The 249,945-nt window shown below is 39.9% G+C and overlaps 8 protein-coding genes and 1 long non-coding RNA gene across 16 annotated transcripts; 3 read left to right on the top strand and 6 right to left on the bottom strand.

Annotated features, from left to right (window-relative positions):
- Nucleotides 1–6,232: 6,232 nt before the first annotated feature.
- On the bottom strand, nt 6,233–23,217 carry GPRIN2 (G protein regulated inducer of neurite outgrowth 2). 2 transcript variants are annotated; one of them, XM_088059792.1, is made up of 2 exons: nt 22,853–23,217; nt 6,233–8,806 (listed from the first exon to the last, which is right to left on the bottom strand). In XM_088059792.1, exon 2 carries the CDS (start codon nt 8,787–8,789, stop codon nt 6,993–6,995), a length of 1,797 nt encoding a protein of 598 aa, XP_087915918.1. In that variant the 5' UTR covers nt 8,790–8,806; nt 22,853–23,217; the 3' UTR covers nt 6,233–6,992. The 2 variants fall into 2 exon arrangements, with proteins under 2 accessions (XP_087915918.1, XP_005520512.2); XM_005520455.3 differs by having other exon boundaries at nt 22,996–23,217.
- An 11,894-nt stretch (nt 23,218–35,111) lies between these two features.
- LOC102109287 (synaptotagmin-15) lies at nt 35,112–44,173 on the top strand. The gene is made up of 8 exons (XM_014250166.2): nt 35,112–35,147; nt 38,267–38,465; nt 39,124–39,266; nt 39,789–40,084; nt 40,880–41,050; nt 41,567–41,687; nt 42,732–42,911; nt 44,011–44,173. The coding sequence occupies exons 1-8, from the start codon at nt 35,141–35,143 to the stop codon at nt 44,145–44,147; spliced, it is 1,254 nt and encodes a 417-aa protein (XP_014105641.1). The 5' UTR covers nt 35,112–35,140; the 3' UTR covers nt 44,148–44,173.
- SHLD2 (shieldin complex subunit 2) lies at nt 41,128–75,575 on the bottom strand. 6 transcript variants are annotated; one of them, XR_015773260.1, is made up of 11 exons: nt 75,323–75,575; nt 57,441–57,596; nt 53,941–56,410; nt 53,314–53,421; nt 52,357–52,551; nt 51,360–51,494; nt 50,180–50,386; nt 49,107–49,341; nt 47,478–47,593; nt 46,581–46,896; nt 41,128–41,356 (listed from the first exon to the last, which is right to left on the bottom strand). XR_015773260.1 is itself a non-coding variant. In XM_005520452.3 (10 exons), exons 3-10 carry the CDS (start codon nt 55,445–55,447, stop codon nt 46,724–46,726), a joined length of 2,676 nt encoding a protein of 891 aa, XP_005520509.2. In that variant the 5' UTR covers nt 55,448–56,410; nt 57,441–57,596; nt 75,323–75,575; the 3' UTR covers nt 46,551–46,723. The 6 variants fall into 6 exon arrangements, 4 of the variants coding, with proteins under 4 accessions (XP_005520509.2, XP_087916007.1, XP_087916008.1 ...); XM_005520452.3 differs by lacking the exon at nt 41,128–41,356 and having other exon boundaries at nt 46,551–46,896; XM_088059881.1 differs by lacking the exon at nt 41,128–41,356 and having other exon boundaries at nt 46,551–46,896; nt 75,498–75,571.
- A 382-nt stretch (nt 75,576–75,957) lies between these two features.
- GLUD1 (glutamate dehydrogenase 1) lies at nt 75,958–105,682 on the top strand. The gene is made up of 13 exons (XM_005520451.3): nt 75,958–76,402; nt 88,028–88,108; nt 88,954–89,009; nt 89,903–89,966; nt 91,580–91,674; nt 95,833–96,012; nt 97,492–97,629; nt 98,666–98,803; nt 98,942–99,022; nt 99,823–99,946; nt 100,846–100,937; nt 103,649–103,711; nt 104,312–105,682. The coding sequence occupies exons 1-13, from the start codon at nt 75,973–75,975 to the stop codon at nt 104,429–104,431; spliced, it is 1,662 nt and encodes a 553-aa protein (XP_005520508.1). The 5' UTR covers nt 75,958–75,972; the 3' UTR covers nt 104,432–105,682.
- Nucleotides 105,683–108,567: 2,885 nt separating this feature from the next.
- Nucleotides 108,568–111,836, bottom strand: LOC148183761 (uncharacterized). Its single transcript, XR_015773308.1, has 3 exons — nt 111,554–111,836; nt 108,892–108,954; nt 108,568–108,748 (listed from the first exon to the last, which is right to left on the bottom strand). It is a non-coding gene; the product is annotated as an uncharacterized LOC148183761 (long non-coding RNA).
- A 5,662-nt stretch (nt 111,837–117,498) lies between these two features.
- On the bottom strand, nt 117,499–120,740 carry LOC102108566 (uncharacterized). Its single transcript, XM_005520450.3, has 3 exons — nt 120,626–120,740; nt 118,949–119,011; nt 117,499–118,063 (listed from the first exon to the last, which is right to left on the bottom strand). Exons 1-3 carry the CDS (start codon nt 120,684–120,686, stop codon nt 117,957–117,959), a joined length of 231 nt encoding a protein of 76 aa, XP_005520507.1. The 5' UTR covers nt 120,687–120,740; the 3' UTR covers nt 117,499–117,956.
- A 7,123-nt stretch (nt 120,741–127,863) lies between these two features.
- SNCG (synuclein gamma) lies at nt 127,864–144,012 on the bottom strand. The gene is made up of 5 exons (XM_005520449.2): nt 143,657–144,012; nt 138,763–138,804; nt 137,752–137,879; nt 129,334–129,411; nt 127,864–128,247 (listed from the first exon to the last, which is right to left on the bottom strand). The coding sequence occupies exons 1-5, from the start codon at nt 143,775–143,777 to the stop codon at nt 128,218–128,220; spliced, it is 399 nt and encodes a 132-aa protein (XP_005520506.1). The 5' UTR covers nt 143,778–144,012; the 3' UTR covers nt 127,864–128,217.
- Nucleotides 144,013–151,244: 7,232 nt separating this feature from the next.
- Nucleotides 151,245–173,761, top strand: MMRN2 (multimerin 2). 2 transcript variants are annotated; one of them, XM_005520448.3, is made up of 7 exons: nt 151,245–151,783; nt 161,329–161,451; nt 161,728–161,834; nt 163,807–163,872; nt 164,944–165,117; nt 166,171–168,075; nt 169,097–173,761. In XM_005520448.3, exons 1-7 carry the CDS (start codon nt 151,506–151,508, stop codon nt 169,483–169,485), a joined length of 3,042 nt encoding a protein of 1,013 aa, XP_005520505.1. In that variant the 5' UTR covers nt 151,245–151,505; the 3' UTR covers nt 169,486–173,761. The 2 variants fall into 2 exon arrangements, with proteins under 2 accessions (XP_005520505.1, XP_014105819.1); XM_014250344.2 differs by lacking the exons at nt 163,807–163,872; nt 164,944–165,117.
- A 576-nt stretch (nt 173,762–174,337) lies between these two features.
- BMPR1A (bone morphogenetic protein receptor type 1A) lies at nt 174,338–248,938 on the bottom strand. Its single transcript, XM_014250478.2, has 13 exons — nt 248,798–248,938; nt 210,478–210,599; nt 195,335–195,540; nt 187,260–187,422; nt 185,857–185,959; nt 185,267–185,366; nt 184,365–184,464; nt 183,426–183,570; nt 182,261–182,453; nt 181,567–181,864; nt 180,908–181,083; nt 180,258–180,388; nt 174,338–179,234 (listed from the first exon to the last, which is right to left on the bottom strand). Exons 3-13 carry the CDS (start codon nt 195,399–195,401, stop codon nt 179,109–179,111), a joined length of 1,602 nt encoding a protein of 533 aa, XP_014105953.1. The 5' UTR covers nt 195,402–195,540; nt 210,478–210,599; nt 248,798–248,938; the 3' UTR covers nt 174,338–179,108.
- Nucleotides 248,939–249,945: the final 1,007 nt, after the last annotated feature.

The raw sequence follows: 249,945 nt of genomic DNA, 5'->3' as shown, positions 1-249,945 counted from the left end.
CCGACTACACCTAATTCCACACTCATCTTTCATTTGAAGAGGTTCTCAGGAAGGTCTTCTGTAGCTTCTCCAGACAGCCTAACCAAAGGCAGAACTTATGGAAGTAATGGGTTGCTTTTGAGCATTAGGGTCCCACCACAGACATGAACAAATCTCTTACTTGTTGTGGCTCAAACCTATCAAAGCAAAAAATAACAGGCACAGCACCAAAGGACTCATACTAGAGGGAGGGAGGCATGTAAACAGCACATAAACAATTTTAACTAAACTAAAACTGTTTTCACAAAGCTTCAACCAGCTCCAGAAAAGTTGTTCTATCACAAACAGAGATTGAGCTTGTAGCAAACCAGCAGTGTGATTTTGGTCACTAAATATTTTGCAGCTCCCTCCAGTATATACACACACACACACATTCCAGTCAAAATTGGACCAGGAAAGGACTCATAGTGCAGACTTGGAACACAAGGGCTGTGTTCCAACTCCAGGGTTTGCTCTCATTTGAATGGGGGAGCAGGTTGTTGAACAACATGCAGCGCACAATCGAAACAGGTCTCTTTGGCTTTCTCAGAAGCACTTGTCTCATGTGTTCCCAAAATCCTTTTTAAGAAAGCAGTTACAGCAGCATGACAGTAAATCAACCCCTCATTCTATTGTTAGAGTGATGTTGATGCTGAAAAAAACATGAAATTTAGAAAACACAGACCACTATGAACAAGGAAGAAATTACAACATAACAAATTATAACATCATATTGTGAATTTAAATCAATGTAAAAGCTTTTCTAAAATTGGATTCTCTGAGGCAGTGGCATTTATAGGATTTTCCAGACAATGTGAACACAAGACAGCATTCAAACAACCCACACACAGGAATTTCTGCCCTGTCCCATCTGAAGTGCATCAGTTTGCACTACAACCAGCACCAGAGGCAGTGTAAGCAAACTACCTACAAGCCTGCAAAAAGCCATCAGAGGAGGGGAAAGGCCTAACTTTTTATGTATGTGTCATCACTGAGGGTGTTGTGTCTGTGTCTGGGAAGGACCAGACACCCCAGCTCCAGTTGGAGTTGCTTTAAGGGCAGTACAGCACAGGTCAGGTACTGGCACTCAGGCCCAGACAGTTCTGTGTGCTTCCTGCACCACAAAATCTGCCCGTCAGCGTGCCTGCTGGAAGGCACAAATAAAAGGGTGTTCGGGCAGGATTCACTGCACCCCAAGCTGTGACCCCATCTCTGCTTTACAGTAAAAATTGTCGGAGGTGAGCAGGGACCAGAAGATGCCGGAGAGGAAGAGTGGGTGCGTCCTGCAGAGCTGTGCGGCGGCGCTGAGCACCAGGTGGAGCTCGGAGATCTAATCCTGGCCAGCAGGAGTGCACCAGAGCGCCTGACCCACATTCCTTAAGCCCTATTACCTTTAACACCTCGGGGGGAAAATCCCCTTCATCACACCTGTAACACCATTGTTACTGGAGTTGTCTTTAGTGCCTGTAGGCGAGCAGGAGGTGGCTGGAAGGGGGTGGAAGTCTGCAGCATCATTTCCTCACCTGTGTCCCTCCCCTTTGTTTTCTAAGCTTCCTTCACATGCCATCTGAGTGGCATAGCCTGTAGTATACTGAAAGCCTGATAATAAGACAGATGACATCTGTTTAGGTCACATATTTGAAAGGATTAATGCTCCCAAAGACTTACAAGCTACAGCTTAGTACTCTGCTATCTGAACACATTGGCCCTGGGACATGTGATGGCTGCCAGCTCAAGGCTCAGCACTTCTACGGCTCGAGAAAGATGGAAGCCAGACATCCATGCAGCCATGGCAAAGGATATGCACCATTCCCTTCACGGATGCAGTAAAAGCCACAAGCAACTGTGTGCCAAGTCTGGTGAAAGTGTTCCAGGAGAAAGGAACAACTTCATAGCACTGTTTTTTCCTGTGGCAGGGTGTTGCCCCACAGAAAATGGACATGCTCATTCCAGCTGGCAGAGGTGAAAATGGAGCACAACCATTTTTATATGGAGCACAACTGCTGTGGAAAGTTGCTTTCTGAGCAAGAAAAGGAACAGAATTCTCACTAATCCACATCACCCACAAGGCTTACCCATCTCTTTCCCTTTAAAACCACATGGCTCTGTAGAATTTCCCCTGTAAAGTGGCAGGGGAGTGCAATGACCTGGACTACAGCATCCACAGAAAGTACCACATCTCTCTTCCTCAGCAGGCATGAGTGGCTTGCAGGACACACATTATTTGTGGACAGGCAGTACTTGAAGATACGAGCAGCCCTCTGCACACAGGCTCACAGGCATTAGATTCCCATTTTGAAGAGGCTCAGCTGGATCTTGCTGCCTGTGTAAATAACAATGCTTTGGAAGGAAGTTGAAATATATTCTCCATTTCAGATCCATACTTCGGAATGGAGGGAAAAGAAACAAAATTTAGAAATCAATCCTAAAGTCCCCCGAAGGGGAAAGACACAAGAGATTGACACAGCAAGTTCTACTAAGTTATTTAGCTGGTACCGTGAGAGGTGATTAGAATTATTTATTTCCAGCTCATAAACCCACATGCTGCCTCTTTCTCTCTTGCCAATTAACAGTATTACTTAGCACTAATAAACTGCTTTCAATTTCAAGTGGCTTAAGAAGACAAATTAATCACCTCAACATGTCTGAAAGGAACAGATGGCAATGAAGTATTAACATTGCAATTTCACAGTTGGAAAAGCTCCTGAGAGAGGGGGCAGTAGCAGTGTCTGGAAGACACCTAGCCCTGTTCCCTCTGTGGAGCTGGTGGTACCACGATCTCACCTCCACTCTCAGCTTCTGCTTTAACCCAGCCTCACCACACATTACTTTTCCTAGAGCAAAGCTACACTGTTTTCCTTACTCATTCTTTAATAGTGATTTACATCCTTCTAGAAGGCCTCTTACCTCAGCACATCTCCAGACAGGTCGTTACTGCATTGGATTTAAAAGACTAAATGTCTATCCAATAATGCAATTAGTCCAGCCTGTCATTATTCTTACTGGCTATAAGGAGAGAAGTGATCAGAAAGAAACACATCGCTGTCCATACAGTGGAGATGCTGTTTTTCCCTGGAACGTCTTGCTTACATTTCAGTACAGAACAGCTGACTGCCTTTTCCTCTTCTCACTCGCCCATCTCAGATGACTGTGCAAAAGTGTAGCTCTGTGGGGCCTTTTGGCTCAGTTGTACAACACAACCTTTGTTAAGCTACATCTGGAAGGAAGATAGGCTTTCTGTGGAACAGGGGTTCCTAAAGCAAAACATCCAGGTGAGGACCCAACAAATAAATACAATTATTTTAATATTAACTGATATGACAATGACTAAGCAACTGTTTAGTGTGTTGTTTTGGCACTTTTGAAGAACTTGTTTAACTATGGAAGGTTGTTATTTAAAGCATTGAGATAATACCCTCTATTTCAATATTTAACTGCAGTCAAAAATTATCTCAAATTCAAACTGCAATGATAACAGTCAGTGTCAAATATCTGACAGGCTTTGGCCTCTCCTCCTGTTAGGAATGGTAACAGTAAATACTGCTTCAGAAGGAAATGAATTATTCTTAACACCTTTTAAGAACTATTTCAACAGCATACTGATATTAGTATCAATTGCCTTCAATCTCTGCTGAGCCACTGAGCTAAGCATCTCAGCCCATTATCAATCTCAGCCATCAAGTATCAATGTACAATGTGCAATGAAATCCTTCTAGAGCCATTAGTTAGTGTCCAGGGACAACGTAACATATGCAAAATACTGCATTAACTGCAGCTGTTCCCATATATTAAGGTGAAGATGGCACACTGAGACATAAGGGTTAAGCACCCAGTATGCCAGTGCATCCCTCCCTGAGAATTCCTGGGAAAGGCAGCCCCAATCTGCTCAGCTGGAACTGGTACCTGAGCATTCAGGCTGGGGAGCAGAGGCAGCATGATGCAATGCACTGGTTTTCAAACGGGCTTGAGAAAATAATACATCTTGATTTCACTCTAGCTTGACAAGCATCTGTGTTCCGCATTGACCCATTCAGTTATAAATCTAGTGTGAGTTTTCCTGCTACTTTATTTATATTTAAGAGTAGAACGTAATGGATTTGGATTTTCCTAAGTTAGAAAACATTAAAAAACAGAGTTCTCACATTTATAAGAGTAATACTTCAACAGAGAATACTTAATATACAAAATGGCTGCATTTGATTTTTTTAAAAAATTGAACCCAAATGAAAAATTAATCCAAATAGCCTTTTTTTCAAGACTCCAATTGTACAAGTAAAACAACTTGTTTTATCCTTCTAGCTAATATTCAGATGAATGCTTGTTGTTGGGCTTTTTCCTCAGATTTCCATTATATTCTTGCACTTTAAACCTTTCCAAAAGCGTAGGAAGTCCTCAAACATAAACACTACTTTTTGTAAATAACAGCAATCCTGATTAATAAAGTGAAGATTCAGAATGCTCATAATGAGTGAGCATCAGTTTTTCTGAACTTGCAAATCACTGGTATCCTTTGCCTTTACTTGGAATTTATTTTTCTCTTCCAGGAATGATAATCAGTGTTTAGGACTGTAGTAGCAAGTCATACCAATGTATAAAGTAATGTAATTACAATGTAAGTAAGTGACACCAGAACTGTATGAAATACAAGAATTCTTCCAGGTTTTACAGCACAACAGCCAAAGAATTCAAGGGACTTTGCTGTATTATTCCAGTTCCTTCTGCAAACTCTCTCTTTCTGACCAGTTTGATACTGGTCTTATTATATAATTTTCCTACAACTGGGGGCTTTATTCTGAAGAGTTGCTTGGAATGGCAGTGGTGGGAAGGAGAACACAGATATTCCACATGTCAAAGTATGGATTACAATGACCATGGGAGAAAGGTACTCTTGCTATTTTAAAGCTTTAGTTTGACTCTTCCAATCTTTAATTCTCCTGCACACTCAAGGACAAGCTAACAGACAGCACAAGGTTTTAGATCACTATAGTGCTTAAAATTCTCAAAGTGTAATGTTTGATGAAAGAAAAAAAAATCAACGTTCAATATTCTGGACCATAAAATAAGCTGTATAGAAACTGCTTAGCTAAACTCTAAATAACAGCAGAGTAATTTTATTTAGTTATTCATTACTTCCTTCCTCCTATTAAAGCTTCAATAAAAGGAATTTTAACATCTGGAATGATTATCAGAACTGAGATGCTCACAACTACAGAGGCACCCTGATTAAGGCATTATATTCCAGTGGTTTCACGCCTGGTTTGTATAAAACTCATTTTTAGCACAGATGTCTTTGAGGCCAAAGTTGCAGGGTCTGAATGAAGCCTCCTTTGTGCAAGATGAATTTCACAGGATCCAGCTGTTAAATCCCACTTTGCCCAGGAGTGAAAACTTGATCTTGAACTACTCTACATCATTAAATTAATGCATCACAGAACATTCCAGCTAGGAGGTCCTACATTTAAGGATTTTGTAGATGAAAGTTTAAAGCTGTCTTAATCACCAGAGGTTCCTCTTGATATCAAATGTCAGGTGAACATTATGAGGACAGTCTGCTAACTTACTGGAACAGAAGTGAAACCAAACCAACAAAGCATAACCACACACATTTGAAGTAACAGTGGGTAACTCCACAGCAGTAAGCTCTCAGGCACTGCAAATTTTCCTTTGAGACAGAAATGAATGTTTCTCTTCTCTCTCATTAAAAAAAAAAAAAAAAAAAAGGCATATCTCATTCCCCCAAGAATCTTAGGCATTCACCAAAGGCACGTATGACACTGGAAATAATATTCTCACCTTCCTTGACAAACCTTTCACTTAAAATAGGCCCTGCACCATGACTGCATTACACTATCATAACAGGTTTCTCACAGATAAGTTGTTTGTTAAGTTGTTTTTAGAAGAAAATAAATCTTTAAGCTGCCCAAATGACCGAGGCACTCAGAATAACCTTAGGACTATCCTTTGGAGAAGACACAAGGTCTCACTTTCAGTAGATGCCTGACGTCAGACCAGAGAGGGAACATAAGACAGGCAAAGGTTACATGCAAACTGTCCCCTGTGGCTTATGCAAGAGCCAAATAACCACTGCTCAGGAGAGATGCACATAAAAAGAACTCACTGGAAATTATTTTTAATATAAGCAAACCAAAACTGCTTGTGAGTTGTAGGGTATGGTGATGCCACAGACTAATCTGAACAGCTCCCATTTCAGGTCTCTAAAACAAGCATTCAGTAAGTAATTCACGTTACATCAGTCATCTTTGGTAATATTGTACATTTGTGTCAATCACTTGGTAAACATAAGTTCTGGGTATTTAGAGTGTAACTCACTGTAAATACAAACTAACTGGAAAGTTGATGGAATGTCCTCTAGCTGTACATGAGCTTGCTAAGGGAAGAGTTCAGACTAGCAACACTGAAATTGCTTCACAGTTATGTAGAAAAAAGTTACAATTCTTTTTCATAGAACATTACACTAGTTTGTTATTTTGTCTACAGTTAAAGTGGGCTTATAGTCAGGATTATTAAATGAACAGCAAAACAGCTGCCAAAACAATTTAAGGGAATGTGATTGAAAGCAAAGAACTTTGATTAAAGCATAATTTTTAAACTTTGTTTTCTAACCCTAAGTTATTAAAATACAGAAAAAAAGTCATCATTATTTCAAAAAGACACATCATTGAAAAAGAAGTTCCATTCCTTACAATACGGTTTAAAACTAACATAGAAGAAAACAGTGCTACATTAAATGCAGTCAAGAGCATTTGGATGGCATTATTTAAGCATAATCTTATGTTCTCTGTTATATGGTCCAGCCATGGACTTTTCCTTGCTTTAATGTACATTTGATGATCACTAAACGTTACCCACTCATCCTGATGTGGGCTGTCCACATACACTGTGTTAACACTTAAGAGTCAGCATTTATGTACAATTTAAGAGCAGCACAGCTATCCTACACTCTACAGCTTTGCTCACTCCACTGCAGTACTGGAGCGAGCACAGCAGCTTGGATATCTCAGGGAATGCATCATTGTTCTGAAAGGCCTTTTTTTCCCAGTTTTTTCAGGGGCTGGTTCCTCATTACTTTTCTCAGCTGCCTCAGCAGGCTCTGTCTGGAACTGTTCTATTTGAAACTCGAGATGTTTTTGAATGGCTACCCCGAGGACTTCCGGATCTACAGATGCCCCATATACTTCCCATGTCATTCCTTCATCATCCCATCTCACTTCACGAACTGGAGATTTGGGGGCCTCCAAATCTTGCTCCAGGTTCACCTCTGGGAACACATGTGAGTGACCTTCTGCTGCAGCTGCTGGGCTTGTTGCCACTGATTTGCATTCCATGGTTGGAAGAGTTTGTACCTCGGCATCTCTGCGCTCCAGAGCTGGTTTCAGGCCTTTGGTTATGTCATTCATAGAGGTCATAGTCCACATATCCTTAGTTGTCACTACCACATCTGCACCTTGCTGGCTGCTCAGGGCAACATGGGCAGCCTTGGCTTCTGGAGGAACTATCTCCTGCTGAGCAGGTTGCAGTTGCTCTCCAGGAACGTTACAGCACTTCAGGATTTTCTTGGCATCCAGGCCTGATTCACTTACTGAAGACACCAGCTTAGGATATGTCAGAATGTCTGAAGCAGAAAAGGAATTAAAGTAGCCAGGTGCTGCCTGCTCTTTTCCTGTCTCACTGACAGAGCACACCAACCGTGGAACGAGCTGTATGGATGGGATGGGCAAGGAGTGGCAATAGGCCGGGATGGTGGCATCTGCCTTCAAGGCATCCTGCCTGAGACTGCAGGGCCCCAAAGAGTTGTTGTGAACCGTCATCACCATGGGGGAGTACGCAGAATTTGGAATATTACCATAAGTCAGACCACCATGAACAATCCCAGGAGCTTGACTGAACATTGTCCTGTTTGGGAAACCATTTCCAGGCATGTGGGGTCCTAGAACAGCAGCATGAAATGTGCTAGGATCTGTGTAAACAGTAGCGTTATGTGGAATACTGCCACTGCCAAAGGTATTTGTGGGTACTTGTTGGTCTCTAGGTAGGACCGGAAGATGAGTCACAAGGTTTTGATAGTGAGATGTATTCTCATTTGTTTCTGATCCATACCTCTGCGTTTGGAAAGACATCCTAGCCACTGGCAGACAATGCCTGCAGCCAGAAGAGTTTAGGCTGGAGTGAGTAGAACTGGTTTCTATGTGAGTGACATAAGTCTGCTGTTTGCAGCTGCAGGTTAGGTCTGAGTGGCTTCTCTGAAGGGCAGTTCCTGATTCTTCCATTTCACACATGCCTTGCTGGTGAACAAAGCAGGCTGAAGAAACATTCTCAGCAGTGCTGCTCTTTACACACATCTTAGCGTCCCCAGCTTCCCAGGGTGCTGAGACCTGTTCAGTGACAAGAACATGGTTTGTATTCTTAGTTCTGCCCTCTGAATGGTCATTGGCTGACGGGTTTTTATTTATGCTCTGGACCTCTGATCCAAGTCCCATCACCCCAGGCTGAGAGGAGGACCATCTGGGACTCCCTGCATCACTCCCTGCATCACTCCTGTTTTCCAGGATACGGCAGATGGTGCTGCTATGGCTTTTCTTCAACTCCTGTTTGTTTTGCCTTTCCTCTAAACTCCTTGAGTGCCCAAGAGAGGCCAGATTTGAGGAGCTCTTGGATAGGGGGTGGCTGTTGACATTCAAGAGACTGTGACAAGTAGAGCTTAGTGAGTCCTGGTAGGAATGGGTGTGGAGCTGGTGTCTTTCAGATGACATGGCAAAAAAAGAGAGATCTGCAAGAAACGGTGGAAAAGAAAAAGGAACAATTTAAGTAGGAAATAAGTGTAATGGAAACTTTAATCTCTACTGACCTTCTGCATGGGCTTCTTGCCTTTCACAGTTCAAAAATACTTTTTAAAAAGCACAGTACTCAAGTCTAAGTGTACTCAGACCAGTTGGTTTCCATTTTCACTTTCCCCAAAGAGTTTTTCCCTAAATTAGATCCAGGGTTTTTTTAAATTCTGGTGGTTTTTTCCCAATTCATAAAACACAAAAGGAAAAAATCCTTCTTGGTTTCTACCTTTTAACAATAACTATCTCAACATTATCAAGTATCATCTTCCCAAATTCATTGGAGCCATTTTTGAAACATCCAGACATGTCAGGTAACTTAAGCAAAGACAGAGATATTTTCATACTAGATAGCTTTTCACCACAGTGGTCATTAAGCCAATGATATTAACTGTATTGTCAAAACAAAACAAAACAAAAAATTAATTTTTAGTCTCTTGACATCATAATTTCAGAAGTTATCCAGTCATTGATGGAGCTTTTAAACCTTAAAGCCACAACAACTGAACAAGTTCTCCCCTTTCCCCATACCTTTTCTAACAAACTTCTTGATATTTCATGTTACAAGAAGATCACAGTTTTAGTCCACTGCTTTCCCTGAGCACACACAAGTGTACAGTAGGTATGGACAAAGCTGTTTTAATGTCCTTGACAGAGATTACCTGAAACACAAGGAAATTACCTCTGCCAGACCAGTGCAGGGTCACTGCCAGTGTTCCCAGAACAAATAATGTTGGGCAGTATTCCAGCTTGTGCTCACCTCTGGCACCACAGGAGGTGGCTACAAAGATAGATCTAGAGAAAGGCTGGAGATGAAATTCCCCTCTCTCTGTAAGGAGAATCTGTACCTCAGCACTGCCACTGTAAAGGGTGCATGCTCTGGGCTCTTGAGCTGCTCACCTTTGCAAATCCTCAAGCTCATGCTGGCTGTGGAAGGTGCACATTCATGCCACCAGATACAGGGTAAAAATGAAACAAGAAAATCTTTAGCCAAAGTCTTGAAGTTCTTCTGTCCTTTTTTATAGTGTACTCAGTCATTTCTAATTTTAGAAAACCCTTTTTTCTACCAGTTGGTTCCGTACCCTATAGGTTATTAACATTTAACAGTTTCATGTTAGCAGTTTCACATCTAATGGAAGTTGTGATTGAAGATTTTGAATCTCACCAGATTTAGCTGATTGAATCAGATATTCCACTGATTCACTATACATATTGCCTTGCTGTCACAGAGGTGTTGCAACATTTGTACAACTAAAGTTATTTTAACACGCTGATACACCTATATCTATCCACCCAAATACATATATGTCTTTTCTACAAGAACTCACTGTATTGAACAGAAATATCCAGAGTACCTGTGCTTTGCTTCCAGGCCAAGTACTGCCAAGTACATCTGTTGTGCAGATGTAGAGTGAAAGCCAGAATTTCTCATTTTGGACAAGTTTCCCTCAGATATCCTCTATGTACTCTGTCTCCTTAGCAGGTCTTGTGACAGAAACCAGTACAATTTCTTGTGCACTATATCACTTAAATAAAAATGCATGTGTGGAACAGGAAAGGTACATACACGTGGTGAACAAAAGCACTCTGCAAACGTAACAGGGAAGTTCACTCTTACCATCAAGGACACAGTGGCTGGCTGCAAGGGATCACATTCAACCCTCTCAGTGAGAAGCTTCTCGTCTGTGATTCTTTTATGTGATATTTACAGGCTTCAAGAGTCATGTACCAACATAACTGAAAAGAACATGCCTTTTGCTACCTCTGCCAACCAAGAGCACTATAGCTGATTCAGGCTGCTATCAGTGTTTGTAATTCCATTTTCATTGTTAACTTCGGCAGGCTAACAAGTTGCAATTTTCCCAACACCTGAAATCTACTCATGTTGGCTGTTTTCCATAATGAAATTAAATTGAGCATGACAACATTAAAAAATAATAATATTTGCAATCACATTCTTACAAAAATTCTCATTGTGGGCTGTGTAGCAGGGACTTGTGACCAGCAGCAACATCCTCTAGCACAGGGTTTGCTCCAATTTAGACTGTATGCAGAAAAAAGGTGATTTCCCGTCCTCCATACGTTACCTCTCCTGTGGCCAGTTCCACACACGACTATAGTCTGCCACACAGGGTTCAAAGGAGTCAAGAGGATTAAACACCAGAGCAATAGCTGTCTACAAGGTGAAAACCTTACATTTAATCTCTTTAGAAGATAACACCTGCAAAGGCTCTCACACACACCTGGATGAAACAACACTTACTAATGGAAATCCTCAGACACAAATATTGAGACTCGGGTGAAAGGAAGCTTTAAACATATCCTGTTACAAATGATACATGGCTGTGGGAAGTTTGAAGGGCTCTCTTACAAAGTTTACAGCATTCAAATATGTACATGTACACAGAAACCAAGGTCTTTATTTGCTTTCTTTATGTAGCAGTAGACTGCAGAAGCCTCTGTAACTGAAAGAAGTGATGCGTTTGAAACTAATTTGTCACCTCACATAGAACACGTTCAGGTGGATCAAACAGACCAAACACAGTGACATCACTGAAAGCAACATCCAGGGTGATGTTGGCAAGGAAATCTCCAGAGGAAATTCTGAAGATATTTATTTTTGCCCACTGCAGGTGAAATCACTACCAAACATGGGCTGATGTGACATATATTACACATGTACATGTAGAATATTCTAACCAGCTACTCCAAACGGTATCTGAACATTGCTGCACAGGCAGACCAGTGTTCCACACTACCATAATTTTCACAGTTCTCCTATGGCCTTGGGCTTCCCAAACTCTGCACTTCACAGGTGCACCACTGGCACCGATTGCTCAGGGTGCACAAAATCCCCCGAGAAGAGGCCCAGCACCGCACACACACCTCCCGAGGTGCCAGGCCTCCCTCTGAGCCCAGTGTCCTGCCCATGGCTTCTGGGAAAGGCTGGGAAGCAGGAGGGTCTGGATGATCCTTACGACACCTCTGCCAGCGAGGGGCTGGGTCTCCTACGGAGAATGAGGTGCCAAATGTTTTAAAAATCCAACCCCAAAACATGGAGCCTCTTCAATGTCACAGCCATGCAACACCTTTTTATTTTGTGAATCAGCTAATCAGGAATGGATTACCCTCATGAAACATGGATAGAAACACACTGATTTTGGGTACATAGGCACCCAAAACAACTTTCTTTGTGCATGCTGGGCAGAGCAGACTGCTTGGCTTAACTTTCATTTTTAAAATGTAAAAATATAGTTTATAGGAAAGGAATTTTACTCCAAAATATCTACTTTAAGTCCTGAGTCTGAAAGATTTTGATTTGAAATTTCAAAGGAAATTCACACCTGAATACACAAACAGGAAAGTATGAATTTTTGAGGCAGATATTCTGCTATGAATATATAGAAAATTGTTAGACAAGCAGAGAAAGGATTAGGATAGAAATGGAATTAACATCCACTATTTTTGGCTTAGCTTCAGATAGCTTATGAGGGGATCTAGGCTGCTTTCACTAATTCCACTGAACTACTTTAAAGCAACAAACGTGTATTTTGCTATGACTTATGATTAAAGTTTTGACCTATTTAATGCACCAGTAAATTCAGTCTCAAAATATTAAATATAATGTATGTTATCAATTGAAAGACATTCACTGTAAATTAACTATGATTCTAAAATCCTTTGGTATTTTTGTATTCTGCACATGTACTTCAATTGAAATTTTCACAACACTCATGTTTTAGTTTGAAACTGTTCCCCCTTGTCCTATCTGCCCACGTTAAAAGTCCTGTTCCCTCTTTTTTTAAGAACCCCCATTTAGTACTACGTTACTATAGTAAGTTAACAGACAGTGAACCAGTGAGAATCATCTGACATGCTGAACAACACGAGTTAGTTGCAGAATTTGGGAAGAGTCAGAGAAATTTAATACTACTTACTAGAAACATGCATGCAATGCCAGAGACTTCTCTAAATCTTCCAGTTATTTTTTCTTTATATAACTCTGATGGTCAACCCACAAGTCAACAAGATTTGTAATAATGACTGCAGCTGTTTCACCCATCTTCACTTGGCTAATCATACAATAAAAAAAATGGTTTTCTTAATTTTATGCTTTCAAAACCAGCATCTGACTGCAAAATAATCAAAGCCATTTCAGGGGTGAGAGCACTAATATGCAAATGTGGAATTTGGAAAAGCTAAGCTACCTGATCCATAGCAACATTTTTGGATAATGACTGTTATTTTTGGATGCTGACCAGGACCCTCCATGGCAGGACTAGCCCATTCAGAGAAGACACTTTCTGAGAAGTGTTAGGGGGTTGCAAGGTCTTTGTCCTGAATTTGCTCCTCCATTTGCATTATTCTGGCCCTGCAATAACCAGCTCCACAAGGCAAACACAGAATTTCTGCAACACCTAACTCCAAGACAAACACAATTGTATTTTATACATGAAGAATAGTGCCATTTTAATAAAGAAATTTACTTGAATAGAAGGCTGGTAGATAGAGGTTCTTAACTTTATTTAATCTTATTACAAACACCATGGTTATAAATTTGAAAGTTAAGAGCAATTTATGGCTAAAATGATGGAACTTTAATTACTAAATTAATTAATCCTAAGGGGCAGTGGTCACTTAGCCATAAACACTGCTGACCCCTGCCTGGAGCACAAGGCAGCATATACAGGAAAACCTGCATTTCTGCCCAAACAGCCAAGCTCTCTCAGGTACCAGAAGCAATTCAGTATATTCATACTGGGTTCTCTTCAGACCTGGCATTTTATAAGCAATGTGGCTTCCTTACTGCAATCCATAACTAAACTTCTAAGATACATGCTTAAGGTGGTAAAATGACATAAAAAGGAACATCATCTAATATGACATTCATTTATTTTACAGTTGTACTAATTTTAAAGAAACTTATACCATCAAAATAATAATAAAAAAAAATGTGATTGTGTCTAAAAATTGTACTTGCATGCACACATGGAGAACTATTTGCACAAGATAAGAAAGATCTGTTTTGCTTTAGACAAAGATTGGCATGATAGCATTATGAGATCTGATGGCCTCTCACTAACTACTACTACTACTGAAGGAAATAGTTCATTAACAGTAATCACTAACATTTACACTGGGGGGGTGAGGGGGGCACTTGAAAAGCATTGGCAAAACAGGATTAGCCATGGTAAAAAGCTTAGAGATTCAAGTATCTGGGATTAGGAGTTTTGTTGTTGTTGTTTTTAATTGTTATTTTATTTTGTTGAGGTGTAAGTGAAAAGAAGAAACAGAGGAGTTACAGTAGAGGAAAAGGTATCACTTGTCAGGGAACATAAAAAAATTCCTCTAAATTCTTTCAGTACAAAAAAATAATTTCTCTAAATTCTATCAACTAGATTAATAAAGACTCAGGCTGAGACCCCAATCACTTAACTTTTAATCCATCATCTTTCTGTAGGCTTTCCATTTTGGAATAGCATTATAAACAAACTATGCCTTGTTCAGTTTAATCTGCTAATGCCCTTTTGTAAATATTTTCTATCATCGTAAGTATTTCCAAGTATCAGCCAGATCTACAGAACAAACTGGGTTGGGCATCTGGAGATACCAACAGACAAACACCACAGATGAGAGCACACTTTGTATGCAAAGGAATGGGGTTGTTTTCCAGTTCTGCACTGCAAGAAGCACTGGGGACAGTGGGGCCATGTCACTGGGACCATAATTCACGAGGGGGACGGGGAGTACACTTGACAGGCTAGAAAACATGAGAGCAGGAGAGCTGTGACCCTCAGTGCTCAGCACTGCCAAGGCAGAGGCCTTGTGTCTGATGGCCTTACAAGGCCACTGGTCACAGCCTCATTACTTTCTGCTAATTACCACTGTGGCTGCTGGGCTTTCCTAAGAGACTTCTGTCTTTTCCCCATCCTGTGCTGAGCATGTTGGGCAGGTATCTCTCTGCAGTGACAAGACTGAGAGTGAAGAGTCCCCTTTACCCTGAGTGTTAATGAAGCTTGGCTCTCTCCTTCTTGAGGGCCACAGCAGAGACCTCTTCCCCCAAACACCGAGGGTGCCACGGGTGCCCCAGCTACCAGTGGCCTCAGCAGGAGACAACAAATGAGTTACCACATCAGAAAATGAACAGATTCCAACATTTGCCAATGCATTCACCTCAGCATGGAACAACAAGGCCGCTAGCCACAGTGCCCCCAATTATCCCAACAGCTTAGAATAACCACGCAGGAAGGTTAAGCATTCTCTTTTAAGGACCAGGCACAGCCCACAACCCTGGCACAGTCTGAGCCAGCAAAGCAGAGCTGACAACTCTGAATTCTAAAACTAAAAAAAGGCTAAAATGAAAGTGCCATGAGCAAGGATCCTGGTAGGGATGAACCAAAGGACCATTTCAGTAACACCTTCAGCTGAATTCCCAGGAAGGACAATTCACATGGCTGTGTATAAAGTATTGGGAAACCAGAGAGAGGTGCACTCTGTCACAAGGGAGGCATGTACTGGGACATTGTCCTGACACCACCACATGATTTACTACTGCAACATGTGGCATCTTCTTTGCCACCTCTTTTATTTAATCATCTCCCCCAGAAACAACTTCAAAAATCTCTGGGACTTCATCTTTTTTTAGAAGAATTTTACGAGCAAACTATATCTCCATGTGGAGATCTGCCTCAGCATACAAACTACCCTACAATATACTCAACAGAGCTAAAATATGAGATATTGTACAGTCATATTTGATGCTCACTTTTACTGTTTGATGGCTCACTTCTTTAAAGTTCATCTCTTCAGTTAGAAGACTTCAAACTTTAACTACAAATTAAATATGATGACATGGTCATGTAATCAGCTGTTTTCACCAGCTGGGGCTTAAAAAAAAAAATCAAATATAATGACAGCAGGCAACACTGACCTAGAATCATGCTTACAGTGAATAACGTGTGCTAAAGAAGTGGTATATTAATATAATTGTCTTTCTGGCTTAAACAGAACAGAATTAACCAAAATGAAACTGTTAATGCAGCTGCCAGGATTATGCTGCTAAGAATTGGTGCCTACTGATATCCACTGGTATTGCAGAAATCCTGCGACAAAAATATTTGATAGTTTCTTTAGGAATTCATCTTTAATGCAGAAAATATGCAGTGGCCTATCCACGTTTGGATATCTTTCAGAGAGACAGACACTAGTGAGCTTTTTCCTCTTCACAGCAGGGGATCAAATCCTGGTCCTTCACATGTTCCAGCTTTGAAGAGACAGAATTGGTCTGATGTTGAACAACTCATGCTCCTCAGAGCTCTGCTTTTGTACCCACTCTTCAGTCCTAAACAGACCAGCTCCAAAGCAACCCCACTGATCTGGAACTTTGCAAAAACACATAGCTTTGTTCAGCAAGCCTCTGCCTGTCAGAGGCCCAAGCCTGCCAGCTTTGTGAATCACAGGTGCCTGGGCAGCAGCATGAACTTAAAAATCATGCAGAAAACCAGAAGCTTGCTTACAGCCTCTTTCCAATCTCAGAGTACAGATGGATATCAGTGCAACTGCACAAGAGCCCTGAAGTTCGCACATCCAACAAACTCCACCCAAACTGGCTAAATGATTAGAATATCTACTTGCAAATTCACGTGTTTAAGTAGAAAATATTAAAATAAAAATTTCTGCTGTTTGCTTGAAAGCTTAACAGCGACAGTTACAGGGAAAGCACGAACTCAGCTTACTCTCCCTGCTCTATGGACAACCTAGCTTTAATGGCTCTGCACTTTTGAGTTTGAGGACAGCGGGATACCCCTCTCTGCCAGGTGAATGCACCTGTGACAGCTAAAGCTGTGTCACAACCCATGGGAGTGGATGTGCAGTCTGTGTGTGTGTGCTCTGTGCTGGCTGCAAGGAGGCAGAACAGCACAGAGCCTGTCTAACATGCCCAACCTCCCCATAAAACTCACTCCCTTGCTTCAGTGTTGTGCCAACAAAGATAAAAGCTTTACAACCAGCTGCAGTGGCAGACAAAGGAAGCTCAAATCTGCCTTAAAAATACTGAATAGATATAGCTGCAAGTATAGCAGCTTTTCATGTTCACATACCATCCTTAATTGAAGGATGGCAATTCCTACAGCAGCATCAAACAGGAATAATGGTGATATAGTCTCCAAACATCTCCATTAGGATAAAGACACTATTTTAGATTGAAGGATGCCTCACCAAAACAATTAAAGATAGTTCATTATTCTTCAACATGTATTTGTTGATTCTCTTTCCTACCTAGAAAAATGTGGCAACTTACCTAGCAAAACCTAGAAACTTACCTTCATTGCTTGTTCCCTTATTTTCCCCTGTGACTGAACACTATACAAGGGCCACAAAATCCCCTTCAATTCTTTATATAAATAACAGCATTTCTGAACTGTATGCAAAACCTTAGGGAAAAGAAGAATTCAAAAACACAATCCATCTACCTCTAGAAGCTGCTCTCAATGGTGGCAGAGAAAAGATTGACTTTGACATTGTGGACTGACAGAAAACTGACTTCCAGTACTTAAAAAAAAAAATTACTCAGCAATTAGAAAGAGGAAACAATTGCTTTCTAATTCTGTCTGTGCTCACTGACATAGTGTATGACCTTGAGCAAGTCATTTGCTTTGTGACTCAGTTTACTCATCTGTGACTCACAGATTAGATGCAGAAGCCCCTCATGTAGGTATTTAAAGGCTTAACTCATGATTGTAGAGCATTCTCAAATCCTAGAATAAAAGATATTAAATATAAGATGCTGAAGATAATGTATTCTGGCCCTTCTTTTGTAATATTTGGATTGGAAGAAATAAATAGAGCATCTCTACAGGAAGTTCTTGTTGCACTTGCAGAAAACTCACCTTACCAGTAAAGTTCAGGCACTATGTGTGCTTCAGAAGCATATGTTTAAAGCATCCCCTGCAACTTTCTAGCATCATGAGCGTAAGTAATCTCAAGGATTTAAAATACTCAAACTCAGCAGAGTTTCTCAAATGAGGTGTTGTATGTATATACAATATGAATGTTGACAACATGCATATTGTATGTGCATGGTATATTAAGTAGCAATGAGTAATTATTTTAAGCAGCTTCATTAAACTTTCTAAGCAGAGTTGTCACAACTGCAGACCGCGCTGTCTTGCAGTGCCACATGCACTTGTAGGCTTTTATTTACTATGATGAACTTCTCGTGAAAAACAGATTCTGTGACTAATTTAAGCCTTCAGGTCACACTGCAAGCTGTCTCCTATATATCCTTAGGCTGGAAAAGAGCTGGCAACCTCTATCCAAGGGGCTAAGTGAGTATTGAAAAGAACTAAAAAGGGGACTAGATAATCATGCTTCATAGCATTAGGAGTTGTCATTGTAGTATGAGCTTTGAAACTATTTAAGCAAGGAATATGGGAAGAGAAAGTTTTCATTTCAAACTTGGTGTTTTGTCATAAAAAAGCATTATGTCAAAATTCAATGTCTGTCTCTCAGAAAAGCAACTGTCCCAGTTCATCTGTGGTCGAATTAGACCTATGTAGGGAATTATTATCTATAGTTTTCAGAGAACATCTGAAAGGGAGTATTTCTCTACTCTCTCAGGACTGAGAGAAGAAAAACATTAGAGCCTGGCTAGAGGGGAGCCCCTGCCTCCCAAGGCTTGACACCAGAGACCAAAAGGAGAAAAAACCCAAGAGAGAGTAAAATAACAGTCCAATGCAGCAGACTAAAGTTTTCAAATACTTTGTCAAATTCAAGTATGTGAAGGATATAGAACTAACGTTTACACCCTACTCTATGCAAACAAACAAATTTCCCCTCCTCTTGGTTAATTCTAATCATAAGCCAAACTGCAGAAGTCTCCACTTCCTTATTAACATTTAATAATGTCAGAATCACAAAGATTTGAGGTATAAATTTGGAACAACTCAAGAGCCACAAGACAATTCAGTTCCTGTCATCATTCAGATAGAGGAAGATCCCACTTGTGTGACATGGACAACTAGAGAATAACTCTTCAGGCATCTGCTGTTAAAACTGCTAGCAACAAGATACTGATTATAAAGAATAAAGGCTCTACTACAGGAATTCTTTGCTTTTCAAATATTAGTTTGACCATATTCAAGACTCACACAGAACCCTAAGAAATCTAATCTGGCCTCATAGTTGTCTCTGCTTCAAGGAGGACATTGGAATAGATGAATTCACAAAGTCTCTTCAAAAATGACCATTTTTTATTCTTTTCATAAATACCTGCTTTTATCCATCAGTGCCAATGAATGTCATGTACCTTTTCAACCTGAGAAGCTGAAATGTGTGGCCATTTTGCAATACTGAACCACTTTTAATTGATAAGTAGAATCTGTACATTTTACTGAAACCTTAATACCTTTTCCTGAGACAGGAATGACTTTGGAAAGGAAGCACAAAGATGATCCTCATATTCTACATGAAAGGTGATCTATAGGAAGGATGCAGTGACTCCAAAACTTTCTTTCCAAAACATTAGCACCTCTCCTGTTAGTAAATCAACAAAATCGCTCCACCCCTTTCACAGTTTAGAGGCCATTGAGAACCAAATAAAACTGCTATAACAAGATGTATGTTTTCCCTTGATGTTTCACAAAGTACTGATCTACCCTGCTCAGTCATAAGCACTGAACTTTTCCAGAAGATTCCCTGCAGGAAGCAATAATCTTAAAAGTCTTTTAAAAAAAAGTCCCATTTATCAGAGCGAGGGTGGCTTTGTGCATTCTTCATCTCTCCAATTTCCATGTTGGGTTTGCTTAGCTTGAGTTGAAAAGGATCTGGATCTTTCACTTCAGATCAGATGAACTGGGTTCTGTCAGTCTTCAGACAGGAGTAAAGCTCTGCAAGTCAAATGAAGGTCTTACAACTGCTCAATCTCATTAACCTTCATTTGCACACTCAAGTGGACCCTTGCTAAAGCTTAATTAGCAAATATTCTGCAAATGGAAAAAGACTCCTGCTCCTTCCTCTGCTTTGTATTAAATCCACACAGTGCACAAGCAAAGCCATCATTTTGCAAGAACTTCCTCACACAGGGACAGGCCAGTTTAAAGGTGATCTTTCTTATGAAGCTTTTTTTGGTGCAGAATGATGTATGGCTATATCTCACATGCTTAATGCTCACACACCAAACCAGGAAAGACCTGGCTGATGTCAGCTTCATTTAGTTGGCCTGACCCAATTCCAATGCTCTGAGTGCATCTACCTAAGCAGCCCCAAAGTGATATTTTTTTTGTGGTTCCTGTTGCTAAAGATAATTTCTGAGTGAACTTTATTCTGAAGAACTTTAACAGCTTTTCTAAACGGAAGAGGCCAACTTCTTCCCAACAATCCCCTAAGCAATCAGAGAATACTCGTAAAGGAGAGTTCTTAACATACACATGAACTACTACCTGCACAACTATAGATTGATTCAATTGTTATAAGGCATCCATAGGAAATACTGCATCAAATTATCTTAACCAGAGAAAAGCTCAGCAGTATCTTTTAGTTCACTGCCTTCTCATTGTATCCCTCATGCAGATATTCCTGACCACGGTACTCCAATATTTATTTTGATTCTCCCCCTCATTTTGCTTTTACAGAAAAGATTTCTCTCACCACTGAAACGCTGTCCCAACAGCCCCAGGGAAAAAAAGCTATTCAAAGTTTGGATAATTCACATCCTCCAGAATCTTAATATCCCAGGGAGATAATGTGTATGCATACAACTTTACTGTTTACACCAGTTAAAAACCTCTTATTTCTGTACAATGAAGCTGTAAGAATTAACTAAAAGGCCAGTGCCTGCAGTCCCTATGGTGTGGCTCATGGCCATGGGAATTGATTTTTTTAAAAAAAATAGTTCAGGCCTGACAAGGAAAGTAAAGTGCAAGATCATTTGCAGCCTACGATTCCTGCTGTACTGTTGCTCTTGGGCCAAAATGGTTTGAGACTAGAAGCAATGAATAATCACACACACCTGCCAAAGCTACTTGCTGCAACAAAAATATTGGTATGATAACAAAAATGAGATTTTTACCCTGATTAATTGGAAAAAATACTTGCAGAACAAATACCATTAACAGGTCTCTTTCAAGTCCCTAGCCTTGGAAAGCATCATTCCTAGGCTACATTCTCCTGCAAACTGTGTATCAGCTTGCAATATTCAAATACAAGGGACCAGTGAAGTACGTGCCATCCTTATTTACAAACATTAACTCCAGAGCAAAGGAATGAACAATTCAGTCTCTCTAACCTCCAGAAGAGTCCACTGGACAAGAAGCAGGATTTGTTGCTGTTCTGCTCAGAAATAACCTGCCTGCAGTCAGGTGTAGCAGTATCTCACTGGCACAAGCAAATATCTCTGCTCATCTGCAGTGGTTAAAAGCTACTTCCAATTTACCCTTTGTCATTGCTGTAACAGGCAAGAAAGAAAATCAAACTTCAGAAGTCTAATGATCATTAACAACAATTTTCCTCTGTTTTACCCTCCTTCATATATTTTTATTTTTCAAGTGCAGTTTGAATATGCATAGTTTACTGTGGAAGATAAAATGTAGTTTTGGCATGGTTATCTGATGGAAATTTATCACATTTCATATTATAAATCAACTCTGACACCACAAGGCCATATACAGTTTACTGTTCTTGTTTATGCACCCCTAAATAACTGTCAGATAAACTAAATTGCAATTCCAGCTTTCCCTGGAATACAGTTAAGATAAAATATCTGGACAACAAAAATCAACAAAACCCTGTAAATGGAGAAGTGTTTATGGAGTAACCAAGACATGGCATTAAGACATAAAGCCCTCATCTAATCCACCCTCCTAAATGAAAACTTCTTAAAACCTCATTGTTTTACACAAAGACTCCATGCAGAGGTCTCCAAACTCAGATCTGACTACAATCGATGTCCTGCAATTATTCAAACATACACTAAAACATGCAAACCATCTGCAAGCTTTCATCAATGTCTTGGTGCAAGAAAAGCACTGATAGTTTTTACATTTTTGTATGAGATTATTACTTTGAAGCATGAGTCAATGGAAGAGAGGTAGATTTTGATCTATATAAGGTCCATCTCATTTATGTACAAGATCAACATCTTGCAAAATACATTTATCGCATGGCTACCTTCCCCATCACCTTTCATGCTTAGAGTTCTGTAAATGGAAATAACTGCTTGCTCCCTCTGCCTTTTCTCTCTTCCCCTAAAATCCAGGCGTGCATCAGCACAGATTATTGCTTTTAGTCACAACATATACACAAAATAGTCTTCTACTAAGGATTCTGATATAAAATGTTTAATCCAGTGGCAATAAAAAGCCAAACCAAATCAAATTTGTGACTTTGGAAAAATCATGTTTTGATTTAAGAGAAAAAAATTATTTGCCATTTTAAATAGCAATTGACCATTTATCTCAGAAGGAAAAGTGTAAAACAAAGCTGATATGCAGAAAGCACTGAAATTTTCCTCAGATTTTTCTAGTATTGGATATTTCTAGGAATTTAAAAAACACGTGGTACACATGGTGGAAAACAGTAAGGTAAACAGTTCTCTGGCACATTAGTACTAAAACATAGAAATTTAAAGCAATAAAATTTAGTCTTTTTTCTTATTTTTAATATCCAAACCCTAACATACACACAAGAGGTAATCAAAAAGCATCTTCATAAACTCACAGGTGTGCAGAGGAATAAGATGAACAAGCTTATGGAGGGTTTTTTTTCCCCAAAGAAAGAGTGACACGTATATTCTGGAAATATTTACTAAAAGACGAACACAGACACACGTAAGTGAAAGACATCAGCACAAAAAAAAACACTTTCTACAGACACATTAAATTCAATTAAAGCTCAGAGTCCTAGTTCCCATCATTTCATTAAAAGAGAAAGCTACCATTTCCTGAGATTTTTCAGTCCAGCTAGCAACCCCCTGCTGCCAACACAGCACTTACAGAAGCCTGGGTTTGTCTCTGTGCAGCTCCTCTCCCTTTCCTTCCCCTCATCTGCTTTGTTACTCTCCTGGCAAAACGGAGAGGGCTCGGTGTCCTTACAGGAGACGAGAGAACGGGCAATGCATGACTTCCGTGGTCCTTACCTTCCCCCCACTCAGAGACTGCACATCCAGCTTCCCTGCACAAGTTACTTGGAGGGTATTTAAAAACAGATGCTCAGAAATCTGAGGAGAACAAAAGCCCAAAGAGTTCAGATTTCCTCTCCTTGATCCGCCTGATGCTGTTGACACTAAGGTGAACACATGATAAGGGGAAGGAGGTGGGATTGTTAGAGAGCATCAGAGGCAGGAGATTGGGAGATGGGGTTCCCTCTGCCTTGACGTGGAGCCCCTTCCTTGCTCCCCCCTTGGCTGGAGAGGAAATAAAATGGAGCCTAGGAGGGAGGGAGAGAGATAATCCTGCAGCTTCATCTGATTAGAGAAACTGGGCCTGTGCAGAGCTGCCAATGCCGCCAGAGAAGCACAGGGAGGGGAGGCAAACAGGGGCAGGAAGAGGAGGAGCAGGGAGGGGGGGAATAAAATTGTAAAGGTTAAAGGAAAATTATAAAGGGTATACAAATGAACTGATTCCTGAGCCAAGGCATCCTGGTATGTGTCCAATATCAACCCTCATATAAAGGTGAAATCACCAGTAGGAAACACCCATTGCTTCTCTTAACATGGAACAATCAGAAAGAAAACAAATCAAACCCCAAGCCCAGAATGTATCCATCCTGGAGGCACAGACTGGGAACAAGGATGTATCCATGGACTGCAAAGAGTGAGATTGTGCTGAGCAGGGAGAAATGGAAAAAAAGCAGTATCTACAGATAATTACCTAGTTTGTACCAAACAGGACACAATTTAGAACACATTTTCTATTGCAAGTCATTTTCCAGAACCTGTTTCCTCTAACTTAAAACACATCTTAGTTGAACCAAAGTGACTTCCAAGGAGTTGGTGCCAACACACACTGGGGGGCTCGCAGCTGAGGCTGCCGTCCTGCGTGGCTCCCACTTGTGCCACCCTCTGTCCCACACCTGGCACAGGTATTTCTGGGCTCACACAGACCATGGCCATCCCCACCCCTGCAGTACTGCAGCCCTCAGGGGATCCCAGCCTGCCCTGCCTGCATGCAAACATGCATCCCTCACCCTCACCCTCAGCCTGACACAGGGATCACCCAGGCACGGTGCTGAGGGTGCTGCCCTTGAGTATCCCCCACCCTATCCTCACCCAACAGGAATATCCTGCCTTGAGGAGACAGGCACACAGGTCCTCCAAGCTGCCAGGTGTGACCTGTGGTGCACCAGGGAACAGATGTGACTAGAGGAGTCTCGTCCCCATCCACAGTGGCCCATTTGTGTATAGAATCTCTTCTTTTGCTCACCTTTATGAGGAGCTACACTCAATCCTTTCCCAAAGGTCATTCCAAGTTTTCACATTGTAAGCCACTTCTATTCCTTTCTAGCAATCTATTCCCTCCATATAGAACTTCACACAAGGGAGGGTGGCTGGATCTCTAGTGGGGCAAAGAGAAAGATGCCAAAACATCAGAAAAGAACCGTTTCAAGTCCCATTTCTTTCTGTTCAGGAAGCAGTTAATAATTCTTGTTACACTTGAACACTTACAGCAGCTCTCAGTTTGTTCCTAAGCCTTCACAACACCCTCCCATCAGACCTAGCTCAGCTGAGAGAGGGGGATCAACACCCCTCCCAAACGCTTTTAGGAATGTACAATTGCTCCCTGAGTCTTCAGAATGGGCTGCAAAACCAGTAAATTTCCTGTGTGCTTCCAGGCTTTGTTCCTAAGATGCACAGCCCCACAGACTCACTGAGCAATCGTGCCCTCGGGCTGCAGGTCAGGAAGCATTTCGGGGGTTAAGAGCCATACATGGGTCAGCAGCAGCTTTCTGGCTGTGTTATTTTACCTGCCATGTATTACAGCAGTGCAGCAGAGCAGGCACATGCAGTCAGCTCTTTGTGCTGACCCTGACATCCTTCCTGCCAGGCTGGAAACAGCAGTTCATTGAACCTGTCCCTTCCAGCACTTATCAGCATTCCTGCTGGCCCTAAACCAGGCCTGTTTTCCCCTAAACCCATTACAGAGCAAAGTTGCAGGGCTTTCTTGTCCCAGATTTTCTATGTCCAGCAAGGTTGACTATTTTCATTCGAAGCATCAAAAATGTGCTTACTGGAAGATACTTGTGACCAACTTTAACATCAACAGGTCTCAAATCTGGGCAGCCATAATGATGCAATTGGCATACAGCTTTCTCACTCTAAATTTGATGAGAAAAGGTATAAAACTGCTTGAAATTCAGATCTGGAGAATTTATTCTTGTATCTTTCTTTAAGAAAGTTGATAGTTAAAGGAAGCTGAGTAACCAGTAGCCTACAGATCCATTAGGCCGAATCCAGACAATGCTGATGAGTTTCTTTTGAGAAGAAGGACAGCATTCTTTTTCAAGAGAATGATTTCAGAACATTTCTGCCACTGTGGCTCAGACTGACTAGCATTCATGTTTTCCTGAGAACTCCACCCAGAGCTTAGACATGTGAGAATGTTTTTAATTTGATGAAATTAAAGTCCTATGCCCAGCCATGGAAGAAAGCTTTCAAAATTACCGTTTACTGATATGGGTGCTTGGGGGTCATATGAAAGCAAGCCACCAGCTCCCTGACTTTGAGTCACCTTGTGTGAGGACAGGCAGTCAGCTCTGCTTGCCTGCTGAGGAAGGGCACCACCCAGGCAGAGCTGTCAGACCTGCAGGCCAGCTTTCGTCAGTCTCCATCCAGGCAACCAGGGCTTCCACATGCAAGAGAGGAGAAATCCAGTCCTAACCCCAAAGTCCTTTATTTAACCTAAAATTCACTGCCACACTTTGACCATCTACTCCTCTTCAGAAGAGGAAATGGGGTAGGAAAACCATCCTGATTGATTGGTGCATCCTAAAACCATGTACAGAAGTCCTTCTCTCACCCCTTCCCATTTATAACCCCACAGTATTTTCTTGCACTGCCTGTCTGCTGTCATTTAGAGCAACTTTTTCCTGCCAGGTGGGTGACCTGGACCTGCCCAGACTGTGCCTCCTGAACTCCTCATCAGCCCTGAACCTGCTGCTCTTTGGGGGGCAGGTTTGATGGCCCACAAACACTGCTTGAAATTTGTTCACATCTGTCTGGAGGCTCTGCATGCAAACCCTGGAAGGCTGATATTTGCTGTCTGTTGATTCAAAGCCACTCAAGCCAGTGAAACTGCACCTTCCACGAGGCAGATTTTATCTTAATGCATTTCTGGGATATGTTCTAGTCTTCTACAATAAGGCAGCCCTCCAGGAACAATATGCTGTCTTGTGGGTAACACTGCTCATTTGCCTGAATGTCATCTGCCACAGCCAATTTGGATCAGGTTTTGGATATCCCCATTGTAAAGTATTTTCAAGTGTTTCTGAAGAATAAGAGCCCCTTAGCACAGTCTGAGAGAGTCTTCAAGATAATAACTAATGCACCATGGACAAATTTAACTTTTTCAATGCCTATAACCAGTCAGAAGCTCTCCACTCCAGATGTTACTTGTTCCTTATTGAAATTGGCATTCTGTATGCAGTTCCAGTTTTCAGTTTTTACATGTACTGAGACACCCAAAATAATTCCAGTCAATCAGGTGTAGGAGCTGGCACAGTAAGTGTTCACACACAAACTCAAAGCAACTGAAATGCACCTGAGACTGTTTAAAAACATGAAACTGACCATCACCTTCCATTTGACATAAACAGCAGGGTTATTCCTTACAGAGATCTATAAAGAAAGCAATTCTGTCAGGTAAGTGATATCACATTAACTTCAAACTTTCCAATACATCCCAATTAATCACCACAAATATCATTCCATTAGGCTATGTGCCACATGCCTAACACATCTGTCAACCTAATTTGTCTATAAACACTCTGTATAGAGTTGTGGATATAAACATAAACACTATATAGTGTGTTTCTATCCAACATGCATCATGACAAGTTCTGCTTCTTGTGCCTGGGAGAAAACAACTCTTGGTTAGACATCCCAATTATAGTAGGCATGATCTCTGAATAAGCCTCTATTCTGCAATTTTATTTTTCTCAGGAAAGGAAGATGATTTGTGTGGGTTTATCTCATACAGTCTCCATGAGATCTGCCAGGTCACCTACATTTATCTTCATTGGGAATAATGCTGTTTTCATTGGGAACACTACTGACATGACTTTTTTCAAGGAGCAACATAGATGCAGCTCTCCTCTTTGCAGAACTAATCTTTTTGAAAGCTGTCAGAATTTTTAGACCTGTGAAAACTGGTGGTTTTGAGATCTGTCATCTCCTTTCTTTTTCATCTTGGATATAAGACCAGCTTTCTCAACAAAGCAGACCAGTTCTTTTGCCTTTATTTTACTTTGGCAGTTAGCGAGGCAGCCCACTGATATAAACAATCTCATGTACTTCAAAGACTTAGCAAATCTCTACAAAGCACTATTTTTAGTTTGGTTATCAAACAAATAGAACAGTAGCTTATGGAGAATGAAAACAAGGTCCCTTTTTTAAGCATGTTTTGCAATAAGCCAAAGATGATATTGCACAAAACCTTACATCTCTTAAATCAAGGGACTATCACATGAACTCTCTGCTCTGCTTCTCCCAGATGTCATTTCCTCCCATGCACAGCCACCAGAATGTCTTCCCTACACTTCCTTAATATCCATTAGCAAAAAGCAATAAATAATTGCACCAAAAAAACCTCAACCCTTCAAGCCAGTTTTGGGGTAGCTTTAAGCTGCCTTTCATGCAATAAGGGCTTTGGCCTTTTGATAATTTAATCACATGTTTAGCTTCACCCTGCATTTGATTGCTATTCTTCCATCTGTTCTGCACTCTCAGTTGAAAAGGAGGCAAGCTAGGACCACATAAGCAGGCAGGGCTCCCAGGGCCTGCTTCCAGATTAAAAAAAACCACTACAGAACACCACACTTAGAGAAGTCACCACTAATTCTGTCCTTATGTGACTTGCCCACCAGGATATTCTTGCAAGTTTGGGCCTTTTTTTTTTTTTTTTTCAAAACTACATTCATGTACATACTAAACCTCCTTGGTTTACTTTTACAAATGGTGTCATTCAAAAAAAAAATTACTTGGTCTCTGAACAACAAAGTATTAGAGTCTGTTCTAGATGTTAACTGGTGCCCAGGGCTGAGGGCTATGAACAAAGCCTGCTGTAGAGAGAGTTTGCTTTACTTAATGGGAGTTAAGCATCTAAATAAAGACGAACTTTGATGCCTCAATTCCCATATGTAAAATAGTGAAATGGGATCAGCAAGAAGCTGGGGAAAGTGCAAAGGAAAATACTACACAAGAGGAAAGTACTGCGGCCTGGGAGCATAATTTGCCCTCATGCACTTAGAAAAAACGCAGCTCTGCAGCTCCAAGAAAAGTGTGCTCCAGTAAAGGGTGTGACCTGCAATATTCCCATACAACTCAGCCATCATAATGTCTCATGGCCTGTGGATCAGCTCCAGTCTACTCAAAATTCCTAATCCAGACTCCCTTTTCCCAGACAACACTCCTGGGTAACATATCCATCTTGATTTCTGCCCCATTCAGCAGGAGCTGCTTATACTGGTCTCCCTGACTTCATCCAGGATATTCTGGGGAGAGAGTATGATGGAAGAGGGACAGAAGCTTCAGGAAAGTTGGGGGGAAATTTGAAGAGGATCTAGGATGCCTGGATCTAGGCCCTGTGGCTGCCTATAGTGGACCATAAGTCAGTCACATAAGAGGTATGATGATCCTTGGTTAAATGAAACAGAATTATTGTGCAACCAATATACTAGAGTGACATCCCAAATCAGACAGGAGCCGAGAACAAGACCACTGTATATTAAATAAGGCTTGCAGCACTAAGACCTAGATTTCAGAGGAGCCCCACAGCAAGAGAACAATGCTACTTCAAATGTATCCAGTGTCAGAGGCAGTCCAGCAGGATGGACTGTAAGCCCCAGGCTAGCTTTGCCTGCAATAATCTGTTGGCTTGACTCTGTGACAGATTGAAATGCAGTAACAGTGTTTATGCAACTAAATCTTGTTCTAATCTATTAGTTTATGTAACCTTTGCTCATGGACATACTGACTCATAGGTCTCAGGAATCTAAAGAAAATCTCCTTTAACTCTCTCCCATCCTTCAACCCCTGGTTGCCCAATAAAAAGGTTGTCAGAGATCTTGTTCATTCTCTTTGAGGAAAAATTATGTTGGCAATAGGGAAAAAGGTATCAATTAAATTTCTCAAAACCAGTGTACTTCTCCATGCATGCAAATGAAGTTATATAATAAGCTCACCCACGGTGTGCAGGTGTCCTTCAGGTTAGTATTTCCAACCACAGCATGTACCATTTCAGCCCTAGGCTGGGAAAGGCACAGGAATTGTTTGCTTAGCTCCTACAGAAAAAAAACAAACCACTGTTTTCTAGCATTTAGACTTTTTTTTTTTTTTTCCTAAGGAAAACAAGACAACAATACCTTGTCAGTGACACTTATTCTTCCTGGCTTGAAAGAATTACTTATGTCCTTCTCATCTTTCTTGTATTCCCTAGAACATTCTCACCTCTATTTTAAGTGAAGAGCTAACCACAGGAAGAGTGTGCAGCATTCTTTCTGCAGCAGTCACAACTCTAGTAATTACCACACAAAACGTGCCTGCATCAGCTTATTTTACCCCTTCCTGGCTAGGCTCTAACCTAGATTTTTGTTAGATTCGAGTCAGATCAACCCTTTTTGAGTTTTTTGGGATGTGGGTTTTTTTGTTGGGGGGGGGGGGGGGTGTTTGGGGGGGGTTTGGTTGTTTTTGTGTGTTTGTTTTGTTTTTGTGTGTTGGTTTGGTTTTTTCTGTTTTTTGTTGTTTTGGTTAGGGCTTTTTTTCCTTTGCTGTCAGTGGAATAGTTCACACAGCTGCTGTAGTGTTTCCCTCGTGACATTTGCTAAGTACCCTATACCTGATTAAATTTCTAACCCTTTGTATGTAGGATTCCGACACAAACCAAACCTAGTTTGATCAATATCAACTGGAATGAAATTTGGAGCCAAATTCCATGGTATTGGGTGTATTTAGGAGAGATCATTATGTATTGTTGATTCATGCTGGACACTATCAGTACTAGATAAACATTCTGTAAATGGATCAGGCATTCCTTATTACTTGTTGCAAAAGCAGCGTAAGAACGGGCAGAGTGCCTCTTTCTATTAAGTTCCTTTGCAGGTGGGATGGTGCCCCGGTGGATTCTCGGTCACACTGCACCGTTTACTCCGGCAAAGCCAGAGGCTGTGTCCGAGCGAGGCCGGTCACCTTCCAGCACCGCCCTGTGGGGCTCCTCGCCAAGGAAATCCAGCAGGGACAGCCCCAGGATGGCGCCTGCTGGCCACCTCCTGGCCACTTGGCAAAGACAATAACATCACTTACCCACATGAAACAACGACTTAATTATATGAAAGGTTTACCCCTTTTTCCCTACACTCAGCATTTTAATTTTTTTTTTTCTTACATCATTGATCCTCAAGAGCTCCCTACAGTCTTTCCCAGGCTTTTGAGCAACCTTTATTTCTTTTTAAACACAAAATTGTATGGGATGACACCTTTAAATCTGTTGCTGCTATACAGAGAGCGGTTTTCGGTGCATGTGCCTGCAGAAATATCTTTAAGTTAGAGCAAACAGCTCTGTAGCTTCCAGTATCTGATTCCAGATGTAAATGCTTCCAAAAAGAAACATCACCTTTTGCTCTCAGTTAAAAGTTTGCATCCCATAAAGCTGTACCAGTTAGGGCTGTATTACACATGGTGTAATTGTTATGCTGCATATATGATTTTGTGCTTCCCTGAAAATCTTACGATGGATTAGTGTCTACGGATTCACCTGCCTGCTCAGCAATCCCTGCCCATTTGTCTAATTAACATTATGTCCGGCCTAAAATCATTATCCCTCACTCAGAGAGGGTGAGGCTTAGGAAAAAATGTCTAAAATATACACCAGTCTTGCCTTAGAGCAACTTCTGTTGTTCACTACAGCTGTGTGAACAGTTCATTTTTCATGTGTACACACATAATCTTGCAAGGCCCTGCCAAAGTTATGGAGTTTAGATTACTCATCAAGGCCAGGAGGTATACAAAACTGGAACAAAAAGCCAAATATTGCCCCCAAAAAGCTTGAAAATGAAGCAAACCAGACCTTCACAAATAATTTTCTCTGCAAAAGTCTCTGTTTGTGCATATTATTTCTGAACTTGGAGTTTATTAATAAAGCCACTTTAAAAGGAACATTTTGTAATCGTATTTTCTTAAAACATCAACAGCCAGCTACTAACTTTCTTAATGCAATTTACACCAGAAAAAAACCCTTGCAACCATAAGAACACATTCTGGTAAAAGCAAACAAATTCCCATCACAAAACACAGGAAAGAAAAGTCACTTGAAAGGAATAAAAGTTCACATTTTTCCATTTTACTTCATACATTAAAAAAATGGTCACCTTTAAGAGAACTTTTTGCTTTGCTCTATTATTTGCACCAAACCTCAGCTTTGGACAGGAGGTGGTGCTATAGCCTGTGTAAATTTTGCTATTAGACAACACCAACAGCTGAAGCTTACTAAAAGGAAAAGGTAAAAAAAGAGAAACATTCTGAATCCTGTAGAGATGCTGGCATGCAGACTTTACCTACAGATGCTTTCATATTGGTAGGTATTCTGTAACAGTGCTAAAAAGATTTGTAAGGCATTCAAATGTTCGTGTCTGTCAGGGATTTCAAATACCTAACAAAAGATGGCTATCAAAGCACAGGAAAAATCTGTCTGACACAGCTCTGTCCAAGCTGTAACTGTTTTTATGTGGCAGAGGCTCTGTTGAGCAGTTCTGTGCCATGAGGAAACCGATGGAACAGTGGAAGACTTTTGCAGGTCCAGAGAGAGCATTCTGTCTTGCCTCTCCCTGAAGAATGTCAAGGTTAGCTGCAGGGTCAGTTTCACTGGGCTAAGATGAAATGCCAAAGTAGGAATCCAAGCCCCATGGCTAGGTTAATGCTATTTCCCCTCATCTCCTTTCTTCTTTTGCTGCCTTTTTCCTCATGCCTATCTAGAAGCACCAAACATGGCACCTTCTGAAGATTCTTTTTCTTGTTGTCCATGTTGCCCTGTCTCTACCCCCATTTCACACCTGTAATTTTACTGGGAGAGCTATTCTGGGTCGCAGTCTGCTCGGCCAAGCTGAGAGAAAACAATTGTGGAAGACTCATTCCCTTCTGGATGCACTTCTCCCATTCCCATCTTTGCTTTGGAAAGGAAAATAACAAATAACTCCCAGAATGGATCCAAAGGGTATTTTGTAAAAGAGTAGATCTTTCTTTCACATATTTTTTCTGAAACAGTCAATTATCCATATCCTCTAAAGCCAAGAACTAGGTGTCAGACCAAGGCCAACAGTAAGACTGTGGGAGAAATTCTTATCTCAGTTACACAAGTGTGGATCTGGAGGAACTCCAGTTATTAAACAATCTATAAAATAAGGATAACAATAACTATTATTTCAAAAAGGTTTGTGATGGTTAACTACCAGTAATTAATGCTGGTATAGAAATCAGGAAATGATTGCCTAGAAATGAAAGGCACTATAGAAATTCTAAGTACTCATTATTTCTGCCATTTGCAATTATACTTTTCAATGTAATCTATTTGTTTCAGGGTCAGGGTCAGGGTGCCCATCAGTGCTCCCTACAGACCCTAATCTATTGTTCCTGAATAATTCACCGGTCTCAATAACATTAAAAAAATTTTTTAAAAAAAGTTTACTTCTTTCTAGATACCATTACAGATGATGGTACCACCAACATGGAAGTCAAAATTCACCAACATGAGGGAGTGGGTGTGAAGGCAGAATAACTTGAACATATTTCACTTGAAATGGATGGACTTGAAAATCATTCTACAGCTCCAAAATGGGATAAAAAAAAAAAGAACGAAAACACTTTTATTAAATGAGATCTGTTGAAACTTTATTAATAAATTATAATAGGAGTTAGACCTCAGTGTAAAGTGATGCTACAATTACTTACCTTTCTAAAGACCTATTGATGCTTGTGATCCTACACCTATATCTTCTTTAAATACTTTTCTATCCTTTTATCAAGGGATGTTCTTATAAACAGCTTTAAGTAATTACATACAATCAAATTAATGGTAAATCAGAAGGGGATAAAAGGGCATATATGTCAAGCAAATATTCACAGATTTTTTCAAGGATATCCAACTTAAAAAATACACATGTTGAATTTCACCCAGTCTAGTGGGAATTACAGGAATATATGGTTAATTATTTACTGTTACTTAGATAGCTGTCAAATGAGCAATGTGACATCGCTGTTTTTGAGGTACCACAGTTTGGAAAATTGTTTTGTGACAGATTTTTTAAGTGGTCTTTTAAAGCTCAAGGTTTGACTGTTAGATGTCCCTGCACAGGACCAGAAAAACATGTATGTTACAAAATATGCACCAGAAACATAGAATATTTATAGTAAAATATCTAGGTCCACAAAACCTTAAACTCTCACCTGTTCCAGGGATTTAGGCTAGGAAGGAGACTAGCAATCAGAGATAAAAGAGGGTTCAGTTGTGTTTCATGTCCTGTATTTATTCTGATTTTCAGCTGTTGCAAGAACTCAGCACAGAAGGACTGGAAACAGGAACTTCACAGTGGAGCACAGAATCAAAATTAAAGCTCCCTGCTTGACAGCTTTGCCATTAACTCCTTCCACAGGAGCTTGGGGAGGGTGAGATCTGCCCCTCCAGGTCTGTCCCATCCAGGGCTGACTGAAACAGGAGCCAAATCTGCAGATGGTTACTGGGCATTGCTTCCTAGATGCCCAACTTCCCACGCCTCCACAAAGGCAGCACGGCTTGTACGGAGACTGGATATCTGGCACGGATCACTTTACTGCTCGACAGTGTTCTGGGAAGCAATCGGCTGTTTAAAGCTACTGTAGCTCTCCTCACACAGCCAAAAAATGAGCTCAAGCAAGAACACTGCAAGAGAAAGCAGACAGTTGTCTTGCCACACAACCCAAAATTTTTGATGCTTATAGATGTTATCCTGACAAGTGCAAAACTGCTGAGCAAAAAACCTTCAGTGTTTGCACTAATTCAGTGGAGAAATAAGAGTAGCAAAAGCACTGACCTTGCAATATTTATTTAATAATTAACTATCTTATAAGCGCAAAACTAAAATATATGAAGCTTTTTCTTTTTTGGGTAAAAATTCTCTAAATACTTTCTTCCAGAGGACTCAAAAATTTATAGAAAAAGCTTAACTATGCTACATTTATGGCAGAACATTTTAAATGCAATAAAAAGAATTCTAAGATTCCACAGAAACAGAGGATATTTCATTCGGATCCTACTGGTTTTAATTCCTTTGCTATTCTTTGGCTTTTAGATTAAACAACACCATGCACTATACATGCAACAATTGTGAAGAGAACATATAATACAAACAGCTGTTAAATTTAAGGTGTAGGTTCTCGTCATACTGGCTGTGAAAGAAGCATTAGGAGACAAGAAGTGATGGCAAATTGTTTCTGAACTATGCATGAGTAATTTTGCTGGTTAAGATCTGATTGGTTGCATTTATTAGAAACTCAGAGCTTAAAGATCATTACGTTCATAAATACAAACAGGAAAGGCTGTGATCACAACTGTCTAAGGAGATCCGTGTTCCTTTGTGCTTACATGTTTTGTTAAAGATATAAAAGACACACGTTACTTTCTTGCCCACAGGAATATTCAGAATTAAGCCACTAATACTGAAGAACTTTTCTGAGCATAACTGCAGTTTTTGGAGCTCTCTCACACAGTCAGTGTCGCACAGGTGCCTTTTTAGGGCTGACAGAAGATTTATAATAATTCCTACCCCATTCCAGCCCTCCCTCCCCAGAAGATCGGCAATGTCTGTCCCTCTCTGGCCGGGCTCGGGGAGCCTGGGGCGGCGCGGAATCTTTCCCATCCCTTTGCTTTTCCTCCATGGGGCGCCAGGGATGCCCCTCTCTGCAGTCCGGTTCCCAGCCGGTGCCGGTGCCGGTGGCGGTGCCGGGGGCGAGGCGGGGCGGCGGGGGCGGGCCGGGGCCGAGCGGCGCTGGGGGCGGTGGCGGCGGCGGGCACTCGCCCCGGCCCGCAGGAGCAGCAGCAGCCATGCCCGGTGAGTGCCGGGCCGCGCACGGGGGAGGCAGGGAGGGAGGCAGGCAGGGATGGGGTGCCCGGCTCCTCCCGCGGCCCCGGCTGCCGCAGCCCCGCTGGCGCCGGGAAAGGCTCGCCAAAGCATCGGCTCAAACCTGTCCCTCCGGAGCCGGCCAGGGAAGAGACAGCCTAGAACTGCAGGTCTGGGAGGCACCGCCCCGAGCGCCTCACCGAGAGCTCGGCTCTGGAGACAGACACAGCGAATGCGGAGTCTTGCCTCCACTCCCCCTCAAATACTTCGTTTATACTGTACATGTGCGTAGAACGTGTCTTTATATGGGGATTAAAACTCTTGGTAGAGAACGGGCTGCTCGTAACTCCAAAAGTTACTTACAGCAGAGTTTAAGTAAAGCTTATTAAAAGCATATAACCAGACAGTATGCAAAAAGGGATGCGATCCCAGAGGAGACAGAGGATGCCTGCCAACACCTCCTCTATGCTAGGATAAACCTATAAGCAGGAGACAGTCCCCGGCTCAGGTGGGGGGAGATAAAGCGATCCAACAGGTCTCTTCTATCTCCTGTTGCCATGATCCTGTACCACAGCAGGATACCATACACCAATTTCTCAGGATGACAGGTAGTTTTTTTAAAATATACATATTTTCTCCCTGCACACAATGGATGCTACTTATCTCAGTGGTCGATTTTGTGACTAGTGCAACACTGTGCCCTAAGTCACTGGTTCTGTTGCTGATCTAATCAGGTAAGATGGTCTAAAACTGAGACAAATTCTCCTTACTCTCATTAAATTACAGGTAACTACTGAAATGAACAAAAATTTACCTTTACAAAAAAATTTACAGCTGTGCAAAGTTAAAAAACCCCCAGAATTTGAGTCGATGGCTATGGGTGTGTCATAAATACTTAATGTCATTCTGTTCCATAACTCAACATCCTAACCTTAAAATCTTAACATCACTGTTCTGCAGTGAACAAATTCAGTACATACAGACTAAGAGGCTGGAAACTCATTCTCTTATTCCAAAACCAATGCACACCTCATCTTACTGTCTTTAATGGTAAATGGTGACTAACTGGCTATAGAGGAACACAGGACTGCTGCTGAGAGCATGAAAGACTTGTGAATGAAGAGGACAAGTTAAACAAAGACCTGTACAGCTTGCTTGAAATGTAAACCTTTCAGATACTTATGTCAGACAGTAAAACTACCAGCCAAATAGATATTTTTGTTGTTTATAATGCACCTACGTGAAGGAAATCATTCATTTCTATTATGTTCATGGGATTAAACGGAAGCATTTTTTCTGCATCTGGCCTTCTGGGATGCAATAAAATATAAGTCTGACTGAAGACATATTTGAGCATGCCCTGCAAAACTGAAAGTAACAAACACAAAATTCCTATGCTCATATGCATTTCCTCATACTGTGTATTCTTATCAAGGAAAACCAATTTACCCACATGACACAACCAGACTTGTCTCTGTATTAATATTAACCCACAGCAAGTAGGTGCTTGTTTCCTGTTCCTCAGAAAAAGGATTGTACTAACAGTCTGGCTGAACGCTGGAACCTACTCACTTCACCTACAGCTGCAAGGACAGCACAGTGCTGTTGCTGTGGTGCAGGCGTGAGCAGGGTGGCTGCTCTGTGGTGGTGCTGGGAGACAGGAGTGATTATGTGCCTCAGGGAAGCAGACAGGCAATTCCCGCAGAGGGATAAGGCAACACACCTGGAGGGGAGCTGCAAAACCAACTTGGCTCTGGTGACTCTACCAAATGCAGGAAAATGAGTCAGGATCAGATTAAGGCCTTTGAGGCTCTATAGCCAGGTTAATTTTATAGCACAAGGTAATTACTTAAGTGTTCTGTAGCTGAAGGACATTTCATGTCATTTATTGCAACAGGGCAACACTGAAAAAGATCAGCAATATATGTATTTGCAACTCACCTCCCATAGTCTTTACAGCTCTAATGAATAAACTAAATGAAATAAAATTAGTTTTTAACTATTCAAAACTATCACTAGTGTTGACTGATTATTTTGTGCTTGTATTGTCTTTATTTTACTTGTACTGTTGTGTGGAGATGGCTTACTGCAAGGTACCTACCAAGCACAGACAGATAAAAAGGAATAAAGCATTATCACAGTTATCTCTACCTAAAAGCACAGAAGAGGAAAAAAATTCAATACCAATTGTGAGAAAATGCCAGGTCACCTCACTACTTCATTTTCAGGGGAGACCTTGAGAACTACCAGCACCCAGTACTTAGCTGCTCCTGAGCTGCCTCCCATGCCTGCAGAGTGGAAGATAATTCTGAAGTTTAGGTACAGAGCAAAATTATCTTTGCAGCCTATCCCTCCAGCATTCTCAACAAACATGTCAAAGCAATGAACTGGGCCCATTATCAATTGTCTACCCTTGGTCTAATGAGAAATTCTCATATTTATATTAATTAACTAAATAGAATTTCTCATATTTATATTAAACACATTAATTAGGTTTATTGGGGTTTTGGTTTGTTCACAGAAATTATACAAGATTTTGTTGTAGGTTAAGTTCTCACAATTCAGGAAACTATGTTTAACAGATATTTAACTCTGACTTCACAGATCAGGAAACACATGCATCCTTAGAAAGAAAACAACCCATAGGTTTACTTCGTTCTGTGTGCCATGGTCTAGATTCAATTCAACATAGATGAATAGTTGGAAGAACAAACCAAACCAAAATAATGGTACCTTTTATATTAGGTGTTCCTGGGTTCTCTTTTTCTTCCATTATGCAAGCTCCAGCACTTCTGCCATGCTAAGGTAAATGCTAATGCAAAACAAGAGCCTGAACAATTCTTTGGCATTTGGGTTTTTTTTTTCCATGTCTGTAGTTTCTTACATTCCAGTAAGTGCCAGTGCTTCTGAACACTGTAATCTGTCACTGTCATTGTCATATGTCTTCAGGTGCTGCACTATGCTATAACCAGGAAAAGTATGCACATGAGCCAAATACTTAATTTAAAAATAATTTTGGAATGGTTTTTGTTAGCTTTAATATTCCTGTCTACACACAAAATACACTTTGCTCTTCCTGTGATGTTATATGTGCTTTTATGTTTGAACAGAACAAGCAGTTGCTGTGGCAGGAGGTATAATAGGAGGAATCCTTTTCTTTGTTCTCCTTGGAATAACGGCGTATCTGCTCTGGAAAAAATTTTTCTGCCTCTTTTCTTATGAAAAGCTCATCAATCCTGTCAAAACAACAAATGCAAATGCCATTTTCCACGACCAGGCAAATTCTGAAATTCAACTAAAAAGCACAAGGTACATATTTTAATTTTGTTTCTAAAGCATACGCTATGTAACTTATTTCAGCTTGTCAAATCTCAAATGAGCAGGTGATCCAAATAATATGCATATACAGAAATAAAGGAGATCCCTAAATTATATGAAAACATCAGTCATCTTCTGTTTTATTCCTTTAGGAAAAGGATAAACTATGAAAGTGATGATTATTTCTGATTTATTTAAAAGAGAGAATATATTCAAGTGTAATTGGTGCATGGATAGCATTACCTGTTAGACAAACCCAGCCTATGTTTCAGAGTCATTTCTAGTCTAATAACAAAAGCAATAGGACTTCAGTTCAGGAAGGAGACTCTCTTAGAGAATTAATCATTGCAGGGGTTTTAGGCTCTAAAACAAACAGCTGCAGTTAATTCTTCCTTTCTTTTGAAAGATAAATAAAGGGAAGAAAAGTGGGAAAGAGAAGAATCAGTTAGAAGAATTAAGACCTAATGTGCCTCACTGGGTTTTTATGCATTAAGCAATTGATTTTATTTGCTTTTGATTTCATTTTTACCTTTGCATGTCCGTAGAATTTTTACATTGTGACATAAGAACAGTAAATTTACTACTCTTACAAAGTTTGGTTTCCACATTTAAAACCAGAAGAGTCAATAAGCGCTGTTGTCTTGAGCAGATCCAGAAGTGTTCCATTTATCATTCCACCAACACTGCATGGGCGAGACTGGATTCACCTGACAAATGAAGAACAGGTTCAGGAAGACAGGGACCCCTACATGACCCCTCAGTCTGGGCCACGGTCATCATTTCATTCTTTGGGTATGGCATTGCAAAAATGGGACTATTTTTAAGGGTTGGGTGGCTTTATTATTATGAAGCATGTATCTTGGGGGCACAGCAGAGATAGCATTACACAGCACAAGCCCTGAAAACTCTAAGCACTTTTAAGTGTAAGAATTGGGAAAGAATGTAGTCATTTTGGTCCCAGTGCTGTGATACCTTATGCATCTGGCAGACGAAGCAGTCTCTCTTCCCATATTTTGTAAAGGCCAGGAAGTGTCTGTTGTCCCCAGAAACAGCAGATTCACCAGTTGCAGACTGCAACAACAAATAGCTAGAACTAACAAGGTACAATCACAGGAATAAGAGAAAGGAAAGTAGTGCAGCCTACAATTACTCCCCCAAATCTGAGGGAAAAGGAAATAAAATGAAATTCTTACCAAAAATTGATTGTTAATAAGGAGGGTAATCTGATTTACCCAAATACAGCAGTGGTTATAAAAATGCCTGCAATGGTTCTTGAGGCTAATCTGAAGGTGCTTGTTTTGTCTTTTCTTGAAGCTGGATCTTACGTTGTGGGGACCATTAACCCAGATCTGTACAAGTTTCCTGAAGACAAAAGCGAAACAGATTTTCCTGATGGCAACATTGGCCGCCTCTGGTTCTCCATAGAATACGAGCAAGAGTCAGAAAGGCTCCTTGTCTCCTTGATCAAAGTCAGAAAGCTGCAGCCTCCTGCTGATTCCTGTAGTCCATTTGTGAAAATCTACCTGCTGCCTGATGAAAGAAGCTACCTGCAGTCCAAAACAAAACGTAAAACTCTTAACCCGCAGTTTGATGAAAACTTTGTTTTCCAGGTACTTTTGGTGAGGCAGATTTTTGTTTGCAAATATTAACTTGTCAGTACACATACTACAGTACATGCTTGTATGTTCACAATGCTTCTATCATGGTAGAAGTTGTTTCCACCAGAGACAGGATTTTTTCACTGGGGCTTCTGGAGATCCTGGGCTACTCAAGTGTGTGGCTCCAGAACTGATCTTACTGCACGTCTGTACCAAAGTTAAGGATTCCAGAATTTGCCCTGGGAATAACAAAAACTACAGCTGAGCAGTTCAGCCCAGCAGTTCTAGAAGTCCAAAAGGAGCCAATACAGATATAATGCTTTCACAGCTTTTAGTTTCTTTGCTGTGGAAGTAGGCTAGACAGCAGAACCTGGGAGGAATGTCTGGGCTGCTGTTTGTACAGTACTCTGCAGCTTGGATCCCCATGCTAAGAGGCTTTCAGCACACATGACAAGACAAAAGCTTTAAAATAAAAAAAAAGTTTGTGTTTCAGACAACTGAAAAAAATGTTTATGTATTGTAAACATTTGTGTCTGAAAGTGAATGTATCACACAGCAATAGATCCATATGAGCTAAAAACCCACCAACTAACTTCACACCTTTCAAATGAACTTGGGTTTTAGCTTGGATCTTGACTTCTACACAGCTAAAACTTCAGGCAAATTTTAAAAGTAGACTTCAAATAATTAAAGGAAATCTCCACCTACACTTAACACACTTTGAAAAATATTTCCTTTGAAGTCATGCTAGAGTAGAAAACTGTCAGATGTTTTGTAATTATTAATATTCTTCCTTTTCCTGTACAGGTTTCCAGTAAAATGTTGCTCCAAAGGACTCTAAAGTTTTTGGTTTATCATGTTGATAAACAGAAGAAGCATCATCTCCTAGGCCAAGTTATCTTCCCACTAAAAAATGAAGCATTAACCGAGGACAACAAACTAGTCATATGGAGAGATCTGGAGAAAGAAAACTTGGAGGTATGTGATACCAGGCTTCTTGGCACTGTGGAACTTCTGTCATCTTACAAGTATTGGAAGGATGTAGCTGAAGTAGAACTATGTTCTACGAAGTACCTCAAATGCAAAAGTACTTGATAAACATTTGGAACTGAAATTCCCATCTTACCAACCAGCAGATCCATAGCTGTCGTAAAGAGATTACCCAAACGCTTGGAAAAAGTCGCATGAATCAGGAGGCAATTACATAAGAACTTTTGTTATTTGCTTCTCTTTTCAATTAGTAAGAGCAAAAAAGAGCAGAAGAGGCAAGGAAATAGATGACCCCTAGAAAAGAATAATTCTGAGGGTTAGGAAGGCTGATTAATTGGTGCCATCAAATGTTACAACAGCATAAATAAAGCCATTACATTTCACTCACATGCCTTAGTGTAACAGATACCATCAGTATGAAAAAGGATTTTTCTCCCCATTTGATGGGGAGAAATGGTGAGAGTTTTCCAGACGTATTTGACAGGTGTTGTTCTGCTTCCAAAGCCTCCCTCAGAGCATGGTGATATCCAGTTCTCCCTGAGTTACAATGACTACCTGGGCCGTCTCACTGTGGTGGTTCTGAGGGCGAGGGGATTAAAGCTCCAGGAGGAGAGCTCTGCTGTTGGTAAGTGGGATATCCTCCCTGCTGTCAGCACCACAATTCCTGTTTTAAGTTGCTCCTTCCTCATCTGTCTACCCAGGCTTGTGCTGTGGGACTCTGATAGGAACAAATAAACATCCTGGTGATTTGAGTGGAAACAAGCCATATTTTGCCCTGAGGCAATTAGATTTTGATTGCTTAGTTCTGCTATGTTTGGGGTTTGTTTCATAACAAATGATTTGTCCTGTGACAATTGGTGGTAACTTTTTTCTCCTGTTTTAGTACAGTGAGCAAAATCCTTTTGCTGCTCTCCAGTCCAGAGAAGGCAGCATTTCATGGGATATTGACATAAACAGTTGCCTCAAGTCAAATTCCCAGAGGTAACAGCTGCAGGACAACTGCTTATGGTGAACAGCTGTCTTGGGAGGAATGGAGTTGGGAGAAAAAATCCCACTTTATGACAACCTGGCTATTATTTAAAGGACCATGGTGCAGACTCATAATTTTCTCCCTTACTGCAGAGGGCTTTTTCTGGTACATCATACCCATGTGTCCCTGGTCTCAGAGATTACCTCAAAATGCTGTTTAAAATCCAACACTCAAAGCAAAAACAGATGAGGATCCAAACTTGTATTTCAGTCTGTAGTGATTTCTTGCAGAGCTTTGAAGCTAAACAATGCAAATGCAAAATACAGCTACCATTTAAAAAGAAAAGAGGTTTAGTCCTCTATATACACACATCAACTATGAAGTTTTTTTGACTGAACAAATTAAGCCTACAAAAAAGTCTCCATCAGATGAAGGGAAGGCACAGAAACATAAGATCAAGGATGCAGGCTGGCAGATCCAAAACTAGCTGCTTATTTCAACTGCACTTAAATTGTAAAGCCCACTGCAAAACTGCACCCTCAGTACTTTCTGTACTCCCTGCTGTCACGAGTGTTTAATGAATCTTTCACAATCTGATGTTATACTTGATATTGACTCCCAAAAGGAAGAAATTCCTTAATCCATCTCCCACCTGCTTCTTGAAGGTGTCTTTTAGTCTTGAATTTCTTTTTCTCTAAGGTGTGTATGTCAAAGTCTCACTAATGAACCATAATAAATTCATCAAAAGTAAAAAGACAGCCACTCTTCTTGGAACTCCCAATCCTGTGTACAATGAAACCTTCAGTTTCAAGGCAGATCAGACAGAGCTGGATACAGCAAGCCTGAGTCTATCTGTGCTCCAGAGTAACAAAGGAGAAAGTAAGTTCCATAAATTATTACAGTCATATAAAGTTTTTAAGTCATATAAATTATTACAGTCAAGGTGTCAAATCTCTTATGTATTTGAGACATGTTTAAACCTGAGAGGAAGTAAGTCCTGTTCAGCAATAATCATAAAACAGAAGTGTTCTGGTGTATTTCAAAGGCTATTTCTTTAAAAGAAGAACAACTTATTTGTAGTTAAGCACTTGTCTCTTTCAGAGCCTAAATTTCATGGAAGACATGAATAAAATCACTGTAGACTAGTCAATGCCAGTACAAGCATTTGTACTGTTTCATTCCAGTATCCTGTTAAAACAAGCTTATGTGAACATTTGTGTGTATAACACACAACCTCCAAAATTTTGTGGCCATTCCCTCTTTCTAAGAAAATCTGAAAGAGGAATAGGAGTTTTAATTCTCTCAGCAGTGAGGAATAAGGGAGATTAGCAAACATCTCCATTCCCTGGAAGAAAACCTGGTGCTTGAGGCCACCTCTTACTAATTCTTAGAGAATCCATTAAGGAGTTCTGCTTACAGAAGCAAATCAGAATTCAGGATTTCCACTGCTCAGAAGAAAAACATCTTCCTTGCAGTGCAAATATGATCTCAACTTTCCCCATTCATAGCTGAAAAGTCCAGGCATGAATAAACAATCTGCTCCTCAGCAGACATCTCAGCTGTCTCAGCAACTGCATTTGTTTTTTGCGAAAATCAATTGCAAAGCATCATATGAATCCTAGTGAGGTTGCTGATGCCCAAAATTAAGGCACACTTCCACAATAAACCTGAGGTAAAGGGGCAGAGCAGATACAGATATCTGTACCTTGAAGTTGTTTTAGTTTAACTGCAGGCAAAAGGACAGGCCTGCATTGACTGAACACCCACTTACTCCCAATACCTTTTAATGCTGAACCTCAGCAGGCAGAAGTTACAGAACCTGAAGTCCAGACTTACTATCTCCAGGAATATTTTTGTTTTAAAAGACCTTTGAGAACTGGCAGTACTTGAAGAAATACAGGCTGATATTCTAATTCAGGCAAGCATTTCAGAGAAGCATCACAGATATTCATCACTAACTGCTTTCTTTTTTCCCCAGAAACGCTTCTGCTGGGACGAGTAGTAGTTGGGCCTTTCATGTACACACGTGGCAAAGAACTGGAACACTGGAATGAGATGATCAGCAAGCCCAAGGAACTGGTTAAACGATGGCATGCTCTCTGTCATAGCATGTGAACAGCACTGAGAAAAAACCAACTTTAACGTGGAAAAGCTCTTACTATCTTTCTCATCTAAAGGGTACAAAAATCTTTGCTAAGATTTTGTATCTAAAGTAGAAAACAATAAAATAAATAATTTCCTTAACCAAACACAAATAAAAGATTTGGTCCCTGGTAGACTGGGAGTCTCTCTCTCCTCTCTTCAAAATATACGTTAAATTTAATTAATGTGCAGCTAAGCAAAAAAAACCAGCCAAACATGATCTCTCAGTATTAATTATTTTGACTAATAAATTCCACTTCTTGGTCATGAGTTCTGGGCACAAATGATCACATATCATGTAGACAGAGCCCAAAACAACCCAAGAATTGCCAGTGATGACATCAGACCTATCTGCCCATTGCTCCACACTACCACAGTGGCTTCACCAAAGGGGAGAGAAGCCTAGTGAGCATGCCAAAACAGACAAAGCCCAAAAGATACTGACTAATACATGTAGAACTTATCTAACATAGAGGCATTATATTTAAAGCCTCTTTTGAACAGGAAGGGTGAAGGCACTGCTTATTGGTCACACACCTAGAAGCAGGTGTTCACATCCCTCAGCACAATGTATTTCCTGCAGTAACTCAGTTCAGTGTTTTCAGCTGACCCCAGAACTTTGTGTTGACAATAAGGGACAAGCAGAGAAGTCACAGAGTCACCAGTGACTGGAGGCTATTCCAGTACTGGAGTATTGGAATACTCTGAGACAGTAAGATGAAGACCTGTCCTGTCCTTTTATATTTCTCTCTAAACACATCTCTGGTGGAGACAGAGCACTGATTACAAGAGCATTGGGTTTGACCTAGTATGACCATTCTTACTCTGAAAATCCAATTAGCTTAAGGCCCCTGGGCATGTGTCTGTTTTAGTAGTAGAGTCTTCATTAAGTAAATTGCTGGTCTGTAAAGTAATTCAGAGCAATTATTCCTAATCAAAATAAAATAGGACATTTTTCTCTTCTTGATTTTTCACTGGGGACCTGAGCTCTGTACCCTTCTCACTGTACAGTCATAAACCAGACACACAGACTACTGCAGCAAAACATTTTGCACTATCGTGTTCCATAACCTCTACAGCTGAGATCAAACCAACGTTCTTTCAAACAGGATATTAATTCAAAATCTTAAAAAAGTTAGGCTTCTCTGGGGAGATGAAACCACTTTCCATTGTGATATTTTCATTACCTAAAGGAAATGTTATGAATGAGAAGGTATCACAGAGGAATTGTAATACAACAGACTTCCCTGATCCACCATCTGATATGTTACATGGTAATCTCACAGTCTGTCTTGCTAATTACACCACTGGATACAAAATGAGCCTAAGCTCATTACATTAAACTGAATTTGACAAAGTGCTCAATCCTCCTTATATCTTTGCTGAAGGAGTAATACCAGCAACTTAAACCCAAAGAGCTGTATTCCAATTTCAGCCCCACAAAACTACTGCAAACCAATCTGATAAACAAAGTTACTGCCTTTGTTCTGTAGAAAAACTACACAGTTATTGTATATTACTAGAATATAATGATTTTACCAAATAAATTTTGTCTTTTATTATTTCAATCACACCAGTAAAGATCTTAAAAGTTGTTAGTAGTGTTTCAGTTGGTTTATGAGCTTGTGCAAGAAGATTCATGCAATGTAGTGTCTTAACAAATACCTCTAAGGTGGAAAGTCACCTGTATGACCTGATGTACAGTATGGTCCTCTCTTATACATTAAAGTAACAATACTTTCAGCTTGTATGTTCAGCAATTTCAGCTAAATTGTGAAGGAAAAAATTCTAATGCACTCAAGGTACTTGTACTCATGGTCATCCAAGTGAAACAAATAAGAAAGGCCCTTTTTGACTCTTCTTGAAGAAGAGCTATTTCAAAGTGAGAAACATCACCAAATAAGGAGATGTAATACAGTGTTTTTAACTGTCACATAATGAGTAATTTTTTGTACCTACTCCCTTTTATGTAATATCCATCTAATCCTGTGCTTGAGACTTATCTTGAGCTGAAGGAGAATGATTATAAGACAATTCTGTTTTACAAGAGAAAAGAGGAGCAGCAAAATTGCTGAGGGTAAATGGCAAAAAATTCTGCTGTTAAACCACAACAGCAAAACAAAACCACCAAGCTACAGATAGCATGTGGGATAAAACAAGCAAAAAATTGTGTAACTAAAATACTACTGAATTCTGTCTGTCTTCCTCTAATGTGCCAGGTCTAATGAAAATTCAGTCTCTCAATAGTAGTGAGTTTTTCTGAGGAGAAAATACTTCAGATACTAAAGAAATTGCTGGAGTTTATTAACATAATTATTAACATAAAAATACAAGTATAAAAATATACTTTATGAAAATTCATCAGTATTACTCCCACAGTATATACTATTAGCAGATATTCCATACCAGTCCTTTTGATGATTTTGCTTTTTCCATAAGTTAAAACCAAAATCCTATATTATAGAGATTGCTTCCTTCAGCTAAGTCATTTTTCTTCTGCTTCATATCTGTGTGTCCTTATGGTCTTTGTTACTCAGTAAGTGCAGAGGTCAAAGATCAGGATGAAAATTAAGCAGATGGAAATCTTTTTGTAAAGGATAGCTGTTGTCATCTAGCACAAAGTGGCTTCTGATTTCCAGCAAATAGGATGCTTCTGTATCTGCCAGCAGTGAATGACACAGATCTGCTACTACTGTGCTGTAAGTTATACCTGAAGAGGGCACTGCAAAACACAAAACAATTCAATTTACACGCGATTTTCACAATAGCACCTAACATTGAAGTTCTATCTCCATGAAGCTCCATGGAATTACTGGAAGTGAAGTGCAACATCTGAATAGAAAAATAACTTTTATTTTTAATTCCTTTTTAAAAACAATGAGCTGAGCCTGTTTCTCATTAAACTGTTAACACCTGTGAACCACATAAACCACCTCTCAAGTGAAACAGTATTTATCAAGTGAAGCTTGTCTGAAACACAGCTCAGTGTTTCAAACCATGAAAACATGCCTATTACTTCTAAAAGCTCCTAAGAGTCTCTATTTTGCACATAAGGAATCCATTTAGTTATTGAATATTTAGGTTTATAACTACAACTATTTAGTTAAATAATAGATATTCACATCATCTCACCTCCTGTTGTTGCAACCTCTCCTCTGAAATTCTGAGTCTGCCAGACAGCCACTGAAATATTCTTTGATGTTGGTTGTTTAGGGATTTTTTAAACTGTCAATGATCAAAAATTTTGCTTCCATTGTGAACTTTGCTGCCTGTTTCTATCACAAGTAATTCATGAATCAGTACCTACTAATCTCTTCAGCCAGTCTGCAGGAATATTGAGGAAGATTTTTTCCAGTAACTCAGACACCACATGAACATAAATTTCATATCCTTCATCTTCTACTGTCATCAAAGCAGGTCTAGATCAGAAAACAAAAGTTTCATGAAAGTTACCTGCTATGGTTTGTTTTTTATTGAAGTAAAATTTAAGAAAGCACTACAATTTAATCTTACTCTGCAACAAAATACCAAGAAATAGAAAAGTGAGAAAATCTCTACGTACTCATCTGTCAAATCTGTAGCACTGGAATTAGTTTGATTCCAGTTTGAAATGACCTTAAACTGAGACAGGAGATTCAGATTATACATTAGAAGGAAATTTTTCACTGTTAGGATGGTCAGGATTGCCCATGGAGGTGGTGGAAATGCAAAGTGAGGAGACAAGCTTAGGTGTATCACTTGGAATTGTACCATCTGTATCAACATCACTCAATATTATGTCTTAATACATCACTTTATAGCCACATAATAACAAGGCGTATCTTTGTACTGTAACAAATACCATGTTTTCACAAACAACAGAACAAATAAAAATGGACATCCGAATTCTACATCTAGAATCTACATTCTCAGGCTGAGAATACAAACATTGGAAATCCTTATTATTTTTTTACCACCTTTTTTGCAGGAGCAAATTGAGGTCCTTCATACCCACTGAGATTTTATAGTCTTATGAAAGACTGGCAGAACCTTTTCAGTTAAGAAAAAAAAAACTCTTTGCACTTAATCCTCCCTCACAGGAAAACAAATAGCACATAAAGATGCAAGACTATTTTGCTTACAGGAAAAATACGAAGTCACTACCTGGTTAGATAAATAGGATATTTAATTCATAGTTCATTAATTAATAGTATTTAAGCCAATGATTCATTAAGCTCATTATGAGTTTAAAAAGTATTTAAGAAAGAATTTAGATAGAAAATTTACATATTCAAGAATTCTATTACATCCATAGTTGCCTCCATAAACATTCTCTACCTACATGTCTTTCTAGTCACTATGATAATTACATTTCAAAAGCCCATTTCAAAAGATAAATGTGAGAATTGAACAATTAGCTAATAAAGATGTACCTACATCAACTGGATCCACTTAATTTATCTTCCCTAAGTGTGAATATCTGTGTCTCGCAGTGCCATCTGGTGATAACTCACTATGTCTGCTCTCCAAGAAAGTTTATTGAAAACATTTGTCAGTATTATTTCTGCACAGCTGAAACTACTAAATCAGTTTAAAAACATGCTTCTGCATTCAAATGATTTCAGATTTAGGCTGGAATGAGATTCTCAAGGAGTTTTCCTTTGGTCCTCAAGCTTCTACTCCATCTTAGCTTTATCTGACACTGTACTGGGTAAACATCATTCCTGCATGATATAGTATTCAAAGACATTAAACACTTAGATTTAAACTAAGAATATAATGTATAAATAATGACAATAAAATACAGCAATTCAAGAACAACAACTTAAAAACTCAGAGAGACAGGGATTGCTAACCACATCTTAAATAAAGAATTTTAGATACTGGGGAAATTAAAATAAAGAAAGTTTACTTCCCTAATAATAAACACTACTTTAGCTCTGTTTTGTTTACCTGTAGAATGTTTTTACTTTGCTGTATGGCAAACATCTAATACACTGCTTGTAGATCATGTTCTCATCTGCCTGTAGCTCCAAACCACATTTGGCACAACCTGAATACGTAATCATAGGCAGAGAAGCCAAAATACATTCCAGTGAAGTGTCAGCAGAGAAGATGAGTTGCTTGTACTGACCAGTGGAAATGGTAAATTTCAGTTTCAAGATATGGGCTTTCACTTGAATCACTCCTACAAAAACAATTCAAATCTGAATTAAGTTTTATTTAGAACTGAAAGCAAAATAAATGACTACAGCTGATTCAAAACCAAAATTGCTATAAAAAACTTCCTTAGTTTTTCCCCCTTTGTTAACACATGATCAAATTTTTAGATCATGAAAAATCCTGGTGGTTAAATATTATTTTAAAATACATAAAAGTACTACATTTTCAGGTACTATATCAGTAAATGCCACAACAGAAGGTGCTTGAATAAGAGATCAAAACTGTGCAAAGTGATTTTTCTCCCACTGTTTCAAAGACACTGAACAGCATAGCTTAAACAACTTAGCTTTCCATTATTTATACATAAATTAAATGCTGCAAGAACAACTTTAATCACTTCCTAGAATTTAACACCAACCATAGCAATATTCTAGGTTTATCTGGAAGAGTATGAATGTGTAAAATGTCATCTTTGTCCTTTTGAAAGAAATTTTCAATAGCAGCAGCTATTTTACTCTTTACTCTAGAGAGATCCAGTGTTTGAGAAACACTGATAAACTTTCAGTAATTAGTCACATCATTACTGGGCTGGTTGGTGTGGACAAGTCAGCATTTCCCTCTGTGTTCCAAAGCTGTCATCACACACAACCATCTCTCCCCTGGGCTCATGGGATGAAGGCTGCATTCAGTTTGGCCAAGTACAGAGCAGCAGCCTCCAGAATAAATTCAGAAATTCAGAATAAATTCAGAACCAGACCTGGGCTACCTTAAAAAAACTGCCATCTTACTTCATCAACAGAGCATCTATTTTGCCTACTTATGCATGGCACAACAGACATTATAGAGTTATGGATAACATTTACCTGAGCATTTTTCTTCTAGGTGTGCTGAGAGCTTTGTCAACTCCACGAGCGATGTTTGACTTTTCTGAAACTTTTCCTTAAATTCAACTGCCCTTTTGTCATCATCAAACAAGCACTCATAGGATGACCAGGGAGTTGTGTGCAGTTCCAAGTCACCTGAGACAGAACTATGTTGGACCAGAAGGTATTTGAAGTCCCATATGTGGTCTACAGAACCAAGAACAAAAGAGCAAACAGAAGAGTTTACTTTCTATACAGTGGCTAATTTACAGGAAGCCAAAGGTCACTTGCAAGACTGAGAAACAAATCAGAAGACATTCTCATACGGTCAGCAGTGCCAACTTCATTTTAAGTGTGATGACATGTAAGGCTTTTCCTTTCCCTATAAACTTTGCATGAATTGTCCCATAACAGAAATTTCATTTCACCTCTACCAAATTCAGCTGTCAAGACAACTCAGCCTTTTCAAAAAGGAACTAGCTCTGAAATTTGTTGTCAGCTCTAATGCTGTCAATGTCTCAGAGAAAAAAACTTCATGTAACTAATCAGCTTCCATTTCTTTAATATGTCCGTTTTTTAATCGTCTATCTTCACAATTATCAATTTAACATGAACCTAGTTTAACCTAAGAGAACAAGACTAGGAATAAATCAAAATTTGGTAGTAGTCACTGCTGAAACACATTCTATGTAATTCTTGCAAGAGATGCTTTCACTTAGTTACAGCTGGACTTGATCTCAAGACCATCAATATATAAAGCCTGACACAAGTAAGGTGGAAAGCAGAAAATGAAAAAAGGAGTAGAAAAAACCCAGCAATTCATGCTAAACCAGAGCCTAGATAATGGTAAGGAAGACCTAGCAAAACTGGTAACACACTTAAAACTCATGGATTTTTATAGTTACATACCAGGCCCTATGCAAATAAGTGCATCTTGTATATAGATTCAAGTTTTTGAATATTTATGCCTTCTCAGTCTTCTAAAGTGCATTCAAATTCTGCTGCTGATGGCACTGCTTCTCAACAGAGGAGACATGTTAGAATTAGCATAAAATATGTTGCCCCTCCAAGGGGAGTATTTAAAGGTTGAATGGATAAATGTTACCAGCTGAACACTTAAAAGGAACTAACAGCATCACAAAAATCCCTCTACACCTACCAATAGGTATAAGGACCTTACCTTTTTTCCTCTGAAGCTGGGGGCACCAGGCAGCCCCTGCTCCCCACAGAACCATCCTATAGGGCTGACCTCTGTTCTGTTCTACTGTTAGAATAACTTTTCTTTGGCTGCCACCTCTGTAGCTGTACACAGACTCTGAAAAGAATTGAAATTACCTTACTTCTACAGTGAAAAGTATATAAGCACACAAACCCCATGTGCCTCAGTATTACGGTGAAATCATGGTGTTATCACATTTTATGCTACTATTAAAAGCAAAGAAGAATACACCTACAATTTCTTCTGGACAGAAAATAATCTGATTTCTTCTTCAACAGGAATCTAGTTTGAGGGAGTGCATAAAGTATATTAATTTACTTTTATCTAAGTACTGACTAATTGGACAACTCCCTTTGAAGCAGGAGGTATCTGAGCATCTTTCAGCTCCTACTCATCCTGACTGGTACTGAGTAGAAAGAAATTGTACTCAATCTCTCAGCAACTGCTGTAATTGGAAGTTCCCATAACTTCTGTAGAATACAAAAAAAGAAATATTTCTCTAGAGCTTTTCACATAAAAGAAAACTATAGTCATGCATAGTCAAGGCATACTAAAACTATTAGTAATAGTACATACAAATTGCAACAATTGACATCTCTTCACTACCCTTATCCAGGATACTACTGCATGTTTGTTTCAGTTCCACACTAAAACTACAGCATTTTTCATAAATAATTTTTAAACAAGATGAAATATCTAACTAATATCTAGCTCCAAGATTTACATACTAGAGAAAATTATGAAGATTTCTGTCTTCCAAATTCTGCACTTACGACTAATAAACATGACATTGATGATGTGGGTAGAAATTTGTATTTTATTAATTCAAGATGAGAGTGCAATGTGATCAAATTTTTGTGCAAAGCTTGAAGTCAAGCAGTGAGAAACATTTTGCCTTGCAAAACAACTATTTAAGTTCCACCTATTTCAGAAGTCAAAGTTCAGTGCATGAACTTACCTGTTAACACAGAAATATTGGTAATTTTCAGGATTGAGTGCACCAAAGTATTTGGCTGGAGCTGATCTAGCTGCACATACCGAACATCATCCAGTCTCTGAACTTGTCGTTGTGGAATGTCTCTGAAGTGTGGAAATTCTGATGAGATGTATGCCAATAAGCCAAGGAGAACACCACCATCCACTAGAGGATAAACTTATGTGGAAAAAAGGCCAAGTCACATACTGCTTTTTACACTTAGAAATACATCACTTATGACTCAGAACATGTTTACACTGACAAAATCAAAACAGTTTAAGAACAATTTGAAGGTAAGAAATTCCTGAGATATGTAACACTTGATCTGAAATTAAACTGCACTTCAGGGTAATATCAAGAGGAGGCAAATGAAGCTAACCTAAGTGCAATACTTTAAAATACACAGAAAAAAATCTCATATCATAGCCTGGTAAGAAAAAAGCCGTTCTTGATCAATGACCTCAGAATCTCCTGTAAAGAGCTGGCATCTCAATAGCAGACACCACAAAGACAGTAAGAACAACAGTGATACTTCCACAGTATTTTCCCCTCAGTCTCCAATCCTCTTTGGCCTGCAATTAATCACTTTCCCTGAATGCATCTTCTTACTCCATTTTGCAAAAAATTTAATCCTCATGAAATCTCAGACATCACACAGCCAGGTCCTGGGATAACTGCTCTTTCCTAAGCTAAACATTTTTTTTTTAGAGTTCAGAGTAGTAGCCATCAAACTTTACCATGATCTCCACATGCCTATCTGATGTTATGTCCACATCTTGTGCTCAGGTGTTCCTGTCACACTTTTCTATTGTGTTTTGTACCTCTCAGTTGCACACAGTTCTGTTTTATCCCATGTATGAGACATTGCCAACAAAATGGAGTGCTTGAAATAGCTCTTTGACTGTGATTTTCATGGCAACTTATGCACTAAAATCTTACATTCTTCTGGATTGAGAGCTGAGCAGTTCCCCAGATTCAGTAACTGACTGGTAAATGTAGACTGAAGCATGACCTCTCCGCACCAATGATTCTCATACATTATTACATCTGCAAGAAAAAAGCAGCCTTATCAACTCATGTGTCGACAATATTGAAGTGTATCATATTTTTCTTAACTATATAACCATCTTACATACAGATATGTAAGGAACAGGGTCTGAAAGAGATCACTTGGAAACACAGTGATTATTTTTTTAATCTACCAACACCATTTACAATGAGCTAAAAAAAAAATTCCCGATAGTTTGATGTAATTCTGAAATTCATTAGCCTCCTAGCAGACACTGCTTAGGTCTGGTAGCACTTGTACTTTTCAGGAACAACTGTTTTAAAACACTGGCACCTTACAGAACAGCCCTGGCTCCCCATAGCTGTCTGAGGGCAAACTTCCATGGAATAGTTAATGTTCCACTGGCAGGATGACCGAGAACTCAAATGATCTAATTGATGTAAGAAAGCAACTTACAAATGCTTAGCCGTAGTTCCAAATTACTTCTAACATTCTTCTACTTTAAACAGGCATTTTAAAGATCCATACTTTAAGAAGGCAAACAAAAGAACTCTCACCTGTAAGCAGTATGATATCCCCAGGAAACACAGTGAGGGACCAAAATGCAGCACCACGCCACAGCACCACCTTTTTCTCAGTTTCTGACTGGTCAGTAACAACAACTGTTGCTACAGGAACCTTACACGAAGATTTTGGTTTAGTCTTCATCTGTATTTCTTTGATATGACAAGGATGTACAACTGTGACCAAAATATTGTACTTTTGATTTTTGATGCAGCAATTCTTAAGTAGTGATAGTTTCTTCTGGAGTTTCTTGAACTCCGTCATCCTGTCTGGATCCACTCTCACCCCAGAACCAGGTGGAGAAGAATTCAATTTAGCTCTCTTGGATTTCACCTGTCTTTTAAATGTGGAGTGAAAAAGATGAAAGGAATCTTCATACTTGCGGGGTCTTTTAGAGGAGTTCTTTTGAGAACAGTTCCCTTGAGAGCACAGTATTCCAGAACTCAATGGCTCAATATGGATTTCATTTACAAATTGCTCAGCAGGAACATTAAGTTCTTGAAACTTTTCTGCATTTTCCTGAGCACTTTCTTCCTGTCTTGTAGCTTTAATCCAAACATTTTCCCCATCATCCTCAGAACTGAAAAGTTCAAGAGAACTTGCATCCTCCTCCTTATATTCATTTTCAGTCACACTAGTAGTACATGTTCCAAAACCAGAATCACATTGGAAGTGATTATACTGTCGTTCTTTGGCTTTTTTACCTGCTTCTATTTCTGATAGTTTTACAATTCTTTCCTGCATTTCATTCTGTGCAAAAACAGCCACCTGACTCAAAGTCACTACACTACGAAATTCAGTGTCTGCTGACACTGCAGAGTCTGCACAGTCATTCTGTTCTTTTGGTTTGGACTCCAGACTTCCTTGGAAACACATATCTATATATTGACTTGGATGTTCATGATGCTCACTTCTGTGACCTGCCTGAAGTCCCAAGGACCGTAGATGGATGCTGACCTGCTCAGTACTGGCAACCAAAGCAGGAACGTCCGAGCTGTTAACTTCCAAAGGACTGGCTTTTCTCTCAGTGAGGTCTGGGCAGCAGGCACGTGATGGCTTCCCTTGTCCAGCTGATTCTGCACAGCTCTGGGGCAGGTGCTCCCCTGCAGCCTGACTTACACCTGCAGGTCTGCATCTATCTTTGGATACTTGACAATCAGAGCAAGTTAAACTTGTGCTCTTTTTAAATGTGCTGGTACAAGTTACTGCCATAGGGGCAGGAGATGTCAAATCTTTTCCTTCTTTTGCCATGAACCTGCCCTGCTGAGCGCTGTCCCCACTTGCAGGGACTCCTGTGAGTGTGGAGCTTTCTGCCTGGGGCACCGAGGGGGCAGCAGCAGCCTGGACCTTTGCAGAAACAAACCCATGTGTATCACACAAACAGTGCAGTTCTCGCCATTTCTCACCAGCAGGGGCTGAACTACTTTGCTCTAACCCCTCCAGCAGGCTCGGAATACTGGGTGCTCCTACAAAAATATGAATCTGAGATCTTTTGGACATTTTTGACTGCTGTGTGAGTTTGACTTTAAATAACGTGGTTTGTGCAATAAGCACAATAATAAATACTAGTAATTGCAAAAAAAAAAAAAAAAATTTTTACTTTTTCCTTTACAATTTTAAAAACGCCTAAAATTCATAGTTTAGGGAGTATTTAATAGTTTAACTGGGAAAAACACTACTTGACTATTTAAACCCTATAAAATTAGACATACAAAATCTAAAAAGGGGAATTTATTTTAGATATATTTAACATTTATTTGTGTCAAACCTTCATAGAAAAATAAAATTACAGCAACACCTAGTTTCTTATTCTGACACATGGAAGCACATTATAGTGAAGTTAAAATTATTGACCTATTTGTCTTTATTTATTATTGCTAATTAAACAGTCAAATGTTACTTCACTATTCAGTACTTGATTTTGACTCATCTGAAACAGATGTAAGAAATCTTCACAACATGGTTAGGAGATCATTTCATCTCCCAGAAAATTAGAGTTTCAACTAAATGATTAAAACACTAGAGCTATTTAAAATTAAAGTTTGCTAGAAATACAGTATTTTACATGCTGTTTTAGCATGAAACTACTGTTTCAGGCTATTAATGATCAATTATAATTATTTAATAATCACTAAGAGGTCAGTAAAGCTTGAGCAGGTGATTTAGCATTTGCTTTAATTCATTTATGTAACAGCAAACTACTCAAGAAATTACTAGCTTTTCTAGCTAATTAAAAATAAGCCCACTTACACAGCACACCAAAAGACCTTTCATTTTTAAGAATTTCTGCTGTATAATTATATTTTTAAAATATGCAGAAACAGCTATAACTGTTCTTTAAAATGGTGATTACAGCTAGTTGTTTTAGGAGTAGTTTTTACTTTTGTTGTTAATAGAAGTTGGTTCAATAGGCAATTCTGCAGACGTAGAGAATACCAGAAAAAAAATCAAGAGCAAATCCAGCTGTAAACAGAAGGAAAAGACCATTGAAACAAATGCAGCATTGAAAAATATGGAAATTCATTATTTAGCACTAATTAAATTAGCAACCATTTTCCTAACAACCCCACTAGGGGTCGATAAATCTACACATTCATAAGGCTCATTGTAACATGGAAAAACCATAAACATCCTGGAATACTGATCTCTGGTATATCATTGCTATCACTGGAAAAGCAATATACAGTCACTAAAATTAGACAGGGCAAAATATAAAGAAGCTACAAAACCCATATTTTATGTTCATGACAAAATAAATACCACTTAAAACACTGGAGTGTCCAAACTTCTGCAGTTGTACATTTAAATTTAGTCACAGAAAATGGTAACCTTTAAAGGACAATACCCAAAGCTGTGAAAACTTTGAGTTACATAAAGAATGGTAATATACAAATAGCCAAAAGAACAGAACTGACAATCAACACTGAAGTAGTGGATTAGGTAAGGGAAAGACAAAGCAAAGTAATAGTGAGGTTGAATCCCTAAAGAAGTGATGCTAATAAGTTTTGTAGATAAAAGGCTACCTAATATACATGATGTAAAAAGCCTAGTAACAGATCTGTGAGAAACAGAAAATGTTACTATCAGTTCAAATGAACTTGGTAAACAAACAGTTATATAGTAATTTATCAGCCCCTCATTTTAAGTATCACTTCTCTTTTACTTTTTGACATGTTTAAAGGTTTGTAAGTTACACAAAATTTCAGAAAGTTTTCCTTAACTTTCCAATTCTGTAGCTTCTCTAAACTTAGGATTTGCTTTCCTGACTCACATTTTGCAGTGCCAGTATATTCAAGGCTGGACAGGGCCCTGAGCAACCTGGTCTAACGAAATGTGCCCATGACAGGGGGTATGGAACTTGACGATTTTTAAGAACCTTTCCAACCTGAGCTGTTCTATGATTCTATGATCACACCAAAGGAACTTAATCTTGATGTTTTTTAATCAATGTTTGCAATTAAAATACAGTTTATATTTTCAAAACATAAATTACCTTAGGAATGGTAAGTGACCTCTGCCAACTTTCTGATTCGTGCAATAGGTCCACTACTAAATGACCTACTTTGCCAATTTCCAAGTGACTTTTTGAGTCAGAGATGTCAAACTTCTTCCTGTCTGAGGAATGACCCGTACCTAAAATCATTTAAGTCTGTAATTCAGAAAAAAAAATAAAAAATTAGAGTTTACATAAATTCTCTGTACACAAAACTATTTAAAGAACCTTTGCTTTGCTGCTTTAGAACAGAATTATTACTCACTTAATGAGTTTTGTTAGTGAAGTTCTGCACCTTGTTATAAATGAAAATCCGAAAGAACAATTCACTACAGATTTTAAAAGGTGAGCAAAAAAACTATCAATCATTTTAGTAAATTCTACTTCCACAAAAATAATCCATTTTATACTATAGTTAAATTATCTATGGGCAGACAGTGGGTTAACTAACTACACCAAGGATAACAGGAGCTAAAACTCAAAGATACAACTGAAACCTGAATGCACATATCCATTATACCTGTTAATTATTACACCATTTCCTAATTTGTGGAAAGCTGTTCTTTTCCTAAAAGCCAATGAAAGCCAAGCTCTTTATCTCTGAAATGGTCAGAGTCTGATTGATGGGTCAATGATCTATTAAAAAATGGTAACTACATCAGCAAGTTTTACATTTGCAAGACATTGCAACTGATAGTTGTATATAGTGTATTTCCTCCAATTTAAACAGTATTTTAGTGTATTTCCTCCAATCCAAACAGAAAGACAGGAATTCTAAATTTAAAGGTTTTTAAAACAAACTGTCATTTAACAGATTGGTAATCTCTAGTGCTCTGTGGCACACAGAACAAAACTAAAAATAGCTTTAAAAATCCTCTTCCCATGGTTACTTTTAAAATGTTCTGATGCTACATACATGACCTTAAAGTACCCCCAAAATACCCTAGAAATATTCATCAACTTTATTCCATATTTTTCTATTCATTAATAGTATTCACTCACCATGATAATCATTAAGTGTTATGCCAAGGTAATTTAAGAGGGTGACACAACTTCAGCTTCCTATCATTGCTGAATATTCATGGTAGCCACATGTCTAAATCTCTGTTTTGAGAAGATACATCCAAATAGTCTCATCAAGTCTTTACTTAAGCAGTCTATACTAAAAGTAAATCACACTAATTTGACCTCCAGTTAAAAGTTTCTTATGTCTGTTACACACTACAAAGTTTCAAGCTACAAATAGAATTACAGAAATAAAAGACAGCAATGCATCAGAAGACAAAGGACTATAGCAATAGAATGCAAAAGTGCACCTTCCTCTCTAGAAACACTAAAGTTTCAGGAAATAAACAGTGTATTCTTTTAACTTCCTACTTTGATTTGCTGCAGCTTGATGATGAACATCCTAAGTGGTAAGTGGTTAACGAATTGATCCCTAAAATATGCAAGAAAACATTATATTGTCATTTACCTGCTGAAAAGCTGGCCCAGTAAGTAATAAATACAGAAAGTAGGATATTCCTTAAATTCTAAATTTTAACTTCTATTGTGAACTTTGCCCTCCCTTATTTGCATATTTGACTTTATACTCCTCCTACATGTAGTATAAAAAATTAAAGGATTAATTCATCTACCTTACAACAGAGGAAACTGAATTATTCATAGCTATCTTTGGAGTATTTAGTTTCAGTTCAATTCAAGCTGCAGGGTTGTTTGGCTGGGCTTTTCTTTATTCAACAACTCAACATGTGAGGCTGTGGAGTAGAAAATCTACAAAGACAGTTGCCAACAAAGGGAAAAACAGAAACTCTTCTGGCACTTCCACCAAGCAGCTCAAATCTCCCCCCAAAATTCAACATGATCTTTTTAAAAAGCCAGGTACTGCAGCTGCACAGTAACTGAAAGAGAAAAAACAGCAAACAGTGTAGTAACAGTTTCATACACTTAGAAACTGAAACAACTCTGGGATGAAGTGATGAATGCACTACACTTTTGCTTGCAACTTGTGCAAGAAAAAGAAAGGTGATCCTTCTGCCAACAACTCCTGCTGGCACTGCAAGTGAATCAATATACCAGTGACAGCACCTATCTACTAAATCAGTAAGCTGGGTCCAAACATATTAAGAGGAACACAACAGAAAATAAAAATTGACAGAAGAAATCAAGCTAAGCAACTTGTAGCTGAAGCAAACTTATTCTACATAAGAGTGAGGGATGTATCATGTGGGCTTAAAAGAAGATTAAACAAGTACATGAATGGCAGCTCAGGGAGATTTATGTATATTCCATTGGCCAAGGCTGGTGGGACCTAACAAGAAGCCAAGGGAACACAGATGTGGGGAGAACATACATGTACATAAGGGCAACTGGGGAAATGGATAGGATAAGTCTTATTTCTGTCAGCCCTTGTTTGGTGATTGTTACAATCACCAAATACCTGTTATCTGAATTTCAATACAAGGTTTCAGGCAAAGACTGTAGTCCTGTCCATAACTGACCTGTATAACCCCATGCAATTTTACACCATGATGGTTGTTCGGTTCCCGTACGTAACACCATGTTAGCACATGGAATACTGTGTACAGAGGCTGCTGTCAGCCAGACCTGTGGTATAGCAAGAATCCTCCTAGTTCATATCAAAATTGATAAAAATCACAAGTCTTCATTTGCCTACAGCAGTATCTGTAATAAGTATAAAGTTACTTCTAAATGAGGTACTTAGGCTATTATTGACCATAAAATGATTTCTATTAATACTTACTATTGAAGTTAAATAGCAACAATACTAATCCACTCAGTATTTAGTTTTTCTCACTGGCTGTTACCAGAGGGCTACAATACCATTTGGACTCAAGACAGGTACAGGTGGTTTACAAGTACATAAAACCTGTATTCAGCAACACACAGCCATAAAACATGAGGTACCCAATTTTTTTCCTTATTTGGAGCAATTTCAGTAACAAGATGATTTTTAGCATATGGTTTAGGCATCACAATAGAAACCTTCCTAAATACTGCTGCAGCAGCAGGGAAATAATTTAAACAAGAAATCAGTGTTCTAAGCAGTTCTACAGCCTGACACCATAAAAAATGCTAAATCAAACTACTGAGTAAGAAGAGGCAAGTTGCTCTTCATAACTATTACTGAAATATTAATATACAAAAAGAAGGCAAGCAGTCAGATGGCATTGCTATTGCTAATATTTAATGTGTACCTACTTGCCTGCAGGATCAGAGCCTGCGGTTACTAAAGTTGTGCTCTAGAAGGACAATATTTCCCTGGATGTGAAACAAATATATATTTCTTCTCTAAATACAAGCTTGGATCATATAAAGACATCTACTGAGCAGTTGCATCAGCCATTTTATTTTACCATTATTATTTTTTGGAACCAAGTGATGCAAAAATCTGAACACTGATAATACACTTTTGATTCAGCCACTCAGAGCGTCTTCACAGTGTTTGAAAATTGGAGTAAAGGTAGTAGGCTTTTGTGACTAACTTGATAATTCTTTCCTCACTGCCTTTGTGCCTTTCGAGATGGCCCCTTAAGTAAATGCTATTTATTGATTTTAGTTTTGCAACACACAAAAACATATAATTAAGGAGATATGAGCATCCAGAGGCTGCTACAAACAAAAGAAGTTAAAAGTTCTAGAGAACACTGACCTTTTGAGTAGAAAAGAAAGATAAAGGTAAAAGGTCAAAGATACACAAACGTGCCATGCACGTTTCGTTGAAGAACATTCATTTCCCAAACCCTTATTTTTGGGAACTATTTAAACAACTAAACTGATATACCATCTGTCAAGAAAGATATTGTTCCATATATTTCAGCATATAAAACACCTCACAATATTAGAATAGCATCATTGTGGCTTTTTTTAGAAAAACTATTTAGCTGGCAGAAAATTTTCCACAGGTATCATAACCAATGAAAATCTGTGTTGGGACTGAAACCTGATAAACAGAGGTGGACAAAACAATACAGGACCTAAGATGAAAGCAAAGTAACTGGTCAAAGAAACATCATAATAGCCTGACTTCCATCAGATTAACTGCTGGTAGATTTGACTTATTAGGACAAGAAGATAAATATATGAGAAATATTTAAAATACAAAGCCACCAATATTATTTTCTCTTTACAAAAGCCTTATTCAAAAAAGATGAAGTTTTATAATGAAAACTTGGATGCTGACTGCACATTCATAACCAAAAATGAGATATTGTCAGTGTTTTGGACAAGAGCCATAGGAAAGACTGTCCTTTTGCTTTTGTACTGTGGGAGACAGGGTGTTGAAAAGGTGCATTTCTTAAGTCTACCATGTAAAGTAATCTACTTTATTTTGTTACTATCTAAGTAGTCTACTAGTGCCAGAAAAATGTCTTTCACTCTCCACCATGAGTGGTTATGTTAGCAATAGACCTTAACAGAAGCTGCAGTTCTTCTTGCCTTTAGGACAAATGGAATACTTTTCACTTGTCAGCATCACTAAACAATTCAAGTTCACTGTCTGGCAACTGAAAAAATCAGACACTCACTCCAAGAAGTCATATCGGAGCACACAAGTCATCACTAGATCAAGTCATGTACTTTTATACTTCAAAACTACAAGCTACACAAGGAGCTACAGAGAAGCCAGGTGGCACACGAGCCTCCAAGACACTTTAGACCAACAGCTCAATCATGACTTCACTTACTTCATCACTTTTTATACAGGACCCCTCCAGGAGAGTGAACATTTAACCTTCCTGCAAACATAAATGGCAGCAAGTACTTCTTGTCAGGACTGAACCTATAGCACCAGACCTATCTATCCCCTCCCCGCCCCAAACCACATTGTGCACATTTTATCTGTTCCTCTAGTGTGCAGCTACATTCTTTATGTGGTATCATTAGTGTATTTCTGTGAGGATCAAAGGAGCTGGCAATCCAATCCAATCAATAGCTGATCTCCTCAATACTTTCATACCTCAGGAAGATGAAAGCTGACTTTACACACTTCTATAGATCCAGTGTCTCAAAAGAAGAGTTCAAACACATGCTATGGATGTGAGCATTGTAATTTAAACAAAACACTTGACAGATATTAACTACATGACAGTACTGACTTTTATATCCAAATCTAGAATTTCAGTTCTTGAAAAGGCAAAGGATTTTCAAGAATATTTTAATGTTTCCCTTTTGCACATACCCCAAGAACACACTTCAGCTGTAAGTGAAAAGGATTTGCTCTTCAATCTGTAAATCAAGAGGTTTAAGATTTTTTAAGATCTAAAGCTCCCTTAAGGAAACATAACCTTCAGACTTGGGCCAAAATGTCTCTGTACACTGATGAACAGCATTACAAAGATCACTGATGGTTCACTGCCCACACCTGCTCCTTGTTGTGGCCACAGAAGGAACACACCTACCAACTTCTTTGCAGAACTGTATGAACGCCAAACACTCCTTCATGGCTATTCCAGCTAAGTAGTTAAGTTGTTAATTTACAAGGGCATTGCAGTAAACTTAGACAAAAAAAAAAAAATCAGATTATTTTAAGTGAGTGAGTACTACTGTGAATCTTCTGGAAACAGAAACAAAGTTTTCAAATCTTTTGGCATTTACCTAGGAAAAAAATTAAGATATGGTAAATAAGGAGAATTAGCATTCATTTTTTAATATATAAGCCTTTACTTTTCAATGGTTTAGATGAATGTTAGCTTAGCAAACTGGTTAAGCTTTAACAGGCGAACAGGTAACACTGAGTAACTATCAACAGACCTCATTGAGCCAAAGGTGTCTTTTAGATGCAAATTTCCTTATTTCAAAGGGGTAGCTTCTCTCTCAGACTTTAGGGCAGCAATGCACTTTGACTATTTATTAAAAATAATTTGACTAATTATACTTCAAAAAATTGTAGATCACAATTTCTATCCTACTGTGCCCCAAAAAGTTAAAGGAAATCATCACAATTGAACAAAATGTGCATGAAGTATACTAATTAAATGCCAGAAACACTGATTTGGCCTGTACCCTCTTCCATGGTAATTCAGCTGTCTGAAAACACCTCAAGCAAAATCAAAAAACTCAAGGTATGATGTATCAAGTCATCCTGGATCTCCCTTTACCTTTCCAAGTCATAGTGTGGAACCGCAGGGCATACCAGCATAACCACTGATAAAAACCTTCCTGCACCGTTGTTCTCAGTCAAAGCACATAATTTTTATCACTGTTTTTGTTCAAGACAATACCTCAATTACTATCTGTACAGTGCTATTATTGCTGTGCACCTTCACTCAGCTGCCTTTGGTTCAGTAACTTTTATAAATGTTTTTATTTGCAGTACTACATAGTTCTGCCCCTGAAATTTTAAGTAAACTTCCAAAACTCCTGAAGTATTCAGAGTTAAGGATGGAACCTAAAGAGACTTATCTATTTATTAATTTGTCTTCATGCAGAAGCTGCTCCAATCTGAAGTAAAATTGCTATAAATTGTTTCTTTCTGCAATATAATGCAGAGAGAGTACAGATTAAAGAAATGGTCACCTCATAGTTTAACACCTTGTGTTTTGGAGCTGTAATCCTGTTTGCAAATGCAATTTTTTTTCAGTCTGCCAGGTGTTGCAAGTTCTATACTTGATTTTCACTAGAATAGAAACAATAGAACTGATGTACACAAGGCCAATATTGGCTACTGGAATATTAGCATTTTCTTTATCCAGAAATCTTGTGAGCTGCTATACAAAGCTAAAATCACAAGAGACTTCAAAAAACATTTTATAAAACATTAGCAGGAAGTTTTCACATAGAACAGAAGCAACAGTGCCAGTGTTATAAATCTATCTTTTTAACAAGAGTTCTGTTTAATGCCCCAACATACAAATGAGTCTGGTACTAAAGTAACTCTGAAGACTGTTTTGTAACCCACCCTTATTCCATGTCAAGTAACATCATTTACAGAAAGACAGTTACTGCCCTGTGTGACTTGTGGTGCTTTAGTGCCACACACACACACGGAATTTTACATTCTGTAATAACATGACAGAGGAAAATTAGAGGTGAAGAAACACAAGAAATTTGCACTCTATTCCATATCAAAGTATCTTATGTATCCAGCTAATGATTCAAGTAACTCCAGGTTTAACTTGCTTGTCTTAGGGAAGCACACAGAATAAAAATAAACAGCTATTGTAGTACTGAGCATATGACAGGAAATGAGTAAATATATATTGGTTTCCCTTCCAGTAAATTTCACATTATAATCTGTTTATATGAGCTTACTCTTAAAGATTTTAAAATTAGCAGATAAAGCAGAAAACCCAAAAAGCTATTACGCTAAACATGTGACCCATTATCTTTCTCTGGAGATTAGTAACCTTTACAACAGACCAGAGAGACAGGAATTCAAAAAGCAGTACAGTTTGTTCTGTCTCGGCTAATGTTCTGGGTTACCTGACATTGCATTGCAAGAACAATGTTAACATTACATTTTATATAAAAACTGTATCTTGAAGGTAAAACTAACATACCATCTAAATGGGTGTCACTTTAGGAGTGTGCTCATAAACAACATTAAGTGAGGTATGGCAACATTTCATGTTAAGTGTTGTGAAACACTGGAGCAGAAGAAAAATTTGAGCTAAATAAAAGACATAAAATGAAATCAAGACTTTTCAGCACAAATCTAAAAATCAGCAAATGGAGATTTAGTTTATATGATGGAAACCAGATTAAAATATAACTGAAGGCCTCTTTTCAAAAATATAATTATTCATTCAGTAAATACAAGGTATTCAAAGACAAGGGAGAATCAAAATATTAATATACTTCTGTCAACAGGAACTTTATGACATTACAATATATAAACAATGTATTATGAAGTTTACCTACCAACACAAAAACCATGCAGAAAACTGAACAGTCTGATCACAGTGAGAAAAAAATGAGTAAGTTATGGGTATGGATGGAAAGTTTCACAAAATAAGCAAGTGTAAGAATTTGATTTAATGAAGCTGAGAAGAAAAACATCCAAAACAATGTCCATTTAAGTTGCATTCCTCATTTAAAAAAGGCAAATATAGAAGAAGGAAGAGGTAATGTGAGAATTGAGAACTGTGCAATCATACTGTGTAGTTTTTAATTCCTTCATACATGATATTACTTTGTCAATTCTTTCTCCATATAGCAAACAAGTCTTACTTTACCAGCTCTCAAGGAAGTTATTAGTTATTATTAGTAGATTCCAATCCCAAATGGGAACCAGCTGTCAAGTCCCTTTACCTACGTTTATTCCTTTAACTTGGGAAACACAACGTTTAAAAAACAAGCACTTACATTTTAGATCCAGGTAATTTTAAAGGATAAAATTCTGATCCTGGAAGCTATTCTGTGCAGTTCCTTTCTCCAGGCAGCCCTGAACTGAAAAGCTGTTTAATGGGCATTTCAGCCTTCTTTGGAGCATGCAAACATGGAGAAGGAAGCTGTCCATCAGCAGCATTCTCCATGGCTGAGCATTACAAAGCCATTTACACTGTACAGCAGGATAGAATGGTGGTGTTATGTAAAGTTTTTCCCCTCCAAACAGAGCCTAGCTTCTTAAGACTATAATATAAAAAAATGAAATCCCCTTAAAAAAATGTCTTGACTCACCTTTCAAAAAAGTAAATTTCACTCTTGCAGCCAACATCAGTATTTTAGAAAGATGTGAGGAAACTTTACCCAAATAGGTCAAACCCTATTCTTTCAAATTCTCAATAGCTCATTTTATATAAATCATAATACACTTTAGTGGGGACTGAAGCTGTTCCAATGTAAAAGTTATTTAGGCTTTTCCACATTACACTGGCTTTCTAGTCTAGTTCCAGGCTCCATGACAGAAATTTGCCACCACTCTTCATGTTAACAAGAGTACTCATGATACTTCAAAAGTAGTTCTATCCAATTATTCTAAAAATTAAATAGTGACTTCTCAGCTCAGGAACTAGATGTCAAGAGCAGAACTATTGGCAGAAAGCTTGCCACTGATCTTTAGGATTGCTTTAGGACTGCTTTACAAGCACTGATGCAACGCGGGGTTTGAGCTTACTGCAGGAATGAAAGTCTCACGCCTGAGAAGTCAGAGCTCTGCCTCCTGGGGTTGCACTGCTGGACACAGGAAGGCCAGGGAACAGCTCAACTGCAAAGTCTGTTATTCCCAATGAGTCCATTAGAATTAGCAATTCATGCAGTAACAGAGCTAATAAAGTCACCTTCCTCTATCTCATCTCAATTTCATGCTCTTTTATGACCTAGGGTGGGAAAACACAAAAAACCAAACAAGTCTAAGTTCAAGACTGCTTCACTCCAAAAGTGCTGTTCACTGCTTTAAACAAGTTGATCTGACATTCTCAGCAAAAAAGCACAATCATATCTACACTGGCATATTCCCAAAGAACTCATGCCAACCCCAGCATTTACTTTGCTTGTTGAGTAATTCCACCTTACTTGGCATTTCAGAAATTCTTCTAACCAAATACAGCCACAGGTCAAATTATATTACCTACTCTTCACCTGCCATCATCCAATTTGCTGGATGAAGACTCGCTGAAAGACTGACTTATTTTCAGACATATTAAGCATTTTCATACAGTATGAAAATAATTCAAAGAAAATCTGCTGGGAAACATAAATGTAATGTATTTGACAAGCATTCCTTTCATCCAAACTGACCCATAAAAGCAGTTTATGAATGAAGCTATGGATAGTATTTGTTATTCCAAGAGAACATCTGCTCATTCCTCTATCACTAATTTCTATGGATTCTTTTAACCCAACAGAACCTGCAAAAGCCTACATAACTTCTATTTTTCATCATCTTCAACATAAAATAAATGATCTGCAGTTCCATTAGACATCCCTATTTCTGTTCCTAGGAATGAGTAAACTGAATATGCTCTGAAAAAAGGATAAACATTCAAGACAAGAAGTATTTTACTTACCACTTTTGAAAATAATCTAAGACTTTCCTATATTTCTTGAAGAAAATCAAGTCTGATAAGAAAGAAATTGTATGAGTTTATTAGAAAAGCAAATTCCAAGAGTTTCTCCTTAAGAATATATAATGTCCATACCTTCTGGCCTATATTCATTCAGATATGAGGACCATACATATAACCAGCTCAGTTCCAAGCAATACTTAATGTATTTGTCCTCCCAATATTTTTAAGAAGTTGGGAATAAATTATCATCTGGATTTTTTATGGGAACTGAGGCAATGAAAGGTTAAGTAACTTACTTTTGCTTGCACAGCAAATTGAACCAAGTGTAGAACTTACTGAGTGAATCTTACATACTCATACCTTAAACATTGCACTGCAATTCCCCAGTGCATAATCCTTCACCTTTTTGATAAGATACAAAACTACCCTTTTCACCTCAGCTTTTCACCCTACCTCTTGAGATCTTAACAGTCATCATCCCTGGTTCTTTAATTTCTACAACTACAACTGTCCCTGCAATATGAGATTTATTGTCCTCTGCTGCTTTTATTCCTTGCTTGAGGTCTCAAGTGCTGGTTTATAAGCACAAAATAATCAAATTATTCAAAGTCAGGATTAACACAGGGCATCTGATGTAACTATTTTTTTTGTTTAGTTCCTGAACCTCATACATTATTTGAAGGAAGTTCTTTCTTACCTTATATTGTGCAGAAGACACCCACACAATCAAGCCTTAGTTTTCAAAATGTTAAGAATTACTTTAAAACCTGAGGCAGTGCCCTATATTCTATTGTGACTTTAGAACTCACTCAGGGAGAAAAAAGATGTTTTGCCACATAACAGACTTTATTTTTTTCTTTTCATTAACAGGCCCATTAACTTGCTTAACTTACATAACCTTCACTGAATTAGCCATCTAATAAACATGAATAAACTGCACCTAAAACTGAGCAACATTAATGGACTTGCACTACAAGCATGAGTTCAGTGTAGGTGAGAGGTAGAGTATTTAGGGAGAACAGAACAGTGAAGCAGAGTGGCTTCTAATTCCACCCTTCACCTATTCATCTATTACTCTGAGGTTTTTGGTCACATGAGGAAGAAGCTCAGTTTCTGCTTAGGTAACCCAATGTCAGATTGAAGTAAATGCCACAAAGATAATGTAGCCTTAAAACCTGAGGTGAACACACAACATCCTCTGTTCAAGAAAGCTGATCTCTAATGATAACTGAACAATCTAAAAGCATACATTATTTAGATTGCCATTTAGTGTTCCTTTCCTAAACTAAAAAACACCAAGCTTATTTGAAAACTGATAAGATGAAAGAAACCAGGATAAGCTTCTACAAATTACATGGTGATTTTAACTCATTTACTCAGAAGACCACAGCATAGTAGTCTTTCTGAAACCAGAAAATCTCTTACTAATGACATGCAGAGACCCTAACTTTCCAGTACTTCAAAATAAGCTTAATTTCAACCTACTAGCTTTCAAACCAGAAAGAAAGAAAAAAAACCAGAAGAGATTAAGTAGAACAGGTTAGACGTTATCTTGCCAACACTGACAAGATCAGACAATAAATAATAATCAAGAAAAACCTGATAGAGTGTTTTCAAAAATTGTTCAAGAGTGCTCAAGAAGGAACAATTTAATTAAAACAGAAACACTTCTTTTGTTGACCTATTTTTTCATTCTGAGATTCCTCTGGGATGACCTATACAACAGTGATTTTTTGCTGGATCTCTACATCCAGTGGACACCATGCACAATCCCAAAGTCTGTGAAAGATGACAAAGAAAAGATACCACATATACATTTTTACATCAAGCATAACCAGCTATGTTTTTCCTCTCCCAGGAAATCCATAATGTGTTGGAAAATACCAGCCAATGTACTCCTGGAGTTTTCCAATAATACCAATTTCAATTATGCCAACAAACTTGAATGGCAAATCTTAATGCTTTGTATCTGGACTTCAACCACCAACATATTTCACAAAAGATTTAAGCATTCAAACATTTTTTAACAATCTGGATTTCCATAACCACTCTTCTAAACTGAAAGAAGCTAAAGTTGATTTTGCTAATAGAAATGCAAATAAAAACACTACAGGAGACTAGTATTCTCTAGTTCATAAGAGCTTTAATGTTTGTTATTTAAACAACACACACTATATTTATGTCAACAACTTCTGACTGTCAATTGAATATTAAACCAAGAAAAAACTGGTTTGCAGCCTCTGATACTGTGATTCCAGGCTGGAAAGATCTCGGGTATAATTTTCAGCCAGACAGCCAAGGACACCAAGAGTTGCAAAAAAGATCTGTTTCAGTTGTAAATGTTACTTTCATACAATTCTTATTTCACTCCTGGCAAACCACTTTCTACTGTCTGTTATTTGCTATGTTCACTGAAATAGACAGGAATTTTCTAAAAAACAGAATTTCCAGGAAATAAACTGAGTGAAGTACTTTCTTTTCCTCTGAACTTTATTTAAGAGAACAAAGCTGGCGTGCTCAGAGTGCATCTGTGGAAGATTTATACCTGTGTATCTATCAGCTTTCCCATTACTAGACTTATCATCAGCTGATTTCAAACACACTTAACAGCAGGATGATTTCAGGATTGGGTAACTATATCATGCCCTCTTTTGTCTTTTAAATTAGAAATGAGGAAATACCAATCAAATGTGAAAGATTATGCCACAGTGACACAAACCAGCTCCTTACACAGATTCTCGCTGATACAGGAATTGAGAAAGGAGAAGCCTTCACGCTGACCCACAAAAGCCTCTATCATGAATGGTCATGTTGATGGAAAGGTGACAGAAATCAGATTAATTTGTTACTGACTTCAGCAAGCTTTGGGTCAAACCTGCATCCTTCAAAGGGAGTTAATTTTTGTCCTACTCATTTGAAAACCAGAAGTGGTGTTACAGGGATAAGTGTCATTAAAAAGAATACTTAAAATCTATCAGTTAGATTATCTGGCAATACTCATTATCAATATATTGATAGTAGCAGTACTGAAACATGGCACTGAGAATTTCTGTGTATCTATAGACTGCCTGACCAAGAGATGAGGGCATCAGTTCCCATATACATGAAGAGCTTTTTATATCTGCTCTGTCACAGAGCTGAAGTAACCAGTTGGCAACATCAGTCATCATGCACAGCAACTATATAAACAGATGGTGACAGAAGGCCTTTAAAGCTAATAAACATAAGCACAACCACTTTTCATGGCGATAAAAAATATTTACTCATGAAGTAGTTATCAGAATTTATTCAATATTTTGATTTCAGCAGCAGAATTATTAAGTGAAAAGCTCAGAAAACTTCTCTGAACCACTGAGGGCTTTCCCAAGTAACTTTCACTTATGAATCCCTGTCAAATTCACATCCTAAATAATGGGCTAATAGATCTATTATCAGAATTTTGAAATAAGAATGGTATCTTGTCACAGAAGTTCTGGAAAGGTAAAAAAAAATAACAAAAAACAACAAAAAAAAACCCCCACCCAAACAAACAAACACACCCAAACCCAAAAAACCAAAAAAACCCCAAAAACTTCTGTTTGATTAAATAATAAATTTACGTATTATTTTGCTCAGCTACAGATTATTTTTGTAGCAATGCCTCAAGTAAGAAAACAAGACCCACTTTAGCCTAGTCCCTACTAGGCTAGACCTAGAGAACTTCCTACTTTACTTGCACAATTACGAGTTTCACTCCCTACTTTTACAGTGCTATAGACAAGCAAAAATATTACTATTTACAGATAAGAAAATGCAGCTTATTACTTGAACTTAGCAGTCAGGAAAAACTTTGATTTAATGCAAAGTAATACATAAAAGCATTAAATAATGTACCACAGGTACTTAAGCATTTCATTAGTGAGACAAAGTATTGAAAGGTTTAAAGCCTTTATCTCAACACAAAATAATCTGAATACCTCTTCTCCAATTTTGCAACATTGCAGAAAGCACATCTGAAATTTGCAGCATGTGCAAATTTACTTCTGCAGCCTGCCTGGAAAACCAACAATTTCAGGTTCGTTTTTATTACGGGAAAAGCAGTAAACAAAGAAAATGTACAAGTCAGCTCTCTAGATTGGCTATGGCTCAACACAGGTGAAGTTATTTATAGAGAAAAGTCTCTAAACCAATAGATCTCAGTATTGATAGCTAACAGCAAAAAGGCTTTTAATAAGCCTTGGTCTCTGATTGGTTGTAAACAGATGACTGAAATGAAGATTTCTAGTTAAGCGTTCATTTGGTAGAAGTGCTCATATAGCCAGTCACAAATTAAGGGGATCTTCTGGTATTCGCCTAATTCATGTGCTGCGTGTAACAGCATCTTACAGGGACAGCCCTCCAGCAACACTGAAGCCAAGCACACATCCTGGTTCATTTCTGTTACATCCTTGGCATAAAAAGGGAAGAATATAATCAAGAAATATGGCACTTAGAGTACAATTTAATCACTAATTTGGAATTAAAATTAATTGGAATTAAAGTTAATTACATTCACTATTTCTTAGACTCTTTAATCTGTAGTATATTTGTTTCATTAAAAAATACATCTTTGAAAGAACAAATGCTGTATCAAGATTACCTTCCATTACTCTGGAGACTGAATGCTGGTACATCTTCCTACACATAAAGAAACTGCCATCTCTATTTCCACATCCTATGCCAAAACTAATTAGACATGAAGTTTTTACTTTAAAGCATTGGGAAGGTGAAAAATTAAACCCATGAGCTTGAGAACATCTCAAGCTAAAGATCTGGAAAATAATTGGATTTCTATTTGGCACTATTTTAGTACATTTTCCCACAATATGCAGGCAGCTCCCATGCAGGAGGATTTCTGTGAAGTCCTACACACTTGCTGCTCACCTGCATCTCCATTTAACACAAATGCACAGGATTTTAGCCAAGAGGCATATCAATAGTACTACACTTACATTCCTATCAGATTCACATCCTCACATTCACTCAGAAAGTATTCTTCAACTGTCCAAAGATCTGTTGATTCAGAAACTGAACAGTTTCTGCAGCAGTTTGGGGTAAGAAAATAACCCCAGCTCTCACCTATTTAGTTACACTACCAAGGTCTACATAAAACAGTACAGCACAACATCTAAGCAAAGAAAAAAAGGCCTTTTTTGGCAATTTATGGTGAAATGAGGAAGGGAAACAAATGCTCATATAAGCAATTCAAAAGCAAACAACTTGTTTCAATTTTTATTTGGAATTTATCTCAATCAATTCTTTAAGCAAGGGGTAAGAACTGTCAAGTGCATCATGCAGTATGTCTCACAACTTAAAATGATATTTTCTGAAACAACTGTAATTGCATTTTCCGTTTATTTCAAAAGCAATTTTGTCTTCCCAGAAGACAGTTTACCACAGAAAGGAAATGGTCCTCTGTACAGATGAACTTTTCTCCTGAGTGTGTTGTCTAATGGAGGCTCAAACTCTGCACCAGAGGCAACCCCAGGGTTACCCTGGATTTGAAGGGCTCGGGCAGAGAAGGGAAGAGTTATCCAGAGCCCTGGGAGGATCCCTAATTTGCAGCTTCTCTGGTCCTTCTCATCTGCTCTGGTCAGCTGTTAAGAGAACTGGGATGTAAACTGGGAGTAGCTATCCTAGTTTCTGAGGGAATTCAGCACCAGTACACCCTGGGAATGTTTTAGCCCAAATAGCTAGTACTTCAAATAATATAATGGATTAAAGCAGGAAGTATTTGATTCTTGTCTTAGATCCCTTTTCTCAATAAAATCTTAAAATCTGACACATAGAAAATTACTCCTCCTGCTATGAAATTGCTGATATACACCTTAAAACAGCAGATTGCTTTAGGAAGGCACAACACAGTATTTATTATTGTTCTTATCTCTAATAAAAATAATGTTAAAGATTATATATAGGATGTTTTAGAAACAAATTAAATCAAGCTGTTTGTCTTCTTCAGTTATACTTCAGAGATTTTAAACAGAAACTGATACCTGTCATGTACACACAGTTGAAAATTACCTTGCTGCAAAGTCCATGAATCATACAGACAGTTCCTACCACACAGGTGTTGAGTTTTCTCTACTTATGTCTCACTTCAGATGGACCAAAACTTTGTATGAAATTAATGAAGTTAGTGAAACTTCTGGTTGTGAAGACAAAAAAAATTACCTTTTAATCCACCCCAGTGGTGTTTTTATTCTTTTTTACTGATGCTACTCAAATGTGAGTCTTCTGGTGGCACCTCACATGCTATATGAAAGTAAAGAAGATACAGCTCCTCTTTTATTATCGCAATTACCACTTTCATGCCTGCTAGAATTCATTCTGAAGTATGCCATTTTTAATTTCCTCCAGCAAACTGATTTTGATTCAACTGCTTAGCACATAAATACTCGAATGGAGGACACAGATAGTGTAATAACTCCTGCCGCGAGAAAGGATGAATCAAACAGAAATACGGTGCAGACTTGCTGAGTTTGACAAACTGCCTGTAAATTGTACACATTATTTCAGTTATAGGAACATACAAAATAAAACTCCCTAATTATCTTATCTCTTACAATATTTAAAAACTAAGAAATTTAACATGCTGATTTAGTTATTCTCAGCTTTCAATGCACAGCTTGTTAAATGTTTTACTGTAATGCAGTCTTGTTTAGAAAGGAGGGTAGGCATGGTACTGTCATTGCTTCAAATACAGCTGTGTGACTGAGACCCCGGAGAGACCCACGTGGTTCTCACATTGCCATGTCCCATGCTCAGTCTCAAATACATCCACATACATGTGCTACAAACAGCCTGACACTGCAAGCAGCTGATAATTGAGTGTGCTCGTAAATCAGAGAGAACACAGCTGAAAGCAGGATAGGAGTTAAGCACATTAACCTTAAGATCTACATGCTTGAGCAAACCAGCTAATCACATTCTTCATTTAACCTCTGTGTTTGTGCAATGATATTCCAACCTACAGAACAAGGCGGAAGTAATTACCTGATAAGGACTAATTGCTACAATACCTCTCACCACCTTCTTTCCTTATGCATTTACAAAATATTTTGTACAGAAATTGAGCTCTAGCTAATGAGAACATGCAGATGACTGAAGTAGTAGCTCAAAAATATGAAGACTGAGAACAGTGCAGTTCTGTGAACTGAAAATTAACACCAAAACAGAAGTTTTCCACAAACCACCTATACTACGGACAGAAAACTAAATCAGTATGCTTGTTTCTGAAGCCCTGTGTGAACATCCAATGAACAAACCAGCTTTTTTCCCCCCGTATCACTATCAAGGATCTTTGTTCTCTAGACCACAATTATAAACCATCCTCATTACAGATTAAGCCAGCCTTAATAGAGGTCCGGACTTAAGAGAATTTCAGATTCTTAGAACAAAGAGCAATATCAAATCAAGATAAAAATTGAGCATCAGATGTCTGAAGAGTTTATGTGAGTTAAAGAATCTGTGACTAATCTCCCTGCTGACAAATACACACAAAAAGTTAAATAACTTTCCCACAAGCCCTGCAGCACAGCCCATAGTGGTTTAAGAGATTCCCACAGTGATAAAGCAACTTCCTGGTTATTCCTGTCTTAGGGGCACTGATCTCCCACAAGACTAAAAAGAAAAAAAAAGCCACAGTATTTTCCAATTAGCAGCCCAAACCGACAGAAAATTAACAAGCCACTTAATTCTTCTAAAATGAACCTAGTTCAATAGTACAGCACACTCTCTCATGTTCTGAAAGCAAATCTTACACAGTTTAAAGAAATATTCTTAAGAGATGTTGCCTGAGCTACACTTAAAAAATGGACCTGAATGGACTAAGACCCAGCAAAATGAAAAACAGTCGAGGAAACAAAGTAGATAAATCTCAAGGTCTTTTCCAACCTCAGTGATTTAACGGTGCTATGAAAGCAGCCATGTTGACAGCTTTACTCGAAGCCTCTGTCCCCTCTCGGCAGGGCAGTCACATAAACACCCGTGGAAAAACTGTATTCCCCCACAGGTTCCTTTCCCTGTGAGCGCTGAACGCTGTGTGAGCACGCCCTCACTTGCACCGTACTTGCGCTAAGAGAAACCTCGTTTTTCACGCGGCTGAAGGGCGGCACCTGAAGGCTACTTGCCCCAGGCTCTTCACAGGCCGCCGCGCACCCAGCCGGCGCAGGGCCCCGCGGGCCGGGTGCTGTGGCAGCGGCCGCGCTCCCGGCGGGGCGGGCGGCGGGCCCGGCCTCACGGGCGGGAGCAGGAGCGGGAAGGGGAACGGGAAGGGGCGGTGCGGCGAGTGCGCACTGGGCAGGAGCGGCCCGGCCCGGCCCGGCCCCGCCCGCCGCGCCCCCTCCCCTCCGCGAATCCCGCCGGGGGCGGTGCGGGGCGCGAGGCGCAGGCGCGGTCGGGAGGCGCGGAGAGCTCCCGCCCTCCGCGCCCTGTGGGCGCGCCGCCCCCCTGCAGCCCGCGTTTAAAGGCGGCGGCGGCGGCGCCCGCTGCCTCCTGTGACAGCGGCAGTGCCGCTTCGATCTTCACTTCTGGCGGCTGCCGCCATGTACCGCTACTTAGGGGAGCTGCTAGCGTCCCGCCTGGCCGCCGGCTCGGTGCTGGCGGGCGCGGAGCCGGGCGGGCCGGCGGCGGCCGGAGGGGCAGTGGTGGCGGCGGCGTGGGGCGGGGGCCGGTGTCCCCGGCGGCACTACTGTGAGGCGGCAAAGAAGGAGGACGACCCCAACTTCTTCAAGATGGTGGAGGGGTTCTTCGATCGCGGCGCCAGCATCGTGGAGGACAAGCTGGTGGAGGGGCTACGCACCCGCGAGAGCATGGAGGAGCGGCGCCACCGCGTCCGCGGCATCCTCCGCATCATCAAGCCCTGCAACCATGTGCTCAGCGTCTCCTTCCCTATCAAGCGCGACAACGGCGAGTGGGAGGTGATCGAGGGCTACCGGGCGCAGCACAGCCAGCACCGCACGCCCTGCAAGGGAGGTGAGAGCCGCCGCCTCCCTGGGCCCGCGGAGGGCCGGACCGCCGTGCCCCCGGCCAGCCCCCCCCGTCCCGCCGCGCCCGCTGCCCGTCCGGCCAGCGAGGGCAAGCGGCTGTCTCCCCGTACCCCCCGTGGTATCCGATAGCCGAGGGAAGGCAGGCGTAGGGCGGTTCCTCCGCAGCCCTTCAGCGCTCCGCTGTCCCGGCCCCGCGGGTGACACCCGGGCCAGCTCCGGTGCCGGGTGTCGCAGCTGCCGGTCGGGCCTTCGCCGCACCCACCGCCGGTCCGGCCCTAGGCATGGCGAGGAGAACCCCCGCCTAATTGTAGCCCGATGTGACTCAGACCTCGATAGTGTTTGTAGGAAAACGCGGGCGCACAATGCTAGAAGTGCCTGCTCGAGTCGAGAGCTGGAGGAGCCACTGTCCCTTCATACTCAGTCTTCTGTGTTCGCGAAAACCTGGTACTCACACAGAAAACATCTGTAGAGAAAAATAACAAGTTAACTGTGTTTCTCGTTACCGGCTGGATACATAGTTAGACAAAAGTGATTTTTCTGGAAGTAGATCCCTCAAGGTAGGTAGGTGAGACCAACGACATGCCGAGGGACCGGGAGGGTGAATCCCTCTGGAGCTAAGCAGGGCTGGGCTCATGGGATCGGCCGTCATGTCAGAGGAATCAGAGTCCCTTTTAGTCTGGGATAGATAGCATCTCCTTGAAAAACAAATACAGATGTCCTTCAGCATAACTTACTCAAGAGCTCTGATGTTTGTGGACATTTGAGTGTTGGAAACCATTTCAGGTCTGTGCCTCAAACCAGAGCTTCTGTAGTCTGTAAACACATTTTTTTTTCAGTGTACATCAGCTTTATGGTAAATAATGGTTACAGAAAGCAAGTGATTTCTTATAAATTAAGTCCTCTGACTTCAAGACTAGATTAGGAAGGGTGTTCCTAGGTAAATGTGTTTGTGAGAATCAGTTCAGCTGGTATATATATATGACATGAGGATTTCTCTCTGCAGCACAAATAGTGTGTCCTGTTAATGTGATTCCTAACATTCCAAAATCAAATAGCTAATGAGTTTCCTGTGACATGATAAATTCTTAGCCAAAAGAGGCTAACTCAACTTTTGGTTGTTTACTTGAAGCAAGAATTAGCATCAGACTTAGTTGTAGCTGAAGTTGGGTGTGGCTGAAGCTTACTCTGTGTGAATCTATGCCATTGCTGTAATTTTTTTTTAAATCCTGATGGATATCACACTGCTGTTGTATCACTGCTTCAGTTAAGTTACTCTTTTCTGCTGCTTGCAAAAAGTCCTTTGCTGTACAGCCTGTGTTACTCTTAAGATCCTGCTTGCATAACAAAATGCAGTCCAGTGGCAAATTAAGTAATGAAATAATATTGATATACGATAGCTTCTAATATTTCACATTAGTATTGCTCCTAAGTGAAGGAACTAATGTTTATGCAACAAATAATTATAAAATGCACTGTATGTGAACAAACCCCACCAGCTGGGTTGGGTGATTGGACACTCTCTGTTCTGATACCTAAATTACTAAATCCTCACCAGAATTTCTTGATTTTCAGTGGCATTTGTTATGCCTGTCTGCACTCACGCTGGAGCACTTATAGGCAATTGAAAATGACAGCTACAGAAAGGAAGTCTCAGTAGTTTGTACTTTTCTTGTGTTGCTCCCCCACCCCCTCTGAATTTAGGGAAGGAATTGCAAATGATATTTCCTTTCCATTCTTAAACACAGAGATCATGAATGGATTTCACCTTCTACTGCTCTCTAGGAATTTGCTCACTATCAGGTGACAGATCTGAATTTGTAGTAAATTTAAATGGGATGCATGATAAGCATAGATCAGTTGCTTGAAACCTGCTATGAAAAAGGTGTGAGGAAGCAGAACATTTCTACTTTAATGACAAAGGCGCAGTAAAGGTATTTCTGCATTTATAGTACATTTGATCCGCCTGAAATTCACCAACAACTTGAGCTTTTGTCTGAAAGGCTTTTTTGAACTAGAATCTTACAACAGTCCACAGGGATAAAAGCACAAAGTCCAATGAAATACAACTCCAAACTCTATATAATGGTATGAAATAGGGAAGCTTGCTGAAATGAGTGTCCCACACACTGTGGACCCCAGAGTCCAATGCAAGTAATTAACACCATCAAGGAACAGCAGGGGACATACGGCTCCCTTTTAAAAGAAGGGATGAGTTAACAAGTGGAAGGCTTGCAAAGACGTTGGGAAGAACACAGTTTCCACATCGTTTCACATGCAGAATTGTGACCTTAACATTTGTGCTTCCTAAAAAGTAAACTTTGATAAAACAAGGTTACTTGTTTTGCACTTTTTAATTTTTTATTTTTTTGAGTGTGTGTGTCCTTGCTACTAAGAAAGAAATGGTTATTTACTAGAATAGTTGAGTTTAGTTACTGTTAGGTGATTGCTAGCAAGTGGGGATGCTTTGCTGTGTCTATTCTTTCAAGCGGCATTGTGCTTTAAAGGCTCATATCTCTTGGGGTTTATGTAAACTGAAGGATAAGAGATGCTGGTTACAGAATATTAAATACTGTTCTGTATGCAGATTAAACAAATGATCAAAGTACACTTTAAGATTCAAGTCGCAAATGTAGGAGTACAAAAGTTTTTTGGTCTTTTAAAGCTTGTCCTCTTTTAATTGTTCCTAATTTTTTCAGTACATTCATACCAAAATACTTCATTAGCGATTGTATGTTACTTCTGCATGCCTTTCTGTTTATAAGGGCATTTACAGATTTAACCATGAACTAATCAAGAATTTTAAAATCTTGATTTAAATGCCCTAGTCTTGGAGACAGCTGAATTAATCAAAGAAAGAGTCTAAATAAACATTTTAATTATAGGCACTTTAGCAGCACCTTTTTATTTCTACTAAATATTTGTAGTTAACAGTATAACATGATATTTCTATCTGAGATGTCAATTTCTTTGCCTGCTTATTCTCTTCTGGAGTGAAACCTCAATCTCAGTTTGGTGTTCCAGCCCAGATATGAAAACTGCCAGACTTTAAATGCAAGGTTTATCTTTATAAATCTTACATGTGCAGGCAAATGATATCTGCTAGCACAAACCAGCAGTTCCTTGACTGGTAGTCCTTCACCTCCTCTGTGCTGGTTTCTCTTTTGCCTGCAAAGTAGGAATACCTCAGCAGAGTGAATGCCATGAGAGGACTGCTTTGAAAAATCAGGTCCTGAATGCATGGATGACTATGGCCTGATACAGCTGCATGAGGGAAAATCCAAGATCATCAGCCTTACATTTTTTCTGTATAGGCAAACTCCTACACCATGGTGAGAAACTTGACTGTCCTATTTCTATTCAAGAAGTACAATGCTCTTAATACCCTAATTCTAACAATCAAAAGCATTGTTAATAAAAGGAGAATATTTAAAGGCTTATCCTACTTTCCTCTCTCCCCCAAAAGCACATGTAAGAACACAAGTCAGCTTGGTTGTGTTGGATGTAGCTGTCGTTACATAGCAGTGCAGGTGACTCTTCATTGGGTGAAGAAAAGTGCTTTTCTGGAAAAGAAGCATGAGGTACTGAAGTATGCTTTCTTTTCAGTTTACAACTTCTGGTGGCTTTTTACCTTATGGAGAGAACCCAGAAATAACACTTCTTGTTTAATTTTGTGGTGCTTACCAGTTTAATTGTTGTAGAAGTTAATCCTTAATTCTGCTTTGGGGGTTGCAAACTCCTGCAACTTGAGAAGGTGGTGATTCTTTTTCTTAGCAGTGCTTCTCTGCTGTACTTTAGGAATCTTTACAGAACAGTCATAAATATCCCCAAGTGGCAGATCTTGCAGTATGTCCAGCATGCAAATCCAGGTTTTAAGGACACCGTTTTCTGCAATGTAACTTTTTGCTAGAAAGGAAAAATCAGTTAGATGCCTCCTCATCCCACTGAGAATATGGAATAAGCAGTTTTCTTGTGTGTTGGAACTCGGGTTGCTTACGCTCCACGTGTAGTATTTATACAACTGGATTGATGCTGCCTGGTAGCTGAAGTAATGCTGTGGGTCACATCACTCTTTCCTTTGCTGATGTGGTGACTTGCATGCCAGTGGCCAGTACTAACAGGAAACCACAGCTGCTCTTGTTCACTGCACTGACAGCTGCCTAAAGAAGTAAAACAAACCAAATAGGGTACAGGAAATGAGATGTCTGAATACAGATGACTTTGTTGGAAAGTACTCTGGCAGCTCCTACTTAAAATAATAAATTCTAAATAATTTCATCAGGTTCTATGAAAGGTGTAGAACTGGTTAAGCTGCTTTTTATGTGGTTGCTGATGGCTGTTTATCATTAATTGGTCAGTTTTAGAAAACAAAATAAACTTAATGAATTTTTACCTGCTTAGTAGAATGGAAGTGATTCCATTCTTGTTAGGCAGCATTTACTATGGAAATAATGCTGTTAGGTGGTTTTGAAACCTTTTCAAGCCTTTCCATGTTAATCAACTGTCCAACAAGTCTGTTATAAGTGAAAGCAAATGAATCAGAGCTGGAAACAGCCTAACTTTTGTTTGTGCTCACCCAAATTGCTGTAACCAAGTCTCAGCTGCTTCCTCAGTTCCGAAAGTCTTTAAAACCATCCTTAGATCTGGACTAGATTTAGTATAACTTTCATTTACAGAGGAATTTTGCAAAGCTTTGTCAAACATAACTTCAGAGTTCACTCTTTTATGTGAAGACAAATGAGTCTTACTTGTTAAGTTGACTTGGAGGTGAATGAATTTGATTTCCTGTGTGGTGCTGCCTTGGCTGGTTAGTGGAAGGAGCTATTCTGTGCTACAAAACTTCCCTGTTGTCTGGTCTTGGCTGCTTTTATTCTGCCTATCAGGATTTATCCTTCTCTCTTGGCTCATGAGTTCATATTAATGAGTTTCTTACAGCATAAGGTGACTTTTATTCATGCCACCCTTGCCGCAGTTTTCCAATTGCAGAGGTCCAAGGCTGGCACTGATCTCAGTGCCCAGTCACAAAATACCCTCTGCTGCAGACATTATTGTGTTGAAAACGATGTACATACCTGATGATGGAAACCTTACTTGCAAAAGAAAAACTTGAACATGTAGGACTTGGACCAGTACAACCTCATGTGCTGTCTCAACATTATTTATTCCTTTTCTAAGAGGGTAAGGAATAGTGCTGTAAGGTATCTTGGAATCAGCAGAGCTGTTTATCTTGGGGTTGAAATAATGGCTTTGCTTTTTTTTAAGTCATGCATGGGTGAAAGTTAAGAGCTTGTGCCTTTGGCCTGGGGTCTTTCGAGTAAGACATGGAAATGTACCCTATGGACCATGCAACAGATAGAACTATAACATGGACCATCTGTAACCTGAAATAAACCTTGGAAACTGGTCTAACTCCAAAGGAGTGTGAGAGTTTTTTGGTGGGGGAAAAAAGGTAATTAGCCTAGTTGTGATAATGCTTCCAGTGTTATAGCTAAAACTTACATGAGTGCCTTACTTGCATGGAATCATTAAGACTGGAAAAGACCTCCAAGATTGAGTCCAACCTTTGACAAATTTTCATAGGCTTCTATTCTGTTTTTGTAGTTGATCTAACTTCACAATTAGTGCAACAGGGGATATACATTTAAATTGCAAATTAAAAAAATAAGGAAAGAAATGTATGCCTTGTCTTTTACTCTTTTAATATGCAAGTTGTAATGTGAACCATATCAGATTTGTTTTTACCTTTGATATTCTTGTAAAAGGCTATGCCTTGCTCTTTTCACTGTGAATCTTTTTAGTCTCAGCTTTTTCATATAATCAGTTCATACCATTGCTGTGGTAGCCAGCTTTGTCCTTGATCTTAAATAGTTGTTTTCCCTTGCTACTGTTGGCTCTTTGTCTATTTATAGAGAGATCATACCTCTCTCAGCATTGGGCTTTCTGCATAAACACGTGTTGGGGAGAGGAATCTCCTGTGTGATAGTCTCCCTCCTGTTCTCTGGGTGATCCTAGCAAGCACTTCTTTGTTGCATGAATTGCAGCAGCTCCATCTTGTTAGGAATTAGACTCTTAGGAGGAGCATGGAATTTGCCTGCCTCATGTCAGCACTGTGGTGGCTTCTTGTTTTGTGGCTCCTATGGCATTTGGACAGCCAGGGCCAGCTTGTGTGTTCTTTCCCCCTCTGCACAACCCCCCCTCCACACTTGATAATAATATCTGGGTGGAAGCAGTTTACTGTATCTCCTGGTTTCTGTCCTTGTTACTGCAGTGTTGAGTGCACTTTAATGAGTGACCGAATCCTTTAATCAGGGCTGAGGTAGTTCTGTAGGTGAGAGACTTCATAGCCAGATTCTAAGTGCATAAATTCACATCCTATTTGCTTGCCTGGTAGTGTACTAAATTTGCCATATTCACATTTAAAACACTAAATCTTATCAATGCATCATAGGTAATTTTTGAATAGAGAAAATTCTTGCCTTTTCTCAGTATGGATTGAAATAAACATATATTTTTGAACTTATTTCAAGTGCAGCTTCTTAAAAACATACAGTAAGTGTTATACTGAAGTATTCTGTCTGAGTACCCATGATCAATTTATACATACTGGTGCTTAAAGCAGAACAGTGGGGTGTCTCTATAGAAGAATGTCTGTCCTGCCCCAGCTTTGTAGCTGTCTAGTGCTGTGTAAGAAGAGATAAATATTTTTATCTCCTCTCTTGGCAGTTAGTGAATTGAATTTAGGAATTAGTGGTTCTTGCTGCTGATTGGTGTACAGTGTTCTTGTTTTCCTGTACTGAATTACTCATCTTGCTTTGTTAGGTTTATCTGGAATTTCTTTGTCTTCAATAACTACAAATTGGTTGCTGTGCTGTTTACCACACTTTCCAAATGGTTAAATAAGGCTCAGCAGTTTCCTTCTTGGGAAGGTTGGAATGTTTTTCTGATTGCTTTTCTAGAAAAATGTGTGTGTTCTAAAAGAGTTTATTGCTTGGATGATATGTCCCTACTGAGTTAGGTGTCAGTGAATACTTAGTTTGATGGTAGTACAATCACAATTGCACTTATGTACTTACCAAACATGAAAATATTATACATAATCCAGAGTTGAAACATTAAGGAGCTGGGACTGATTCATGGATTTTGCAGAATACATAGATGAGCTTCTATACTGAAACTCCTTCAGACTGTGGACTTAAGCCTTTGGACAGGGTCAGGCAAGCTGCTAACCCACAGAGCTGCTGCAGAACCCAGTGTTGCTCGTTGGGAGATTAACAGGCCTGTAGTCAGTCCTAGAAACTTCCAAAGGAGATCATGACATCTGTGGTGCTGAGTGCTGTATGGGTAGTGTTGGATAGCTGCTGCTCTGGAAGGCTTCTTTTGATGAGCAAGCACTTTGCAAACAGAGGTGAGCAGAACAAATGAACCATATTAACAGGAATTGTCATCTGTAAAGGACCCAAATTAGTTCCTAAGTTCACAAGAGCATGAGAACCAGAAGAAAACACTAAAGTCAACGCAGGACAAAACTCTTGGTTAGGTATTAATACTTTAGATGGAGAAGCAAATGTGTTCCAGGTTCTGGGGAACTTGAAAGACTTACTAAGATTTGCAAGATATTTAGTACAGGAGGAGTAGTTTACCAAGTGTTTTGCTTTGAGCCGTTGCTATGGCAACTGTTTGGGGTTTTTAAGAGACTTTGTATACCTCATGCTCGTTAGTAGTGGGGGCACATGGAGGTACTACCATTTAGGATCACTGCACAAGAAGCTTAGAAAATAGTGACACGAACTTCCCCAAATAGATTTGTAGGCGTACTAGAAAGGCAGTAGTCATCCTGTTGTGGTGGCTCTGTACACCACATTTTCTAAGGAAGTGTAATAAACACACTTAACGTTACAGAACATACTGAAATCTGTACAATGCAAAATCTAGTAGGATGTATAACCAGTTTTCTTGGAAATCGAGGTCTTTGTTATGTGTATTGTTAGTACGCCCCTTGCTACAAAATGATAACATGATTAAAATGATAACTGACTGCTGTTGCTATAGAACCCAAAGTAGCCTTGCTGATAAAAGGACTACTTTGATGTGAAGAGGTAACTGACTGAAGTATAATATTTCCATAATGCAGATCATAAAAAAAAGTTTTAAAAGCATAGACACTGTAGTGTAGTGATAAAACCTTCTCTTTTTACTGACCAATGCTAGAAATTTAAGTGAAAACATTTCCTCATTTAGAAGCCTTTGTGCTTAGAGAAACAAAGTCACTCTTAGCATACTGTTTAACTTCTTAGGGCGTGGTAAGTAAGGAGAATTCTCATCTAGAACAAGAATTCATATGTTTTCCAATGAAAAGTATTTTCCATGGCCATGAGTCATACTGTAACTTGAGGCTTCCTTCAGACTATTTTTTTGTAGTAGTTTGCTGTAAAAGGCACAAGTTTCCAGAGACATACTGCGTGGGATTTGCCAGGGTTTAAAAAAATTGTAATCTTGCTACGTAACAGTGACTTTGTTTGCTTTTATGTAGTGAGAACCTTAAAAAAAAGCCAAAAAACCAAACCCAGTATTTTATCTCTGCATATGGTCCATTTTTAGGCTCAGGCTATTGAATGCATAGTAACACTGCCAAAAGAGTCACACAAATGCGTGGCAATACTCCTGCCAATTTAGGAAGCTGTCAAACTAAATTTCAATGATGTCCAAATAGAATAAAAATTAAGTAAGTCTTTTATCTTTGTGCATCTGCTTGCAGATGGAATGTACAGCATTTTCAGATGCCTGCTTCTCATCAGTCTTAACAGCTTAGCACAAATAACTTCCCTATCAAGAGGTGGCCTTCCTGTAGAGTAATTCCAATTCCTGGAAAACAGTAACTGGCTGAATTGTAAAAAGGAATGAAATATTAGCACATCTTACATGTTATGTACTCCTATATGTTATATGTACTCCTTATATGTTATGTATGCCAGGGAAGGGAAAAATTCATCACACCTGTCAGAGAACCTGGGTTCACACCTGAACTTCACCTAATGAAAGATTTTACCACATTAATTAGAGAGGACTGACCAGTAAAGTCAGCACAAGTCTCAGAATTGACTGATCTTCCACTTACAAAGATAAAGCCAGCAGTCAAACTATTTTAATTGCAGCTGTTTAAAAGCCTGGAAAAGGAGTTAAACCGTATTCAGAAGTACAAAGTTGCGCAGAAGATAACAGTTTTGGCTTCAAGTCCAAAAATTTTCTGTTTTCTGGTATGTGTACATGGCTGACAGATAGCCCCAAAACTAACAAAGTACTGACAGGCTTTCAACTGAGCTGCCTTTTTCCCTATTTACCTTGACATGAAAACTTAACATTTATTACATCAAAGTTTGTGGTAGTCCTTGATTGTAATACAAGGAACCAGAGATCTAACTTTTTGACATGCACTGGCGTGAGTACATGCACTAGCTACTGTCCTGCTACTTAACTACATTCTAGTTAAAGTGCTGCTTGTTTACCTCTTCAGATGCTGTCTTCAGTATGATTTGCAGAAGAGGCTTTTCCCTCTCTTTTTGTATTTTGCTTCTCTCTTTAAACTGTACAAGATAATTATCCCAAACTACTTAGTCTCCTTGCTGCTTCTCACATATCAATAAATAACATTTTGCATGCCTGCAGGAGTACATTTATAGCAAAACTGCTTTTGTATACACAGCTTGGACGTTTAAATAAGTATATGGGTTGAATAAATACACAGTGATCTAGTTCAGCTGGGGGTGGAGGGGCAGAGTTCACTTCTGGCCAACATAGGCTGTGACTCCAAACTTGGCTGGCTTGAGCAATACTCAGATGAGACCTGTCCCCAGAGTACCTGCTCAACCAAGAGGGAATGATTTCCTCAAGCAGGACAGACAGTGCCATAGGTAGTGCTTATTCTTGCTTAGAGCTTGACAGAAGGATAATTGCTCCTCTGAAGGATCAATCTAAGACATATTAAAAAAAACCCAACACATTTATGTTCTAACTTTGGTCTTTTGGGCTCTGATAGGTTCTGCTTAAATTTTGAATATTACTTCTGATGAGAAGGTTATTGAGAGCTCAGACATTAACTCCTTGCAGCTATCTAAGTCAGAAACTACTTAGTTTGCTTTTGGAGACCACCCTTCCCCCATGTACACAATAAATTTAAATTCTGTTCTGCAGAGGCATGGTACTTTCTTTTACTGATTGAACTCACATAAGAAAGCAGCACTTGGCCCTCAGCTTTATTTGAGCAGCACTTAGTTCCTTTGAAACTGGGATTGTTTCCAGAGCATTCAGGAATGGCTTTCATAGCAGCACAGTGCTTTAGTTTGGGTAATGTATGCTGGCCTTTTTTCACTCCTTAGAACCTGAATATGGTCTTCTCTTTACATAATAGGAAATTTGTGGTGCCATGTTCTGGCATCTAAGGGACACTCTGTGCCTGCTACAAACCACCGTGCAACTTGGCTGAGCCTGCAGCCACAGATTTGGGGAGTAGAGATGGGAATAATAAATTATTCATGGCTCTGTTGTATGCTTAGTTAAGTAGGAGAAGCTTGGATGGAAACAAACATACAGCCATAGGGCCCTTTTGGCTGTGGCCACGTGACTTTGGGCACATGTTGATCTTGAACGTCATGTTTAAGCTTCTCTAGGTCTCTATAACTGCCCTGTCAGTTTGGTTAAATATTTCCTACCCAGTAGCTGTCTTCAGATACATGAATCTTAACTTTGAGTGCACTCAATTTATTGATCCATTTTTCAATTTTTTAGAAGACTGGTAAGAGGCAGGTAAGAAGTCTCCTTACCTTTGTATAACCATTTTTTACTCAGCTTTGAACTGCCTTGGGTGCTGGGCTTATCTATTCTGCATCTGAGCTGTTGCCAGCACACAACAAATTGAATTTGCATTTGTACCATGTGTCAGCATACACTTGCAGCCCTGCTGAGTGACTTGGAGCAGGGAATGCAGGTGTGGGCTGGCTTCCATGTGGATGTGGGATGGGTGGCCTGGTCTCACAAGCTCACTGGTGTAGGACTATTCCCTCAAAATGTTTTTAAAAAATTCAAACTAGCAGAGTGGTTTGTTGTGTTTTGTTTCATGGCTGTGCCTAGCAGCCAGGACCTTGATGCCAAGGCTTAGAACTTAACAGGAGATTGTATTACTCTATCAAAAAGACCTTGATTATAACCTGTACTGATAAGTTATGTTCAGGAAAAAAGTTAATCTTGTATATGCAGTGAATGAAGTTCAAAGCTAAAGATATTATGGAATGCTGAAGAGCTTTATCAGCCTCTTGAAAACTCTGCTCTTAGCTACCTGTCAGCTTGATTCATCTTCAGCACAAGGAATATTCACTTTTTTCCCTAAGGCTGGGTGCTGCCATTAAGCTGCTTCATAGAAAATGACTGAAGTAGTGAATTTCTGCTACATAAAAGATATTTAAGTAGGGAACAGGGTCTTGTTCTTTACCTCTTAGAGTAAATAAGTTGATAAATGACCTACTTGCACGTTAAAGATTGATGTAGAATTACCCTTCCCAATTTATAAATACTTATGAAGTTGTTTAATGAATTCCTATTTTTTCTCCCGTGTCTTTTGCAGGTATTCGTTATAGTATGGACGTTAGCGTGGATGAAGTGAAAGCCTTAGCGTCTCTCATGACATACAAATGTGCTGTGGTTGGTAAGTGTTCATTTTTCAAGCAAGATTCCAATCTTAAGTTTCAATCAGTACTGATATAATTACATAAAAAACCAAACATGTAAAGGATTAAAATGTATTTCAGACACTAATCTCTAACTTAAATCTGTAGCAAGGTGGGAAAAATCTATAGTGACCAAAATAATAATACATATTCCTTCTGCTGTTACTGAAAATAAACTTCTAATAAAGTTGCATTTTTATTTGTAAAGTCCAAATTCTGCTAACTACCCTTTCCTATAGAAAGTACTGCATCTTGAACTCAAATTCAGATATGATCAACTTGGATTAGTAGGGGACTAATTTTAGGAGGAACAGATGGAGGCTGTAAAGGATTTAGGCAGGGGGAGTTGTGGAGAGAGAGGGATAAAATTCCTTTATGCGTTATAAAGAAGTATAATTTGTACACAGCTACTAAATTGTAGAGGAGTTTGGAGAGAATCTGCATATTATGTGTAAGAAAAGAAAGTACTTTCCTAATGTATATAGATGTGCTTAGGACTTCCAAAGTAAATTTTTTGAACTAAACCAGTAAAATATAAAAGGTAAAACTTATTATTTCTACAAGTGTCAAGGACAAGAGATATTTAAGCATAGAAAATCTGAATAGTTAATTTTCGACTTTTAAAGACCATTTTCAAAGTTCCTTGAAAGATCTCCCATTTTATAAGAGTACCTAGATCAGATTATAACTTACACTTCAGAAGCCATGAACACGGCAAAACCAAAATCACTGCTAAAATCAAAGATATAATTAACACATCTTTCTCATGTGTTCTGCCTTTATTGTTGAAAAAGTAAAATGATTTTCCTTTGCATTCTTGTAGATGTGCCATTTGGTGGGGCAAAGGCTGGTGTCAAGATCAATCCCAAGAACTACACAGTAAGCCTAATCATAGATAAAAATTTGGTTATCTGCAGTACTGAAGCCAGCCAGTTAAAAAAGCTCTTCTAAGGGCATTATTGACCACTTAAAACTTCCTGCCACTTCTGCCTCTGTAAAGGCTGAATATAGCCTGTGCATGCAAATAGGTAGGAAAAGAGTTTTTAAAAGGTCTGTGTTTCAGAGGTGGAATACTTCAATTACTCAATTCTTATTTTATTTTCTTTTTTCTGAAAATTAGGAGACTACAAATAATTTGGAACCTGGATTTTTTTTTTTAAGTTGAAATTGTTAATAAAAGCTTAAATTAAGTTACTCTTTGAAAAAAAGTTAATGTTTTTGTTTATTTTGACTAATAGTTTTATGCTCCATTAAACCATTCTATGCAGTGTTCCAGTGTGAATAATAACTAACTTGGCTTATAAAAGGTTTACTGCAGGCTTGCCTTCTTGCCCTAATTAAAACAACTGGTACAGAAAGGAATACTAGAATACATAACAGATATTCCAAGCTCAAAGCTCCTGTAAGGATTTGTGTCAAGTCGTTTGCTTGTGTTGATTACACAACTGGCCAGGGCCAGCTCTTGCTGCTGCTGGTTGTAAATCGTTCACACGGGATATCAGATTTGCTTGCTGGAAATCTCTGCTGTGGGCACAGGTGGCTCTTCCTGTGCCATGCTCCTGACTTGTCACGGATCAGAATGTACAGAAAGAAAGCCCAATGTTTCTTGTGCTGCCTGAATACCAATGGTCTGCTAGGGAGTGGCATATAAATTATATAAATTATGAATCATCCTTCTAAAAGAGGGCGTTTGCTTCTGCTTGGGCTAAGTTTGAGAAAATACTTGTAAGCACTAATGATTTCTTCTGATATTTATTGTGTTTTCTCTGTAGGACAATGAATTGGAAAAGATCACAAGAAGGTTTACCATGGAGCTGGCAAAAAAGGGCTTTATTGGTATGTTGGGCAGCTTTACTATTCAAATTTAGGAATCTGATTTGTTGTGCACTGGCAGTGTCCATTAGGTAATATCCTTAAATAACAGTATTTTTGAGAACTGTAAACAATTTGGGTACAGAACTTTCAGCAAGAACCACAAAGAATTGAGTCATTGCATCCTACTGCATTTTAAAGGGAACCGTGTCTTAACATTTTCTGGTGGCTGTTCTGCTATGAGAAGCCACAAAAGCTGAGGTCACAGTATCCAAAATGAATCACATTTCTCTCAGAGTTAGACCATAAAATGGTGACCATATTTATTGCAGTTTTAATCTCTAATAGCAAACTCTTCACTGTTACTGTTTCCTGGCGTCTCAGTTGAGGCTTTTGGCAGGTATCTGAGGAAAGAGAGGAAGGAAATAGAAGATCCACCCCAGCAAAAGCTGATGGCTTCACCCATGGCAACCAGAGGCTGCAAGGGAAGTGTAGGCAAGAAGCATAGGAGCTTGTTTTAACAGAACCTCTGTTCTGCTTCTGTAATGTCAGTAGGGGCTTCATTCACACTCAGCCCTGAGCTGTTCCAGTAGCTTTGCTGTCTGGACATCTCCTTTGCAGAAAGCTGAATATTACCTGCTCAGCCTTTAATTAAAGGGAGCAGCTTTACCCAGAGAAGGTTCTTACTCAAATGAATAATGAGGCATGTAACTAGTTAAAGGTCTGTCGTGTATTCCTGATATCTAACTGCCTTGGGAATGTCTATCCTTTTATCTGCATTTTCTTGCTCTTCAGCCAGAATGTTTGTCATCTGCTCTTCCAGAGTATTATCATCTAAATTAAGCTCCTTTATAAACACACTTACTGATGTTACATGTGACTATGGTTTTACTATACACAAAGCAAGCTGTAGTGATCATTAGTTCAGTGACAATTATAATGCCTTGATAAAATTGTCTTCCATTTTGGCTCTCTGGTTGGTGCTACACAACTTTCACAAACCTTTTAAAAATACTTAGAAAAAATTGTTGGGGCAGAGTTGCATATAATATCCTGATCAGCAAGTTTCTATAATCTTAAATAGTCTGGGGAAACACTATTTTTAGCTATCTACAAAAAACAGATTTTTTTTTTTTATTTCAACAGATGTGAGAGATTTCTTTTAAGGGTTTATTTCATCAAGAAAGAGAAATTAAACCTTTCTTGAAGTAAGTAGTAAAATCAAGTGCATGTTCTACAGTGCAGTGACTAGGAACAGCCTACCTTCCTTCAATATATAAACTTACCCAGGAACAGAAAGGAAATTCTTATGCTGCAGAATCCAATCAATGTCACAGGAGATAGCACTCTCCCTGCAAAAAAACCCAAACCACTTTTGATGCATGATTTTTATTGACGAAGTGGCCTTCACCTTTTATCAAATGGCTTATGTAAAGGTTGGGGGTTTTGATAGTATTTTAGAAAGGTGTGACACAGCATCTAAAACTGCATTGAATCCAGAAGAATATGTTGCGTGAATAATAAACCGAGGATTAAACAGGAAAATGGTTCTTCTCTGCACAGTTCCCAAGGGAATAATGATTGAAAATAAGTATTTGTGTTTGATCCTTAAGAGCTGTTTTCACTGTTGCCAACAGGACCTGGTGTGGATGTGCCTGCTCCTGATATGAGCACAGGGGAGAGGGAGATGTCCTGGATTGCTGACACCTATGCCAGTACCATAGGACACTATGTAAGTCTTGAGCAGAGGCTTTCAAGCAGAAAAGTTGCCTAATCATATCAATTTGTTTACTTCTTGGATCTAGAAATATTCTTGCAAACTGTGACAACCTCAGTGGTGTGAGGATTTTAGGGTACAGCAAAGGAAAAATAGCTGTAAGGATAATATTCTTACACTAGCCTTAAAAGAAACTTCTCTGATACAATACTTACTGCAACTGTTCAACAAAAAGAAAATACAGTTTTTAAAGGTGTATAGTCTAAAATGGGTTTCTGTTTCTATAATTTTCCTCTGTTTTTCATTGGTACTGTAATTACTAATTTAAAGCTGTTAACTGATAACTGAATTTATAACTTTTATTAAATACATGCTTGTGGTTTTGTTCATTTAAGAGACATGCAAATTAAGTTCACACTTGGTATAACTTGTAAAAGTTTTAAGATTCTCTGCAGTCTCCTAGAAGTAACAAGTTTTATTGTGGACTTCAGCAAATTCTTCAGAGTGTAAAGCAAAAGGACACTGACATAATTTACAGCCAGGGAGGCAATAAAAAAAAATAAAGTTTTAAAAAATTACTTTTTGATGCTAGCCCTTGGTTTGGCCTTTGTCCTTGTGTCAGTGGGGTTATTTGTGCCTGTTAACCAAACACTTCCGTTGTATACTTTAAACAGGTCAGTTCAAAGGAAAATACATTTTGGAGAACTCATTTGTTAGTAGCTGTGTATTAGTGTGTCAATGTGCTAATCTATTGCAGATTTGCCTATCCCAGCTCCTTTTGAAATGGAAAGACTCTTTCCTTGTACTTTGCGCAGTCGTACAGCGGGGCGTGCGCCTCGGGCACTGGTGCCACCCACCACATTCCTCACCCTGGCACATCTGCTTAGGACGTGCCTGGCTGTCCTCAGGCAGTCTCCTGGCATGAGACTTGTCTGAAGCCTTGGACAGTAGGAGGTGGGGTGGCAGAGGTTATTATTCTAAGTCTGAAATACATTCTGAGGTACCTTACGGAAGGAAAAAAGGAATGCTTGAGGAATCAGCTGTGGCATGCGGATTAGTTGAGTTAAATCACTTTTACACAGTGCTCTCCATTAGGGATACCACTGTAAAACATTACTTGCTTTTTGCTATTCACATAGGTAAATATTTTAATTAAAATATGATATCTGATAAAAAGCCAAAAATACAACTTCAGAAGGACTTCAACATGCAGGGTGGAAACTAGTTCCCTCAGTCAGAACTTCATATTCCAACTTAGAGCAAAACTACTGCCTCAAAGCATTGAGTTTTAACTTTTCACTTATTGCACTAAAATGTGTATTTCACTGTGATACAACAGCACTGTATTATTAAGACTGACAAATAGGATCACAGCAAGTGACCTGCTTTAAGATTTGCTGTTTTGAAGAGTTCTCATACAGTTTAATACAAAAGCTTCATTTTTTAAAAATTAAACAAAACCCTGATAGAGAAGTCTTCAAATGGATTAATTTCTTATTCTTTCCACTTTATAATTGCACCTTATTGTGTAGTCCTACACATTCTTATGATTCAATGACAACAGAAAAGAATATAACTACTGAGGATTAAAATTGAAATTATACTACCACAGCTTCATTTTAGACTCCTTCTGTATGGCAGTATCCTATTGAAAAATAAAAAAAGAGGATTCAGGAACACTTTTCTGCAAAGTTAATTTAAAAATGCAAATAAGGGGGGGGTGTGCAGAATGTTAGTTTACTTAATTTTTGTCATGTTGCTTGTTTGTATGCTCAAGAGAGAGTGGTAGCCACAGTGGAACTCCAGAGCTGTTGTGGAGAATGACTAGGTAATGGAGAAGGAAACTGAGAATTCTGACAAGGCTATAAAAAGGGGGAACAATCCATCAAAACCAGTTTCTAGAGGAAGATATTTCAGATAACTAGCTGGTTGGGAAATCAAGAGCAAAAAGAAAGGTGATTAAGGAATACTAAAAAGATAAGTGACCATGGGGGAAGAAGGGAAGGGGGCTAAGAGCAGAAAGCGAGCAACAAACAAAAGAGAAACAAGCTGTAATTCCAAACACAGATGGAAGCTGTGCAAGGGACTACATTCAGTGGAGTGGAAAGATAACTCTGGTGAGAGGGATCTGTCTGAGATGCAGACCTAATGGCTCTGTGCTTACACACTGCACACAGCTGTGTTCAGGGAGTTTCAAGTGGGAAGGATAAATCAAACAGATAAAAACACATAAGGGAAGTTTGCTCAAAACCTACCATACAGATCCAGGAAGGCTGGAGAGACAAGGAGAACATCATTGCAGAGGGGAAAGAGGTTAAGAAAGGAGCAAAAGTTGATGCCAGAATATCACCAACAAAGTTCATGAGATACCAGTGCTGATAGAGAAGTCTTTGATGCTCGCTATAAGCCATTTTTCAAGGTTCTCAGAAAAAGCCTTGCTCTTTGGTTTTCACCCAAGGTGTGTTAGAAGTTTTTGTTTATTGACTTGAAACCAAAGATTTTAGGACTTTGACATCAGCTGTGGCTTTTATATGTGACTTTAGGAAGACCTAGATCTGCCCTCACTTCATGCTCTGTTTTCTTGACAAACCATGCAAGTTGTTAATAAACTACTGTGTTAACTGTTCCAGAAAATCTATCTGAAGTTGCTGGATCACTGAATTATATATGGCTGAAGTTTTTTATTAAATTAATCCTTTCCGCTCTTCTGAACTTCCTGACACAATCAACTGACTTTTGGTACACAGGAAAGGACTTTGATAAGTACATTCCTGTATATGGTGGGAAGCTGTATTTCTTCATGTATTCATAAAAGTATATTTCCTCTTTTGTGAATGCATGAAGCCCAAAGCATAGTTTAAAATCATATAAGCGAATAAAAACCTGAAAGTCCATCAAAACATCAAGCCAAGCTGTTCCACAAAAACACCCCTGCCAATCTTTGTTACAGTTGACATGCCACAAGAGGGAGCATACAGCTTATGGAGAGCAGCAAGCTGTGTTTTGGGAGGCTGAATTAGGAATTCTGTAGCAAGCCCAGCGTCACTTCTGTTGTTCTCAAAGAGGGTTATATGTTAACTCGCTATCGTTTTCAAACAGAAAATAGTTTTAGTCTTCATTATGGCTCTAGTCTCCTCCAGCTCTTCTGCCTCCACTTACTTTTGTCTGCTCCTTTCCTTCCTCTCACCAAGCATCCTGCACCACAGGCATGCAAATGCCTTTGGCACAAGGGATGGAGCGGAGGGAGCCTCCCAGTGAATGTGTGGCTGGTGGAATGGAAACCCATCCGGCTGCTGGCACACTCGTTTCAGTGGATTCTCTTTCATCCCTACTTTTTCACTTGTGTTGGAAGCCAAGCCACCGTGTGACTGTGCTCCCAGGGTGTGGGAGCATGGGAACCACTGGTGACAGAAGAGGGAGGTCCAGTGTCTGGTTTGGAAGAATTTCTTTCAAGTTATTAATTCCAATTGGAAAAGTCAGCTACAGTTTTAAACAGTGATATTTTCACTTGGCTGACTGGCATATGGAAAACTTAATTTTATTGCCACCAAATTAAGAATAGAGGCTTGATTGTAAATGCTGCTTTTCTGAATAAAAGTAGTAAATACCCAGCTTTTCCCATATGACTTTCAAACTGCAGACTTCCTCTGAGAGCACCCTGTATTTTGACTACATTACCTTGTTTTGTAATTGCAAAATAACTGACTTTCTTATAAAGGAACACTAAACACTGTTTAAAGATAATTAAAAGCTAGTTCAAGGATATGTCTGAGCCCTTAAAACAGTTAAGACTTCAAAAGTAATGATGTAAAGAGATTATGGCTGTAAATAGGAGCAGACTTTGAAATGCATTCCTGAAAGCTTTTTGATTTGTTTGCTTGTGACGTCACCACGATACACAGACTGAAGTTAACATACACACTTGGAGGCAGCAAAAAAATCACAAACCATATCCACTACTGCATTACACATCTTTCCTGAAAGAATATTCTGAGGTGTTCACACACAGTGAGGAAGGAAATCATCTTTACAAACTAAGTGCATTTAAGCTGTATCATGTCCGATTCTTACAATTTATGTTTTCCCTTATGTCTAAAGTGCACAAAACTTCTTGTTCCAGCTGTTCTTTGATTGATTAATTCCATGTCTCACAAGTCCTTTTCTGTTTTACAGGATATTAATGCACATGCATGTGTAACTGGTAAACCCATCAGCCAGGGTGGGATCCATGGACGTATATCTGCAACTGGTCGTGGTGTCTTCCATGGAATTGAAAATTTCATCAATGAAGCCTCATATATGAGCTTATTAGGAATGACTCCAGGATTTGGAGATAAAACATTCGCTGTTCAGGTAACTTTTTTCCTTGGACTGTAGGAAAAGAAGTTGTACACAGACTTTTAGTAGAGCTTTTTTTAAAACAAGCTGTAGTAGCCCTTAAAAACAGAGAGCTTTAAAACTTCCAAGTTAACCTTTATTCTCAAATTCAACATAGGTGATTTTTATAAACTGAAATTTCAATTGCACGCCACAGGCACAAAGCCAAATCTCTCTAGTCTTTATGGTCTTATAAGCTGCAAACACCAAAATTATATACTGTTTTGGGAGTTCTTTAAACTAAGGCATAGCACACTTTTCAGTGAGCTGTGACACTGGCTTTACCTACACAAAATTTGTTGCAATGTTTTACAGTAAAACATTTAAGGAGAGGAGGAATTGAGGGTTATGTTCTTGTTCCATTATGGAATAAGCAGTTGGAAAAATAGAAACTAAGGCCTTATCCTAAATTTGTATGGTTGAATGTATGTTTTTGGTGTTCCTAAGACTCTGGGATTTATATAGTTGAATTTTGAAAGGGTTTGATAGTCAGTAGTATGCATTATAATTCCTAAAATTTCAAAGAAAGGAAACTTGTTCAACTTTAAACAGTATGTTACTCGGAGGGTTTGAGGAACTGATTTGTTTTGTTGTTTTCAAAAATTGCTTGTTAGAAATAGCAGAGTAATTGTAACCTCCGGGTTGTCCTCTAGTTAACTTGTGGGCTGGAACAAACATCTTGACCCTGCACAGGCCCAGCAGCACATTTGTCTCCCTGCACTTCAGCATTTTCATGCCTGGCAGAGGACTAACCAACAGGCACTTAAGCAAAACTTAGGCTGAAAACATGGCCATAAGAAAAGCAGAAAATTTTCCTAGGCAAATGAGCCTAGAGCATTTCAAAGAGACCTAAGGCATGACAGACTCTTCTATCAAGGTTTGCTTCTAACACATAAGCAAAAAGTATAATTGAAGCTATGTTATACAGGAATCGATTATTCAGCTTTTTTTCAGCCCAGAATCGTATGACAAGCTTTCAACATCAATCATATGACTTTTTGGTCTGCTATATGTCTTCTTTTCCTTCCAGAACATCAGCATTCTGGAAGTAAAGGAACTTAATGGCCTGGAATTAAGTCAGTGGTCATACAAAAATCTGCTATCATAAAGTACATACACAGAGTGTTCCCAAAAGTTGATAAACATCATAGTTTTGAGAATTTCTTAGTAGCATTACCTCTTCCTTTCTATATTTCCAGTATAAAACACTTACCACAACTGTACCTTGCTGGCTACAGTGCATAATTTCTGCAATGGTATTCAGAAAAGAATCTAATGTACTTAGATTTCTTCCATCTAAACACATCATCTAATGCCAAGGTGTGTCAATAGATAAATAGATAAATAAAAATAAATAGATAGATAAAGAACTATTTAAAACTCTACATGTCTTAGTAGTAGTCATCATTTTAGCTGGAGGGTTAACTACTTTTCCCTTTCTCTTTCCACCTTCAGGGATTTGGTAACGTGGGCTTGCATTCTATGAGATACTTGCATCGTTTTGGTGCAAAATGCGTCGCTGTTGGAGAGTTTAATGGTTCCATCTGGAATCCTGATGGGATTGACCCAAAGGAACTAGAAGATTTCAAATTGGTATGAAACTTAGCTGAGCAAAGAAAGTTTCATTTTTGTCAGCTTTGCAAGTACACAGAATGACTGATGACTGTAGACTGGTGTTGTGATATTTAAAGCATGTTGCGAATAGTCCTTACAAAATGGCTTTGAAATGTTGATTCTTCTGACTTTCCTTCTTATCCTCACCAAGAATGCAAATGCAGGTGGTATCTTTTTTACCCTTTGACCTGACTCTCAAAAAAATGTCTGTATGTGTGCAGGCTAATTACTTTGTTTTCAGAATTGGAATTATTATTATATTGCCTTTCTCCTGCCTAAACTAGGAAGGATGTCTCAAGGAACCAGGGCAAGGAGGTTTCATGAAGGATTCCTTACTGAGAATCACAAGCACATGGTCTTTTAAAATGTACAAAGTGTACTTTTGCTGTGTCTCACGTATTGGATGTTTTTGAAAGAACGAAAGCCTGTCTGGCAGTGTGACTTGAATGTGTAGTTCATAATGAAAACTTGATGTGGTCTTTTTATTTCCGTTTCCATGTGAAGCAGACTTGAGGGGACAGTTCACAGGCACTACAATACAATCTTCTGCTTAAACTTTCTTAGGGGCTTATTTGATGTGTCTTCTTTTATATAGGGAGTATTTGAATTTCTCTATCACCCTCTTTCTCAAAAGAATGAAGATTCTATCACTAAACAAAGGCTATCATTGTAGTACTGAATTTTTAAAACCACTTATCTTATGTGATGCAACTTATCCTGGGTGTAGCAGACTAGTGAGTCATTTCTGTTGTTTGAAATCTATTTTAAGAACTGAGAGGGACCTTTTTTTTTTCAGTGTCTTTATGCGTAGAGCCGTTATGCTTCAGTCTTGGGAACTGTGTTCCTGAAGCTTTGTTGCTTGCTTTTTATGTCTAAGTAAGGATAGAAGTTATGTTATGTGCTGTCCCTCTAGTACTGTTGCTTCTCCCTTTCCTCTCTCTGAAAGTCAGAAGGGAAGAAATTCGTATGAGTGCACAACACACTAAAACCACCGTGGTTTGTTTTCTTCACACAGCAACACGGGACAATCATGGGCTTCCCTAAAGCAAAGCCACTTGAGGGCAGCATTCTGGAAACAGACTGTGACATTCTCATCCCTGCTGCCAGTGAGAAGCAGTTGACCAAGGCCAACGCACACAAGGTTAAAGCAAAAGTAAGTCAAAGAGTTCAAATGGAAATGAAAATTAGAGATGGTCTATTTAAATACTAATATTCTATAATCAGCATATATAAACTATAAACTAACCCAAATCTGTACCTCTGAGTTACTCTGTGCTGTGATTTCTTTCAGATTATTGCTGAAGGTGCCAATGGGCCTACAACTCCCGAAGCTGACAAAATCTTCTTGGAGAGGAATATCATGGTTATCCCTGTAAGGTTCTATCATGACCTTTGAGTTTCATTGGAACATTGAAAAATGTTCAAAAGGAACATTTTTGTGAAGAGTAGCAAGATGCTAGTTATTGAAGGCTTTTATTAATGGCCATTCATTCTCACAAGAGTGGTTTTTAAAAATTGATGTCTAGGAAGTGGGTGTTAATGTTCCTGAAGAATGATAATATTTATTAAAGACCTCATTACAATTGTAAATGACCAAAATGACCGTGATTATTAGCTGACATTTGCTCAATCAAAATGTGCATTAAACACAGGAAGAAGGAAGAGTAAATATTTTGGCCACTTTGTAGACATGGTGAGTCTGGGTGAAGCTCTGACAGAACTGTGTACTGCAGAGTGTATAGAATATGTCTAGTGATAATTTGAAAGAATAAGACCTATCCAGCTATAATGACAATTTTTTCACAGAGAAAGGGTGTCCTGATCAAGTGATCCTGCTAATAGAGTAGCTGATCTTCAGCCTTTGCTCACTGAGATGGCCTAAGAATGCTCTAATTTTCTTAAATATTTGTGCTAAAATAGAAGTCTGTCAAGTGCACCTGAACTTGATGTGTTCTAAAGTCACAATAGAAGTAAATCAGTAGACTTAAATCAGTAGAAGTAATCCCTGAACTGAAGAAGAGTGTGTTGTCCTGTAAGAGTAAGAAGTGGATTGTCTTCTGTACTGCAGTTTAAAATGGTGCCTCATGCATAATACTGCTTGCTTTTGCAGAGTATGATAGCACTGTCTTTGTCACATGGTCACAATTAAAAATATTTATTCTTCCTGTGCAGGACCTTTACCTGAATGCTGGTGGTGTAACAGTATCCTACTTTGAATGGCTGAAAAACTTGAACCATGTCAGTTATGGCCGTTTGACTTTCAAATATGAAAGAGATTCAAACTACCACTTGCTCAGTAAGTGCTCACTTCTGCTTCCAAGTACTGTTTAATTAATGGACTGGACCAGCAAACACCAAATGTGGGATAAATGAAAATAAAACTCTTAAATTCACCACGATTTCCCCAGAAGTCTGTAATTGCTGCTTACTAAAGAATAGAAAAGGTTTTATAGGTTAACTGATCTGCAACTCTAATGACTTAAGTTAAATGCATACTTTTTTGGTAATCTTTTAATTCTTCCCTCAGTTTTGTAAAATAGTAAAGTCAAGGCACTTAAGTGAAATATTTATTACTTCTTAATAAATGTCTTTCAGCTGTACACTTTGTATTTAGGAAGCATTCAAAGTTCAAGTGGGTGCCATTGTTCTGCACATACAGCAATAAAGGATTTCTATAAAGGCAAATAATATAATAGAGACAGGCACTGGAAAAACCTGCTTATGGCTCATAGCTCCACTTATGGTCATTCTGTGCTGCCTGCTTTCTGGGAAACAATAACAATTAATGTGAAGAGAGGAAGCTCAGTGGAGAAGAACTGGAGGATGTTGCTCCATTTTAAACAATACTCCATAGAAAACCTGAGAATCTTGAGACACTGGGCTTGACAAAACATACACCTGCATAGTTTTTAATATAAACCTTTCTCATAAATCATTGTAAGGTGTTTCTAAGGTAGTGGAGAGTTATGGCAATTCTCACTTAAATATCTTTCTTAACTTTGTGATTGTGTCATCTCAAATACTTTTTGTTGCTGTTTAGGAATTTCAGAATTTCAAGAACTAAGATGAAATTAATATCAATGAAAATAGCAAAGCACTGCTCATGTCCTAAGGAAAAAAAAAATCCTAAAATTTCAAAATTTCACATTTGTTAGTTACCTTGCATCTAATTTTTTTTTTTTTTTTTTTTTTTAGTGTCTGTCCAGGAAAGCTTGGAAAGAAAATTTGGGAAACATGGGGGAACTATTCCAGTTGTGCCTACAGCAGAATTTCAAGACAGGATATCGGTAAGTCGTTGCTGCTGCGTTTTTTACTGTTAGAGGAGCTGTACTCTGATATTATAACTGAAATCTAAATGTTACCATTGTAGCTATCATGGAGCACTTCCCCAAGCAAATCATTAGTACATAATTAGCCTGATGGCCAAACAAAGAAAGCAAGCAAATGATCTGAACTGCTCCAGAATATTGGAAATAAGCTATTTTTGATTTTTTTTACTTCAGCCCATACAAAATACCTCCAGTATTGTAAAACAGCAAATTTTAATACAGACACATTTTGTATTTTGGAGCTCTTGTTGATATAGTTTGCCTGGTTTTCCAAAAAACTTTGAACAAGATATCACACCACAGACAGTTTGATGTTTCTGTAACTCCAGAATAACAGCTGGATGAAAAACTTTAGCTTGTTCCTTTAAGAGTGAATCAACAGACAAAGAAATGTCAGGCAAAATTCATTGCTATCTATTGTGTAGCAATACACGTTGGGGAAATTGCCACATGAACTGATGGGTTGTGAGCTCATCCATTTGCATTTAAAAAGAAATTTGGAAGTGATGACAAAATACAAGCATAGAAATCTATAGTAATCAATAAGCAAATCCATCATTAGAAACTTTTATGAATTTTTTTTAAATTCTTCATTTCTTTTTTCTCTTGATTCTGCTGCTGTGCTTCTTCTGCACTTTTTTTCACTCCTGGGTTTCTCAGTCTCCTTTGAGCTGAGCTTCTTGGGGATACTACTTCACAGGGAGTCCTGCTGTATTACAGTTCTCTGGGTCAGGACAAAAACTCCAAAGCCTGTTAAGATCTTGTTTCTCGTGTTTATTAGGATGTTATCACAAAACTTGGCAGGTTTCTCCAGACTTTCTGCACAAGTTCAATTCACTCTAACCTGGCTCATTTCTTTCTGATGGTACAAAATGGCCTTGTGGCTTACTTTGGCTTTTAAGGCACAAAATGGCCCTGAACTACAGTTTTTTTATCTTTATATTTATTCTTATCCAATTAGCAGTAGACACATATATTATTTTTCTTAATGACCCAATGACCCATCACCTGTGTACTGCATTGTGGCATTTTTTATCCAATCACCTACTATTACCCAAAAACTTCTAGAAGAAGAGCATGAAGAAGATAGAAGGAAAAGAAACAATATTCTAAATCCTCCATCTTGTCTTCTGCATTCTAAACTATTTTAAACTCTAAACTTTTTCACCCAGTGACTTAAGAAAACTCTCTAATCTATACACTCACACTTTTAGCTTTTCTATTTAACTTTAACAGTTTTTTTCATGTATCACTATGAAAACGTGCTCATAAATTTCATGTTATATGAAATTCAGTGTTCTTCTGGATCTCAGATCTAGGTATCAGAAACAAGGGCAAACACTCTGTGTTTCAGACTCCAACAAAAGGGTAAGACTGGCTAATGATGCTACCATATGAATTCAGAGTGTGCTGCCTTCTGAATACTGTATGCAGGTTAAGTCTCTGCATCTTCAAACAGTGGAAGTGTAGAAAAAGTTCAGAGCAAGATCACAAGGATAGATAAAAGTACAGGAGCTTCTCCAGCATGGAACAATGAACCAACCTAGGTCCTACTAGCCTGAAGGAGGCCTGAGGTGGAGGCAGTGATCTGTAGAATGAGGGATATGAAAAGAGGTGGGTATGGATAGATTGTTCACTGCAGGGAATACTGGAAGAGACTGAGATGTGTTCCAACAAAACCAGCACAGTGAGGTGCAGAATGAGGAATAAGGAGATGAGCTCCTAGAACAGCAGACAGTTCAGGTGTGCAATACTCTGCCAAGGGATACATGGAAACTAAAAGCATTGGTTGGTTTCGTTTATAAACTCTAATTCAGGAGGAGGAGGGACAAATGAGGAGGGGAAAAAGTCCAGCAAGTTGTGGAAAACATTAAACCATGCTTCCTCAGGAATAAATCAGGGGAAGTGCATATAAACTTGGACTACAGCCAGATGATAGCAATAGACTTTAGCCTGATCTGGAATGGTGCATATTATACATGTTAGGCTACGTGAGTAGCATGTGTGATGGATTCTCTGGCTTAAAGCAAATGCTGGAGTTCTTAAGCACAAGCCATAGAAACTGGTCTTGTACTTTCTGCTTCCAGACCAAATTAGTATTTGAGGAAAAGCAAGTGTTTTGTCAAGATGTCAAATTATTAGTAAATTACAGCAATCAGAATGGTGGAACATTGAACCTGTAATGAGTCATCCTAATTCTTCAACTGCTTACTGTTCTGTGTATTTAAAATTTTAATGGGACTAAAGACGTGGAGGGCTAATATAATGTGGAGTACATGAATTTGGGATCTATGCCCTTCCTAAAACCTGTCTTCAAAAAACAATTGCAATAGGTTGTTAACTCTTGGAAACTTTTTTGTTGAATATTTACTGTGTGGTCTGAAGGCTGAAAACAGTACATCAGTAGATAATGGTAGCAGCATGCTTCTAAAAGCTAGTCTCATAAAAGTCTTCAGTGCTTACATCTGATGTTTTAGAATTGAATTGTCCATAGCTAGCTCTTCAAGAAACACAGTAAAGGCTATTTAGATTCTTCACCCATCATTACAAGAGTATGAGTGAGCAAGCTTCAGTAATTATGGGAATCCAACATGTCATTGGCCCCAGCACACAACTAGGACCTTTTTGTGTCTTGGATTAAACCTTCATTTTACTCTCTGTTGTTGCAGGGTGCATCTGAGAAAGATATTGTGCACTCTGGGTTGGCTTACACGATGGAACGTTCTGCCCGGGTAAATACTGCATAACCATATATACTTACTTGAAAGAAAACTCACATGACTTTGGGACATTTTTTTTAATAGGTTGTACAGAATTTCTTTGCAATTAAAGGAGTAGATAAATAGTACATGATTAATGGAAGTCAGAGTATGAAGAATTTCTGCTCTGTGCCATCATGACCAACTTTAACTGGGTATAATAAACATTAGAGATTATTCTAGTAGAAGCCGTAGTAAGTAGAAACTTTTTAGTTGTCCTCTTGTACCTGGCTAATCTGGGGCACGTACATAAGCATGCTTTACTTCACCATTAACAGTTTTAGATTAATTCCTCTATGCTGTATGTTTAATTAGTGGGACAAAGGCTACTTGAAACATCTCATCTCTCCCTATCATGAAGAGTGGTAATATAGTAACCTGGGAAAGATGTTCTTCCCTTTCAGTTCTCAGTTGTAAGGGGAATTGGGAAATTTCAGAATTGATCCATAAAGGATCAGAGCTCTGATAACAATCTAGCAGCTCCTCTTACTCCTTACTTGGATCCAACAAGCAAAATTGTTGAGCTATTATGGAGAAACTTGCAGAAACTACATGTAACTTTTTCTGTTTCAGCAAATCATGCGTACTGCCATGACATACAACCTGGGTCTGGACCTGAGAACAGCTGCCTATGTCAATGCAATTGAGAAAGTCTTCAAAGTGTACAATGAGGCTGGTTTGACCTTTACATAAACAGGCCATAACCGCTCCTTGTTGTATCCCACCCCTCGCTGTTAATGTACCCTCTTCTTGAGAAAGCTTATCACAAGTTTACATGTAACCACAAAATTTCTTTTCTTCTGATATTATAGTGGATTCTATTCTCAATTAGTTTCAGTTCCAAACTAGTCTTTTTTACAATAAAAATCCATGGATTAGGAAATTGTATACAAGTATGTATCTGAAGATAACAGTTCATCTGCACTTGTGGGGGCCATTCTGGGTGTTTTGCCTACAAAACAAAATGGTACATTTTATGTATGAAAGAGTGGTCTTGCCACCTGAGCCACTTCTCAGACTTCAGATCAGATACTGTACTATATGAGCACTTAGCTCATTATTACTTCATGCACTTTTGTTTAATGACATAATTTTGGCTTCAGCACTTTCAGTAAGGCCTTGTATGATCAATGCTGTGGCATTGTCAAAGGAAGAATGGGCCTCCAGCAGGGATTAACTTTGATAGGAGTCTAGTTTTTATTTGTAGTAAAGCTTCAGGCCTGATTCTCTTAAGGCAATATTTTTTCTTTAACTGTGCTACTGTTACAGGACTGCCTTTCCTCGCTGGTTCAAGCTAGTTTGACTATCATCATGACGTTTGTAGCGCTGACAGACTAATATTTTTATAAGCTGAAACTATTGAGCAACTCTAGTTATGTTTTTAATCAAGTATCTACATAACTATTCTGACTATAGGTTGTTTCCTTTTTTTTTAAGAAAGGGATATTCTGAATTTGGTAAGCAATCATACTTAGGTTTTTTGGAATTCTTTTTCAGTCTTTTCCTTTCAGAGGCTTTCTGAAAATTAAATACTGCCTCAGTGAACAACTAGAGTGAAATTGAACCCAGAAATCATTGGCCAAACCACAGAGGAGCTAGAATGCTGCTATAAACTTAATTCACTGTCTTAACATACACAGCCTTTTTTTTTTTTTTTTTTTTTTTGTCATCTTAAGGTCTTGAAAGTATTGAACATAAAGTACAACAAAATGGACCTCAACAAAATATTGGATCAAGCACAGTTTTTGAAGTGTAAGGATTTTGTCCCTTGGAGTCCCCTTGAAGTGCCAGATGTTATTTATGTAATGAATATGAATGTTTTTTTTAAAAAGACAATTAGTCCCTCCCAGAAACTCATGCTTTTTCCTAACTACTTTGTAACTGCATGACATAACCTGGAGAGAGAGCAGTTATTAAAAAAAAAGTTGACCTTTCCAAACCTACTATGCTGGTGTATTACTGTTTTCTTTTTCATGCAATAGGTTTCTGTAGCTACAATCTGCAGCTCTTCAAAGCACACATGGTCTATTCATTACCGACCACTACTAAGATACTGTCCCTGAATTATCTTGAGGGGCTCACTAATATAGATCTTTGTCTCCTGAACTTGCCTGTCAGCAAGATTTTGAAGTTGCATATATTTAGTAAATCATTTCAGGTCTTTTTAGCTTGTCCTCTAAAATTTGTGTGAAGAGCTATTTAGTAGTTAGCATGGAGCAATAAACCTATGTGAGGTATTTTAATTAGTTGTTTGCTCCATCATATATGCTGGCATCTAGGGTTGTAAAACTACTACAGATTAAATAAGTGCAGCATATATATATATATGTATGTATGTATGTATATATGTGTATATATATATACACACTGATACTATTTTAAAAAAATATGAACCCTTTGAGCTTGAGAATTATTGTGATCAAGGTATGAATCTCTAAACACAAGATCTATATCCTGGATCATATCCTTCAGTGCCGATTTTACATAAACCATTATAAAGTAAAACAAAATTATGACTTTAACAATTCAGCTCTGAAAAACTGTACCCAAAATGTGGGAGCTGAAAGCTCACAAAGAAACAGTTGTATTATAAAAAATTAGAAATAATCTTAAGAGCAGTGTTGCATTATCTAGCAGCAATTCCATTTAACACTAAATTCTTACTGTAGTTCTCCCTCCCCTGCTTAATTTCCTCTATAACTAGTAAAGCAGCCCTAGTTTGGCTGAGCAGACTTGACAAATGGGACCCTTTCAGTGCTGGAGCATACAGAAAGCTGCCATAGAGAGCTAACTGGGATATCTTCTACCTCCTACCAACTTGGAAGGGAAAAAAAGCCAAAGTCTGCACCATGCCTGTATTCCGTGGTTCATTGGCATCCTCTATTCTTGTGTACACACACATTAACACTTATTTTCTGAGGATATCTTGAAATAGAAGGAGACTTACCACCTGGCAGGATTGTACTAAACCCAGAGATGTGCCCTTATGGTTCACTGGATCTCTACTCAGCAGCTTGACTGCAGTAGTTACTGACCTGTTGTTAAACAGTCAGTGTTGGAGACATGAATCCAAGCATTTCCAAGGGTGGGTGTAACAACAACTTAAGGTATTTTCAAAGAGTTGAGATCCTTGAGGAGACAAATGCTTGGAGGCTGACTTAAGAGCACATCAGCTGATTTGTCCTTTTTAGTTAAACACAAGAACCAAATCCTTATCAGTGATTCCAGACTTCTCGTGATAGCCTACTCTGAAATAATCTTGTACCAGTTCTGAGCATTGTTGACCTTACTCCTAATGTGATCAGTTAAGAAAAAAAAAGAGTCCCATGTTCCTTACCACATTTTGTGCACGTTCCTTTCAACACCTAGCAAACAGAGAGAAGAAAGTAGCACAATTTTGTACGGTTTCTATGAGTTAATGTGATTTTAGAGGTTTGAGTACAAAGCAGCTCTAGCCTTTTCCCAGCCCAAGCCACAGTTGAAGAAAGCAATCACTCTCTGGGATGCATGTTATAAATACTGGGGTTTTTTTACTAAAACTGTAATTTCAGTTAGGTGTTGGACCCTCCTTACATATAATGTACACACACACAAGTCTTATCTGCCAGCTAATAACCTTATCACTGCTTGTATTCACTTAGATGCCACTGGACATTTACTAAGAAACCTGCTGGCAGTCAGCCAGTCAGGACCTGAAGTTAGGTCTGAACACAGATTTGTGACTGCTCTGAACCACACCTAGAGCAAAGCACATCCTTGCCAGGTATTTGCAACCTCTCATTCAGCACTAATACTGCTTAGGTCCATAGTTGGTTTTGAAAGGCAGCTCAGCAAGTACTCTAAAGCTGCAAGTGAATCACAAGGATGACAACCACAGTGCTCAGGGTAATATACCAGCTGCAAACTACTAAATGAAAAATGTTTCTATTATACAGAAGAGCAAGCAGAATGATGATTTTTTTATCCCAGCAAAGAACTCAGTACTACACCTGTTTTTCATTGATGGCAACTGTCACCATCATGAAGAAGTGTCAAAGCAATGGAAATTCTTGCTGTGATTTCAAGATGCTGGGTAAGTAACTTCTAAATTATTGTTACTAATTGAGAAGTCTGTAGTATCAGATTCTAAGATTTAATTTTAAGTTCATATGCACAGAGGGTTCCTGGCTTTTGAGGATTTTTTCTGGTTGTTCATGAGTTACTCAAAATTACCTGGTTCTGATTCTTTCAGCTGCTGTCCCTGTGTGGGTTTAACAGGAGCCCTGCAGACGTGGTCAGTGCCTCCTCTGTGGCACAGGGTGGCTGCCTTGCCTGTCGTGCCTGTGCTGTGCTCTGCTGGCAGCAGTGCAACCTCCTGCTGCTGGCACTGGCTCTGAGTGTCACAGTGTGCTGCTCTACAGCAGTCACATACACCTCAAACATACTTGAGCCTTCCTCAACACAGGAGCTAACTGAGATTTTACCAGTAAGATCAGAAGAACAGAGAGGCAGAGGTTCTTACCTTGTCTGGAGAGGGCTGTTGGGTGCTTAGCTTGTGAGACTTGCACACACACACACACACACACACACACACACACACACACACACAAAATCAGAATTTAGGCTCAGTGACAGAATGGGAGACCAGCTCTGAAGTGCTTGACTTTACATTCTGCCCACTTTAAGCCAGCCCTTACCCCACCAAAAAAACCAAACCCAAACCAAAAAATATCTTTGCATTAGTAGCTTGGCACAGCTCTAGCTGCCTGCTTTGTGCAGTAATCCAGTCTTTCTAGACCAGTGATTGTGTGTTTTTATATGTGTAACCAAAGAAATACATGCAAGCCAGACAGAGTTAAGTAATGTCTTTATTTAAGAGTTTATGTAGTAGAAACTTGTTTACAAAAATTTCAGTGGTGATACATTTTGATCTTTATTGTCCAAAGCTTTTGCCCCATGAAGTTGCTTGGTTTGCTACATTTTTTACAGCTTTTTCACCAGTTTCAGCAACTTTGTAGACTTCATCAAGTGCTTTTAAAAGAGAAAAAACAAAGGTAACTGTAGCATCATTGCAACACCTTTCCCACCAGGTGTGGGACAATGACCAAGGCAGGGTTGGGGGCCCTATCTGGGATTTCACTGTTGTGACATTTTGAAATAAACACCAACCGTACCTTTCTGACCAGCAGTCTTTGCCTGTTCTGCTGCTTGCTGCACAGTCTGGTTCACCGTGTCAACTGCAGTTAGGAGAAAAAAGTCAATTAAGCGGTTTTTACCCTTCCTCTAATTTGAACAGTCATATTTTCAAAGGGTTCCCTAAATGTTTCAGGGCTTGAAGATGAATAATTATTCCATAAGGATGGGAATCCTGATCTAGTGGTAGAGGTGCCATTAGGACTCCAGTGGCAGTTCCTCACAGTATTCATGTATCTTATGGTATTGATGAAGATTATGGATGTAAATGTGGGACACCTAGACTGTCAGGAAACAACCCCTAGTAGAGAATTGGGTGTAATGAAACCTTCCTTTTACTTAGCCTGACTACAATCTGCTGAGAGCAGTTTGATTGGTAAAGATTCTTTTACCAACTGCATAAACTGGTGCTCACTCTCTGAACTGGCATGCTGTACGAGCAGCACATCAAAAATGTAGTGATTAGTCTAATACTTTCTCTTGTACCTAAAGAAAATGTGTTCTGTAAGAGACCAGAGTACTTTTAAAGGCATGGAAAAGTTCAATAGAAGAGACATACTGAAAAATGAAGAACAAGAGAAGGTACTGTCTTAAAGGCCTGCAGCCTAGAAAATAGTAGTAAATATAAGTGGACTGGGAGTGTCTAAAACTTCAAAGGTCTCCAGGCTTGCATTGAATGTCTCTTCAACAGTGGTTTTTTTAAAGTGTCTTTTAAAAACCAGTGGCCTATTTCACCTCGAGCTTGTAGGACATTATCTACTGCTTAAAAGACATGCTAATTATCATTACATGCCATCTTTTGTTGCAGTTTCCTAATATGAATGATGTTCACTACTCATAAGGTGCAGCTAAAGAAAATACTTCCCATAGAGTCTTGGGTCACAGCCAAGTTTGTGACTCCTTTTAGGACCCATGGGATAAGTGCTAATTTTAGATACTTGCAAAGCCCAGTTGTGCCACTCTGTACTTGGCAATGGCTCACGGGACTGTGCCTTTGGGGCACGTGCAGGCACAACAAAAGTGGTTCAGAAACAAGGTAATTAGTAGTTGCAAAACCACCAGTTAGACAGTCTTTTTTTACTTGAAATCTGATATTTTTTTACTTGAAATCTGATAATCCCCCTTTATTTTCATTTGAATGGGGGTTTAGGAGGGTACCTCTAGAATCCTTCCAGTCAGTGCAGTACTAACAGTGGCATGATGAGTTCAGCATCATGTGCTGTGTATTTACTGCCTGACATCAAGGTATGTGCCCATTGCACAGAAGTGGCCAAAGGCAGGCCAGTGCCCCTCTGTTGTTCCAGAATCCTACCCCAGCTGGAAGAGCCATGCTGCAGTTCAGGACTTGCTGGGAAGATGTAGGGGAGGTTTCAGGCAAAGGGCTTCAGACTGATGATATCCAAAGCCCTGGTTCAGCTTCAAGTGCTTGGGACACAGGGGGAGGACTGCAGCTACTATTTATAAGCTTTGCTCTCAGAGTTTGTTGACTCCTAAACACTTAGTTCCATCAGCTGATTGAGATTAATACTCAGCTCCTCTGAAGATGACAAATATCCCTTTTAAAACATCCATATTGTCTTCTAGCATAGGAAACAGTAGATGTTTCTGCAATGTTAAAGAAGTGAGGAACATCAAAAAGCTGCCACAAAATGCTCATTTCTAGGACGACTGTATGGCAAAATCAGAAAGAAATCTTCATTTGAAAAATTGATGGTTCCCTTCCAATTGCCCACATCCTGGTGTTTATCTTTCATACTTCAGCATAAAAATAGCTGAATTAAGAATAAATCCAAATTCTTTGGAAAAGAAGATGGCTGTGGGATTGTTCATCCTTCATCTTCCTAGCAAAATGAACCGAGTCATGGTAAATAAGTAGCAGGTTTCCCACTTGCTTCATTGGGCACATAGCCCACAAGTAATATTTCTACAGCATTTGAAGTCACAGGCAAGATAACTAGTTTCAAGAGTTTACCTAAATGTCATGTAAGGAAATATGAAACAGTTTCCAGTGCTCACATACTAAGCACAAACACTTCAGGAATCTCAGCAGTGCAGGTCTCCATGTTAAAAGCTCCGCTAACAATGGTTATTTAACTTTGGGGCCAGTTCAGCAAAACTCTCTGCTGGAGTGAACTTGGCTCATGCCCCGAGCCCCAGCAACTGCACTTGTGCTCTCGGTGGGGTGCGTGACTGCGGTGCTGGCAGGGCTGGAGCACTGGCATCAGGGCACTTAACTGCGCCTCTCTGGGCAGCACCGAGCGGATCAGAGCCCTCAGAGCTGATACTGCGCTGCTGTGAGACTTGTATTTGTCATGGCTGGTCATATTAGGAAGCAAAGCCCTAGATAAGCAGCGTCGCCTCCGCTCTCAGCTTTCTGCTGTCCTGTCATCAATGCATCATCTAGGCACCCACGCACTATGAGCCAGAATAGGAAAAGTTGTTGGAAACCCAGTAGTTAACATCAGACCATCACTTACTATATAGTGTTAGAGGGCTTGGAGATTACAGGATGTGCTGACCCCACCCTTGAGGGCAGCATCTATGGAGTTCATGCCCCAGGGGCAGATTTGCTCCCAGCAGCAGGGGTGGGAGCAGGGAAAATTAACACCCAAGGCACAGGAGGAAACAGCAATTTGTATTTACCTGCCACCTGTGCAGCACTTTCAGCTTGTTGCACAGCTTCTCCAGCAAGCTTCTTCCCAATCCCGAACATGGCTGTGCTCAGTCCTCTCTCCCCGGATGAGATGGGCGAATGAATCCCTAAGTTCGGTTCTGTTACACTGTTCGGCAAAGTGCAGCTTTTTATAGACAAAGCAGGACTCCTCCCAGTAGTTAGAGGGCAAATGCAAACTGGAACAGGGAAAAGTCATGAGCCCTTGTTGGGTGATTAATATACCAGGCATAAAAGGGTGAAGAGACATTTATGTTTGTTATGCTTTCCTCCCGGGAGAGAGGGCGTGGATTCATCTGTAGAAGTTTTCCATAGCCCAGGAATGAAAGCTTTGTTTTTCCATATCGGGGAGTTGGTAAACAGTGTGCATGCCACAGCTGTCCTGACCAAAGGCTTCAGTGCCGCAGGGGGATATGCAGGCTGGCACAGCCCGTCGTGAACCGGGCACAAAAACGTTGCATTGTGAAACACTCTGCTGAAGAATTGCTTAAATCAACTCTGTCATTTCAAAACCTTACATAGAAAAGTATCCAGTTTCAGATGATTCTTGCCCACATTCTTTTGATCCCCAGTGGGACTTAAAAATCACGGTTATAAAAAGAAATGGGAGGCACTAACCCTGCTTTCTGAAGCGTCTGATGAAATCTTTATTGTGTTAGAGAAGGCTCATAATTTTGTGGTGTGTCATAATTAATATTTTAACCTCTTATTTCCGTGGTCTGACTCAGGAGAGTAGGTTTGTGTCCTTCCCCACTGTCCCCACAGCAGTCACTTTGCAGGACCCAGCACAGCCTCCAGACTGTCAGGCATCAGCAACAGCAGGTGGGTTTCAGGCAGGCTCACTCCAGCTGCCAAAAAAGCTGAGCTGCCCAGCCTTGTCCCCCCAGCTGTAGCCAATGGGATGGGATGTGCAGGATGCAGGCTGCTGAGCATGTGGCCCCCACAGCACGCTGCTTCCTCTCACAGGGTGCCGTTATGTTGTCCAGCCACACAGGAGCTGACCTCACCCCAAAACATTAAGATTACTTTTTTCTGGGATCACCAGCTTTCCAGCAGAGCTACTGTTGTGTTCTTTCACACAGAACAGAGGGTTTCACTCTGTTGATCAAATAATTATTGCTGAAAACAGGGTGAAAATGCATAATCTACCTCAGAACAAAAGTTTATTTATCAAACTGTTCTTTATCCTACAGCTGCCACCACAGCAGCCACTAGGAATGCATCTCTTGATGCCTGGCATGGCACTCCATGAACAACAGTTCCTCTGCAATGTCCCTTTCCAGCTTTACAGTGAAAGCTCTGTTTTCTTCCCACCACTGCAATTTTTTTACAGACCACAAAGTCCTATTTTATATCAATTAAATAGGATATAGAGTTCTGAGGGTAGAGAGGGGGTTCCCTTTCCCCTCTTGTCTTCTGACAGCAGGGAAAGGATTATTCTCCATATCTGAAAGCAAATTCTATCAGAATATGCTCACAAAAAAACCCCAAAAAACAGAGGGAAAGTAACAATATTGTTACTAACAATATTAAGGTTGTTGACAAAGTTCAAAACAGACCTGCAATGCAAGAAAAAGAAACAAGCTCAGAAATATTTCAGATAACTCAGACCAGCATCTGACCAGTGGAAATTCTTTGCACAGCAGACAAGCAGTAAAATGTACACACTGTTCCCAGTGACATCCTCAACTACTCACAGCCAGCCTTGTTCACAGGAAATTGCAATTTCCTAGTCCTGTTCTGCTGCTGCTCCAGTTACTGATAGCAGAGACATGTGAAGAGCAAGACTCGGAGTCAGCAACAGGTTTATGTATTTGCCGAGGTGCGTTTATATTATCACTGAGAGTACCCCTCCTCATCCTATCCTAATTCCAAACTGAAGAATGGTTCCCACTCACAAACACTCCAGTACCACAAATACAGCTTTATTTTTTTTAAATCACCTTAGCTCATGAGCAACTTCCACAAGTGTGGACTGGTACAGCATCAGCACTGGCTTTCCAGTGAACATCAGCACAGAAATAAAATTACAGCACCAACCCTAATTACATTACACCAATGCACTGCAGGTACATATTGAATTGTAACATGGGAGAGGAGAGAGTATGTGCCATCACAACACTCCCTACACACAGGTAAAGGTGAAGTTTGCCTTACAGAGTGAAAACACACAGCATTAAAATACACCGCACTTTTCAAATACAAAAAGAACCTATTTTCTCTCACTACATATAGACCAAAGCCATGGGAAACCATGAGGAGGTGCAGTTCCCTGCACGCACCAGGCCTGAGCACGTATGCATTTAGACTGACGTTAGCTTGCACTCATTGTCACGGTTTCTGCCATCGCAGCAGCAGTCTCGCTAACTGCAATCCCCAACTCCAGCTCCTGTAATGGAGCCCCTGCACCACAGCCGCTACTTCTGCCCTGCTGGGCCCCTCTCCGTCCCCAGCACGTCCCGAGGAGTTCGGCTGGTTCCTGCGCGGGGGCTGCCGAGAGCGGGGCCCTGTGTGCAGGGCTCGTCCTGCGGGCGGCACTGCCCGGCCCGGCCCGGCCCGGCCTGGCCTCGCTCCCTCCCGGCCGCGCCGAGCCGCGCCCAGCCCGGGGCCGGCCATGCCGGGGCCGGCCGTACGCGGGGGCTGGAGCTGCCGAGGCACAAACACTGCCTGAGCTCAGCCACCATCCCGCACGGGCAGACACACCGAGCTGTGGAGCAGAGACGAAGCCCAGCACCTTCGCCACGGGCACGGGCGGCAGGGCCCTCATCCCTCGGCCTCAAGCACAGCCCCCACAACAGCAACACTCGCCCAACCTCGCAGCCGCCAAGCGTGCCCGGGTCCTACCTGCCCACCATGTCTGTGGTCAGCAGCTCCCCTGGGAATCCTCTCACAGCTCCTTTAAAGCCTCCCCAGCCTGCAGCCAGCACCGCTAGGCAGCCCCAGCCCAAGCACAGGAGGTTTTGGAGTAAGGCCCTTATTTGCCAAACCTCATGGGGTTTTGATGAAGGGTTCATCTGTGTGATCGGTGGGAAATGAACTTCAAATGTGAAAGGACATGAAAGGCAACTTGTCCTGTAGGCAGGAAACCCCACTGCTGCCAGGGGCCTTGGGGGCAGACAGTGCTGATAGCCCCAAAAGGGAGCTAGACAACATTGTTCATAACCAGAGACTTCAAGGAGTGGCTGGGATATCCTCTCCAACATTGCTAATCCAGCAATCATCGTTACCTGGGAGGTGGTGCCAAGAGGGGCCCAGTTTGCCACATGTCCTATTGCTGCCCTCTGCTGCTGCTCCCCTTTGGGGAGGAGAGAGCCTGAGTGGGGCCACCTGACATTGTTTGAGGCCTGGTGAAATGGCATAACCCAGGCAGAGTGTGCAGCCTGCACCGCAGCTCCAACTCCAGGACATCCCAGTGGCACATGGGCTACAGCATCCAACACACCAACAGTTTATTCATCTCCAGGTTTCCTGGTATTACTTTGCCACATGACAGGAAACTACAGCTGCAAAGACAGGTTTCAGAGAGCTTGGATTCTTGATAATCTTTAGACCATTAATCACAGTATTCACCCATGAGGAGGATAAAAATCTGGTAAAATCTGTGCCCGCCCCTGATGCCCCTGGCCTGTTGAGCTGTGAAGAGGAGATGGGGAGGGCTGTTTGCCTCTCAGCCACTCTGGGAAAGTCTCTGGGTCATTGGAGTGGGACATGGAGCAGAGGTGCTTGGGCTTAGCAGCCCAGCCAGGCTGAAACACAAATCCCCTTTGCTCAGCATTTCACAGCTTAGGCAGCTGCAGGCACGCCCAGCACCAAGTATAGGGAAGTTTGAGAACTCCAGTGTTAGATAACTTCACGTGTCTGGGGCTGATGGCACAGGAGCTGCTAAGAGCTCTAGGGATGTCTGCTTTACTTTTACAGAACATCTGAAGGCTTCAGTTGGGATGGGAAGATGCAGTCCTGGGCTGGGTCATGGGTCCCTGTGTGATGCATGAGCAAGAGAGCGCCCCAAATACTTCCAGACCAAAGAGCACTGTGACTAAGGCACCTTACTTGTGGTGCAAAGTGCTTAAGTTTAGACCTGGAAACACTTGCCAGCAAGTGACTCAGACTCACGGGTGCCCATGGCACAGCGTGCACCCTCAGGACAAAAGAGATGTGAAATACTCCGATCAGGCTCCTGAAGCAACAAGGGCATCCCTGCACTGGGGACCAGGAGTCAGGAACTGCCTCGGGGTGCCCCCTGGCTGGATAAGGTGATTTCTACTCTCTCAACAGAGTGGGTGACCTCCAGTAGTCCCTCCAGCCAAGCTGTCCAGTCCCTACCCTGACAGCACTGCTGCCAACACTGGGCCAGAGCAGTGGGAACTGACAACTGTGTAGTTTTACTGAAGACAACTGGAATAAAGGGGTATCAAACTGCACACAAGGAGTCAGGGCTGTGTTCCCCATGAACAAAGCAGGAGGAATAGTGTGTCATGCAAGGGGACAACAGGCTTTACTGGTGAAAATACCTGCAAGTACAAATTTTTTGGTAATATTTAAGTGATTTTCAGGCAAAAAAAAAAGGTGTGATGGAGAGTGGTGTATGGGTCATGATCATACACAAACACAGCATTGGTTTCTGAAATGCTGAGCCTAAAGAGCTCAGTCTCCAAAGATTTCACCATTAGGGACGTAACCATGAAAAGTACTAAATAATAAAGTACTATTGGGGGTTGCCCAGTAACTGAGAGTGTAATAGTCTAATGCTTTTTCTGTGAGCTTGTACTTGGGTAAATATTTAGGCTTTTAAAGCTTTAAATTACAGAAGCCGTTGCATAGGGGCACTGTGCAGAGCCCTGGACTATATTTACTCACAGATGGTCTATTACTTATAAAGTCCTGTAAAGGCTTTTCTGTTCATGAAGTCCTTGTGCAGATTGCAGACAAGGGTGGTCTTTGGGTTCAACAATGAGCCAGGCTCTCCTTGGACCAAATTCACAAAGATTGGCTTCCAAAAAAGCCCTGGACAACCACAGCTCTTGGTCAAGAAGTGCAGGACTGATACCTCAGACAGGCCTGGACTGCCCTGTTTCATTGCAGCCAGATGGTTTTGGTCATGCTTTGGTTTTCTTTTGCAAGACACAAATTAGATTCCTACTGTAACAGGCTGGTAAGGCTTCAAAGCAAGAGAGGAAAAAAAAAAAGGAAAAAAAAGAAAAGAAATATTGCCTAGCAATGAGAAACACCCAGAGGCCAGATAAGAGCACTTACTGTGAATAAGTGGGTATTAGTGCCTTCTGTTGACAGAGGCAGCACTAAGAGGGCATTCTGTCTGGCTGCACAGCCTCTGATTGCCCAGCAAGCAGCAATCTCAAATAAATATTTCCATCTCCTAGGCAAGAAGATTGCCCTCTTGCCTGTGTGGCAACGGCTCCGTCCCTGCACAGGACATGGCTGGCCGGGGCTGCCTCGGAGCAGCCACACAAGCTGCACACAAACCTCAGCTCAGGCGTGGCTGGAGCGAGAGCAGAGCACCCTCCGGCATCTCTCGCACCTCTGCTGCCATTCGGCTTCGGCAGCAGCGCCCCAAGCGAGCGCTGGGGTAAAGACGCCGGGATTTGCCCCCAGCAGATTCAACAGATGTGCAGTGGATAATGGAAACAAGACGTTTAGATGGGCACCAGACGTGTAGGAGAAAGAAGAAGGGATGGACACCACTACTCCGTTCACCCACAGACACCACAGGGCTCCTCTGCAGTGTGGGGCTGTTGGTTTCCATCCGTCTGCCAGACTGCAGAAGGGCTCAGTACTCCCCTTCTTACAGTGACCTCACAGGGCTTTGCATCAGAGAGCAAAAGAGTTTAGCAAGACACTGTGTGATCCTTCAATGAAAGCCCCAGCAAAATAACGAGATTAAATAACAAGACGATCTGAGTAGTGGAAATCTTACATACCTTTATTTATCTTTATCTAAAAATGCAGAGGATGGGAACAAACAAACAACTGACAAGACATATAACCACAGCTTAAGTTTTGATTATTGGAAGAAGACTCAGTTTCATCACATGACTATTCTGGTGTCCTAATTATGAACAGTTTCACTGGCTTTGTAAATAGACTCAGCAAATGTGGCAATAATCACTGAGCTGTTGTAAGAGCAGGGGAACAGCACTGCTGAAACCTTTTGAGCCATGTTGACAATTGTGAGCAATGGTGCTAAAAGATGTAATTTTTCTATGTAAAGGATGAGGGGGACCTTCTGCCTTAAAAATTTGTATTTGAAAAGAACAAAATTATCCAGATATCAAACAGCTTTCATTTTTCTACACAAAGAAGTAGCTAATAGCAGACCAAAGAGATTTGTACAAGCAGTACAGTTGACTTGAATTAGCATCATTTTTTAAATCCACATTTTTTCCCGAAGCCAGACATTGCTTCTGCAGCCTGTCCAGCCACCTTTTCTACTCCATCTTGTGCTGTCTTGGAAGCCTTGTCAAAAGCTGCAAGAGAGGGAAAAAGATAAGCAGAAAGTTGGAAAAATGCAACATGATTTAGTACTTATGATAGAAGAAAGGTGTTAAAATGACTAGACTACAAAAAAAAAGTGATATATCTGGAAAAAAAGGTTTTGGACATTTTGTTGCTTCTCCATCTAACATCAACAGGTGCCCAAGCCTGCCCTTCTTGTTACATCCATGGAGCTGTGGAAGGTGTCGGCTTTTAGGGGATACTGCCATTGCATTTTAGCTTTCATGAAATATTTTAGACCCCAACATTGCTAATTCTCCCCTCATACTTGAATATTATTAAATCATTAAAAATAAAAAGAATCAGCCTAGTTTTTAGTTTAGCTTGGTCCCAGTCTCCAGCTTCAAGATGCCAACACTTTCTAGACAGCAGCTTTTCACCTGCAGGATCTGCAATGTTCAACCCCAGCCGCTGCCCCAGCAGCTGCTGGGATCCAGTGTAGGGCTGGACCTGGACAGACCCCTGCCCTCAGGGACAGGGTGGGGGGAGCAAGATGTAACATAGGGTTACTTAATGCTCTTGAAAGAAGAGCTGTACCCACAAGTTTCCTAAATAGGAAGCCAATGTCTGAACGCTGTGCTTGAGACTCGATGGCCAGGGAGTGTCAGCTACAGTCTGCCTGTGCAGTAGCTGTGTGGAGCTACCCAGCAACAAATCCTGAAATCCTTTTGTGAGATTTATAAAGGTTGTTATAAAAACGTTAAAGTTGTTATAAAATATTAAAGGTTATACAAAGTGGTCACTGAAACCAAGGACTTTCAGGCTGAGAACACCCGTGGAACAGAGGAGAATGAGCACTGGCCGCTTCTGGCTTGTGTTGAGCTGCTCCATCTTAATTTGAACGTCATTGCTCCTACCTTTCTGGCTTGCATCTGTAATCTGGTTGACTGCATCCTGAGTGGCCTGTCCCAATGTGTTTGCTGTAATTAAGGTAAAACAAAATCAAAATCCTTTCCAGCTGTTCGCTTTTCTGGTTACAGGAATTCCGTACGTCAGTCGGCTTTCTGCACGCCTGCAGCAGGCTGTGTCCCTGGCAAGCCCTGGGCTGGTACAGAGCAGGCTGAGGCTGTGCCCTTCACAGGGCACCCTGGGCACTGTGTGCTGCCACAGCAGCTTGCTTTGAGATTAGCACTCACCTGGCACCTATGGTCAGCTGAGCAAATCAATGGCAGATAAGCAGGAGATAAGAAAAGATTAGCAGTGAGTTGGAATGATGACATTTAGCTGCAAGTTGCTTATTTAACACTACACTTGCTTTTATTGATTTTTCTGCCTTATTATGCTTGGGGTAGGTTGGCCATCTAATGTGCATTTTCGCTATGGGCTGTTTGGGAGTAGGGCCTATTCTAAAATGGAAGAAAGTGCCTTAAACAGAGCTGGACAGAAGAAGGGAGATTTTTACAAACAAGATATGAATAGAAGAAGAGGAGCAGAAACTAGAGACATCACAGATCAACTCCAGAATATGAAACATTAAAAAAGTGAGATACCTTGTGAATGTAAGATAGCTGATGGTTTACAAAGCAGCAAAGTGCCCCCTCAGTGGCAGGAATATCAGGAACTCAGGATGCAGCAAAGACTATTTTGTTTTTCAGAAAGCGGTTCTGTCATGTTTGTGCAGCTACTACACATTTGTCCCCAGGTGTATGAAACTGTAACTTTAATATAATCAATGATATTACTCATATATTATATATATGAGTATATATATAAAGGAAGTGTAGATATATATAGAAATATATATATATATATATATATATATATATATATACACACACAAGGAATTGTTTGCAGAATCAGAATCCAGAACCATATCTGACCAAATTATATGCTGGAAAGAGCTGCAGGCAAACTGGGTAAGGGATATACTATAAAAAGCTACTATAAGCTATACACATTTTGCAGCTTTTCATTTGAAGGAAAAGCTTTTATGCTTTGCATTGAAAAGCTGTTTTCCAGTGCCCAATGCTTATGACAACAGTGCTCAGCCTTAAAACATGGGCATTGCTATGACAGCAATGTGCAGCCTGGTGATTACTACTGAAGAACACAACAGAAACACGTCCTATATATTACAAACTATCCATTGCAATCAATGTAGTTATATTAACAGAAGACATTGACAGGCCAAGTGGCAAATGCTCATCAAAGCTTAATTCCAACTTACTTAAAGGAGAGCTGATTAAAAATCACCTCAGAGCATGAGAAAAAACCACCATGAGCAACGTAAATGCTAAATGTAGAAGGTTGTTATCACCAAAAAAAAGGCTTCACTGCTCTAAAAATATTAACATTTTGGAGAGTGATAAGAGTTTGACAATGCTCAGGAGCCACAGAGGGAGAAGTGGGTGAGTGGGTTGAGGCAGCTTTGAGAGCCACAGCTGGCCTGTGGTCTTCTCCAGGTGATGGCCAAAATTTGCAAAGTGAAGATAAAAGAGAAAGCTGTGTCCTTCTATCACTGATGCAGCTAAAAATTGTAGTATTTAGCAACTAAGCCCCCCTCCAAATATAGAACAATATTTAATCTTTCTTACCAGCATCTTTTGCTGCACCTTCAGCTTGTTCCTTCAGTCCCTGGAAGCTTTTACCCGACATTGTGGCTTCTTGACACCTGTTGAAAGTCCTCTCTTTGATAATGTTGAGCACCTGGTGATGTATAGCACACTATGTGATAGTGTCCTGACTTGTTCTGGTTTTATACATCTGCCAGAAGACCTGGTGATTCTTTTGGGGGTGACTGGTACTATGGGTGGAGTTTGAATGTGAAGAATGAGAGCTGAAAATAGAGAAAAGCTGTTTATTTACCCTTCCTGATGAGAGGGTGTGCCCAGATTGAGATTTTTGCTCCAATGCACTGTCTTTGTTAATTTGTGCAGGTTGTTTCTTTTTAAAACCAAAACTGCAAAAATACCTGTTCCATCATCACAGGCAGAGGAAAGCCACTGAAGTAAGCTTTACAGAGTGTTGGAAAACTACTGAAGTGCAGTGTGTGGGCATGGCCAACTTTCGTCCCCGCCAGGCTAACTTCCTTCTCCTTGCTTCAGTCCCTGAGCAGACCCTCATGAGAACAGAAACCAGCCCAAACTTGTTTCTATTCTTAGAAGTTTTAATCACAACCCCCTTTTCTTGTCAGGTGGGATAATGTTAGATGGTGAGAGTTGTTATTTATGTGTATTTTTATAAGAAACTGCTAATCTGATCATCTTTCCAGTTGCCTGCTCAAGGTGGATTGCAAATCTCATCATCACAGAAGGCCTTGCCTGGGTAAGGCAGGTAACCAGTGCCAACACTAGCAGCTCTCAGAGGAAGGGAAGAAAAAAAGAAGCCAAATTAGCAAACTCACATTTCCCTACTGTGGCTTTGTGATAAGATTCTTTTAGTTCAGAAATTATGTTTAAACTCACTTCCTTTCCTAGCATCACCACATTAATAAAAGTTTCTGGCTTTAACCTCTGGAATTTCCCAGGTTTCCACTAGCCTTTGGAGTTTACATTTCCTGCCATCAATCCCCAGTAAAAAGGTACTTTGTACAAGTAAACTATTGGCAGACTCAGGAGCCAAATGGCTCTCTGGTTTTGTGGGGTTCAGGTTCCTCATTGCCTTTTCCAGAGTACAAAGAATCTCTCTTCGGATGGCCACACTCATACCCATATTTTTCCTCCTGAGTAAAGATTTGTGTTGGTAAACAGGCATGAGAACAAGATGCCACAGATGAACTTGGATAGGCACTGACCGTTCTCATAAGTTTAGGACTTCATTAGTACCCAAGTGAGGAAGAGTCACAGAAAACAAGGTTCCGAGCATTTCTCTGCTGCTCCTATTCCGCCTGTCATTTCAGAGAGCTCTTGTCAACTTTTGCACCACTCCTTTGTTATTTCAAACAGCAATCCTCTTTCCCCCTCAATGGCTCAATTAGACTTTTAATCATATATTCATATCAGGTGTCTTTTTCAATTCCTTGCTGATTCCTTTCCTGGAATGATTTTCTTATTTGAATTTGCAAAAACTCAGATAAAAAGACACCCAGTATTGTGGGGCTCTGGCATTTTTTGAACCAAATCACTAACAGAGATCTACTTATTTTTCCTGCCCGAACCTGAGAACACAGCCACAGCAAAGCCACACCAAACACATGGATTTCAGCTGTTCTCAGCCCATTAGGTAGATTAACTTTTGTATGAAGTGTTAGTGAAAGGCAGGAAGAAGCTCTCCGGAATCCACCAGGCAGTTTGTCACAGCTCAAGAGAAGATGTGGCCAGGTTTCACCAGCAGATACCTTCCAGATGCCCTCTCAGCTTGTTTCCACTGCTGGATTTTCAGTGCAAGGGCCCTGCAAGTTGCTGGCTGGGTTAGTCTGTCTGAAAGGGACACTGGGAGTTTGGGAGAGCATTTAAAACTGAAGCACGCTTACATCAAGCATTAAACATGCACTACATTAAAACAGTATTTTATAGGCTACTAGTCAGTGCAGGTAAATATTGCTCTCTAATTCTGCTCTAATAGATTTCCCCAGCTCCAACTATTATTCTTCCAAGTAGAAATACCTGTTCAGCATTCTGGACTCAATATGGGTGTCTGATGTGTGCCAGTGCTTGCTGTACCTCCTGCTCAAAGCATTAGGTAGCACGAATTCCTGAGTAAAACCCACACTGCTGGCAGCATGGCAGCATGACTCCTTATCTAATGTAATCTTATCCTTAGCATTAATATCATTATCCTGATTCCAAACTGATAAAAAGAAAAGTGAGCAAATTACTCATGCCCAGACTGGCATGGCATGATCATTATAATGCAGCCCAGAGCAGAGTGAAGAGGGATATTTGCATAGTATTCATTCCATATGATGGGACCAATAATCTGTGCATCAGGTGGCTGGCTGAGTTACAAAACCACAACAGAAAATTAATGGAATATATTGCATAATATTTATCCACTCTGTGAGTTAACATTACTTTTTAGAAGACAATAATAAGTCTTTTGAACTGATATTAGATATTAGAGTGCTTAAAAATGAGGATTTGAAAGGGTGGAAAGTTAGTTTTGACTTTTGTTCCGTTCAGCTCTCAGTATCTGCTGAGACTGCAGGTCGAAATCCTGGTTAATGCCAGCTGGAGCAGGTACCACAGTGTGGGCAGAGCCACATGCTAAGGTGCCTCTGCAATTTCAGGCTATTCTAAAAGTTACTCCACCTGCTGATGCCAGGGTGCATCACTGACACAGGCCAGGACCAGAAGTTTGAAAGTGCCACCACCCCCAGCAGCACTGTCTGCTCACCTCTGACACGTAACATGTCTGGCACCCTTCTCTGTGTCTGAGTCCTTGGCACATTCTGACCTTCACAGTCTGCTGCTTGTGATGAGCAGTTGTTTGTGTTTGGGGAAAAGAAACCCAAAACTGAGTCCTCAAGTGCTAGGAGTGCTCCACGACCCATGGCCACAGAAATAGTTGGCAACTCCAAATAGGCAGCCCAAACAGCTGTGAGTTAAATCTAAAGCACCACAGGGAAATTAGAAATTGTTCTGGTTTCCTTTCCTTTCACACATCTTTTGTGGCATCTTTGAGCACCCTCTCATATATCAGTGATATGGACCTCTCTGCTCTATTACCTGATGAAGGTCAGAAGTAATTAATCAGAACTAGAGCTTATGTTTTACACATGGAAAGGGGCAAGTGAGGTTAATTTAGAAGTATTGAAATTTATTTGGGTTTTCTTAAATTTTAATTTTACCAGGGTTGGGATTTATAGATAGGTGTGGTGTCCATCAGCAAGGTGAACACAATGATGTGTCAGGGCTAAAAAGTTTTACGCAGACCACTCCAGAAGTTTACAAAGTGTGAGTGTCCAGCATTCATGGCTGCTAAAGGAGACTGGTGATAGTGTGGATGGGATGTGATGTTTGTGCCATGAAACAGAACTGTTTTAAGAAATGCAATGGTTTGCTCATAGATAATTATTGTAAGTCATATATTAGTCATTTAGGAGATCAAACTAAAGTTGTTCTAATTAAGTTAAATTAGCTGTTCAGTTCAAATATTGATATACAGGGAGAAAAGTAGGTTTAACTGATTATTCCTTTACACAGGTGGTAACATCCTCCAGGAATCATCAGTCAGCTCTGCTTCAAAGTGTGAGATCAACATAAGGCCAGGGCAAATAGAGTTCTTTACCTTCTACTTTCTCAATCTTGATGTAACATCCAGGTGAAGTGTCATGTTTCTACTGTCATCTGGAGCACCTGAAACCATCCTTAAATACTGAGGCTGCTGTGGAGTCTCACAATATCCTGCAGATTTAGGAACAGAAAAAACAAAAAAAAAATTGTCTGGTCTTACTTAAAAAGGCTAGGAAGATGAGAAAGGCTTGACTCCTACCTTAAAATCTGGCATGAGACTGGGGAAATAAATAACTGGTCCTATCCCAGGAGTGCCTGGCTGGGAAAGCTGCAGATGTGAGCTGGGATGTAAAGTCTACCAGAGAGCTGTGTATATTTTCTAGGCAGACTGAGAGGAGGGAGTGCTGTGGCTCTGCCCTTCTGGCACACAGCTGTGCTGCCCACCCTACGTGGGCTTAGTGGGAGGGGAAGAGTGGAGGAGCAGAGCTCCTTGCATGCTGGGATCCATGCAAAAAATCAGTAGCAAAGCTTGACAGAGAAACTCTGTGCTGCTTCAAACTCGTGTAGGCAGACAATATTGTCTAATATTCAGAAAGCGCAGGTTTAATTTGAGCTTTTTCTGCTGTGTTATTAACAGTATGGAGTATCTTGTGATTTGGTAAGGTTTCAATGCATTTATGAAACAGTTAAGCTGAGTTTCAATGTGTCAAAGAGGTGAGAATGTGATTTTATAGAGAACAGTATTTAAAAAAACAGCCCTTCAGGTTTTAATTAGGAGCTCTGTGAATTCAGTTTTAGGACATGCATTATGCAGACACAAAAATAGGACTTTCAAATGAAGTGGGATTTTAAGTGTATTATTACCTGATTTGCATTTAAATGAGTGGAATGCTGTTTGGGATATTCTGTGGAGAGCCACTGCTTCCTCTCCTTCATCCCAGACATCTTTGAAAAATCAGGCCCTGCATGCCCTTCAGCCCTTGGCTAGGACATAACTGGGGGGAGCTCGCAAAGGCTGTAAACTCTGTCAGAACAAATCACTCAATAAAGCTTAACTGCAGTTTTACATGGTAAGGAAGTTTTGCTGTTCCGAGGGGAAAAAAGTGTTTTTCAGCACTTTGTTGTTCACTTGTATGGTGAGGTTGATGCAACACTTGGCAGCAGCTGTTCCTGGCTCGTTGGATCCCCTCAGAGGTCAGGGTGCAAGTGCCCAGAGTCGTCACTGGGGACAGATGGTGGCCATGCTGTGCCTGGCACTGGGTGCTGTCTCATCACAGTGGGATTAAGTTAACAGCTTGTGTGACAGTGGTATCACATGTACAAAGTCCTCTTAAATAATTCACAGGGTGAGATGAATAAAAGAAATTCTTGATCGCCCAGACCATAACCTGTCAGCAAAAAATGATTTTGCTAGTGTTTGCTTCCCTCAGTACTCACCTGGGACAGGGGGTGCCAGCACTTCCACAGTGAAAGTACCTTCTCTTGTGGGATGTTTCTGGGACATCTCTTCCGTCATTCCACTTTTCACCTTCCATCACCTCTCATTACACTTGTCCAAATTCTCATTGAAAGCACAGACTTCCTTTCAATGAACCAAACAGATGTACAACAAAGTTTAGTTGAATAATTAATAGACAATATTTTGTCTCTTTAATGAAAGACCCTTCTACTTCAAAAGAAGCAAGTCTTCACCTTTCTGACCTCTGACAAATGTGGCTCAGACCTCTGGCTTCTGCTCCCCGCAGCTGGGTGACAGCCAGTCTGAGGAAGGGACAGGGATGAAATAGAGGCTCACTGAGCCATTGCATGGGCACAGCACTACCCTGTTCCCACTCACTGACACAGGGTACTCACGTGGGATCAAACTGCATGTCCTGTCCATGGTGTCTGTCTCCAAGACTTGTGACTGCTGTGAAAGATGCATAAACACTCTGTGGGCTCTGACTGCCATGGGACTAGACCAGACCTGTGCAGGCACTGCACCTGCCTGGGCCCAGAGCAGTGCTCCCCCACGTGAGAGGCAGGCAAGTGCAGAGGCAGATCTTTAGGAAACATTTGGACACTTCTGGTGCTCAAATGTTGGGCAGTGGTCAAGCAGAATTTTCAGTCCCACAGTTCCAGATACAGGTGTGTAAATACTGGTAAAAACACTTTCCCTCCCACAGCGAAGGAAACAGAGAGAGCTGCATGTGATCCTCCCAAGCAGACACATAGCTCAGTGTGGCAGAGATGTGGCCCCATACTCTTAGCTCAGTAATTACCATTCTCTCCTGGTTTAAGCCCTAGGAATCGGGCAAAGCCTGCTTGAGAGATGGGCGTTTGGGGAGTAGCTTACTCCTCCTTTGAGTTACAGCCCTCTCCTGCCTCCCATGCATGTCCTATGTACTGAAGGCATTCACCTCGTTTTTTTTTGCAGAACACTTTTTTGCAAAACACTTTTGTTTGTATCCCCACAAAGAAAAGCCTTTGAGCAAAAGGTTTTTTTGTCTCTCTTTAGCGAGCACTGAGAATAGACTCTGGCCTCCTGCTGCTGGGCATGAGTATCTCTTTATGTCCTGTTACCTTGGCCCCAATTTTAGTTACTCTCTTTAATTGGCAGATATTTGCAGGACATCATAAAAGAGTATGCACATATCAGATACATCCTCCTTTGAGGTGCCTTGTTACCTCTGCTAGGGTTCTTTTGTTCCCTTTCTGTGTTGAGATCAAAGACCCACTGGAATGGAAATCCTGTGGTCTCTGCAAGGCAATGCTTTACATGCACTGTTATGCCCCAGAGAAGATGCTAGCACACTTGCTAGATGCTTCCATGCCACAGCAACTCTCTTCTGTAATACTTTCCATAGTCATCATCATTTAGCAGCTTAATGAAGATTTTTGGTCTGATTTTGAAGCAGTTTAAATCTCAACAGCTTACACTGGCTTCTCCTGGATTAGTGGGTGCTCTTCCTTGCAGGTAAATAAAAGAACCCATTTTTATATCCATACCTACTGATGTGCTTTAAACGTAGCCCATTATTTACACAAATGAGCAACATTTTCCTGCTCTCTACCCTGGTGAATGTGGAGTGTCTCTGCTGCTTGCACTCAGCAGCTGATCTGCAGCCTGACTGAGTGCTGTAACTGATACCAGCTCTGTGTTTGTGGTGCACCAGGAGATTCTCCTTTGGCACCTGCCCTCACACTCACACATTTCACAGCAACCCTTCCAGTCCCTGCCAGCAGCAGTGCAGTTCTGATCAGTTCAGTTGGGGCCCATGACATTTCTTTAATTACCTTCTGTTACATCCTGGTGTCAGGACAGTTTTCTGGTGCAAACAGAATAAACTGAACTCAACATCCATTTCCCAATTCTTTACAAATCCTCCTTTCATCCAGTATCACCCCCACATTCTCTTAAACACACTCTCCCCACTCTCTTAAACACAGCAAGTATTTAAAAAGTGAAATATTTGTTTTTCAGCCCTGAGTGACAGAAAGCCAGCCTACCTACAGTACTGTCTTCAGAAATACAACTTTCCATGATTCTTCATCTCTTATAACATGATTTAAGGCTCTTACAGTTTTGAGTATTCTAATACTACACTTTTACAGGAAAATGCATCACTTTGGAAGGATCCACATTTAAAATGTGCAAACAAAACCAACAAGACAAAAAACTTGTTCAAACACCTTTTATTAGTTAAAAAAAACCAAAAACCACAATGCCTAGAGATCCCAAGTGCCAGTGCACATGGATGCAAGACACAGATTCGTGAGTCCAACCAAAACATACAAAGCAACTGGGAGGCCAGGAGGGAGGCTGGGAAAGACACACAGCCCAGTACACACCTGCACATTACTTACAATTAGAGGAGTCTGGCATACATATATTGTACAACTGGTTTATGAGGCAAGTGCAAGACTACAGAGCTGAACGTAGTTAGTCTATGGACAGTGGGATTTTCCTGTTGTGGTGTCAGCTAATACTTCCATGTATGCTCTTGGAATGGTCTCTTTTGAGCAAGAATTCCCTAACTTGATGTATCACCTTCAATTTCACCCTGTGAGAGAAGACAGATAAGAAAACAGGTAAATATTTCCAGTGGAAAACATATATATATAAATTTAGGAGAAAAATCAATGCTGACTGTCACCACGCAAAACCCCACAAACAGCTAGAAAATAATGAGGACCATAGGTGATGCAGAAAATAAATGAATTATCCATTCCTTCTGGAAACCATACACTCTCCTGCTGTTAGGTTAGGGGTTAGGGTTAGGGGAAAACAAGGGTGTGAATTCACACGTGGTGGAAGTCAAGCTAATGTTGGGTTCCATTGGCAGAATTGTCCTGCTTTGTGCTCCTGGGTCTGCTCCTGCCTGACCCAGCCTGAGATCAGCACTGGTGCAGCCATGCAGCCAGTGGAATTACAGGGTCCATTTCTGGGACTGGCTGGGGGAGGGTGATAGATGAGACTTTGGGGAACTTTGGGGACCATGAAAACAGCCTGAGCTTCAGAAAGGCTGAAAACTGTGGGGTTTGGGTGCATGCAGTACCTGTGGAAGGGGCAGACAAAGGCCTTAACACTGAAATTGTAAAGGGAATACTACATGAGAAGCATTTGCCCCTGTTGTCCATGTTGGACAAAAAGAGCTGAATTTGGCCCAGAGACTAATGTTTGACTAATGTTTGCTTCAAAAGAACATTGCAGGTAGAACAGTTCAAAAATTAAATTAACTTACTTAAATACAGGAAAATTTAGAGAAAACCCTGACTTGTTATCTAGATCTCTTCTAAAGCATGGCTACAAACAGGAAAAAGCTATTCCATGGGATGACAGAACTACAGGACAGCATTAACTTTTATATGTGCATTTACATCCCCAAATCAACCCAGCAGTTTGCAGTCTGTAAATCTGTTGCTTATGGAAAATTCCCAAGATAAGGAAGTGGCAAAAACAAGAACAGATGAGCTCAGGTTTTTGTCCAATAACTCAGGGAAGCGAGAACAGTGATGGGCTCCTTGCATGGCAGTTATAGAACCGCGGGAGGCAAAGGGGAGATCCTGCCAGGGGGAAACCAGTAACCCAGCAAGATCCCCGGTGTGACACGGATAGCCCGGGGCAGCAGGGCCGTGGCAGCACTCACCTCTCCGCCAGCGCTTGCCGGGGCCCCCTCTCCCTCCACCCTGGGCTGCTCGGGTGGCTGCGGCACTGCCAGGTCCTCCTGCCAAGTCACAAGCAAGATGTTTGTCCTTGCTGCCACATGCAGAGTCACTGCCCTAATCTTAGACAGACTGCGCGAGATGGGGCTGAGCATTACACACGCAAGCAAAACAACAGCTTTAATAGATGGCAGATACTGCTTGAAACCCATTTTTGTCGTGCAGCTGGTTAGAGCAGATATCTATGAAAAAGCCAATTCAATTTCTTACAGTCTGGCTTAGGGTCTTTTTTGTACAGAAAATCAGATCTTCCTGTCACTAAGACCAGAGTTTTGATGTTTTCAGTGTGAAGAATTCGGGAGGAACAAATAAATTTACACATAGTAAGGCTATACCCAGCCTTTCCCTGCACTGTCTTACCTAAGCACTCATTGCATAGACTAAAACTAATCAAAGATATAGCAGTACTGTAGTGCTGTTAATGTCATGCTTCAGATAAAATATCAGTATCAAAGGATGAGTTTTTCTTTTTGTTTGCATCCAAGCATTTACTGAAGTATTTTGGGCTCTTCTAGCTACTTGCCTACATCTTTCAGCTACCTCCCTGTTCAAAGAAGAGAAGAGGTTGCACTACCAGGCAATTACATTAAACACAATTTGGCTGCATGGGAAGAGAAGAGAAAATCCTGACCTTACTGGAGTAAAAAGGAAAAAGTAGATGGAGTTACATAGATATAAGGTAGAACCTATGAAAATTTAATCTGGAAATTGAACTTCAGATCCATTTGTGGCAGCAAGGGGAGTCAGGAGGTGGAAGCACTGCAAACCTGCTTGTGCTACCTATTGGCTTCCTGCTCTCCATGCAAGCTACTGTAAGACAAATCCACTGGAGACAGGAAATAGCCAAATACGAGCTGCAGCCCTGTACTGATGTCTGTCACAGATGCAGGCATTCCCTTCATCTCCCTGCTGGGACCAGAGCTAATTAGTCTGTTTATGGAGAGCATCATGTGCTGCTGTCTCCAGATGAGAAGCACAGTGTGATCATCTTTTCCTAAGGGACGTGCCCTCAACTTGCACTGCATTGTTGGCTGAAATGATTCTTGCTGGTACCAGCCTGAGCAAGCCCAGGTAACCAAATGACATCAAACTTGCACATCATGGAAGCCAGTTTCTCCTACAGGGAGACCTGCAGCTCTTCAGGAGAGGCCACTGCTCTGATGGAGCCACTCAGCCACAGCCTGTTTGAAATGAGTCAACTCTCCTGCTGCCAGCAAACAGCTCACTACTCTGAATTTATGGATGCTCATTCAGCATTAGGATCCAGCCTGTGGCTTTAAAGCACTTCACATTTGCATTTACATTACACTTTGCATATCTACACCTTAGAACTAACAGTGCATTAAGCCAAAGCAGGTAAATAGCTTCAAATTATATTTTGAAGCTTTACAAACAGCTTTTTGACTATTAGGTGGAAAAGAAAGAAATCTCCAATGCAAGCCACTGACAACAGCTGCAATAGCAGATGTTTCTTTCATAGTGTTTTGCAGGTGCAATTTCACCAGCTGCTGTGTGAAATCGTGAAGGTCAATCAAAGGCCACTGCCTAAGGTGCATTGGGAAAAGTGGAGAACAGCTCCCCAGGAGCACAGGGACAGTGCACTCCATCTTTCTACAGGGTATGACCACCTATTGTTCCTGTGGGCAGGGAGCTCAGCTCTGGGAGATGTGGAAGGAGTCCTGGGAGAGTGACACCTAAGGATCACCCTTGGGACACTGTATCCAAGAGCAATGGGTGGGCTGGAGAACCCCTGTTCAGCTATTGTGCTGCTTGTTAGATCCCTTAGATCATGCTGTCTGCCAAGACTGCTCCAGAAGGCTAAAAATCAACCATCTATTTTTAGAAAGGGAAGCAACTGAGTTTCTGGAGGGTGTTTCTAAACTGTGTTGGAGGAACCAGCACAATAGCAGGATGAAGAGGTGTCAGGCCGTGTTAGGGATGTCGCCTCACAGCCTTTTTCTCACGCGCTTCCACCCCACCCGGAATAGGGAGCAGGAGATGAGGAAGGGCTGCATTCTTCAGCTGGGTGTTAGCTGGCTGGGGATTTCAGGGACTGCTCAGGAAGGCAATATACAGAGGAGGACCGTGTGGTGTAGGGGTCATCACTTGGGACAGAGACAAAAATTCCTGGGCACCAGCTGCAGCTATAACACTGACTCACAGAACAACGCTGAGCAAGAAAGAAGGGGGGAAAATCCAACTTCCTGAGGGGCAGCAGGAGTTTTGCCATTCCTGTCAGTGCTCATCTCCTCATTAAAAGGGGTAACATTTTCTAAGTAAAAGGCATGTTGAAACCATGAAGCAATTAGTAATGCTCCTTCTGCTTTTCAAAGGTGAGCTGAATGTTCCCTCTCAAAAATTACGTACTTTCTTAGAGAAAAGTATTTTAAATGGAAAAAAAAAAATTTAGTTTTTTAGTGGCTATTTTCTTCTATTTTTGGGGGGGGCAGTTGCATCTTTTTTTGCTAGTGAAGAAAGAAAAGTGAAGTACTTGAACATAATAGTTAAGTGAATCACAAGACTTCAGAATTCCTTCCAAGAATAGTACACAAATTTTTAAATATTTTGTGTGTTTAAAAATATACTTTTAGGTAGCATATATATACCACAGAAGACTTATATGTATATATATAATACAATATTTTGCTAAGGTTATATACAGCAGGTACATGTTCAGATATCACTAATTAAAAACTCAACAAATTAAGACCTGCCATTTATAAAAATATTCCTGTGAAATGCTAAGGGATCTTAAACAGAGTGTACTATAGGCTTCTGGGTTTGGATATTTTAATAAGATTTTTTTTTTAAACTGATTTTAAAAGCCCAGAAATACTGGAAGAAATTAATTACAATTTAATTCTCCAGGTTTCTCATTTTCACAGGTTCCATGAAAATCCCTTTTTCAGCTCTTCAGCAATTGACTTGTCTGCTGAGTTCATATATGAAGTAAAATTTATACTTTTTATCTATATTATCTTACAGGCCAGTGGGAGTTTTGTTGCTGTCCCCAAATAATAAGATTGTTTACATCCAAATACCTTCCTTATATAACAGAGAAAGCAGTCCAAATATTGGATACTGGAATATACTCATCAAATCTCAACAAATTCAGTGGCAAGAGTCCTTTACTATTATTTTTTATTATTATTATTATTATTGTTGTTGTTGTTATTGTAGTTATTGTTATTATTGTTATTATTGTTATTATTATGCTGTAAAGCCAGAGAGGTTCACTGGCAGCCTAGTCTGCTACAAATTTAGGAGCCCTCAAAAGGACATCAGTTGCATAAGGTAGAGAGGTTCAGCCTCCTGTAGTTCTCTTGACCTTGGGTGCTGGAGCAAACACGATGCTGCCTGGCAGCATCCCCAAACCACTCCCTAGGAAAGCCTCAGGCAGCTTGGCAGGTCCCGTGGACGAGCTGTCCTGGACAGGTTTCAGGCTGAGTGTGCTCAGAGTGATGCCAACAGCTCTGACTAAGGGATCAACCCTTGACTAAAATGAGTGGACCCATGAACAGGACAGACAGACGGGCATGCAGGATTCCTGTCTTACTCTACAAATCCAGCTAGACTTTTTGGGTGGCTTTGTTTTTATCCAGCTCACAGCCAGACTCTCTGAGTGGCTCCTGTGACTGCTTATACAAATGATATTTAACGTACGGGATTGCTGGGGTACAGCCTTGAGCTATGAAGCACATCCATGGTCTTGTAGGCTTTAAGGCTTCACCAGTGCTACTAACTCAGCTATTTTGCATAGGAAGATGTCTGCTTGGATACACTAATGAGACTGAGAGTGAAACACAGAAAAAGAACCTGTAGGCAGAGTGCCCCCCTCCACACTACTTTTAAAAAAACATCCTGTGTTCCATGAGAGGTGGAAGGATACCACTGGTATGCATCACTGCATCAACTAAGTACAGGGAAGCTTGAATAAAAAGGGGGAACAAGTTTCAACTATCTATTCTACTTAATTGTTGGGTAGTTTGGCTGTTGATTTCCCTGCTCCTCCTGCTTAGCAGCTCTGCCCTTGGTGGCTTCTCAGATGCCCTTGGTGGCTCTCTCCTAGTGGGACTTGCCCAGCCCAATCCAACTTGAACAGGAAAGTCACTCAGTTTCTGCTTCTAATTCCTTCCGTGCGACAGATTGTCTTTGCATGGGAGGCGCTGGAGGGTGTAAGTGAAGGGAATTAAGGCCATGAACAGCAGCCTTTCACATTCAAGATGTGCAGTTGTTATGAAAGAGATGAGCCATGGCATGGGTGCGGCCCACGTGCTCCAGATCAGGTGTACAGAAACGCTGTGATCCAGCAAACGCACCCAGTGGTTGCACATAACTGACAAATGCTCATTTAATTAATGGGGTGAAGTGAAAAAAAGATCAGACCGAATTCAAAGTGACAGAGTCATGAACTGACAACTAAACCATAAAAACTGACAGGACAAATAGATCTAAAGGGAAGATTTAGGTGGAAGGTGGAGGGAAGCATCAGTTACTGGGGAAATTGTTCCAAACCCTGAGGGACATTTTGAGAGCATATGTAGGTACATGGGCTTGTTCCCAACCACGTGGTGTCTGCATTGCAGCAAGCTCTGTGCTGTGTCATACAGATGAAGAATTAATCCTCTTCTAAGACAGGGATATTTAGTGGGTGGTTATCTCACTGGAATCTCTTAATGTCCACCCCAGGGATGGGCATGGGTGCAAAGCCACAGACAGAACACACTACTGACTGATTTCATTCCTTTCTCTATCAGAAAAATTGAGGAGGGTTTATAATCTCTTAATTTTACAGATTTTTTAGTTGATACTTAAAAACTCCCCCAAATGAGTCAATACTTTCTTGTACTCAGCAGTGACCTGGTCAGACCAGGGACCAAAGCCCTACCAGGCAGTGTCAGCGCAGCTCTAGGAGGTTCTCATCTGGAGCTTGGCACCCCTCCATAGGTGTAGGGTTACTTCAGCCCCATTTCCTTCTGCGTGGCTCTGAGTGCTTCCCCCAAGGACAGTAAGGAACAGCAGGCTGCCAGGGTGTCCACATTTCAGTGCCTGCCATGATGCAACAAAGGGCTGGGCTCCTTCCCATGGCCAAAGTCATCATCTGATACACCTGCACCCCACGGCTATCCCAAGCAAAACTTAACCCAAAACCCTTAGAGTACCCCTCTCTTTCCTAATGTGTGCCTGCCACTGATCCCAGCTGTCAAATGCACAGATTAAATGTCAACAAGCTCTACACAATTGATATTAATACTGGAAATGGTCAGCTGGGGACATGCCTTCTAGGCCACTGGAGGACACAGACCTGAGTCACCTCGAGCACTGCTCAGTGCCATACATTCACAGATCCCTGGCATTTTGAACAGCCCTTCTGTAGCAGGGAACAACACTGGAGATAGTTGAAAACCCAAATAAGATGTTGGCAATTGCTCTGTGCAATTAGAAAGAAGGAGGATGGTATGGAGCACAAACAAGTCTCAGGACTGAATGCAACTGGATGCTCTCTCAAACTTCTAGGGCTGAAATGCTTGTGATGATTCCAGAACTGCAGGATTATAACAGTGGATATTCACTGTTTAAACATTTAAAAGCTATACATTATCACTCTTAGTGTACCTCCAGTGGGTCTCCCACATGAATTACAGTGCCTGGTGCTGCTACTGACAAACTCTGGATGTATTTCCATGAGCAAATTGTGTAACACTATAGGAGCAGCTCTAGAGAGCCCAGCACAACTCCTTATACTCCTTTTAGGGCCCTACCTCTGGAGCAGCTTTGGTTCCATGGCAATTATCCATTAGCAGTAGGGATGCACGAGAAGTGTGTTGGGGTCAGAGATGCATGATATATACCTTTATCTGTGATGCCTAACTCTGACACCCAAGAAAGCACTGAATTTCATATAGCACCATGGAGACAACTGTTAGAGTTAAGTAGAGAAACTGAAAATGTTAAGTGTGTAAATTAGAAAGTTTTCTTAAGTCACTGGGTGAAAAAATTAAAGTTTGGGGTTTAAACTAGTTTAGAGAACAGAAGACAAGATGGTGGATTTAGGGTGTTGTCTCTAGTCCTTCTTTCTTCTTCATTTTCTTCTTCCAGAGATTTTTGGGTAGTAGTAGGTGGATAGAGAATGCTGCAGTGCAGCTCACAGGTGTTGGGTCATTGGGTCACTAAGAAAAATAATTTACTTGACATCTGTTAATTGGGTAAATAGACATAAAAAAGACCTTGAAGAAGATCTTTGTTAGCCATTTTGCACCTCTCTATCTTAGTGCACATAGCTCCTTGTACCTTGTATACATGTAATGCAGATAAGAGAAGACTAAACAACCAAATCTGAACAAGAGAAAAAACTGCCTCCCTCTCATCAATTTCAGTTCAAGGGGAGAAAGAACCTAACCACGAGTGCCCTATAGAGACAGATGTGCACATGGGGCTCAATATTCTCAGTCTAGCTGCATCTAAAAGGTGTCTAGCTACATGCTAAAGTATGGTGAGTATGAATAAAAGATTCACAGTCCTTAACTGAACTATACCAATAGAACAAATGTTTTTCTTGAGTTTTTTTCTCCTGTGATTTGCCTTTTTTTTCTCCTCCTATTTTCAGTGTGCTGCCCACCTCTGCTGCTTGGCATGACACCATGATGCTGTATCCAAAGCAGTTTCCTGGCTCCATTTAGTCTGCCCTTTAGTATGTGGCACATCCTAATTTTTCATTTCTTAATCAATCTCCATTTTAAGTCTAAGCAATCGGACATCAATGAAGACATGAGAATAATATTTCAGATGCTCTCTGGAAAATCTGCACTGGTTTGAGCTCTGAAATTAGCTGTAAACTGTAGCTGTCGGTCTTTGAGGTGGGGTTCTCACTTAGGAAGAGGATTGCTGGAGGGGAGACAGTTTGCTATCTGCAGCAGGGATTCCTACCATCAGCAAATTCCTCGCTCTCCTGGATCAATCACCTCATGGTCAGTCAAAAGGTAGGAAGGGGTATTCTGGCCCCATGGAATTAGGAATGGCTCTTTGCACTCCTGCAGCCTAACTGCTGTTCCCTGTGGGAGTAGAGATTAAATTTATCCCAATGGCTTAGCAGAACTCCTGTATCTGCCCTGTTCACATGCTTTCAGGAGGACATTTTGCGTCACTCATAGCCGCTGGTCTCCTCTTTTGTTAGGCTATTCTCTCAGGATTTATATGCTGTGTAGAAGTTTTGTTTCACATCACAATGTGTTTATGTGCAGGTCAGGAAATTAATCAGCCGACTATCTGAACAATTAAAACAATTTTGGCTAGCCTGGCTTTGCTTTGATACTGGGTTTGGGTTTGTTGTGACTCATAAAGCTTTTGTGGCCATCAACAGCACCGATCACACTCTCTGAAGAGAGGAAAAATGGGTTTACCAAAGAGCTGCCAAGTATTGGCCTCGTGCTGTACAAATGGGTGCTGTTTGCTACCAAAGCATCTTCTCTAATGATCAACACTGCCTTCAACTAAGGAGCTGTTCTGCTCCTTCAAACGCCTCTTAATCCCCTCGCTTGAAGAAGCCCCGTTCATCAAATTAGGCTGGAGGACAGAAGATGCCTTGTCTGAATCTGGCTTAATCCGTACACAAATTGGGTCACATGGCCTTTTATCAATAAGCACTTGGTTGTTGTCAAACCAGCAGGAAGCAGAGCATCAGGGTCAGGCTTTCTGCTGGAACCAGGCTGTGCCTGACTTGCTGCTGCCCTCTGCTGCCTCCAGAGCTGCTGTGGCCAGGGCATCCCACCAGCACAGCACAGGGGTGAGGGCAAGTGCTGGCTCCTGTGCCTTCCCACTCTGCACATCCCTGAGCTCTGACTCAGTCCAGATGCTCCCAGCAGCCCAGACACATTTCTACTCAAGTACCTTTCTACATTCATAAGAAAATGGAGCGGCAGACTCTTGCCAGCAGTGCCCACTGATGGGACAAGAGACAATAGGAACCAAGTGATTAATGTGATCATCTGAACAGAAGAAAACAATTCTCTTTTTTCTTATGAGGGTGGTCAAACATTGGCACAGGTTGCCCAGGAATGTTGTGGAGTCTCCTTCCATGTTGATATTCAAAACCCAGTGGGGCAGTCCTCTCTCATTGGCCCTAAAGGGTTTGGACTAGATGATCTCAAGGGGTCCCTTTCAAACTAAATGATTCTGTGACTATATTAGGCATTATATGATAATATTAAGTATTATACAAAAGCAGATATTGTTGAAAGCCTGTCATGAAATAAGTAAAGCCATCAGCTGTAAATGTTTGCAGGCAGTTTAAGTGTAATCCAAAGGCTCTTCTGTTCTGCCCATCACAGAAGAAAGAAACGCACCTTTTTTACAACTCCTGTAGTAGCCACAATGGTCTCTGCTCCTTCTACAGTCTTGTTTGCTACTGTGTTCACGCTGGCTACTACAGCTTCTCCCACCACGTTGGCCTGCTCTTTGGTCTTCTCAGCAACTACAGTTTCAACAAAAGCAGAAAAGTCAGCAAACTAGACACTGACAGAAGGCTGCCAAATTCCCTGAGATGACAAAATGATTGCACTGATGTAAAAGAAGAAATTAGCCCTGGTGCAGTCCTTGTTTGGATTTTTTAGATGAGATCATGTCTGAATTTAGATTGTGTATGTGAGGATTTTCGTCTGGCACAAACTGCTGCTTAGAAAGCAGCACTGCAGCCTGTCAGTCTTTGTGGGCAACTGGAGAATGAAAAATTCACAATTAGTCAGATACTAAGAGGCAACAGTGTAAATAAGGTATTTTGCATTGCAGACTGTGCATGACCTCTTCCAGGTTATCTTCTGTTTGTTTTAATACCCCTTGGCAGAAAAAAACAATGGTTATGAAATTCTCCAGGGAAAGGATCATTTTCCTTCAGGACAGTCCATATGGCCTCTCTGCCTTGGAGTTGGGGATACCTTAGAAGGAACCCTTTGGGTCCTTGACTCTGCAGCTGCCTGGCAGGACTCTTCCAAAGATCACAGTTTTGGCCAGACGGGATCTGATGCAAGTAAATCCTCCCTGTGTGCTGGGCTGTGCACCTGACATTGTGAGATGTCTAAATTGCTGTGAATCATCCCAGTCTGCCAAGTAACCTTTGTTGGATTTTTTTCTGACTTCCACTACTGATTAAATATTTTCTCCCATCTGTGTGCACTGCAAATGCCAGACCCTGAACCATCGCTCCTGGCAAGCAGCCCCCATTCAGGGGCTGGCAGTGGGAAGGTCAGGCAGATCAGCAGTGTCCCACAGAGACCTCCCACTTGGCAGGGGTGATGGCCTTCCCAAGAGGTCTGACAATCACCACAGACTTCCACATCCCTCTCGGGCTGTGCTCTTACCTGAGGTCACACTTTGCACTACGCCCTCCTTGGTCTTGGTGCCTGTGAAAGGAAACACAATCCATCAGTGCTGCCTGGAAATTACACCCTGATTTCTGGACACAGATGGCTTCCTGCTCCGAGGAAGTGCAGTGGAGAGTCAAAGTGCTGCTGATACCTCCTGCTCAGACACAAACCATTTGTAGAGTCAGAAAAGAGACCAGCTTCCCTCCCGAGTAAAGCAAATGAGTACCTTTGTGTTGAGAATTGGAGAGCTTCAACAGCAAATTCTCTGGAGATGCCTAGACCTGAAAAATCTTAATGATGAAAAATTTTCCCTGCAATATTTCCAAAATGAGCAGTTGAGTGGTGGTAAATCAACTTTAAGCTAGTTGTAAAAATGACTGTAATTAAAATCACCTGGTTATATCTCACCTACTTCACTCCTGCAAGACAAGAAGCCACATCCATGACTTTGGCCTTTCAGCCAGGATACTTGGCTGCAGTGGTCATTTAAAAGTCTCATTCTATACCACTGATAAAGACTCTGGAGAAACCTGAGACTGAATTTACAGAACTGCCTACTGCATACCTACTTACTAGATTCCCAGTTTGGTGCCTCAGCCTAGGCTGTAAGTGCCTGCTCACAGCAATACATAGAAAGCAGATGGTTTTATCTCAAATTATGAAAATACACCATATGTATGCTTACATTGTAATTTATCTTGCTGTTCTCAATGTAGAAAAGCTAACAGGATGTGAAGGCATTCAGTTTGCAACACAAACAGCCCTAAGGAATAATTAGTCTCTGTGATTTTCCTCCATGCTTGAAGTGACAAGCTATATATCCCTTCTACTTGATACTGCTGCAGATAAGTGAAATCAAATGGTACATCGTCAGCCTCCATGGTAGCTAGGGGCTTTACACATTAAAAAAATAAAGGATCAAATTTATCTCTCTTGGAACTTTAATAAACACAAGCCAAAATATTCCACTGGACCCACTTTACTGTATATTGCAAATCATCTGCACTTATACAGATTCTCTTCAGGTTTCCCATACTGATACAACAAAAGGATTTCTATGGCCGACTATCAAAATGATAATAAGGGACAAGAACTAGGCAGATTTTTGACTCCATCATAGTGGAGCATCCATGGGTGTGGTGGGAAAAACCAGCTACAAACCACAACTCATTCTCATTAACAGCCACAGAAGCAAAACAGGTGCAGTGCCATGATAACAACAGGTCCAGCCCAGCTCTGCTGTGCCTGATACATATTATTGTATTTTTGAATGTAATTCTCAATTGTTGATTTATTTTGGCGGTTGCAATGTTTGCCTGGGGCAGAACAAAACTGTTCTACTACAATATGCCCTCAACATTTCACTCCACCCTCCCAAACTGTCTTAGAAGTCAAGAGATGAAATTTTTGTATCTTTAACTTGTTACTGCTGTCAGCTGCAGCTCCTGGTGATGCACACAATACATGTGCACTGCTGTGAACTGGATTTAATAATGGTGCCCATGACACACAAATGTGTGCAGGACAGCACTGAGCAGAGCAGGTGCAAGTCTCAAGCCATGAATGTGAGCCCCTGAATGGGCCAAACACACAAGCTTCATTTCAGAAACCATTCTGCTTTGTTTTCCCTCCCAGTACCATTCCAAGAAAAGACTGCCACAATATTGATGTGACATACAAGGCTGTCTTATATCAGACTCAGATGCTCAAGCTTAGCCCTTTGCTGGTTTTTGGTCAAACAGCAGTTGATAGGTAAGCAAAGAACATCATCTGCTGTACCAGCCTTTCATGCCTTTGCAGTTTTGCAGTAAATACACTTACTGAGACAAGAGCTGAACTTTTGTATGTTTTTTCCCAGACTTTTAAGGTGGCTATCTGGGCTCAATTCTTTTATGGGGGGAGTAGGCAGGTGCTATATTTGCAGATGGAAAATAATTCCAGAAAGGAGGGATGCAGATAGAGGGAAAACATCCGAATCCATTTCATGACAGAAGCAATGTCACTGGGAGGAGCCACTGCTGCAGCCTGGGGAGAGCTCGCCTCATCCTCCCAGCCCAGCCACACCCGATGACTCAGGCTGCCATCCATTATGCACCGCATGAAACCCGACCTTCCGGCGCACGCTCCTGCCAGAAACCGCATCTGTTGAATCAGAAAGCAATCACCTGATGCTCAATCTCGTTTCGCTCATTAGTCCTTGCCTGCAGCTTCTGTACCCAGAATTAAAAGTTCATGCATCCTGCCTCTTCTGAGTGCCGTGAGTCATCAGCAAGAGCTTTGGGACCGCCAGGGTGGGACCGAGGTGGTGGAGTGCTATGCCCTGGGAGAAGTTCTAGACCAGAAAGGGATATTTTGATGTGCATTAAGTCCTGCAGGAATCACTCAGTTTAAATACAGCTCGGTGTATTGGGGCTTTCTGCAGCACACACGGTCAAAAATCATTCTGGAAAACTACAAGTGCATTCTTTGTTGAGGTTTCCTGAACTATAGCATTACACAGTACTAATGACTCAATACTCTGATGTGGCTTTTCATTAAATTCATTAATTAACTTCAGCATCACTAACACCCCTATTCAAACCAAATTAAAAGAGACAGCCCACTGAACCAACTGCTGGATCCACACTAACCATGCAGGGATCTCCTGACACTTGAGCACACTCAGAGGCTGTGAGAATTTGGAGAGCAGATGGTGATTTTACCAAGGGCAAAGGTGACCCATGATACAGGATTTCTCCCTCTCTTTTTGTGCGCTCTCTTCCCTACCTGACCGGTTCAGCAAGGCCGGCAGCAGGGCAGGAGCACCGCATTGCAGGCTCAACGCAGGAGGGAGGCATCTCCTGCTCTGCCATGGGCTCTGGGAGCTGAACCTGCATGGATCAGAGAGGTGGCCACAGTGTCCCAGTGATGCTGTTCACTCCAGACAGATGCCTCTGAGTGAGCATTATTTTCTTCTCCTGGGTAGCAGCAAGCGACTCACCAGACGTGGTGGTTGTCCAGACATTTGGAATCTTCCTCAGAGAGTCAGCAATGAATTAACACAAACCTGAATAAAAGTCAGGGATCCACTTCATCCATCCTAGGCCCTGGGGATTTTGCTCTCTTTCCTAAAGTTCTCAAAAGATCCTTGAGGTTCAATACATTTTTATTCTCTCCTAGCATCCAAAAATTCAAGTCTCATCACCTAATGCTCTAGATGAAGCTGCTGGGATAGGGCTCTGCAAGGGAAGAAGTAAGGAAGGAACAGTTCAAGTCTCTGATTTACTCTTTATGTGGCACAGAATGACAAAAGGCAGCATGAACAACACACTAATCATTCCACTTTGAACCAATATACCACACCTCCACCTTCTCTGGCTATACAAAACCCCCATTTTCTGAGCTAATCAGCATCTGTCCTTTACTTTTCCTGCCTGTGAAAGACTGAATTTTCCCTAAAGGGCTCAGCTTCCCAACAGGAACTGAATCAGGTCAAGGCAAAGCTGCGTCCAGTGCATGACAGGGCAGGAACCAGCAGTATACCAACAAACCAAACCAAGAAAAGGAAAAAGCACATAATCCTCAGCTTGTTCCTTATTTGATACTCATTCAGAGATTAAGGTTTCAAGGCTTTTAGTTTTAGGCTCATAGAAAGCTTTATTGAAAAGGTTAGAATCTCCTAAAGAGACCTCTTGGCTGTGCAACAATGAAAACCAGGTCACAGTATGGAGCTGCACAACGTGACTGAACAGAGATGTGAAAAAATATGTATAAAAACTCTGAATAACCCCGACAGAACTCAGATCTGGAAGCAGGTGGAGCAGTAATGATGCCACAATGTGACACCCACATGTGACATTTCTTAGACTGGTGTTTCACTTACTGTAGTTAGTTTAGTTGTTTACAGGGATGCTGCTTACCTTTCAAGATAAAGACATTACCAGAACTGCTACATACAAATTTTATATTTAATTTGTAACATACAAATATATATCTGTAGCCATTGGTAATAGAGCAGTTTTAAATATAGTACATAAATACAGCTGTGGATGTTGCAATATGACAGCAGGAAGAGCCTGCATGTAAACTTTTCTACAAAAAGAAACACTCCCACATCCAGTAAAAATAAAGAGCTGTGTGAAATGCAGTAATCAGCAGTGAGATAATCAGTCTTGGGAACCTAAGACTCTTTAGTTTGTATTATATGGAATATCTGACCATCCAGCCATATAATTGCATGTGCTAGATAAGTGGAGATAGTGGGTTTTGAGGGTGACCTTGAAAGGGGAGGTTTCAGCCCATTAACTGTGAAAGAGGTCTCTAGGCAGGACATCAGGCATGCTGTTTTCCAGATCCTATTCTTCGGGCAAAAGGAATTTGGGCGTCTCTTGTAAAGCAAGATTAATGTGTGCATGGGCAGCGAAAGAGGTCGGTGAACAGGAGAAGGATTTCAGGACAAACCCATTTGTTTGTGGGGAAACAGATGCATCCTGCAGTCCCCTCTTAACTAACCCTGGCTCCTCTCAGGAGCCTCCTCAGTGAGTCTCTCTCAGTGTGGAGGTGAGGCAGAGACCAGCAACGCTCACTTGCCTGGAGAGTGCCTGACTCACCCTGCAAACAATCAGTGAATAGTCAAACAAACCTTACACCTGAGCATCTGCTCCTTAACACCATTTTGCTTTCCCTGAAGTAGTGGTTTCTATGTCTAACCTGGGGAAACTGAGGCACGGGGAGGTTGTGGAACCCCAGGTTTACACAGCAACTCTGCAGAGCTCAGGATCTTATCTGGACTATCCTGCTAGTCACTCCCAAGCTTCAGCCACAATGTCACTTCCCCAGACTTTCTCAGAGACAATCTATGCAGCAGTTCATGCTCATCAAAAGTAAATCAAAACTAGTTCTCTCTTACCTACATACATTACCCCTTCTTTGGTCTTCTCTGCAGCCTCTGTCACTCCCTGCTTGGTCTTTTCTGCAGCAGCCACCACACCTTCTTTAGCAATGGAGAAACCTTTCTTAAAAACATCCATTCTTGTTGCTTGTTAGGGTATTATCTGGGATGATCTGAATGAGGGAGCAAAAGCAGCAAAAAGCACCTCAAGGCTGGGACTGTGAGATGCAGCCTTGCCCTCGGCAGATACTCAGCTTCTCTGGCAGGCTCTGCCTTTGCTCTTCCTCCTGTGCTGGATGAAGGCAGTGTGGCAAAGCTCACAGCCCTTGCTGGCTCTTATTGATGAAGTGTGCTGCAGTGTAGCCAATGCCCGTGTACAGCTGATACTGAAATATTAATGATACAGATCTGCTTGGGCAGCTTTAAGAAGGGAGGGGGAGAGGAGGACAACGACAGCAGTAGGTAAGGAGCTGTCTGGAGAATTTCCAGAAAGACAGCTTTTAGAATATGCTGCAATGCTCTCAGTGAAGGATGGTCTCAGTGAAGAGGGAGACTTCAGCAGGGGAGCTGAGTTCCTGAAAGGGCATCTTCCTGAGGCTGCAGCAGGAGCCAAACACCAGTTCTCCTGGGCCCCAGAGGGTGGGGAGCACGTAATGCTGACAGCATTTGTAGCAAACAAGCAGGGTCAAGGTTTCTTGGTCTGGCAGTTACCAGAACCCAGTCTGCACAAAATGGTAACAAGAACATTATTTCTAATAAATCCTGAGAAAAAGGGAACCAGCTACAGCTTGGTGCTCAGGTGAAGCTTGAGGTCCCACCTGCTGTTTGTCAAGTGTGAAGTCATTCTGTACAAATTGTGAGGTTTGCTCAGCTGTACATCCCATTATAATGGTTCATTTCTGAAAAATCAGACGCCTGTTGGGGGAAATCCTGTTTCCTATTTGTTTCTCTGAGCTGCTGTAGACAGAGCCCTGCTCCGTCACCGCAGAGCGAGACAACATCTCACACCAAACACCATCCCTCACATCAGACCTGGTGCTGCAGAGCACAGCAGGGCAAGAATTGCCAGCACAGAACTGACTGGGGAAATCTTACAGAGGATCCATCCAGCCTCAAGGCCTGGCTAGGAAAAAATACGAAAACATGATAATTAATCACAGTAGGATATCCTAATGCACTTGCTGTTAAACTCAGGTTAAAGTGTTTTCTGAAGCAGAGCCTAAGTGGCCCAAATCAGCTATTGCCCCATCAGCAAAATTAAGTTCAGTGCTAGCTGTGAAAGTAATTGCTGGTGCAGCAAGGTGACTTTTAATTTATTTTTTTAATAGTGCCAGATGTGAAACTATGGAAGTCACATTGCATCAGCCTCTGAGCCGAAAGCATGACCTGCTTTGGCTGTTTCTCCTCACCAGGCAAACAATATGAAATTCAGAGGCTGAGTTGCACTTTGGAAAGATAGCACACCATAATGTCATCAAGTGCAGTGATCTGCAAGCCACTGCTGCCACAAGTTATCAGCCTGGAAGTGTCAGATGGGGAATGACTACACAGAAAAAACTCTGAACACAAAATGTTGTATCTGTATGTACATGCAGATATGTACACAAACATAGTTCTTACTGTGGAACTAAGAATAATTCTTCAGTTTTTGGAAGTGTTTTTTTTTTACCCCACACTGGAATTATTGAAAAGCTGTTGATCTGGGAAATAACATATACAGCTTTTAATCCTTTTCTCACAAATAAATCTCCTTACTTATAAATGAAGAACTAATTTCCATCTGAACATAAAGGAGCCAAATCTCTGTCAGACTAACAAATTTATCAATTGTTAATCTTTAAAAGTGCAGGAATCAGAGGAAGGCCAGAACAGCATACCAATTACTATAGGATCTCACATAGCTACAGAATGTTGCAGCAAGAAGTAGAAAAGGTTTTTCTTATCATCTGTCAAAATTCCCCCTAGGTGGTTGTTGCTATGGCTGGTGCTCCTTCCGGCTCCCAAAGTGCTCTCAGATTGAAGATATCTGCACCTTACTGTGCCATACAACAGTGGTTTAACCTCAATGCTCCTGGAGCCAGTCCCAAAACTGCCATTGATTTCACCAGGCACAAGCAGGAGTCTTGTTTTAACTATGTTTGTTTTAAAAAAAAGAATTTACTATCTTTGGGAATTGCTCCAGGGCCTATTTACTTTTTCACCAGGCTTTCAAAGACCATTAAAGCAGAGCACAGACATTCCCAGGGTTGTGAGTTTTACTGGTATTTTCAGGAGAACACCAAGGCTGATAAGGCTGAGTGAGAATATATCTTGATTTTGTTCAGCTATTGTTCTGTCATTGTGATTTGTACAATTCAATTTTATGTATTTTGCATTGCTATAAAAGGTAACAAATGCATGAAATACCAAACCATCCTGGGATGCGAAACATGAATCATCACCAGATTGAATTAGCCAATACTCAAGCGGGATACTCCTTTCCTGCCTTCTCCTGTCCCTTGATGACCTTGAGAAAGGGCTCACAAGACACATTTCAATGCTGCTGGATCCCTCCCAGCCAGCAGGCAGTTTGCACAGGCATTGTTTTACCTTGAAACCTTTTTAGGAAAGCTCTGGACTCAAGACAACATCGTAGGCAAGCATCCATAATGGCTCCTCAATGTTTGCCACCTGCAGGTGACTGCAGGATCCTTCTACTCAAAGCAGAGGATTTAGTTCCAGCTTGTTGCCAATCCTCAGACAAAAACTAACAACAGAGTTAACACAAGCTACCTTCACTTTAAGATTTTGCTAGGGACTTAACTTTCTGCCTGGTAAGGTTTCCCCCTTTGTATCAGGTAAGATAATCAGCAGCTAAAGAAAAAGGCTTCCAGCAGGCAATTCAGAGACCCCAAGTTCCTATCTCCCCTGGCATCAACCTCTTTTTCTATGTTTTCTGCCTTTCAACACTAGGAAAAGCCAGTTAAGCTATATCACTGTAAACAAATCTGTATCTAAAAAACATTTGGCTGATCTGCATAATACCGAAAGTTAGCTGATCTCCGTAATACCAAAAGAAAGCCTTGTCTTAAGTTGTGCAATGACAAACCATCCACTTGCTGTTCATTTAAAGTTTGAATTCTGGCTGCTCAGACCTGACCATTGAGCCTCTTACTGGATAACAGTAGAGTTTCTTGAAACTGCCCCTGAAAGGAACAGTTCCCCACCTCTCATGGGCCTCCACCAGTCCCTGGGTGTTGGTGGCTGACACCACCAACAAGCAAGTCTGTGCAACATCTGCCAGCAATTCTGGAATATGGGCAAGAGAATTCTAACTTGAGTCTACCTATTCACAAAGCACTGATGCAAGGCAAAGAAAAGAATGCAAAGCAGAAATCAACCTGTCCTCTACTGTCTTATTCTTTGTGCCTGCAACAGATTAAACAGGATTTTACTTAATTTGGGTCTCTTCCTTCTTGAATTTTCCCAGTTGCAATCTGCTCCACCCACAAAGCCTTAACCTTGTCCTTTAACAATGAACTTATGCTGGAGACTAACAGCTGACAAAGTCATTTGGCTGGATGAAAGGAGTGTGATTTGGTCATATTCTATTGAAGTATTTAAATTGTATATGATATTGTTTGAAAGACAGGTAAGGAAAGACAGACTGCTTTTGTGGCTGGTAAATTTCCTTTGTTCAGGAAGTTTTTTTTATGAAGAATATTAACATTAACAGGATCGAACCTTGCTATTTATAAACAGAAATCCTTCCTCTGTCTCTCCATTTATGAAAACTTCAAAATGCAGAAAGGAGAACTGTCACAGATCTGCCATTTCCATGCCCTAATGAAAACAAGCAGTTGTCTGACATCCTTTGGCAAACAGTTTAGGATTTGAATCCCTGCATGTACAAACGTGCATAGGTAATGAGCTAATTTCCTTAGCCAGAGAATGAATAACCCAGGGACAAGCCATTTTTCAGGAACACACACAGGGATGAGCCACATGCAGCGCACAGAGTGCTGCCAGTACAGCAATCTTCCGTGACTGATCTCTGCTGTCGAATACCACTGATAGCTTTTGAACAAACCATTAAAAATACAGGCAACAAGAATTCATCTTCTCCCCATGATGGACAGACCAGCAAAAGGAATTACTCTCTAGCCCTGCAGTCCCCTCCTGACTCTTCTCCCTGTGCTCTCTTCCCCCAGAGCAGCTGCACACGCATGAGCGCACATCGGCAGCGGGCAAGGGATGAGACAGCATTTTCCAGATCTAAATCCCAGTGCCTAATGAGAAGTTATCCCCTTGCTGTGCAGCTATCAACTAAACTGTCTTCCTAGACATAAAACCCTTTCATTTATTCAGTGTGCTTCAGAGATTCGGAACTGGGATATATGAATCTAAAGCAACACCTGCTTTCCATCTTTTCTTGGCTTTTTAAACATTTCTTCAAGGGTTTTTTTTTCCTTTTAAATACACAGATTCAGAATTTAAGTCTGCAATTAAGAGCATCACAGAGTAGGGAGTGAATCTGGAAAGACAGAAAAGAAACAAACAAATTCATGAGACTCTATTACGTGAAAACTGAATTTTGAAGGGTTGTTTCTCCAGAGACATGCTGACTGGAACAGCCAGAGCGTTTGCTTCCCAAGTACGGCCAAGCCATTTATCGGATCAGCCATTGATCAAACACAGTGTTTGGCACTCTTTACTCTGAGGTTGCCCACCTCCTATCCAGATGCAGCTTCAGGGCTCTGACCCTAAACAAAAGGAAAGGGGCCAAGATAAGATTTTGCACCTTAAGCAGATTACCCAGGAGACAGTGCTGGCATTTGATGACTTGGTTATGGAATTGCAAACAGGACACTGAATTCTCGGGGTGGGCAACATCAGAGGGCATTAAGAGCTGTGTTTAATGGAAGTGGTTAGAGTTACCAGACAAGGCAAGAGCAGTCCTGACACTTATTGGCAAGATCCCAGGGCATAAATGATCGATCTGGTATAACTGGCAATATCAACTCTTTAGAGACTAGCTTGAAGTCTGAAGAATAGTTTGAACACTTTGAGGAAGAACTTCTCAGAAATACTTAAAGAAAAAGTATTTTCATGAATAAGAGCACAGAGGGAAAAAAAGGCCACTAGTGACTGGGGACGAAGAGTGGAGGAACCAGTAGAAACCTATGAGAGCTACAAGGGCATCTCCAAACATCCCCACACCACTATTAGTATAATATCACTTACTGAATGGGTTTCAAGTATATTTCTGGAGTAACACTTCACAATAACACTTTCCCAATAATTTTCGAAACTATCTTTTAAATTGATTTAACTCATATTTTCATTAGAGCAGTGGTACCCAGCTCTGTAATGCACGCCAACACTCAACTAGGCAACTGAAGAGTGACTAAATATCTATTGATGTTAGCTGGTGCACATCTAGAAGTGGGTGCACTCCTAGAAGACACTGACCTCAGAAAGCAATGAGCAGGTTGTTACAGCAAATATATGTCTGTTTTCCCTGGTTCCATGCTGAGGTAACAGCACACAAAAACAAACAAACAAACAAACAAGGCAAAGTTGTGGTGTATCTCACTCCTGAGTAGGTACACTCCTCATACTTATTCCTCTAGAGACATAAAAGAAACCTTACAGCTCAATCTGCCAGCAAATCTCATATTTTGAACCAACAGTATAACCTGAACGTGTTATTCAGATACCACAAATTATAACAGCTGTTACACAAAAATCTCAACTACTGCTCAGTAAGGGAGTTCCATTGAATAATGAATGTCTTTCATGTCTTCATGACAGCATTCTATGTTATGCCTACCACAAGGAAAGGGATCCCTTGCCTTGCTTCATACTTAGCATGCTTCGCAACCACTACCAAAAAACCGTCATGCTAAATTATTAACCTGCAAATCTGTGCCTGCTGCACCCACAGGGCAGCACCATTACAAAGGTACAGAGAACAGGTTCTTGCACCTGGAGGAGCAGTAGATGTTCTGAGCCAGGAGGATGGCAGAGAAATACTGGCCCACCACTTTGGAGGGATTGCACCCATGAAGAATGACTTCAACACCTTCAGCACAAAGTCTCTTCTCTGCAAGCAAGGATCTCACTGCAGGTCAAGTTATAAGCCTGCTGCTTGTTTTGTCTCATGCTTGCTTCAGTTCCTTCCTGATGATGGTCTTAATACGTAAACAAATATAATGCTTAGGTCACATCCAGTTGCTTGTGAGAAAAGCACATTTCTGTGTGAAACATGGCACATGAAATATTCACACACTGACATGTGTTACGGCAGGATGCACACAAATCTGAAATAAAAGCAGCAGGAAGGAACAGAAGGAAGTTGCTAATTTTTTTCAGCCTTCAGTCCAGACCTTGTGATTTCATCTCCCTGGAGAAGTGACTGCTACAGCAAGAACAGGTTTTCCCTTAGAATTAGCAAGCTCTCTCCCTGCCTGGCCCCATACGCTGCTGTCACTGCTCTTAGGCAGCAGTGTCTACCAGGTCAGGAAGGGCACTTCTGTGTTTATCTATGTTCTTCCATCAAGCATAAAATTGGGGCATCAGGAGAGGGGTGCAAATCCAGCCAGTGATAAGGAGATGCAAATTCATAGCCTTTAATAACAAGGCTTTCCAAAATCCTGGAGAGATTTTATCCTCTATTTTCAGCTGGTATTGGAATGAATCCATAAAAGCTTTACATTTAATGCTCTGCAGGACATACTGAACTTTGGGCTGCTCCTTTGTGATCATTCACACTGCAGGATGATCTAGCAGTCCTGTGTTCCCACTTGTTTTGTCAGTGGAGCATCATTCTCCTTCACTTTATTCTTTAAAATGCCAGAGCACATCACCCTGCAAGGCAGGGAAAGAAGAAACACAGTTAATGAAAGCGACAAAACTAAAAGCAGCGCCACCAGCAAGGTAAAACCAGTAAGAAAACCATATGCAACCTCCACAGCCTTCTTAAAAAAAAATTATTATTAGAATGTGGTGACAGAGGTAGCTCTTGACAGCAGCTCTTGGCTAGCGGCTTTTCTTTTAATGCTAATTAAAAATACAAATAAAAAATCAAAAAACAAAAAAAGCAACCTAGGCCTGACACCAAGAGATGACAACCCAAACAGAAATTCTTAAAAATGCTCCATTATCCTGACCTCCCTGAAGGACAACTTCATGAAAATCTTCCATTTGGATGGGAACAGACTATGATTCACAGAGCTACTTTGCAAAGGTCTCACAAGCATGGATGTTTGTAGGCTCTTTTTTATTGTACATTTGCTCTGAGTCCCTCAACACCCACAGTTTGTTCTACATACCACAAATACTCTGCTGCTAAAACCAAAGTATTTCAGCCTTTAAACTGTAGAAAAAACTTCCATGTGCAGCACTGGACCAGGCAGGTCTGTGACATTTTCTGGCAGTGCAGTGAGAGTCTGTTAGAGCACTCAGGATTTTCTTTCCTTTCTTTTCTCTTCCTTTCCTTTAAGCTAACATCCTTTTCCTGTGCCTGAGGGAGAAGGCAGCTGATAAAAGCCAAGTTCCTGTTCACAGATAAGTTTAGAAGGCAGGCAAGCTCAGAAGTTCCTTTAATAAGCTATATTCCTACCACCTTTTTCCCCCCCTGTCAGAGACGTCTGAGCCCCACACAGGAACCAGGCTCACATTGTTCAATAGCCACCGACGTTTCCACAGTAGCTGGGAGGGCCGAAAGCTCTTTCCGCTCTTTGTTGCAATTTTTTTTTTTATTTTTTCCTTCCTTCTTCCAACTTTCCAGTTAAAGAATATTGCTGGGGCATTTCTGAAGTAATTCAGGCTGAGCTTCAGAGAAAAGAACAAGAGACAGGTGTAACTGGGGGGGAAGAAGCCCAGGATGCTTGTGAAGCTTTTGCTGGTCTGCAGTACAGTAGGACTGGCAAAGCCGGTGGAACATGCAGACCATCATGGATATCGTGATGGTTCCGTGCACAGCCTAAAGCCACGAGCTCATGAGACCTCTGCACACCCCCAGAGAGCTCTGCCACGCCAAGAAGGTTACTGGGAGGCAGAAGGGCTCAGGGAGGATACTCAAGATTACCCTTCAAGTGTGATCTCCTCACATCAGGAAGAGAGAGGGGATTTTGAAGCTGAGAGCCCACAGCCTCGAAATGGGTAAGTACCCCAACATGTCTGCCCTACACATAACAAGAGTGCGATCCTCTCTGATACTTTTATATTCTGTTGATACAGGGCTGTTTTCATTAGAAGTTTCTCATTAAAATACACTAGATTCTAGGGGCCAATCTATATCCAAAGAGTGGTTTAAATGCTTTAACTACACAAACAGAACGCTGAATTGTCTGTGGAGGATGAAACCACAGATGGGACCAGCTCTTTGCTTAATCTGAAACAGCAGAATGGGGTTAGAGGTGTGCATACACCTGGCAGAGGAGAAGCCTCCCAGTTTTGCTATAAACCAAAACACTACCTCTGGCAAAGCAGAACTAGAAGAAGTTAATGTACTTACTGTTTCTTATCATCAACCAATGGTGATTATTTATGTTGTGCATGGCAAACTTTGCTCATTAGCAGAATATGCCTACCTGCAGACTTGGGCCTTGGAAATGGAGAGGGAAAGAGGATGTTAGCAAAATAAAAATAGTGAGGAGTAAATATAACAAAGTAAGAAATAATGAATAAGCATTAAAATTCCTACAAATTTCACACCCCCACCCCTTCCAAAGGTTTTCATGCCAGCAAAATGCTTTTCATAGTAATCTGTAAGCAGAAGAGCAGCCATTGTGAGAGCAAAAGGCATGTACTTCACTCGAAATATTCCCAAAGCCTATGATTTGTGTAAGTTTTACAGGGCACGTAAGTAGGTCTCTAAATGTTTAAAATAGATGAAAACCAAGCAGGACAGTGGATGAATCTTTTATAGCCTTGATGGATGGGTACAGCAGAGCCCTGCTCAGGAGAGCTGAAACAGCAGCACACTGAGGGCTATTCACAGCTCAGTGCTTTAGGATGCCCTGGTATTTTTCCTTTTAAATGCTCTTGAGGAAAGGAAAAAAGTGAGATGGAAAGAGACTGTAAAACCTTGCTCATGTCATGCTTCCCTTTCATGCAAACTGAAGTATGCAATCTTGTTTCTAATCTCATCTGCATGTAAAATTAAGGTCTCTCTTCTGCATGTAACACAGTGAGTGTATGAAAACCTTGCTGTCTTTCATTCTACACCTTCCCACAAATCTGTACCTCCCCCTAACAGCCCTGAGGCACTTCCTGAAGCCTGCAAGGCTTCCTGATGGGCACTGTTCGATTAACCAAGTCCTGGTTAATGCAGTTCAGACACTGTCAAAGGAAGGAAACAAGGCCCAAGGGGTACCTTGGGCTTCCAAATTGCACTGCAAGGTGGTAATCATTTGACTGCTAGTTGAAATGCTGAAAACATTCTGAAAACTCCCAGTACTATGAAAATTCAGTGCTGTAAAAAGGTCAGCATTATAGGTCAGCAAGATGCTGTAATGTATTGTCCTAATCAGGATTTCTTCCTTGGCTCTGTAGCTCTGTTCAGTACCAGCTTGTCTAATTCAGCTCAGTACCAGCTATGACTCATCCTAATTTCCTCCCAAGGAGAGAAATACTTCCTTTTTATGGAGATAGTTGCATAATGAGTCAAATCATAACATTCTTCCCAATTATAAAGCTATGTGGATGATTACAGGCAATCCAAATCAAGCCTGGCAGTAGATTTAAGGTATTCATTGTTTTATAGAGCTGTCACACTTAGACCACACACAAGGCCAGGCAGCTGCTAGGTCCTAGGAAAGAAATTCAAGACTTTGAAAGAATTATATCTAAAAGTAAAGGCAGAGAGGGAGAACAAGAAGGGACAATATAATTTCTCTTGTAACCACATTCCAAATTCTAATATGGTTGAAGCAACACACTTTCAGAGCATGAAGTCCTCATGTGCCTGTCAGCTGCTGTGGCTGCAGTGCCCTGCTATGTACAGAGAAGATATTGTCATGAATCTGGTATTTCCTCCCTACAAGTGTGACACATTCCCTGGAAAAAAACAAACATTGAGAAACAGGGTTTATATCTCTCAAGAGGAGAACAAGAAGAAAAGGATCAGGAATTAAATAGGAATTGAGAGATAAAGGGAAAGACATGCCTTAAAAAGGTGTGACAGGCATGCCAAAAAAGCACAGGGTGTTGGAGAAGAGTTTCCTACCAAAATGACGTCTTACATCTAGTTTGCTTTTGAAATAAGAAAATACCTTTTTTTGCAGAACTAGGAAACAAACAAAGTTTTGGTTTGACTCTCATTATTTAAAAAAAATAAAAGCAAGGTGTGTTTTGTTCAACCACTTCTTATTTTCTCTTTGTATTAGGAATAGTGGTAGTTACAAAATAATCTTACATTTAAAAAAAATGTAGAGTATAATTTTTCATATTGCAGTTATTTGAATAATTGAGACCATCATGACTAAGTAGTGAAAGGTATTAGTCAGAATCCTCTGGTTTCTGTTTTAACATGTGAGATGAAATGACTCATTAGATCCCAGTCAAATGCTTGCGTGTTATTTTGCTAATTCCTCTAAGAATAATAAAATTTTTCATGTAAGAGTTTTAAAATATATATCAGTGAGAAGTCACTGGCCTTTAAAGGAAGAACTAGGTAACAGTTTAGTATATCAGCTGTTGCTTGTATCTAAACAAATATGAGAAGCTCTGCACGTTCAAGTGGACAAGTGTCTGTATGTGTACAAAATCAAACCTATCACAAGAAGCCAACTTTCCAAAGGAAATCAACTTTTATATTGCTTTTTTTTTTTCCCCAGCAGCTGTATCTCATATGAGCTGAATTGTTTCATTTCAGTTATTTTATTCTACTGCTGAGGTAAATGGATTCACACGTACCCAAAACTTTCAGCAGAATTAAAAAGGGAAGTTAAGAGACCTGTACATCAGGAACAGTCAGGCTCACAACTCAGATTTCATGCACTTAGTGCTGTATTTCATTAAAGAAACCAAAACAAATGAAGCATATAAAAGGCACATGCAGCTCTGACAGCAAAGCCCAAAGCTGCCTGTTCCCTCAGTTAGCCTGACCTGTCTGTAAACCAGACCACTTAAGCATTCCAGGCTAAAAATAATCTTAGGAAAAAGCAGAGGTTATTTTTAACCTTCCCCCTCAGGAACCACACTGATGGAGCCAGTCCCCAGGTGGATGGCTCACCCTGTAAGGGAGAAATGGACGATGGTGCTGGAATGGGAAGGAGCACAGCAACTACAGTTGGCTTCCCCATCTATCCAAAGGCTCACAGAACTTCTGTTTCCAGAAGTGTAATCATTGCCAAGTGGCCCCTGTTCTGCTTTTGCCCTGCAGCTTGGTAGGGGGTTCATTTTAACTTCTTTCTTTTTAATCCATGAACAGTGTCATCTTACAATATAGCTACAAGAAATGGAAAAGCAAAATGAAAATGTCCTCAAACTCTACCACCTGATCTGTTAAATAGGAAAGGCAGAAAGCTTCAGCTTAAATAAATCCTTAATTTCATTAATATATTTTGAGTTTGGGTCACACAATTCTGTGAAGTCACTATTGATTAGAGGAAGGTTTCCTGATGTCAGCCAGGTGTGTTGTTATCTCTGAAACACCTCTTCCTCTCATTCCACTTCAAGGAGCCACAAAGAATCAGGCCTGTTCTCATGACTACCCAGTGAGTCAAAACATGTAACTATCCTCCCAAGAGTACACAAGCAGAGAAAAACCAAATCACTTATTCTAAGGAAAGTCAGTGTTCAGTCTTAATAGCTTATTATTTTTTGTGTGCTTTTACAGGAAGAACCCATTAATTTAATTAAGACAAATTTCATACTGACTCATACATTTCTTTGAAACAGGGCAGGGGCTTTTGTAGGAAGCTTATGGGATACTGAAATTTCCCACCAAAGGGGCACAGAACATATTTAAAATAAAACAGTTTGGATGAAGTGCAGCTAAAAGTGATCTTCAGCACCCTGCAAAGCAGTGGAACAGCCACTGAGTGCTCAGCAATAGCTTTTGCAGTGCCAAGTGCATCAACAGAAGCAATGGCTCCCTATCAAAGTGATTCACTTGGCTCCTTTAGGACTTCAGGAAATTCTCCAATAATCTCCAACAGCCGCTGTCATTGAGTAGCTCAGCTGCAGGTGGAACAGATCCACACAGCCTGCTTGATGCAAATCACACAGCTCCATTCCACACAGTGCAGGAGTTATTGAGCCCTCTGTGCCCATGGGATTGATTTGTTTCATAGCTCACTATTGCAAGCTGCAGCAATTAATTTCTTTGGTAGATAGCACGGGAGCTCCTGTTTCAGCATAGCCACAGAATCACTGTCAGCACTGTCACAACCTGGACCCAACCCCTTCCTGCTCCTGCAGGTCAGGGCCCCTTGAACAGGAGATCAGTGAGCAGCCCTGAACAAATCTCCCCTCATGCCCCAAGCACGGTCAGTCCGAACCTTGTTGCACACTGTCTGCACCCTGAGCATGTGCCAGTGGGAAGCTTGGCTTCCCAAGGAGTTTTGACTCCCTGGCATCAGCACAGGTGTGCCAAAGGGTGGCCACTGGCTGCAATTCCTGCTTCCAGACAGGTCTGACAAAGGAGTGATCAGGTTGGACCAGGGGTGAACTTAAGTCTGCAGGAATCAAAGGAAAAAATCCAAGTGTAAGCTGCCCTCTCAATGGGCTATAAAGCTTCTATTGCAGGGTGAATAAGAGAAATGAGGAAATGGCTGTGGATGCTCTTGAAGAGGACAAAACTCTTGCATTTACTTCTCTGAAACAGTCTGTACAACAGTTGAATTTGGCTCAAAACCAGCTCCCAATCAAGCCTGCTGTTCCTTGAACTCTTGCTCCCAAGTTCAGGCCTGCACTTGCTCGGAAAGTCTTTGCTGCACTACGGTTTTAAGACATCCTGCAGGATGGGACTATTCCAATTGGTAACAGTCTAACTGTTGGAATACACACTGCATTCAGCCTGAGCTTCTCAGGGTTCTGGAAGATTTCCAGCACTGCATGGAAACCCACACGTTTGAAACTACCACTGCCACTCTTTTCCGTTTGTTGAGGTGAACTGCAAGCCAATCTGCTCTCATTCCAGTGAAAACAAGCGTGTTTCACAGGATGAGACACAGGAAGATCCCAGACCCTACTTGTGAAGGAGTTCTACTAGCTTTGGGAGTTTTCTTGAGGCAAAGATGGAGAAATATGAGTGTTTATGCTGTCTGATTCTAATACAGGTCTGCTGGCTGCCTGGGAAGAGCTGGAGAATTCACTGACAGACCACCAGGCATCACTTGTCTATTAATTAAAAACCCAGTGACACACCATACTGCTTTGGAGAGCCAGTGCCTTCCCCAACAGCTGAACACTTTTTGTATTCCATAAATTATAAAAAGATACGTCTGTCTCAATACTGACATGCACAGTCTTAGTTTAGATTAATTTAGATATAGTACTTTATTTCTGTTTTATTGAGGCTGCTTTTTCTTGTCAGTGAGAAATCTGCATGGAGGGAAAAAAACAACCACAGCTAAAGCCTTGTTGTTATATTCCTCTTCAACTGCTATAAATCAGAAGTCATTCTGTACAAGTCAGTGGAAAATCACTTGTTTAAACTGAAATAACACTCTTCTACTATGTTCCTACAGCACTCTAAGCACGCATTACTGCTTATCTGGTGCCTTTTGGGCTGCATAGGAAAATGTTATGGTCTTGAAAAGTTTTGCACACTGTGAGTAGTAGACAGGCATGGCTAGGCAGGAGTTTTCAAAATAATTATAGACACTGGCTTCCTTGAGAACAGAAATCTGAGGAAAATGATGGTGAAGGACAACTCAGTTGGACCAGTTCAGCCAAAGGAATAACAAAACTTATGAAAAACATCCCAACATCCTGAATTCCTGAAGCTTTTGTTCAGGCAAAAATTCCACTGACCTAGGAAACATCTAAAATTATGCACTGCAATGGCAATCAAGAGAACATGTAGCAAAGAGAACTAAAGTATGTCAGTCCCTCGCTGAGCTGGGGAGCATTACTCATGCTCACTCACTCACACATTGTAATTGTCTGTATGAAGGAAAGACACTACCCCACATTCATCTGAGCAGAGTCAATTACTGCAGAGCAGCCATCTAACCTTTTCTCCTGGTTCTGTGGGTTTTATTTTGTTTCCCATGCTATAAGGTGGCCCAGTCAAATCCTAGAATCAGAGAAAGAAATGCCTCCATTTTGCTATGTTTCAGTAAAAGCAGAACTAGATCCAATGTAAGAAAAAAATCATTTTAGTATCAGTTTCTAAACACCTGAAAGCTTCATATAAAAAGAGCTTGAGCTAACCTACATTTGCTGAATCTTATTTAAATACAGAATGCTTTGCCATCAGATATATTTAACCTCAGACATAAGAATACAGTCATCTCAGAATTAGGCAGAAGTGAATAGATACATGTGAAGACTCTATTTAAAAAGATTAATTCATAATTTGAATGAAATCTAGGGGAAAGAAAAAAAAAAACAACACCACAGTCTAGCAAAGAAAATTACTAAAACACTTTTTTGGCTGGTTTAAACTACCTGATTTAAAAAAAAAAAAGGGATTAATTTCTTTGGAATGTGAACCAGGAAAAGCCACTGAACAAGTGGAACGTCTGCAGCCCTGAATTTCCCAGGGTCCCCTGAAGTGTTGCTCTAACTTTCAGCATTTTGATAAACATTACTATTCACCAGATTACAGGGAAGGCTTTTCTGCTCTCCTCACATGAGCAGCTTCTCTCTGCCCCTCTCCCTGGCAGCAGAAGCTTGCACCAGAAGGAAACTCTATTAAAGAGAATAAAAGCAGAGGGTGTTAAGTTGGTAACATATTCAGTGAATGAAGCGACATAGTTACAAAGAGGGAAAAAACTGCAGCAGCAGAACACAAAGCTGCTGTGTTCCAGAAACCAGCTGAAGAAAGTGCTATTTGTGAAGCAGCAGCTCTTTGAAATTTCACAGGCTGATTCAGAAACTTTGGTGCCAGAGAAGTCCTGCTTGCCTCACTGAACTTTAGATCAAGCCCTTCTCAGTCTTTTACATGGTTGCACTTAACATTAAAGAATGACATATTTTCCCTCAAGGTTAATCCCGTTAAGGAGTATTTTTAGTTACAGATAGCAAAGTCTCCCTAAAGGAAGCATTTGACAAGTTGTAAAAAAATACTGCAATAGAAGTTTCATCTTCGGGCACATGCATCTATTTGGCAGCTCATTATAGGCCTTATCTACTTATTTGAGGAAAGAATAAACTTTGATAAGTTTTATGGAACTCAAAACCTCTGAAAGTTTTTGTGATTAAAACAAAAACATTACATATTACAAACAAAAATATTACATAGCCCTTCAGCTCCAAAAAGAAACCTTTAAGATCAAGTGAGAGATAACCAATGAATATATAGTAAAGAAAACTGGACATAAAGAACTGTGACCAGCCTTAAAGGAAGTTATGATTGAGAGTCCATCATATTCCTCTTTTATTTTTTTTTTCTTTCCTCATGTTATTCATTCTGCAGAATACTAGTAATTGTCCAAAACATCAAGTTGGGATCAACCACTGATTAAATTTCTCACACAACATAACCCCTTTCTACAAGTTGGAAGCCCACCAGCTACCTCCAACACATTCACATGTTTTGAAAAGGAATCCTTGTGTTTCCTGCTCCATGTGTGTGCACATCCACCTGTGCAATACAGCAAAAGCACTCACAGCCTCACAGTGCCTCATTCTTGCTCACACAGGTTGATGCATGTGCAACACTTGGCTTTGCTCTGTGTGGCTGACATGACTCCAAGGACTTCTTAGGAAGGACTTGCATATGGTGGGAAAAAAAAATCAGCCTAGATGATGATTCACTGGGTGTGGATTGTTTTCCTTAGGAAAGAACAAAACCCTGCAGCCAAAGAATCCTGTTTTAAAAGGAGGTTTCCACGATGAATGCAGACTCCTGCCTGGATCTGGCAGGCATCCCGCTGGCAGGGGCAGGGATCCTGCACCTAGCAACGATACCAGCCAGCTCCAGCAACAGTGCCTGGACACTTCATTTCCCCAGGAAAAGAGCAGAGAGGATTTGAGGGGGGAAAGCCTCTCCCAGCCATGCTTTGCCAAGCACATGAGAGAGGACAGCCCAAAACCAAGCACAAACCAGGTCTTTGTTTTAGAGTTATTGAACTGACACCAAATACCAGAAAAGTGCCACAGGCTTATAAAGACCTCAGATGTCACCAGAGCATGTATGCTGGTCTGCTGGATTTTACTGAGTGGTTTTACACTCTGACACAAGCAGAGTGTTTGACTCTGGAAGAGTAATGCTTCAATAAAAATGTGATGATTTGTCTTCTAGTTCAGTCCTGTAAGAACCAAGACTCCCATTGATTACAGCCCCAAAATTTCCTCCAGTCACTTGCAAAGTCCTCAAAGCTACAACTCAAACAAGTTGTTTTGGCTGGAAATCACTACAAAGGCAGCAATCTCCTCTCCTGTCCTGCTTTCCCAGCACTGCATGCTTTGCCAGGTTCCTGCCCTTGCTTCTAGCAGATGAAGAGTTTTGCTTGTATGAGTGCTTGCTGAAATCTCCGTCACATTTTCCTTGAGAAACAGGGGAGCAAAACAGGCTATGGCCCAGCAAGGCTGGTGAACTGTTTCTAGCTAGCCCAGGCAGTCTGCCCTTCCATGCTGATGTTTCCAGCTTCCTCCCCTTCTCCTGGCTGCTGCAGTACCAGCTTCTGCTTTTGTGCAGGACTCGGTTCCCCATTGTTTTGCCAACTCCCTGAGAGGGGCAAACTTTTTCCATATATGCTGATAGTCAGAGATTTGGTTCCTGTATTCCCATTTAAAAATATACTGCCTGAAGTTCATCTGTTTCCATTATAGTTATTGCTCGTCACTTCCTGCCCCTTCTGGTCTTGGATTAAACCATCAAACAGCAGCCAAGTCTTGACTTTAAAGGAACAGGTTCACCTACACTCTGGGATTAATAGCTGCCTATGTAATTCTGACATGGAAAATTAATCAGACTATTAAAACTACTAAAAGTCACTTGTCCTTGCTAGAAACATAAAACTAAAACAAACCTTTTCCCCCCCATTATTATTTTCTTGTAGGTGATGGGAGAAATTATTTTGAAGCTACCCTATTTAATAAAATCCAATCACTTACTATATTACCTTGAAGAAGCAATACTTAGGAAGATATTATTAATGGAGTTAAAGTCAGATTATGTTTGCAGAAGCGGTCTGCCTCAACCTGATGAGTCAGTCATTAGGCATCTGAAATGGCAATATGCCTAGAAAGGCAATTTGACATTTAAAGTGACATTAACCCGCAGGTTATCATGGGTTGGAAATTTCTCCTGCAAAATGAAAGGATTGGAAATGGAACTAATGCATCAAAGTTTAGACAATCAGCCCTTTCATAACAAACTCAGATAAACATCTCAAATGAAAACAAACGAATTGGGAGTGGAGGGAGAAGGTAGAAAGCATTTTCCACTTTCCTCATCATACAGCTGGGAAAAAATACAAAAGTAAAAATAAAGGCCCTTCTGCATTTCACTTTTTCTTGGCACTGTTACAGCCAGAGACTTAGAGACCTATTTAAAACTCTTTTCCCACGTTTTTCTTCCCTAGGAACTGGTGTTCCTTCACGCAGTCCCGGCTGGTCACATACATAGAAGCCTGCATGAAGGAGAAGTACATTGTCAACTCCCAACAGCCCTGCCCAAACGGAGCCCCAGACTGCCAGAAGATCATGTAAGTGTCCTAAGTAAAACCAGTGAAGAGAACAGAATTTTCTCTGAAGTATCTAAAGGAGGTTTTCAACAGTTCTGAAGCCTCATCATTATTTCTAGGGGAGTTTTAAACAAATTTCTATCTTCCTTGGTATCTGTGACATTTTGGAATAATGTGTTTAATAATAAAACTCTCTCTACACCTCATCAGAATACTACAGAAGTTCAGGATCAATCCAAACCTGATTGAAAAGGACTCTATTACAATAAATCTAATGTCCAGACCTTTCTTGCCCAGGTATAGGACAGCTCTGAAGCCAGTCTACCAAGTGAAACAGAAGGCTTTGAAGTCTTTGCAGTGGAAATGCTGCCCTGGATTTACTGGCAAGGACTGTGAACAACATGGTAAGCAAAGCTGAAGAACAAATATAGGAATGAATGACTAAATGCCAGGCACAATCGCAAGAAATTAATTTTCCTAATTTTTCTCTTTTTTTTTCAGAACTGATGCCTTGTTTTTTTCTATGCCTTTTTTTGCTATGTCCCAAATTACTGGTACTTTGAGACAAGAGCAGTTATAATTAGCTGCAATTAATAGTTAAATATCATCAGCAACTTACTCTTCTGTTAATAGCACCTTTGTAATCTTTGCACATAGAGAAAGGTATTAATTTGCTGGGAAGCCTGTCAGAGGTCCATCTTAGACAAGTCCATCTAAGAATGCCTAATTCCAGGTAGAAACTGGTGACATCAAAAAGCAATGCAAGTGTGTGAAATGCCCCTATGGTCAACACAGGATGAAATCACCTGGCTTGGGAATCACAGGGTGTCCAGGTTCAGAGGAGAGGGCAGCCTTCACTCTGCATTGCTCCCCATCTCTGCTTACCCTGGCTGCAAAGCACTGGCTCCTCAAGCTGGGAGCAGCTCCACAGCACAGGCAGGAACAATGCCCAGACTGGAACCTCTGTGAAAGCTCCAGGAACAGCCTTTAGAGTGAACTTCTGTAATCCACTGCACTGTTGAAGAAAGCAGTGGGGGCAGCAGGTTGAGGGACTGGATTTTGCCCCTCTACTCCATCCTCCTAAGACTCCACTTGGAGTCTTGCATCCAGCTCTGGGGTCCTCACCTTAAGGACATGGACCTGTTGGAGTGAGTCCAGAAGCACCTCTGCTATGGAGGCTGGCTGAGAGAGCTGGGCCTGCTCAGCCTGAGGAAGAAAAGGCTCAGAGGGGACCTTAGAGCACCCTTCAGGGCCTAATAGGGCTGCAAGAGAGATGGAGAGGGACTTTTCACAAGAGGATGTAGTGGTAAGACCAGGGGAAATAGCTTCAAACTGAAATAGGGCAGGTTTAGATTAGGTATTAGGTATTAGGAAGAACACTTTACAGAGAGGGTGGTGAGGCACTGGAACAGGTCTCCCAGAGAAGCTGTGGGTGCCCCATTTTTGGAAGTATTCAAGGCCAAGTTGGATGGGTCTCTGAGCAGCCTGGTGTAGTGGGAGGTTCCCTGCCATGGTGAGGGGGTGGGAAATAGATGGTTTTTAAGGCCTCTTCCAACCCAAACACAAACTTACGATTCTAAGATCTAAGATCTGTGCAGCTGCTAATAAAGAGAGAGGGGAGACAGTGTGGTTTAAAAACTGAATGGTGGTTTAAAAATGGCATTGGCAGGATTTAACAAGTAATACTCAAAAGCAGAATTTAAACAGATTTAAGAACTTAAATGGAATTAAAATGGATGAAAGGTAATTCCTTCTAGCAATTAAGGCAACCATAACAAAAAAGGCAAACATATGTCTGAACTCACCTACAGACTCCACAGATAAAAATCTCTGTAGGTTTAGCTTTTCTTCACAAATAGCTTTCATTTGTGTGTTGATCTCTAGAAGATGAACTTCACTCATCATGTTGGAAAGTTGTTACCAAACGCAGTGCAACTATTTTGGTCTCTCTGTTGTTAACACTCATTGACCAAAGCCAGCACCTCTTTCATTATCTCCTCATTTGTACAGCATCATTCATTGATGCTGCCACCAAAATGTTCAGGTAACTGTCGAACAAGGAAGAGGAATTTGCAGATCTCTAGATGGGATCCCCAGAAAAGAAAAAAAGCCTCATTTATTTGCAATAGACTAATTTCTTATGAGCAATAATTTGGCATGAAATAGAAATCTCCATGCTATACTGCATAGCACTGCCATGTATGCAGTGCTGTTTGCTAGTGCAAGGAAAGTGAGTTCTGCATAGAAAGTGTTCTTTCCCCAGGAAGCCTGTCTCCACACCAGTTACACGACATGAAATTCCTGTGTGGCCTTGCCAAAACGTAGTCATTTCTGCATCTAAAACATTTTCACAGCTGTATCATATCTTGATTGCAGATCCTAATTTTATTCTGCTGCCAGGAACTGAAACTGAAGGACGAGAAGAAGAGTTCTCAAACCACAGTATGTGCTTGAAGTTATTTTGCTTGTCATCCTTTTACCTCTCAGTCACTGATCAGGGGAATAAAAAAAGAAAAAAAATTAAAAAAATTTTGAAGCTGTAATTTTAAAGTGACAAGCTATGGACAATCTGGGAAAGCATTCTCTGGGAAAGCTTTGAAACAATACATTTATTGACAAAAATGAGGGCTTTTGCTATAAAACTCTGTGAATGCTCACAACAAAGCATCCCAAAGTTTCAAAGCTGTCTGGTCATCAGTGAATGCCAGCTGGTGCAGAGCCTTACCCCTTTCAGTGGCATGGATGTTAACCCCTTGCTATGCAAAGTGGGTTCACAGGACAGTACACCATGTTCACAAACCTACCAGAAAAACAATCCACTGCAAATGCTACTTCAGAACAGCCCCTGAGTAGCTCTGAGATTACAATTACAAGGTACCATAGATTTGTATCTCAGTAACTCCACCCTGCCAATGTAGGTAAAAAGAAGGGCCTTCCCTTTACCACCTGGGAAAGGGTGTTGCTTGCAGTGCTATTAAGTGCCTTTCAGCAATTAGCTTCTGGGAAGTATTGCACACTTGGAAATCTACAGCTCAAATTCAAAAGTATTTATTTAGAAAAACATCAGTTAGAGGGCCCCACCATAAGGTCTGACACTTAAGACTGTGCTCCTGATTCCTCAGTAGAACGTCTCAATTGCTCTTCCATCCCCTCCTTTTATCCTAGGTTGTAAAGCCTTGCCATCCTTTCAGTCAATGGTTTGAAAAGAGTTAGTATTCCAAAACATTTTTATGGCATGGGGAGATTTCTAATTAAGAGCATTTTACCATCACAGTGGTTGTAGCTGAAGTTCTCTGCAAATATTTGAATATATTAGGTTTCCATCACTGTTGAAAAAAATCCTTGCAGATAAACTGCAATTTAAGGTGCCAGAAATCAACAGGCTCCCTAAATGTCAGTGCAAAATTTTCAGAGTGAAAACCAGACAGGTGTTCTCAGAGGTCTTGCATGAATACCTGTCAGCTGGTCGCTGCACCCTGTTGCATGACTTTGTTTTTCTAATCTTGTGACTAGTGTCAACATCAGTGGATTCAAGAGAAATGTTCGAAGTCATTCAAAATCATGAGGCTTTACTGGATGATCTTCAAAGTGATATTCATCAAGCAGCCAGCACCTTAGGTGACTTACAGAGACTATTTGAAAACAACGATACAAGCATGGTGTTAGAAGTGAACCAGAGCAATTCAGGTGAGAGGACTGATGCAGAATTATCAGCCCATGACAGGCCCTGTGAAACCACATAGATCAGAAAGAAAACGTGAGAACAAATGTACCCTGATATTCCTTGGTCTGCTGGTTGCTTATAAAGAAAGAAAAAATGGGTGCAATCCCAATGTAAATGAATGATCCAAAGAGTAACTCAAAATGGTAAATAAGAGGAAAGGCAGAGTTCTGAACATGCCTTAATCACAGAATAAAGAGGTTGCTTGTATTTAGAATTTGTTAACCTTACTATTCTGCTTCTATGGCTTCTTCTCTTCTGTGGGGATGCAGAGTTTACATCTGTTCTTTTCCCATATTCATGCTATATGCTCTGATGTGTGAAATAGCACACTGGAGTTACATGTAGAAATGAAACATTTGACCTATCTCTGGAACACTCTTCCTGCCATATAAAGGAGTGGGAAAACAAGAGCTGCTGAATTTAACCACTATAGTGAGCCACTGGCTTGCAGAAACATTTTCTAAGGATATAGACCATGGTACTCAGTGAACTTCAGGGTACTCAGGTTTGAACTTTAAAGTTAGAAACTGAGTGTTAGTATAATTTTCATATAATCCAGATACTTCACAGATTTTTCAAGTTATTTACTCCTGACCTGGAATATTCAGCTGCTAGGATACTGTATAACCTTGTGGAGTTGAAAGCATGAGAAAAAGAACATTACGATACAGTCAGAAAAGGAAGAGCCCACCAACTAAGAACTGTTGGGAAAATGGACAGTTATGTCCCCTGGAAAAACCACTTGTCCAGGGATTTCCAAAAGCATAATTTTTAAGACATAAATGGGGAAGTCAATACATATCCAAGTTATTTTCTATGCACTGACACCATGTGCTTTACAGTAACCTTGATTTAACACGAAGCTATTTTTGCAATTGTTGAAATTTATCATTTGAGGTCAGATTCTGGGAAGTAAGATGGCAGCTACTATAGAAAAATACACACTTGAGTTATCCTGGCTAGACTGTGTTCCAAAAGCAGAATTTGATTTTTTTTTTTTTCAACTGTATTAACAGATCATCAAGAAAGGCTTCTGCAGCAAGTTTTGTTTCCTCATGTGGAGAATTTTCTTAGGAGACATTTTAACCCAATGTGGGCAAGCTTCAACAGAAGCTTACAGAACCTCTCCAACATAGTAAGAAACCTGTCCCATGATGTGGAAGCCAACAGGAAAAGCATAGAAAGGTTCCAAGAGAGCACTGTGCCCAAGAAGGAATTCCAGGAGCTGGGAACGAAATTTGAATCAAAAGTCCAAGAAAACATCGTGAAAGTTGATCAGGCAAAAAGAGATATAGAGAACCAAGTGCACATGCAGCAGGCTAATATTCACTATAATCTCAGCATGGTCAAGGCAGATACTGACACGAAACTCAAGAAGCTTCATAAGATACAGCATTCCCATTTCTTAGCTTTGAACAACAGCATAGCAAACATGAAACAAGAGCAAAATCTTCTTGAAAATAAATTGGAGGCTTTGAAAAAAAATATAACAGAACTCTCTTCTCATCATGGTCCCAAAGATGAAAGCAGCCAATTAACCATCAAACAAATGAATGACATTCTGTCAGGGCATGCAAAGCAGCTTAAAGAACTTTACATGGAGTCAGATGTGGCCTTTCAGAATATTGCAGTTTTAGAGAGGTGGTTTAAGGAGTTAAAGAAAAACATCTCCAAGTATAGGCCAGAAGATATTACAATAACTTTGGCTGAGAAATCAGTTATTATGGAAGAAAACAATGCAGCAATGGAAAGGCAGATATCAGACCTCAACTACACTCTCTCAAACCTTCAGGAAAACTATTCAGATCTGCTACGGTACATGGAGGAATGCAATTGCCAGAGATTATCTTCTGACACTGATGTACTGAAGGAAGATCTCAGGAATAGCACTTATTCCCTTGAAGATATCCAGTCAAAGGATATGAAGCACTTGGAGTTAGTTTTCAGAGATTTCTTCAAGAGTGAAATTGAAGAGCTCTCCTCAGCTATTCCATCCATCCATCTATCTCTTAACCTCCGTCAAGAAGAGAACAGACAGCTCCAGTCACAGGTTACGGCTTTTTCAGAAGACATAGGCTTGCTGAAGAAGAAAGATGAAGAAATTCATCGACACATCAAGTATCTCAACAGTTCTTTTAGCTCTCTTTTGAAAGACGCAATGCGGCACGAAGAAGCACTGGAGGCTTTACTGAGACACGAATTTCTGGATGTCTTTTTTGAAGATGACTTTAGTAGCCTAATACCATCAGTATTTCAGCTTCAAGAATCTCTCAGATACTTCTCAGACAAACTACAAGAACAAAATGTGACTTTAGAATCTCTTGCAAGGAGATTTCATCCCTTGCAGAGACGTCACCAGAATAATCATGATGCTCACATGCCTCCTAAGCACCCCAAGGAAGAAACACAAACCCCCTCTACACTACATGAAGTCAGCAGTCAACGCAGCATCATAGAACACATGGAACCTAACTATGAGGCTGCCAAAGATGATTCCTTGGACAGCTCAACTTATAATGATATCATGACTCTGAAGAATGATATCAAACATCTGAGCTTGGCAATCAAGAGGCATGAATCCAGAGGTGACGTGAGTCTCTGCAGCAACCATACAATAGCAAATGCAATTGAGCCACTCAACGCTTCTGTAGAAACTCTCTCTGCAGATTTAGAAACCATCAAACGGAATCTGGAGGAACATCTGCTGACTTTTAAAAAGCTATTTGGAACTAATGAAGAATTAGTTGACTCAAATATAAGTCTGGATGTTACAAAGATTCAGTCAATGCTGAACAAAAAAGGGAGAAGGCAACAGAAAGGTCAAGACAAGCAAAGAGACAAGAAGAGGCCTGAGAAGCACAGAGGAAATACACAAACGATAAGTGGAAGAAACACAGCACAGACAGAACTTGTGGAAAAAGGTGTGTTCTTTTCTTTTACTTGCTCATGTGCAGGTCTAGCTTCTTCCTGGGCCCTGCTGCAAGTTCCACACACAGAGCATATTAGTATTAGTTATGACAGCTGTCAGGTATTTTGTGGGATGCTGGAGGGAGAAATTCTGACATTACTTACATTCTCCCCCTCCACCAAAAAAAGCAGTTTGAGTGTGAACCAAGTCAATATTATGCTGTGTTTTGCTCAAGACCAATAAAATTACACCCGTTATAGCTGCTCAGAAATTGGCCTTGCACTAATTCAACTTCAGGTGTTTAGAAGACAAATGTTTGTAGATGTTCATGCTAATGCACTAACAGTTTTCTCTTTAGAAATTGATGTGGAATGCTTCTTTTTCCCTGTTACTTTGTTACTTGAATCTGAAAGGAGAGTACTCAAAGAACCAAATCCTTCCCAAGGCAGACAGATGCATTAAATGAACTATAATATACATGAAATGCTATAATTTGCACAAGTGGAACAGGCAGGACTGACCAGAGAGCATATACTCTCCCTCTTACAACTCAGCTTCAGAGAAAAATTTTCAGCTTATACTTCACTGGGACTGGCCAGTTCCCTTTCCCTGTAAACATGTGACCATAAGCAACTGGTAATTACAACCACCACAGCTTTAATGTTGGCTTTTATGATTGCAGCTCTTGCTATGGAAAAATAACAGAGCAAAAATCAGCCCCTTTAGGCCATTGTGCTGTAAAATTGTACTTAAGACTGAAAAAGTAGAAAACATATTCTTAACTAATTTATTTTTAGGACAGTTAAAAAATTGCTATTTTTTTCCCCTGGGTGGTCCCACTGTTATACTTTTCCAGGAGTTCCAGGGAATAATTTAATCTACTTCAGTGCACATACCATTTCCAGTGCCAAGCTTTGCAAAGCAGCATACAAAAATCAGGCCTGACAGGGATTCACCTTATCTCCCATCCTGATGATCCTGGAGAGAGAAGAGTGCTCACTCACTGCTAAAATCCTGTTCTCTTTCTTTTTCAGACTCATTGGTGGCATTCCATGTGGGATTCTCAGAAAGAAAGGATAAAGAAAAAACCGTGAGGTTTAATGAAACGTACCTCAATTATGGAAACAGCTATTTCTCTGAACACGGCCACTTTAAAGCACCACACAAAGGTGTCTACCTGTTCGTCATCTCTGTGGAGTTCAGCTCAGGACCAGCACTGGGACAACTCTCCTTCAGCCGTGGGTACAAAAGAACTCTCTCAAGCAGTCAGAGGAAAAGCCCACATGGAAACACCATGACTACTTTTGCTATGGCAGAAATGGAGAAGGGGGAGACAGTGTGCTTTGAATTGCTACACGGCTCTGTAGTGAAACGAAGCCCACCTGGGACAACTATGGGTGGATTCCTAATATCTAAAACTTGAATAACGACATTTATGTTTTGTTAATCTCTTTCCATAGATGAAATGGATGCATTCACTATTGCTTCATCTGTGATGTATTCAATGCTACTGCATGTGTTTAAACATAGCACTACCCTAGGTTTGTCTTCATGCTTCTTTTCTGGAAGTGTTTGGCTTTTGATTAGTTGCTTATGAGCAGCAATGGGATTTTCCTTCAAGTGAAAAGCTAACAGTTTGGACTCCAGATGTATCAACACACACATTCCAAAATCCTTCCAATGTGAGAATTGCACATAAATGTTTTGTGGGACTTTCTTCACTTTTAACGCAAATTTCTCCTTTCCCTTGGCAAAAGAATATCCTCCCATGGCAAATACCCCCATCAGTGCAAGGAAAAGATTTTAGCTAGGACTACACACTCTCATGTCGATGGTACCTTGAAACCCAGAAGCCAGGGAAATTTTACCTTTTAGTTCTCTGTGGACCACAGACTATCTTGGAAACTTCTGCAACCCACTCAAATGTTTCAGTCTGTGCACAACAGGAACACTAGAAGAGATCCATCAAACCCAGTAAAATTCACTCTATTGCCAGTATCTGCAAGCAAGGATCTTGTAAATGGCCCACTCTTTGTTTCTGGTCCTGTGATGTATTTCAGCTACACTGCAAAAATTTAAAGCATTGTTAAGATGAATTACATTTACATTTGGACACTAGGAAAATGTCAATGATATTTTAGAAGTATTGGTGAAAATGCAGTTTATTTTTACAGTTAATCCTGGCGATTATCATGAATTCAGCCCAGAGTTCAGCCTTTAGTAAGTATTTTAAAACCAAGCAAGCAAAACTAAAACCAAAAGGCAAGCTCATTGGTCTGGTGTCACTGCTGAATAGAAATCTGTAATTAAGAGTAAACAAAGACTAGAACTTGTGAAATGTAGAGGGTTTGTTTTTTTTTTAATGTCCAAAACTTCAAGGTGACCATACCTGGTCATGTCTTACTTTTTTTCTGTACAATAAAACTTCCTAAAGATTTTCACTTTAAAGAAGGTCAATTATTGTGGTATTTTTGTATATCCTAATACCTTACAAAGCAATATTAAAACAATTAAATTTGCCAAAATGAAATGAATTTTGAAACTTCCAGTACTTTTGATGACAATATAAATTCTAATTATGTAAATTGCACCCTTTTAAGGTAGAATTTTTTAACAAATCTATTCTGCTGTTAAGAATTTTCTCCCCACCTACCTGTATTCTAAGGCAATGCTAAACTATCATTACTTGTTAAATACCCCCAACACATCGGTACCAACACACAATGCACTTAAAGCAACACTTTGACAAGCAGATAATACACATCTTTTGAAATAAAGCTACAAAGCAATTTCAGCTACTGACTTGCTGAGAAGATTGTTTTCTCTATCCTGAAAAATCCAAGACAACTAGCAACAAAAATTGCTCCTTATCTCCTCCTGGCCAATGCTGATTTCCACAGGAGATACCCAGGTGTCCCTGTTTTTCTAGCACAGAGCCACTGCTCACACTGCTCTGCTACAGGCAGCACCAAGTGCCTGCAAACTCAGAGTCCCTTTCTGTTCCACTTTTGCTCAAAATATCTGAGGGAAGAAAGAGAAGAATAAAATTGAAGAGGTAAAATGAAGAAAACCATCAAATTGTAAGATTAGGTTCTTTCAGTAGAAAGCTACCATCCTGGGTGTCTCAGATGGGTTTTTACCAGTGTTCCTCCAATTCCTGACTTTTGTGGTGGCAGTGTTCAGTAGAGCCAGGCCAAGTGTGCTGCCTAGGCCAGGATGGTTCAAGGAACACCTCATCTTCAGCACACACCAATTCTGCACCTACCAGCCAAGTTCCACAAATAAATACCGCTGGGGAATACGTATGTTGCATATGGGGGATATGATACGCATATATATTTCAAAACACTTTATTTTTAAAGTTTTGACAGAAAGCTTCAACTGGAATGAAAACCACTTGGAAATGGACACAGGAAGTATCACTGCAGTTCATCCAGCCAGGACTTCTACAGGTTTGGTGTCCTTCCTTGTACTTACCAGAGTTCACTTTTGTTGAAGAATATTCCAGATGAGTTCAGAGAACACTGATTCTGGAGTGAACAAAATGCTAATTTAAAGATGCTTTTGTATTTTAAAGACATCTTCAAATATGTGCTTAAGTTAGCCACCTGCACATACAAAGAAGACATGCTTGACTGGAAGACTAATTTTTAGACTGAGGCAAGAAATTAATGAAAGACAATGGGTTAAATCACTCTGCAGGCTGCATAAGCCAGGAAGACTGACTTCCTTCTCAAGCAACAAGAGAATGATGATTAACCTACTGTGGTTTTGTTTGTTCAAAGCAATAAACCAGCTTTTTCATAAGCCTCTATCTAAACCACTCCTGCATTTTTTTGGTGGGATGGTTGTTAGGGCTTTTTTATTAGATTAACACAGCCACCTCACTATGACCTGTATTTTTAATCAAACTAGAGGAACAAATTTAATGAAGATAATTTAAAATTTAAAACGTAGCTATTGGTTGGCTCAGTGGATTTTGGAGAATTTCCAAACATGAAAATCAACCTGAAGCTGACCATACACACTGAGAAGAGTTGTCTGTAAGAGCTTCAGTTTCCCTCACAGCAGACTGACTACACTAATGCGCCTGATGGCCAGGCAGCAATACACAGAGAAATGTGTGCTAACTCCAGGACACAGATAGATGTAATGTCAATCTGACTCTCATATTTAAAAATAAAAGTTTCCAACAGCTTTTAGTACTTCCTAGAAACCTGCCAGAACACATCGCCACTGCTTCAAGTTTCTTTATTTCCAGCTCGAACCACTAAGCATTGCAATAAGGTAGAAAGCTGTGCATCTTAGTGCCTTCAAGGAATCTGCTGCTTTATGAATGCCAGTATTTTATAGTATGTTTTAAAATTAAGGTCTCCTAATGTTTGTTTTTTTTTTCTTTTCCATTAATAAGACAATCTCCTTACTGTACTCCAAATTCAAGTACCCACTGTATCATATATAAATAATTTTACTTTCTATAGATCCAGCAGTGCCTGCATCCTGCAGATAATACACACATCAAACCAGAGTCTGAAGTCCATGGAGGTCTCCTCATGAAGCTGACTCAGGAGGTGGTCAGCCCACAGCAGTGGTCCTTCCATGGCTCAGATTCATGGTTGATACTGATTTACTGCATTAACATCAGTGAGAAAGACCAAAGTGGTGTTTTGGGGAAAGGTGAAGATAAAACTGCAGAAGGAATTAAGGAAATTAATAGAATTAAATCTGACCCTTTCTGAATTTAGTGATACTTCTTCTATTTATTTAAAAGCTTGTGATTCAGTTTGCTAACTACGCAAACTGAACTTTCAGTTTGCTTTTTGGTATGCCCACAAAACATCCATGCGGGGTGTTTACACATTTCACTGGATACAGCTGTTTCACCTCTTATATACTGATGCAAGCTCTTCATTAACATATTTTATATAGTGGCCAAACCCACCCATTTATAACGGAGAACATTTTGGTATTTATTACTAGCAGGCAGAGCTCATTTTCATGGCTCAAAACTCCCCGGTTGTTTTCCAAACCCTTTCTTTAGGACACAGTACCACCCGGTGGCCGTTTCCCGAAACAAGACCGAGAGAAAAGGCTGCTCATGAAAACATGGACAAGTGCAAAAACACTTGGCCACAATTTTCATTATGTACTCCTGCAAGGCTAACATGAAATCCAAGTTTTAAATCCAACCACGACCACTGCAATCAGTGAAGACATTCCATTCTACAAGCAACGTAAATAGCCACAACCACAGGAAAAAGGTTTACTTTGCCAAGATACTAATTTAAGGAGACCAAATCTTCAGGCAGTCTTATTTCCTGGTATTTATGTGTTAAGAAATGTTTGAAACTACATCACTAATCTTTCCACTGCACTTGCCAGAACTATACTGCAAGAATCTAACTTGATTGTATAGGGAAAACAAATCAAGGCTTGTAATTATAGTATACTGGTAACAGTTTTTATGATGTTCAGATATCAAACTTTTCTAGCTACTGTAAAAAATATGTATTTAAATATAAGATTATTCCTGATTAAATGCAAAAAGAGAATAGAAAGTGATCTTACTTATTTCTCCTTGTAAACTAAAGGTGAAATCTATGGAGAGTAGAAGCCAATACATTTCTGCAATGAGAAAACAAATCCTGACACTTTCTTTATCGTACTCACAGGTGAGATATCCCCTTGACTGGTCTTCATTTGCTTGAATCATAAAAACAGAGTAAATTTAGCAGAATATACAGAAGCATCTGCATATTTTTGCAACAAGCAGTATATACACATATTAAACTCAAATCTCCTGATTTGGATACTATTACACAATAAGAACATTGTATACAGAGGGAAAAAAAAGCAATTACAAACTTCCCCATCCCTTTATTTTTTCTCTTTTTACCTGATAGGCTTGAGGCAAATGTATATGGATAAAACCAACATGTAGTGAACTTGCATATGTTCAAATGAAAGTATTATTTGATTTTGACTTGCCCTTGGGCTTTGCTGTAACACACGGATAAAAATCAGGAGAAGGAAACATTGTTTTCTAACTGTTGCACCCAAATTTAAATTTTGTGTGAGGAATAAAGAGCACCAAGTAATTTTCAGTATCATTGAACAATAAAAGCAGTAATTAACAACTTATTCAGAGGCTGTGAGGGGAAAAAACCGATAAACGAGGTATGAAAAAGTAGGAAATTATTTAGTTACAGTATTATTTCCAAGTCATTACATTTTTCAGGCAAAATCTTATAGTAACAAAACACATTACTAATGTGTACTAAAATAAGGTTATTTACTTAAAAATGATACATTGGACATAATCTGTGTACAGAACAAGCAAATCATGGTAAACTCAATAAGGCACCTTCTAAAGCAGATGCTGTACAAAATACATTAGTGTGTTACATTTTTAAAGTAGTATTCTACACTTCTGGCATATAACACACACAAGAGTGTGACCATTTGTCTTGTTCCACTCTTCTTTCATATTTTATTTACATCTTCTCTAGGTTAACTACAACGTTATTTATTCTTCTTGTATACAATATAGTACATTTCATTTTGGGCATGTCATGTCAGAGCACAAATGTCACTACATGATGTGGGCTTCTATAATTGCATTAAACAGTAAAATATCACAAAGCAACAATTACATTAGATTTGTCCAAAAAACAGAAGTAATGTGCCCTCTACTTCTGCTGTACAGCCACGTCTGAGCACCATGGTTCCATAAAGCACTGTACTGTGCAACACTGCCAGCTGCTTTTAGACATCAGCCCTACTTGGAATAAAGATTGTGGGCACAGGATAAAGACTTAATTCAGAGGCACTGTCAGGAGAGTGAGGAAAGGCTAAATCATTCTCATATTTCACAAAAGACAAGCATGTAACTTCCCTTTAAAAATATCTGCAATAGCAAAAGAATGTTTTTTAACTTTATGTCTCTGCTCTTCAAACACTTTTAGACCATTAAAATACAGTCTGTTAAGACAGAGCAGATGAAATGTATCCAAATAATTTGTTTTATAAACACATTCAAATGGTCATTTAGATCAAGATCTAAAATTTGATTCTAGACTACTATGGAGGTAACTTTAATATTAATTTTATATTTCATTCAAGACCTCAAAAAAGGCTAATTAAGAAAATAATTGGGAAAAAGTGATGGATATTGGGAAAACTGTTTCTTGAGGAATAAATACATTAAGTAAAACTCTGAATAAACTCAGAATGTAAGCCTAATTTTCTCTGTAGGAATACCCACATTTCTGATGGAATTTACAAGTTAACCAGGAACACAAAAATTTTCCTTTGAGTTGCTGTAACCATAATTATGAAGTGACTCCAATTACGTCTATCTAAAATCATATGAAACAGGTTAAATAAGCATAAAAAATCCCTCCATATGAGTGTTTAAGGACTTCCAAGGCACAGGCTTGATAATCCCCAGGCCATTTTCCACACAGTTGATTTTTGTATCAAAAAAAAAAAAACAACAAAACACAATTGCCAGTTTTGGTGGATTTTTTTTTTTTTTTTATAATAGATGCTTAAAATTTTGACCATCAAAATGAGATTTATCACAGTCCAACAGAAGAATCCCATTACCCTCTCTGACCTTAAAGGCTTCTGAACTCTACAGGATTGTATAAAGCAACAACTCAGCTTTGGAGTCTGCATTAATTATGCTTAGTTATGTAAAAATTAATGGGCTGGCTCTGAGAACAGTTTTTTCCCCCAAATGATTAAGTATCAGTATAGACATTCTTTAGTTTTAACATTTTGTTGAGTATCAGAATCAATGAAGCTCCTTTATAGCACAGCAAAAACTGCACATGCATGATACATTTGAGTATGAACAGAGTAACAGAAGTGCTGATAAATTAGGTTTAAGGCAAAAAAGATTTTTTTTTTCCCCCTCTCAAAAAATCATCTTTGCAGTAGTTGGCTCCCTCTATGTTAATGTGTAAATCAATTTAGGTTCTAAGGTGTCTGACCATCCTATTGCTGCCTTGAAAATACATAAACAATGGAAAAGAAAAAAGTGAAAATAAACAGATTATTGAAATTCGTACTTCCAGAAGGGGCTTCCTGAAGACTTGGAAAAAATGAACTAAAAAAAATTCACAAAACATGTTTACAGCTAACGATGATGTAGCAAATTCTAAATGAAACAAGATTCTGCATAGGATGGGGTTAATTTAGACAGCTCTCCATGATTTTAAAGTTTAAGCTAGCAGGGTACCTACATAAACATTTTTTCCTTCTTATTGATAAAAATTCTAGAGAAGGAAGAAGAAAAGCTTATCCCTTACTTTTTTTGGCTTATACCAAAAATTTTCCAACTACCTGTGCAAAAATCATGCATGAAGACATGATTAACAATTGCAAAATCATCATATATTTCTTGGCAATGGACGGAGAAACTTTTTTTTAAAAGCCTTTATCATGAGGATTGTGGCACAATATCATATATCTCTTGCTGTTCTCAAATAAGTTAAAGTTGACACACCTATGAACTTCTCAGCCAGAATACACATTAATACTTAAAGGCATTACTAAACAAAAGTAATGACTTTATTAAAAAAAAAAAAAAGTCCCTTGAAATAGCTAGTTTTCTATAAAATATGTAGAACTGTTAAATAAAGTCTGTACATCACAATAGAAAATAAAAATACTGCAATCTTTTGCCTGACCATTTACATTATGGGAACTACAGGATTAAAATAAAAAAATAACATGCTAGAAGGTTGTAATTGTTCACAGATCACATTACTTCTGTGTTACATTGCTTTTTATCAGTTGTATTTTCAAGGGAAATTTAAACACATCAAAACAATCTCCATGTAAATACTTTAAGACAACAAATAATCTGGCATAAATCAATCTGAAGTTTTAATATTTTTCATCAATATCGATATTATTCTTAATTTTTTTCATCAAATCTCAACTATGGCATGTGTGTGCGCATATATCTAATTGTACACAAGTACACAGGACTAGGTATTTGTTTTGTTTTTTTTTTTTACTAAAGCACAAAACACACTGTATAAATAACTTCCCTTTTTAAAGTTATCTAGAACAAGACTTACAGTACAAAGCTATAGGCACTTAAATTATCAGATAGATACAATGGTTTCAATACTGTGTGTTCAATCTTCAGATGATTCATGCTTTGAAGCTTCAACTTGAGTTATGGTACTATTTTCTAACTTCCAAGTAGAAGTGCCAAAGGAGTTATAAACTAATAATTCTACTTTACAGTACCTCACGGAGGGTTCTGGCTTCTATCCAGCTTGTGTGGGTCAGTGGTGAAAATGGGGGAACTTCAGTTTCTTGTGCAGGGCAAACAGTTACACAGAGTGACTAGGTTGGAACAGACCTTCAAGATCATCGAGTCCAACCCATGCCCTAATACCTCAACTAAGCCATGGCACTGAGTGCTACATCCAGTCTTTTTCTAAACACATCCAGAGATGGTGACTCCACCACCTCCCCAGGCAGACCATTCCAGTACTTTATTACTCTTACTGTAAAAAACTTTTTCCTAATATCCAACCTATATTTCCCTTGGAGCAGCTTAAGACTGTGTCCTCTCATTCTGTCAGTTGCTGCCTGGAGAAAGAATTGGCACAATAAAACCAAGTTTCGCAATTGTGCTAACTTACTGTATGTTCATGAATTATTTTCAATGCCATTCCTCCCAAACTTAACTAGAATGTACAACACCCACTGATTTACCTTGACTCAAATCTTCACTTCCACTAAGTGGCCCACAGATGTGGCCTCCTGTGTCTCCATCACAGCAACCCAGCTCCAAATCTTCTGCATGCTGTGGATCTGACCTTTAACAGTTCATGTACTCAATTCTCCTGGTCTTGACCTTTATGGCATTCTCTGATCTTCAGAGCACCCAGAGCTTCCTGCCTTCCCTCTTTTCTGTCTGAAAACCAGACTTGTTCTCACGCCATTCTAAACTCACCTTCTGCCTAGCTTGGTCAAATGATGAAAGAGCACATTGCTACAGCTGACAAATCCCTCCCTTCATGGGAAGAAGCTCAGAGCATGACAGACACCTATCAATGAGTTCCAATACAGCAGGAAGGCAAAACACATCATCATTGGTCTTTCTGCTAAGATGTAAAGTATTCTATGGCAAAAATGCTGGTTGCACGTGGCACTGTGAAAAAATATGACAAATTTCAAGGATCCAATTATGGAACTCTCTCTAGACTGCAAGTGAGATGACCAAGGCAGCCTACATCTCCAGAAAAGATTGCTTCAAGCTCCTTACAGATTTAGGTGGGCATTCCTTGATTAACGGTTCACATTTTTGCAGTTCTCCTTGTGATCAAATAAAAAACAGAAAACAAAATTCAAACTGTGATTTCTGAAGATAATGTAATGGCAAAAGATTCTGTAGCAAATCTCTAATTGTGAGCCACAAAATGCACAGAGCCCTGACCATAAAACTTTGTTCATTTAAATGGTTTCTTATATAATCCAAATGACAGCAAAACTATCCTGGCACACACATAAAGGCAAAAAGAACTGTTAAACTGAGTAGTATCACAAACAGATTTATAACCTACAGGCTGTTTCACAAAAACTTGGTATGGATTGACTAGGTTTTATCAGGTAGAAGGAAAAAAAAAAAAAAAAAAAAAGCTTATATTCTCCATCTCTGTTGAATCCATATAGCTTGTTAGGCTTTCACAGAAAGCACTGTAATCTGAACATTCAATTCAGTACCCAGAGTTTTACTGGAGACTCACTAAATATGATTGAAGTCTCAATGCAGCTCAAACCAAAACAAAATGTGTATTGTCTCAAGGCTGTCCATATATGTAGCACGTAGTGTATAGAGGCTCTCAGTATCATCGTCTATGAAGTACTGAAAGATTTCATTAGCAGCCTGTGGAAGTGTGCTGAGAAAATATACTGAATCTCAGTTATTTCCTCTTCTCTGTTTTTATCTTCCTCACCCACATTTGAGTGAAAAGATCAAGGGAGTCCAGCTTTGCTCTCCAAAGTCAATTTCCTATGTCAAATCTTTACATCTTGCGATTCCACCATCTTGGCAAGTGTCTTCTTGATCCTCAAGGCAGTGAGCCTTGAGGCAGGATTATGAGCCCAGCACTCAGACATCAACTTCAATATTGCTCTTAAACACTGCAGAAGGAAAAACAAAGGCACATTATTGTAACAACCACTACACCCAAAGTTATAATTCTGGTTTGCTGTCAAACTCAAATTATAGAACTTTAAAGTCCAAAAATGTGCGATTTCCAAATTTTCTGCAAAATCGTTGGTAGAAAACTATTATAAAGGGATTTACTGAAGGAAAAACCCCCAAAATGCCCCAAACCAAACATCCACATGCCAATCCTTCTTATCCCACCCCCTCATTGCCTAGTAGTGTACTACAGTAGCAGGAACTAACACAAGTGTTGATTTAGTCTCTCAATGATGCATTACCAGAACCTCTCTGTACAACTCAAGAACAGTGGTACAAATATAGCAGCAATAAACAGAAAAATCTCCACATATATGGATGGAAAACCACAGAGAATTCTTCCAGGGAAAATGAAGATGTGACAACAGTTCTTTCAGCAAAAAAAAGAGAAAACTGGGAATTCATAGAAGTCAAGGACTTGGGGAAGAATGGATATGGCATGTTTAACTTGCTGTGTGAAATAGTTACATCTTATTTACTGTGTTCAACCTGCGGCCCTTTAAAAACACATATAAATGAGAGTATTTTAGTTACATCACAGATTGTCCTGGGATGTAACAGGAAAAAAGGAAAGAAGAAATCCACAAAGGAACTGCTTCATCTTTCATGAAATATTTTATGCCACAAACCAATAAGCTATATCCATTAAGACTAATAAAATGAATTAAAAATTAATTTGAGTTCTAGCTCCAATTAAAACTCTGAATATATTCCACTATCTAAAATACGTGATCTCAAGTAGAGTAGTATTCATACACTTGCATGCTGCTTAAGGGCATCTTCCCCTCAGATCACTGAAAAGATACATAAAAAATCTAGTATTTTGAATTGATCTTACACATGTCTCTCTCTCCTATTATTGCTATCAGGTTTTCAAACTATCAGAATGTGTGAATGCAGTCCCTACTTTACATATTAATGAACAAACTGAAGTAGCTTTTCCTCTCAGCACAACTCACTTCATCACTGTTCCATCTGTTTGATACCACTGGGCGCAGGCGTTTGACACACACCACTTCTCTCATGTCCTCATAGGATGGATCATTTGGCACCATGTCATAATATGGCAACTGATACTCTTCAACAATACCTGGAGATAATTGTGAAAGATTAGGAACAATTAAAATAAATAAATCTATATATGTACTCCTGGATTTCCTTAGCTAGGAACAAAAAATTAACTTTGTGCCAAGTTAAACTCACCAGATGCTTTTTCTGTGGTAAAAATCTGAAAATTTCACTACAATAATTTACCATAAAAGCAAAATATTATGATTATTAACTTTAGTAGCTATGTTAATTCCTTGTAGTGCCTTTGATTTTGTTACCAAATGCTGAATTTGGCTCTTTCTGATCTACTATTTGCTACAAATAAGCATAGATAAACATAAGATGGAAGAAGAATACAGGTGAAGATGCATAAGGATACAGAAGAAGAGTAAAAGAAATGAAAGGATGAGTCACAAAAATACGTGTCAGACTATTACTACTACTTTTAAAGAATACAAGTCTGATGACACAGCAAGTTAATTTTATTATTTCCTAGTGAAACAATGCTAGAATGAGAGAAGGACCTGGTAGATTTTATAGAGAATATTTAAAAGTTTACCTCCTGTGACACAGCGCCGAGCCATCTCCCAGATGATCAGCCCAAAACTGTAGATGTCAGCCATGATGTATGGCTGGAAATGGTTTTTATTCAGGCTTTCATCCAGGACTTCTGGAGCCATGTAACGTTTTGTTCCCACTCTAGTGTTCAAGGGAACGTCAACTTCATTTGTGTCACTATGTGAAAACATTAGCAAGTTACTGAATTGTGGACTGTTACACGGTATGAATATGGCACAACCACTAAAAAGACAATTCTCTGTCTCCACAGAACTTAAACTAACAAAAGTATTTAATAATACTATTAAAGTATCACATTTTCCATTAAGTTTCAACTGCCTATTTGCTGTTCAAATTTTCTATGAAAAAATTTACGTGACTGCAATTACTACAAAAGGCTAGCTTTGAATATAAAAATCAGTCTCCATTTCCTCTACAAAATTTTTATTTTCCATAAGAAGAGTATTTTCACTGTTTCTTAACAACCTGTTTTCATCATGATGTCTATCAGCATTCAAGAACAACATTTTCCTTTCAAAACTAAAAAAAAAAGAAACCCCGAAACAACCAAATGATTCCATCTGCCTTTTTAAACTGGGTATCTGGTGCATTAAATAAACAAATTACATTCAAGTTTTCTCATGACAGAGGATTTTCTACCTGTTAAACTTGACTGCAAGACCCAAGTCTGCAATGCAGCAGGTTCCATTTTTCTTTATCAAGATGTTTTTACTCTTCAGGTCCCTGTGTGCAATCGCAGGCTTGCCTTGTGTCCCATAGATTTCCGTGTGCAGGTGGCACAGGCCACATGCAGCAGAATAGGCCAGTTTGAGCAGAGCCCTGTTGTCCAGCGTAGTGCACTTCAGAAAATCATACAGTGATCCATTTTCATGATAATCTGTGATCAAGTAAAGCTGTGTCCAGGAGCCAGTGCCTTTAATATCTGCTGCTATGAAACCTATGAAATGTATAAACCAAGTCATGTATTTAGTTGTACATAAAATTTTTGTGTAGTAGATTTAGTGATAATTCCTAAAGCTGTTTTTTCTCGTACAGTAGCAGAAGATATGTGTTCCCCTTATGAAAACTAACTATGTAGAAGCTCTGATTCTAACTGTATGTGAGGTTACCAGTCCAGCCTTCCAGCAAAGAGATTGCAGACACGTCTCCAAGCAGGAGCAGCAAGATTCTACCCTTTCAATAGCATTTTAATAGCAAACATTAAGAGAAGTCCATCTGGTTATTCCAGAGAAGCTGCCTTAGAACCCCTTGAGCCACCCACTAAGAGCTCCAGATCCTTCTCCTCCTCCCTCATGCCACCCTCCAGCAGCTGAGCACTGTTCTGCTGCCTTACCGAGGATGTTTTCATGTCGCATGAGAACAGTTTGGTAAATCTCTGTTTCTCGGAACCAGCTGGCTTCTTCTGTGGTAAAAAACACTTTCACTGCCACTTTTTCACCCCTCCATTTGCCCATCCACACTTCACCATATCGCCCTTTTCCAACCTGCCTCACCATCTGAATTTGTTTGGCAATAGTGCGCTGAACCTAAGGAAGACAAAAAAAAAATTAAAAGAAAACATAAGAAAGAAGAGGGCATAAGATGAAGGAGGGAAACAAAGCAGTTAACCAGGCTTCTTGTCAAGCTTGGATTACTTTAAAGTTTGATCCCATTGTAAAATTTGTTCCACAAAAGTTTTTACATTCCAATTTTGGACTCATTATTGCTGCGTCCAAGGTGCAAAAAAACCTGAAAAGATGTTAAGTCAACTCAACTTCTAATTGAAGAGTATGTTCTCTTGCATTTAATTTCTGATTTATAAATAGCCGTCTGTCTCACTGGCTAATTTTTATGCAAGTATTATATAACATGGTGAATGAACAAAATTATGAATAATTATCACAAAATGGTTTGAGTTGGAAAGAACACTGAAGATCATCTACTTCCAACCCCTCTGTCATGGGTGAGAACACCTTCCACTAGATGAGGCTTCTCAAAAACCCCATCGAGACTGGACTTGAACACTGCCATGGATGGAGCATCCACAGCTTCTGTGGGCAACCTGTTCCAGTGCCTCAACGTCCTCAGTGAAGAATTTCTTCCTAATATCCCATCTAAACCTACTCTCAGTTTAAAGCTGTTTCCCTTTGTCCTATCTCTACATGCCCTTGTAAGAAGCCCCTCTCCGGCTTTTCTATTTTAATGGTCAGTGGATAAATGCCTGAGTTCACTCAGCTTGATACCTACATTAGCCATTTCTTGTATTTTTATCTTAATGGATGCAGACTCTAAGTTTTCTGCTTATAACATTTTTGTAACAATAGATTTTGTAATATATCTTCATACTTTGTTTTAATTCATTATGTGAAGTTTGTAATTCACCTTTCATCATAATGGCATATAAAATAATAAGCATTTTGTATGAACAAACTGCTTTCTTATAGGCATTAGATCCAAACCAAACTTTGTATGTGATGGAGAGCAATTCAGTGAAGAGAAATCTTAAGTTTAGGACTTACCAACAGTGGTAGTCCTGATCCACTCCCAGAACTCTGTGACTGGTCAATAAGGTCTTTTAATGACTCCCCAGCTGGAATAAATGCTTCATCTTGTTCCAGGTCACGATTATAACAGTGCCTCTTTGCCATCGACTTACAGTAATGCCTGCAAAAGTAACAGAAGCTAAGCTGAACTCCAAAATACTTAAAATATGTAACAAGCTGATCTACTGAAAGAGCTATTTAAAGATAGACATTTTCTCAAAAGAAAAAACAGAGAAGCAGATTTTACTGTGTTTTTTCTTTTCCTGAAATGTAACTTACATAACTTTTTAATGTTAAGAAGCTGTTGTAATGCATGTCCAGGTGTGTCAGCTGATTATCAGTCAGGTGGAAACCCAGCATTTTTGATACTCAGCTCTCAGCCAGAGTTACCAGCACAATATTGCTGATATTGTGTTAAACAGACAGAACCTTGAAGCACAGCAGCTGAGGCTGACACAAACCTTGGAAACTGCTGGAACAGTGATCATCTCCAGCACAGGGCTGGGGCTGACAGAAGCACCTGAACAAACTGCCATAACTCAGCTGGACAATTACTTAGTTTTGAAACAAAATGAAGCAGATGAAATTTAACTACTGAAAGTGACTGAGACCCAAGAGAATAAAAAGCATGAAGATATTCCTGCTTACCAGCTGCTATAGCATTGAAGTTATGTGTAGCTTACAAAACTGTATATATTTTGTAGCCAGAGGAAAGGATCAAATTCACTTGAATTCTCTGCCATGAACATTTCATTTTACGTAGTGATGGAGACTGCTATCCACAGAAATGTGAAATTAAGTTACAACTGTTTCAAATCTACATATGATTAACTGAGTACATTTGGAAAATAACTGTTATGTTTACACTAATTTGCAAAATTAAAAATGTTGCCAATAAAGAAAGTGCTTTCTTACTTGTAACAAAAGCAGCTAAGTAAGATGACCATGACAATTATGCAGACTGCCATAGAAATCAACACTGCCATCCAACGAATGCTGCCATCAAAAAGTCCATCTATTTGACAAAAAAAAAAAAGGAAAAAATAGGAAGAAAAAAAAAAAGAGTTTCCAAAGTCTATTAATTAAACATATATTGTAAACAGTTTATTTAGGTATGGTTTCATATACTGTGTATCAGAGTAAGTATTTATACCACAAAAACCAAAAATAAATTTATTTCGATGACCAAAAAAAAAAAAAAAAAAAAAAAGAAAGATTGAAAGATTTAGCTTGATATTTTGGAGTTGTTGGTTTTGTTTGACTCTTCCTAGTTAGAAATAGAAATTAAGGATTGGGAGCAGTAAGATCCTGAGAAGATATAAAGCAACAGTTAAACCAGTATGACTTGCCTCACAATGAATGAATAAGCACATGCGAACAAACTATTTTTGCTGGGGACAACAGAAAGAAGAGAATGAATTTGCAACAAAAAGGGGTTAACAAGGTCCAAATACTTCTTTTATGATGGCATTCATAATGGTAAAAGCACAGCAGAAATTAAGAAAAAAGATATCAGACTGTGGAAACAGAATAAAAACAGATCAAAATATCACATTCAGATCAAGGCATGAGCACACTAAAAACAAGAATAAAAATATGAGTAAGTGATAAAGATTAACTTGAAAGTGGCAAAAAATCAAAACTGAAAATAGAAAAGGAAGTGTAGTACAGATCTTCATATAAAAATTACTTAGTAAGGAAAAAAACCAGATCTGTGCAATACTGTAATTACATTTTCTCCTATTTCTACTGTTGATCAGGAAGAACAGAACCTACACAGCATTTCTTAGCGGAGTGAACATACAGGAGGTGTTTACCTGTACTATCAAGAGGCGGTAATGTCGGCTGCAAATCCTGATTGCAGAAATCAGTACGACAGCATTCAATTGTTCGACGTAACTGCGCTTTAGGTGAGTCCTGTTAAAGGAGAATTCAGTGAACATTTAGATTTTGAAGCTAAGACAGGGACAGGAGATGCTACAGTTACAACATAGCACAGACGAAAATGTAAGCTATTTTATTTACAAGGCACCTCAACCACACCATTTAATGTATGAGATCATTCTGCAGTGGCAGACATCATCTAATCTCTGAGTGCCTACATTTGATCTTGCATTTTTTTATATTTCATGGACTGTTTTTCACTTGTTGCACAGAAATAGACAATTTCTGCTTAAGTTGCTATTTTATACATGGGAAACGTCTTGAGCTTAGTTAAAACCTGTTAACCATATGTTAAATAAATACTGAACTTAAGACAAAAAACCCAATCCCTTTAGAAGTTTTCCTTTTATACTCATCATGGCAGCAGTATTTGCTTTAGAAACAGCTTCAGAATGCCGTATAAAAAAGGGAGGGCATAAAAATGAAATAAAGCAAGGCACTGGTATAAATCTCATTTTTTCACCTTGCACTGGAAGTCTGAACCTTCATACTTCATGCAGCCAGAAGCAAGTGTGGGTTCTCCATGTTCATCCTCCTCGATGATAGCAAAGCAATGCCCATTAGTTCTGCAATAAACATATCATGTGTGCTTTACCAGCATGTTTGTCATTTAATAGTCAGCATTAGTTGACCATGAACTCATTAAGAATTCTAGAATGAAAACTTTTTTAATACAGTGGTCACCATCCAGTTTGAGAATAAAAGACCCCCAATTAGAACACTATAGGGATGCTTTCTCACAAATACTCATTCATTCCCTCAACATAGATCTAAGGAAAACAAATTTAGAAATAATTTTGTTTGCCAAAAATCTATTTACATTAATTGCAAGAAACGCAGATGTGGAAACCATAATGCCAATAAGGAACCCTGCACATAAAACCCTGTGTGTTTTTCATTAATAGCTTCATTATCAGCATAATGACCTACCAGTTGCTAGGTCAGACAACAATTAATAAGGTCTATGCAGACTGCACACACTAGAGGGCAATAAAAACCAATAAATAAATACTAAGAGGCTTGAAAGACAAAATACTGGAACATTTTCTCAATTCAAAACTGTTTGTAAGTTACTGCCTGTGTTTACATTTAAAAAGACAGGAGTGTTTATTCTACCTCTTTGGGTTCCACAAAACCTGCCAAGTGACACCTTAGAGAGACTGAAACCTATGTTAAAGTGAAGACTCGAAGTACAGGAACAAGTAATGTTTTCAACTGTGTATATTAATTCTTAAGGAAGAAAACAGAAGGGCCTTGAACGTGGAATTGCAAACGGGGAGGAAAAAAAAAGAAAAATAAGGATGTTTCAGGACATGAAGAAAAAAAAAACTACCTTAAGCAAGCACATAACTTGTGCACAAGTCTGTTAGGCTTCTTATACCTAACAAAGATACAACTTCCCTCCTGTCTCTACATGTCCACAGGCTTTTCATTATTTTTCCCTGCCTTTCCTTCATAATCAGTAACTACTGAACATGTAACAAGAAGAATTCCCGGTAAATGGCCATGTTGTTTACATTACACTACCTTTTTGACTACTAGGTGAAGAAATAAGCAAACAGGTGGTCATGTCAGAAGGCTTAGATTTGGGTCACTTAATACTCACTCAGCTATAAAATACCACAGGGTTACTTAAAACCTCTGTCCTTCAAAGCAGTTGCTGGGCTTAAAATGATCAGTTGTAAATTGTTCTAGAGGTGTGGTGAAAACAGAGATGACCATGGGTTTTATAGCACTCACAGAAAGTTATCAATTATGGTCAGATCACCTGAGAGAACATTGGTCAGCCTCTAGAGGTAGTTTGGTCTCTCAAAACCCAAAATGATATTCTTCAAAGAGCCTCTCTATCCTGAATGCAACACTTACATGCATGTGTTGTTAATAGCATCATCTGGACAATGTCCTGAGCAGTAGCATTTAAGAAAAGGTAAGGTGTCCTCTGGAGCAAGTGTTACTCCATTTGCTTGTTTCTTTTGGTCAGAATTTGTCTTCATTCCTGTACCATGAAGCATGCTGTCTAGCTTTTGACCTGGACACAAAAATAAACAAAAAAACCCAACTTTGCATCTTTTTGACAACTGTTCAAGAGTTTTACAGGCAAAACATGACAACAATAATTATATTAATAATTGAAGTATGCAAGGCAATCTCCTCTCCCAAGATTATGGTAGAAATTTGAGTTAATTGAGTTAATAATTTTATTTTAGAAATACCTAGCTGACACATTTTGTACCTTAACAGCAGATGTCCCAACCATAATCAATATAAACAGAAAGATCTTTTCTCTTTTCGAGGCAGGGCAGAAAAGCAGTGGTGTAGCTGGTTAGAATTTTCTGAAGAAAGCTTCTCTCATTCGTGTGTTTAGAAAACCAAAATGCTGAGGGCTTGATAACCACAACAAGAATAATTTTATGCATGATTGAACATACTTAATATGCAATTTTTTAATTTTCTGAAGTAATTTTTTATAGATTCACAGTCTCATGGAAGAGCATATAATAACTCCAAAATCTCTGGGTTTTTTGATCTCTGTATGCATTAGTACTTCAAAACACAGCTAAACTCAATCTTGTTTGCAAATTAAATTTCAGTAAATGACATGAACATCCATCCAAACAAGCTTTCACAGAATAGAAACAGGGCTACAATCATGTTCCAAGTAGCCCCCAGTTTCTCAACAGTAGCAGAGTTAAACATAATTTGATCTTGTTCATATTATTAAAGTGCTTTTGTGAATGTAGGCATTCACAAGAAAATATCCATCTGTTTTCTTCTAAGTGAAGAACATCCAGAACAAAAATGATGACCATTATCTGTCTCATTTGAAATATGCTATGTGATTACTATATGAGATGAGAACACCTTTACCCATCTCCTTCAGCTTTATCATACACAATTTTAGCTACAGGAAATCTCTTTCTGTCTACCACCTTGGCTCTAAATCCTCAAGGTATGAACCAAATACAGATAGAAAGCTGTGAACAAACTGATGCAGATTACAGAAAGGCTCTGTGTGAGGTTCTGTGTTGGCAAGATAAACCAGCAGCCAAGTCAGGACCAGCAGGAACTTTTACAAATTCAGTTATTAGTAAAAAAATGGAGGTCAGAATAAAAATTTCAGTTTTTCTAAGGAAAAGAAGCCTGACCAGGAAATGCACAGTCTCTTGGAACAGATTCTTGGGCTTCCTGTCAAACCTAGCAAACATGAGCTGTAGAATGATGAGAATATTAATGTTCTGTTGTACCTTGCTTGAAACATGTCCAGAAAAACTTGTTTAAAACCTTGTGCAGATACAGCCCACTGCAAAACTCTACTGTAATATCTACTATGTCATTCAGACAACTGCCGATTACATATTTGTAAAATTTGATCCTACTGTACTGAAAATAGCAGACTTGCAGATTTCCTCATCTGGTTAATACAGGACACCTAGTGCACTGTCCAACACAGCGAAGTAATGCAACTGTGCTTCTTCTGGATACAGCTAAGAGAATATTCCAAGAAATACACTATTTAACTAAACACTAACTAAACTGTTTTAGGCATCTGGTGACACTATACTACTTGATGATGTAATTAACTAAACACTGAAATCACATGTTTGTGATTAAACATATTTAATCTTTATGAATATATTATATTAATATATGGTTTTCAAAGAGTATTTCAGTAATGCCCAAGTTAAATAGTCCTGATCTATACAGACTGTTCACATGAAACAAGTTCCAATGCTAGAATAATAGTGGGTTGTAAGTATTTCTGATTTTACGAAGAGGAATCCTGCACAATTGGAACAGCTCCTCCATCCACCCCCTCTCTTTCTACATATTTCTTCCCAGCATAAACTGAAAGGTAATTTTAATACTGTGCTAGAGACATTACACAACATTCTGTATTCGCATTTAAGAGATCCTTACCTGCTCAGAGAACAGGTAATTCTGCTTCATATTTAAAGGAAAAGCCACTGCATATGCACAAATATTATCTGTCTCTCTAATTTTGCTGAACGACTACAGTATCTTTCCCAATTGATGTTATAAATCCCCTCTTCAGGGACATTCCACATGTTAAAAGTCTTTATGGTACTTTATGATCAGTGTCTTAAGTCACTCATCCATTTTCCAAGCCTGATCTCTGAAGGCAATGTTTTTTCAGTTCATTAGAGGAGAAATCCAAGGAACCCTTAAGCATGGCTTCTAGCTCAGAACAGAAAGAACATTTTTGTGTATGTCTGGCATCTCTTAAAACAGTGTAAGTCTCTGTAAACTAACACTGAAGCATGACTACAGGTATACCAACCTTTTATACTAAAAGTGACATGAAATACATTTTCCCTCTTCATTTATTAAGATGGATTGCATTACAAGATTTATGAAAAGCACATACCATATAAAATCCAAACCAGATAACTGTATTCTCAAAAAAACAGCATCTTTGTCTTTTGTTCAGTTTCTGTAGGCAAAGATTTTTATTCAAAGCAAGAACAGAATAAAATTTTATTATTTTTATTATGTGAAACACCATAGTGGCCTGCTTTCATCTTACAGGTAACACCTGAACTGCACAAAGAACAGGGTAAAAAAACCACTTGAATTTTTATTTTCTAAGACTGTAAGCAGGACTCTTCTTGGACAGAAGTTTGAGCATCCAGGGAAGAGAATAGAAAAAAATTTGAGGATGCTTGGGATTACTTCAGGAACCAGTTTTTAATTGCCTCCACCTAGGATACCCAACCGTATCCTTTACAGCAGTACTGCAATTTATCCTCAGCATTTCAAGGCAGATTAGTATCCATCTTAAAGTTGCTAGGTATGGAGATGGGAGTCAAGCGTGGAAAGACTTGGCTTCCATCCACCTGAGATGTAAAGAGGGCAAATGAAGGCCCTGAATTCACAGGATGCTTCATTGTTGTTTTTCCTGTTAATAGATACCAAGTAAAAGAACAAAAGAAAACTAAGCATAAGCCTAAAGAACATCTTGCTCCAAGGTTTATGTCCCCACCCTCAGAGCTCCAGTTCTCACACATTCATACTGCTGTATCTTTCCCCACAGGAGCAGGACAGAGGAACGGGATGGTAAATTTTTAGGGATCTTGTGACACTATGCTACTTGATGATGTAATTAATCTCTTCCACAACACTTGCAGTCATCACTCTGCAGTACAGCTACAAAACATACAAATACAAATGTCACATAACCTTCAAAGGTGTAAGTGCAGCGTATTGTGCACTGAAATGCAGCACCCAGAGACTTCAGGCACAGCAAAGCTTCCTTTCCACTATTTCCTAACATCTACCTGCAAACTGCACAGAGCTGGTGGGGCAAAAAAATATACACGAGCAACAAATGAGCCATCACACACTGGAGGGCTTGTTCAGGACTCTGGATAACTTCCAGCCTGTTTATCCAGCCTTGAGAATGAAAGTATCATAGACTTCTAAACATACAAACTGCTCTGTAATGGGTATTTTACTGAATTACAAAGTTAGAACATTCAAGAAAATATCAGAGTAATGGTGGAACATTCTCTTCAGTGTAACACACTGGTGAGAAAAAAGCTGATGGAACTTCAAGTTCTGATTTTGTCTTTTGCTCTGCCCCATCATACACTGCATCATTGTAGAGTTCCACAAGTGTGAACAACTATTACAGACAGGACAACACTTAAATGGTTTTCTGTTTAAAATTAAACTTTATTTTAATAAAATAAATAAGAATTTCAAAAGTTAATAATGAAACAAATTGTTAAAATAGAACAACACCTGACAATATATCTTATCCAGCCTTTGATCAAAAATATAAGTTATTCAAAGCACTACTCCCTCCAATCACAGAAAATAACTTAAGACTATAAAATGTATTTCAAAGAAGCACAGGATATTAAAAATCTCACTGGGTTAGAAATCTAAGTCTACTTGAAAGCATGCTTCAAATATGAATATTAACATGGATAAACCTTAAAAATGTACTGTGCGTGACACTGCAGTGTTACTAATCACTAAAACCCAAGTTAACCTGCTTGCAACTCAATGTCAGGATACAGATATAATTTCATTAAGTCTTCTGATCTAAGAAAAGATTTGTGTCACCCATAAAAAAACCAGCTCTATGAAATGCAGAGACAGCAGTAAGTGAAAGAAGACAAATATAAAAGCAAAATTATGCCTACAATTTCCTACTTAATTTTATCCTCTCTTTCTCCACAAATCAAGGTCCAATATGGCTACAGAAGTCAAGTTGTTTGATAGCTTTCTGTATTCATAATATAGGTGTTGCCCATAAAAACACTTCTGTTCCATATTACATTATCCTTTAAAAGGATTTGTCCTAGCAGAACTACAGTGCTAGAGGCATTTCTTCGTAGCAACTCTGATCCATGCTTGTAAACTCCAAGAAATTCAATATTTAAGTAATAAGAATCTTTGTCAAAAGAGCCCCTTCACCTGCCTCTCTGCTGGTGCTGACAGACACTGAGGTCTTTTAATCAAAGATGAAAGTTGTACCAGCGCTCTTTATGTTGGATATGCCTTCCTTATGAAAAAGGCATACATTGATATTTTTATGTGGTAGTTTTAAATTACTTTTTCTTGCTTTAGGATGCAGATAATGCAAAATCCCCCACTCCAATAAGCACATTTCACATTTCACCTTTCTGCCTACCACAAACTTTCATAATGATTTAATTCATAGTGAATTAAACCTCAGTACAATAGACACAGCTTGAATACAATACTAGTACTTGCTCTTGAAGGACAAAAGTTCTTTTAAAAAATCAGAAAAATTGTATGTGGGCACAGAAAGTATCTTAAATGCTTCTACGAACTCTGTGTTTCGCATTCTAACTGTAATTCTCCCTATAGTGCTTTTTTATATATCAAGGCTGTGATCTCCAAAGACCAGGCATGTTAGAGGTAGCTCCATCTAGCAGAACTGGTTCCTAAAAATCACAGCATGTTCCCAGACTACTGGTTTAAGATCTCTCCTGCCCTTCCAGCTCTCCCAGGAGCTACACCAGTGTTCAACACAGACATGCAGCCCCTGCCTCCTCTGCTTCCCAACCCACAACCAGCCTCTGCTCCCACTTCCCTTCCCCAAATGTCACTTCTGAAGACTGTTCTGTTCTAATGCACTCGATATAAAAGCCAGAGACATGAAAATTTTGTGTGTTTTCCTTAAAAAAGTACACTGCATTCTAATTTAAATTAAATGGACTTTTAAGGAATAAAATTTCTTAAAACTAAATGCAAAAGAAATGGATCAACTTTTAATAATACCTTGAAAGAACTTTAAGCAGACAAATTCACAGGAACATGGTTGCTGCCCATGTTTTAAAGACAGATGCAGCCATTAAATGGGGAAATCACCAAGAAACAGAACTAGTGCTTTCAAGTAATGAATCAGCTACTGACAACTGTAAGTTCCTTCTATAGCTTTTAGTATTTTGTTTCAGATTCGTTTATACATTCAAATTCAGTACTTTACCTGAAATTAAGAAAGTGCATAAAGGTTTAAAATGTATCTTAATCTATACCTTATCTATATAAAGTATTTGAATAAGAGTAATTAGAGCAGTGAAATAAAATCAACAGGATTTTTTTTAGCTCACTAACCAACAGTGGCAACTTGAAGTCCATTTTAATATTTAATATTAACATTAATTATTTTTAAATTTGACTTTTAATATATCTTCATACATATCAAGTGGTATTAATACATTTTTAGCCAACTAATTTACAAGGATTAAAAATACTGGTCTTCTGTGGTGTCTCTGAAGAATACATAAAGATGTGATGAACCACATGGTAAGTAAACTGCCAGCAATGAAGTACCAAATTTATGAGAACATGTTAAAATACATATTAAGCACTTTATTACTGCTACATATATTGATCAGACGTGCTCATCAACGCACTGTAACAACAAAAAGAACTCTACTTGAAGTAAAACTGGTTCTCTGCATGAAAACCCTGCACTACTGGGCAGACAAAACTTGTTTAGTGCAGTCACAAGTGCGGCTGAATCCCAAAACCTCTTGCCTTAGATCAGAAAGAGGAAGTGGATGAAGATGCAGAGCAAGTCATAGACTTAAAGCTACTGCACAGGCCTTCCATAGCAAGAAAGGAAATAGAAAACAATTTAATTGAAGAGATTGCTATTAAATCTGTCCATCTGCAACCCAGGCTTATTTCTGACTAATTCTCAAAGTAAGTGAAGAAGTCCCAAAGCTATAAAGACACAACCCACCACAACCACTGTGTCACCCTACTGCATAGTACCAACCTGAGAAACTGCAGCTATTCACCAATGCAATAGAATTGCCTCTGGTTTCTGTTGTTATGGTAAGAATATTTTCACAGTAATCAACACATGCAGACATTTGCTTTTTCAAGTTACCTGTTAGGGAATCTGGTATGTATATATACATGCAGCTATACAGACATACTTGCTTTTATCATTCTCTCAGGTCTTGGTAAGCTCTGAAATTCCTAACATTCTGAAGAAGCCTCCAAAAAAAACCCAAGAGAGCAAACCATTAAGCTGGATGCCAGACACTGAAAGTACACACACTAGTTTCTACTTTCTCTACTTTTATTTCCATGAATTACAGAAATTCTCTTCAATTTACCCTAATGAATCTTTTTCACCTCTGTTGATTGATTTATGATGCATTTTCCTAACATCCTGTATATATTTTCCTTGCTGAAACTTAGTCAACTATTTAAACTTTTCACTTTACATTGTCTCTTTCCTAGAAAAATTTCAAATGCTTTATGCCTATGATCTTAATTCTTTCTTCCCCCATGAACGTAGGGACAAGCAGAGAGACTTGACTGGCTTTTTCCTCACCAGCCCTGGAAACCAAACATTTTTCATACATTTGAAGAAAAGCCCTTAGGCAACTTGCAAAGAACTAACAACACTTCGATAAGCTCAACTTTTCCATGGCTTTCAGAACTCTCTCCATATTGATTTAAAATTCAGGAAAATTTCTAATGTAAGGCAATTTCTTCTTTTGACACTGAAAAATAATTTTTAGTCTTTAAACTTAATTTATCTACATTACTTATTAGAAGTTATTTACTGAACTTTTTATTTATTATTTATTACTATTTATTGAATTTATTTATTAATCATCATGATCATGGAAGGAGTTAATATAATTTAAGCCACTAGAAGACCTATATATTTGTATCATTATTTCTATTTGTATCTAGAGAGAAAAGATAATCCTTCAGGTGCTATTGCCTATGAGTAAAATGATAAATATTGACTAATTCATGTGTGCCTGCTGGACGTGCATGGCACTGCTGCATATCTTTTTTTTTGCAATTTGACCCAATTTGACAGAGGAGTTAAAACTTCTAATGATAACTGGATTTCCAGAAGTTTTTGGTAATTGGTGTATGGAAAGACAACAGACACACAAATGAGTATCTTCACTAACTGAAAATGAGGGTATTTGTAAATAGTCCATAGCATCACCTTGGCCCATCAAGTAGGCATAACAAGTTAATTTAGATTAACTATGCCAGACTACCTCTCTAGGCTGCTGGGAGCATCAGAAGAAGAATTTTGCACACTGCAAATTCTTCAGTGGGTCAGGTTAAAGGGATCGAATATTCACACATGGAAGAACTGAAATTCAGAAAGCCAAACCTTCACTTCTGCTGCTCATCCAGCTTGCTCTGTGGTGTACCAGGCATTTTTGGTATTGTTTCTATTTAAGTATTTGCTAAAACAGACCTAATCTATACTACAATGGATTACCAGGAGAACATCCTTCTTTTTTGGGAAGCATCCATATAGAGCATCAGGCTAGTAATATCATCTGCCTGCAAAAGAAACTTCAAAAGAAAAATATTCTACTTAAATCACTGGGAAACACACAACTCTGTTACAAATCAGAAAGACAAGGATATTTCAACTAGTTCATATTTACCTTGAACATGAAGAATGATAAGCAGATAGGCTCCAAGCAATTGCTCATGAACTCTCAATCGAGTCATTGTTCACTTTTAATCCTTCCTGTGCAGGGCGACCAGCCCTTCTGCTCGACAAATGCTAAGCTCAGTCTGTTTGGTGAAGTCTAATGAGATTCGGTGCTTGACTGCAAGGATGCTCCTGTAGCTTTTCCACCTTTGTTTCCTGGAAAATACAACAAAACAAAAAATGTTTAAAAACTTCATGTATTTGTGAAACAAGAAAAAAACCCTCCAGATAGTCATCAAGCTGAGCATAAGCAACAAACCCAACAAAAACCCCCCATTTGTTTATTAACATTAGTAACAGAAAACATTAGCTATGTTTACTATTTAAGTGAATAGCAGGGTTCTTCTGAAATACAAACATTTGGTAACAACCCAGAGGGATGTTTTTACATTCCTAAAAAAAAATATTAGATATGTCAACTCATAGGTCACAGCTATATAATTTTAGATTTGCATATAACTGTTACAGGTAGTATTCAACAGATTTAACATGTAAATCTGTTAGAAAACGATTTGTTTTATAGAAATGAAAACTTCTTTTAATGATTTTAAAATTAAACTCAAGTGCTATAATACTCCCAAAATACTGGGTGGGGGAAACAGCAACACCATGTTAGACCACCTGTTGATACCTGCTGGTAGAGAAGCATTATTGCAAAAAAAACCCCAGCCTCTCTGCTGGATGAAAACCAAATTTGTATTAAACTTAACAGTCAGTTTGGTTACCTAATATACTTATCTTATTACTTTTTTTCCTCCTAGAAGAGTACTGCATCTTAAAAATATAAAAAAAGACAGCACTAACTGCAATTCAAAATCATGACATCCTGGATTCCCAAGCTGTGTGCAAATTAATTCCTCCTGAAAAATTACACTAGCATATGCACATGCCATTTGCTCCACAAATAAAACATAATTCTACTCTTGTGCAGTGGGTGAACACACGGCTAAGACACCTAAACCGAGCAAGAAGTCACTTTTTCAGACTGCAGTAGCTGTGGTCACGTCCTGCTTACAGAACTTTTCAATGGTGATGCACAAGGGGAGCGTAATTGGGCCTCAAAGGACTAAAAAGCAGCTTGAACACCTCAATAGTTCCTTGCAACAAAAGCAAAGCTGCACAAAGATGAACAGAGCCCTGATTTTGCCTCTCCTTGGCCTCATTTCGGTGGGGTTGACCCCCCTGACCCCTGTCAGCCTGGCGCTGCTCATGAATGCTAGAACGGGCGTTCGCTCGGGGATGGGCAGCAATTACTGTTGGTGGCCGCTTCCAGCATCAATAACTCAATCTGTCTGTCGGTGAGACCCAAGAACTTTTCATTTTAATGAGTCTTCTGAGGCATTTAACATGGAGGCAAATTAGCGGCTGAGCCGGGAGGTGTCCGTCAATTCCAATTTCGGCAGGCGCGGCGTGCCGCCCCGACCCCTGGCCTACTTTTCACACGTCTCTGACTTCTCTCTAATGCAGCCACAAAAAGGGAGCAGGTGCCCTGAGCACCATGGCAGACATGGCCCTGGCCAGGATTATTGCTAGGTTCTGGTGGGATGAACTCGGAATTGTGCACTGTGCAAACGTCCGGAGCACCAGGAACTTCAAAGTAAACTTCCTGGCCAGGCAGAGGGAAAAGCGATGTGACAGCAAAAATACAATTCTTTGGTGTTCCCTAATGCACAAGACACAGCACCAACTCTGACAGTTAATAAGGAATGTCCTTCTAGCTATAAAACATCAGGCCAGCAACGTGAGTAAGTATTAATGCTTTATTCTGTGTTTCAAAGGCAATGAACTTCCAATACTCAATAAAACATATGGAAGTTGAAAACTGCCAACAGCTTTATGCAGCAATAATAACAAGGGCTTTATTTACCATATTCTAGCAAGCAAAACCAAATAAATCTCAGTAATAGTCTGTTAAAAGCATTTTTAAAAATAATTTCTGTCTTGTCCAGTTTCAGAAGGAATATATACTTGCACTCTTGTACATTGTACGAGTAGGAGTGTTTAAAATTTGGCAATATTCTCCCCCAGTTCACCAGTGGGCACACTGGCCCAGGAACATGTATTTGCCACTGTACCACACAGCATGTTACTAAAAAAGCCCAAGGAAAAATGGAAGAAATAAACCATTTAAATGCAACTCACTCCAATTTCACGGTGATTTTTGTTCAGTGACATACTAAAGAAGTTTCCAGAAATGCTGTCCAAGCCTATTCAAAACATAATGCTCTCCACCAGTATTTTGTACCTCAATCTTCCTTCCAGTAATATTTCCCTTTTCACACACACACATATATATATACATATATATAAAATATCATCGTATATAAAACCATGTAATAAAAATCAAAGAGAACAAATTTTAATTCCCCATTTTAAAACAAAAAATACCCTTTCCAGACTCATATTAAAGAGGAAGACTAGCAGCCCTGGCTAAGGCACTAAAACTGGAAGAGCAACAGCTGGAATTTCTCCAAAACCTGCCTGATATAACAGTTTAGAATGACACAACTAAATAACCTCTTCAAATATATTGAAGCACCGATTAACACACGGAATGCTACTCTGCCAACAGAATCATGCTGAAGAGATTCAAACCCATAAGTTAATCAGTTTAATTTTGAAGTTCTCAATCTCTTCTCTACCACACCCACAAAGAAACATTCAACTATAATCCACTAAAATGTAATTTATTCATTGATGCTAACACCTGAATTTTCTGCACTGTATTTTATTATCCTTCCTAGTAGCAGTTTATTGAAGAAAATTCTTTTACTATTAAAACTGAACTGGAACTCAGCAGTGAATTCACAGCATTATTACAGCAGTCCAGCCCTATGTTCTGTATGACTCCAAATATATGAAGTTGCAGTGTGCAAGATCTGTCATATGGCACAAACCAAGTCTGAAAGCATGGAGTTCAGTGCTAACTGTTCTTTAGATGTGGCTATGTAATATTTTTAACAGCATGATCCCCAAACCAAGTGAGCTGTGCTGTTTCAAATTTCAATGATAGTGCTGAATGTAACAACAAAGACAGTATTGTATAAGGGGAACACATGAAAAAAAGCCAATCTTAGACTTCACAAGAATTAGAACATACAATCCATTTCAACAGACAAGATACTTCAAACCATTTGCAGCAGTACATGTAACACCAAGTTAATGTATTTAAACACAACAAAACTAAAACTTACTAAATTGTTCTCTGATGTGTAACTGGGGCAAGAAGCAACTTAGGTAACTGTAAGCATATTACCTCAATCACAGGTACAGTTTTGAACAGGACTTTGAGATGAACAGAATGCCAGAGATAAACTGAACTGTCAGTCTAAGTCAGTGCGCAGCAACAACTTCCCTGGAAGATTATGAAAAAACCTGATATGGTGCCACAAAGAAAATTACTCATTTGGATGAAGAAAAGAGGGATTATAAGAACAGTAAAGAATTCACTACAGGGCAGACAAGTAGTTTCAAGAACAGAGATTAGTAGCCTAGTTCAAATGGCATTTGAGGACCTTCATTCTTGATTCAGCTTGACTGAAGAATACTCACCCTTTTCATTAATGAAATAGGCACAGAAAGCAAAAATTTTAAAAAAAATTGCTGACAAACTGTCAGTTCAGCTGAGTGTTGTTTTTATGCAGGAAGATTTGGATCATGTGAAGAACTGAAGTAACAGAAATGGAATGAAGTACAACAGCATGAAATTGGAAAAGTCATGCATATTGGTAACTGAGGAATTTCTGCTTCACACAGACTAGAAGCTTACACATAAGAGACAGCTATGTCCAAGGACACCAACTGATTACAGAACATCAGACACAGCCATGTGATGTGGCTGGGAGAAGACACAAACACAACTCTAGTATTTCCTAGGGAAATTTCCCAGGGAAAACAGTAAGGCATGACTAGCACAGAGACAATATGATCAACAAATTCAACATCCATCTAGAAGGGTACTATCTCAAGGAAAGAAAGACATGTGGAGATAAAAAGAAAAGAAAAAATTGTAATTAAGACAGTTAAAATTGATGGGTGAATAACCACACTTTGACAATATACCAGGAATAAACACAATGAAAGACAGACAGCTATTCAACCTTAAGAAAATTACTGGTTAAACAACTAGGTATGGATTAGCCATTAAAATTCATTTAGATCAGAAATCAGAAGACAATTCCTAACCACTAGTTAGAAGGTTGTAGGGCAGATTTTCAGACTAAATAGACTTCAAAAACTTAATTAAGTCTTTAGTTTACAAAGGCCACCATCTCATGTGGCTACAGGTATCAGGACAGTAATGAACTGATCTGGGACTACATTTCATTATTCTTAATACAAAAATAACTGTTGTTAGCTTCAGTTTATCCAAAGTCAAACAGTAAATTTAACCAAGCCTGTAACAAGAAGAAAGTTTGAGATTGTGTATTGTGTAATTCTGTCAAATACTTGTACAAACCTACTTTTCAAATGTGTTTTGATTATTCTATTGCAAGGCATGCTTACACTAATTGTAGAAAAGTGTCACAATGAAACACTGTGACAGTGTTTCATTGAACTGTCTACCTACTACCTACGCTTGAGTGCTGTCAAATATGTTAAATTAAATGAACAAGGTAAATCCACCCCCAAAATCTGTCAAGAAATCCTACAGGTGATGGAGAAGACTGCTGGCTACACAGCCATCAACAAAAACAACTTCACATAAGGCCCTATTTGTTTGGGCACTAATCTGTTCAAGCTCACAGAAATAATTCCCCTGAACTTTGGCTTGTGTAAGAATTATTTCAAACTATTCCTGATTGCATAAATTTAAAAGCCAAGAGACTGTAAATTATACAAAAGTCTTTTCTCCCTCTATAAACTGAAATGAAATCTGAAATCCTAAATGAAGCACATTTGTATGCATTATATACTTCTCAAAAGACTGAAAAAATAAATCTTAGTTCTCTCTGTAATACATATAGAACCATGTGTTTAGAACATGCACTGCAACACATTTATTCATTCAAAAAACACAAGACCCTAGGAACAGGTTTTCTGCAGCAGGGGAGCTCAAAGTCTTCGAAAAGGACTTGTTATTTCTGATCAGTGGGAAAAGCCACCAACTCACCTTGGACAGTCAAACAGACATCTCCTGAAAGGAAGATTTCCCACTGCTGGCAAATATCAAACGTGTACATCACGGCAAAATTTAGAAGCCAAAGTACTAAATTATGATATAGCTGTTTCATAAACAAAGTTGTTAACTGTGAAGAAATTAAAGCCTAGCTGCTTTCTACCATGCCCAGCAAAATTAGGTAATTGGGGACGCCACTCACTGGACTCCTGAATGCCCATCTTACTGTTACTATGGCATTACAATTAACTAACTGCTACAAAGTTTCTTCAATTAAATTAACTGCAATGACATTCAGCAAAATTGTTTTCTCACTGCAATAAGGTATTCAGACATATCCTAATGTGTTACAAACGTGACAATTCTCTTAACATATTTGGAGAAAATTTCACTACACAATTTTTATTCACCTTCACCCATTTCCCTCTTTTCTCAACTTCTTCACTTTGGTGATTAGCTGGCTTAGAGTTTCTGCCCTTAAGACAATTAGGAAATGGACACCCATGCTCTTTCCACAATAAATGACATCAACTTCTGCTATTCTACCCAGAAGCTATCCTTCTCATATGTTTTTATAATCTATTTATAATTTTTGCTAGTTCCTTACTGTCATACCAGTCAATGTGACCAAGACGAAAAGTCTCCACATGTAATGCATTCCATCTCTAAATTTAATGACTCCAAATGGGGAATCATAACTTAAACCTTTTATATCTCATTCATAATAAACTTACTTTTGTTCACCAAACATAAGCAGTAAGGGGAAACAATCATCAAAACTGTTAGAAATTTTACACATCACTATTAAAAATATAAGTCACACTATACTGCCTATGAGGCATCACACATTTTGGCTCTGAGTTTCAATAATTTGACACAAATAATATACTTGGGGTGAGGAAAGGATAAAGATGGGCCTCAATCCTGAGTTTCCTCATATTTTTAGAAGTGGAAAAAGGACCTAAAATAAGTGCGCCAATGCCTTCAAAATTACAAACACTTTCACAGAAAGAGTTTCTAATGTGCAACATCCCTTTCAGTGCTATGAAGACTAATGAACGTTTTCATAACCTTACAGTATTTTTTTCATCATTTAAGGGCAGTTATTCATTAATCTACAATAAAAAAAAATCCCTAGATCAATAAACAGAAAGGGTAAGCATTTCTTTTACTTAGCTCCCATGATCTTGGCATGCTTCTGCTAGACCTACAACCTCTGCCCAACCTAGAAGAAGAAATTCACACTTCTTTATGTCTCCAAAGTGAAGGTGATTATGCAAATTATGGAACTTGCGAGGAGGAGTTCGGCAGAAACTGTGTTTTTGTCTGGTGCTTCAAGAGCACATTTTTAATTTCATGATGCCTAAGGAAAACAGCCTGTATTTTTGGTCACTGACTTCAATCAGTAAGAAAGCGTGCTGGACAAATCGCTGCTTTTCCCCTGTGTCAGTGCCATCGGTGTGTCCCAGAAAAGGAGCGAGGGGCAGGAACCAGGTATACCTCCGTGCCATCCTCAGGCCAGCCCGCAGCTCCGGCTCCCGGCGGCTTCCCAGCCCGAGCGCTTCGCCCACAGGAGGGAGGTGTAAGCTCGTTTCCCACCAAGGGCACGTTGCTAAAGCCTACCTCTCCCGCACAACGTTCAGAAAATGCGGCTGCTATTTAAAAGACACATCACTTGAATTTCAGTTTTTGGTACAAAGGAGAAAACAGCAGCAACAAAGCTGAGACAACTCAACACGGGGTTTGGGGGTTAGCTTTTTCTAACACGAAAAAAAAACACCAAGACTATAAACTACTTCTCTCCCCTCTTGCCCTCGCCTCTTCCAGCCTTAACTCTTGTTTTCTAGGTAGTAAGATTTTTCCAAGTGTGCTGGCCAGCCGCCAGCTCCATAAAGCGAGCGGGAGGCGCTCCCCCCGCGGCCCCTCCCGGCAGCCCAAGGCGCCCGGCCTGACATGCTTTTCAAGGCGTGCTAGACTGCAGCGCAGACTTTCTGGCTCCACTTCCATTGTTTGCACGGCTGCTTTGCTCCTTATCCAGAGCCTGGATTAGCATAAGAATACTGTCTTCCCCCTCTGCAAGCCAGCTCCCCTCTAGAAGACCTCCACCCCTTAAGAATAAACTTAGGGTTGGGTTTCTTTTTTTGGGGGGGTTTACTCTTTAAATCGCCTTTTCCTATTCAGGACTTGTAGAAACCAACAAAATAAATAAAACGCTAAACAAGCGAGACCGACAAGGCTCAGAAAGGCCCGATTGCATAGATTAGTAATTACCAAGGTCAAAAGAGTCAACCTGATAATGCACGGAGCCCTCACTCCTCACACTCACATTGTGGACAGAAAGTTATTAATGGATATGCTTTCCATACAGAGCTGGAAATAAAAAAAAAATTCGGAAGGAGTAGCAGAAAGGGGCGTTTAAATCCCCCTTCCTTTTAATTTACACCTGGAAGACGGAGTTTCAAATTACTGAGAATAGACAGAAAACATTTCTTATGAAGACAACCCTCAGCCAAAAATACAAACAAACCCCTCCAAACTGCAATTGGTGATGTCTTACACAGGGGAATCTGCCTGCTTACGCATCTGCAAACCCTTTTCCACTGGTATGTGACAAAGGGACTATGATGTCCCTTTTAGAGCAAGTGACATGTGATCTAGTATTAAAAAAGGCCGACAGAAGAGCATTTCACAAGAGGCAAACTGCTTGCCCTCACAACGCTTCAAACTCTGAACATGGATATATTTTTTTGTTCTGCTACTCAAAAGGTAACAGCTGTCCATTCATATGTTATTTCATGAACGAGATAAAAACACAATTGTAAATATTACTTCATAAGCAAGCAACATAATTTTTAAATCATCAAATTCAGCACTCCCCACTGCAATGGGTGAGAGATGAGCTTTCTTTGACAGTATTGCTCGACACATACAAACAGCAGAGACAAGACTGGCAAGTTCAACATCATGAAGATTTGCTAATACAAAATGCTGCTTAGCAAGGTAAGCCTTAATCCTCATTTTCTTCACCTGCTTGCCATGCCCATGGAGGCACTGTATTCTGCTGAGAGGAGAAACTCCCTGTCTAGCTGTTCTCACAAATCATTGTAAATAATACACAGATATCCTCAAAGGAGTGGTCTCCATCAGACTTCCAAAGAGGCATTTTGATAGCTGGATGGGACAAATAAGTGAAATTTTAAGGGCTGCTCCTTTATGCTGCTCTAAATGACTGCTGTGGCAGGGGGAAGCAATTTTTAAAGTCTTCTTACTACAGAAACAAAATTTTAGATAAATGTAATTTGCAAATTACACTTACCTATTAAGATTGTTCTTTGTGTTAGTTATATTACCCTTATAACTTAAAATTGCAACCTTTCTTATTCTTTTGAATTTTAATGAACAGTTGACTAACTTTTATCATCTGTGAGCCTTCACTCTAGAAACTTATGTTGGGGATATTTTTATGAGATTACAAACTCCAGGCACAGAGCATGAGGTTACTACCTTCACAGCAACGGCAAAAGAAGTGAGCAAGTATTATCGGTGGCAAGTTTAGAATAGCCTAAACTAGAATCATTCAGTATCTTACATAGAACCTGCAAAGTGTTCAAATATTCTCAGTATCAGACTGATAAATGCTTATGTGTAAAGCATGACACGCTCACCTACAGAGTTACCTCACAGATAGTGGATATACTAAACTGCATTGCTATATTAAGAAAGTGCTTACACAGGACAAATAATGTAAGATTAATTATATGCTGCATTCAGCATCTATTTTCATCTGCAACATTTAATTTCAACATGACATATATAAGAAAGTATTATTGCTCTGGGAAAAATTTCCAGGACTCAAAATGTATGTGTCTGAGCACTATCTTACCCTGTTAGTGTTCTGCAAGTCTTACTGAGATAAAAACAGATTTTAATGCAAACTTCAGTTAAACTCTAAGTGCACTGTAGATCTGGCTTGGTTAAATAACTACAGAAACAACATGGCATGCACATGCACACAAATACTCCTCTTAAGTTTGAACAATGTACTTTCATCCAATATAGCTTCAAAGACATTTCCAAACCCAAACACAGTAATCTTTCAATAGGTAGACAAAAACAGTTCAAAGGTAATGTTTACTTCAACAGTTATAATCCTCTACTTCCCTGCACTGAAGTGCTAAAGTAATAATGTTAATTTTTTTTTTTCCCCACAAAATTCAAATGCAAACAAGAGCTTTCTGGTCATGAGATTGAGATTAAAAATCTCCCATTTGTAATTAACCAACTACACCAGTTCTTTTCTCAGTGCAAAAAAGGTTCTTTTAAACACACTATGAAACATTTTTCAACAACTGTTGCACAGTAGAACTCAGGACGGCAGGACATCAACATATAGGGTAGAAGCTTGGTTTTAGATTAGGTGAAGTTCACATTCAACTTATAAAATCTGTAAGTTTTTTTTCATTCAATCTTTGTTTTTCTCTCCATATTGTAAGAAAGCAACTGGACTAAGACCTAAAGAAACTAAAAAGGTAGAGATTATATTATATACTCCTATGAATTTCACTTGGTTTCCTACTTTTCTCTTTGACTATCATGGTGGTTTAAACTGCCCCTACTCAGTATTACAGGGGTGACTTGGACACTATTTTTTATTGTAAACATTTTGCCCACTCTCTCATCATCTTTAAATTTGCAGGTATATCCTCTGATGTCTCAGAAGTTCCTTAAGCTAATAATCTTAAAAGTAAGACCATGTTCTTCCTAAGTCACCTCTGCATTAACTCTGGCAATTCAATTATTCCCCAGTCATTCAAAATCACATTCTTAAAACTGTCTCATTCTGCCTTTTTTATATTACTTCTGTCAAGGCTGTTATTCCATGTAGGGGTGATTTATTCCTTCCACATCTTCACTATCAAAACCTTCTTTCTTTCAGGATTCTTTAGCTTACATGAATCACCTCTAATAGGATGGTATTAAGGCTGATTCAAATTAAATCTGTGAAGGAAAAATTGAGGTTACAGGAAAACCACAGATTCCATACCGGGAAGCAATTTTTGTTGCTGGTTGAAGAGAATACTGAATTATTTTTGGCAGAGAGAAAGGGGACAAAAACCGCCATCATTATTGGACCTTCTCTATCAAGCACTACATAGTATCTTGTAATCCTCTACCACATCCTAGGTATTTTTCCATTTCCCTTTTCTCTTTTGAGATTTTTCACACATTTGAGATAAGAATCATACTGAAACCAAACCATCTGATGAAAGACTGCAGTAATTTATTTGGCCTGTTTGACCAGGTTTTGGTAGTGGGGGGCTAAAGGGGTGGCTTCTGTGAGAAGCTGCCAGAAACTTGTCCAGTCAATGCCAGCTGTCTCCAGGATGGACCCACTCCTGACCAAGGCCAAAGCCATCAGGAATGATAATAATGCCTCTGAGATAACATATTCAAGAATGAAAAAAAGTTACTGCACAGATGTTCCTGTGGCCAGAGAAGAGAGGAGTGAGAATATGCAACAGAAACAACCCTGCAGACACCAAGGTCAGTGCAGGAGGAGGGGCAGCAGGTGCCCCAGGCACCAGAGCAGATTCCCCTGCAACCCTTGGTAGGGCCATGGTGAGGCAGCTGTGCCCCTGCAGCCCACCAAGGACCACGGGGAAGCAGAGATCCACCTGCAGCCCATGGAGGAGCCCATGCCAGAGCAGGTGGATGCCTGAGAGGAGTCTGTGAGCCCATGGGAAACCTGTGCTGGAGAGGGTCCTGGCAGGGACATGCACACTGCAAGTTTCCTGGTAGGACTTGTGACCCTGTGGCAGACTCCCATCAGACCAGGCTGTGCCTGAAGGATGCGCCCCAGGGAAGAGAGACCCATGCTGTAGCAGTTTGTGGAGCAGGGAAAGAACTTTCCTCCCTAAGCAGCAGCAGCAGGAATGTGTGATGAACTCACCAGGAGCCCCACTCCCCATTTCCCTTCACTGCTGGAGAGCAGAGGTAGGGCCCAGAAAGGAGGGAGGAGTAGAAGAAGATATTTTTAAGATTTCTACTTCTTGTCCTGCTCTGATTTTGTTAGTAAGACATTCAATTAATATCCTCAAATTCACTCTGTTTTGCCTGTGATGGTAACCAGTGAGTGACCTCTCCTGATCTCCTGACCTCTAACCCATGGAGAGGGGAGTGGCTTTGGTGGGTGCAAATTTTAAAGACCAATAAAGCTTCCTCTTCCCCATTAAAAAAGTCTTATTAATCCAGAGATTGGTGGTACCACCAAACATGAAATTTACTGAGGGGAGGGGGGGAAACCAAGTAGATTGCAAGAGGACATCTGCAAATTCCAAAACAACTCAAAGTGCATGGAACTTCCAAGACACCTGTATAAATATCTCTCTTCTCATACACTGCCATCTCAAAGACTTCAGGGACTCTCCTCTGCACAGGCAGACCCCTTATCACTTCTCTTTCATCCCACAGAAAGCCTGGGACTGAACTGTTTCTGTAAAAAAATTTCATATGCTTTACCTGCCAACTGAAACAAATAATTGTTTTTAAACACCAGCAACTTGAATGAGCATGTTTGAACGAGAACAGGAATTTCAGATCTTAGAACAACAAAATGTGTTTTGAAGCATGGTGAAGTGTAGCCATCTGGGAACCCCTCTACACTGTGGAAATCCTCCTAACAGATGTGACTACTGACCCCTCTACCATTACTCTAAACAGATTCAGATTTTTACTTAAGATATCCTGAAATTCCTTTACTGTCCTGTAAACTCAAAACATACATATTTTAAGGACATGATAAAAATATAATTTCTTTACATGGACTTAGCTATGGCACACAAGTAATTTTTTTAAAGGATGGTACATATACCTGGTTTAGAAATAAGAAAATTAGGACATTTCTATCACAGTGCCTTTATAAATATTAAGGATTTTATAAAAAGACTCTTATCTAAAGTGGTCTTAGATTTTAGTAAGCTAACAAGTAGCTGCTTATTATTTTAATATTTAGTATTTTTGAATACATTTGAAGTCGATCCCTAATTAAATTCTGCATCAACTGCAACACTTCACTTAGAAACACTTCACCTAACATTTCATGAAACTTACAGTACCTTCACAACCTTGGAACCTCTGGAGAAGCACATTTTTGACTTTTTAACCTAGTTTAAAGGAACTTACTCCATAACTGACTACTTAGAACTACTTCAAAATAGTACCATCAAAAAGAAACATGTATCTGCTTTGTTTTGGCTCAAGGGAAATAAAAAGAAAGAAAACAATTCTTGCAAGCAAAATTAATCCCTGTATTAATGTTTGGTTGAAACACACATTTTGCCATTCCTCATCTAAACATTTAATAGAAAATAAGCAGAAAAAGGCAATTTAGTACGTTTCTAATTACATACCTGTGTTACAATAATCTGGTTGCAAAATACATTCCTATCAATACAAATATCTTCAGACTATACTGCAAATGCATTCCTTTGTATGCTTTTCTCATTGTAAGATCTTAAATTGTTCTCTATTCTACCCCATAAAATTCCCATCCTCAGATACAGGAATAATATTCAAAATTTAGCTTCCTTTTACTATATAGGAACTTGTCTAGATTTCTTTGAAATCTGCTGCCCATGACACTTTCAACAGGAGCTCCTGAGCCAATCAGAGCCAACATTAAAATGGAGGCATTCTCAGCAGCTTAATCTGACCTTGCTGAGCCTGACAGTCTTGACCTAGCAGTAGGAATGCTCTTGTTTTGTGTGGTCTGAGATCAAGATAGTGAGACTACTGGAACAAGCTGGGATAAGCCAGGGGCTACGGGAGTAAGGAAAGTCCTGTTAAGAGGACACTGCAGAACAGAGCAGCTCCTGAGTGGATCCACTGGCACTTCCTGTTTTGATCAACTGATTCACAAGATGACATGGATGTCTGGTTCCGCCACTCCTGGAAAATGCTTTGAGCACACTGACCTGTATTTCCCATTTGTGGTTTGAGCCTCGAGTGGCTCACCCTGTTTGTTATGGAATTAACTCCTAGCAAATAGTTTGCCACCAAGGAAATTCAATGGCAGCTAACCCAACCTTACAAAAGAATTGTTTCTTAACAGAACAGAGGGGATCTTAGGCAATCTTGATGATTAATAAGAAAATCATTGCAGGAACACCATCTCATCACTGACAACCTTCATTCTGACACACCTGGTATGTGTTTCTGGCTACTGAATGAATGAGCTGCATCACATAAAAGATGTTCCTACCACTACTGGTTTGGAGGACACAGGAAGATGACAGCTATGGACAGTAAAAAAAGTAGGAAGTTATTCCTAAACTGTCAACAAAAGTTATTGGTTCAGCAGTTGTACTTTAGAGGTCTTTAACATCCTTCAAACTCATGCCTTGCTGTAGGCAAATCAAACTATGGGAGTATTTGACATTTTAATGGGTGGCGCTGGGAAGTCATCCAAGTCCAGTTTTCAACATCTCAAAGAAAATAATCATACAACCAATATCTTTCTATTAAATAAAGAGACAACACTATATGGGACACGAGTTGCAGAAGGGAATTGAGTACACATAACCCTACTGATTACGTGTAATATACTAATCAATTTCTCCAGCTGCACTGGAGATGCACAAATTCACAGGTATAATTAAAAGAGACCTATTTACCATATTAAGTAAGAGGTAAGAAAATTTTACACTGTCTCACAAAATAAAGTAGAATTAGCAAAAGTACAATGAAGGGTTGTATTACAGGTATTCCATATTAAAGAAAGATAAAATAAACTATTTTGGGAACTTCAGACATTTGATACTATTCACTAAACCCTAAAATGGAAGAGGCAACCAAAGAAATTTAATCCAAATTTCTCTCTGTAAACTAACAAATAAACTGTCAGGCAGCAGTTTAGATGCAAACAAAAGACACCTTTTCTATATAACCAATATTTAAAACTTAAACACTCACTTTCACTGTTTTTTGCAGGTGTCCAAACTTAAAAATGGGCTCAAAGACATACCTGAAAGCAGGACAGGCAATGAAATACAATACTGCTGATCACTCACTCAGGAAGGACATAAAATGTGCTGGGCAATATCCCCTGCTCACATCTGGCATTTATAGTATTTCCCTATTTTGGCATTCATGATCCAATTTTTTCTTTTGTCTTTGTCCCTTTGCTATTGAAATTCAGGTATAAAAGGTATGACAACAAGAGGCAGTACATCAGAGGAGGAATAATTAGCACAAGGACCTGCTTTTATTTGGTTCTAATTCCCCTCTTCTTGCCATTTTTGTGCTTGACTTAGAAGCCCATAATCCCTAGTAAAAAGAGAACCAACTGTGTGAAGATAGAGAATTTTTTTGGTGGAGTGGTGTTGCCATTTTATTTTTTGCCAGATCAGATATTAACATACAAGGAAAGCAAAAAAACAACCTCCATCCCTCAACTGCTTCTAATACTAGTCATCTTTAAAAAGACAGTGGACTAGAAGGCAGAAAAAGTAACTTGTGAAGGTGATTGGGGGTGTGTGCTTTATGTTTCCCTTTTTAAAACAGTATTGTGTCCAGAGTTTTCAACCCAACTAGTTATGCTCATGCCCTACCACTTGATGCTGTATAAAGCTTTTACCTGGTCATATCAGTAAACAGACTAAAATAATAATCAACTATAGCATCAGTAGTATATATGACAAAGCAGATTCTACCAAATAAAATTTGCCTGATACCATAACTCTTTTCCCATGTGCCTTTGTACAACAGATGTCTGAAGTTGATGCCGATTTGTCTTTTTTCGTAACTGAGACATGGACAGATATTAGATCAAACAGCTGTTTTAATATGGTATTAAAGACTGTCACTAGCATAAAAAAAGGTGGCTCTGAAATTTTTTGTAAGATATGGTGGCTGTTTACCATATGCTTTTTATCCCTGAAATACTCAAAATAAAATTTTGCATGCATTAACCTTACCTCTGAATTAGGAAACTGAATAAAACTGTGCTGCACTTCAAGCTTCCTCCAGACTGTTTTCATCTGTACTTCCACTTCATTAGTTCAAAGGTGGTATTATGGAAATGCATATTTCTATTGATCTGCAAAACACAAAGAGGATTTGATTAAAGAGATAGCTGAAGAAACCATGTTGACGGTTTATGGTCTAGAATGTGAACTGTACATTGCAGATACTTGTATCTGGAATTAGAGAAACCATCTTTTATGATGAGCTGCTCCCAGCTAGAGAGAAACTTCCTAGGAATTGTGCATATCCAATAGCTGCACAGTTGCAGCATATCTGTAAAACACTGACACAAAAAATGCATTTATTGTTATCAGTAATTGCTCACATTAAAAATGAACCAACCAAAACATTTATATCCTTTAATTTAAACACATTTATCTTAGATGAATGGTGATGTCAAGGACAAAGGGTGTTAAAAATCTCTGTAGAGAGTCTTCCTATGAAAATAAGTCTTTCTCATCTCTCCTCATAACCCTTGGATTCTCCTGGCCAGCCAGATTTGCAAGCCTCCAGACACCATGTTTCTAATTTCTTTTTTTCCTTTTAAAAAATTCAGCAGACTAGAGATTCACAGAATCAACTAGGTTGGAAAATACCTTTGAGATCATCAAGTCCAACCCATGACCTAACACCACTCTGTCAACTAGACCATGGCACTGAGTGACAGACACATCCAGTCTCTTCTTAAACACCTCCAGGCACAGTGACTCCACCTCTATGGGCAGCGCATTCCAGTGCCCAATCACTCTTCTGTGAAGACCTTCTTCCTCAAGTCCAAAGAAGGGACACACTGTTGGTGACACCAATGGAAAAAGCAAGCCATGCATAATTCAATCTTCATTATAAACACCAGAGAATAGGTAAGACTGCAGCTCCACACCAAAAATCCACTGGGGTCACACTATAATTTGAAGTACACCAGAAACTGCAATATACCGCAAAATAACCAATAGTTTCTTTGTAGCTGTACACAGGCATGGTAACTCCTGGGAACTGAAAAGCAAGCCAAGAATTTGGACAAAGGTATTGGCAGTCGGGTGGGTTCGATTTTTGGTTTGTGTTTTTGAATTGCTGTATATCCCAGCATCAAGGCAAGTCTGGCACAGGCTCTTACCCAGTTCTCTTAAGGATTGTGAGCAAGCCTCACTTGTGTTAAGTGCCAACATTTTCAGATGCACTGTTGGTAGCTAAAATGGGCTTATCAGCTTTGTTAGTTTTATTCCACAGTGAGCAGATGCCACCTATTGCAAACTTTTCTCATTTTATCAGTGTCACAATTTCTGAATGTTTCTCTCATCTGATGCTTTTACGAAGATCCTACAAGAATCTTACTATTTAGAAATTCCAGTCCTATCATAAGTGATCATAACCTTGAAAATCACACGAAGGCTTAAACACCACCATTCCAGCTTATGGTTATGTTAAATAACATACAACCATCATACAGTGTAGAGATGTAATGACTTTTGAATACCAAGGCAAACAGGAGGGATGCAAACAGAAAACATGTGCATGATTTCAGCAGAGAGTTCAAGCATCTGCTCTCCTCTTTTCCTTCCGAAGGAACATAAAGACCTTTACCATTACAAGAAGGTCAGAATACTTCTGTCTCCACATCCATTTATAAGCACCGCTCCTCACACACTGAGGTTTAATAGTCTTGGTAATAAATAATAAATTTGTGCTAAATGGTAACCCAAAACCATCCAGAATATCAGATAGCACCAATTCTTAAAGACAGCTGTCTCCTCTGAGCAGACAAGCTGACACTTGACTTATTTCTTCCATGGTAAAACTGAAAAAACATTCTAGCCATGCAATAGTGTTTGTACAGATTGGTTTTGCTTTTTTAAGTAAAGGATCTGTAAAATATATTCATCTCTTCTCCTCTCTCTAACCAAAGACCTCAAGTTCATCTTCTGGTAGACTCCAAAAGAACAACAGAAAAAAACTTAGTGTGCATTCTGTTTTTACAACACCTCCAATCTTCCTGTGTCTAGTATTTGATTTATATGAAGTCCACTTTGTATTATTTAAAGAGTTTGCTTTACAAGAGTAAAGACATTTCTGAACAACACAGCTCAGGGTTCTTTTGCTTTGTTTTTAAAACCATGTCCTCCTTATATTTTTCCAAACTCTCAAACTGAAGAAGTAGCTGTTCAATTCTGTAAGCATTCACTGCCTTTCCTCATTCCAACCCCAGGAATAGATATCCAAGCTCTCTTACTAAACAACTTTATTTTGGTGAACTTCCTGATCTGCATGACTCTAGGTATGTCTATATTAGCATTTAATTCAAATCAGGACTGCACTTTTGAAGTCCATCTCCCAAACAACCCTATTTTGCTTTGCTTTACATTGCAAAGCAGTCATCAAGTACATGAACTAGATTTCTTTTGAATAAAATTAGATCACAGAATGAGCTTCAGGTGTACATAGTACACGCTCCAACCTCCAAGAGGAATTCAGCCACAGAATCAGACCAGGACCAGCTTGAAATAAAACTCTCACCACCTGTATAGCACAGATGCCAGGTTCTCAGCACCTGAAAGATCTGATCTTGTTACACCACACTGCTTGGTAGTGTGGACACAGACTCTTTTATGACTTACTGAATTTTTGTGTCAGTTCCAGAGTCATCTCTCCCCTTTTTAAAAGGAAAACTAAAAAACCTCTCTCAGAGATAGGACGGAAATTAATGATAATTATTAAATTATGGGAGTGACCTCCCTGTGTTACTATTTCTTCCACTTCTTCATCAGCATGTGAAATGCTACTTGAGAACATACTCAATTTTATAAAAATCAATTTACTAAAATATTTATTTTTATATACTTATCCAAACTGCTTAATTATTAATATACAAGTTTTTCAAAATGTTTATTTATACTATTCTTGATGGCATCTTTCAGAGAAGTACTATCAAGTACAAAATAAAACAAATCAATAAATTATTTGCATAACTATACCTTCACTTTATTAGAATTTGCTAAACTACAGCAATTATAAGAGACACAACTTCAAAAGTACATTGCCTCACAGTCCTTGTCACTAGTTACATATTAAATATAGCTTTACCTACAAATTGTTCTTAGTACCAAGATTAAATTTGAGATTGTCATATACTATCAACTGAAAAATACCAGGACTCAACAGGGGAAAAGAAGAATCTGAATTACATGAACACACTAGCTACTAGATAACCCAGAAAACTGTGTATTTTCTGCCACTGGAAGGCCGCAGGGAACAGTCAGAGTATCTAAATTGAGTAGATTTTAACCTCAGTCAGGAGTGGGGGTGGTTCTCCTGCTAGCAGAGAGTGCAGGAAGCAGTAGCTATGAGCAGGACAGACAGACCGCAGGGACTCACAGTGGCAAAGTTCAAGTCAGTCTGACTTGCCTGGAGGAGCAAACTTACTCAGCTTGTGGATTCCTTTTTCCTGTCTCACCACTTATCTCCAGTTACCGCTTCCCTTCTCAGTAGTTCCAGTTTCTTCAGTTCCAAGGCCACATCCAACTCATTCCCTCACCTGTCTCGTCTCTCGATGCCAAAACCTTTCCTGGCACTTCTCCTGCACTCTGTTCATTCCCACTTTGCTCCAACTGCCTCACCAGTTTTCAGGTGAATTACTTTATTCATCTTAAACTATCTTTCTTCCTGAAGAAGCCTGCTACTTGTTAAATACCGTGTGTATTTAAGGAACAGAAGTTTGTAAAGTAACTTAAAGCAACATAAGCGTTAAACTTAGTACAAAGTGCAATTAAGTACATGATCATACAGGGACTTGTGGGTACAGACAGGGTAGATACCTGACCAATCACTCCAACTTCCAGTTATTTCTTTCTTGCTCTTTCACTTCCTCCAGCCATCCATAGAGCACTTCTGCAGGGTGGCCATTCAGGTAAGCATAGCTTTATTTCAATTTATGAAACAGGACTTGTTTTGGAGTTTCTGTAAATTCAGATCATGGCACAGACATAAGCTTGGGTGAGATCAGACTCACAGTTATATCAGAAAAAAAAGGCAGAATCATTCAGCATCTGAGACTTGGGTAGAAGCAAAGGGGAATAGGAGAAAAGAGTGTAGTGCTTGTAACACGTCTCTGAGTGCAGAGTTCATGGCCAGCTGACAGCTCTGGTAACCAGAGATGGGAGAGGTTTCAGAAGCAGAATTATTCCTTTTCAGGTAAACTATAGTCCTAGACAACAGGCTTTTTGTTAGAAATCTATGCACAATGAAAATACACTGCAGACCCATATGGCAGACTGGAAGATGCTTCAGTTAACAATCTCATGACTGCCACTAGAAAATACAGCCAGAATTGCTGTAATCTATTGCTTTTATGGGACTACTACAGCTCCGAAATATGAGTTGAATTGTAAAGGGAAAGAAGCCATACCACACTTCTAAATTTTACTCCACAGTTCATGTCCAGATAGGAATTTATTAAGGAAACCTTTTTCAACAAGTTTACATACAAGTTAAACCCCCACAGCATGCCGGGAAAAGCAAACATCATACTGTATGGCAAATCTGGGGCTTGCTGGTTTTGTCTGTCAAACAGTGAAGAAGTTTAAGCAAGAGCATCTCATTCAACAAACAGCCCTTCCAAATACAATGAGACCAATTTATGGAACAAAATAAACTGGCTGAACACTTTCCAGTCCCTGAACACCAGGTCTTCCAGGTAGCAAGAGGGAAAGTAAGAGCCTGAGACATGGTTCAAGCACCTTTATTTGTTCTTTGAGGCAAGGTAGTTAAAAATTGTTCAAAATCATGTAAGTAAAAATATACATCCATGAAAGCTAATTTTTAAAATTACTTTTATACCTACCTTTTAATTAACAATCATTAAGTTATTCTTGCAAGGTATTAAAAATGCAAGGAATTATACAACATTCAAGCATTTTATGTTTTACAGTTCTTCACATCGGTATTACAGTAGCTTGGCCTTCCTATTTATCTAGTCAAAACACTCAAATTAGTTCAGGATACCACTGACCTTTCCAGCACTTCCAGGTTGTTCTTGGAAAGCCTATATTTTGTTGTTTTTATTGATCACTCCATGGATCTTTGACAGCAAAATGCATTCTTAATAATTTGTGAGAACTATAGAAATACTACCATGAAGCAATTTGAAGGAAACAAGATATCACACAGAACAGAAATAATACATATTGAAACATCAACTGGGCCATTACAGCACTAATCAAACCTGGCTGGTTGATTGCGTAGGCAGGTGGAGTAATGAATGAGTGCTGCTGCCACTAATAGAATCAACTCTGACCTTCCACTTCCAGTCTGACAGAAAATATAGGACAAATCTGGATAATTCAAAAAACACCTACATATGTTTTTCTTTAACTCAGGTCACTCTCTATTTTGAGGGAGAATAAGTTCTCCACAAGAGCTATACAACTTTATCCTTCCTGACTGTTCTTTATTTCATGAACATGACTAGCTGGAAGTTACATCAATGGACCAAGCCTGGCACAGCAAAAATATTTTTCTGCAGAACAGATAGCTCCTCCTGTCTACTCAAGTGGTATCAGAAGATTCCTTACATCATTTGTCCCCTTTTCATAGAAGGGGAGAATCTGTGCCCTAGAACAGTCCAAGCTTTTCCTTCTGAGGCCTTACAACCATGCAAGCACAAACAGACACCCTGAACAGGTAGCATCCGAAGGACCAACCCACCATTTAGCAGCTAAGCAAGCACTCTCCCTGCCCTTGTTACACATTTTTGTTTTCATCATCTTCAGTGAATTCTGTGATACAAGACAAAATGGTCTACATGATCAAGCTCCTGAAATATCATTGCCCCTGGGCATATCTAGAAGTATGAGAGCACAAATAAATTCCTGAGTAAGGTGGGGCCGTGCAGTACCTAACAGAAAAAAAAGCATTTTCCAGAGTGACACAAATCTGCAAAAATTACAATACACCGTACTCTCCACTGCACCTAGCGGCACAAATAATTCATTACTGGGGCCACGAGAATCCAGGCACAAGGTTCATTCTGCCTCATCAGTAGGGCCAGATAATTAAGCCAAGTTTTTACTTTGCCCTGGCAGATATAATTTCCCATACCAGAAAGAGTCTAAGCCTCCTGATTTCTTAGAGGGTGTCTTGAGTATTTTATTTTGGCATGCCTAGCTACATCATCTGTAGTCATCTGAAGGACTTCACAGGCTGCTGTGCTGTGAGAGCAGGTGCTTTCAGGAACACTGCACAATTCCTCTCAGTCTTCCTAAATATGATTCACCATTGAGCCAGAAGAAGCTGAAAAGTCAGCTCATCCTCCAAACTTTGGAGGTAAAAGGAATCTGACAACAGCTTGCTGCTAAAAAAAAAAACCAGTTACCCTCAAAAGGAAACCCATCAGCCTGCAGCAGTGGTGACAAATCAAAGCCACCAGTTCTTTCTGTGCCGAGAGGTGAAGTCAGACTCTGACTTGTCAAGCTTTGTCAAATAACAACTGCGCAAAAGCCTTTGCTGAGCAACTCCTCCTTTCATCACATCCCACAGATCTCCAAGTATCCAAAACAATTTCTCTAACAAATACGCTTGGTTTTCAAGAGATGTAAAACTCAACTGCTTTAGCACAACTTTGGAGGTACCTGGCTCAAAGCTCCTCCATCTGCAATCTCAGCCTCCTCTTGAGATACTGATGTGAGTGGCCCCACAATTAACAGTCTTCTGCTGGGTCTGACATACCTGAAAACACAAGGCTGCTTGTGACACCACTGACTACTTAAGTCTTCCTGAGTTGCAAAACAATTTATCAAAAAAAACCAAACTCAGGTTCCATGCTGTGTTTGACCATCAGGCAAATTTCCCAGTCAGCCTTCCTTCCCAGCAAGCTTCAGACGGTCACTGGGCTACACTTGCCACCTGGCTAATAGGTGGCCTCGTGTGGATGGAAGCAACAATTAAATTCGATCACTTGGCACACAGACTCCAAGGCGCGCATTCTTATCGTAATTCTGATCCTGGGAATGCTGCCCAGAGTGCAATTTCTCTCTGACAAAAGAGCCAATGAAATTTAGCTTCTGCCTGTCCCGCAGGACATATTAGACCACATTCTGATAGGCGATCCTCTTCTCCCTCCCCCTAAGATTCCTGCAAAAGGTCAAGTATTTCTTCAATCTGTCTGTTTTACAGAGTAATTCAAATGGTGAGAAACATTTTCAGGAGCCCTTTGATTTAAAAAAAAAAAATAAAGTTCTATTACAACTTTAAAATCCCATGGTTTTGTGCACTATCAAAATACTATAGAGCAAAGAATCTGAAAACTACACTAATGTTCTGTCACATTACCTTCTACCTCTGTGTGTGTAGGATTGATATTTTCTTCCTTAGATTTATACTTTACATTAGAAATTTTTAAAGTTTTAAGTAGTGTGGTGGGTTGACTCAGATTGGATGCCAGGTGCCCAAAGTCACTGTCACTGCCCTCCTCAACTAAACAGGGAGAAGAAATATAACAAAAGGCTTGTGGGTTGAGGTAAGGACAGGGAGAAATCACGCACTGATTAATGTCACAAGCAAAACAGTCTCAACTTGGGAAATTAGTTTACTTTATTACAAATCAAATTGAAGTAGGATAACGAGAAATAAAGCCAAACCTTAAAAACACCTTCCCTCCATCCCTCCCCTCTGTTTGGGCTCAACTTTACCCCCAAAATCTTTACCTCCTCTTCTCTCTGCATGTGGAAGAAGGGGACAGGGAATGGGAATAGTGATCAGTTCATCGCAGAGTCTCAACTGATCCTTCCTCTTCAGGGGAAGGACTCCTCACACTCTTTCACTGCTCCAGCATGCAATTCCTCCCCCAGGAAGCAGTTCCCCCATAAACTTAACCAACTTGACTCCTTCCCACAGGCTGCAGTTCTTCATAAATTGTTCCAGCGTAGGTCCCTTCCATGGGGTGCAGCCCCTTAGGAGAAGGCTGCTCCAGCATAGGTTCCTTCCACAGCACCACACATCCTGACAGCAAACCTGATCCAGCTCCTCTCTCCATGGGGTCACAGCTTCCTTTGGCCATAAATCTGCTCCAGCATGGGATTTTCCATGGGCTGAAGGTGGAACTCTGCTCCACTGTGGACCTCCATGGGCTGCAGGGGCACAGCTGCCTCACCATGGGCTGCATGGGAATCTGCTCTGGCACTGGAGCACCTCCTACCCCTCCTTCTCCACTGACCTTAGTGTGTGCAGAGTTCTTTTTTTTTCTCTGACATATTCTCACTCCTCTCTCCAGGTGCAGCTGCTACTGCACAATAACTTCTCTCACTCACACGTGTTATCCCAGAGGCCCTTCCACCATCAGTGATGGGCTGATGCTCCGCCAGCACTGGATCCCTCCTAGATCTGGCTGGCGCTGGTTTAATTTGACACGGGGGAAGTTTCTTGGCAGCCTCTCACAGAAGTCACCCCTGTAGCCCCCTGCAACAAAGATGTTGCCATGCAAACCAAATACACACAAAATCATATTAAACACGGGTTGCAGGCTGGCTCACTTCTGACAAGAAACACAGGTCACAGGAACACATAGCTGGGAATGAGAAAACCTTTCCAACAAGATCACTGCCTTCAGCAAAGCACTAAGTCAGAGCCATCAGCTTAATAGCTCTGCACACATGGGAGCATGACAGATTCTTTAAGGATGTCAGGAGACACCTCAGACACCACTCCCATCACTAGAAGGTTAAAGGCCTTCATCATGAGCAGACCACTCAAGTACGTAAGTTTTTCTATAGAGAAGTATGTGGATTACATGCTTATATTCAAGAGTAAAATAACTCTTGTGGAGGAACCTTTGGAGTCCACATTCCACGGAGTCTCCTGCTTTCTTTAAATCACTAATTATATAACACTACATAGCAAAACAGAAAGAAAGGCATGTAAAAATACTTCAAATTATTCTAGACAACTTCAGAATTCATTTGGACCACACGTAGTATCTAAAATTTAGATATTTGGATATTTTCATAGATTCCTTTAGATAAAACTTCAGCAAGTCATAACCCCATAGTTTTCTAATGCACAATGTTACACATGGTTGACTACAGGAATGTTCTGGCTTTCCCCAATTAACTGAAGCTCCCACAACAACTGCAAGTCTTTGGCAGAGAAGATACACAAACGTTTTACCCTTTTTTTGTAATTCAGTGGTAAAAACCTCCCCACCTTTCTGTACATAAAGTGAAAGAATGCTCTATAATCCAGATGACCATGTGAAATTGGTAGCCTTTGACTGTATCTCATCTCAAGCAGACTGAACTTTCCTTCATCTGTTTACAGGTACTGTAAACTTCTCCTGATACAATGAGACAATTAATTATTCAGACAACTGAATATTATCCCCGAAAAACACAAGTCATCCTTTTTTGCAAAAGTGGTTATACACAAGAAAGCTATAATTATGGCATCAACTCTTTCAGTCAGATGTTTGTACTAGGGACTTGCTGAAGCACACTTGATCTCTGAGATTTCTTTACATTGTTATTTCAGGGGGAAAAAAAAAACAACTAACCAAAAACCAACAAATGGAAATTAGAATCATGGAATATTATTCTGAATTAGAAGGGACCCACAGGAACCATCTAAGCCCAAGTCCTGGCCCTGCAGAGGACCACCCCAAGAGTCACACCATGTGCCCAAGGACATTGTCCAAACGCTTCTTGAACTCAGCCAGCCTTGTTGCTGTGACCACTGGCCTGGGAGTCTGTTCCACTGCCCAGCCACCTCTGATATCCAACCTCAACCTGCCCTGGCACAGCTTCAGGCCGTTCCCTCGGCTCCTGTCAGTGTCACCCCAGAGCACAGATCAGTGCCTGTCCCTCCTCTTCCCCTCAGGAGAAAGCTGTACCTGCAGTGAGGTGTCCCCTCAGCCTCCTCTTCCTCAAGCTGAACTCCTCAAGTGCCCTCAGCTGCTCCTCACATGGCTTCCCCTCAAAGCCTTCCACCATATTCACTGCTCTCCCTTAGACATCTCTAACAGCTTTCTGTCTTTCTTACATTGTGGTGCCCAAAACTGCACCCAGGACTTGAGGCAAGGCTGCACCAGGGCAGAGCAGATAGGGACAATCCCATCCTTTGACCAATCAGTGGTGCTGTGCCCGATACACAATTAGAAGAAATTTCTCAAGTAATAAAACAAGTTGGATATTTGCTGAAGTATTCTTTACTTACCAGGATTTTAGAAGACATGAGCATAAAATAATTTCCATCCTTAACATTTGCATGATGATACAGCACTTGCAACTCTAAACTCAGGCCACCATGGTCTCAACATCTGCCCCACCTGAGGTGAATAGGTTGGAGTAAGGCAGTGCTACCTCACATAGCACATAATACACAAGAGTAATTCAGTGTAGACACTAAGGTGCTCAAAAATCCACAGCCATTTCAGCTATAAAGTCTAACAATTATTCATTCTGAATGCTAGAATGTTATACTGCCTTTAGTTCTTTGGCCACCACAATATGAATGCTTTCACCTTGACCTAAGATTTCTAATGACAGATTTCTGAAATACTACATCCAGAATAGACCTGAAGGGCACAAACATAGGGCAGGAAAACTCATCACCAGGTTCCTGGACATGATGTACAGTTATCTAATATCTAATCTGGCATCTTGCATTTCCTATTGATTTATGTATTTGGAAGCAATGACGAAGAATTCATCACATCTCAAATTCTCTTCTTCAAATGAACAGGAGTCCTGGTGCCCTCATCAAGGATTTGAAACAAAACTAAGCTGCCTTTTTTTTTTCCCCCTTAGCAAGGCGATAATAAAAAACTCATTGTGGTAAAAGGTGGTGACAGGCCACTTGCAGAGAACAATGCAGATCTCTTCTGTTTAACTGCCTGGGAACAGGTTCATTTCATACAGCAACACCACCTTCCATGAACAAACACTAAAAGAGACAGGCTGTATCCTGAAAAAAAACCAAACAAAACAACAACAACCCTTGAAAAAGAATAGCTAAATTAAATCTATGGCTTCTTCAGCAAGGGAGAGATTTTTGTCAATAAATCTCTAAAGGCACCAGAGGTGTGCCTGCTGAGAACTGCAACACACCTGGTACTCTGCACACACCTCGAACTGACCTGACAATGCTGAAACAAGCTAACAAACCTGAGAGCTGCTCTCCTTCAGACATCTCAATACTTTATTTTGGAAGTTACACCATCATCCCACAAGTTGTGGACGGGCAGGGTGTTCCCAAGAGGGACCTGACAGGTACAAGTGATCATTCACTGCTGTGCCTTTTGAAGACACCACTTATTACAGTGATGAGCACAAAGGCTATGGAAGAAAGGGGAAAAGGGAGAAAAGAAGCACAATTTGATTTTTAGCCAGTTAATCACTCTTGGGGTTGGAGAAAACCCTGAGATACACCCACAGTTTAAATGTATGCTTTATAGCAAAATACACACCAAGTCAGAAGTTATTTTATTCTTGGTATGTAGAGGAAGTAATTTAGACTTCACTGTGTTCCAGAGTAGCTTGAAAAATAATATGAAAGCTTTTCCATGAACATTGAGAGACAGCATCAGAAAAATATGAGCAAGTTATTGTAATGAGGTAGTTGTTGTTCAATCATGTTTTTGAAAAATTCATGCTTATTTTAGCTCTGGAAAGCTTGTCCTGCTGCAAGAAACTTAAGATACTTGGCATTGTTGCTTTAATATGACTTCTAACAAAAACCCCAACCAACCAAAAAAAAACCCAAACCCACAAAAAACAAAACCCTCTGACTCTAGCAGCTTTTTCTATTTACTGAAGACACAAGAGCCAGCAGCTGACATTTGAATCTCATCTAAATTCAAACAGGAAATACACTTAAAGGAGTTGTCAATTGCAGACTGATTCACCCTTGATGCAGTGAATTCTCCATTCTGAGAAGACTTCTAATACACAGGTTAAAGCACTAGGAATTTATGAATTTATGTCGTTTCCTTTTCCCCTTGAACAGAAAACAATCCCAAGCAGAATTACTCAAAGCTGAATACAATATCCACACTGCTCAGCCCAGCCAAGCAGAGCTACCCATAAACAGGACCAGTTTGAAACCAGTGAAGACAAAGTTCCACTGCACAGAGCATGGAGCATCAGAAGATGATTTTTTATCTTTCCATCTTTGTCCCATTTGTAGCTAATTAATAATATTTAAACTTCAAAAAAAAACCAACTTTGTGAAAAGATGAAAATGTAGCTATTTCAGATGTATAAATTAAGACACATGTGATGTGTATCTTTCAACAAAAATCTAAAAAAAGTTTAACATATACATTTAAAATTATTAATTACCCTAAGTAATTTTTCTTTCTCCCTTTTTCTTTTGGGGAAAAAGGTAACATTCTTTTATGTTCCCTTAACTTACTTATTTAATTTCCTACTCAAATAAGTGAATAAAATTCTTGTTTTCTTCAAGGAAAAATAAGAAAATGAGTTCAAACAGAGAGGTAGCCTCTGTCCCTCTCTACGCTGAGGGATCTATTAAACCGTCAAGACATTTATATGTTAACCAGGGTTAACAAATAAATAAAAGAACCGGCAAAATGTTTAACACTGGTAGCTTCTTTACTGGCAATGCTAAAGTTCTATATGAATCTCAGCTGATTTAACCATTCAGATGCACAACATCTATTTTATAAAATTATACAGGCAATGCTGCAACAAAATGTTTTTCCCTACAGACCAGCTGCCACCTCCTCCTCTTCAGTGATGTGGAAAACTATTTATGTAATACCAGTCAATACTGAGAAATATAGGGGAAGGCAGACAAAATTTCCAAGTAAGATTGCTGGGTTATCTTTTCTTCCAGGTTTCTTTGTTTTCACCTTCTGTAACAGAGACTACAGGCTATACTCACCACTGCTCAGACTCTGCAAGACAAGGGCCCAAATGCAGACAAACATCTTTTGCACTCAAAAGGTAATCAGTCACATCTGGGTATACGCTCAAAACAAACTTGTATATGATTTACAGACTTCACTAACAGGAGCACTCCTTGAAATATTTTCATCCTTTAAACAGGTAACAACAATGCAACTGAAGTGTCATTTTTCAGGTAGGTCCTTTCAGCATAACAATTTCCACTGAAACACAAAGCTACTGAGCTTCCTTAGTCCTTGCAGAAAGAAATTTCAGCCCACTAATAACTTACTGGAACTTCAGCATTCTCTGACAAGAATGCAAGACACTTGGAAGTGATGATAGATTTCAACACTAGATACTTTCCAAAAGTATTTACTGGAAATAAAAAGAGTCCCAGTTCAGGGAAGCAGCTTCTTTATTCAGCTAAAGACAGGTGAAAAGCTGTCCAAGAGCAAACTGAAAGTAAACAACAAAAAAGTCAGTTTTTCCTGAAGGATCTTATAAAGTATGGATTGGTTATTTATATTTTGCCTGTTGATTTTATTTTTTTTACAGCAAGATGCATAAATTAAAACTACTATGTATATAAAACATAATTAAACAAGACTGCAAAAAGAAGAGATATATATACACACACACCATCATAACAACTTTTGCCTGTTCAAATAAGAAATACAATTGTTGGAACAAACAATTGCACAAAAAATGTACAGGCTTACAGGCTGTGGATTCAAAATGTCTAAGATTACATGCCTTACAAAGCTGAGGAGGAACAAGTTCAGTATTTGCATTTTTAAAAAATGTAAAACAATATTAAAACTTATTTATGTAGTCCCTTCCTTATAAACCACAGAATCTTTGGAATGATGAAACAACCTTCTACCTTATTATAAGCCGCTTTGAAAGTTATTCAAATTGAGACAGAATTACACAGTCTGCAGCAGCAGGCTCTGTTGATAGGAGTTATCTTTTACAGAAACACACAGCTTTCCTTACGATCAGCCCTACCAACTCAGCTCAGAGCCAACAATGGCTTACTTTCTTGGGATTGCTTTAACAGTGGAAGATTCTGTAGAAGTATGTACCCCAGGTATGTCCCTGCATTTACTTCAGGTGATTTATTCAAGTATATGTGAGTGCAAGTCAGGAAATGGCTTTCCAGCACTCAAGGAAGTTTGGAAAGTCTGACTTGGTTCTGCTGTCTCTAAAAGAGTCACAAGATAAAACAATAAAAGTTACTTAAGTAAGCAGAAAAAAAATGAGTATGTTTAAAAAGAAGTTCTGCTGAATAGAAGCAGTACTCTCACACAATCCTTCTACCATTAGTATATTCTCAGAACTAAAATAGAACAAATATTTAAGTATATTTAAACAGAACCACACAACAACTCAATAACAAGCTTACAGCTCGAAAACACAACTTGAAAGATCTAAGCAGTGTAACTAAATCTTAATCAAAGCAGCATGCAATCATATTCTGGCAGTCACTAGAGCACATGCCTGCCACTAGTGTAATGTAAGCATCTCCATAACCTAACTCCTCCTTATTTAGAAAGAAGAATATCTGGGCTAAGAACAAAAAGAAAAGTCTGGAGTTGCAGGAAACACAGGAAAGGGTGAGTTTAAGATGCTGTAATGTATTTTACTTGAGCATGTATGTCTGCAAATCAGGTGAGACCCAGAAATTCTGAAGTTCTTTAAAATACAGAGTGTCTGTCTCCAATAAACCAGAACATTGTATGGTAATTCAATGACCTGATTAAGTGAGTTTTGTGAGAAATGAACTTGTAAAAATTCGTAAAAATCTAAATAAATGTATATAACAATAACGAAATAAAATATAAAGTACAGTATGACACACAAGCCCTTCCCAGATCTAGCCACGAATTCCCACTCAAAGGATAACGATCCTAGCCGGCGCCCATCAACAAAAGAATAGACAGGACTCGGCCCATCAAGCTGACAGAAAAAAAAAAAAAAACTCCTCAAACTGACAAGGACAGGCTCGGTGACCATCAACGGGGAAGAATAGGCAGGACACGAAACATCAAGCCAAAACGGAGAGGCACCGACGAGATATTCATCACCGGACCCGAACACCTCGCCTTGCGGGCTACCGTTGGGGGAAGCCATCAAGTAAACAAAAGGAAAAATCCAGCCGAAATATCCATCGGCTCCAACCCGGATCCAGCCATCCCATCCGGATGGCCTGAACCACAAGAGCCACTCAGAATTTCTTTACATATGAGGAGACTCGGTCCGGACGTCCATTCGACTCTATTCTCCAATGCCAGGAAATCAATTCATACGACAATCAAAGACTGTTGATGAATGGTGCCTGCCTGGAATTTGGCCTCAAGGCTAAAAATCCCTATAAAAACCCCGGACAGTTTACCCTCCTTCGTGGATTTGGGAACACCTATACCTTTGGGTATAGACCCCTGTCCACCCAGCGCTGCGCTGTTTGTTTTATTGTGGTTTTCCCTAATTGTTTATTTTTTTATAAAAATTGTTTTATAATAAATTGTTTTTATTTAACCCAAATCTGCCTTTGCATTTATAACAGTTTTGACTGTCAAACTGCCAAAACCTAGTGTAGATCAAACTATATGGGTCTTGGCCTTTCCTAAAATCAGAAAAGGGAGTGGGGAAATAGGGAGGAAACAATGATGTCAGGGGACAGAGATATGTATGACCCAACCCAAAAATTCCTAATAGTGTCCTTGGACACTCCTGCCAAGGTTTGCAAGGACATCCAATGCCTTGGGTTATGCTGTGTTTCCTGAGATAACTAGGGAGGGAGAAGAGGCAACCACACAACACACATTCTTCAAAATACTGCTCAAAAAGCTTAAAAATTCCAAGTGCTCAAGAATTCTGATGAATTAAGCTTGCAGGCTTTCCTTGTCTTCACACTACCTCAGGGGGAAGGTTTATCTCTTTGTCAACAGACCCTAATGCTTTGCAATTTGTACACTGGCTGTACCATTTCTATGCACAGAGTCCAGCAAACAGGTTTGGCAGAGGTGGGGGGCTTCTTGGCTGGCTGTAGGGGATGTTTTCTTCTGTTAAATAAGCTGAAAGCTGTTCACAGTTCCTCTTTGTTAAAAGATGTGGAATATTTATAAGCTATCTTAAGAGGAACATTCTTAGATACTGTAAAATAGCAGCAGTTTGGATATGTAATTGTTATCACACTACTTGTAACCCGAGCCCAGAACTGACAAACTGAAAAGCAGCCTCAGAATCGTTTATCTGCCTCTGGGAGGGGGAGGACATGGAAAAAAAATTTAAAAAGGCATCTGATAATTTGGAAACTGCATAATCAAGATGCTTTTAAAGATCCCGAATCTGTTGCACCAAATCCAGTGAGGACATCAGCAGGATGAAGCAACACCCTTCTGTTCTGAGTTGACAGATGAGACTTTCAAAAGTGTATCAAGAAGAGCAGGAAGAACAAGAATTCACCCTCCATCAGCTTCAAAGGTCACAACAGAAAACCGTTTGTCAGCAATGTAAGGTGTCTTGCAAAAATTAAATAGCTACAAATATTTATACTTTGGGATACTTTTTATACTTTGATTGGGATGAAGTGGAGGGAGATTGTTAAAAATAATGAAACAGGTAAGGAAAAGATGTGGAAAGAGAACAGCTTTTTTTTTTCAGCTACTGCTCACCTCCAGATGGAACTTAAAATACCCCAGAACTCAGCCTACCCAAAAGCAAGGGAGGGACTCACTGCAAAGCTCCTCAGCATCACTGTGCTGCTTCAGGCACACTGACTCCACATGAGAAACCAAAGTGTCTACTGCACATGAAGTAATGACAAACAACTTTTCCATCACTGCACAGTGAGAGTACATTTTTTTACAGGTTTTCCACCACCTGGATTACTTAAAAAATGTTTTCTACATTAAAAAAAATTAAAAGCTTAGATTTTATAATTTTTAAACTCATCAACTGTAAATATTAGAAGTTTTCACAGGATAGCCTATAATTGTGTATCTAAAGCTCAGTGTATTTTGATGAGCTGCAAGTGCCTATTTTTCCTTATAAGCAGGACAGGATACAACCCTAAACAAACAGAAAAGCCCATTTAATACGTTAGACTGTTCTCATGTTATGTTTTTAGGAGAAAGAATTGTGTGAAACACCAATCATACAGCAGCAGGATACACAGCTACCACTGAAAAAGAGATAAAAAACTTTCCAAGCCATTGTCAGCAAGTGAAACTAAAATAGTTTATGGAGAACCTAGGAAGTGCTAGATTTCTGCTACTGCAGTACTGCAAAACAGTACACAATTATAACTGGAAGTTCCTTATAATCTAGTCTTATCTTTATTACATTTATCTTACTTTATTTTATCCTCCTTAAAAAGGCTTCCCCAGACGCTACTAAAATCAAATAAAATATTAAAAAAATCCACTTTTTACATGAGAAATTTTTCCAATATAGCTGTCACAATAATATCAGAATTATTACAATAATATACAGAATATATCAGTGGAGGAACAATTTTCACTTTATTCTTTAGCAGATTCTCTGCAAGATCACTGCTGTTTTCTTACAATAGTGATATTTAAATGGATCAAAACTACTAACATACACAAAATCAAAGAAAAAGACATGGAAGAAATCCCAAAATTCCAAGAAAATGGACTGCTTTTTTAAGCCTGAGTTAATGCAAGAGACCACAAAACAACAACAAAATACCTAGTGAAAAAAACAGTTGTATTCCCTTGATAGTTTCTTGAGTCTTTGATGAAACTACAGCCCTATGTGAGAAAGTGTTCCAGTTCACAGATATGTTCTCTTTCTCGTTGATGTTGCAATAAATCCTAATTAAAAACAGTAACAAAAATGAAAACATGAAATCTGCAGTTTCAAGTAAAAGCCAAGAAAGACACTAAATGCTTGAATTTCCACCTTCTAATGATGTTAGGGAGGGAAAATAGGCCTCAGAAGAGAAGTAACAGTTGCAGAACTGCTGCCAATACACAAGGCAAATAAATAAAGGAACGTGGGGACAAATGTTTTTGCAGGGCTTTTGTGACTGGGCAAGAGGTAATGGTTTTAAACCATGTGGTAGGTTCAGAGTAGATACAAGGAGGATTTGTTTACCTCCTGAATAAACAAATGAAGCTGGTGAAACACTGGCACAGGTGGCACAGAGAGGTGCTGGATGCCTCATTCCTGGAAACATTCAAGGTCAGGATAGACAGAGCTCTGAGCAGCCTGATCTACTTGGAGATGTCCCTGTTCACTGCAGGGATTTGGACAAGATGCTTTGGAGATCCCTTCCAACACAAACCATTCTGTGATTCTATGAATATTCTGGGTTTGGGCTTAACTTACAGTCACCATGTTAAAAGTAAACACAACTTGCAAGTTGCCGCTAGTCCTTTGGAGCTATCTCCATACATTTATGTATATGCAGTATAGAAACTGTCATTTTCAAGCAATCAGAACTGAAGGAAGTAGCAAAAAAGAAGACAGGCTAAGAGATCTTAATGCCAGTACACAGTTAATACCTGAAAAAAAAAAATACAATGAACCAGGGAAAAATATTCTTGCCTTTAGTATTTGGGGAATTTTCTCTAGTTTAGTAATTTGCATTAAGACTTCTCGTCCTCTACCAAGTTCCAGCATGGTTTATTTAACAATTTGTTTGAAAAAAATTAACACAAAAAGGATTCTGTGGAGTTGAGTGGTAACATTCACATTTGGTAACATTGCCAAGAAAAATCCAATTGGAAAAATAACAATTATTTGCTTGTACAAGACTTGCAGAAGGCCAGAACACCGATACAAAACCCGTCACAGTTTATTATGTATTATAACAGAAATGACACTATTGCCCTCTCTTGAGTTTGAAAACTTGACATGCATAAATTTATGCTGAAAAAAATTACTGTCAGTTTTCAATTATATCTATATAAAACTAGTTCCCTATTAGGGGACAACAGGCAACAGTTGACTAGGCAACAGTTCTACCTAGAGCCATTTCATACCCCACCTCACAGAAAGGAAGAAAACTACTCACAGTTCACTTTGAAATAAACTCCCTCATTCTAAGCCAAACAATAGGATTTTAACACTTGCAGAAAATCAGGGGACTCAGGAGAGGTACATTAAGAGTTACTCCTTTCCTGGCAAATTATTTGTCATGTTTGCAAACCACTGCCAAATCTAACACTGACAGAAAAAACACTTCAGAACTTCAACATTTTTTAAAGTCTTTCCATTGTTTCAAATATGCTCTTCAAAACAAACAGCATTTAACATCCTTTGCATTATGTTGTCTTTCCCAGGTGACAAACACCCATAATTTAAAAAAAAAGTAAGTATCAACTGCTGTAGCACATGACTATGTACAGTTTTCTGCTAATACAAATGCTAAGATTTAAAATAAAATAGAAGCCCAAATCTATTTAGACAATCAAGCTGTCAGACTAAAAAAATTTAAAAAAATAAAATGCTAGGCATTCACCCAATAGCTCCCACTGACAAAATATTCAGATAGAGATTTTCAGATAGCCTGTAGCACCAAACTATTTGGCAGCTCTATCGGCTCAGCTCTCTGTATAAAGTCAGATTTAAATCAGGGAATAGAAGACTACCACAAATGAGGGATAAACAGTCTACATAGTTTTTCATTCCCCAGTCTAGATCTTCAGAAAGCTAGAATGCAGGCCATCTGAAATAAACAAACCTTAGTTACAAGAAACTAATTTTAGAAGAGAATAGAAAAAATAAATTGTTACGTCTCCTTCTAAAGAAGGATCTACTAGAAAAGCTTGCAAATCTGACCCTAAAAAAAAAGGCCAAGCACTCAGTGCCACATCTGTTAGCTGAGTTCTTCCCTCCTGTGATACAGCTGGATGGGATGAATGCACACAGAAGTTCCAGTTTTCATTTTCACCCCAATACACAATACGAATGAAAATTTAACCACTGAATCCAGATAAACCAAAATGGTTGGTGTTACACAAGGTCAAACAATTTTCACCCCAATCCTCCATTCAATAACTTTGACCCATTAGGCTGGGTTAGAAATCAGGTGCAATACAATCTGCAAGAGCTCTGGAGAAAAGCAGCGTGACGTCTTCACATGAACTGTCAGCCCCACAGAATCCAGCTGCTGTCAAACAGATGATCAACTCTCACACGTTGGAAGAGACTTCCAGAAGTTGCTCAGTCCAACCCTGTGCCCAATAAAAGGCCAAATTCAATGTTCAGTTAAGCTGCTCAGGACTTTGACAAGGAATATCCTGCACATGTCCAAGAAAGGCAGTTCTGCAGCCTTTCACAGCAATGTGTCCCAAGTACCTCACCATGCTAATTATTTATTTTTTTTTTAATCCAGTAAGACATTACCTTGCTGCAACTTGCAACTACTAATTTACCATCCTTTCAACATGTACTTCTGGGAAGACTCTAGCTCCACCTTCTCTGAAGACAACAAACATCATTCCTCAGCCTTCTGCAGGCTGAGCAAACACACCTGGTGCGTGGCAGCCCCTCTCCTGCAGGCCACACCACTGCATCAGTCTCCCTCTGGTACTGAGGAACCCACACCTGGAAGACCAAACCTGCAGCCTGCTAGCTGTGATTTCTCTTCCAATCCAGCAGAACACCGAGCCAAACCCAAAAGGCTTCAGCTTGATCCCGCTGTTGTCCCCCCAGCTGCAGACCAGAGCTAGCACTCTGTGTAATCCAAGCATGAAATTCTTCAAATAACTGATATGATGGGTTTCATGTTATTGATCGGGGTTTTTTGTTTGGTTAGGTTTTTGATAAGTTGGATTTCTGAGATCAGGACAAGGACTTAACTTGCTACATGGAATATCATAAAAATGAAAGGCACAGACCCACCCATTACCTCACTGCCCGATCAGACAGGTGAACAAATAACAGCTTCACAGCAAAACCAACAGCAGACACAGAGCATATCCTCCATTCCCTAGGCCCTCAGCTCCAACACCATGTTAATTTAGTGCCAAAATAATTTTGTTGCTTGCCACGGCAGATTAAGGGAAGTGTTTTTATGAAGATCTATGCAAACATTCTGCAAGGTAAGCATGTGTGGGCGGAAGCGGCATAACTCAGATACGTGAGTTAACTTACAGTGACTCCAGCAGCTGTGCTCTTTTTCAGCTAAGGCAAGAAATTGGGTGTTGGTGATAAACTTTTACCCAGAGCTGTGCAGTTATTAATTTGCCCTGGATCTCAGCACAGGGCCTTTAGCATCACAGACTACTGGCAGTTTCTGAACTGGCAGAAATACCTAAGTAAAATACATTACATATGTGCATTTATAGTTATTTTCTCATTTCTAGTCAATATACACACTGATCTCAGTATGAAAATGATGGAACAATTTGAACTGTACTGAAATCCATTACAGAGGTACAGACTGGAAGAGAAACAAAAATGTGTGGTGGTTTTTTACATCAATTACCTTTCTATATTCACAACAGCAGCTGCATCCACTGCATACTGCCTTTTGTGAATCAACTTTTTTTCAAACCAACCACACACACACATTTTAAATTATAGCACAAGGAGCAGTAAATTGAGAAAACACTGAGAAGAATTTGGTGAAAGAGTAAATGAGGTGATGAAGTAATTTCTTTTTACTACATATAGTCTTAATAAGAAAATGAGATTCAATGTCAATGTTTCATTGTTTGCTATTATTGTCAGATTTTAATGATCTTAGGGTAAACTCAATCTTAGCAATAAGTTTCGGGCTGAGGTGAAGAAAAATTTGCCATCCTGTACTTCTGCTGGCAGAGACACAGAAGACTCCCTGCAGTGAAACAGAAAGAATCAGTTGGATCCCTTCAGTTTTGGGGAGCTCAGGGATGCAGCAGCAACAACTCACAGGAAGAATTTTCATCAGAAGAAGATGCTCTTCTCAACTGTTTCATTTTAACTAAAACAACTGCAGAGGACTCTTCAATTCAGCGTGTGATGGCTTTTATTTGTGGGAGGAGGGAGGGGAATAAAAGGAATTGCTTTGACAAGAGAGCTGCACTGCAAACCACAACCAGGATCATTTTACTTCTCTAGCTACAAAGAGATTACATGCCATGAAGAAAAATCCCATGATCTAACAGCTTCAAGTTATTTTACAAATAATATCACTCTAACCAGTTGCCAGAGAAGATATTTTTGCAGCTGATTTGCTTTGTACATTTCACAGCATTTGATACAGAGTATTCATCATTAAAGTTCTGATGAATGTGGTATCTCATGCCCTGGCTGAGTCTTCCCACGGACAAAGCTGTACTTGGCTCTTGAACTTAATCTAAAGTCGTTATTTATCTCATGTTTGTGATAATATACTGAAGGTAGAGGAAAAAAAAAATTCAACAGTTATGGACTCCTGATTGGCAGAATGATTTACAACCTGAATTAAAAGCGGTGGAAAGAACACAACACCCCAAACAGCACAAAATAACATGCTCAGAATTTCAAATTGAGATGTCCTCCTTAGTTTCTTTTACCTGAAAAGATTTATGAAGCCCCACAGAAATACACAAGACATGCTAATGACCCAGCAGGAACAGTAGGTACCAGCTGATGTTGCTGTAACAACTACAATAAATACTCCACAAAACATTCCGTTCTGAAGTCAACTTGAAACTTTAAATACAAACTCAGCTCTATTATAAAAAGCCTTAATGATATTCTCCTGCAGGTTGGTTTTTTGGGTTTTTTTTTTGTTTTTTAAATGGTGAGAGCTTTGAGAAGTGTGCACTAAGTACCCAACCATTGTTCTGCCAAGGAACAACTGAGTACTGCTGCAGTGCAAACATGACACGGAAATCATACGACCTTTAAAACACATTACTTCAAATCGCTATTTGGTATCTATGGGAAGAGAAGGGAAAACAAGCAAAATACAGAAATCTACACCTCCACGAAAAAAGCAAATATTTATCTAAGATTTACATAATACTGTAAATACAGGTAACAACTTGAAAAATGAGAAGGCAATAAATGCACCAGATAATAACCTTCTAGCTCTCAAGGAAATATCTGAAGCACAATATAATGCTTCCAGAAAGTCCTTATAACCACTGTTACAGCTAAGCAAAATTAAACAGCGCCACAAGGATTTCTGATCTCTAAAAATAGTCCAAAACCAAGTTCTTTGCTAGTAAGTTCTCATGCTTACTGGAAGCCAAGGCACAGCCCCGAAGCGCTGCGGCGGAGGCCCGGGCCCGGCGGTGCCCGTGAGGCGAGCCCCTCGCGGCGCGGGCGCGGCGGCGGCGCTGGAATGCGGGGCCCGTAACCCGAGCCGCACCGCCCCGCCTCCCGCACGGCCGCGCTCGCACACACGGAACCTCAAAATGGCATCCCGGCACGGCCTCCCCGGGAGCCGCGCCGCGCCAAACTATCCTCAAATAGGCAGGAAAAGCCTTTCCTCGGGCTCCGGCGTTTCCGCCGCCTGCCCGGCCGCGTCCCCTCGCTGCGGCAGCCGAGGGGAACCAGTGCCCCGCTCCGGGAAGCGCCGCTGCCCTGCCAGGCAGGCCTCCCTCCTTCGGGCCACCTCTGCCCTGGCTCCACACTCACCCGAGGTGCGCTACCCTCAGACACGAACCCGTCTTACTCAGAAACAAGGAACCGGTAAGAACTCGTCCATTGCAAAGGCCTCGCATCTCCAAACCAGTGCATTCATGTAGATCCAACGAGATAGATTTCTGGAATGATGTGAATTGTCCCTCTCGAATGAAAGGGACAATTTTGTTATGAATTCACTTAACTTTCCAGACTATAGGCACATAGTTTATTTGGAATAGAACAACATTGCAATGTCTTAAGTTTCCGGTCCATTACGTACAAGCAGTTACCCCTCAACAGAAGTGTGAGATGATCTTACAGATAAACTGTCTCCATCTATTTTCTCCAAAACCGAGTAGTTTTGTACCATGAAAAAAGGCTGTTGCAGTTTGGAATAAGTATTTTGCTGTAAACAAAACAGACAATAATTTTGAACATACTGAAATTATAAGATACCATTATGCTACCAGATAAGAGAGACTTGGAAAAAATAATCATTCCAGTGACAGTGCATGTAAGAAAAGAATAACCTGATAATTTTTCTAGCCATAGTAATTTTACTCATTAAGCACACTTCCAAATGTTCTATCAGGAGCTGAGAAAAAAGCCCTCCATGTATTTCAGGAGGGTGCAAGTCTTTGGGCCATCAGTGTGGAACCAGGAGCTCACACTGACTCTCTGGTACCACTCCCATAGGAGGTGCTTTTTATTTTTTCTACTGTATCTACTATATTTTTGTACTGTATCTGACACTGCAGAGAACTGCTAAGGGGTAATTCTGCAACTCTACCAAGAGGAGACCTTTGGTCCCTGCACACTGGATAGGTAGAGTCCCTCTGTTCATGTAACAAAACACCTCACAAGCAATAGACTGCCAGAAACTCTTTGCTGTTACAAAGTTCTAGGCCTGGATCTTAAGTCAAAACCAGAAATTCAGAGCTCAATGACTTTTACACAGGATTCCTTCACTCACATATTTTCCCCTGTATTGGTTCACAATGACAAAATAGGAAAGAATTAAAAATGCTAAGAGAATTGACCTAAAGCACTGTCTTAACAGTAAATCCTTAGAATCTAGTGAGGAATGCCAAATACCACTATGATGAGAGCTTCCAAAAGACTTTAAATCTGAAAAAAACCCGCAAAAACTAGAGTAGGCAGGATGATGAAAATAATCACTCACTGATATACACCTATCAAAAATCCCCACTATCCATAAATGTTATTGCAGGTCAAGGATCAGAAGCACTAACAACTGGCTATCTCTATAATTCTAGGCAAAGTAAGCATAAAATTGATTATTTTTTGTTTGTTATGTATGAGAACAAAAACCCTACTCAGGTGCCATTGTTACAGAATATAAGCACTTTAAACAAAGACTTATATTTGCAAGACCTCTTTTTACAGAAGGCAAAATATGGTCAGTTTTGCTTCTGTGTATCATACATGATAGTATTTTGTCTCTCAGCTTATGTAAAACTCAGACTTTTAAATTTTTTCCCAAAGGAACCTCTTCTGTTAGCATTCTACAGAATTTTATTTCCAATTTTTAATTTCTATCAGATAATCAAAATTGGAAGTATCTTCTATTTTAACCAGAATTTCTCTTATTAACCTAAGGTAACAGAAAATGTCATACATATAATAATAATAATAAACAGCTATTTTTATTTTAAAATATATTTAATAATGCTTACTCACTGGAATAAAATTTATTCAAATTGTTGGTTAGCAGTGGAAGAGCAAGTATGTTTACACATTAGAATTGAAGCTCAAAACACCATAACATGATTACCTGACAGCTATTAAATGCCCTGCAAGAAGTTATTAGTGTTGATTCTCTTTCAGAAGGCCAATATAACAGTTCCACCCTTAGCATCCTCCCTGCAGTTTTACTTTGTTGTGTTTTTTTTTAACATAAACTTTCCCATCACTCCCACAGGTCGTGTTTTGGTCTCAAGACCTATTATTGGGATATTTCACACAACTACATATAAAGAAAATTAAGCCAGTGCTAAAACTACAAAGTAAACCTAAAGGTTTCAACAAGGGTTAAGCCCACTGTGCTAAAAATAACAAGAGGTAAACATATTTTACCAAGGATTCTGTTTTCCAAAAGAGTGGACAGAAAACGCCACTGTGATGTTTTACAAGGACATTCACAAATACCTTCAAGTACTTCAGCACAAGTTTCATGCCAGCAAAGATTAGAAGCAGTCACTGTGGGAGGGAGAGGGAACCAAGGAGAAAAACCAAAACAAAACCAACCAAAAATCCAAACTCACACTGCCATTGCAAATCAATTTTAACAAATGAAAAGCAGTGTCAGGAAATATACCTGCTTATAACAGTTTCAATATTTCCACAGTCACAATCTTTGAAAACTACAGACCACATATCACAGAAACACACATACAGGGTGAAAGGGTGGTGAAGGGGACACAAAGATTATAGAAAGTACTCTTGGAAAGCACTTTGGAAGTGGAAAATGTCCTTTAATGTCTTTTTCTACTTCTCTGGGGTGCATGAGTAACGCAGAGCCTGACAGGTGTGTCATTCTAAACAAAATGTCCTTTTGAGCACACTTTCCTATGAGAAATGTGACTATGAATATTACTAGCTGTTCTAGCAAGTGCCACTTTATTCACTGATCTCTAACATACCATGGACAAGCAGTCCCACTGAGCTGTAACTGAATGCTGTGTGCCTGGCCAAAGGAAACTGTACCAGTCACTGCTTCCAGAAGAGAATCTTCTGAAAGATGTATCCAAATTAATGGTTTTAATAAATTTATTTTTTTAAAAAATAAAATTAGAAAAAAATTTTAGAAACTTGCATTCTAACTTAAAAACTCAACAGGTATTGGCAAATTGCTTTGTATGAGACTAAAATACTTCCTAGTATATCTTCTAAAAGCACAAATTCTGGATGACACTATTTCCTCTGATGAGGAAACTCAGCACAGAAGAATAGCACTTGTCAAATCCAGCACTTTCAAAAAACAAGTGAATTTGCAACAAGCAGTTTAAGCAGAATCTGGTTTTTATTACAATGTAATGGGTTCCGTAGGTGGAAGAGTGTGGACTGCAGACATACTAATATATAAACACGAGTCTGCATCAGTACTCCTATGAGCTTGTCAGACATTTCAACACTGTATTTTTAGATTATTCTTTCATACCAACTGCACTGTTACAGTGGCATTTAATTCCATTATGTTCATTGTCAAAAAGATAATCTGTTTCAACTACAGCACTTCTTTGAAAAAATACATTTTTAGAGACTGTATTTAATTCTCAGTTATATTTCTCCAGTCATAGCCATGAGCCAGCTTAGTGTAATACAGAAAAGAGCACCCACATTTCACTTTCTAGATAGATGCTGTGTCACTTCACCCTCCTTTTGACTAACTCTGTAAAAATCCTTGGATTTGGGAATAGATCACATGTTATATCTGAGCCTGCTATATAAAGATTTTATTGTGCTTTCTCTCTGTTCTAATAAAGCCTGGTTTAATGAAGAGAACAGAAGAAAAAACTTGGCTGAATTGATCTACTCTGCCCTGGTAGTGATGCCAAACACACAACTATGATATTTCTAGTTCTTAAAACTCAAGTGATTCTTTCATCTCAAATTTTTTTCTTCATTCAGGGGAAAAAAAAGAAGGCATAACACAGCAAACAAATTGCATTATGAGTAACAGACATAGGTTTTCTATCAGAATACCTATGGTTTCTATCATAGGTTTTCTAACAGGCCTGGTTTTCTACTGATTTGTTCTATTTTGGTTTATATCTTTTCCCAGTGTAATTGCTCCAGCTCACTATATATCCTGTATGATTTCACTCTCCCTGTCCCTTAGCAATGGATCCATTTCCCCACTCACACACATAATCCTCTAACCACAGTTGTCTCTCCCTTCCCTCCCACATCCTCTGGTGCCAAACAACATCTTGCTGGCTGGACAGTAAAGTGCACATTGACCTCCCTCTTATCAGGTAGAACAAGTCTACTGAACACTTCTGATTGTAACATCCTCCACCTCTGGGGACATTAACACAGCTCAAGACCTTTGAAACAGAAACAGTGTGACATCCACTTCATAATCTGACTAGACATCTAATCTTGAAGCCTGCTGATACATGAAGCTTGTCTTTGAAGTTTTAGTATTACGAGTTTGCCAAACTCCAAAACCTTACAGACTACATCAGAGGTAGAAAAATTTAAGAGAACTACAAAACAAAGGACTCAGCTGTGAAAGAGCGAAGATGAACGTGGGGATGGGAAAGCAAAGATTCTGACCAACCTGTTTTCACTTTGTAGAGTAAGAATATAGTCAATATACACTAAAAAGTTACATGGGATCACCAACATTCAAGGTAATATAAAAAAAATCCCAAAAAAACCCCAAAAACAGCAACAACAAAAAAAGTCACTCCAAACTGGGTAACATTCCCAAAAAGCAGACTTATCCACAAGCACAATACACTATGATGAAACTGGGCCTGGAAGGGGCACTCTTGTTCTCTACTAACAGTAACACTTGGTCTGCCCCCACATCCGCAGCTAGACTGGCAAGAAGTGAAGCCTACTGAAAAAAAAATTTAAAAAGAAGGCAAAAAAGGGTAATGGGCTCTCAGCCAGTTTAGATTCCTGCAGCATCAGAGCAGTGCCAGCCAGCGCTGCTGCAAAGGAAGAGGGAAGGACGCATCAGGGTGGCATGAATAAGGAGTAGAACTGGCCCTTCGAGTGTACCCGGCTGCTTATCTGCAGCACAGAACTGCCCTCTCCATCTGGCAGTTAATTATTCATCCAGCAGACATCAATGGAAGTCTACCTGGCTACACTGCTCTAGTCCTTAGGAAATTATATGATCAATCTTTCCACACTAAGCAAAATAAAGTACCTGAACAGAAAATGTTTAAGATAAGGCAGATACAAAAAAACATGTTACTTCACGTTTGATGGCAGTTTTGTTAAAGCAAACCTAAAAAACGTGTCAATGAAGGCAGATGGGTGCCAATGCAGCAAAAAAAAAAAGCTGTAGGCGTTACAGACACTACTAAGTGCAACAGCAGAGGAGCTGACGTGCCTGGCTGCGTGTGGGTGTGATAAAAGGCCTCCGAATTCGCCGCCTGCTCTGTGGCAGATGTCTCGCCCAGCACTCTGCCTGTGACACTGCCTGCTATCAGACCGGTCAGGAATTAAGGGAGAACAGTCCTCCCTGGCTTCATCCAGAAACCCAGGGAGTTCCTGATCTACAAGGCACAAGTGACTGCGCTATTGCCATCAGTGCACACATCCGTCAACAAATCCATGTGATTGCCAATCTGCACGGCTCTTTCATCCCCAGCCACGTATTCTCACAGCAACTTTTCAACTGAAATATTTGCTCTGAGGAAGGGTAATGCCCCATTTTACCATCCTTGTAAACCTGCCATTCCCTTACACTGTGGAGAAAAAAATCCAGTGGTGAAACACTATTCATCAGTTTCTTAATTTAATTTAAAGTTTGACAGATTACCATCACCATCTCTCTCTCCATTGTTTTTCTTTCCTTAACTGAAGAGGCCCAAGCCTATTTGTAATGCATCCTATTTGTACTGCTGGAAGAAGGAACAATCAAACCAGAAAAAAAAATATCTTCTCATTTTAATGGGACTGTTGAAATTATGTTACCAAAAAGACATAACCTGCATGTCCATGTATAATGAACTTGTACAGCTGAATAATCACATTTTTAAAATACTTAACTGTATAGAATGCTGCTTCAATATTGGCTTAAATTCATTTAAGCCTGTACTGATTGTAAGAAGGGAAGTGTTGGCCCTCCTCTCCTCTTACTCTTCATAAGGTACCATAGTGAGCTGGTAATATTGAAAACCTAGGGGTTTTAATGCAGTTAGTTTTCAGGTAAATTAGCAAACAAATCCAATCTTTTACTTGGGCACAAGTACAAAATTGCAAGTGGAAACAAAAAAGAGAAGAGAAAAAAAAAATCAACACCATACACAGATAGGTTCAATCTAAAGTAGGAGCTTCAAAACAAAGATGTCTCCAAGTGTTAATACCTCATTTAGAGCCTATTACTGTTTTTGCCTCTGTTTGAATTAAATTACATTGCACTTACTGTACCTCATCCAGTATTTTATCATCCAGGCAGCATTCAATACTGCTCAAGCCAGTTTACAGTACCTGTATCAGCTACAAATTTCACCACCTCGCCATCCACTCCCCCCCTTCCACACTATTTCCAAACACACAGAATAAAACAGCCCTCATCGCTTGCTTCCAGTGAGGCTGTTACCACCTCTCTGCCACAGGGGTACCTACCCAGTTCTTCCTGGGAGCCCAGAGCCAGCCAGGGCCTTCCAGATGTGTCTCACCAGTGCTGAGCTGAAGGGCATCATCACCTCCCCACGCTTGCCCACAGCACTCACCCTTGGACAGCGCAGGAGGCACCTCCCGCAGTGCAGGGCTTTGCACTTCCCTTTGTGGAGCTTCATGAGGTTCCTCTCTAGTCCATCCAGGTCCCTGCAAGGGGCTGTGCAAGCACCCACCAAACACTCCCCCCAGTTCTGTATTGCCCACAAACTTCTGAGGGTGTGCTCTGCCCCATTATATGTGAATGTTCACTTGGTTGCACTGTACTGGAAATCCAGCTTGATCCCGGGGTCACACTGCTAGTCACAGGTCCCTAGCTGGACTTTGTGCTGCTGATCACAACTCCTTGAATTCATCACAACTCCTGGTAGCTCATCCAATTTTCAGTCTGTATCACTGTCCCTTTGTCCTGTCTGTACTTCCATCACTTTGTTGATGAGAATGTTAAAAGCGACACTGCCACTACCCTAAGGAATTCAAGACAAACAATATCCACTGCTCCCCACTCAATCATGGAGATAACCTCCTGCAGGCACCTACCAACATTGCCCACGCTGACCTGCTGCTAGGCCTGACACACACCTCTCAACTGACTCCTCGTTCACCCAAGAGGAAGAACTTCAGCAATCTCCACAGCACTCCCACAAAAACCCCCACAACACATCCCTCACCATCTCAGCCTGTCCTTCCTGTAGAGCCCATAACCAGCCCTTGCAGCACTCCAGCCATGTCAGCTGTCCCACCCCATCTTGTATCAAAACAAGATGTGATGGCACACATTCTCCAATTCCTCTTGTTTGTGCCCAATCTTTTCCACAACATACGGAAAATAGTGAAACCCAAATTAAATAATCAACTTAGGTTTAATTTTAGAAATTTCACACTGGCTACACTTTGATAGCCTGAAACCTCATTTCACACTATGACAAAGTTATAGATGCTAGAGAGAAAAATCAACAGTGACAGTGGAGTAATAATATATGGATTGACAGATATGGGAAGAGGTGCTTTGCAGTTATATACAGAGCAAGAAGATTAAGAGTTCTGTCACTCCTATCCCAGGTTAGAAGAGAGCTCTGGGCTCCTCTCCCAGGGCTCAGACCCAGCAAGCCTTTCTCACCACACCACTGCTCCTCTGCCCACACTCCCTGTTACCCAAACACAAAGCCCCACTCTGCTCTTTCAAGTGCTTAGGAGACCCTGGGATCTGTATTTACAGCACACCCACAGCTTCTCTTATCAATCAAAGTAACCTGAAGGAGATTTATTTTACCTTCAGTTGGTCCAAGTACACACAGTAAAATCTTCCAGTAAACAATTAGTTCTTCCAAAAGCAGAAACAGTTTGAAATCGAGGTTCAAAATTGCTGAAAACACTGACATTTCTCTTACACAACCTCAAACTTTTAAATTTCGGTGGAAATTCTTTGAAGCAAGAGTCGCTTTGTACAAAGCAAAAAAAAACCAACAAACCATCTTAGGGTCTTTCATTAACTAAATCACCCTTTATATCAGCACTCAAACCAATGCTTTTCTCAAAGCTCTACCATATGTAAATCTTACTACTATCAGGTAACTCTGATGAACACCAACACTGTCAAAAGGTACAAAGACAAAAAAGAACACAAAAGAAAATGCAAAATTACACATTTTTATAACCTGCTTAGTAGCTCAGAGAGACCTTTTCTAACTACAATTGTTTCATGTGCTATGGATATACACTGCAATAGATTTAATGTGCCTTACAGACTTCAGCTAGCTCCTGGTTATTGGGATGTAGGAAGAAGCTTCCACAGAGTGGAATAATTCCAGTTGTCTGCTAGACTGTCTTATGTGTTCCTCTGGAACAATACTGCTGGCCACTGATGAGAGCAAAGCACTTGAAACATTTTCTCACTAGTGCACCCTCCTTTCATAGTTTTAGTTGGTTACTTTTCCTGTAACCAACTTCTCCTCTGAAATTACGTCAGCAGAAATTAAGATATTTATAAAGAACAACCAAGCAAGAAAAATCAGAGAATTTCATTGCAGCAAACAACTATAGACACTACAGATGCTTAAGGACAAAGAAGGAAATTCTTACATCAGCTCTTCCCTCCACCTCTATTGTCCAGGCTCCTAAGACTATTACTGACAGTATTAGAGAGATGTAAATATTATACAACAGTATTTGAAGCTTTGAGAAAAGCTTGAGTAATGCCAGTTCTGAAACAGAACCTCTGGCTAAGGAACGCACAGCTGCTGAGCAGATGTATAATTTCAGCATTTAGATTCCATTATTTCAAGGGGGATTTTTTTTTTTTACTCCATGTTTTCAGATTTTCTATTTCCATCTGGTTTTTGACCTCCCTCAGCTTCGTCCACTCTTCTCTGCTTAGTTCATTACACCAAAATAATTTTCTAAATTAGAAACATCTCTACATTTAAAAACTTGTGAATTTAAAGAGAGGTGGGGGAGTGAAACAGGGCCAGTGGCAGAACAAAAACAGATAGTTCAACAGAGGCTTGGATTTGAATAAAAACTGTCCTGTCTGGGTCGGGTTTGATTTCGCAGTTCCTGGTCTAACCCAAATTGGCGAGCCTCTAATTGCATTCCTTCCATGAAATTTTAAGACCAGGAAACAGAAGAATATCAGCTATAGGGGAATGTTTCTACACTTTGCCAGAGACTTTTGCCATAAACTTCTAAGTAAAACAACACTTCAGGTTTTGATTCTTTTTAGAGTTATGATTAATTATAGCTGTAATTGTAAAAAAAATTAATTCACCATGCACTAAAAGAGCTTTACAAAACATATAAAGATTTGTGCAAACCAGTATGAGTGGTTGTCAGATCAGCTCAATAAAGAATTTATTAATGCAAGAATAGTATAACATTTAAAAAATATATATCAAGATAGTATTGTTTAGAAATATTTCCATTCATCTAAGTCAAGTAGAGGACTACGGCACAGAATACTGTCTGTCTTAAACTTCAGTCTACACTACAAGTTTTAAAGATTAATTATCCCTGGTATACCCACTCATTCAAATGTGACAGATTGGCCATAAAACCTATCCAATTTTCCATTTAGTTTTAGGCTGAGAATAATAATTTGCCTGGGTTGGGAAGGGCACAATCTTTGATCCTAATGAATGGCATACACATCAGAATATTCTACAGGAAACTTTCTATAGAGTATTTTCACAAGAAAAGAAAAGATAAAATTATGAACTAGTAAATGTGGAAGATAAAATTATAAAAATACATCTCTACTTTAGAACAGAAATCACACATTTTTATTCAGTGGGATTTATTGTTTGCTTTGTCTCTAAGAGAGGACTCTTAGAAAAGTCTTTAAAGACTCTTTTTAAAGACTAAAAAACTCTTTAAAGTGAAACTTCACATTTCTTCCATCATCCGGGACATTTCTGCTTAATACTTGGTACCACTACTGAAATTTTCATTACTGCTAAAATCCTTGCCATAACCTGAAGAGAAGATAGATTCAGATAGAGTCAGTGCCCGAAACACCGAGTGAGGAGAATGGCTGCACCTCATTAGCTGGCAGTTCATCCCTGTGCCCTGTCCCAATCTTGTGCTGTAATTAACTCTCAGTTGTCCAAACCTGACAACTGCAAGGCCTGCTCCTCACACAACACTGAGAGGGAAACAGGAGGGTTTCTAAAATCTTCTCCAAGGCATTCTGTTAAAGATCATTTTCTCTTTCATCAAGAAGAACATGCAGCCAGGAAGAGCACATTTTACCCAGCTTTGTGGTCCCCTCACTCACATTTCCAGTCACCAAAGTTCATTGTTTTCTTCTGATAAATCCCTCTTGTTCTCATACTACTCCCCAAGTTCTTTCATTCCCAAATATAAAGGGACAAGTAGATTATACATTTTTCATATTTTCAGTATCCATTATTCCTGCTGAACAATTCCTCCCAACCCTTCTGTTTATGCTTCCTTTTCAAGCCCCCTGCACCCCTGCAAAAACACATGGAACAGTTCCTCTCCCTGAACACAGCACTGTGAATTTCCAACTGAATACAGGGTTGTAAAAGAATGATTAAATCAGAAAATTTTATCTGAGCTTATTCACCACTTCCATATCCCAAACGTTCTGATTCTGAGCACACAATGTGCTCATTTGCACAAATCTCATGAGCAGAGTACTGATTCTCTGAAATCTTTGATGACTTCAGTCCTTCAAAGTCATTTGAGCTCTGTCCATCAATTTCCAGCCAAATTTGGGATCAGGCTCTCACAGAGGAAGTATAAAGGCCTACAAACGGTTCAAGGTGGGATTTTTTTTTAACAAGAAAAGCAAATTTAAATCATTTCAACAGCTGCAACAGTGAAAAGGAAATCGCTTCCACAAACCAGATTATTTCCTGATATCTATCTTGTGAGACTTAGATATTTCTCTAACTTATCCCTGCTACATCTGCGTGTGTTTATCAACAAAAGCATGGCAAGACTGACAGTTTTCTCTTTAAGATGGTGAAGTGAGGGAATACAGACAAAAAGAATTGCTAGTTGCTTCCACATTTTAAATTAATAAAGTTGACTGAAACCACACTACAAAAATTTATGTGAGATCAAATTTTTGTAAAAAGCATTGCTGCTGTTATAATATATGATGCAAATTAAGCTACAATACTGCAGAGCTGAATTAATAATACTGATTTTTTTTTCCCTTTTAATACAAAACAATTAATGACAACTGAATTACATTTAAATGCACTACATTTTCCTCTGTATTTTGGGGAATCCTATTTTGAGGAAAAAATGAGCATGACAGCATTTAACTGCATGTTGCAGGAACACATCCTGTAAACTGCTACTACACAGATTTTTGTCTAATCAAAATCTTTTAAAACATTCAAAGTTCACACCATCACGATACTCAGAGCACTTTCCCCTCCCCGTGAAGAGTCATCTCACCAGTGACAGGGCGGTGATGGCAGGGACAGCTCCATCAGGGCAATCACTTTCACTGTAACTACAGGTGTCACTCAGAGACACCTGACTCAGGTGTCACGCAGAAACTCAGAGCTGTTGACACACCTGACCTTCAATAAGGCTTTGCTGTGGCTTTTCCTTTCCTCCTGCTTATACAACCTATGAATATTATCACAATCATGAACCAGAGTTTATTTTCCTACCCTAATGCTGACTGTCATTAAACAGTACTAAACCTAACCATAACACATAGAATTCCAGTGAAATGGGCTGGCAGCTACAGGACACCCTTTAGAAAAATGGCAAGAAAAACCCCTCTGGATCATATATCTGAAACAGAATGCCTCTATTTCTCACACCATTTGTGTACAGCTGAAACAATGGAGTCATAACCAGAAACCCAAGCAAGGGTTTTGCACTACCACAAGATGAATGAAATTCTTGCTCTTCTCAAATATATGAACCTAAAATGCTTCAGTGTCCAACCTGTTACAATGAATTTCAAAATACATATTGTAGACTAGTGGCATAATTGCTTTGTTTTACTTTGGAGGCAAACAGACACGAAATACACCTAATATGCTCTGTAAATATACCCAGCAAAGTCCCGAGAAGCCAGTTCTCAACAAAGTCCATCCTGGCAAGTTGGCAGCTTGTCCCTTGCTTTGCTGGTCAGTGGTGGGCCAGCTATTTGTTTTATCAAGTTAAACCTCTTGGGCTTTACACACCCCAAATACAATGTACTACACAGATGGTTCTGGACTAAATCCCTCACAAAACAGCTATTCCATAGATCTTCTCAATAAGAGCACTGAGATTGCTAAAACTACATTTTCTGCACAAAAGAATTTAAATGAGGTGACTGTTTCAACCTTTTACCCAGTTCCAAGGATCACCTAGTGTAGTCTCCGTGTTATTCTACAAGGACACAATGTAGCAGGGCAAGTTTTTACATTCACTGTCAGTTTGAAACATTTTAGAGAGTAACTACTCTGTCTAGTTACTTTTGTGCCAGAGAGTAGTGAACCCTCAACAGCTTTCACATCAACCTTTAACAGATTTCAAGAAAACAAGGCAGAAAGCAATCACATTTTGCCTTAAAGCACTAACAATCCTGGAAGGCACAAAAGAGACCGCTTCAACTGAGGCCCATCAGCCCGACTGTGGTGGGACAACTGCAGAGGGTTCTGCAGATCTTGTCCAAGAAAGGGAAAAGTGGAACCAATAAAGCAGCAGTGAAAGGAAAAACTTTTTGTCAGGCACATTCTGTGCCTGCCTCCAAGTCTTGCATTTTCAGAATGCTAGCAAAGGAAACAAGGCTTCAAGTACTCCTTCTGTACTCACATATGACTCTGACAAGATATACTTTTAAATTACCAAGTTCCTTCTGCCATTTATTTACAGATGACAGTAAGATAAATGAAGAAATCCCAGGCACTGAGAATATGCTCTCTTTTTACTAAGGAACCAAGAAATACCTGAGGCTTTCCCAGGCATCCAGATAGGATGAATTTTCTGACAACTGATGCTTGAAATAAGCAAGGACAAACAAACATTTGTAACAGTTTCTCTGATAGATATTGATTGGTCTCCATTCATCTGTGGTTTCCAGCAATTTACCAAAGAAGCTACTTCAGCTCTGTATGTCAGACCTGGTATCCAGCAAAAGCTCACATATCATTTACATACTCCACCATATTCAGTATTTTTAATGTGCATAACAATTTTCACTGTGAGGATATTGCAGAGCAGTGTCCAAAACATTAGGATTTGGGGTCCCACACACTGGCTTTAAGAAAGTCGGTGCTCTAACTACATACTGTTTTAATAAACATGTCTTTAATCAGTGAATTCCAAGTAACACGCTATTTCAGGCTTGCAGTTCACAGAGAGCTTTCTGCTCTGACTTGAACAAAGGCTCAAACAGATAACATCCAGAGGTCCATTTCAAAACTAAATTACTTCACAATTAAGGGAAGGAAATAATTCAGATCCAGCCACATAAACTCTCTGTCGCTGGAAGAGATCAGCCAGCAGGACATACTAAGGACTGGCAGCTCAATCTTGCAGGTGCATGAAGAAGACCCTTCATAAAATTTCAAACCAGATCTCAGAGCCTATCAGGTTGTACCTGTCTATATAAATACATATCAAATACACAGCCCACGCACACACCCCAAAGAAAATGTGATGCATAACCTAAGAAAAAGGTACAAAAGAACAAAAGTGCAAGACCAAACGACAAATACATCATCAGCAAGTTTTATCCAGGCTGCTATAAATGCCTACAACCTGGAGTATTTCTAGCTGTAGACTGTGTAGATAAATTATCTGACTATAAATTGTGCTTATGTTAACTTTTTTATTCCAGGACTAGGTTCTACTGCAAATCAAACAAGACTTTCAATTTGGAGAGTCATCCTTATCTACAAAAGCAGCTTCTCCATCCCTTTAGGTAACAGGCCTGAACAATCCCTAGCGTGCTAACTTGATAAAAGAACTCAAAGATAATTACCTCTAAGCAGAGACCAAAACATGCAAATTCGGAGAGCAATCAATTTACACTGGGAAAAATCGTCATACAACTAGACATAAAGTAACAGGCAACTGCTGAAAGGAAGTACCACAGCTTACGACCATTCCCTGCTGCTGAATTCACTCTTAATTTTACCAAAACAACATCAGTATGGTTGATTGAAAGGTGGTAAAAACCCATATGTGCTTTTGAACGCTGTTCAATAGATTTTGTAATCAGCTATGAAAACCGCGTACATAATCCGTCCTCAACAGCACAATCTTTCAAGACTAAAGTACGGACGTTATTTGGGGTTATTATTTCTTCAGACTTTTTTTGTTTGACATCGTTGAACTGCAAAAACCGATTTGGAAAGCCGGCGTCCAGCTTTGTTCAAGGCTCGCACAAAAGGAGGGCGAAGCACCTTATTCCTCGTACCCTTCCCACGACGACGGGCGCTGCCGCTCGCTCCGGCTGGGGCGGCTCGGCACCGGGCCCGGGATTACAACACCGGGAAGGGAGGCAGGAGGGAGGGAGAGCAGGGCCGGCGAGCGCCGCGCCGGCCCTGCCCACGCAGGGACCCGCGGGCCCCGCGCAGCCCCCGCGGCGCCCCCCCGGCCCGGCCCGGCGGCGGGCAGCGCCCCCAGCGCCGCGGCGGGGCAGGGCGGCCGGGCCGGGGGCGCTCCCCAGGCCCCGAGCAGCCAGACCGGGGTGGGAGGGCCGCCGCCAGCGGCACGGGAGTCCGCCTTCGACGGCGCTGCCCGGGGCCGGCGCAGACCCCGCCGGGCACCGCCCAGGCCGGGCCGCCCGACGGCGGGGAAGGGGCATTGGCGGCGGAGGGAGCGCCCCGCGCACCCCCGGCAGCAGAGGGAGCGCTGCGGGCGCGGCGCTGCCCGGGGCGCCCCGGCTCTCCCCGCCCGGCCGCCCGGCCGAGGCCTCCGCGGCGCGGCCCGCACTCACCGGCGGTGGGGGCTCCTCATCCTCCGCTCGGGGACGGCAGGCGAAGGGGGAGGGGGCCCGCTCCCCGCCGCGCTCCGCGGGCCGTTCCCGGGGCCCCGACGGCTCCGCTGAGACGGGGGCGAAGGCGGGTGCGTGTCGGGCGGGGAGGGCGGGACGGCTCGGCGCAGGCTCCGTGTCCCGGCAGGCGCTCCCGGCGCGTCCCTGCGGGGCGGGGCGGGAGCGAGCCGGATTCCAATCACTGCAGCCGGGCGCGCGCGCGCGGCGGGGGCCCGCGGGGAGGCGGGAGCGCGCCCGCCGCCCCCGCCCGTCCACCAGCACGTGCCGTGGGCGGGAGGGCTGGCGGGGCTCCCCGGGAAGAAAAGTTGGCCGGGAGGAACCAGCCGGGCCTGCTTTTCCTCCCCGGTAGCCCCTCCGCGGGCGGGAGCGCGGGCCGCAGCCTGGGCCAGCTTGTCACTGGGCGCCCGGGCCCCGGCGTTGTCCTGCCCCGCCGCCCAGCAGAGCTTTCCCCGTGAAGAAGCTCCTCTAGGAAAGGGAAGGAAGGTGTGAGGGAAAAAGTGGCCAAGCCGGTGTCATGGAGGCACTGCTGGCCTTGAAGAGGGTCGAGAAGCGGGAAAAGCACAGCTGCGGCTAGATTTGGCTGCAGGGCCGGGAGGCCCCATCCAGATGCCGGTGGGGTTGGTGCCATGGAAAGCGGACAAGCTGCCAGGATTCACGGAGGAGGTGGGATGGAGGGTTACCGTAGCACTTTTGATGGGAGTTCAGGGGGGCTGCGTGTGAGCAGCGAACAGTCAGCGGTGGCAGGCACGTAGGGAGAAACGAGAGACTCGCATGGGCCTTTTGCCTTCGTGGAAAAATAGTTCTGAGAAGGCTGACGTTGCATTGCCGCAGGAGGGATAGGGTTCTATTGCAAAGGACAGCATTGTTTGCTTTTTCCATTTCCTGTATCTATATAAATATGCCCAGTTAGTTAGGTTGGAATACTAACTTCTGCAGTGAGCTGCTCTGCTGATAAGGATGCTGAAGGCCATAATTTGCATTGTTTCTTGTTTCAAAGGTCCTTATCATTAGGACAAAGTGGAAAAGTAATAATTTGTCTGTCTGTGTTCAAGTGGGATCTCCCAGCAGCAGTGCAGAAGGAGCTTCAGTGA

Source organism: Pseudopodoces humilis, chromosome 9 (genome assembly GCF_049639895.1).
Source record: "Pseudopodoces humilis isolate 2021_Gansu_Grassland_sample_001 chromosome 9, ASM4963989v1, whole genome shotgun sequence".
NCBI lineage: Eukaryota > Metazoa > Chordata > Aves > Passeriformes > Paridae > Pseudopodoces > Pseudopodoces humilis.
This window is presented reverse-complemented; position numbering and strand designations above follow the sequence as displayed.

Bases quoted from the DNA above. Each gene is read 5' to 3' on its own strand.
- GPRIN2 (XM_088059792.1), bottom strand. From the start codon at position 8,789: ATGTCATCTGAAAGACACCAGCTCCACACCCATTCCTACCAGGACTCA.
- LOC102109287 (XM_014250166.2), top strand. The intron at 41,051-41,566 runs GTATGTGATACC...CTGCTTCCAAAG, and splicing joins TGGAGAAAGAAAACTTGGAG to CCTCCCTCAGAGCATGGTGA. The intron at 42,912-44,010 runs GTAAGTTCCATA...TTTTTTCCCCAG, and splicing joins CCAGAGTAACAAAGGAGAAA to AAACGCTTCTGCTGGGACGA.
- SHLD2 (XM_005520452.3), bottom strand. From the start codon at position 55,447: ATGTCCAAAAGATCTCAGATTCATATTTTTGTAGGAGCACCCAGTATT. The intron at 52,552-53,313 runs GTAAGATTTTAG...TTTCCACATAAG, and splicing joins AGCTCTCAATCCAGAAGAAT to TTTATCCTCTAGTGGATGGT. The intron at 49,342-50,179 runs GTAAATGTTATC...TTGTTTTTGTAG, and splicing joins CCTAGAAGAAAAATGCTCAG to GAGTGATTCAAGTGAAAGCC.
- GLUD1 (XM_005520451.3), top strand. From the start codon at position 75,973: ATGTACCGCTACTTAGGGGAGCTGCTAGCGTCCCGCCTGGCCGCCGGC. The intron at 88,109-88,953 runs GTAAGTGTTCAT...GCATTCTTGTAG, and splicing joins ATACAAATGTGCTGTGGTTG to ATGTGCCATTTGGTGGGGCA. The intron at 98,804-98,941 runs GTAAGTCAAAGA...GATTTCTTTCAG, and splicing joins CACACAAGGTTAAAGCAAAA to ATTATTGCTGAAGGTGCCAA.
- LOC102108566 (XM_005520450.3), bottom strand. From the start codon at position 120,686: ATGTCGGGTAAAAGCTTCCAGGGACTGAAGGAACAAGCTGAAGGTGCA. The intron at 119,012-120,625 runs GTAAGAAAGATT...CCTTAATTACAG, and splicing joins AGGTGCAGCAAAAGATGCTG to CAAACACATTGGGACAGGCC. The intron at 118,064-118,948 runs GTAGGAGCAATG...CCTCTCTTGCAG, and splicing joins TACAGATGCAAGCCAGAAAG to CTTTTGACAAGGCTTCCAAG.
- SNCG (XM_005520449.2), bottom strand. From the start codon at position 143,777: ATGGATGTTTTTAAGAAAGGTTTCTCCATTGCTAAAGAAGGTGTGGTG. The intron at 138,805-143,656 runs GTAAGAGAGAAC...TTCCTTTCACAG, and splicing joins AGAAGGGGTAATGTATGTAG to GCACCAAGACCAAGGAGGGC. The intron at 137,880-138,762 runs GTAAGAGCACAG...TTGAAACTGTAG, and splicing joins AGTGCAAAGTGTGACCTCAG to TTGCTGAGAAGACCAAAGAG.
- MMRN2 (XM_005520448.3), top strand. From the start codon at position 151,506: ATGCTTGTGAAGCTTTTGCTGGTCTGCAGTACAGTAGGACTGGCAAAG. The intron at 161,835-163,806 runs GTAAGCAAAGCT...TCTTGATTGCAG, and splicing joins CAAGGACTGTGAACAACATG to ATCCTAATTTTATTCTGCTG. The intron at 165,118-166,170 runs GTGAGAGGACTG...CTGTATTAACAG, and splicing joins AGTGAACCAGAGCAATTCAG to ATCATCAAGAAAGGCTTCTG.
- BMPR1A (XM_014250478.2), bottom strand. From the start codon at position 195,401: ATGACTCGATTGAGAGTTCATGAGCAATTGCTTGGAGCCTATCTGCTT. The intron at 185,960-187,259 runs GTAAGTGTTGCA...TGTTTATTGCAG, and splicing joins GCTATTAACAACACATGCAT to AACTAATGGGCATTGCTTTG. The intron at 181,084-181,566 runs GTAGAAAATCCT...GTTTTCACATAG, and splicing joins CTTGCAGTCAAGTTTAACAG to TGACACAAATGAAGTTGACG.